Raw genomic sequence first — 259,663 nt, forward strand, 5'->3', positions numbered from 1 at the left:
AGTTTGCCTTGGGGGAGTCTGTAGGGAGTCAGATAAAATGTTCCCAATGAAAAATAATTTGCATCCACAAGGTAATTACATTGTGAGAAGTTGAGGAAGACCAAGGTTGATGAAAATGATCTTGAAATGTACATATGTAAACTGAAAAATGGGACCTTACGACAACCTGTTCATTTGATTATCTAATCAATTTTTAAAGTCTTTACCTTGAAAGGTATATAAACTTTGTATGTGCATACCACTTTGTATGCCTCATTCTTCCCACGTGGGCCCACATTAATAAAAAATGGGATCTGAAGCAGCACAGACAGAACAACAGAGCAAAGTTTGTGGGATTTTTTTTCTTACAAGCAGTGATTTAATGATATACAGTTATAAATGACTGAATTTCTATAATTAAAATAAATACTGAAAATTATAACAGTATGAGAAAGTCAAGATAAACTATGATAAAGAGAACTAGGGGGATAACATGCTACATTGTGCTGAAAACAAATAAAATGTAGGATTAATATGAAGGCTTCTTTTACTTTATTTTATTTATTTTTTATTATTATTATTATTATTATTTTGGGATGCAAAGAAATTACATTTTTGACAGGCTTTGCAAGAGTCACCAAAAAAAAAAGTTCTAATAAATTCTACAGTTCCTATATCTTCAACACCCCACATATCTCTTTCAATATTGCTATATGCAATTTACAAACAATTATCAAGTGTCTTAAGAACTTGCAGTTCGCTTCGCTGCTTGCTGGATATCATTCATTGAAAAGGAAAAACGGTTGTGAATCGTTGCTCTGAACAGTATCATAAGCTAGGGGAGAGCGGGGCACAACCTAACACTTTTTGACTTTCTCAGTTTGTGTAAATCTACTTAGGGTTCAGGGAATTTCTTTTGTTCAACATTAATTTCACACATATGTGGCTTTGTTTCATTAATACAGTGTATTTACAGTGTATTAATACAGTGTATTTACTTTTTCTGTATTTACCCCAAAAGAAGGGAAGTGAAATGTGACAACATGCCCCATAGGTGGGGCACATTGTAACATGTGATGGGGCACGTTGTAACATGACCATATGACAGCTAAAAAATATACATGACAAACTAAAATATTTTATCAATGAAAGACAATAATTATTTTTTCATATAAAATAATAGCATTTTTTTAGACATTCAAATTTAAATAATTTTGTAGTTTGACAATTAACACTCTGCAAAACACAGCTATACAGCACTGGTCAAAACAATACACCCAAACAGATGAAGAAATATATTAGACATTCAGAAAAACACAGAGCTGAACAAAAACACTCCTCTCCCTCCACTCACAGCTCTCACAGAACAGGAGACAAATACACGAGCCAGTACAAATGCTGAACATTTCTTGAAATAATATTTTCTGGATGTTCAGGTTCTTCCTCTCAGTCTTTATTCACCTTTTTTCCCCATAGTTTATCAACAGAAATTCATAAAAGTTAATTATGCCAGTTATATCGCAACTGTATATAATAGTATAGTTCTAATAGCGGGGCACAGTGTTACAACGAACGCTATCTGTGCAACTGGAATTTAAACCTTGTTAGTGTCTTCTGCTAGTTAGTGAAGCATTAAAGAACTACCAAACAAGAGATTGGAGATTAAAATAATATCAGATTTGTCTAATTTTAAATAAAAACAAAAAAATATAGATGAAAAATTAGCTTAAGTAAGAAATTTACTTTTGCTATTGTTAAATAAATGTTCAGTGATATCTTCCAAAGATTTTTTAATTTTGGCGCATTTTTTTCTCTATATACTGTCGATATGGCAACCAGTAGTAGAAGTTTCTTCATGCTAGCGTGTGTGGAAGTATTTAAACCATGTGTGTTACAACTAACCCCGCGTTAGTTTGTGCCCCGTGCTCCCCTACTTCATTAATATACAGACTATAACTAACAGCTGCAGGATTGAGCAACTGAGTTTGGAAACCCACTGAAATTATTACAACTACAGTATGTCCATAAAGATAATAACAGTAACTCGGTCAAGTACTGAGAAACAGATTATCTTAACTTTGAAAACGCGACAAAAAGGCACAAATGTAAAATCGAGGATGCAAAAGCTGAAGCGTTTATCAGATGTTCCCAAGATCAACGTTTAACAAGCGGGATGGTCGAGAACGAACGGCGGCGATGATTGGCTGATTCTTGTTATAGTTTTCTAACTTTTGTGATTGGTGGTTCATCATTTCTACTCTTTGTGCAAGTTGACTTCAAAAAAAAAAAATGGAAACGCCAGGAAAATGTTTTCATTTTTAAATTGATGAATTTTCTATAGTGAATGTACATTTTTCTGATTATGATCTGACTGCATGTATTGAGGCTCAAAAATTGAGCGTTAAATAAAGACATCTATTTAGAGACTTGTAAAATAAATATTTTTTTAATTATTAATTTCAAGGATTTCAATGAAAATCCTCCATGGCAATCACAATAAAAATTATTGTAAAAATTATAATTAAAAACACTGTGAACAACTGGAAAAGTCAGAAATTCATTGGTCAAAATGGATGGGAACACCAACTTTATATAAAGAATAATTACATTAACATCACGGTGAGACTAAACATAATGAAACAATCCAAAGAACACTATTTTAAGTTTTAGGCTCTTTATTTTCACAAATAAGTGTTTATACAGTGTGAGATTTTCTTACCAAGAAAAACGGTTTGAACATCATAATGGGATTTAACATAATTACATCAACCATAACCATTTACTCACTACATGTTACTGTAAATGAGTGATGTTATCTGCTCAAACAGTTTCCACTCTATAATGTGACATAAGTCATCCACTGACTGCTCAGTATGCTGTTGAGTCTATCACCATGATGGGATAGGCTCTGCTAAAACTATTTCAAATATTTTTATTCAGTGCCACTGATATATGTAATAGAAACTAAAGATGGATGCCAGCAGTTCCCACATCAGTGAGCGAGAGAAAATGTTGGTTTTGCTTAAATAAGTGATAGGATGAGAAAGAACGAACACAGATATGGGGCCTTCAAGCGTGCGCCTGCTGTTTCTGTTTGAAGTCTGCGATTCTGCTCTCCATTATAGGGCGGAAGTGACGGATCAATCCCTAAGAACAACGAAATATAAATGTAACAGTTTAATTTAAACCATTTATAGCAGTTTAGATCAATCATGGAGATATATTTTAAAATAATTTATCAATTTAAATGAAATTATCTACTGACACTGAAATAAAAAATAAATAATAAAATAAAAATAAAATTGCCTTTACCTGAACTGGCCATGCGGCTCCATCTCCCAAGGCGCAGATGGTGTGGCCCTCAATCTGCTTGCTGATCTCCCAGATCATGTCAATCTCTGCTGCCTGTGCATCGCCTTTCACAAAGCGCCACATCATCTTATTCATCCAGTCCACTCCTGAGAGGCACAGAAAAGAAAGACTAGTAAATATTCACTGTAGTAAAACATATTGTACAGGTAAAAACAGAAAAATATGCATTGACATAAATGATCATACCTTCTCTGCAAGGAGTGCACTGCCCACAGCTCTCATGCTTGTAGAATTCAATCAAGCGGGCAATAGCTCGAATAACATCAGTCTGTGAAGGGGCAAAACTTCATTTAATCATAGAAAGTAGGGATGCAATGATACTAAATTCCTCTGCCGATATGTTTTTATTGAAAATGACATCTGCCAATGCTGATAGTTTGGTGATAATGTCTCGAGCTTTTGTGCTGTACTATTAGAAATTTATTATAGGGTTCAGTATAGACAGTACAATGACAGATTATTAAAAAAATAAGATATTTAGCCTATTGTGTTTCACCAATTTAGAAATATTCTTATTGTAAAAAATGCTAATAGGAAACTGCAGTGAAGAAAAGAAGAGAAAATGAAGTTTCAAAGTGGTCTGTGTCCACAGAAACTAAACCATGTGTGTTTTTTAACAAATCGACTCACTGATTTATCCATGACAATAAGTGCTGCTGTGCCGAGACCCGTCTGAGCCTGAATGAGGGCGTCAAAATCCATGAGAACGGTGTCACACACATGACGTGGGATTAAGGGTGTGGAAGAGCCACCAGGAATCACACACAGGAGATTATCCCAACCTCCCCGGACGCCACCTACAGAGATCATATGAATTATGGCTCAATAATCTGACATGATTCGACTATGAACAAAAATGTCCATGTAGAGACAGTATGAGGTGTACCTGCATGCCTTTCAATCAGCTCTTTCAGGGGAATGGACATCTCTTCTTCCACCGTGCAGGGGTTGTTGACATGGCCCGAAATGTTGAAGAGCTTCGTGCCAGAATTTCTCTCTCGACCGAAACTCAGAAACCATGTGCCGCCACGACGGCAGATGGTTGGTGCCACAGCTACAGTCTCAACATTGGCAACGGTTGTTGGACAGCCAAACACGCCTGCAACAAGAACATGTTACATTTGTTTGTTCTGTGAAAAAGAAAAAACACTAAAATAAATGTTTTAAAAAAAAAAAAAAAAAAAAAAAAAGAATGTTACATTTATAACTGGTCACTTATAAATGAAATGAATTAAATCACTAAAATAAAATAAAACAACATTTATCTCAGATCATGTATTAAAAAAAAAAAAAAATTAAATTAAACTTTTTTTTTTTTTTTTTTTTAAATGTCATTTATATCAGGTAAAAATTAAATAATAAAACAAATAAATAAAGGTTACATTTATAACTGGTCACTTAATAATAAAATAACTATAATAATATCATATAAAAATAAATATATATAAATAAAATATTAAGATGACATTTATCTCAGGTCACGCATTCAAAATAAAATAAAAAAAAATAAAAAAAATAAAAACAAGTCATTTATATCAGGCCATGTATACAAAATAAAATAATTTAAAAATAAAACTAAATAATTAAATAAATAAATAAACAAACATGTTACATTTATAACTGGTCACTTATAAATTAAATAAATAAAATCACTAAAATAAAATAAAATAATAACATTTTTCTCAGGTCACGTATTACAAAAACTAAAAAAAAAAAACCTAAACTAAAATAAAAACAGTTCACATTTATATCAGGTAAAAAAATAAAATAACAATAAATAAATAAATAAATAAATTTAAAAAAAGGTTACATTTATAACTGGTCACTTGTAAATAAAATAAACATAATAATATAATAAAAATATCAATATGTATAAATAAAATATTAAGACGACATTTATCTCAGGTCACATATTCAAAATAAAATAAAATTGATTAAACTAAAAAAAAATAAAACAAGTCACATTTATATCAGGTCATGTATAATTATAAATAAATAAATAAATAAAAACATTTTACATTTATAACTGGTCACTTATACAAAATAAAATACATTTAAACACTAAAAAATATCAACAATACAGTAAAAATCACAAGTCACATTTACAAAAAGTCACTTATACAAAATAAAATTAAAAACAATTTTTTAAAGCAATTTTGACTTACCCACATCAGCAGGGAAAGGGGGTTTCAGACGAGGTTTTCCCTGTTTTCCCTCGATGGACTCAATCAGAGCCGTCTCCTCTCCGCAGATGTACGCGCCCGCACCACGCATCACAAACACGTCAAAGTCATAACCCGAGCCGCATGCGTTCCTGCCGATCAGCCCTGCTGCATAAGCTTCATTAATGGCCACCTGAGTGAAACCACACAAACACATGAGGTCAATACATCACTTCCTTCGACCACTGTGTAGTGCATTAACACATTTACTGAAATGAACCCCTTTGCACAGAAGATTTGACTCACAATTCATACTGATAATGTTTGACAACGTGAACACTAATACGCAAATAAAACATAGCACATATAGATATTAGGTAATAAACAACATTTTTAAATACACCATTTTGTTTATCAATACTATTCATAACTGAACTTAAAGTAGATTTACTATTTATATTAATGTTATATTTTTTAAAATTATTTATAAAATGGAAATATATAGTGTAATATTAATAATGTACATTACCTTTCAAAAGTTTGGGGTCGTAAGATTTTTTAAATATTTTTTAGTAATATTTAAATTAAACCTCTTATGCTCACCAAGGCTGCATTTATTTGATCAAAATACAGTAAAAGTGTGTCACGTGATCCTTCAGAACAGTGTTAATTTCGCTGACGAATAATTTGTCATAATTTTCGTCAACGACATTTTTTCACGGACAAAAATGAGACGATGACTAAATAAAAATGCGTTTTGAATGACTAAAACTATGGCTAAAATGCGCACATTTGAAGTGTAATGTGCTGATCTAACCGCGGGAAAAGCGGCACTGTTGCGCACTCTACAGGCTCGCGCAGCAGCACTTCAGACTGCTTCACAATTAATGAATAGCACACATTTATGCCAAGCGATTGCTTATGAGCTAATGTTGATGAATTATGACAATGTTTACTATACAATGTTTATACAGTAATATGTTTTAGACGGTTGTAAGAACACATATTTTATCTCCCTCATCTGAACTTAAATGAGCAGCCTGCATCTACAGTACAGACCGCAGACATTTCAGAATAAGAGTCACAGTGTATTTCCGGATGGTTTATTATTAATATTTATTATTATTGTTATTTTGTTTACACAATAAACTGTATTTAACTTAATTTAATTTCTATTTAATTCATAGTAAACTACTGTATCTTCTGTCACAGGAAGGAAAGACTAAGAACATTATTTGACACATTATTTAATATATTTTACAAGTATACGGGTTATTATAGTTAACTAAACCTAAAACCATAAAAAAAAAAAACTTCATTACTTGAAATAAACGTTAACTGAAATAAAAAATAAATATATAAAAAATGTAAACTTATTTTATTTCATCTAGTTTCCAAGCTTTAGCTCAACCTGATGTACTAAAATAACTAAAACAGAAATAAAAAACTATATAGACATTTAAAAGCAAAAACTGAATTGAAATGACAAGTACTGAATTGAGCTCTCTTTCGTGTCTCTTTGCACTTGAACGGTCAAAAACTGTCCGCTTTGGCAAGTAAAGTACAGTTGGTTGTCTTAAGTGAACATAAGTTTGGAGAATATCAGATGTATATCAGTGTATTGTTAGAGAAATGCTTACTTAATGCATTACAATTTAACTAAATTAGATTTTAGTCGACTAAATCTACTGTAGATTTAGTCGACTAAAACTAGACTAAAACTAAAACAATTTCCGAGGACTAAAATATGACAAACTAAATGCCATTTTAGTCAAAAGACTATGACTAAAACTAAATTAAAATTAACACTGCTTCAGAAATCATTCTAATATGCTGATTTGCTGCTCAAGAAATATTTATTATTATTAACAATATTGAAAACAGTTTTCTGGATTCTTTAATGAATAGAGTTTTTTTTTAAACAGCATTTGTTTGAAATAGAAATCTTTTGTAACATTATAAATGTCTTTACTGTCACTTTTGACCAGTTTAAAGCGAATAAAAGTATGGTTTTTTTTATTTATTTCTTAGAAATGCTTTAGTAGTGTAGTGCTAATGTAAAATCATGATATTAGTATTTATTTATTCATTTCAGTTCTAAATCCTGGATTTATTATTTCACAAAGTTTCTCACAATGAATTTCCTATAGCCTTTTGAAACTTCAGAAGATTATGATTATGAGGCCTTAAAATGCTGCCAGCATAGGGAGCTCATTTCTTTGGAACTGAGCTTTGCAATAAACAGCGTTTTTTCCTCTGTCTCTTTAAAAAATGAGCGATATTATACAGATATATGCGAGGATACACAGGTACACAGATATTTGTTTTTCACCTGCAGGTTGGACGACTCATTGTAGAACTCTCCACGGATGTAGATGTACGCTGCACGTGCTCCCATGGCTCGGCCAGCGACCAGACAGCCCTCAATCAGCTTATGGGGATCATTACGCATGATCTCTCTGTCCTTACAGGTACCAGGGCTCTCCTTCGTCAGCATTCACCACCAGATATTTAGGCCTGAGTGGAAAAAGAGAATAACCTGATTTGATCCAAATAACAAAAGCTAAATGTGGATCGATCTGCAGCAATCTGTGATGAATGAGTGCATCTTAGTTATATAAATCTTCTTTGTTGAGATGTAAACCTACCTGCCATCACTGGGCTTGTTCATGAAGCTCCACTTCATCCCTGTTGGGAAACCAGGCACCTCCACGGCCTCGCAGCCCTGAGACCTTAATCTCATTCAGGATCCAGTCCACTCCTTTATCCAGAATCTCCTTGGTCTTGTACCAGTCACCTCTCTTCAGAGCACCTTTCAGCCTGAGAAACATGGAGAGCACATGCACCAACAATAAAAATAATGTAATAATTGATAATAATTCAGCTATATATAGGCTGTGGAATATATTGCAGTATATACATGTTCATAATACAATTAAATATTTTTTACCTCCAGTCATGTCGACCATACAAATTGGTGAATATTCTGTCCTGGTCAGCTAGAGGTCCAAATTTGGTCTTCTTTGGTGTTTCCTGGGTGACACACACTGATTATAGTCCATTTGCATTGATCATCAGTTATGAACAGATACAGAGTAGATTTGTTGTAGTCACCTGTTGAGCTGTGGTGTTGTACCGCACCAGTGTCATGGCGTTTGGGGGAGATGCAGTGGTGGCGGCTACAGAAGTGCGCGATGCACCAGCTGCAACCACAGGCAATCGGGGCACGCGAGGCCCCAGTGGTCAGCACCCGGCTAAGAACGGGACAGCTGAGACAGGACAACATCCTTATCTGAAAGAGATGGATGAAAATAATGAGCATGAAAAGTTCCCTCATAACGTGGTGGCAAACTGTTTAATAACAACTCCAGTCCTTACAACCTGTATTGTCAAAGTTAACTAAAAGTTAAAATATTAAAACCGGTTTTCAGTAATTCAAATACAGCTGAAATAAAACATTAGATAAAAAATAAACTTAAAAAATGAAATTTAGAAATATTTCCAATGTTATGCTTGCATGAAGTGTCAGTGTTGCATTAAATGTTTACAAAAATGTTTGCATGTTTTTTGACAGCAAGACGACCAGTAGGAAGCACTAAACACCCCAAAATAATAATAGTATATAAGAGTAATTCATAACTTAAATTTAAATAAGGGAACATTATTACTTATGACAAAAGACAGACAGTGTAACTAGTTCAGCAGCGTCCACAAACACACATTCATGTACATCAAAGACAACCTTTTTAAATTATACATTATTGCATAAACACTCAAGCCAAACTCTTTCAGACATGGTACAGTAAGTTAACTTATTGGAAAAGGACTCGTCCCGCAATGACCTCCATATTTACGCTCATGACATTTGAGGGACTGCGGCAGTGCACAACATTTATGTTCCGATTTATTTACAGAAGGTGTATGGGATATATTACCATAAATCTGTAGGAACAAAATGTCCAACCATTGATCTGTAAACAGATTAAATAAGTGAAAGAGCCGAACCGCTGCTTACCTTCGTGATCGCCCTGGATCAGCGTTATAAAATGTACAGCGGAAGGAATATAGTCACCGACCCGGATGTAATAACGACTTCGACCTGTTGTGTATGTGGAGGCGCTGTTACGCAGTCTTCATCTGTGTTTCGTTTGGTGGACATCCATTAATATTCTCATTCTCAGTATATGTATTGAGAGTTTAAATTAAAAAATATATATTAAGCAGCACGACTGTTTTCAAAATTGATAATTATAATAATACATGTTTCTTGAGCTCCAAATCAGCATATTTGAATGATTTCTGAAGGATCATGTGACACTGAAGATGCTGAAAATTCAGCGTTGCCATTACTGGAAAAACTCAAATAGAAACCAGTTACTTTATATTGTAAATAATATTTCACAAAACTAATGTGCGTTTTTGTTTTTTTGTTTTTTCAAATAGTTGGTAAATATAAGTCTTCTTTCAGAAACATTACTGACTCCAAACTTTTGAACAGTAGTGTATGAATGTTTTTGCTTTAAAAAAAAAATCAAATAATAACAAAATAGATAACAAAATAGATAACAAAATATCAAACCAAGTGTCACATATTTTAAAGGTGATAATCTACACATTTTGATACATCTGTGTGAACTTGACGGAAACTGGACACTTGGTTTGACATTATATTATCTATGCAGTGAAATCACATTTTAGCTGTGGCTTAATTGTCCAAATACTGTTTTATACTGTGAGTATAAATTGCACAAACATGTAGTTTATTTAGTATGAAAACTATTAAATGAAGAAAACTGTATTGAAAATAATAAACCAGGGAGATGACATGACACATAATAATCTACCAAACTGTATGCAGAGTCATACACAGAGTAACTGTATTTTACAGCTAATATTATTGCATAGTTTAAGGTTAATTTTAGTAAAAATTGCACAGGTGCATTACAAGACAGACACCTAGACTCTGTGTATTGTTGCAATCTAAATAAATGTTCCCAAAAACAATCTAGCGACATAGGCCTATGGAAACCATCAAATTACTCAGAATCTCAGAATCAGATACTCAGAATCCCAATTGTTATCCCATAATCCCATAATACTCATCATTCTTCTCTATATCATCACACATTACATGGGACAAAATATAATTTTTTTATTTCCAACCACAAAGAGTAGAAATGTTACTAACAAAAATTGAATATATTATTTGCTCCTAAGTAAATAGTTTTCTCAAAAGCACATCTGAAAACAATCTCCTCTCAAAGGGTTATTATCTTCATAACCAATTACCCCATGATGACTAAGGACTCAGGCCAAACAGAAATGAGTTTAATCAGTGATTATGTGACTCATATTGTTTAATACTTTCATTTGAAGTTAAGAAGACAGACAGGATGTCCCAGCTTAGCCAAGTCTTTCAGACGACATCTTTTGTTACAGTGCATGATTCTTAAGTGCTCAATGTTGATCCGGAAAGCAGATAGAATTCAGTTTAATATGAGTTATTATTGTATTGCTGAACATCTAACAGAAAAATTATTTTCAACTCGATTTTAACTCGATACATCCAGTGTCACTGTGATTTTTGCCAAGTAAGACATTCATGGAACAACATTCCAGTCTGAAAATTTAGACCTAACCCTACTCAGAGGGAAATGATAAATGAATAACACTGATGTGGAAGCCCCTAACCCTGCTTATAAGCCTAAACTTGAAAAAAACTCTAAACTTTGATGGGTTGATTGGAATGTTGTTCCAGGATCAACAAAGATGTTGATTCAGGAACATGTTGTACTTGGTAAAATCACATTCACTGGAGGGTCTGACTGACAATGTCAAAGACAACAAGATCAATGAGTTAAACATGAGTTGTACTGAACAAACATATGCAAAGCCACCTTGGAGATGTTTTGCAAAATGCAAAATTTACAGGGAGCAATTCACTGACTAAAGGCTACTATTACTTGAAACTATACACTCTCAGAAGAAAAAGTTCTCTATAGGAGATCTGTCATTTCATACAGAACCTTTTAGGGGTTCCCATCATTTTATGGATTTAGTTTCAACTTAGTTTCATTTTGATTAAATTTTATGAATTAAACAGCTTGTAAACATACTTCATCACATGAAAATGTGAAATAACCCATTAAATATGAAAGTATTATGCAATCATTTAAGACATTTCTCCTTATATAGAACCTTTTTGGAGTAAATCGCTCTTTAAAGTTGAGTCAGGAACCCTAAAGTATAGAATCTCTTTTTTTCTAAGAGTGTAGGAGCCCAATAGTATTAAAAAAATAAATAAACTGTTGTAATGTTATGCTATGTTTTATGCTATGCTCATTTAATTTCATTGTATTGTTAATTCAATTGTATTATAATATATATTGTTGCATACATATTTATTTTGATCAATGTCCCTGCTAAACTAACGGTTTCTGACTGAAATGAATTACACGATATGACAGCCAGCTAAACATTATCAGAATATAGGAATGATATTGCTTATTTTTACGTTCCTATAAATTGCATTGTCAAAGTAAGAATAAGAAATAACTATTATAGATAAATCACACCATACTGCAACTGTACATTGTCATTAATGTGGACACTGTAACACTTTCATCCATGTTTTTTCTACATTCATTTATCTTCAGTGAGTCTCCGGACAGTCAAAGTTCACCAAGAGAGAGTTTACGCAAAGAATCCATCAGTCCCCATCATCCTCCATGCTCTTGTGTGAATGCAAAATGCTGTTTCCCTCACGGTCCAGCCGGTCCACCGCTACGCTCTCAAACGCCCTCCTCATTAATGGGTTCTCCTCTAAGACCTCGTTAAAGCTGTCCACACTGAGCGAGTAAAGTCTGCAGTATGTTTCGGCTCTGACGCTGGCTGTACGACGGCCACGGGTCAGCAGACATATCTCTAAAAAAAGAAGAGGAAGAGAACAAATTTAGCATACAGAGTACACTCACGTAAAGCAATTTATACTACATAGAAAATCTCAGCTGTGGGATTGTTTATATCATCACAAAATGTAAAATGTATTATCATACAGCTCTATATATAAAGTGGGATATATATTATATCAAACTTTATCTGCATATATACAGTACTAATATATACTATATAGCAAATTGCCTGAATTTTTTTATTTTGTCTCAAAATGTAACTATATTATTGCCCAGCTCTTTAAAGAAGTTGGATATATAAGTATGTCCAATTTTATCTGCATACATACAGTATACTCAACAGCTTGAATTCTTGTATCGTTGCAAAGCGTAAACTATATTATCGCCCAGCTCTAATCTATAGAAGCTTGTTTCTGCCATGGACAAAAAAAAAAAAAAAAAAAAATACAAAAAGCGATTTTTTTTTAATCTGACAAGTTTATATCTCACAATTCTGACTTTTTTCACAGAATTTATATCCTGCAATTTGGACTTGTAACTCCAGATATGAACTCACAATTGTGGGGGAAAAAAGTCAGAATTGAGAGTTATAAACTCATGAGATGTAAACTCACAATTGTGAGAAAAAGATTCTGAGATTTGTTGCAATTACCTTTTTTATTTTATTTTTTTTAATTATTATTTTTTTTATTTTTCCATGGCGGAAACATACTTCCATACTAATCTGCTAAATGTGACTACAAGGCATGAAGATATTTAAGATATTATAAACATTAAAGGGGTCATGAACTGCTTTTTTTTATTTTATAATGTTCTCTGAGGTCCACTTATAATGTTACCAAGATTTTTACATCAAAAAACATCCTAATTTTAGAAGAAATAAGCTATATTCTATCCTGTTTTTGACCCTCTCTTTTTTCAAACACGTTTTGATGGGCGTGCCCACTGCTATGACTGGGCAACAGTTTTGCACATTAAAATAATTTTCATTAAAATAATTTACACTTGTAGAATTGTTTGAAAACTTCCGATGTTGAAAAATATCTTGTTACATAGTTGCCAATAATGTGAAACATTTGTCAATTATAACGCATAAGTATTAAATATGCTTTATAAGTCTTGGTTGTGGCAAATTAAGTACTTGGACTTACCACAGTTATAATTGACAAAGGATGACTTACGATGTTTCGTGTAATCGGAATTATGAATGAATGTACTATGGTTTGTCACACTGTCGTTCTTACAGGCTATTCATACTTCAAAAGCAGTGCTCTCTACGTACTTTCTTCCGTATCCAATAATCCAACCCCATAAATGCCGAAGCAAAGGAAAGAACAGCAAACTATCACAACTATTCAGTTTGACTGCAGTGCTACAGTATAAAACTCAGTACATTTAAAACTATCTGTAACAGACAAAGCAATAGTGACACATGGTAAAAACATGTTACTCACACTTGTGTGTTGCGACATTACTGTCGGATCCAATGTAGTCGGCACTGCATCATCTTTTATTTTCAGTCTCTCTGAAAAGCCTGTGTCGAACTGTGCCTTGTTTATAAACGAATCCGCAGTAAAATGAAGCGAACAAACGAGCTGTGCCTTACTGACACGATCTGACTGGAACTTCGTTAAAAATAAAGATCATCCACGCTTTCTTAATGTTAGTTTCACAAGGATGACAATGCAGAAACTGTGTTCTTCCACAACTTGGCATTTCAAAACGTCTTGTAATCATTTTGTTGCTGGAGTAATCCTGTGTTTGTGTCTCTTTCGTATTTACTACTACATGACATGCACGCATTCATCGATGGGCGGGGCTAAAGAGGCAATGATGTGGAAGTAGTAGTTGATCTTCTTCTGCAGAAGCGGTGTTTTGTCGCACTATGATGTAATAATGTGACGAAATCTGTAACGAGTGATTTAAAAGCTGTTTTTGGACTAACAAGGAAGTTTTGAGTTCTGAAACTTACAGGATATTTTTATAGTACAATGACCTCTTCTATGTCAAAAGATCAAGGAGAATTTGATTTCTCAACTCATGACCCCTTTAACATCATGCTGTATTGTGAAAAGCGCTAAACAAATAAACTTGACTTAAGGAAAAAAAAAAATCAAACTCACCCCCAAAGTAGCAGCCGTCATTCAGTTTCTTCTCTTTATTGTCATGAGTGATTACACTGACACAGCCATGCTGGATGAAGTACATCTTCCGACCGAGCGTCCCTTGGCGGATGATCATATCACCCGGCTGAAAGACCTCGAAGCGTAACTTTGTGAGGAGCACTGTGACGAAGTGAGGATCGGCATTTCCAAAAAGTGGCATGTTAGCCACCAGCCCACGGCAGTTATAGTTCACTATCTCCTGCAGGTCAAACACACAATACAAGATGGATTAGGCATACTAATCCATCCCAACTAGCACACATCAAGCAGTTTAGTTCTATAAGCTAAGGACTGACCTAAGATTAAGGAGTGCATGGATTTGTTCTATTTGAGACATGCTAAGAGATAATAAAAGGGATTATATTTGAGAAACAAATAGATAATAATAGAGATAATGTGACATTTCAAAGTGAAGCAGGATCAACTTGCATCCTTTATTACATTAAGCAACATGATTTCCTATTAAACTTTTGGTAAGATTTTAGAAAGGCTACATTACCTACCATAATTTTTAAAAGGGTAAACCAAAATGTTTTAATTTGTTTTTTCAAATAAATTATATTTTTAAAAACTGACTTAATTTCCTTCTAGGGCCACTGTTTGTAATTTTTGTGTATGTGTAGTTGCAGTTGGTTATAAATTTTATCATAAATTTGAAACTAATTTTAGTGACAAATCATGATTTGTTTATGAAAACATTTGTATGCAGGTTTTTACGAATAAATAAGCAGGTAAACACGGTTAATGAATGAGACACAAAAGCCCCTTTCACACGTACAGTCTTTACTGGTAAATTACCAGTAAGAGATCATGTGTGAACAGGACCTTTTCAAAAACACCGGTAAGTTGGTTCTGGCAATTTACCAGTAAGGGAAGTTGTAACATTACATGCTGAACGTAAGAAATCTAATTTGGACCAATCATAAAGTTCTTAAAGAGATGACGTGATTGCTCCGCACTGTTTACACTAAGCTTTTTAATAGTTTTTCTATGTAAATATGCACTAGATGATCATCTTTGACCGTTGCGGCACGTCTCACAGCTTTTTTAACGTGTTGCACTTGAGACCCAGCTTTCTTTTTCATTCATCAGCATTGCGGCTCTGCATTTGGATACTATTATTTACCAGTATTTTGTGTGAATGGTCTTTTTTAACGGTAAAAAGCCAGAACATTGTTGCTTGTGTAAACAGCATATTTGTGTATTTACTGGTAAAGTCATTCTGGTAATTTTACGGTAATTTACCGGGATTGCTGTGTAAAAGGGGCTAATGTCTAAATAGCTATATTGGCTATTGGTTAACAACAGCCAACGCAACCATGGTGATATCAACCAAAAAGGAAAAAAAAGTATAAGAAAAACCTCTTTTAGTGGGTCACTGAGCTCTCCGAGGATATTTTCCTCATCAAACATCTTGCCCTGGAAGCGGTGCTCATAATAATCATGGATCCTCTGCCTCATGTCGGCCGGCAGCTTGTGGAAGGACATGTACTGTTCCACCTGCTTATACTGTAACAAACCCAACAACCAAATTATTGACAGAAGAAAAAAACTCAAAATGTCTCAAAAATGCTCGAAAATAATTACTGAGCAACTAGTACCTTCTCTTGATACTGACGATGGGAAGCATCCAAGGACTGAACCAGGTTGGTGGCATTGCCCAAGAACATGGCATAGCAGGTGGCGCCAATAATCATGCTGATCATCGTGAGCCAGACGTCAGTTGGTGACTCAGGAGCCTGAGCACCATACCCAATACAAAGCATGTGGCTCATGGACATAAAAAGGGCATAGGAGTATTGAATGTCCCAAGAGGAATTCTGACAGAGAAAAACAGATTGATAGTATGTAAATTTAAAGCAAAACTTAGGCTGTGTTCACACTTGGCAGATTTGGTTCGATTAAAAAGAACTCTGGTGCAATGCTCTGTTAGTGCGGTTCATTTGACTACGTGTGAATGCCATCCGAACCCTGGGGCGCACCAAACAAGGGGATGGAGACCCACCTTTTCAGCGGGTCTCAGTCGCTTCCAAATGAACTCTTTTGACTGAAATATAAACACATCACAAACAAAAGACATCTAAAATGTGCGACCCTAAAAGGACAGAATGCTCAAACATAGCTGGCTCTTCTCATCATAAGAGCTACAATGCCCTTTACTGTTCGATACAGGCATCAGAACCACCATCTCCTTGCAGCAGATCTTCATTTGTGTGTGCAACGGAAGAATTGTTGAAGCTGTTTTGACTTCTTTACATATTTGTGAGTTTTCAGCTGCTAAAAATATCACCATACAGTAGTGGCCAAAAGTGATGTCCCTACATGTTGAATTAAACCATCAAAATATGAGGAAAATATTTTATATTTTTTAAAATTTGAAATGGACATCACTTTTGGCCAAAACTGTATGTACGCACATACATCAAGCTCATATAGCCCAGCACACAGCATTGTTCTGGATGTTCGGCAAGTTCCATCGCAAAATATATACGTCATTAAAGTTATTTTTTGTTTTGTATGTCTAGGTTCGGCCTTAAAAATGACAGTGTGAACGCTAAAGCCCAAAGTATACTTCACTTTTTACGCGTACGCGAGGGTCAGGGTACACTGCGCGTGACGCGAATTTTGGTTCTCACATACACATTTAATTTTTTTGCAGTAATTAGTTTATCCACAAGGTGGCAGCCTTGCCCTGGGGGCATCGAGCCAAAAGGCAGTTGAGTAAAAACTGCATAAACAGAACAGACCAGAACGCATGCAAGCTACAGCGATAATGGAGGCCTATATAGACGACAGATTTAACAAAGAGGTTAGAAAGTACCCTCATTTGTACAACTCTAGCATGAAAGAATACAAATACATTTACATGGGTTGTAACTCATGTTGAGAGATTGCTCAAAACTGCGTGTGCGTTGAATGCCTGTGTACGCGTACGAGTCAAATAGAGTATATTTTGGAAGGCTGTGCGTTCAACCATGTGTGTACGCTAGTGTACGTGTAAAAAAAAAAGAAAAAGAAAAAAGCATACCCAGGGCTTAAGCGAACCAGGACTTAATGTATCATTTTCGTTTTTGGTCCAGACCAAAAGAACTGAACTACAAGTGTGAACACACTCTTAATGCTTTAGGACTTTTTATTTATTTAGGGAGCAGAAGTGCATTTTCTGTTTCCTAACAAACTAGAGCATTTTTGAGACATTACCCCAACAACCTCAAACATACCTAAACCTAAAACCTAAAACAACCTCATACCACCATGTTGTTTTTGGAGACCCAGCAGTTTGGTGGGAAGTCTTGCAACATAGGCACCATGAACTGCATGCAGCCATCCCAGTGGCACAGCAGCAGCATCATTCCAATCAGATTCACTATGCGAACCACTGCACTTGCGAGGTCATAAGTCATATGGAAGATCTGTAAAAAAAAAAAAAAAAAAAAAAGTGAGTGATAGATAGTACAGTTAGAACAAGAACTGGTTGATGGCTGATAACTGATAAATGGCAGGTTTTAAAATAAATAAAAAAAAGCACTAAAGACATAAACCAATAATTTTAAATGCCACGAGTGGATCAAGGCATCACAACATTATAATGTACAGTATGGAAATGGATATTTTATCCTGAGATCTACTAAAGATTAAATTATTTTTAGTTTTAAGTCAGAATTGGCACATTTCCTGCAACGATATTTCCTTCTTTGCTTGATTTCATCTATTCATTTCTCTTCCTGTTCCTTTACTCACCTCTTCCCACTGATGAATGTAGCGTATTAATCTGGACAAGCGCAACAATCTGAGCAGGCTGAGGATCTTGGTGAAGCGGACGATGCGCAGTGCCCTGGCGGTGCGGTACACCTCTGCCGACTCAAGCCGCGCCTCTATATCCACCACCAGGAAGATGTAGTCCACCGGAATAGAGGAGATGAAGTCTATCAAAAACCAGCCTCGCAGGTAACGCCGACTGATCACTTGCGGGTCCAGGATGATTTGGGAGTTGTCACCTTCCATAATGCCGGTACGAAAGTTAAAGACGAGGTCAGCCAGGAAGAGGGTGTCAGAGGCCACGTTGAAGGTGATCCACGGCAGCGTGTTCTGATCCTCAAAGAAGGTGATACCCCATGGTAGAATGACAAGGTTGCCCATCATCAGGCAAAGCATAACCAAGTCCCAATAGAACCTGTGTTTGAAGATGCATGATGTAAGGAACAAAGGATGGATTCTGTCTGGAGTATAAATATTAAAATTCATAACTACAGCCAACCATTCAATTCAAATTAAAGGATGCACCGATATAACAACAATCGATAAGCTGACAATTATTTTTATTTTCAATAACCAATATTAAAAATCTGCAATATTTCATCTAAATAAATTAAAAATGAAACACTAAAAACTAAAATCAATAATTTGGACTGGACGTGAAAATGCTACAAGTGAAAATAGGCATCACAACATTATATTGTATTGTATGCGAGAGGTGTCTAAGCTTACGATACTCCTTCATCCTGCGTCATATATCGCGTCAGGGGTTACTCTTGTGGCGCAAGTCGACTTGCGCAGTATGCGTACGGTTGTCTGCTGGAAGCTAGTTATTTGAATTTATTAAGTTTTATATATGGATATTTTCTTACAAAAACGCATCGCTTCACTTCAAAATGCCTTAATTAACCCACTGGAGCTGTATGGATTATTTTTTTTAATGGATGGATGCATTTTTTTGGGCTTCAAAATCTGGCCCCCCATTCACTACCATTAAAAAGCTTGGTAGAGCCAGGATATTTTTAAATATATCTCAGATTGTGTCCATCTGAAAGAAGATAATCATATACACCTAGGATGGCTTGAGGGTGAGTAAATCATGGGATAATTTTCATTTTTGAGTGAGCTATCCCTTGAACTTAAATGAGCATTAGATGACAGTAATGGTAATCTAAATGTAAAAATAGGGGAAAAGAGCAAACAATCAAGTATCATTATCATTATAAATATCATTGTATCATTATAATTAAATCTTTAATATCAGTCAGACATAAAATATCATATATCATACATTCCTAATCCAAACACTAATAATTTTGTTCTAATTTTTAGTAGCTTATGTTACCTCTAAACTAAACAAAACTTAGGTTAAAAAAATTATATCAAAAAATAAAGTGGACAAAAAAATCAGTGCAGTATTTCCTTGTGGTTTAAAGATCAAGGCTGGTAACCTAAAGGTTGCTAGTTTGAAGCTGCTAGAGCAGATTCCTTCAGGGTGCTATACGGTGACCGTCTCTGTAACTTAATAAGAAGCCGTCCTATGGCGACGTCCCATGTTTCGTGGAAAAAAAATTCAACCAGCCCCAGACATTTGCAGATGAATAAAAGATTATTTTCTAAGAAACAAATATTTGACTCTGTAAAGCACACCTGGTAATCTATAATGGACAAAAAGTTTAATTCAAAATTACAAGTACAAAATGAGCCATTTATTCAAATAAGTATCTACACTCTTAGAAAAAGGTTCAGTGGGGTTTTACATGGAACCCTAGGGTTCTTGACTCAGCTTTAAAGAATGCTTTATGCCAAAAAGACTGGAACCCCTAAATAGTTCTACAGTATGCCTAACAGAACCCTTTAAGGTTTCATATAAAACCTTTTCTTCTACGACCTTGAGCAAACATTCAAATTACGTCAATTACACGTGTTGCAAAGCATTCCTCTCCATGTTAATTACTAAAGTGGTAATGGAGAGTCGTGAACATACTGTACAGTATGTGACTGTTTAAACTGGATATGTAGTCTTTTGCGCACTACCGTACATGTGCTCGATGGTTTGAAGTTTCCACCTGTGGTCATATTTTCCAAAGCAGGGTCAGTCACCTGGAATATAGTACTTGAATACGTTTTTTTTTAAGTCAAAAATATTTTTTTATATCTCATGGTTGTCATTTGACTCATGTGAGAATGAAAGCGACAGTGAACAAATTTGAGGTTGTTTTATAAGTATCAGACAAATTCCAGTGATGACAACTATTGACATGAGCTCTAAGTAAGTTTGCACTATAACATGGCACATAAAGACACTGCAGATTTTATCAAAAGTCATCCACTATATGATATTTTTTGAGTAAAATGAGGAAGGGAATATAAAAACATGACAAATCTGCTAAAAATCTGATTAAAAATCTATTGACAGCGTTGCCAGTGGATTAAAAAAAAAATCAGTGAATGAGTAAATGAGTTTCGTCTTAGTCATCCTATTTACCATTAAATTGTCTTATATCACTCTACATATCAGTACTGCCATCAACCACTGAAAAACATAAAAAACCAAGTCTTGTAGTTTTGTTGGTGATTCGGTCGTATCATGACCTTTTAACCTTCATATTTTCCCCTGTTAAAGTGTCCCAGTTTAAAAATTAATGTTGAATGTTATCAGTAAGTATAGAGTTGAAGTAATTAACAACAATGTTACCAGTAACTGGGCCTGGAAATTAAAGATGCATTTGATCTGTTGATAAAACAGGAGTAATTCAAAGGGCTCAAGGGTTTGTTTTACTGTAGCTAAAAGGAAGATTTTGGCACATTAAACAAATTATAGTAAAAAAAAAAAAAAACAGTAATGTAACTGGTGATTCTAGTGTCTCATTAAATTGGATTAATGATTCAAAATGTTGGTTTTGATCTCCTTCTTATGCACACATTTTTCTCTTTGGACTCTCTTTGTGTATGAAACAGGTGTGGAGACCGAGTTCCTATTAGAGATCATGTCTTGCTTTCTGAAAACACAATCCGTTTATCCTTTGACATCTTGCTGCTTTCTCTGAGTACGTGTTTCAGACAAAGAACATTAACCTGACACTCTGTAACCGAGTGGGTCCCTCCAGCCCATCCTTCAACAATGATACCTTTCTGGCTAATGGTAACTCTATAAGGGAAAGCGCTGTAACTGACCTGTGTAGCATTGTGCTTTACTGTGGTGATTGGAAGGTACGTGCTTTTAGGACCTGATTTGCGGCATAAGTGCTTGTTGACATTGTATGATTATTGATAGCAATGAAAGTTAAGTTGAATTGTGAGATGTTTTCACACATCACAGCTATTCACTGTTGTTATACACTGATGAGTCAAAACATTATGACCACATGCCTAATATGCTGTTGGTCTTACTTGTGCTGCCAAGACAGCATCGATCTGCTGAGGCAAGAGCCCGCAGGTGTCCTGTGGTATCTGGCACCAACACGTTAAAAACAGATCCTTCAAGTCCTGTAGGTGCAAGGTGGAGCCGCCATGGATTGAACTTGGTGCAGCACATTCCACAGATGCTCAATTGGACTGAGATCTGGGGAATTTAGAGGCCAGGGCAACACCTTGAACTCTTCATCATGTTCCTCAAACCATTCCTGAACAATGTGTGCAGTGTGGCAAGGTGCTTTATCCTGGTGAAAGAGGCCATTTCCACCAAGGAACAGCTCTTTCATGAAGAGGTGTACCTGGTCTGCAACAATGTTTAGGTAGGTGGCACGTATTAAATTTACGTCTTCATGAATGGCCAGACCCAGGGATTCCCAGCAGAACATTCACAGAGCATCACACTCACTCCACTTGCTTGTTGTCACCCATAGTGCATCCAGGTATCATCACTTCCCCAGGTAAACGGCACATGATGTAAAAGACTTTTTTTGTAAAAGCGACCTTCTTCCACTGCTCTAAGGTCCATTTCCGATGCTCACGTGCCAGTGCCCTGTCGGCAAAGTCCCTTTCATGGAAAGTCTGTTCGCTTGGCAGCCATATTTGAAACGCCTCCGGGCAGCTATTTCGGGCATCCAAGACCAAGTCCTATCTATTTGAAAGGGGGAATCCTGAAATCTCAAAAACTGCTTGGCGAACTCACAATTAAATAACATATTTCAAATCAGCAACAAAATCTGATATGAACTGTTCCATAAATGTTGTTTCTTACGCTCAAATAGCGATAAATAGCTTATTTTTCATGCTAGACGAGATGAGCCAATGCGCATGTGCAGTCCTAAGCGCGAGTCTCAGGTTTCTATGGGAATCAGCGATTGGGTCTTTTACTTAGAAGGCGGGACGTATTCCGCCATATTGCGCGTTGCAGTTTCTCCCATTGATAACTAATAGGAGTGAACCATCTTTCTATATCTATAGTATTTGCCTGTCAGTGGACAGGGGACATCATATGCACTGGGTTGTGACATATTCCTCCTATAACCATCATTACAATTTTGTATGACTTGCGCCACAGTGTCATTGTTAAGAGATGATCAATGATATTCGCATTATATTCAACTGGTCGTAATGTTTTAGCTCATCAGTGTATATTAACCATCCTAAAAAAAATAAATGTTACAATTTTTTACACTAAAGAAAATGTGAGTGGTTTTTGGTTTTGAAAAAGTCAACCATATGATGAACCAGTCAAAATAGTCCACCCTCAAGTCTCTATTGTCCACAATCTTAAAGGGTTAGTTCACCCAAAAATGAAAATAATGTAATTTATTACTCACCCACGTCGTTCCAGACCTGTAAGACCTTCGTTCATCTTCAGAACACAAAGATTTTTGATGAAATCCGATGGCTCAGTGAGGCCTCTTATATGTCACTGAACCTCTCAAGATCCAGAAAGGTACTCAAAACATATTTAAAACAGTTCATGTGACTACAGTGGTTCAACCTTAATATTATAAAGTGACGAGAATACTTTTTGTGTGCTAAAAAAAAAAAAAAAAACGACTTTATTCAACAATATATAGTGATGGGCGATTTCAAACACTGCTTCATGAAGCTTCAAAGCTTTACGAATCGTTTCGAATCAGTGGTCCAGAGCGCCAAAGTCACGTGATTTCAGTAAACGAGGCTTCGTTTACGCAATCCAAACCACTGATTCGAAACCAAAGATTCGTAAAGCTTCGAAACAGTGTTTTGAAATCGGCCATCACTAGATATTGTTGAAAAGTCGTTATTTTGGTTTTTTGGAGCACAAAACATATTCTCATCACTTTATAATATTAAGGTTGAACTACTGTACTCACATGAACTGTTTTAAATATGTTTTTAGTACCTTTCTGGATCTTGAGAGGTTCAGTGACATTCCTGGCAATAGAGGCCTCACTGAGCCATCGGAGTTCATCAAAAATATCTTAATTTGTGTTCCCAAGATTAATGAAGGTCTTACGGGTGTTGAACGACATGAGGGTGAGTAATTAATGACATAATTTTCATTTTGGGGTGAACTAATCCTTTAAGTCCAATGGCTACAATGAACATATTGCCACTTCTCAACAAGCTGCATAACCTGAGCACCGAAACATAACACTTTTTGTATTTCAAAAAGGTTCAATGCAAGTTATCCTCTATTCTTATATTTAAATTATTTACAATTATGTGCTTCACCTCATGTTTTCTATGAGAAATGTACATGGAGCAGTATTGTTATCAATAACTAAAAATATAATTGAAAACACATTTACATTTTTTATTTCGGCTAGTAGCCAAGTCAGCATTCCTAATTTTCATTTGGTTCAAATTGAAGTACTAAAATGACTAAAACTAAAATAAATGTTACTAAAAACTAAATAGAAATATATATGTATGACAAAAACACAATAAAATTAAAATTTTACAAAAATTAAAATTAAAATGGAAAATATAAAAAATATTAATTCCAAATATAAATGTGTACTATAATATTATATTACTGATATAAACAAAACTGACTACATCAGTAGAACTCATAAGACAAAAAACACACAGAAACCTCAACAACTGGTACATGAAACACGACAAGGGTAACAATCAACCGATCATTTTAACAAACTTGTCCTGATATCACAAGATAACAAGCTCCAAAAATTAACAGCAAAATCAACAGCAGCTGTGCAAATAAAACTAGTAAAATTATTCACGCCCCAGTGCATGTTGGGGAGAGGACAAACGGATCAGAACCACTAAGCAGTTTTTAAGAGTAAGCATATTTGAACTGGAAAAAATACAACTCTTTTGCTATGGCTTTAGTTTTAGAAAGTCAAACAAAAATCTTTTTTTTTTTAACAAAAAAGAAATGTCTTACGAATATTAAGTGAACTTAAAAAAACTACTAAAATAAACTAAAAAAGTAAACCTGGTCATTTACTTGATCTAAAAATTATTTATTACAGTCACAACAACACTCCCCTTGTTTCTGCCAAGTCATATTTTCCCCTTCCCCTGCATCACTCACCTGAAGTCACTATATGGATGTATAATCCACACCCCAAATGACTTGACCCTTTGTTGCTCGGCTGCGACACCCTTCGCACTCCCAAACATTCGCAGCGAGAACTTGTTGACCCCTGGCTGCAGCAAGGAGCTGAACTGTCTCTGGAGAAAAGTGGATTGGTCATTGATGACCCCTTCCTCTGATTCAGATGGCAGAGGGGCTCCCGCAGGCCCCCTTGACTCTTCCATGGCTTTTTCAAGGCGAGGTGGAGTGGATGCGGTCACGGTGGTGGTTGCTGTTGTGCCATCTAACCCTGCAGTTACCTCAAGAGACTTTGAGCTGGGACTGGCCCCTGAGTCTGTCCGTTCCTGTTGGTGGTTCGAAACGGACAGCAGCCTTCGGCTCACATCCTCTCCTCCTCGCAATAATGTCCTCGAAGAGGACCGCCAGTTCGCTAGGGAGAAGCCACCTCTGGAGCGGAGCGTCGAGTCACCATTTGAAGCAGGAGGCTGTCCATCAGCATCCATAATTCAGATCTGATGTTAATGCAGGTTCAGGTTGATGACTAATTTGGCAGATGAATTGAGCAGAATCTCAAGAACAGAATGAGGACATCATACTTTTTAAATACAGAATCCTTTTGTACTTGTAAAACATGTAAGGTTTACTTACAAAACCTCAAGCTTTCAATATGAAAAGGTCTAAATGTGATTTTAACACTTCTTAATACTCATAACTTAACTGCTTTTTGAATTAAATAAGTTTTGTCCTTTTTCAGTTAATATATGTTGAGACAAAGCAATACAGGTCTCAACTAGCAATTTCAAACATGTATATTTACTGTATTTGCTGTAAGTTTACCAGTACAAACGGACTCTTGCGTGATCCAAATACTTCCAAGGAGAATCCAGACGTTCCTCACTGCGTAATTCATCCGCCCTTGGAGTTCCTCTGGGAATAAGTGCAATGATTGTCAATATTATTCCCCTGTATCAACTTTCCACACATATAACATCTCGCGCGCTGGCAAAACCTCCTCAGAATGAGCGCGCGGGTTGTCTTGTCATCAAATCACGCGTCAGTTATTACATAAAGAACGGGATGAAACCCGCAGAGGTTTGAGTATAATCGGCTTCTTGATAGCAGGCGCTGTCTTTATCTCCCTCTCTGCTGACACCTACGTGTTATCTGTTCAACAAGCTGTCTGGATGAACAGGTAGGGGACAGAGCGTCACACCTTAGAGGCCCAGCTGGGGAGGAAATAGGCGGGGCCAGCCTGTGCTAGAGGACACGGGAATACGCTGGAGGCTCACAGGTGTATTTACCTGAGGCTGATGTGATCTTTAGAAATACGTTCTACGTGTGTGCATAAATATACTGTATATTTAAGCGATAAATGAATTTAAAATGTATTTATTTATTCATTCATCCATTCATTATTTAAAACTTTATACAATTTTAGAATAGGCTATAGCCTATATATTAGCTATATATAAAATATATATTTTACCTTTTCATTAGCAGTAAATTAATTTATAAATGTTTTATGTATTTATTTAAAATATATTATACATTTATATCTATTTTGTATTATACATTTTTTTTAATGTTTCACTGTTTTGTTTGTTGGTTTCAAGTAGTTCAAAACCCTCTTAATTTTGAATAATTTTGTGAGTTTCATCCTCCAAATTATATTTTAATATCATACTAGTAAAAAATACATGAGCATATATTCAGACAAGTATTTTTCCATGAACGTCATCACATTTTATTGAGGTAAGTTGTCATGTTAGCATATGTTGTAACTTTCTAAATTGGTCTTTTTTTTGCATGTCACCTTTTCCATTCTTGAAGTTTCATAGATTGTTTTAACATTTAATTTTTGCTTAAAGGGTTAGTTCACCCAAAAGTGAAAATAATGTCATTTATTACTCACCCTCATGCCGTTCCACACCCGTAGGACCTTCATTCATCTTCGGAACACAAATTAAGACATTTTTGTTGAAATCCGATGGCTCAGTGGGGCCTCCATAGCCAGCAATGACATTTCCTCTCTCAAGATCCATTAATGTACTAAAAACATATTTAAATCAGTTCATGTGAGTACAGTGGTTCAATATTAATATTATAAAGCGACGAGAATATTTTTGGTGCGCCAAAAAAACAAAATAACGACTTATATAGTGATGTCCGATTTCAAAACACTGCTTCAGGAAGCTTCGGAGCGTTATGAATCAGCGTGTCGAATCATGATTCGGATCGCGTGTCAAACCGCCAACCTGCTGAAATCACGTGACTTTGGCGCTCCGAACCGCTGATTCACGAGTTTACACGTACATGAAATCAAAATAAAGTAATTCGTATAGTAATTTATGCGTATTTGGCGTGCTGTCCGGGGGAGGGCTCCGAGCTCGGAATTTGGCCCGAACCCAGAGTACTCCCCCTCCTTAACTGGGATAGAAACCAGCCAAGAGTGAGGTGATGGGGTGGTGGAGGGATGCTGTGAAACTTGTCGCGGGATAGAGGTGAGAGACGGCTTTATATACCGGCTTCCTCTTGCACTGATTGGTTGATTACCTGAACGTGCGCCTCCCGAATTTTGTTAGATAAAACTTCATTTCGAGACAAAAGATTCATAACGCTCCGAAGCTTCATAAAGCAGTGTTTTGAAATCGGCCATCACTATATAAGTCGTTATTTTGTTTTTTTGGCGCACCAAAAATATTCTCGTCGCTTTACAATATTAATATTGAACCACTGTACTCACATGAACTGATTTAAATATGTTTTTAGTAGCTACATTAATGGATCTTGAGAGAGGAAATGCCATTGCTGGCTATGCAGGCCTCACTGAGCCATTGGATTTCAACAAAAATATCTTAATTTGCGTTCCGAAGATTAACGAAGGTCTTAGGGGTGTGGAACGGCATGAGGGTGAGTAATAAATGACATAATTTTCATTTTTGGGTGAACTAACCCTTTAAGTTTTATTGATTGTTTTACTGTTTAATTTGGCTGAAAATCATATAGCCTGCAGCGCTGGGGAAGATTACTTTTAAAAGTAATGTGTTACAATATTGCGTTACTCCCTAAAAAAGCAAATAACTGTGTTATTTATTTACTTGTTATGGAAAGTGATTCGTTACGTTACTTTTGCGTAACTTTTTCTCACCTGGGCTGGTCTTGCTTGTTTGTTTTTTAATAACAACAACAAAAAACAGACGTTTAATTTTTGTCAAATGTAAAGGCCCTTTCATACCAAAAGTGTAATGAGAATAAGCCACAGGATTAAAGGGTTAGTTCACCCAAAAATGACATTTCTGTCATTAATTACTAACACTCAGGTCGTTCCACACCCGTAAGAACTTCAGAACACAAATTAAGATATTTTTGATGAAATCCAAGGGGTTTTTTTTTTATCTCCCATAGAAAGCAATGGAATTACCATAATCAAGGTCCAGAAAAGTAGTAAAGACATCATTAAAATAGAAACGTGACTACAGTGGTTCAACCTTAATGTTATGAAGCGACAAGAAAACAAAACAAAAATAACGACTTTATTCAACAATTTCCTCTCTTCCCTGTCAGTCTCCTACACAGTTTACATTGAAGACACATTGCAGAGCTTCCGTGTTCTACATCGGAACGGCAACTCTGTGCCGGCTCTTGAGTCAGCATCACACGCATGCGTCGTGCTGCTCACGTGAACAGCGTCGGCAAATACTGAGCCGGCATTCCGACATAGAACACACAAAACTCTGTGCTGCGTTCACTGCATCAACTGTGTAGGAGACTGACAGGGAAGAGATGAAATTGTTGAATGAAGTTGTTATTTTTGTTTTGTTTTAAACCACTGTATTCACGTTGACTATTTTAACGATGTCTTTACTACTTCTCTGGACCTTGAATGTGGTAATTTCATTGCTTTCTATGGGAGATAAAAAACCACTCAGATTTCATCAAAAAAATATCTTAATTTGTGTTCTGAAGATGAACGAAGGTCTTGTGGGTTTGGAATGACATGATGGTAAGTAATTAATGACAGAAATTTCAGTTTTGGGTGAACTAAGGCTTTAAGGAAATGTAAATTCACTCCTGTACAGTAGAGGGCGTCGCTCAAACAAACCTTACAGCTGTGCTGCCATTTTAGATTGCAGACAAAAGTTCAATACTCTTACTTCAATAAAAAAAGAAACACAAATGTGACCCAGGACCGCAAAACCAGTCATAAGTCGCACAGGTATATTTGTAGCAATAGCCAACAATACATTGTATGGGTCAAAATTATCAGTTTTTCATTTATGCCAAAATTCATTAGGATATTAAGTAAAGATCATGTTCCATGAAGATATTTTGCAAAATTCCTACAGTAAATATATCAAAAATGTATTTTTGTGAGTGGATATGCATTGCTAAGGACTTCATTTGGACAACTTTAAAGCCGATGTTCTCAATATTTAGATTTTTTTGCACCCTCAGATTCTAGATCTGACAGGCTGTATATTTAAAATATTTCATATTTCAAATAAGTGTGAAACTGCAGGTTCCAAATGTGACAGCTTACCCCATATAGTGTGACAGCATATACTATATGGGTTACACAAAAGGTGAACTTATGGGCTGTATTTTGACTCCAGAGTGAAAAACAATGGAAATACATCTTAGTAATTGACTTAAAGTAAACTTAAAATTTACTAGAAAAAGTGTGACAACTAACCCCAGCATTGTGTGTCCAGGTTTGGTTTATTCTTGCACAGTGTCATGCAGTGGCCTATCATTGCTCATATCAGGTCTTCAGTAAATCCAGTGTCTCCTATGGTATCTTGTTTCGACAACTGTCAATCCTGTAAAGTGCAGAGTATCGTGTTCCTGAGTCCAAGCATAAGTGAGATGCTTTACCTTTGGCGAGCAAGAGAAGGATGAAGAAAATAATTAAAGACACGGCCTTTGCTGTACACAGTCTTTCTACAAACAGGTAGGGAACATGGCCAAATGTGCTGGATCATATCCTTCAATGCTCTGTACCGTGATAATGTTGTGTTGTTTATCTGTAGCCACTAATTAAATTGTCTTATACATAAACACAGCACCAGGTATTCATTATTTGACAAATACCATTTTGATCCTTGTGTTCACACACATGACCTGACAATGTTGCAAAATTCAGGTAAATAAAGAAAATGATCTGCAGAATGATAAAATGTTGATCATCTTTATTGGAAAAATGTAAGTAAAGAAACATAAGTTGTTGCATAAGTTCAGTTGTTTACCAGCAGTTAGAGTGTCAGTGCAGTTTGAGGCACCTGAGAAACAAAATGAGTTCAGTTGTTTTTTGAAGTTACTGTACATCCTCGCTGAACTTGAGCGTTCAGAAGGAAATAACAAATGAGTTACAGAAACATGGAGAAAATACATATGAATTGCACATATGAGTCTGAGAACACCAGTAAAAATTCTTCTGACTTACAATTCAAATTTATTTTCAAATTTTAGTTAAAGTGACAAAGTTAATAATGTTTAAAATATATTCAAGGGATAGTTCACCCAAAAATAAAAAATCTGTCATCATTTACTCCCCTTCAAGTAGTTCCAAACCTGTATGAGTTTATTTCTTCTGCTGAACACAAAGGAAGATATTTGGAAGAATGTCAGTAACCAAACAGATCTCGGCCCCCATTTACTACCATTGTAGGAACAATAAATACTATGGTAGTCAATGGGGGCCGAGATCTGCTTGGTTACAAACATTCTTCCAAATATCTTCCTTTGTGTTCAGCGGAACAAAGAAATTCATACAGGTTTAGAAGTAGAGCCTACTTGAGGGGGAGTACATGATGACAGAATTTTCATTTTTGGGTGAACTATCCCTTTAAATATCATTAAAAAATTAAATCCTAAAAATCGTTTTTTATTTTATTTATATTTGATAATTTAGTTAATTTTTAACTGATTTACAATGACGTCTCATGACCTATAATAATCATGATTTATCATAATCAGATTATATTCCTGAAATGCAGCATCTGCAGGTCATAATTCACCTCAGATAGTATTAGTATTATTATTACCAGCATTTTCAAGTAAATTCTTCTTGGTAACCAAGAAATAAAATGGATAAAGATAGTCAGATGTCACACCATCAGAGTCATTGAAATGTTTTCCTTCTGTGTCTTCACATGACTTTACATGGATCTGCACTTGATGATGTTACGGAGGTTTGTGCTCCACTCATGCTCAGACTGAGCCCTTGGAAGGCGCCAAAAAGAGAGTTGTCATTTTTGTTGGCGGTCTTGCTTTTTAGGTTTGCCCTCTGAACCGGTGTCTGAAAAATAAAGTAAGCCACTATATTATGCTGTTCCAGCAAATATAACTTTTAAAGTGGCGACAGACAGCGCAAACGTACCTTTGTGAGGCGGTGTGGACTCTATGATGTGTCCTCATTGCGGCTCTTTCTGCGTTCTTCTGCGCAAACTTGACTTGCCTCAATTTCCTGTTCAAACAGAGTATAAACAATTACGATTTAAATCGAGCAATAAAGATCAGCTATTTGGATTTATACGGACTATTAAAGTGTCAAATAATTTTATAAGAATATTTTTTTACCTTTCCCTGTGCAGTTCTGCCTGGTAAGTCCTTAACCAGGATGAGTCGTGTCCTGTCTGACCGTAACAGCAGGGGGCGCTCTTCCTGCGGACGCTCTTGCCTTTCCGGCTAAATCCATCCTTGTTCCCCGTCACGCAGCTGGTCAGCTGTCGGAGAGGAGCACCCAGAGATCTCTTCACCACGGCATCCATCTTATCTTAAGCTTGTTAATGAACGTGAATATCTTTGAGTCTTTATCAAACTCGGTGATACTGAAGTTCAAGAGTCAAAATTACTGATATTTCAGTAAGGAAGTGTATTCCAGGTTTTCCAGTTTCATATGACCAAGTCTAATAAATAAATGTAAGTACAGGCTGCATTAACACCTAGAAAAAAAACACATAGACCAGTCAGTTTTGTAGAAAACAACACTGCAAAATCACAAAAACATCATGGCACTATAGAAATATGTTTATAGTAAAGTGTTTATTTGCATTTTTATTCTCTGTGACATTATTGGCATTATTTATATGGAAAATTGCCTTATATGTATGATTTTAATAGGCCTACATGTTAAAATGTATTTTAAATTCACAATATATTCACAAAATTTCACAATATTACTGTATTTTAAATCAGCGTAAGAGACTTCTTTTAAAAACATTTAAAAATCTTACTGACCCCAAACCTTTGAACATATACTTGTGCAAAAATACTAATTACGCATGATAATCACTCATTCTCCTATACTTATATTATACAAATATGCATTTTATTCAGATTCCTTCCTTAGCTCAAATACACTGAACTTCTAAACAAATAATGTAATAAATAATAGCCTAAAAATACTATTATATAAATAAAACAATACAATAAACTCTTAAATTCTTCATGTAGAACACAATGGCAGAAAAACATTTAGCATAAAGGTCCAACATACCTGATTTCTGGTGAAACACTTCAGATGTACATAATTTGATCCAAGGAACCTGAGGTCCAAACTCATCTGCTAGCTTTCCAAAAGTCTTGTTGAGCTACATGTTTTTAAACCCTCCCTACATCTGTCCCCAGCTAATTCTCAAATGACGTAATTGTTTATAATCACATTAGTGATGGCGGGAGTTTCACAGCCACGTGAGAGAGAAGAAACCACTAATATGTTGCTGCTAATATCAGTTAAATCACAAATATGTGTAAGCATCAATATGATGAAGCTGACCAACTACTGGATGGCTTTCTTTAAACTTACAGAAAAATAGACTTAAAAAGAAATATCTGTTGTATGATCATTGATCTTAACAGATTAAGGGTAAGATCCTTCCTTTCAACAGATGGGAAGGTAGGAGGGAAAACAGATTGAGGAGGTTTATAGACAACGAACATGTGAATGAAGTCAGTGTTGAAAGAATGACGCAACGAAAGTCATTTTTAACATCAACAGCTGTTACACTACTCAGTTTCTAGTTCATTCACAAATTGACACTAAAGTAATTCCTTCAGTAATTCAAAATGATTCACGCTTCTTCTTAATCATTATATATATAGCCTATTTGGGCCAAGTATAACATTTTGTCCACTGCTTTACAAATTTAATCCATGAAACATTCTAGGTGAACATTATTGTTGCTGGTCATTAGGTGAGTTAAAAAGTTCACTTTTTTTGCACACTCTTTAACAAATACTGTATTAAGGTTGCATTTTGTGTATGTTATTGTCTGTTTTTCATTTGGCAATAGGTCTGAAATCACTGAATCACTATTAGATTATGTCTGAGTGATGCTTTCTAAAAAAAGCTTGTTGGCTGGTCAGAGAAAAGGTGCTTGTAAAAGAGCTTTACTGTGCTTGTCTACACACTTAGCTGTAGTCTTTAAATCTTTTGGCCATGAATGAGGAAAAGTGAGCCAATAAAAAAATTCTCTGAAACATAGACAGGCTACAGGCACAGAGTGAAGATGCGGAAAAGATTCTTTCCCTCCTGTCCTTCCTTCACATTTATTCCTTCTCCCCCACTTCCTTCCCTTTACCCATTCTTCCCTTCACTCAGTTCACTTAGAATGATTATTATAATGTTTTGTCAATGCAAGTGAATTAACAGTCATGTTTGGTATCATTTGAAATGGTGAAATGACTGGTACAGTGGTCTCATCCCCACAGAAGTAAACCAAAAGGTAATGAAAGTTTTAAGAGTTTAGAGATACGTTGACTACTGAGGGTGTGCCCTTTCCCAGGATCTCCATCAAATTCCCAATTCCCAACAAGGTGCGAACTCCCTAGGTCTATGACCCTAGTCAATGCAAATTCCAATTGTTAGTTCATGCCTGCATTTGGAGGATGTTTTGTCTTGGTCTTGGGAGTATTTTAAAAAGTCAATGAAGTGACGTGTATATCCCATACTCAGAATCTGTGCTCTGCATTTTAACCTTCAGCAGTGAGTATTAAACACACACACACACACCGTGAACAGTGGGTAACCATTTCTTGCTGCAGCGCCCAGTGAGTGATTGGGGGTTAGGTGCCTTGCTCAAGGGCACCTCAGTTGTGGGTAATGAAAGTGGAAGAGAGTGCTGTTCATTCACTCCCCCACCTACATTTCCTGCTGGTACTGAATCTCGAACCCACAACCTTTAGGTTACAAGTCCGACTCTCTAACCATGAGGCCACAACTCCCCCAAAAACAACAGGAAGACGAAGATGATCCAGAGAAAGAAATGTTGCAAATGCCTCAGGGCGATATTGTAGCCAGATCATCCCGTAATGCTGCGTGTCTTCCAGACGTTTTGTATTGTCTTTGAATCCATTATGTAATTGGCATGATACATTTACCTGACTAATAATAAATTGTATTAATTCTAGTAGATTACGTTGTATCCATTGTTACCATAAATCTGCGTTCAGGTTACTAAAGTCCAGTTTTGAGTGGAGCATAGGGCACGCCAACTGAGATTTTAGAGCTCCCGCTAACACTTGGCACTGGTTCAAGTGTACTTAGACTATAAAGGCTTAAAGGGGAATTTCGGTTTAGGACAACAAAATGTTGATCGACCAACCTAAATAGGGTGAGCCTTACCTCTGTTTAATGTAATGTTACTCTAGCATACACGTGTACATGGGAAACCATGGCATGACCAAGCCAAATCTACCATCAGAGAAAGTAATAGTGGTCATGATCTCTGACTAGACTAGAGATAGTGTTGCTTTATTCAAGTGTATACAGATCTATAGGGACCCAACAAAATACTTTTAGAGAGAGCAAGCAGAGCAGCCAACTAAATTATGTCTGTCTAGTGACCAAGACTGGCGAGTTTGGGACTGTGGGATCTGCGTAAAAGACGCTGGTATCCCAATGAACGAGTACAGTAAGAGTAAAGAGTATTATCAAACTCTTAATAATCAAATGTTGAGATAAATTATTACATAAATGGCCAATAATCAATTGACGCTCTAACATAAAATTCAAGGTTGTGATAGTCAGGTTAAGTTGGCATTAAATTACTTCACGCACCGAAAAGACAGAATGGATAGAAAACCTTCAGCCACACAATTGGATACCATCATTGGGACGATTGAGTGGACATCACGGTTTTTAGTACTAATTGCCTAAAAACATTGCATGTTATGTGTCCAGAATATATACACTGTTAGGAAAAAAAAAGTTCAGTGGGATTTCTTTCTTGGTTTCTTGACTCAAAAAGGTTTCTTGACTCAAAAATTAGGAGAGTTGTCTTAACCCTTGTGCGTCCTTATGGACATTTTTGTCTTTTTCATTTTTTTTGTGTGATCATTTTGCCTGTGTTAATGCCAACTGCAAACATTTTGTGTCTATTTTTACTGGAATTTCACCCCATTTCCTTTAATAAATCTATTTTACACTAGGTGCACAAAATAATTACACTCAGGACCTTAAGGACAAAGATGTCCCCATTGAAACGCATTAAAACTGCAATCTTTAATCCCAGGGCTATTTAACTAAAAACATGCAGTCTTTGTTAATATGCTTTCATTCTGTTGGCAAGGCTTTAAAATTAAAATTTGTATTATCACCAGATGGTGCCATTTTCTCAGAGCAAATACTCGCTTTATTCCTGTTTTCTGCTTCTGCATATTAAAGAGCCAATTGGATAAATTATGCAGCTATAATTGTGTGGGTGTGTTGGTATGGATGTCAGGGTGTGGCTTGTATGTTTGTAATAAAAAATTGTGTGTGCGTGTAATATTTGAGAGAGAAAAACTCTTATCACAAATCCAACTGCTGTGTGTACCAGCAGAGCTTTGTATCTAATCGGGAAAATTTGGTACTGCGCCCAAACAAAATCTTTTTGAGATATCAACCTCAAATTTGGAACACAACTTGTTTAGATTTATGGCTTTGATTTTCTAGCAGTTTTTGAGTTCAACATGTTTTATTAAATATATATTTTATATAAAATAACTTCTGCCAATATCTGCCAAGGGTCTTCTTTAAAATGAGACCAAACTTAAGTCTGTGTTCCCAAACTTCAAATTTTTATGAGTTTTTTGACACGGACATTTTTGTCCTCTAAGGACCTCAGAGTAACTTTTTTTAATTGACGCACAAGGGTTAAATGATTGCATAATACTTTAAAGTTTAACAGGTAATTTCAATTGTTTACAAGCTGTTTATTTTATAAAATTGAATAAAAATGATCCCATGATGGGAACACCTAAAAGGTTCTATATGTGAATTGCCTGACAGTGTCGTGAAAATGCCTTTTAGTCAAGAAGTTCCAGATGCCAAAAATTAGACAAACAACAATGCCGAGACGCCACCTGACCATCTAACAATTACACTCGTAACTCTCATTTTCATACTGTTTTTGACCAATGACCTTATGTGTTTGCCACCTTTTCTCATCTTCAGACATTCTGCCCAAAAACACAGTTTTTTAGCCGTTGGGTAATTTCTAACTATTTTAATTAACACATCTACAGTTTTCAAATCTTTTAGCTTCTCCCTAATAGTGGCATGGCCTGTTTTGGAACATTTATCTTATGTTGAAGGCCAAAGAAAAGATTACTATTATGCAACTGTAAGTTCAGCTAGGGTGAGACCTACAGTGTTATTTTGCAGGCTTGTTACCCATATCTTGAAGGCCAAAAGAGCAGCTTACTATCTTACTGCAAGTTTAGCTAAAGGGAGACATACAGTGTAAATCACAGAGGCCATTCATATATTCTGCAAATATATTCAAAATGTCTAATAAAGAATACTACAACAGAACACTTTTAAAGTTCTATATAGAACCTTTTCACATGTGTGTAGAACTACTACATACTTAATTCAGTTGAACAGAGATGTAAAATTGAAAGAGTGAAGGCTCTAAGGACTAGGCAGCTAAAATATTACATATTCCAAATATTATTCTTAAAAATTAAGGCATTCTGGTTAAGAACATACAGTGGGTATGGAAAGTATTCAGACCCCCTTAAATTTTTCACTCTTTGTTATATTGCAGCCATTTGCTAAAATCATTTAAGTTCATTTTTTTTCCTCATTAATGTACACACAGCACCCCATATTGACAGAAAAACACAGAATTGTTGACATTTTTGCAGATTTATTAAAAAAGAAAAACTGAAATATCACATGGTCCTAAGTATTCAGACCCTTTGCTGTGACTCATATATTTAACTCAGGTGCTGTCCATTTCTTCTGATCATCATTGAGATGGTTCTACACCTTCATTTGAGTCCAGCTGTGTTTGATTATACTGATTGGACTTGATTAGGAAAGCCACACACCTGTCTATATAAGACCTTACAGCTCACAGTGCATGTCAGAGCAAATGAGAATCATGAGGTCAAAGGAACTGCCTGAAGAGCTCAGAGACAGAATTGTGGCAAGGCACAGATCTGGCCAAGGTTACAAAAAAGTTTCTGCTGCACTTAAGGTTCCTAAGAGCACAGTGGCCTCCATAATCCTTAAATGGAAGACGTTTGGGACGACCAGAACCCTTCCTAGAGCTGGCCGTCCGGCCAAACTGAGCTATCGGGGGAGAAGAGCCTTGGTGAGAGAGGTAAAGAAGAACCCAAAGATCACTGTGGCTGAGCTCCAGAGATGCAGTCGGGAGATGGGAGAAAGTTGTAGAAAGTCAACCATCACTGCAGCCCTCCACCAGTCGGGGCTTTATGGCAGAGTGGCCCGACGGAAGCCTCTCCTCAGTGCAAGACACATGAAAGCCCGCATGGAGTTTGCTAAGATGGTGAGAAATAAGATTCTCTGGTCTGATGAGACCAAGATAGAACTTTTTGGCCTTAATTCTAAGCGGTATGTGTGGAGAAAACCAGGCACTGCTCATCACCTGTCCAATACAGTCCCAACAGTGAAGCATGGTGGTGGCAGCATCATGCTGTGGGGGTGTTTTTCAGCTGCAGGGACAGGACGACTGGTTGCAATCGAGGGAAAGATGAATGCGGCCAAGTACAGGGATATCCTGGACGAAAACCTTCTCCAGAGTGCTCAGGACCTCAGACTGGGCCGAAGGTTTACCTTCCAACAAGACAATGACCCTAAGCACACAGCTAAAATAACGAAGGAGTGGCTTCACAACAACTCTGTGACTGTTCTTGAATGGCCCAGCCAGAGCCCTGACTTAAACCCAATTGAGCATCTCTGGAGAGACCTAAAAATGGCTGTCCACCAACGTTTACCATCCATCCTGACAGAACTGGAGAGGATCTGCAAGGAGGAATGGCAGAGGATCCCCAAATCCAGGTGTGAAAAACTTGTTGCATCTTTCCCAAAAAGACTCATGGCTGTATTAGATCAATAGGGTGCTTCTACTAAATACTGAGCAAAGGGTCTGAATACTTACTGAAATATCACATGGTCCTTTTTCTTTTTTAATAAATCTGCAAAAATGTCAACAATTCTGTGTTTTTCTGTCAATATGGGGTGCTGTGTGTACATCAATGAGGAAAAAAATGAACTTAAATGATTTTAGCAAATGGCTGCAATATAACAGAGTGAAATTTAAGAGGGTCTGAATACTTTCCGTACCCACTGTATGTTAGTCTTAAAGTTAAATGTATGCCTTAAATCCATTTAAAATAAAATATTGCATGGGGAAAAAAATGTTAAGATTTAAAACTTGAACTTCAAAGTATTTCTGTGAGATGTGATTATTGAAGACCACAGAAGGCTGTAATTTCTGTTTTCTGTCTTTCCTTAGCTGTAAAGGATGATTATGGCAGAAGCCAATTTTTTTTATAGCATTAAACTCAGATTAATGCACTGCACTAATGCCCAATTAAGTGCCAAACGCTTAATTCATATCAGCATAGAATATCATATGCACACATACAGTCGATATAGAAATGACTTGACGAGAATTTTTTGATTGTAAAAACATTTTGCCTGAAAAGCCACTGTGAAAACATTCACAGCAAGCAAACAGACAGGCTCTTTATTCTATAGTCACAACATGTTTATTCATATTTACACATTTATAGTCAAATCCATACAAACACACAAAAGGAGACATCCGGTTAACTAAATAAATACTGTAAACATGTTGAGGGACACAATCACCAGAACACTGCTGCTCTGTTACTTGGTTTAAATTGAACTGAATACAAACAGTGTCGCAATGCATTTGCGATTATTAGCTAAGGGCTAAAATGCACAAAACGTATTTGCCCGATAAATAATTATATTGTAACAGTGATGCTTGTTTGTCAGTTATTTTCCAAAATGGAGTGTTACATTAATGCTTTTTTCCCACCACTTATGGCTGTCCACAAAAACCATTAGCCACAATTGGCTGGAAGAACTGAACTTGGGAGGGTATATTAACTCAACAACCCTCCAAAAGCCCAATCAAGCATCTTTTAGATGTCCCAAGTTCCTCACATTCTCCTGCTGCGCATGGAGCGGTTCTCACATTATGGGAAGATGATCGAGAAATCATGTGCTGTGCACCTGCTTCATTAGGTTCTCTTGCACTATAAAACTTTAATCAATGTCAGTTCAGCTCCACAACTCTCTTGGCATGCGAGTCCTCGAGTTTTTTTGGCGTAAGACAGACATTTGGTTGAAAATGAATATCATTGTCACCGACTGATGTCACGGTTTCCCTCCCAGCTCTTGCCGGCGTTCTGGTCAGCGCTGCTGATAGTGCTCTGAAAGAAAGGATGCCTCAGGGCCGCAGCAAGAGTGAGACGCTTCGTCGGCTCATACTCCAGCATGGCCTCGATCAGATCGAACAGCTGATGATGCTCTTCAGCTTCAGATAGAAGATATCTCTGTGAGAGAGAGAGGATGAAGATTATTGTATTGTACATTAACATATGGCTGGCCACATTCACATAAACATTCAAAAACACATTTATATCCACTATTCCCGACTATATTCACTTTGAAGGCAAACTCTCATTTAAATGTCTGAAATGTGGGAAAAAAAAAAAAAAAAAAAAAAAAACATGTAGAATTACAAGGATAAATTAAAAATGTTACAAAATGATAGAACGTGTCATAACTCTTAAAAATATAAATAACTTAAAAATAAAAAGTAGTTTTTACAGTATTTTTTAATCAAATAAATGCAGCCTTGGCTTTTGACTAGAATTTAAAAGAAAAAAATATTATATTATATTATATTATATATTATATTATACACACACACACCAGTCTGTTACTTACCCGTAAAGGTTTGCAGTTTTCTCTGACATATCTTCCTGCTGAAGAGTTCTCGTCCCAGTCCAGGCGTCCACGATAAAAGTATTTCTGTTTCCTGTGCCGTGAAGAAATAATCATTTTAATTGCATAACACCCTGCACATACAAGCATGATTGACGTGGAAACTATACTTTGAAGACTTGAGAAAATCCCAGTTAAGAGTGTCAAAAATGTACCTAGTCTTGCGAATCATTCGGGAAGGAACAGGGCCCAAAATTCTCTCCATCATGGCTAAATGCTCCCGATTATCATGAGTCTAAAAATCAGATTAAAAAAGAAAGAACAAAATTAGTATGCATGAACATTACTTAGTTGATAAACATATTAGACTGTTTAGCAACACATTTTTGCCACGTTTTACAATGCAGGTATAACATATGTTCCTATACAGTGAGCTGTGTGTGTGTGCGCATGAGAAAGAGAGAGAGCATTAGTGAGCTCATCTGAGGTCAAAGAGTGAACGGCAGGTGTTTGGCTTCAGTGTGCATGCTTGGACACCTGTGACCCTTTGGTCAGATTCTACTTGACCTTAAGCTGCTTAGTGAATATAAACAAGAGTGGCTGTGTAGACCTGCTGTCATGACTCAGAAAAGTGGTACGAAAAAGGAAGTAGCGGAGTTGGATTTTGTACCTGGAAGAGTGTAAAGCCGAGGTAGTACTCGAAGAGGATGCAGCCTATACTCCACACGTCACACGGCTGACTCCAGCCTAATTCTGCAAGGCAAAACAATTTGGTACACTGTTTTGAGCTATAGGCCCTGTTTCCACCTAGTATTGAGAGGTATTTTGGTGCGATGATGCTAAATACAAGTGTAAACGGGGTCTAAAATGTTTTGAGCTTGTCCACTTACGACCACTTCCAGAAGTAGTCAAAAACGATAGGATTGCTTTCATAGTGTAAACACTCACGTGGTCGAATGTTTTTGAACAGACACAAAAGACCGCCTACTGACCTAACGCGTGAACATGGGAAATGCGCCAGTAAAGACAAGACTTAAAAATGGACATAAGAGACGGAATAAACACCAGGTGTAAACGGGTATGTGTCTGCCTTATCTACTTGTGATCCGATCGACCCAAACGCATCTTAATACCAGGTGTAAACAGGGCCATAAAGTCATCTGGTGGTGACATCATGTTACTGCATCATAACCTTGCAGGACACTGTACAGTATATTCAGTCAGAAGCACATGTGCAAACCATTTAGGTCAGTGGTTCTCAACCAGGGGGCCTCAAGATGACTTAACATTTAAAATAAGACAAAACAAACATGAAGCTAAACAACTAAAAATCAAGATTCTTTCTTATTATTTTGTTATTGTTATATTGAATACACATTTCTAGTTATGCCAAGAATACTACTATTCATAAGTTACAATTTAAGAAATTAATTTTTATTCAGCGAGGATCAAAATTGACAGTAAAGACATTTATAAAGTTACAAAAGATTACTATTTCAAATAAATACTGCTCTTTTGAACTTTCTATTCATCAAACAATCACGAAAAATGTATACAGTTATATACTATACTAAATACTAATATTAATACTATACTGTATACTAAATATTAAGCAGCACAACTGTTTTCAACATTGATAAGAAATGTTTCATAAGCACCAAATCAGCATATTAGAATGATTTCTGAAGGATCATGTGGCACTGAAAACAAGTAATGAAGCTGAAAATTCAGCTTTGCCTCCACAGGAATAAATTACAAAAACAAAAATATTAAAATGGAAATGAGTTTTTACATTTTAATAATATTTCACAATATTACCGTTCTCACTGTATTTTGATCAAATCAATGCAGCCTTGGTGAGCATAAGAGACTTTCTAAATAATTTAAAAGTCTAACTTTGAACAGTAGTGCACATATAAATAACAGCCCATTTTCTCATTTATATTAACAGCAAAGCAACACGCAGAGCATTTCATAACAGATTAAGGTTGGGTATCAGCTTTCATGGCAACCAATCTTACGTTGGACGATTCCCTGCAGTCTGCTGAATGAAGTCACTGACTCTAATTAAATTCCTTGTGGTGGAAAGGAAGAAGCTAATCTGCTGTGTTGCTGCAGCGATTAATCCCATCTAGTCCTGTGCCTTAACTAGTCTCGCTTCATGCTAATAACAAGAGTTATTATAGTTCAAATTCAGGATAATGTGTACTGCTAAAATACACGCTGTTTGGTCAGTCACAAGGCATGATTGCCCTTACCTAGAATAACTTCAGGTGCTCTGTAATGCCTGGTAGAAACGATGGTGCTGTGGTGCTCGTGGTCAAATGTAGCACTACCAAAATCCACCACCCTCACTGCTGTGCTCTTCACAGTACGTTCGTCTCGCTTCTACCTCAGAGAGAAAAAGGGTCAATTAATATGCATTTCCTTTAGTGGACAACTAATGGGTTTTCCAATAGCTGATGCTGATATGTTAATGTACACAAAAAATATTGGTTTAGTTAAAAGCTTATGACAAACTCTTTTATCACCTTCTCCACATTGTATGTGATTGTGAAGTCAGAGTTGACAAAGAGAATGTTCTCTGGTTTCAGATCTGTGTGGGTCAGTTTGTTTTCATGCAAAACTGCAGAGGAGGAGAAACAGACCACAATACTATGAACTGCAGAACTGGCCCTTTAATACAGGGCAAATGGAGACCAACCTTTGCATAATTTGTGAAAAAACATTGATCCTTACTTGAATGTTTACTTACATTTGACAGCCAGGCAGATCTGGTAGGCCATATGACGCACTTGGCTGATGGAGTAGGGCAGGTAATTGTTTTCTTTGAGGAAATCAAAAGTACTGAGAGCCAAGAGCTCAAAACTGATACACATATGGCCATGATAGTCGAACCAGTCAAACATCTGCACACACAGACTAAAAATCGAAAAAAAGAGACAGGTAGACAAGTTAAAAAGTGGAATTTTGTAAGCAAGTTATCAATTTAGTTGTCTTTGGTCTATTTTTAAATTTGCACCTAGATGCTTTAAGTACTTCATATACAATTCCTCAAAAATTGTGCTAATTTTGTAAATCGTGCTAATTTATGGGGCAGTTGTGGCCTAATGGTTAGAAAGTCAGACTGGTAACCCGAAGGTTGTGGGTTTGATTCTCAATTCCGGCAGGAAATGACTGAGTTGCGCTTGAGCAAGACTCCTAACCCCCAATCGCTGTGTGTTCACAGTGTGCACTGACTTGAATGGGTTAAATGCAGAGGACAAATTCTGTGTATGGGTTACCATACTTGGCCTTCACATGTAACTTTCACTTTCATTTTCATTTAAAGATTCTGCTGCCAACTCACTTCTTATTCTCAGGATCCTTTTCATTGATTCTTTCCAGGACGTTGATCTCCAGCCGGGCAGCCTCTTTGTACTTTTCCACATTTTTGATGATCTTCAGAGCGACATGTGCTCCACCCCTTAACCAAGCAGAAGAGCATTAGTTTAAACATTGCAGTGTTCACTTATCTGTCAGATAGCTCTCTAACTGAATACATGTATTCAACCCTGCAAACAAAGGAATTAACTACATGTATGGTCTACCCAGCGAGTACAGCCATTTTAACCAAGGCTTCCGGTGTCAGCCACAAAAACAGCTGCTTGATATTGCAAACTGGTATTCGTTATATTATTTTAGCTTATTATCATTAGCAAACACACTGGTTTGTACAGCAAATAGTTTTACAATTTACTGCACTTTGTTATTGCTCTAGTTATTTACCTATAGTGGCTAATGAATCTGAAGTCTCTGAATATGAAGTCTCTGAATATGAATTCACAAGAAATACCTTACTTCTGCATTGAAAAATGCAAAAGTAAGGTATAATATTGATGGACAATATTTAGATTTCTTGTATGTTGTAGGGTGACAAGTAAAACATAAATTGCAAAAATGCTGATTATAGATCAATAAAAGCCCTAAACCACTGGTGAGAGCTGGGATCATCCTTATTTCTCTGAATATTTTCTTACAGGACACATAAACTTATAAGCCCTTGGCTATTCTTGCTGCCTGTAATAATGGTACATTGCATATTTTTCAGCCCAACAACTAGACAAAGAAACGCATCTTATTTGAAATTCACACCATGTTGGTTCTGTAATAAAGCAGCTGATTGGTCGCTAAGCGACGACGCTCACCTGCGATGATCAATACATTGCATCACCCTCCCGAAGGTGCCCTCGCCCAAAGTGCTGACAATCTCATCTAAGAGACAAATAGAGGGAAAAAGACGTAGAGAAAAGGGGAGGGGAGATGTAAAGAGCTTAATTAGACAGCGCATTTAAAGAGAAATCCTAAACAAGTTTCCTAGAATCACATTTTTAATGTTAACTGTGACTATCTATTCAGGTTAACCTAAAAAAATAAAAAATAAAAAATAATAATAATAATAATAATAATAATAATAATAATAATAATAAGAAGAAGAAGAATAAAAAAAATAAAAATAATACGACAAGCGACACTCTCGATGACAGGAATAAAGTAAACATGTTTGAAAAAAAAAAAAAAACGCATGTTTTTTCAACAACAAAAATAGTCTGCATTTGTTTAAAAAAAAAAAAAAAAAAAAAAAAAAAAAACACGTTACGAAAAATAGACTTTACGTAGGTCCGACGCAGAAGGACCGCTAATAGATAAAAAGTTGAACAGGGATTTTAAAACAACAGGACTGCTTTACGCTAATTCGAAAACTAAAACGACTATTTACTATGAAAAATGACATGCATAGCACCTATGGAAATATTTGCATGTCACAGAGCAATCAAATCTTTAAATCGAAATGATTGACAGTATACGATGTAGGGGTAATGTGAATAACCTTGGGACATTAATAATAATAATAATAATAATAATAATAATAATAATAATAATATGGGACATTATGAAGACTGGAAAAAGCTAAATCTGGGAACCTGGCAGTCAGGAATTAAAAAGGATCATAATATTTCTACACAGCAATACAAACACCCCATCCCCACTGAAAAGAATAAAAAAAAAGGAGCTACTAAAGACATGTTCGACATGCCTTCCCCCTTGCCTGTTTCGGCAAAAGGGGAGAACATTCTATGGCAGCATCATCATCACCACCAACATCATGATCATGACCTCCTGCCCTCCCCTGTGTGTGTCTGCTGTGTGCTGGTACTGATAGGGAGAAAGGTTACGATATAGGAGTAGAGGAGTAGTAGTAGTGGCAGTGTGTACATCTCTCTTGCAGGACGTCGCCACTCCGACAGATCAGGTGACCCTCCTCGTCGTCCCTCACACACAGTGCCCGTGTCCCGCTGTCACTCCGCTGCTTCGGCCCCGGCCAGGGTCACAGGTCAGAGGTCACGCCACGACCGCAGAGGGAGGAGGGGAGGTGGGCGGAGCGGGGAGAGTGGAGGGGGGCAGCCGTAGCCACGGCGACGAAGATGAGCAGTGTTGTAGTTGTTGTAGGTAGATTTGGTGGTCATGGGGCGAATCGTATGACACCACGTGAGGAGATATATATAACGATAGGGATATAGTGCAAGGGATCAAGTCAAAGATAACATTTTACCCCTCCCTTCTTGCTTGCTTTCAAACTCCCCCTCATCCCTCTGCCTAGCAACCCTGACAAAAAGTCACAAAAAGCAACCTGCATCAACATTTACTCATAGAAGAGCACATGAGTGAAGGCATTGCTAATTCACAACATGACAAAAGAAACAGGTTGCTCTACTGAGAGACTGGAAATAAAATTAAAGAGCTGAAATTATGGAGCAACTTTGCATGTTTTCATAAAACAAACTGTGAAAGTTATATAGGCGTGTAGATAGAGCAAGAAAAAGAATGGATGAGAGTTATGAGATATTACAGAGGCTTTCCCAACAAACACATTTACTACTTATATTTACATTAATGTCTACTGTATTGAGTCTCACTATAATGTTACAGTTGGGCCAATTCGATTATTAACACTGAAAGCCAAGACTTAGACTAATCACTATTAAAAAAGACAAAATGTCAACAAAAAGAAGAACATAAAACAAAAGAGTTCATACTTACCAAATCCTGGGGCTGTGGAAAAGAAAAGCATTATGGAGAAAGAGAGACAGGAGCGTGTAGAGGTAGAGAGGGAAGAAGGGATTTGGGGGAGGGAAAGAGCAGGCTCGGGTATTGAAGTACTCACCGAGGAGGATGGGCTATAGGACCTGGTTCTACGCCGCCTTCGTTTGTGCTTACGCCTGCTGCCTTTCCTCCGGTACGAGTCCTCGCGGTCCCGATCACGACCCCGTCGGAAGTCGTAGCTGGGCGAGGCGTCGCGGGAGTAGTAGTTGCTCGGCGTCCTGTGTTCCCTGTCGCGATCCCGGTCCCGTTCCCGGCTGTGGTCCAGGCGCCGATGGCTCTCGCCGTAGTGTCTGTCGTATGGCCTGCGATCTGAAGAGCGGTTGTCGTAGCTGGGAAGTGTGATATACCATAGAATCACTTACAGAAATAATGATTCTTCCAAATTACCATTGCTTACTTCCTAGTATTTAATTAATATTCATTAAGATATTATAATAAAATATTAGAGCTGACACCAAAATGAATGAAGACTACCATGTCATCAGAGGTTTTAACATTTAAGTGCCCCTAAAGTAAACGGTCTGAAAAGTTTAAGATCAAAGTGCACGACAAATAAAGTTACTGTCTCCTAAAAGAAAGAACTGATTCTCAACTGCTGATAAGAATCATCAGCAATTCCAGTCTTATGTCCTGTTACATACCTACATAATAATGTAACAAATTTGCATAATGCCAGCCCTATGGCTTAAAATAATAAAATTCTAAATAATAAATATAAAATTAAAAAATGTATTTTTTTTTTTTTTTTACATATCACCCAGCCTTACAGACACTGTGAGAAAAGAGGAAATGCTGCAATGTATATTAGAAGAAAACTAAAGTGTTTAAAAGTCAATATTGAACATTACATACAAACTGAGGAAATTCAAACTTCAGAAATGATTCATGTGCAATCCAAAAAGAAAAGAGGCCAAGGAACTATTGACTTTATTCATATTAAGTTTCTAGTACTAAATGCAATAAACTTAATATACATTATGAGATATAATTGATCATACACTGTAGGCTGCACTATTGTGATTGTGGGGGTGATTGTGATTTAAAAAAAAGCTTCAGGTTTGCTGTGGTTGTTTGTAGAGCTGTGATTATATATTGACATCATTATAAATGAAAATATTGCTATTGTAATATTTTACTGAATAAAAAAAAATAATAATAATAAAATTAAAAAAATACTCATGCAATGAAAACGATCATACCTCCTGGATCGGGCATAGCCGGCATCCTGCCTGTGTCCTCTCCCTCTCCTCTCACGTTCACTGCTGGAGGAGAATGTCGGCGAACGACGATGCCGAGGTTTTCTTCCTCGCTCTCTGTCTCTGTCCCTATACCGATCTTGGTAGCTGCTGTGGCTGGCCCTCTCCGAGGACGGGTACCGTCTGGAGTGTGGCATCTGCTTAAGATACATCATCAAATTTATTAAGATAAACAAGAGAAATAAAATGTAAGACTTCACAAAACTTGACTTTTAGTCTTATTACCGCCATAAAGGAACAAGCCAAATGGCTGCCCATATGTTGGCATCCTAAAGAGGCAGGTCTAGAACGGGTGTTAAAAACATTTGGAGAACAAACAGAACAATTTTACCATAAGGAAGTCTGAGATTTTAATTTAAATTTTAAAACATTGCCACATTATTTTCTTTTGTATGGTTGACACATATGTCGTACAAACCATTCAGGTCTGCGTGGAAAACAAGCTTAAATTTTTTTAATATTTTTCATCAAGGATAGGACAGGGTGGGTGTGTGTGTGTATATATACATACATACATACATACATACACACACACACACACACACACACATTTATATATATATATATATATATATATATATATATATATATATATATATATATATATATATACACACATAGGGGTATTTTGCATAAAATATATTTAAAGTAAAATTGATTTAGAGTTAAGAAAAAAAAAATTATTTAAATAACATGTAAATGTATTAGAGAGTATTTATAATCTGAAAAGTAAATATTTAAAATACATTCTTGGAGAAATTCTGCCCCAAACTATATCAAGAGCCAGTTATTCAAGCCAACTTCTATATTTAGCAGAGAAACCGCAGACCAAAACTATAACAAATATGGAAATATTCAATAACTCGAAATTAACTCTATTATAGTGATAAATGTGACCAGATGTACAGATGTTTATTATGCATTATAACAAGAAAAACAACATTTCTGCAGAAACGAATACATAGCTCACCAACTAGCTAAAGTTGTTGTTGCTTTGAACCCTAGTTTCTTTTGCAGTATAACGTCAAGGACGTCATATATTAATCGTCCCTACTGTCTAACTAAAATTCGTGCGGCAAGGTCGATACATGACATGGTGTCGCAACGTTTGAAAACGGAAGATAAATATTATCTTTTTTCTCGCTGACTTGCTGCTCTGCGCGTCGACGGCCATTTTGAGATCTTCTAATCTCCATTTCTCAAATGCTCGTTCTTGGGGGTTTCGGCTGAGAAAGGGGCAAAAAGTAACAGAGAGTAAAATAATGTTTTGTAATCACCGTTTTAGCAGCCAGCCCTGTCCGTTTATCCCAAAGAAAATCCGTGTTGACGCTTCGGCTACAAATTTCTCACTCAAAACAGTGAAGAAAAAAAAACTACTTCCGGTCCCTCCTCCCAGAGCTGCGTCTTTATACGCGCGCGTGCCATTTGCACGTTCAACGTGAACAGTGCGCTATTTATTCCATAATGATAATCCACAAAGAATGTGCCATGTTAGTTAAAGTTTATTTATACAAACATAGTTACAATAGCCACCAGCGTCTTCACAAAAAGAAGATACATATATATAAAACGGAAACAAAGAAAAGTTTTTTGTATTTGAAGATTAAATTATGATTTTACAGTAGTAATAATTGTAGTCATTTTAGTTGATATTTCGGTAATAGTAACACAGTACAAGTCATTTTATAATTGCTTATTTTTTTAATGGTATTGTTCATATCCAGCTTTGTTTTCAAATGCATACTTATACATATTTGACCAAAAAATACAAGACAAATCTTACAAGAAAAGTAGTTTTTGATATTTGCAAATTTTATTTACACATGAATACAAGAATATTCACATTTCGTGTAGAGGTTAAAAACAGTAAAAACAAACAAAACACAATTTAATATATTGTATTATACTTTTCATATTCAATGGGTCATATTATTAGAATACTCTTCCAGAACAGTGCCACAACTACATTTCTGATAGGTTGATGAAAGTCTACAACACGTCAATGAAAGCTTTAGTGTTGTTGAAAGGGGTAGATCAGAGCAGTCTTCCTGTGCACCGCAATGAGCCACAGCAGCAGAGCAGAACCTTCCCCTCCACACTGCCCACCTCATAGTTATAATCCCACGTCAGCTCCGTACCAGCCTTGATGCGCCTGATAACGAGAGAAGGAAGGAAAAATGGGATACAAACACATTAAGATTCTTGTCTACAAGGCGATTAATACATGGTTAAGGGGCTTTTTACACAGAATGCGTTTTACCATTCCACTGCTTTACTTTTTCATAGTTTATATAAACAAAGCACAGGGGCTGTTCACACAGAATGCATTTTTCTATTTCATGGTGCTACATTTACATTGTTTTTCTATGTAAACATTTTGCAATGTGACAGTGATCTAAAAACACGGAGCTCAAGTTCAACATTTAAAAAAACACATCTCTAGACCTTGTGTTTTTCTGTTCCACTGTCCTGCATCTCGTGTTTTTAACTGCCAAAATACACTCTGTACGAATGGCCCCTGACAAAAGAAGTTGAACATTTAAAAAAAAAAAAACACATCTCTCTACACATGCTAGGTGAAGGTGTCTGACTGTTACGCATTCTGTGTGAACCAGACCCGAGGGACCATTCACACAGGAAGCGTTTTTTCATTCCACTGCACTGCTTTTCCATTGTTTTTCCATGTAAACATGCACTAGACGGATGTGTTTGACCTTGCGTCTTTTGCGGCGTCTCACGCATGACACATGTTCTAATAGTGTTGTCACGGTACCAAAATTCCAGTAGTCGGTACCAATACCATAAAAATTTTATGGTTCTTGGTACCAATTTCGGTACCACAGCAAAATCTGTTAAAACTATTTTACTATTTTATATAGCCTATTTTAAAAACATTAAATATGGTAATCATACATATAAATATTTGAAGCGTGTGTGTATATATACCTCAATGAAATACATTTTGAAATATAAAAAAAAAAAATAAATGCTCAAACATCCATTTTGTAACAGATGTGCCTGTTTATTTTAGCTATTCCTTCAATGAAACGACACACTACAGCCTGTAAAACTATGAAATAAATATCGGTAAATAATGGTAACCTAAATAATAAGAAAGTTAAATATTATTTAAAAAAGCTCAAGAAAGTGCATCCATCCATTATAAACGTACTCCACACAGCTTCAGGGGGTAAATATCTATTTTCCGCCAGACCGCCTTCCATATTCAACTTCCGAAAAGAAGCGTAACTGATGCAACGTCAGCATGCACTTTCTTGAGCTTCAAACTTGTTGGCCCCATTCACTGCCATTATAAAGCTTGGACACGTCAGGATATTTATTAATATAACTCTTATATATAACTTGTGTTCATCAAAAAAAGAAGTGTGAGTGAGTAAAGCTAAAGGGTAATTTTCATTTTAAAGTGAACTAATCCTTTAACTGCAAAAACACATCAGTCTAGCGTTACAAAGAACAACAATGAAAAATGAGTGCAGTGGAATACAAAAAATGCGTTCTGTGTGAACAGCCCTAAGAATTGTTAATTAATGGTAAACACTTATGAAAATCCATATTCAGGGTTCCCAAATAAAACTTGGGCAAACATCACTCATTTTTAAGTATATCAACACACTTCTTCAATAGATAATCAAGCTGGTATGAATCAAGGCACTGACTTGCTGGCGAAGAACGCCACCCATGGGAACCGGAGGTCATGCGTGTCCACAAAGACATTCTGGACAAACAAATTTGGACTGCAGCTATGCTGTTGAGAGAGGCAGAATTAACAGTAAAACAATATAAAACTTGTATAAAACATACGTTTTCATTACAAACTCATATCATTGTTGGCACATTTACAATCACGAAAGGTGGCTGGATTTAGCGTACATTGATGTAGCGGCCAAGGTTGCCTTCTTGTCTCGCGTCAATGATGTAACAGGTCTCCTCGTCGTTGAACAGTCTGCGGGTATTGTTGGCATGCAGAGCTGTCCTTGTTTTCTCATTTTGTGCGTCAGTGGTTTCTAGCGGTTTTACTCTTCTCTGGGAGGACTTTATGGCAAAGCAACGCTTTGGACCTGAGGTCACTTGACCTAGAGACACAAATTTTACAAATTCAATGAAATGCTAAAAGCATAAAATAATAAATAATGATTCTTCAAGAGAATAAAAACTGACCATCCTCTCTTATTTGTTTGGTCACTTTCCTCTGAGCATCTTTAAATGCTTCATGTGGCTTATGGGATAGTTTTGTCTCGCCTAAGGACTCGTCACAGACTGAATAGGTAAAGAGAACAGGCCATAAAACACATTTGGCAAGTTTGCTCCATAATAGAGCAACATGAATGAATTGAAAGAAGCCTCTTCTGCTCACCAAGGAAGTTGCTAGATTTCAACCTATAGACCTTATTGTCCATGGCTGCATCCCAATTTGCATACTATCCATCCTAAATTGGATTTAGGATTAGTCTGTCTTATATCAAAGACAAAGCTAAAGCAGCTACATGAGCATTTAAATGTCTGAGATGAATAAAATTATAAGCTACATGTTGCTCAAACAGTAGGTCATGGTGCTAGCAATGCCCAGGACATGGGTTAGATTCCAAGGGAAAGCATGAACTGATAAAATGTGATAAAACTTGAATGCAATGTAAGTCACTTTGGATAAAAGTGTCGGTCAATTGCATAAAATTTACATATAATTTTCATTTAAGGTCATGCAAACAGTTTGCAACAATGGGGCCTACAGTATGTCAACACTTTATGACTCAAGATTTTATGTATGTTATGTATATCTAAAGTATGCCTTAAACTTTTACACTCTCTCATTATTTATTACTAATATGTACTTTCCTCATCACCAGCAAAGTATACAAAATGGGATGATTCAAGTCCATCTAACCAGGATTATTATCGTTAACTAAACCTATACACTAATATATTGAAATAAAGCTGAAATAAAATAAATAGTGCTATCAATCGATAAAAAAATAAAAAAAATAAATTGCACATTTTTCTGTAATTAATCGTGATTACAATTTTTTAAATATTTTTATATGGTAATAATTTCAGTTACTCTCCAAATTTATGTAGAAACAACTTAAAGGAACACTCCACTTTTTTTGAAAATAGTCTCATTTTCCAACTCCCCTAGAGTTAAACAGTTGAGTTTTACCGTTTTCGAATCGTAATATCATTGCGCCTGCTGCACCCATGGTACGGCAGCAAAGTTCCTTGATTATTACGCCAGAATGAGAGTATAGTTCCTAGCCATATCGGCCTAGAAAATCACAACTTTTAATTTTCCGTCGGTCTTAGTACACGACGTAACTACAGAAGAGTCAAGTTTTAAATAGGAAAATTATTGTAACTCTTTGGTCATTTTTTAACGAGATGCTAACGGTCTAATCAGATTCAATAAACTATGCTAAGCTATGCTAAAAGTGGTACCGCCAGACCCGGAGATCGGCTGAATGGATTCGAAAACGGTAAAACTCAACTGTTTAACTCTAGGGGAGTTGGAAAATGAGCCTATTTTAAAAAAAGTGGAGTGTTCCTTTAAAAACAGTATATTTTAAATATTTGTTTAATGGCATCTTTTTATGAATGAAGGCCAGTATCACTGATAGTAATGCTGATGTCTCTATAAAACTGATTTTTTTTTAAACATTAATTATAGACATTCAACATTACAGTATAACTGAATCACCACACTGAATGTTACCTTCCATTTCCTCTTGTTCTGTGGCCAGCTCCATAGGTTCTTCTCTTTCTATGTGGAGGAAAGAGAAAAAAAACACATGGTGAAAATTTCAGTTACACATACAAGTGAAAAGACATGCAATTTCTTGGTTATATGTTCATTTGTCGTAAGACTAAATATTTATACACACAACACACCTTCACCACTGCTAGAGTCTTCTTGGTAGAGGGTATTTTTCCATAACGGCCCTGTTTTCATGGTTATGGTCTTCTTGTTGCTTTCGACCTCTGTGTCCGAGCAGTACGCCTCGCTCTCATAACCCTCTTTCAGTTTCTCCACCCCCTCAATGAAGTCAAGGTTGGCCAAATATTCATTGCCGGACACTGTGTCATCTTCATTCATTTTGTCTTCGTTTACTATTTTACCTGCGAGGTGATAGATGATGGAGGTGATAAAGAAGAAATTGTTTTGGTCTAAAAAGTTTTTGGTTCAAATGCCTGATTGCTTACCAGTGAAAACACACACGAATGTGCCCTTGGCCACATCATCCCTGCAGCGGATGCCCCATCCCTTGTGTTGTGTCATGAAGAGCTCCAGCCGCAGCTGCATACCGTGCTGAACCAGCCTGTTGCTGCACATTCTTGGGTCACAGCGGCACAGAGGGTTACACTCATATACCCTACAGAGATGGAAGAGGAGAGAAGAGCGAGGGTGTTTGAAAACATAAGTGTAATGTCATTAAGAGTTGTGGGTTACATTACAGTTACACAATCAGATTACTTTTTTTCAAGTAATGAGTAAAGTGACACATTACTTTTAAATTTACGCCAAAATATCGGAGTTACTTTTTCAAATAAGTAAGGCGAGTTCACACAGTGAATTGCAAACTCAGAATATTACACAAACCTACAATAACTAAATATGTTAACACTAATATATTTTATGTATTTAATCTCACTTTATTACCAATGTCTTTTCTGGTAACCTTTGATGATCCAATTAAACCATACTACTAAGGAAAAAGTTTTAATTTCTTTGTTTTTATTGCTAAAATAAAAAGTGTTGAACAAAGTTGAGGTAAGATTTTCTTTTTATTCCTTAAGGATTTTATTCCTTAAAATGCTGTTCTTCTTAACTTTCTATTTATCAAAGGATTCGGAAAGGGAAAAAAAGTTTCCATAAAAATATTAAGCAGCACAACCGTTTTAAACAATATTTCTAGAGCAACAAATCAGCATATTAGAATGATTTCTGAAGGATCATGTGACAGTGAAGACTGGAGTAATGATGCTGAAAATTCAGATTTTCACAGGAAAAAGTACATTTTATAATATATATTATTAAAATAGAAAACCATTATTTTAAATGGTAATATTTAACAATACTACTGTTTTACTGTATTTGAGATCAAATAAATGCAACCTTGGTGAGCAGAAGAGAATTCTTTCAAAAACATTTGCACAAAATCTTCAAAACACTGACCACAAAATTTGAATAACAGTGTATCTAGTTATGCACTGACTTGTAGCAGATCATGATTATAATGAACACTGTAACAATGATGCATTTCATCTGAGTTTGGATAGGCAATTCCGTTGTAATCAAACAAGAATCAGACAGACAGAAAAACAGACAGAGGTTGTTTCTAACCCTGTTGGCAAGCTTGTTGGCAACCTCTTGTGTGTGTATCCAGCACTAACATCTACTGGACCGCCACTGCATAAGGACGTGGCCTCAATGGTCAGCTGGTGGCATGCGCACTTCGACCTGTCACACATACAAATACAATGCGTTTAATAACGTTATCCATAATTTAGAATTCAATGCAATTTATTAGTCAAATAATTATGACTTGTTGGGAACCTAAAGTCAAACTTTTTTGATCCAAACATTTTATCTGTAAAGCCATGTTTAGTGTAGTGTTGTCAAAAGTACCAACCATGATACCAAGTTGGTACTGAAATTTTATAAATGTGATGCTTTGAGCGCTGTTGGAGCGAATTCGTAAACATCTCTGATTGGCAACTGTGTCACTTGCTCATCAGATATGTCTGTGATTGGCTACAATGATCAACACACGGGAGCGTTTTGAAAGCAGGAGCATTTGAAACGCTCTGTGTGTCTCTGTGTAAGCACCCTGTGAAGAGGGTCATTGATGTCTATTTACAACATTTTTTTGAAGAGTTGATCATTGTAGCCAATCACAGACATACTGTATCTGATGAGCGCGTGAACAATTGCCAATCAGAGGTGTTTACAAATCCGCTCAAGTAGCACTGAAAGTGTCAAATTTTAAAATTTCAGTACCGACTTGGTATCGCGGACGGTACTTTTTACAACACTAATTTAGTGGATGACATCTCAAGAATTATAATAAACTTCTGTGTCTAAATTAGGGATGGGTAACTTCAGTCTGTAGGGCCACCATCTCCTGCAGAGTTTAGCTCCAACCCTGATTAAAAAAAAAAAAAAAAAAAAAAAAAAAACAACTCACCTGCCTGTGGCTTTCTAGTAATCTTAAAGACATTGATTAGCATTTTCAGGTGTTTGATTAGGGTTGGAGTTAAACTCTGCAGGACAGTGGCCCTTCAGGACAGAAGCTGAACTCGAAACATTCCTTTAATTTTGCAAATTTGCTAACACAAACACAGACTCAAAAAAAAAAAAAAAAAAAAAAAAAAACCATACCTGTCCCGACAGCCATCTGTGCAGTCACAGCCGATCAAGAAATCTAAGCTTGTATTGATGTTAACACCTGGGGCTGGACTTCTGTCTTTGGTGTAAGTGACATTAGGAGCAAGCGTATTGTCCACTTCATTAACACAGGGCACCGGCACCACCTCTTTACCCTCTGAGATGTCCGGCAGGTAGAGGTGAGGCTGGCCGGTTGATGTGGAAGGGGGTCGGGCACGATTAACAAGGACAAACGGGTCCATACAGAACATTTCCAGGAAGAGAAAGTCACACCGTGTTTCAAACAAGTATTCTTGAACTTCCTGCATGTCACAAAGGCTCCGCCCACATGGAGAACGATAAAAAATGTGGAAAAACACCTAAAGACAGTGAAGAGGAGACATTATGATAATAAGTATAATGGTTTCCAAAAAAATATTAAGCAGCACAACTTTTTTCAACATTGATAATACTAAGAAATATTTCTTGAGCAGCAAATTAGCATATTAGAATGATTTCTGAAGGATCATATGACACTGAATATGGGAGTAATGATGTATATATTAAATATATTATAAAATACAAAACAGTTATTTTGAATTGTAATAGTATTTCAAAATATTACTGCATTTTTTATTTAAAAAAAAAAAAAAAAAAAAAACCTGCGTAGCTCAATATAAGACACATCTTTCAAAAATCTTACCGACCCAAACTTTTGAATGGAAGTGTACATTCAATATAGTTGAATGGCAAAAGGATCAACTTCCTCAAACACCACCCACCTTTCCATCGATGCGCCTCCGAGCAGTCATTCGCCGAAACTTAAAAAGCAATGGGATAAGAAGAGGATTCTGACCACGATGCATGTCTGCCTGAGACGGTCTTACCCCATCCAGACATGCTGGACAACAGCGATGATACAAGTATATAGACTTGTACTGCTCTTGCTCTGAAACATGCTCTTCTTCCTCAGAAACATACTCTTCTTCCTCATCAGGGGCGGGTCGTTTTGCACTTCTGGAATATAGTGTGAGGTGGTTAGTATTCCAGACCATCCCATATTTAACTGATACAAGCCCATTACTCACCTTAAATTTGAGGTACTGATTGCTGTAGCAGATTTACCCTTTGACACACCGACAGCTGGTAAGACGAGCGAGAGCTTAGACAACTTCTGGAGGATGACCTTCGGTTGGAAAGCTGCCGACATGATATTTTGAGGGGAGATAGATGGTGTTTTGGTGACTGTGGATTGTCGGGTCACACGTGCGGGAGTCTCATCTGCTGAGGTGACAGTCGTTGAAGTAACAGTTGCTGAGGCAACTTTTGTCGAGGAGGAGGTTGTGTTGTGCTGAGGCATGGCATTTCCTGCTAAACAAGAAACAGAATTGGTGATTAATACTAATACAATAAAATAATACACAAAAATGTATAAACTAATTTAACAGATTAAAGTAAAAAAAGAATACAACTACAAAGAATCAGAACATTTTCAAGCAATATATAGATATCTTTTCTGGGCTGGCATGTTTTAGTCCAGGTTAAAGGGTTAGTTCACCCAAAAATAAAATTTGTCATTAATTACTCACCCTCATGTCGTTTTAAACCCGCAAGACCTTCGTTCATCTTTGGAACACAAATTAAGATATTTTCGATGAAATCAGAGAGCTTTCTGATTTTTGTTTTGTTTTTGCGCAAAAAAGTATTCTCGTCTCTTCATAAAATAAAGGTTGAACAACTGTAGTCACATGGACTATTTTAGCAATGTCTTTACAACCTTTCTGGCCCTTGAAATTTGTTATGACGTTGCTGTCTATAGGGAGATCAGAAAGCTCTCGGATTTTATCAAAAATATCTTAATTTGTGTTCCGAAGATGAAAGAAGGTCTTACAGGTTTGGAATGACATGAGGGTGAGTAATTAATGACAGAATCTTCATTTTTGGGTGAACTAACCCTTTAAAATGTAAAAAGTGTAAACAAATGTTTGAAAATAAAATATTAAGTCTAACACCGTGTCCTAACCAGACGCGATGCCGTGACAAGCGATGAAAGGTATCTTTTCCATGTTAATCGAAGTTTTTGTCCTAACCAGCCGCGACGGCGACACGCAAATATTCTATTTTAGAAACGATTATTTCTCTGCGACGTCACGGCTGGAACAGCAACACAAAGTATGGCCACGATGATATCAGATACTGCTTATGTGCTTTATTTAATGTTAAAAGCATCTAACGTGAGTTTGAATATCATTCTGTGTTCCCAGCTTTTTAGCTTAATGAAAAAAACAATGGCTAATTCACCTCAGATCTTGAATATAATTAAATGGGCCAAAGAACGTTCAAACTGTCAACTCAGTGCGAACAAACAAGTGTATTATGACAAAGATTGGTCACTCCGTATGTACTTTAAATAATGTTTACATTTTGTAATATTTATGAATTTTACTAAGTACTTGCCCATTTCATTGTGTCCGCTTGTGCTCTTGCCGAGAGAGCCCGCCCACACTCTCTTCTGATTGGCTGTGGTTTTTGATTGATTTTATTGCTTCTCATTTTCGCGTCGCATCTAGTGTGGACAGTCAAATTTGCTTGTTGCTGGAATCTTATCGCATCGCGTCTGGTTAGGACACGGTGTAAGTATTTATGTATTTGATGTCATTTGATAAACACCATATTAGTGAATACAAAAATATGAATGGCTGTTTGAAAATAGTTAAAATGTTCTGAATTTCTTCTCTGAGACATGTGGGTGGGACAGCTGTGCAGCACTGCTTTGTGTACAGGGGTAACCACTGTATTTATTCTTCTCCATAAGCTTCACCTACTGACAGACAGTGAATTTGTATTTTCATTTAGCCTGTCTGTCGTTCTTGTTTAAACCAATGCGAAAACCAGACCTAGGTTTTATACAACATACACGCGGTATTGTAAAATTTAATGGGTTGTTGGAAAAGAAGCTAACGTGCATTCTAAAAATCACATTCAGATTCTAACGTATGCAAAAATTAGTCACTGTTTTTTGAAGTGCCCAAGATAACAATATTGTGCACGTTAATTATCGCAATATACCATATTACTGAATACCGACACGTCTAGTTGGGAATGTGCATACAAGAGACAGGAAAAGTGAATAAATCACAAACACAAAAAATCTACCTGTTTTAGCAGGCTGTTGAGTTTTCTGTTGAGGCGCTTCTTGCGATTTCTGTTGAGGTGATTGTTGAGTTTTCTGTTGAGGCAATTGTTGAGTCTTCTGTAGAGCAGTTTGTTGCGGTTTCTCTTTAGAAAGACGTTTCTTGATATTTACAATGTGTTCCAACTTGTCTGATCCTTTATAAATCCACTCTTTTTGATTGTCTTTCTGAAAAAACAACAACAAAAACAACATTTATAAGCATCAAAATGGCAGGCCTTTGGTATTATAGTGATGTCTAAAAATCAATGATACATGTGAAGGCCAAGTATGGTAACCCATACTCGGAATTTGTCCTCTGCATTTAACCCATCCATGTCAGTGCACATACTTTAGGAGTAGTGAACACACACACACACACACCTGGAACAGCAGGCTGCCATTTTGCTGTGGCGCCCGGGGACCGACTGGGGGTTGGTTGCCTTGCTCAAGGGCACCGCAGTCATTTCCTGCTGGTTTTGAGAATCGAAGCCGTAACCTTCGGGTTACCAGTCTGACTATCTAACCATCAGGCCATGACTGCCCTACAGTCTATAAAATTCACCAACAAATTTATCTCCAAGATCAGAATCTTCTAAAATCTGGCAGTGGGGGTTGTCAAGGGAGTTGACTGTGCTACTGGGAGAAATTTTATGAAACACACTTCAGAATATGAAATATTCTGTGACACTCTTATGAAGTACCCACTGACTTTCATTTAGTCCCTTTGTATTAAGGCACTAAATTGTAAGATTCAGATGAAAGGTTAGAATTAGGTTCACAGAATAAAACTAACAGCCCACAACGGACTCAATTTCACCTTAAAGCAGATCTGGATCAGGCTGCCATCCAACTGAAGCACCGTGCAGGACTCAAACTTGTCATTTCGCACTGCCCTGGTGTCTTGCCCTATGCGAAGTACCACAGCAATGGGGTTGGGATAGACACGGAGATATTCCTTCACCTGCGACCGACATGCCTCATCCTCGATGTCCCTCCACACCTTTTTCACTGCAAAGAAAACAAACGTTAACAGAATTCACTTCTAGAAGTCAAGCAATTTCATGGGGTCTTAAACTAAGACTGAAACGGAATATGAAAGACAATCTCTTACATTGTTTGCAGACAACATGAATGTCTGGCAGTGCCAGATACGCTGCCTTGCCATCATCATAAAACACCATGAACCTGACAGAAACATTTAGTAAAATTTTAGAGAAACATCTCATCTTTAGAGAAACAAATGTTTTTGAGAAACAAAAACTTTCATGTATAGTGCAGTCATCTACAAGACTAAAATAAAAATAATGAGGCACTGATTAAAAAATTAATTAAAAAATATAGCTGCAAGCAGCCATTAAGGAGCCAAGCACAAAGAAGCAAGCAAATATATAGTAAAATATAGCATTTTATTTCATGTACTTTATTGTGGTTAGCGGCAATTTAATATTTTGTTCAATTATAGCGCCACCAACAGGTGCAATCACACCACTTTTTTTTACGTGTCCTCAGAGTGTGCCCATAAATAAGTTTCAAATATCTCATTTCGTTTATGAGTTATAGACATGTATGAGTACATAAAAAAAATGACCCATTCACTACTTTGATTTTTTGCCATTTACTATCAAAATTTTGGCATTTGGGCTTTAACGTATAGCCAACGACCTGTTTCTGAATTTCCTACAGTGGTTTCATTTCGATTGGACTAACGGTTTCTGAGATATTCGCGAACAATGTTTTAACGCTAAATCGCTAACCATAAGGTGAAACCTAGCATATTAGGTATCGTTGGAGTCGGCAAGGATTCAGGAATCTAAGGAGATGACTCCCATGAAAATAAGTCAACCACATCAAAAGTTATGAGCATATGAATATTTGATTTTACCACTTGGAGGCTTCGAAACCTCTCAGGCTAAATAATTATTTCCTTTTGTATTCCACAAAAAAATAAATAGATTAGTATGAATGACATGAGAGTGAGTAAATGAGGACAAAAATATTTGAGTGAACTATCCCTTTATCATAAATTCACCTCATGCGATTCTTGCGCTCAGGAAGCTCAACCAGCACGGCACCATTATACAAGATCTTTCCTTTATCATCTTTGTAGCTGGCCACAACACGACAACCAACAAACAAATCCTTAAGCACAGGAGGCTTTGCAGGGGCCACATGATGAGCAGGCAACAGAATCTGTTTACCCTTCTTAAATTCCACCTTATATTTGTGGCCCTTCTCTAAAAGGAAAAAAAAAATGAGACAGGTCAGATTATACCATTTACAACCAACTCAATATGAATAAAAAGAAATGTCTCCTTAGTACAAAAACAACCCCTCCTTCTACATTTTTTTTTGGGTAATATACAGAATAGATCATTTTTACCAGTCGTTTGGACTTCTTCTACTGTTCCTTGACACCACACGTTGGGTTTCCTTTTCCCCAAAACTCCCATGCTGACCTTGAGGATCATCTCTTTATGTGCTTGGGAAGACTTGGAAGACTTGGATGAAGACTTGGAACCTAAAAAGATCAGTGACAGAGGACAAATACTGTTACTGGATGGATAGATGGAGCGGTGACAAAAATTGTTAAACACACTTATTTTTATTTTTTACCAGACATTCAACACAGATTTTTTTAAAGTTCTTGCCAAGGCTGCATTTATTTGATCAAAATTACAGTAAAAATAGTAATAGTCAGATATTATTATCTATTTTAATACATACAATGTAATATTTTCCTGTGATGAAGAAATATTTCATTATTGTTGAACAGTTCAACACAAAACTGAAAAGTTGAACCAGAAAAGTTGCTGCTTAATATTTGATTACTTGATGAATAGAAAGTTCAAAAGAACAACAGCATTTATTTGAAATAGAAAGCTTTTGTAACAATGTAAATATCTTTAGTCACTTTTTTTTTTTTTTTACTAAAATGCATGATATTCATTGCAGATTAGTTTTGGTACATCTGTAGCACATTATGTAATGCTTAGGTTAATATACTATGGTATAAACTATATAAAAAAATAAAATAAAAAAAAGGAGCTTACTTTTTTTATCTTTGGAAGGTTCAGCAGAAGCATCATTGCGGGTGGTCTCATCAGTAGTTGGAGTTTGGTTTGGAGGTGGTTTGGAGGGTGATTCAGGGGGTTCATCACTGGGTATAGGACTAGCAGGCTGGTCCTCTGTGTCAGAGGGTTCATCAATACTCTTTGCAGGTGATGGTGCCTTTGTTGTTCCTTTTTTGGGGCTGGAAGTGCTGGTAACAGACGTAGAGTTTTTTGAAGATCTCAGCCTGGCTGTTGGACTTGTTGTGGACACAGAAGGTTTAGCAGATTTGCTCCTTGTTGTTGGCTTTTCTGTCTTGTCCATAGATTCCAAATCACAACTGGCAATAGTTTCAGGTTCTTCAGAATCGCTTGGCAAGGGTGACACATCAGGAGAAGTCACTGTGGTCGCCTCAGGCTCAGTCTGGTTTGTTTCAATTAATGTTGTATCGTCACTGGCAATATTTTCAGTTTCTTTAGAAACGCTCTGCGACACTTCAGAAGTCGTTGTGGTCGACTCGGGCTCAGCCTGGTTTATTTCTAAGCACGCTGTATCGGCACTGGCAATAGTTGAAGACATTTCTAAAGGGGTCTCTGGTGTCACATGAGGATCAGTCTCATTATTATCAGTCTCTAAATTATGACCCGCACTAGTTTTCAATTGTTCTGAATGGCCTGAAAGTGAAGGGATTTCAACAGTCTTTGATAATTTAAGTTTGAATTCTGAATTCAGAATGTCTGACTGTTCAAAATCGCTTTCAAGCAAATTAATCTCAGGAGTTACTGCTTTTATCTGAGGTTCAGTCTTAATTTCTGCAATGGATGCTAAATTATAACCGGAAAGCATTTCAAAACGTTTTGAATTACTTTGAGGCGAAGACATTTCTGGCTTTATTATTGTCAAGTGAGGCTCAGATTTTATTGTTGCAATGGATCCAGAATTAGCACTGACAATAGTTTCTGGTCGTTTCCTAGGAATCAAAGACATTTCTGAAGGAGTCACTGCTGTCAACTGAGGTTCAGTCTTAATTTGACTAGCAGCAGTTTTGTGTTTTGAAATGTTCTTTTCCCAAGGTGTTAATTCTGTCATTTGAGGTTCCGTCTTAATTAATCGTATGGATGTATGGTTATGACTAGCAGTGGTGTCGTGTTGTTTTGAAATGCTCATTTCCCAAGGGGTTAATGCTGTCAGTTGAGGTTCAGTCTTAATTGCTGGTCTAGAATCTGAATTATAACTGGCAAAAGATTTGCATTGTCCCGAATTGCTGAGAAATGAGGACATTTCAGGTACTTTCAACAAAGATTCTGTCTTAACTATCGCAATCGAGTTGTTCATCATTTCCAATTTTGGCGTGACAGATTCAGAACAGCTGGTCTCAGGGGTCGAGGTCGATGAAGGTCTGTTGCTGATGTCGGATGATGGTGATCCAGTGCTTATGGAGGAAGTTTTGTTCACCATCTGGACTAAGTCCTGAACGAGTCTGGATGACTTCTGAATGGCCATAGTCACCTTTTCAAGCTGAAAGAAAGAAAAATAATTCATAATCAGAGGAACAATCAAAGAAAAATGAATGAAAATAACAAAATGAACAGAAAAAAGAAAGTGAAAAATCAGTAAACATCCTCACCATTGGTTCCAAGGTTTCTTTGGTGGCTGCAAGAGAAAAACCAAAGTCATGAGCCCAAAATTGTATCATATTTTTTATTCCAATGCCATAATTTAAAATAATATTATTTCAAGCACTTTCCATTAAAATGTTTGTCTCTTACCTCCCAGATCAATGACAACAATATCATCATCATCATCATCATCTCCATTACAGACACTATTTTCCTGTCTGTTCTCCTCATCATCATCTGTGATATGAATGACGTCCTGTGGTCCTCCTCCTCCTTCCTCTTCTGAGTCCTCGTCTCGGTAGTCCAATCCCAGCATTCCATAAAGACCCTTCATCACCGACTCGCACTCAAAGACTGATCTGATATAAACACAGTCAAAGGGTCACCCTGACTTCGAGATATTGTCATTAGTCACTGAAAAACACAACAACTTACTCGCAGGCATTGCTGTACAGAAGGCGGGTGTAGGTTGATTCTTTCTCCCTCTGCTTCACCCACTCCTCCACCTGTGCCAGCTGCTCACGTCTCTGCGCCAGGTGAGGGTTTCGCTCCACCTCTGCCTGGATCCAGCGCTGCAGGTCGTCCTTTGTCATCCTCAGGAGGTTATCATCTTTTCCGCTACTCATGGCTTTACTGTTGGAGCAATATAATGAAAAACGTCAAACATTTTGTGCTATTTTTGTACACTGCTTAACATATGACATTAGTGTTGCACGTTGTATTGTGCTTTTGATAAACTTGGCAATAAAGCAATGAAGCTCTTTTCTCCTTTTTGTTGAAGCATTTGTACAATATTTGTACATAATAAATGGCTTCTGGGAGTCATCAGAAACTCTTGGACAGGCATATAATGAAATTCAGAGGATGTAATTGTACAGCACTCTTTATTGACAGCTCAAAAAACATAATTGATAGATCAAGAACTATAAAGAGGATATATAACACAAACTTCAATAACGTCCTTCCCTTTCCATTCAGCAAATCTCAGGCCTAATAAAACCAAATGTTGCTACTCTTTGCTAGGGCAATATATCAATTACACAAAGCGAGATATTTTCATAAGGTGACATACATACTCTCTAGCTTTTCCAACTTGCTGCTGTAGTATGTTGGAATCCTGAGGACACTAGCATATCAAAATCCGCGCAGCTACTGGATTACGTTATATGGCGTAAACCATTCCGCTTGTTTATATGTCGGCAATGCACAAGTCTGCCACTGCTGCAAGGACGAGTCTTATGGATATCCTACAACCTCCAAAATTACATGAAGAACTAAAAAGTGCGCCATAAAAGAACTAAAAACACATGGAAACAAACAATATCCAGACTATCGTGTGCATGTACGGTAGCGGATACAGAACCTACAAGAGACGTTTTCATTGGACCAGTGCACGTTGACGCGGGAGGATTAGCCACGCCCACAGACCCTTGAATCACTTCAAACACAATCCTGTCATCAAAGAGGACCTATAACAGATTTAACGGAGGTAGTTGGACGTAATTTGAGTGTGTTTGGTCTAAATAATAATTATTGTTGTTTAACGCTGCATCGTGTGCTTTCTATCAAATGGCTATTAAAGATTCTCGTATTTTTCAGGTATAATTTATCGACAAGTTCGCTTATGGGCGCTACATTGTCACGTGCCATATATTACTTTTCTCAGCGCTGAAAACAGATGGACCAATCACAGTGGTTTTGTTAGTGCGCGTTTTGTCTTTGATGGGAAAAATATGCAGTTCTGCAGATAAATGAAAAAGAGTGTTAACATATTATGTGGATTTACTTTATTTTCATAAACATGTAGCATATGATACAATGACAATTTTTTAACGGAAAATGGTAAAACGTAAATAATTCTTAAGCTAAAATGTGCTGAAATATAGCAGAAATACAAAGCAAATGTACATATAAAACAATACCGGATTTTTCAGTAAGCCTCTGCATATTTTCCACATTTTAAAACATTAGAAAAGTTATCAAAACAATGAAATAACATGTAGTGACCAAAATGTTAAAGAAATTAATATTTAACCTTGTCTAGAGCCCTTTACGCCTGTGTCAGTGTATATGAAAATACAATTTAGCAAAACTATAAAATAAAATAAAAAAATTCAGAAGACTGAGAATTGTAACTTTATGGAACCATGAAATATTGATATGGTTGAGTTGGGGCAGTAATTTCTAATGTTAACATTTATTTTCTTGTCATTTACATTGTTAAGCTGCACTGGTGGTCTTTGGTTCACCATGTTCATCCTCCACCTGGCCAGTGTTGCTTTTGTTTAGAGGGTCCTTGAGAGACATAATTTCCTGTATCTTCAGGAAGATGTCACAATCTGATGGAAACCGATTCCTCTGAAAAAAACATAGCTAAAATTAAAACAATCTCTTTAAATGGTTTAAAAAAGAGCGAGGAGACTCACTTTGAGAGAAAGACGCAGAAGTCCACTTTCACCCTGGCCTTCCAAAGATGAGAGGAACAGCTTGAGAGACTGCTCAGTCAGTTTATTTCCTGAATTATCAGAAAAGAAAACATTACAGCCATAATTTACAAGCATGTTTTACTCTAATACAGAAATAAAATCAAGTCTGAAATGAAATCACCTGAGAGATTCAGAGAGGTAAGGCATGTGTTTCCCGGATGAATGACTTTCCCTCCAGTGTGCACAATTCCAGGATCCAAGAGAGGAATCACAGTCTCAACCACCTCCACTGTCTGACATACAAATGTTCATGTTTAATGGGAAGGATGTCTAATTTTCAAAGCTCTTATGTTAGTAAAGTGGTTTCCTAAACATTTAGGAAATTCTTTTCTCTGAGTCTTATCATGGACTAAGATGGAATGGAGATACATACAAATACATACAGTGCATGCATAATTATTAGGCAAGTTGATATTCTGATCATATTTTTTTCCAAGCACATTTTACCAATTCCAAGCCACATCAATCTTAATAACTATTAATTTTGTATATAATCATTTATAAGTGATATATAATTGTTAACGAGGGATTTAGATGTGCATAATTATCAAGCAGGTTTTCTTTTACAATGAGCCAAAAATGAAATTTAACTCAAAATGAAAAGTCAAAAATTGTGAAATGCCCATGAGAAGGATGCAATACTATAGAAACTGCAACATTAAGGTGTGACCATTGGACAAGAAATGCTCATTGGGGTAGCAGAGTCAGAAAAAAAAAAAAAAAAAACAGGTTTCAGGACAAGATGCACATTAACTGCAAAATACTTTAAAGCAGGGTTCTCCAACCCGTACCCTAATCAAACACACCTGAACCAGCTAATCAAGGGGTGCTTCTCAATAGAGTACCTCAGGGATGACGTGTTTTTGTAGGCAAAACCCGGAAGCGAGTTAGCATTTTAGGACTTCTGGTTCCATCGCCCCGAAGTCAATGGGTTTTTTGAACGGGTTTTTGCTAAATCGCCTGAAATAAGGTCTGTGGTTAACAAAGCCTCTAAATATTTTCACGTTTTGATCTATGACGTAAAACACACCAGATATAACCATCTTGTGATTTTTTAAACCTTTATTGTGTCTTAAAAATGGCGGTTGCTAACAAGTTGCTAAAAGGGACATAACCCTCTTGTGATAACTTGTAAAGATTATCTTGATAGACAAAACGTGTAAGTGTCATAACCCTTTGTTAAACACAGAGCTTATTTTTTGCAATTTTCCAAAAGTCTATGGGAAAAATGCATAGGCTTTCGATTGAGGGAACCCGTGCGCCGCTAACTTCCGGGTTGGCCTACAAAAACAAGTCATCCCTGAAGTACTCTATATCCCTCCCCGTTTCCTCGCTCCTCCGTCCTCCATCCTATGACCCAGAAACCGATCGACCTCAGCCATCTTGTAGGACATCTCAATTCTCTAATTGCACCACGAGGAACGAGGAGTGAGGAAGCTTCCTGAGGAGCTATGAGCGAGGATACACGGGTGTATCCTTTGCGGAAGTTTTTCTCATTGAGAAACCTGACGCACGTATACATTCTCCACCCCCTTCACATCTGTCAACAATAATTTAAATGTATTTTTTACTTTTTCAGTTTAAATAAACTTTACATCTCACATATTTCAACGGGACATCTTGCATTATTAATTTTTATTATGATTTTTTTTAATAATCAAACTTTAACAACATGAGGGCAGATCCCTCGAGCGCAGCTGATGACGCTTTGAAGTGATTCTCAAGTGATTAAGAACATTCCAATATACAAATAACATTTACTTCGATTCCTCTGTCCTCGTTTTCTTTCCTTGCATCCTCCCCTCACATCCTACGGGGGTGGAGCTGAGACGCGAGGAAAGAAACGAGGATGTACAAATAAGAAATTAGATGCATCCAAGGTGTGCTTCTCATTTCTTATTTGTGCATCCTCATTTCCTTTCCTCATGTCTTAGCTCCACCCCCTTAGGATGAGAGGGACGGATACACCTGTGTATCCTCACTCATGACTCCTCAGGAAGGTTCCTCGCCTCCTCGTGGTGTGATTAGAGAATTGAGATGTCCTTCAAGATGGCTGAATCTGTTTCCGGGTCATGGGCTGGAGGACGTATGAGCAAGGAAACGAGGAAGCATCAGTTTGAGTATTGAGAAGCACCCCAAGGTATAGCAGGTAAGTGTGCTGGAGCAGGGCTGGAGCTGAAGTCTGCAGGAAGCTAGCCCTCCAGGAGTAGGGATGGCTACACCTGCTTTAAAGAGTTTCTGGTGGATTCACACTTAATTCTTTACCTTAATACTTAGTCTCCAGTGCCACAATTTTCCAGAATTGCAAACTACCTGGAGTCTCCAGAAGTGCAAGGTGTCAGGTTCTCAGAGACTTTGCTAGGGCAAGGAATCCTGAAACATTATCTAAGTGTCATGAAATAGACAAAGATTGATTTTTTAAAAAAGTTTTATGGACAGAAAGGTTGAGGGTGACTCATGAGGAACAGCGACGGTGGTGATGGAGTTATGGTGTGTAGGAGTGTAGTCTCAACACTTCAGCTTGTGATTCTTTTTAAGTGGGGGTCATGTTTCAGAATTCCTTGCCTTAGCAAAGTCTCTGAGTAACCTGACACCTTGTACTTCTGAAGACTCCAAGTACATCGCAGTTCTGGAAAATAGTGGTCAAACATCTCATGAAGTCATAATCTATTTTTCACAGTATCTTAAACATTTATCCACCCATATACATAAATATTAATTTCCCTCTTTGTGTAATGGGATGAGTACTTGCTTTCCTTGCTGTCTTTTTTGTTGTTGTTAACTTAATTCTTACCTCTTGTTCAGACACTGGCAGATTCTTGTCTTTGCCTCCTATTTTTCCAGCCTGACTACGGGGAACTTTATCATCTGAGAGAAAAGCAAGAAGTGAAATATTCACTCTACATGTAAACCACCAAATCTAAAGTGCACTTCTGAATCTCAAATAAACAGTTGTCCAAAGCAGTTTAACTACCTTTCTTGACTACCTTTGGATCCTCTTTCTTGGCTGCCTGACCTGGTCCTGGTTTCTCCTCTTTTTTAGGGTTGTCCTACACACAAACATCCTTAAACAACTGTAAACCATTGTATTTTATGTAAATCATAAGAGACAGACTCTTTTCGTGTGTGTGTGTGTATTAGGGATGCACCGATACCTTTTTTAAGGACCGAGTACGAGTACCGATACTTTTTTTCTAGTACTCGCCGATACTGATACCGATGCCTATACATTTATTAATTTTCTCTCTCTCTCTCTTTTTTTTTTTTGGTGATGTTGCAGTTTTCCAAGCACAACACAGTGAGACTAATGAATGTAGGACAGCTTCTTTATTATTACTCTAATGAAAAAAGTAATAATTTTTATGTGCTTTTCACAGTGTCCAATAACCTTCAAAGGGCATAATTACCAATATATATAACTGTTCTAATATAAAAAGACATTTACAAACAAATTACAAACAATACAACAAATACTATAGAGATACAAATTAAATAAACTTGTTTTTCAGATACAGTAGGTTTATTTACCATGTATACATTTATTTAACATCTTTTGTTGTTTTAATAACATTAATAACAAATATAGGCTACGGTCCCTTTAAGACCGAATCCATGGATACTGACACATATCCTGTTTTCACTCAAATGTTTACCACCACCGACTGTATTTACATGAGATACTCCACACGATGGACATTTTGACAACTATGTGTGCATTTGACCATTCAGGCGCGAGGAGAACGGATCGCGCGCGCGAAAGAGGGAGAGCGCGCGCGCGAAAGAGAGAGCGCTTCTTGTCTGTGTCATTCAGCGCGATTCCGCCTATCCCGCCTTCACTAATCGATAACGAATTGTGACTGAAAGCATGCAGTTCGCAATGTGTGGGTTGTCATCATTAATTTAGAAGTATTTCCACACCTCTGAGGCTGACATTGTTTCTGCAGCTGCTGCCGGTGTCTCTGTGCACGGAAAATTCTGTCAGTTACGTCACGTGAGGTATCGGTCTTTGGTATCGGGGGTATTTTTATGAGTACGAGTACAAGTACAGCTTGGTATCGGTATCGGTGCATCCCTAGTGTATATATACAATATATAGTAAACAAAACTGCTCTGCCTTCTTTTTGGTGGTGTTCTTTGCACTCTTGTTGAGGCGATCAAGCGAAGAGCTGCTGCGGACGGAAAGAGGCTGCTCGTGCGAGTCCGCAAGACTAACCAGAGATGGCTGGATCATTGATTGTTCACCTTTAATTAACAGCTTCCTTCTCTCAACTATCTCCTCATGCGTCAGAGCAAAGGGGCCAAGCACCTAAAGAAAGAAATGAGAAAGAGTTGCATAGAAATACACGTTTCACAGTCTAATATCTCAAGTTACGCAAAGTAAGGCAGATGAGATGCAGTTGTTAATATAAGTACAGTATGTGTACCTCAGCCAAACGAGCTGCTCCATCATCTCCTATTTGATTGTAGGATAAGGACAGACATAGCAAGGAACGGTTGAGACGCAGACCCTTTAAAAAGAGGGATGGGTGATAATAACAACTCAATTTTTCATTATATGCAGTCTTGACCTCATTAGAAATTGTCCAAACACCTTCAGATAGACAGACTTCAATTCTACACACCTGAGCAATGTGATTTGCACCTGCATCACCAATGCTATTAAAGGCCAGATTGAGTGACAGGAGGTTTTTGTTGGCAGCGTGTACAGTGGACAGAGCCGAGCCAATCAGACGAGCTCCTTCCTCTCCTATACGATTGTTGCGTAGTGACAAGTCTGTCAGCCTAGCGTAGACAAAAGTTCTTAATAAGATTGAGTGTGAAAACTACACAAATAATGCATTTTGAGAGAGATAGCGTTATAACACATTTAAAGGTGCCGTGTGTAGATTTTAGCGGCATCTAGCTAGAGAAGCTACGGTGGCCAACACAGGACAAAGATGTCATCGTCTGAGACAGAAGAGAGTACGCAGTCAAGCAAACGCGCTCTGTAGAGCAGTTTGTCCATTTAGGGCTACTGTAGAAACATGTCTGTGCAAAATGGCGACTTAACATGTAAGGGGACCCGCAGTGTATGTAGATAGAAATGGCTCTTTCTAAGGTAATAAAAACATAACGGTTCATTATGTATCTTTATACACCACTGAAAACATAGTTATGTATATTATATTGCATTTGTCAATAGATCCTCCTAAATTTTACACATTGCACCTTTAAGTTCTATATTGCAAGCAGTAAATGTGTATGTGTACCTTCTTAACCATATTTTGGAGACAAATTTGTATCCAGAAGTGAGCTAAATCTGACAGAACCTCCTTCCGAGGAAGTCCTCATTTGTAAAAATGGTATAAACAAAGTTGTTGTTTTTTTTTCATTACAAAAATGCAGAAAGTGTTCCTTTAGGGTTAGGATTAGGCTATAGTATTTATAACTATCTGTATATATACTGTATTTATATAGATAAATATATATAGTATATATATATTAATATATATACTACTGTTCAAAAGCTTAGGGGCAGTAAGATTTTTGATGTTTTTGAAAGAAGTCAAAAAGGCTACATGTTTGATGAAAAATACAGTAAAATCAGTGATATTGTGAAATTTTGTTACAATTTAAAATAACTGTTTTCTATTTTAATATACTTTAATATATAATTTATTCCTGTGATGGCAAAGCTGAATCTTCAGTGTCACATGATCCTTCAGAAATATGCTGATTTGCTGCTCAAGAAAAAATTCTTCTTATTAAAAGCATTTGTGCTGTGTAATATTTCTGTGGAAACAGTGATACATTTTTTGATGAATAGATGAATTCTTTGATGAATAAAAAATTCAAAACAGCATTTATTTGAAATAGAATTCTTTGGTAACATTATAAACACAAATGCCTTTACAGTCACTTTTGAGCAAATTAATTCATAGTTGGTGAATAAAAGTATTAATTCCTTTAAACTGACTCCACTGACCCCAAACTTTTGAATCGTAGAACAAGCCTGTTTGTGTGTGTTAATGTGTGTGTGTGTGTTTAAAAATGAGAATGACTCACATGCTGTCCTCCGCTATGAGTAAGTGGTAACTCTGCTCAGGGAGTGGATTGCCATCCAAAACCACTTTCCTGGCAAGATATAAGTTGGTAGATGATGTCATCAGATTTTCCAGTATCTATTATCACATTATCATAATTTATTTTCTGAATAGATCCTTTGTCTGTGTTGTAAAGCAAAAAGTATAGCCCACTAATGGATATAATTTCATGAAAGATGATCATTTAAGACTTGGAAATGTGCCTTACATAACATTCTGAGATATAATTAATGTTTTCTGGTGCCCCATTACGCTATTTTAAAGGTTCCTAGTTTTGTTTTGGAGGTCTCCAACAACAGATTTACATTTATCCAAGGTCAAAAAACACTTTATTTTTTCATAATATACAGATCGATAAAGGACTCTCTCTAAACCCCTCCTTTATGAGAGCGTACTCTGCTCTGATTGGTCAGACGGCTCAGTCTGTTGTGATCGCTCTACAGCTTACAGCGCATGTCGGAAACGAAAAGATTATTACCATATCTGAATTTTGTACATTTGTTACAAATCTTCATAGGTTCAAGCAAGAAATAAGGCTGGAATTACTGATGACCTGTTGCAGGCAGTTCAGTATCAGTTCTTTCTTTTTGGAGACAATAACTCCATTTATCGTGCACTTTGAGCTTTTGCAAACCTTTTACATTCACAAACAGTTATAATACACACTACATGAAAGGTAATATCCGAAAAAGCATAATAGGGGCACTTTAAAAAACATTTGATACACATTGAATGTGGGTCTTAAAGGATTAATGATGAGAATTTTAGACATTCTGGCCCTTGAAGACAGTTTGACTGTTCTCACCTGAGATTTGAGCACAGAGACACTGTGTTTCTCAAGGAGGCGAAAGTGCAATCCATCAGGCCTGCACGCCACATGCTGCAAAGCATTACCATTAATTGGAAATGGATGTAACATACTGTTTATTTGCAACATTAACACCCATAAACACACATACAACACACACACACAGGCTCACTGTAAGCGCTGGAAATTACTGAGGGACGGCAATGTCTTGCTCAGCACCTGAAGCATCATCTCATCTACCTTCCATCCTATCAAAAAATAATAATAATAATAAAGACATTTTGATATTAAATATTTCTTAGGAGTTTAAACAACTGCCATCTAATTGTTTACAAAGAAGCAACAGCCTTACCAGATATCTTGACTGCCTTTACGCTGTCATGGTCTTCATTCTCCAGCTCTATCTCGAGGCGGGGCTCAGAGGACCATGTTGTCATTTGACTTTCTAAGGATGTCTGAGAATGATTGTGGTCTTCAGTCCAGGTTAGGGTTTTTATTAGGAAAAAAAATAAGAGTTTTAAGGCATAAAAAAAGCATCTTTAGTAGGGGAGCAGAACACAATTGTCTTATGTACAACATATTTACCCATCACAGATTTTGACTGCTTCAGCTTGACAGAGGGGATCTTTTTCACACCCATGAGCTTACACAGTTCTGTGAAGTCCAACTCCAGATTTCCTGAACACTGGTAATCATCTAATGTGAGTGATACCACAAAACATTGACATTCAGTTGACTTTAATTGCTATCTTTAGACATGGACATGTCATATATTTTGGTTATTTAAAGATTACATTAAATCAAAATCTAAGTCTGTCTTTACAGTAAGATACCTGCAGTTTTAGATGGTTCCTCCTCAATCCCAGAATCCACCTTGTCCACTTTTTCTTTGGAGGATTTCTCAACTCGTTTTCTCATCTTTTCAGTGGGAAACTATTTCAATTTTTCAAACCCAGAACCAAACCAAATAATGAATTTAAATTATTAATAATTTAAAATCAATATAGTAACGTAACTTTGCTCATTCAGCTCTAGCTTTGTAGCTCACTCAGGTTGTATTCCGTTGCCATGCCAACCCTTGAAATACAACTGTTACTTTGAAGCCACCTAGTGGATGGCGGCAAACAGGAAGCTCTGAACATGGAGATATATTCATAAGCGACTGTTTCTATGGTGCGCTTGCCGTCCGCCATATTGGAACGGTCAAACCCGGTCCGCACACTCAAGAGCAAGTTGACTGTCTCTCTGCAACTGTAGTTAGACGCATGTATGAATATCTATATCTGCAATAGACTTCAGCGATTGATTTTGCTAAACTAACACAATACAAGACAAAGGCATCAGCTAACATGACACTAAAACGATACCATACTTTAAAAAAATCTGTAATATCGAGTTATTACATATAAAAAACACAAACCAACACATTATCACCAGTAAAAGGTAATTTAAATCTCGGTGGGCTTTGCAACTAGAAGCTGCGCAATGTTGTGGCATCATTGATTCTTACTGTGAGTGACGACACGTTGACCGTTCCAAGATGGCGGGCACGACGACGTGTCTGGAGCGGTCCAATGTCGATTCTGCGTGCGTATATATATCTATATGTAAACTGCTCTGTGCTGCGTTTCTCAAAAACATCACGAGCTAAGTTAATCGTAGAGACCATTGGCGGCAATGGTTGTAACATCTACTTAGGCTTACGATGTTCTTCGGAAACGCAGCTCTGGTAGATAAACCCCAAATATCATGTCAAATAATTACTAGAAATATTAAATTTATTTAACAGACCGCAGGATGGTTTCAAACTGAATTTTGGCTCCATCTATTGAATTAAATAAAATACATTTTGCGTATTATATATATAATGTATTATATGCAGGAACTACTTTATCATGGAGGTGTTAAATGAAAAGATGACTTACAGACTAAATTGATATAATACATGTTTTCATAAATATCTGAAGGCGCTGACAAAAAATAGGGACAGCTATGAAACCTTATAAAATAGGTATATTTTTCAAATTAATATATTTCTTCTGTCAGGACATAATAGTAGTCGTTAATCTTTATTAAGTACCGAGTCCAAAGTTGATACAATAAAGAGAAATCAAATTAAAAGGCACATTTGTGTTAAAGGGATAGTTCACCCAAAAATTTAAATTCTGTCATCATTTACTAACCCTCAGGTTGTTCTGAACCTGTATAAATTTCTTTGTTCTGTTCAACACAAAGGAATATATTTTGAAGAATGTGGGAAACTGAACAATTCTGGGGCACCATTGACTTCCATAGTATTTTTTTTCCTACTATGGAAGTCAATAGTGCCCCAAAGCAACCTGGTTACAAACTTCCTTCAAAATATCTTCCTTCATGTTCAGCAGAACAAAGAAATGTATACAGGTTTGGAACAACCTGAGGGCGAGCGAATGATGACATAATTTTCATTTTTGGGTGAACTATCCCCTTAAGAACATTCTAGTGATGATTTTGGATTAATTTTGAAGCAAAAATGTTACCATTTTAAATGTCTCAAGAATCAGTAACTGCATCAACGTCAATATATGTGAAAACATCAGTTATGTCTGGCATTAATTAAACTAGACAGCATTAAAATACAATGTATTTATTTAAATAGTGTTTTCTTTGCAAATGTATTTGGTAGTTCAAATGATGGTACACAATGTCAATGTGCTACGCAATAGTTAAAATTCACTTTATTTGAAGATGTATTGACTGTCCATACAATTAAAATACGATTTGTCTGTATACCTGGAGTAATAATGGTTATGACCTAGTAAAGAACTGCATCACAGATTCTCTGCTAAATGTATGAGCAACAGGCAAGTATATTCACAATAATGTAGTGCTTTTTATTAAAAAACAAACAAACAAACAAAACAAATAGAATATAAAACAAAAAAAAAAAGTAAAAACCAACAGCATCTTCATGACTTTATAATTACAAACTTTGAACCAGAGTGGAAGAAGTTTTGACAAACTGTACACAACATCACAAAATGCCTGCCAGTCTGTCCATATACAATGCTTGCATCTTATTTTGTGATTGTCTAAAAATAACTAAACAAATCACACAAAAACACACAAATACAAGAAATACAAGCATTATATTTATGACCGCTATCACAAAAAACAGAACAATCTTTTCTTATTTGAAGAACAAAAAAAATTAAAAACAAAACAAAAAAAAATTAAAAAGGAGATTAAGAACATGATATCGGGTTGACAGCTTCTTTTTCTGCCAAAATATCATTTTACATTTTTATGTTGGTTTGTTTTTTTAGTGTTCAACACTTTGCAGCAAAAAAACGAGGAACATTATATCTTTTTCTCCTCAAAAAGTAATAATAATTATAATAATGTTAATATTAATTATTACAGTGACAGGTGCCAGGTCTGGGGTCACTGCGGCGTCCCCTTCGACAAAGTCCATCAGACGATCCTCTCTCTCGCAATGCGCTAAATTCATGTTTTTTTGGGTAACAAGGTTTCAAACGACAAGGTTTGTCGCTTACGCCGGAAATTTGTAACGATTATTAATTGTAATGACTGCCACTTTCTCGTCCACATCTCGTAAAGTTACATGTGACAGCTCTTTCAATACAAATCGTATAAGAATGGTAATAATAATAACAATAATAATAATAATAATAATACATATAGGGCTGAATCCTGTACAATACAATACACAAAATCCATTATCAAGATATTGCTTTTGGAGACATTTCTCACATTTTCCGTCTGTATATATACATAGCTTGGCACTATACAATTTTCTTTCCTTTCGTTTGTCAGTTTTCATTGTTTATTTTTTTTCCTTGTCGATCTATCAAAGGGGTTTGAAATACTTATCTGTCATAGCTGATGAATTAAGGGCAAAAAACAAAAATCTCATCATGATTTTGTTTATATAAACATTCTCCATGGCAACCTGAAAGGCCATTAAAAAACAAAAGCAAATTCAAAGAAAACGACAACACTAAAACCTCGACCTGACCCCATCCCACCCGCCCTACAAACCACTCACATAAAATATGACAACACATGATACAATAAGTTCTTGTGAATTCATGAATTTAACTGTTTATTAACTGCTGTCAAGCCCTTAGTTGTTTCCTCTTTCGTATTTATATTATCAGAATGGGCTCTCTCTCTCTCTCTCTCTCACACACACACACACACACACACACACACTACTATAAACAAAAAACGCTCAATATCATGGCATTCTAAGGCGTTATATATAAAGCCAGCGCGCCTCCTCTGCTAGATTTTGTTTTGTTTGTTTTTTTTCAAGCTGGTGAATTAAATACTTTTAAAAAAAACTGGGGGCGGGGCTGGCACACACTCTAACCAATCACAATGCCCACGATAACAGAAGCGAAACATTCCAGCCCAGTCGCAAAGTCCCGAGCTCACAAATATGGATACCCACTTCGTGCTCCATTCCTAATGTAATTACAGTATAACAAACAAAAAACAAACAAAAAAAGGTAATATACTTATTTGTTTTGCTTTATCATACAGCATTGATCAATACTGTGTGAATGTTAGTGTGTCTTATCCGTACATCTCCGGGAGCGAATGATGTCCGTGTTGTTAAAAGTGCAGTTAGCCAACGTTCTTTCTCAGCTCTCTCTCTCTCTTCTCAGTCTACGGGCAGTGTGTGTGCGCTACACTGCACCTCCTATGTCGCTCCTATTTCTGTTTTATTTTTTGCCTCGTTTTACTCTTTCTTGGTCGTACTCAAGTCATTGCCACTGTAGACCACAAGGTGGCACCGGTCTCCCATTTTTCCACTTGCAGCCGAAACCAAAGCCAAATTTAGTACCATGCGCTTCCTTAACAATTTAGTCATGGGAGACGTTTGACCAGTGAAGTCGTAGTTCATCCATGAATTTCAAGGCGCTTTTGTTCAGTTTTAACTTTCCTATGTGTGACACTTGTACTTTTGAAACGCATCAAGGTTGACGACTCGCAGCAAACTGCGCGTCCTCAGTGCACGAAGCTCAGGCTGGTCTCTCTTGTAGTTCCTTTAGAAAGAGAAACTGCAAGATATAAATATGAACGTGTCGCCTCCCACCTCCATTTTCCCTCTTTTTTTCAGGTGTAGTCCACCTCTGCTCCTCGATATCCATTATTCTCTTGCTGCTCTGCAAGCGTGCTCAGCAGAGAGTGCTGTCAGCATTACTTCCTGCAAATAAATTCGCTCAGTCCAAGCGTCCGTCTGCGGAGGCGGCGACCAGAGCCTTCCTCGAGAAGATACGTCACATCTATCGCTGTAGAGGAGACAAAGAAATATGTTTTTATCAAACTTGCATTACGTTTCTTGCAGTGTGGGCATAAAAGTGCAGCTTATGAAAACACATGATGTTTAAAAAAAAAAATTGTTGTTTTTTATAAAATGTATATAAAAAAATGCTATTGCTATTAATAATAGTATTAACTGATAATGTTTTATATTAAATATTATCATTAATAATATTTCCCTTCTAAAACGGTAAAATATGAATAAAATAATTAATTATTGACCATAACATTTATGGCTGAATCTTAAATTTCAGTCCAAAAAAAAATACAAATAAAAAATTTAAATACAAAATAAAACAATATATATTTTGTAGTATAATGTAATATAGTTATAATCAACTTTAAAACAAATTAATAATATTATTAATATGAATAAATATTATTAATATGAATAATATCATTTCCCATCTAAAAATTAAAAATATAAATAAAATGAATAATATTTATTTCACCCATAATAACATCATAGCATTCATGGGTGAATATCACAGAAAAAAAATGTCCAGGTCAAATTTCTAATTTGCATATTATATATATATATATAAACTAAAAAAAAAAGAAAAAAAAATCAACAAAAAAAATGATGTAATTTAATAAAGTTTGTATTCAATGTTTCAATTAATCATTTGAAAAACATACTTTTAGTCTTCAAAGAAATCTCACTTTTCAAAAGAGCGATTTCAGTTTTCATTTGAGTTCAGAGCAATGTAGAACAATAAAATGTAATTTATGGTAATGAATGACAAAAATGTCAACAATACAAAGGCTTTTATATAATTTTACAACATAATCAATAATAATTATCAGATTAAGAATGAAATTAGGTTGCAAGATATTGATGTGATGCAACTAAAGCCTTTTGGTTAAAATAAATACTCTCAGTCTTACCATTCTTGCTGGGCGCCCGGTGCAGCAGATCAAGCAGAATCTTGTTCAATCGCTCTCTCTGCGCTTCCCTCCTTCCCAGGATTGATGGATGAAGAGGTGAAGAGGAGAGCGAGGACGAGCATGGGGCGTCCAACACGTCCCGCCCTCCTCCTCCCCTTTCTCGGGAGCCCTCGTCCATGTCTCTCCTCTCTCCCCTCTCTTCACCCTCCTCTTCTTCCTCCACGTCTTCCTCCTCCCCACCTGTCCTCCTTTCCTGTGATGTGGACAGCTGGGGAACAGGGGTGCTGGAGTCCTCCTGAGAGGTGTCCATGTCTCCCTCCGCTACTCTTCCTCCGCCCTCGTCCCCATCTCTTGAGAAGCTGGCAGACAGCCGGTCACATGATGCACTGGGGGAGGGGTCTTCATCGCAGTTTGATGCACCTTTGGGCCGCTCACTCTTCCAGGCAGAACGGCCGCCGTTCCTCTTGTAGTTATCCGGCACATAGTGAGGCTGTCGAAAGAGAGATAAATGAATGGAAGCAACTCGCCTACTTAATAAACTTGTTTAGAATCAAACAGTCATGAGTTAAGCGGGGGAAATACAGATATAATGAAATCAAATTAGCAGACAGTCCATAATGCCACTTCTGATCTGAATCAATAAAAATATGAATAAAATATTATATTTACTATAATATTATAATCAGAAAGAAATGTCCAGGTCAAATTGCAACCTACAATAATAATAATAATAATAATAATAATATTTATATATTAAATATAAAAACACGAAACATTATAATTATTAATATTAATAATTATAATTATTAATATTAATAATTATTATTAATAATATTATAATTTCCCATGTAAAACTATAAAATATAAATAAAATAAACTATTGGCTAAAACAACATTTATTGATAAATCTCAAAGAAATGTCCAGGGCAAATTTCACCACCCCCAAAAAATCATAAAAAATATTAATGTATATTTTGTGATATAATTTAATGATAGTTTAGTTTATATTCAATATTAAAATGTGTAATAATATTAACACAATAATAATATTGTAATAATAAACTGTAAATATACTTATAAAACAAAACATTAACCATAAAGTAAATTATAGGTGAACCTCTAAAAGAAATAAAGGGAAAATTTTAACAGAAAAAAAAGAACATATTTTGAAATATAATGTAAAATTTTTATTAATATTAAAACACAAAGTAATAAATGTTATCATTATTAAAAATAAGTATTCGTATTAATTATATAATTTTAAAATATACTTTGTGATACAATATAGTTATATTAAATATTAAAATATGCAATATTCAAAGAAAATAATATTAATATTAATAATATTACTTCCCATCTAAAATAAACACAAATAATAATATTTGTACAAATAAAATTATGCTGTTTTAATTATTTTGGAAGTCTCCTGCAATAGGTTTACATGCATCGGATTCGGTCTCTCTAAACCCCTCTTTTCCGAGAGCTTCCTCTACTCTGATTGGCCGGATGGCCCAGTCTGTTGTTATTGGTCTACCGCTTACAGCGCGTGTCCGAAACGTCCGTTACCATATCTGAATTTCAGCTCCGGAGGCTTGTATATGCGGAACTTGTATATACAGTGATACGAACAGTAACGATTTTACTGTATCAATTGTAGTCCGACGACTCATCCTTTGGAAGTGCATGTAAAGTGGATTTGCAGCACAGAAAACAGCATCTTCTCAACATGTCGACAACATGCCATGTTGCTATAACATGTTGCTTCTCAGCTACAACTAGTGTTTTTGGGGCGGGTCAAAGTACGAAGTAGAGCAGGAGTTCTCAGCTCTGGCCCTCAATGTCCACTGTCCTGCAGTGTTTAGCTCCAACCCCGATCAAACTCAACTGCCTATAACTTTAGTAATCCTGAAGACCTTGATTAGCTTGTTCAGATGTGTTTGATTATGGTTGGAGCTATACTCTGCAGGAAAGTGGATCTCTAGAGCCAGAGTTGAGAACCCCTGAAGTAGACGTTGTTTGCGGGCAGCCAATGAAGACCATAGGCTAGCATTATGCAAATTTTGTTACAAACCTACGCTGATATGTTACGGAAGTTAAACTGGAATTCCTGACGACTTGTTTTGGCAGTTCAGAATCGATTATTTCTTTTAGGAGACAACTTTATTTGTCATGCACTTTGATGTTTAAAACTTTGCAGATCATTTACATTCACAAATAGCTATATTACACTCTGCATGAAAGGTAATATTCGAAAAAGCATAATAGGGGCACTTTAATTTTCCTAAAACATCCTTCTTATTTTTTTTTCTTAAAAATATCTTCCGCCCTCCACTACTCACAGAGAAGTCCCTCTTCGGCGTCAGTCTTTTGGGGAAGTGGTTGAAAGCGTAGGGCTTGGTGCACACCGGGTACCGGTTGCGGTGGATCTTATAGAACAGGTGTGCTGATTTATCCAGCCGATAGTCGCAGATGTAAACGTCCTGTTCCTTTACCCCTTTCGGACGACCTGAATCCATTAGCAAGAGAAGCAGTCATTAGCATGCAAAGAGCTAGTATAGGGTTTTAGCATGGAACATCTGGTTCAGTACATTTCTTGGATCTCACTGTTGATTTATGTAAAACTGTTGTATGTGTGAACATCTCACCCTTGCAGTAAGTATACAGGTCCAACACACAGCACGTCCCCACCACCGCCTCCAGTGGTATGATCTCATAGAGAGGCACTCGGAACAACTCGTTGTGATAGAAGCGACGGGAAGGAGAGTGGTGTGTTTCATGGGGACGGAAATAGTGATGACCAAAGGCAAACCTTTCACCTCTACAGAGAGAGAAAGAGAGTCCAGATCACATTTAAGGTATATGCTTCTGTTAATTAATGACTTTGTCAAGAAACAAGCATGGACGACGAGACTTTTGTCAACAACGACATGATTCAAACAATCCTACCTTTACAACCAGAAGCAAATGACAGGATGATAAGAACATTGTTCAAGCCTTACCCTAACCTTTATTAGCGTCAAGGTTAGACTACGGCTTAAACAATGTTCTTATCATCCGGTTTCATCTGTTTGGATGTTGTTCCGGGGCCAATAAGTATGTCAGTGCTTAGTTCTGAATCAAGAGTCCAAATAAAGAGCTGAATCAGAACGTTTTTAATAGTAGGAGTGTGGGAAATCTTACTTTTCATTTTTCCAGAGTTTCTCGATACGGAAGATGTCCAGTTTGTCTCTGTTGATATGAGACAGGAGACGGTATGATTGACGCACCGGCTGGCCTTCTTGTGTGCGTCTGCTGTCTCGCATGAGGTACACACAGTCACCTGCGACAGCCACACGCAAACATAAATACATTTATTTTACGCTTACAAACATGAAATCCAGACAAAACATCATTTTCACACATTTGAACCAAAATAGTATGATATACACTACCGTTGGAGTCTGTAAGATTTAAATGTTTTTTAAATAAAGTCTCTCATGCTCATCAAGGCTGCATTTATTTGATCAAAAATAGAGTAAAAACAGTAATATTGTGAAATATTATTACAATTTAAAAGAACTGTTTTCTATTTAAATATATTTTAAAATGTAATTTATTCCTGTGATGGCAAAGCTGAATTTTCAGCAGCCATTACTCTTCAGTGTCACACGATCCTTCAGAAATCAATGTTGAAAACCACTTGGAAACTGTGATACATATTTTCAGGATTGTTTGAGGAATGGAAAGTTCCAAAGAACAGCATTTCTTTGAAACAGAAATCTTTTGTAACATTATAAATGTCTTTACTCTCACTTTCGTTCAATTTAATGTGTCTTTGCTGAATAAAAATATTATTATTATTTTTTTTTTTAAATAATGCTGTTAAAACTTTTGAACAGTAGTGTAGATTTCATTTCACAAACACACACACACACACACACACGCACGTACCCTGATGCAATAGTAAGTCATCACGCAGAAGGCATATATAATAGATGGATCCTGATTGGGCATAGCTGGGTTGGGGCACCATTGGGACCTCCTGTTGCAGCAATGACAGGAAATTTATCAAACACACACACAAAAAATAGAAACCCTTTTAAAAGTTCGGAACTTCCTGAATGACAGAAGAGATCTTAATCTTGGAGTGACCTTTAAAATGTTATGATAAGAGAGCATATGGCCGTTCTAAACACAGTCGGAGAGGAAGAGTGAATTGTAAGGTTACACAGACTGAAAGGTCACATACCCTGTCCACCGGACGAGGGTCACACTGCTCACAGAGATAATGCTCCACATCTGCCTCCAAACGCATGCAATCACAGTGCTGCCACACCTGACAGACAGAAACACAGAACATGTATATTATCTATGCTTCTCCCAATTACAGACGCTTTAAAATCAATACACAACACATGAATAATATGAATAATGGATAATTAAATAGCCTATAGTTGTGATAGTTGTTATTGTGAACTAAAACTTTTTTGGTAATTAAAAGTTGAAATAAAATAAAATAAATTTTAGCTAAAAAATTATGGTACCTGTCAAAAGTTTGGAAACATTAACAATTTTTTTTAATGTTTTGGAAAGAAGTGTTTTGTAACATAATAAATGTCACTGTCACTTGATCAATTTCATGCATCCTTGCAAATCAGCATATTAGAATGATTTCAGATGGACCATGTGACAATGAAGACTGGAGTAATGATGCTGAAAATTCAGTTTGCCATCACAGGAATTAATTAAACTTTATTAAAAAACAATGATATTAAACTGTAATAATATTTCACAATATTTCTGTTTTTGATTAAATAAATGCAGCCTTGGTGAGCATAAGAGACTTCTTTCGAAAAATGTTTACAAACTTTTGACAGGTACTGTGAATTAGAAATGCTGTCTTGGCAACTAACTGAAATAAGTTTAGGTTCAAGTAATAAAATTACTAAAACTGAAATAAAAATAAAGCTAAATAGAAATTATATATATATATATATATATATAAAAATAACAAAAGCACATAACAAAATGACCAAAACTTAAACTAAAAATATTAATAAATTAAAAATATTTAAAAAAAAATATATATATATAGTATATAAATAATATTAAAAAACACTGATATTAGCATATTTTGGCCAATAAAAAACAACTTGTCTCCCTCTAAACACAGTAGACTACATATTTAAAAAGAAAAAGAGACTTTTCATCAGACATTTTCTCAATATGTCAATATGTTTAATTTTGGGGTAAAATCATACCATATATATTTTAATTGTTATATATTGTACTGACATCTAATGAATTAAATATTTACCATCTTATATTCTGCATCATTTTACAGTTTTTGTCAGTGTTTATTAAAAAAAACAAAATTTTAGCACTGACGATAAATATAACACTGATATAAGTGATCACACAGATTTAGACCTACCTATATTGTATGTATGTGTGTGTGTGTGTATATATATATATATATATATTATTATTATTATTATTATTATATACATTTTCCCCTATTAAATCCAGTCATGCAGCAGACTCTATTGCCACTCAGTGCGGCCGAGTAGAGTGTGTTCCAGTGGGAAAATGATGTCAATGCACACCCTCTATTGCTATGTAGTTGGTAGGGTGTTGCTAAGGTGTTCTGTGTGGTATTTAGGGTGTTGCTTTGCGGTTGGCAGAGTGTTTAGATGGTTGCTTATTGTGACAAGTTAAAAGACTCCTAAATAATATTCATGTCCCTAGATATGACATCTGGTCACTACTTTTTAATATTACAGTCTATCAGGTGAAAATCTTTAATTTGATCACTTTGAAAAGTAATAGCACAGCTCTCCTCAAGTTGAATAATTTAAATGAATCATTCATGGACATATCAATCATGTATCACAAATGGTGTGGGATAAATTGCAAACCAAATTTTTTTTAAAATTCCTAATATCAAATATGAGCACATACCATGCATTTCTCACACTGGATCATGAGCCCTTCGTCCTTGTACATGCCACAGATGCAGCGGATCACATCATCGTCTTTGTCGTGGCTGCCCCCTCCGTCATGGTGATGGTGGTGGTGGGCGTGGTCTCTCTCCAGCGAATCAGAGCTGTCGGCCTCACTGGCCGTCTCACCCACAATCTCATCAATCTGGACAGCAGCCTCATGACGCGCACCATAGTACGCCTTCCGCAGCCGGCACACATCACGACCTACAGCAGACTTCCGGCCGTAATATTTCTGTTGAGAATAAGAAAAGAGTTTAAAAAGAGCACAGCAGAATAAGCAAGAGAAGATCCTTTGAAGTGTTTTCTACATGTACAATCAACTGTGAAAAATAAGATTCATCAAATTCATCATTATTCATCATTATTATTTTTTGGAGGACAAAATTTCTGAGTGCACCTTAAAACTCATTTGTCACAAATATTTGATTAACTATAATTATTTGCATTATCATTAATTATAATGATATCGTAATTCTTACATTATAGCATAATATAATCATATTTGTGAGCAATAGGCATAAGAGAAGAGCCTGAGAAGTGGGACTAACCTCAGCATTGCGAAACACTTTGAGCATGTCCGCATCAAATGCCTCGACAGTTTTGTAGTGTCCAGTGAGGATCTGCTTCTCTATGGTACTGAGATCTAGAGGATCGGTGACCTTCTCATAGTACTGTATGTTTCTGTAGACACACATGAACACAGTACAAAAAGTAAGTATTGCCGTAAAGAATGACGACGTTAAAGTGACCGCAACACACATCTTAAAGGGTTAGTTCACCCAAAAATGAAAATGAAAAATGAAAATAATCCCATAATTTACTCACCCTCAAGCCATCCTAGGTGTATATGACTTTTTTCTTTCAGTCAAACACAATTGGAGTTATATTAAGAAAATATTATGGCTCTTCTAAGCTTTATAATGGGAGTGAATAGTAATGGTGATTTTGAAGCCCAAAAAAGCACATCTATCCATCAAAAAAGTAATCCATACAACTCCAGCATGACGATGCATGACGTATTGACGAACACAGAAGTGCAGAGGATAGAGCAAAACAAAACACAGATCACAAATTAGAAGTCTAAAACGAATTTTCTTCGCTTCAGAAGGCCTTTATTAACCCCCTGGAGCTGTATGGATTACTTTTATGATGGATGTGCTATTTTTGGCTTCAAAATATCGGTTACTATTCACTCCCATTATAAAGCTTGGAAGAGCCATAATATTTTTTAATAAAACTCAAAGTCATAATACATTTAGGATGGCTTGAGGGTGAGTAAATTATGGAATAATTTTTGGGTGAACTAACCCTTTAAGACTGCAATTATTAATGCATCATTCTTTCAATTATTATTACAACTTTATTTAGTACAATAAAACAACTCTCCGGTGTGTTCATGTTTTTACTCGCACTTAACAGAAGAAATGAACCAGAGAAGATTTCCATGTCAAAGAAAGCGGAGCCTCAGAGGACACCTGCCTGTTTCGTAATCACCATGGACCAATGGTACATCAAAGGTGTTTACCAGCCGTAGCAAACTTTTCCGCTTTGGTAAGCTGCAAAACTCCCATACCAAATGAACTTCGTGATTTTGTTCAAAATTATGTCACACCAGTTCATTCTATAGTATATTGGGGCCTTAAGCTTCTGCAGACCCTTTAACTGAACCAAAAAACTAAAGAATACACATTTATATTGTAAATCAGGGGTGTCAAACATACGAATACAGCCCACAAAGGTGTCCAATCCGGACCGGGGAATGAATTAAACAATAATAAAAAAATAGAAATTTATGGCACCAGCCAATGGTTTTTAGTTTTATTTTGGCCAATCTCTTTTCTGGACTTGCAAGCAAACTGCTTTGCAATCATTTCCCAGACTGTCATTTGTGTGGAAATATTACGAAGTCTGTAAACAGGATGTTAAAACAGGCAAACGCTGAATACGGACGCAAAGAAGAGAACATAGATGCGCCAGCAGAGGAAAATACTGTACCAGGCACAAGCTCACTGTTCGTGCAATATATAAAGAAAAATATAAATATTGAGGTTTATATAAATGTATCTCTGAAGAGAACTGACAGAAAAGTTTCGAAGGCATTTTCTTTTCCTCTTTATCTCCGTATAAAGTTTTGTTTTCAAGCGCAGCGCTGCTTAGTGTACAGCGGTAACCAAGGAAACGCTATATCGCTGCTGTTCCATAAGCGCCACCTACTGACAGAGAGTGAGTTTGCATTTTCATTCAGTCCATCTGCAATTTTTTTTTGTGCAGGTGTCTTATGTAGCATAATTTCACAAAACTGTAGTCAGACCATGTTGTTTTTGCTGTAAATGTTGAAATTATATAATCAAATTTAAATAAACAACTGCTCATGCTACAGAATCGGCAAATTTGCTTGTAAATTTACAAATTTGCTTGTAAATTTGCGTAAATGAAAGTATTATTAAATAAAAATGTAATAAAGTCTTTTCGCTGTAAGAACAAATGCCGTTTTCAAAGAGCAGTGTGCAGTTTTTCTAGTTTTCTTACAAATTAATTTGTACTTTGTTTGGTTAATATTAAATGTAACTGTCAGCGCTCTAAGGTTTAAAAAAGGTAATTCGGCCCGCACATGGTTACATTTTTTTCCTATCCGGCCCTAAACCTAAAATGAGTTTGACACCCCTGTTGTAAATAATCTGTACTAAGAAAATAATATTGTTCTCACCTCTTCCTAGAAGGCAGGTTAAGCAGCGGAGCAGCAAGAGTCTGACCAGATGAATCTTCAAAGTACAAGAAAGCAATTGATTATGTGAGAGCGTAGGTCATAAACAGTGTGTGTAAGTGCAAATACATCTCATGACACTGAGGCAATAAAACAAAAATGCACTATGATTAAATTGAAACTAGATTCAACAGTCTAGGTGAAATCAAAAGAAAAGCCTTTTGCAGAATCGCATACTTCACTAATTGAATTTTGCATAACTAAATCATTTAAAATGAGATTTCCATCAGAACAAATAACTAATACATGTCAGCATTTGGTAATAAGTTTACAACTCATTGCAGTCCAGTCAACCAAACTGAGAAACTACAGATGTGAAATGCAAGTCAAACTCAAAGTCTAACTCTTTTATCCCGTGATTACGACTTTGGTTCTTGCTTTGCATAATGAAAATGATTAAAGCGACTGCCAACAATAAGGTTAATAGCAAAAACTGCAGGTTTTTATAGGTTTATGTGTGATGGTGTTTGTGTGATTGAATTAGTGTCCGTTTACCCTTGTAGCTTGTGATCATATCACAGATCTCTTTGAAGATGTGTGCCAGGCGTGCAGTGCGTGTAACTTCCGTGTTCTCCTCGGCTGCCGCAAGTCTGCGTGTGCGCACAGAGCGTGACGTCTGCAGCGCTGAGAACTGAGTCAGAAATACATCTGGAGGAAAAAAAACAATGCTAATCAACATTTACCAACAGTCTGAATAATCAAAGCCATAAATGACAAATTTGCATGCATTACATTAGTCAGCTGACATACATATTATGACATACATATTATTCACTTGTGCGCATGCCCACACACCTGACTTGATGTTGCCATCATCGCGGATGACTCCTCCCCAGCGTGTGTAAAGAGACAGGCCGCTGTTCTCCCTCTCTCGCTCTCTCTCTCCCTCTCGCTTCAGAAGTTCCTGTTTCTCCCGCATCTTCTCCCAATTCCGCAACAGGAACACTCGATGTTTCAGCACAAAGTTCCTGTATTAAACAAGAAATCAGTGGAGGATGTCTGGGCCTTTACTATAAGATATTAGCCAATTATAACAAAGGTCATTTTCAAGTTGAAGTACAAAATTACTGAAATAAAGATAAACAGAAATATTTAAAATAAAAATAACAAAAGCACATAACAAAATCACTAAAACTTAAACTAAACAGAAAGTATAAAAATAAAAGCTATATAAATAATACTAATATAAATAACTTACTGTTTTTGGTACAAAAACATCAATGAATTAGACTTGGATATGAATATGGCCCCTTTAAAACCAGCCGCTCAGAAATTAAAAAGTGTGTGATCATGGGATCCTACCTCTCTCTATTTGACATGGGCTTCATTAAAAGGTGCTGGTAAAACTTGCTGCTGTCACTGGACTCTTCCTCCTTAAGTCAAACACAAAAAAGTAGTTTTGCATTAGGACTATGCTGTACTAGTAGCTATTGTAGCCAATAGTAGTGCAGCATTATTGAATGTCTCATACCCGCTTCTTCAGTGAGTGTTTGGACTTGCGTTTCTCTTTCAGTCTCCCAAGCCTTCGGGCTCCGCCCCCTGATCCGCCCGCTTTCCCAGGCAGCCCATTGATTCGTTGGCTCTTGCCGCCAATGATGCCACGGCAGCCCTCTGAGCCACACTTGCAGACTTGCTGCATAGCAACAAGAGCAGAGAAACATTATCATTCGGCAAGCAAGATAAAAATGTGCTTCAATTGACTAACAAGCACAAATACACATATCAAAATAAGCATATCAAAAACTTGAGATTTAAATAAATAAATAAGATTCTGCTTAAAAGTAAATAAATGTAAACTGTCTGAGGTGACATGTCCACAACACTGTTTTTTAACATCATTAATGTGAAATAAATAATAAATAAAAATAATTAAAGCTTACAAAAAATTAAGGTAACACTTTAATTAAAGCCTTTAAATATAATGCATTATAAAAGTATTTGTTATACATTAATTATGCCTTATAATGCATTGGATGGTCTTGTGAATAACTGTAACCATAGTTATTATATATTATAATACTTATGTTACATCTTTAGAAAGTATAATGCATTAAAACACATGACAAACAACCAATTTCAGATGTAACAAGGAATCTGCAAATATTACAATGCATTTTAACTTTGGTTACAATTATTTATCAAAAGATATAATGCATTATAACGTACATTATGAATACCTTCACAATGCATTATATATAAAGTGTTACCAAAATAAAAAAATACTACATATAATGTATTATATATAATGTTATTTGGAGTCCCAACCCTTCTAGATTATGTGGCTGAAGTAATCAGGTGGCTATGAGTGACTGAATCAGCACCAGTGATCTGGACGAATGAAGTACAAGCATCCGCTACAAAACACAGCTGCGTGTGCACACGTATGTACATGCTTTCAGACAGGCATGTTCCTGACATGCGGGATAGGGGTGACTGAAACCCTTCTAATGTACCTGTTCTTCCGTGTTGAAGGAGTGGAAGTTGTAGTCATATGTCAGTTCTGTTCCGCTGTTGATGTCTTTCAGAGCAAACAGACCAATACGGTACACTCCATTCACCGACCTGAAAGGCAGACAGATTGATTCATGATTTAAACCCAACGTTCAACCTCGGTCAAGTTTCTAAAGCAATTATGAAACGGATTGTTAAATCTCTAATAATCTGATCTAATCTGGTTTAACTTTTGCAATCACCTTTCACATTTTCTTTGGAGTCTTTCTTCTGGCATTAATAATAATATTTCCATATATACTTTACAACTCAAAAGGGTCAGTACGTTTTTTAATGTTTTTGAAAAAAGTCTCATATGCTCACCAATACTGTATTTATTTGATAAAAAATACAGTAAAAACTGTAATATTGTGGAATATTATTACAATTTAAAATAAAAGTGTTCTATTGTAATATATTTAAAAATATAATTAATCCTTGTGAGGTCAAAGCTGAATTTTCAGCATTATTACTTCAGTTTTCAGTGTCACATGATCCTTCAGAAATCATTCTAATATGCTGATTTGCTGCTCAAGAAAAAAAATATTATTTTCAATGTTGAAAAAAGTTGTGCTGCCTAATATTTTAGGAAATTGTGATACACTTCTAATGAATATGAAGTTCAAAAGAACTGCATTTATTTGAAACAGAAATCTTTTGCAACAATATCTTTACAGTCAAGTCTTTACTGTAACTTGATCAATTGTATACGTTCTTGCTGAATAAAATTATTCATTTCTTTCCGAACTTTTGAACAGTGTTAAAAGCTTACTGCTTCAATATATTGTAGCTGTATTGAGTGTCGATCTTTGAAATGAAATTAACTCAAGCCATGTCAAGCAACAACAAGCATTATGGATCTGATATTGAAAAACTAGGCTAAGTTGTACAATATGCAAAAAGGTAGAATGAGGCCATTTAGGCACAGATGTGGGTGTGTGTGCGCTCTAACAGCTAACCACTGGGCAGCACAGCTGTGTCCCCCACCCTAAAACACAAGCTTCAGATAATCGCTCTTGTGTGACAAGATGGATGATCTGCCACCATTCAGCCTACAAGCACAGTTTTTAATATGTGTATGTGTGTGTGAAAGAGAAAAAACATGGACAGAGCAAGAGATGGAAGAGATAACATTTTTCTGTGGACTGCGCATGTACACAAAAATCCGACATGTCTGTAATAGTGTTACGGTACCAAGCAGATGTTGGTCACTGACCTGGATCTCGAGTTCACAATCCCATTGCTAATATATAATCCTTTAGATTTCAACTAATTACACTAATTTATTATGAAACAACAGTTTCAACACCTTCTGTAAAAGAGAAAAATGTGACCTTCCTCTTTAATTTTTCAACATGACCATGGCTTGTTCATAATACAGCAATTTCTAGATGATAAAGTCATTGCTTACTCAGTACTCGTGGTTGTCCACATCCCCAGTGACTCACCGTTAAAAATGACCTTTCTGTTTCCGAACTCATCAGAAGCTGATGGGATTTTATTGCCGTACTTCATCAGTGACTCATCAATGGTCTCATTTCACTCACCATTTCTGCATCTCACAGTTGGGCTCGCAGCTGTGGTTGACAAAGCGAGCCTCGTTGCCCATGCGGTAGCTGTCGATGACCATGCCGCTGTCCAGATTCAGACAGTAGTGCCCGCTGTGGGAGAAGTACTGCTCCATCATGCGACTCCTAAACAAGAAAGAGACTTGTTGAATGTATGATAAAATAATTCAAAACAGTAAATTGTATAGTAAATAAAGTAAAACTAAAACTGAAATTAAAAAAATAATTCAAAACATTTCATAAAAGGTATTTATTTATATTTATATTAATTATTGTATTATAAAAAAAATGATATATGTGAATGAATTAAAAAATGTGTAAATTTAAAAAAAAAAAAAAAAAAAGTGTGAATAATCGCCTATATATGCGCAGCCTGGTGGTCAATCTTGACCGATTTTCCATTCCATCAGTAAGAGTGTGAAGGTTGAATTAGCAGAGCAATAGCACAGCTGTACATAAAATATTGCAATCCACACAACATAATGGAAGACAGAGAGTTCAAAAGAGGATTGTTGGTGCACAGCTTGCTGGCTCATCTGTGACCAGGACAGCAAGTCTTTGTGGTGTATTGAGAGTTATGGTATCCAGGGTAATGTCGACATACCACCACAGCAGGACGGACCACATCCAACAGGACTAACTGTAGACACAAGAGGAAGCTGTGGGATGTCCAGGTACTAACCCGGACTGTATCCAAAAGGAGAGTCAAGGTGCGCATTTAATTCTGCAGTGAGTTGGGCAGCTGTGGTTTTATGTTAAACCACAGCTGCCCAACTCACTGCAGAATTAAATGCGCACCTTGACTCTCCTTTTTTCACCAAAACTGTTCGTCAGAAGCTCCACAGAGTCAATATTCATGGTCGAACTGCTATATACCTTTGGTCACTCGTGGCAAATATCAGTATCAATGGTTCCAACAGTGCAAATCTTGGGCTGTGGACAATGTGAAACATGTATTGTTCTCTGATGAGTCCACTTTTACTGTCTTTCCCACATCCGTGAGAGGTAAGGTGTGGAGAATCCCCAAAGAGGCTTAACACCCGGACTGTTGCGTGAAGCACAGGGGTGGATCAGTGATAATTTGGGCTGCAATATCATGGCATTCCCTATTGTGCGTGATAATTACAGTATGTTGGGAAGGAAATCCAAACGTTCACCTATCATCCATCAACCTCAAATATGGCTTATCATTTGAAACATGCAAGTAGCAGAAACTTTACTTGGCCGATTGCTCTAACATTAACCTAGATAATTGTGCGCTATTATTAGATGCATATTCGAGTGTTTGTGCGGAGTGTGGAAGCTACTGCATGACATGGAGGCACCGGCGCAATCACTTGCAACGGAAACAACTTCGTCATTTTTGGTCATACAGATAAGAGTACATCATTCGAAACTGGGTCTACTTTTATTTGTGTAAACTGACAATAACAAGAAAGCGTTGTGCCTTTGTAAAACAAAGAATACACACAAGATACGCTTTCTGCCATCTCAGTCTCCGTGAACTGGAGCGGGTCACAAAAATTAACCGTGATTCAGAGTATAGGCTACTTGCCTCACAGACATGAGAAATATAACTATAGAAAGCTTGAAATTGAAATACTCCCTGCTTATGTAATCTGTATGAAAGTTGCACTTCTTTCTATAGGCGCGTCCACTATACTGCGGAGATGGCCTATATATGTTACGCCTATATATATTAAAGGCTCATTATGGTTTGGTATTCTCCTCAGTATATATTTAAGTAATTAAATTAATATAAACATGCGATTAGTCGACTAACGCCTTAAATGAACGACTACTAGTCGACTAGAAACATCTTAGTCAGGGGCAGCCCTACTTTTAATTAAAACAATAAAATAAATAAATAAATAAAAAATAATCACACATGGTTAGTACATGACCGTAAATAAATAAATAGTTTTTAGATAGCATTTGAGCATCACAGAATGTTCAAACTAGTTAAGGTCTGTGTCTCATCTTTGTTGTTTAAATCCAAATTGCGGCTAACCTGAACTCCTGTTCGCTGACCACCTCTCCCAAGTACTCAATGATGAATTGGCCGGAACGTAGGGGCTGCTTGGTGCGGATCCCCCAGCCCTTTCCCTCAGCTCGGAAGCGCTCAAGGCACTGCACCCACTCATGCCTCTGGATATGCTGGTTATCACACTGATCACCACACGGACATGTACTTGGAGAACACTCAGCAAAGATCATCCTGAGACAGAGATGAGAAACCAATGGGATCCACATTATGAACTACAACTGCACTAATGAGTAAGCAGAGAAGATGATGTAAGCCTCTTAAGACTGGTCCAAAAATGAAGTATTTAATTGCCCTGTTACCTGTTTAAACAGTCGTCCTGACAGCCCTTCTCGCTGTGGATTTCAGGCGCCCTGCAGTTACAAGTAGTGGCTTCATAGCCAGAAAGAGGCTTCACATCCACATAGACATCTAATACAGAAAATATTGATGCGTTACTCTTAATCATCCGCAAATGTGCACGCAAAACACAATACAAAAACGAGAGCAAGACAGTCATGAGGAAATCAACAACTCCCAGTCCTGTCAAATTAGTATAGTTATGGAAACAGATGCATGTTCATGAGTAGAGATCAAAACGATGAAAATATCCTTACTGGATCTGATCTTCTTGTAGAGAGGCACATCAGGTCTCTTGTGGAGCTACAAAGAACAAATATGCATCTTTTATTAGAAAGATTTTTTGCAAGCAATCAGGCATAACAGACATTAAACTGCTAAAAATCTTTTTAAACATTAAAACTTGTTTTTAGAAAATATATCCCAAGTTTATTTTCATAACCCTGTAGGCAAATTATTTTTTCACAAACCTCACTAAAATTTTGTTAGATTTATGCTTACAACAAGAAAAAAAAAACATTTGCCAAAGGGGAAAGAAAAAAATAACTTAACGCAAGATATATTTTCCATTATCTTACAAGTGAATGTATCTTGTTTTAAGGATGTTTATTGGAAACCAAGAACAAAATACTGATTAATACAGCAATTTTTGCAGTAAAAAACTTAAATGACAAACACAGCTGTTAGCTCAGGAAAAGACGTGGTTTAAAGGAGCTACCTGATCATGTTTCCAAAGCCACAGGATGTCATAAGGCAGCTGGAAATCAATGCGTTTCTGTCTCAAGTATTTCCCTGGACAAACACCAAAGACAAATTGCAGTTATTAATTCAGTTGCTTTGTCCTTTAACTTGAGGCTGCCCCATTCCAATATTGAGTAAACTAATCACCTCATAACTCATACACCATAACTAATCAGACTGATTGCCCATGAAGCTATTCATAATAAACTGGTTAAGAATGACAATGAAAGCTGTATACCAATACAAGTCCACAAGCTTATTTGTTGACATAATAGTTCTTTAAAAATGTCAAAAATCCTAAATCCAACTATCAGCTAAACTGCAATTAGATATTGTGCTAAACTAAGTGATGCATGTCAACATCTGTAGACTAAAAGGTCACAACTGCAAAATAAGCATAAAGGAAAAACTCACCAACATGAATGGGAGCAGGTAGAAGGCCATAATCATGTTCACCTGGAGTGTATTCTAACTTCTCCTTCTTTAGCTGTAGCAGCTGACTGCGAGGACTGTTGGGGAAATGCAGAAAGGTTACGTTTATTTACTTGGGATATGAATGTTAGATAATAAAATGGGCTTGCTGAACATGTTCACCCTTACTCATCAGTCTTGTACACATCAGAGTAAAGCCCCGCCTTTTGAAACTTCTTTTTGGGTGGTCTAGCAACTCTCTTCTCCCGCTGAGTGGTCACTGGTGGGTTTGGGGCTTGTTCCACGGAAGTAGGGCCTGTGCGCTCTGGGGAGGACTGGCTATCAGGTTTCCCCTCAAGTGCACTGCAAAAGAACCCATTAATTTATTTTAAGATCAAAAAAAAAATCATGAAAAATATCACCTGCGTTTTTGGGGAAGCTTTTTGACCACAACATGGAGCCAGAGAAATTTGTAATGAAAGTTGAAAATGTCAATTTGTATTTAATGCTGATTTTCAACAGATTAAACAGATGAAATTCAGATATGGTAATGGCCGGTTCACTTCCAACACACACAACAGAATGGGACATCTGACCAATCAGAGCAAAGGAAGCTCTCAGAAAGAAGGGGTTTAGAGAGACTGAATGGGTTTAGAGAGACACTGTGAGAAAAGAGGTGATGTGCTTATCAATATTAAAAACAGTTGTACTAAAATTTTTGTGGAAACCGTGATTCTTTGATGAATAGAAAGTTCAAAAGAACAGCATTTATTTGAAATAGAAATGTTTAGTAACATTAAATGTCGTTACTATACATTTTAATCAATTATTGCTGAAAAAAAAAGTATCATGCCATACTGAGTATATCGCACCGCATACCTGCGAAAACAATGCATTTCTTCCTGCGTCAACCATTCCCTCCCTCCTTCTGTTCTAGCTTTCGGCATCACATCCTCCTCTCTAGCAGCTGACCGTTCTTCTTCTTCTTCCTCCACCTCTCTTTCCTCCTCCGGTTCCTCTTCTTCCTCATCGCCTCCTTCTGTCTCCCTCTCCCAGCGCTTCCGCTTGCGTCCCTTCCTACGCTGGCTCTGCACTACAGACTCAATGACATCAACCACGGTGTCTCCCTCCCAGAGCACACTTCCTCTGTGCCTTTCAGGTAACGGGTGGTTCTCCTGTTCAGATGCCTGTGGTGGAGGTGACGGTGGAGGCGAGGGCAGAGGGTGCTTACGGGGACGGCCTGGACCCCGTTTTTTCACCACGTTGTTTCCTGTGCGTGCTTGCCTCTGGAGCTTCTTAGCACGGAGGATCTTGTTGACATGGTGCAGGTTGTTTTTGGGAGGGGGCCGATGGGAGTGATGCGAAGGGGGGGAGTCAAGGCAGCATGCAGGCTGGGAGGAGCATGTGGAGGGACTAGCCTGGCGACTGGTGGGCCGGAGAGCTGCCGCACTTCCAGGCTGGTCAAGAGTGCAATGAGAAAGGCAAGAGGAAGAGTGCGAGAGGGATAGAGGAGGGTGGTGGTAATGGTGGTGCCGATGATGGGGACCCTCTGAAACATCAGGAACACTGGATTGGCCACCTCGGTTTTGCATGCCAGATACATTCCCTATGAGATTAAACCAAAAGGAGGGTTAAGCGGCTGAAATTTTTTCACAAACAATTAAACAAATTAGAACAAAAATTAAAAAAAAAAAAAATAGTGTTGTAACAGAACTCACTCCATCACCCAAGGTCCCACGGCATGTATGTCAACTAATTGAGCAGTTAAAATGACCAAAATGCAAATCCCTATTTCATAGTCAACAAAGACATTTATAATGAAAACAAAGGCTAAAATAAAATAAAATAAATAAAAATAAAAAAGCACACACACATATATAAGTCTGTGTATACCAAAGGATTGTTTACAGCAGAAATTACTGACTGGCCAATTTGGTATCTTTTGAGCGCTGGGCAACATTTAATACAGAAAACAGCGTCCTGCCTCTGACTAAGCTAAACTCTCAAATTCATGATTAGCTTGTTATCTTTATTTAGAACAAGTTTATTAACAGACTGAGGACCTGAGCATCTTTTCTACAGCATCTATAATCCAATTTATCTCCTCATCTCCTAATGGCTAAATTCTGATGTAGAAGAAAAGAATCGTCTCACAGATTCAGCAAAAAAAGCAGCATCATCTATTCATGTGTGCAGGGCCTCATTAACTGTGTTCCCTCTATCCTCCATTATCCCTTTAATTAACTTACTCTCAGTCTAACTCACTTTCAACACAGTCTAGTCTATTATGTTCTATTCATCTTATCCTTCCATCAGTCAAACCCATCCTTCCACATCTCTCCATTTCATTGTTTTTTTTTCCTCTGTGCGAGACGAGTTACAAGTCAGAGTTTAATACTTATGGTTAGCTCTTTGCTCAAATCACATAATAATGACTGCCTTGGCAAGCACCACTAACTATATATGGGCACCAATTCATCAACTAACTCTTCCTTCCAATCACATCTTATTCACAGCCTTAGTCTTATTTTTCTTTATCAGTCCTATTTTCCTCTAGCCTTTAATCCTCCTCTTTTACTCTTTCTCATCAGTTTCTTGCTCTCACTGCTACAGTGAATTAATGGTGCTGTCAATGACCGGTGGATGACCTCGTGTCCTGAGCTCTAATCCTGGATTACATACTACACTTTGCTGTCTCACTAGGCACCCTCTATGTATTAACACATATACACAAACACACTGCCCATCCATCCCAGCATGACTGAGAGGCTGCATTGTTATAACTGCTCTGTTTTATGCATGTGTGTGTGTGTGTGTGCGTGTGTGTGCATGCCTGAGTGTGAAGAAATTTAGCCATAAAAAGTCTGTATATGCAAGTAGCATATTTGGAATCCCACTGCTATTGGAGTGCAGAGGAAACTATGTCGCAACTAGCCACTTTGTAGTATACTTGGTAGTATGTATTGTAGGACCTTTAACTACAAGCTTCAGCTTTGACTATTCTTGTATCAACCGCTTTAAACAGGTCATGCAAAATGCTTTTGATGTGATGACCTGGCCTCGAAATCAATACAGAACACTTGACAGGAAGTACTGAAAACTAATCATAAATTTGCGGCACGCACTGAAGCAAGTGACGTCCAATAAAATTTTAGCACAGAATTATGGAGGACGCGGAGGTAAAGCTATATTTGGAGAGTGACTACATTTCACTGCATTAATTCTGCAACCTTCACAATGTCAAACTAAATTTGGGTCACCTCAGCAGGCCCATTCAGTCGGTTGAAAACAACATGTAAAAAAATGCAAGGACATTACTGAACTGAACATGGATGTAATATAATACTTGTGTGCTATGATTATGGTTTATATTTCAATAGGCTTCTCAATATCAGCATTAGCTCGTAAGACTTTTCACTTACCCATCTCTCTCCTCTCTGCAGATGTCGAACGATCCCTTCTCACTGTCCGGTCCAAACGTGAAAGGCTGGGGCTCTCTGACGTTCCACCTTTTTTGCTCCGACTCCCCTTGAGCGAGGTTCGAGATAGTGCAGATGCAAACAAGTTGGTGTGGTGGCTGGTCTCTGCCTCCTCAGTGGGGGAAGCAGCATCTTCCTCGTCACTCTCAGAGCACTCCACTGTATTTTGTGCATGTCCTTCAGAAAATACACCAGACCCAGAAAGGGACTGGTTTCTAGAGAGTTTGGAGTAATCAGTATCAGAACTTCCCATCCTAAACCAGGAGTCAACAGGATGATGTCCCCGGCTCGTGTTGCCCAAAGACAGTCGTGAAGGCCCAAGACAAGACAAAGAGGCCTCTTTTCGCTTGTACCGTTCTGCAGAAGATGAGGAGGAAGAGGAAGGAGAGTTGGCAGAAGCTGCCTGTTTGTTAGCACTGGAGTCAGCAGAGCCATCTCGCCCAAACCGGCAGCGCTGCAGGGATTCTACACTCCCTCGCTCCCCTCTTCCGACTCCCAACCCCTCACCTCCTCCACTTCTGCCACCTATGCTACCTACAACTCCACCACCATCATCACCCTCCTCTTCTCCACAGCGATCACGGTGCTTGTGTCTATGCTTGTGTTTGTGGTGCCAGCCAAATGACAGCTCAGACGACATGGCAGGATAGAGTACTGATGAACGACCACCGCCTAGATACTCCTGCCTAAGTAGCTTATGTTTCTTCTTGTGAAATTTGGAGGGGTTAAGAAGCAGGTGGGATGGGTGATGATGATGGACATAAGAAGGGGGTGGAGGTGGAGGAAAAGAGGGGGAATGAACATGGTGGGATGGGCCAGAGTGGGGAGCCTGGTGATGGGGGTGGGAGTACAGGGCACTTGCTGGGGTATAACCACGATAGTAGCCAAGTCCCAGTGGGGCAGAAGAGTATGGGACACCATATGAAGGGTGATAGAAACCGCCGCTGGAGAGAGGAAAACCTAACCCAGGTACAAACGGAACTTCTGATATAGATTCTCTGAGCTTAGGAGGTCGCCCTCTTTTCTTTTTAAGATCAGGCTTACGGACATAATGAAGTGAATCACATGGGTAGGCTGGGTGGGGTGAATAATATCCACTAAAATTTATCCTGAAGATGGTGGGCAAGAGGTCTCTATGCAGATAGTGATGGGGTGGTGGATTGGTCCCACCTCCAAGGCTGCTGCTGGCTCTGGCACTTCCCAAGCCAGACCCACGGCCCGGGCCTGCTGCTCCAGCACCCAGACCCAAGCTGCTACCCAAACGAAGTGTAGGTGTGCGATGAGCAATTCGAATATCACTGAGCTGAACACAAATCTCATCTAAATCAGCCAAAAAGTCTGGGTCTTGTCGGCGTGTCCGCAGCTGCAGGTACTTCTTCTTGCGTTTGCGCTTTTGCCTTTTTAGTTTGTCATAGCTAGGGCAGCCATGTCCACGACGTTTGCACTTATGTTTGTGCTTCTCTTTATGTCCAACCAAAGCAGAAGATGGGGCAGCTGGGTGTGGTCTTCTTGGGTCAGGCGATGCCCTCGCTCCAAGTGGGGAGGGTGTAGGTGAGGGACGCTCCAAGAGAACTGAAGAGGAGTGTCTCCTCCTACCTCTTGAAGAAAGCCCCATTCCTGCTCCAATGGCTGGACCTATGACACCAGGCATTAAGAGTCCACTTGCCATACCCTGCGAGACCCCTACACCAGCTAAGCCACTTGCACTACCAGCTTTTTCCCCACGGTCCGAGGTGCTGTTATTGTCTGTTCCAATGCCACTGTCACTGGGTACCGTCTCTTCGCTGTGCGATTCGCTGACTGGGGAAGGCGTGGCCTCCTTCAGCTCACTCAGAGGAGCAGGAGACGTGGGCAATAGTGGCCTTGGAGGAGAAAACTTTCGATAATGGTAGTGTTGCCGGTAGTGGTGGTGGTGATGGTGGTAACCCCGGCAAGAAGACTTCTTTTGAGATGGGTGTGCTGTGGATGATGTGGAGCTTCCTACAGTGCGAGCAGAGGGGGCTGAAAAAGTAGGTGGGGGAAAGGAGAATGAGTGATGGCTCTGATGGGAATGGCTGCAGTGTGGGTGGGATGAGAAATGCACTGAGCCAGGTTCAACAAAGCTAGCATCACTAATGGGACTCTGGCCTCCACTTGACTGTGAGAGTGATGGGGAAGGGAACACCTCAGATGGAGGCAACTGGTGTTGCTGGTTTTGTAATGTTTGCGATGTGTGATGATGGAGTGGGGAAGAAGTGTTTGGTGACAAGAACGGTTCTGGAGGGGGTGTGGGGGCACCTGGGGAGAGATTAGCTGATGATTTTGGCTTACGACCCCTCCTTTTACCCATATATATTGTCCCCTTTTTGCTAACATTGATCTGGGGCCCTAATTTGCCCCCAAATGTAGCAGCAAGTGATGACAGAGACTGTGGTTTTGTAGCAGCCGGAGCTCCTGGTGGCCCACTGTTTCTGGATCCTTCCTGCTCAGTCCCTGGTTTCGGCCCAAGTAGTATTTGACTGAGGAGCCTCTTCCGTTTTACTGTCTTCATTTTATTGATTTTGCCTATGATCGTCTTCATGATGAGCTGCCCATTGCCCTTATTACGAAAAGGTTTTTCACCTACTGAAGCATCCCCTGATTCAGGAGCAAGTGTTGGGGGCTGGGTTTCTTGAGGAAGGGTTGGAGGTAAGCGCTTGGGGCGCCCTCGCTTTCTTGCCATGGGCTTAGGTGGATTAAAGTCCACTTCAGGGTGCAAAACAGGGGGATCCTGCTCTTCTTTAGATTTGAGCAGACTGGAGTAGACTTTTGAGGGTGCCAGTTTGTTTGGGGTGCGGCCACGTGCTGGGGCATCTAACCGGGGCATTTTGTTCTTGGGTCGTCCCCTCTTCTTGGGTGAAGATTCAAAAAGTTCGGAAACAACAGGGGGCATGAGATTAGAATTGGGAGGCCGTCCCACAGGACGCCGAACAGGGGATTGGGAGGAAAGCCCTGAGGGCATTGGTGTGGCGAGTTTCTGATGATTAGAAGCAGCCTCAAGTAAAGACTTGTGGGTTCGATTCACCGCCTTCGTCCAGCGAGGTCGCCGTCCTCGCCGCTTTTTAAAAGGCTTTGAATCCTGCTCAGTTGGTGATGCAGGAGATACAGCCCCAGTGTCATCGCATAGTGGTGATGGGCTCATGCTGGCACCAGAAGGGTATGAAGGTGAAATAGTGCATTTGGTGGACTCAGCAGGACTTGGTACCCCACTAACGCGACTTTCCTGATTGGGACTACGTTTGACTGGGCTTGAGCTCTCACTGTGTTTACCCCTCTCACTTCGAGAAGCTGACAAAGAACACCTTTCTTTAGCATCTTGCTTCCCTGGCATGGTGGGAGTGGAGCCCTTACTTAAATCTCTGGGACAGTCTGTGTCTTTGTCTCGGTCACGCTCTTTGTCTTTCTCAGTAAACTCCTCTATTCGGGAGGGGCTTGCTCTAGGGTGTGAGGCTAGGGACCCTGGCAAACCTATGTGACATCCTGTACTTCCTATTCTCTCTAAGGAGGATGAGGATGAAGAAGAGGAAAATGTTGGTGATGAAAGAGAAGCCGTAGAGGAAGAATGAGATGGGCAGTGCCCAAGACGAGATTGAGATTTCATTCCATTGGTGGTACTGATGTCAGTGCCATCATTTGTGGATGTCGTTGTCAAACGACTACTGTTTTGAGACAGAGCAGTGGTGGTGGTGGTGGTTGTGCTGCTGTTGCTACTGGTGACACCTTTTGAAAGTCCATCTGATTCCTCTTTTCTAGAGGTGCCAGAAAATTTTTCCAGAATACTGTCTTTGTTTTTGGACCCATATGGGCGACCTGGGGGCCGCGAAACAGGTGGTGGTGGGGCAAGGTGCACCGCCCTGGAATAGGTGTTCCTATTGGCCATAGCCCGTTCAGGGCGCTGCAGATTAGAAATTAAAGGAGGCGAGCTACTGTGTGCTGGAGCTGGCGACACCTTCCGGGCTTTCGGCTTTGGGCACTTTGAAGGTGGGCATGTAGCTATGAGCTGAGCAAGCTTCTCAGTCACAGTAGGGGTACCCCAGGCAGAAATTCCTCTTTCTTGTTCCTTTTGCCCCTCAGAAAAATTGTACTGAGAAGATTTTAAGATCCCATCTGTTTTAGGGTCCTGTTGCGATGTGGCAGCTGGGGGCATTGTTGGTGGTGATGGGGCAGGGGCAGAGTTGGTTTGTGGAACATGGTTTTTCTTTCCAGCGGAGTGCGATTTGCTTTCTGTTGTGGGGCGATGAAGGTTAAGGGGTCTCTCTGAAGAAGCAACAGATTTTACATCAGCTTTTCCCTCTGACTTACAGGCAAGTTTTGGAGGACCCTATACGTATATAAAGAAGGAAAAACTGAGTCACAGAAACACTGTTACATACATTTAATTCAATGTAATATGGAAAATCATGAAACAAAGAAATTATGATGCATTATTAACTGTGCTGGATTTCTCCTAACTATTAACAATTAAATTTTTTTTTTTAATGTTTTATGCCACTAAAATTCCTGTTTATTGATTGAATTTTGGACCATTATTACTGTTTTTTTCCTTTAAATCAATAGCAGAGAGAGATGGGAAAGGAAGGGAAGATGCGTGTGAAATAGAGAAAGAGCAATGGGGATAAAAAGACATTAGGACAGAGTTGAGGCAAATAAAGATGGAGAAACAAAATCTAAGAGTGAACAACAAAGTACTCTGGGTCAGACAGAAAAGCATAGTTAACAGAGAAATAAGGAAAAGGAAAAAACAGAAGGAAAAATAAAAAGAGTATAGTATAGTATTTGGGTGAGTGAAAGAGAGAAGAGTGAGAAAGAAAATGTGGCAAGATGTGCAAAGCTTATTTATCTGATGAAACCACATTAGCTTAGTGAAAGGAAAGTAGAGTGAGAGGGATATTTGAGTTTGTCTATCCCTTCTCCCTGTTGGTTTGGTGTATTGGATGCTTGTTATGTAATTTCAGCTAGTCTCATTCTTTGTTTACAATTTCTTAGACATCTAAGAAATGCTGCATGAGAAGTTAAACAACCTTACCCTTTTTGCTGGAGCACTTCCATTCACAGGAGTGACTGGGCTGGTGGAAACAGGAGGAGGAGGAAGAGAAGGTGAGGGAGATGTAGCAGCAGGAGCAGTAGACGATAGAGGTGCTCCTCGGTTGACAGAGGGGCTTTTCTCTCCTTCTTTTCCATGACTTGGGCTAGAAGTGTGGCTGCTCCCATCACTAGCTCCAGCCCCGCGATTAACACGCCCTCCTCCTCTGCCTCCACTATGCCTTACAGTGGCTCGGAAGGCTGGCCGACAGACATAGTTCTCAAGAATCTTAGGAGGCTTCTTCATGCGTTTGGCCTGCAGGCCTATTTTGAGCTTGACGTTGCCCTCAGAGTAACTGGTTTCTTTGACTGAGAACTGTGTGGGTTGCTGCTGTTGTTGCTGGTCACTAGTCCCACTTTCAGCACCACAAGTTTCACTCTGTGCTCCATCTCTTGGTTTCTCTCGTTTCTTCTTCTCCTCTTCATCATCCTTCTTTCCTCCTACTCCTTCTTTCTCACGTTCTGCTGGGGGGGCATTGGCAGGGAGCGGAGGTGGCGTAGAGGGCCCCCCCTGTGTCCTCTGATCCATTGGTGATTTGGGGAACAAGGGGGGCTTGAGTGGGACAGGATGTTCTCACTCGCTGGTATAGGTAGGTACAGGAGGACTTTGCAGATGTCAGGTAGGAGAAAGGAAGTTGAATCGAGGGGAAGGGGAAGGGGGGTGTAGCAGAGGTCGGAAATAAATCCTTGTTGGGTTGAAGCAATGTCGTTCCTTGCCAAGTACCCAGCCCTCTCACCTTCAAACTGTGGAGATAAAAACAGAGGGGGTGTTACAACCAAAAGACAAATTAGCCACACTTTTAAGACAGCCTTAACCTTTAATTTAATTATTAACACAGAATGGCTTTGCAAACATGGATCACTACCACCACAAATACGACTTCAAATGATCAAACTAAGGACAAAGAAAGGCTAGATAGCTGCAAGTCACTAATATCCCAAATCTGCCTCAGACTTTTGATTATGGATGGTTCTGAATAATAACCGATGTGGCCAGACAGTAAACTGACTTACACCAATTTATTTTATAAACTCAACACATTTCAGTAATATTTTTATGAATCATTGAGGAAAATCATTTGAAGAAAATGCATGTTTTTTTACAACTGCATTGCTTCATATTCTAATAAATGAGTATTATCACAAGCACAATTTTACATGGATAATGCCTAATATATGGACAACGTGTAAGATCATGTAAACAATTTATCGGATGAAGGTCGTAAACAATTTGACAAAAAACAGACTTTTGATTTGCCCATTTGCCTAATTGGGCTCAGCACTTTTATTGGTATCTGAGACTCATTAAATGTGCTAATGCATCTGTTTACATATTCATTCATAAGATGATTTTTTGATAGTTCTGCATTTTGTTGTACATGTAAACACACAATTTTTCATTTCAAGAAGGCTTATAAACTTCTATTATGGTACTTTTTTTGTCATTTTTGGAGTTCAACCCCAGTCCCTTTATGGGCAAGACCTTTTGGCAGAACATCACTTTGTGTGCCATGGAAGAAACAAGTCATAAGGATATGAAATTATTTTAGAATATTAATTTTTGTGTGAGCCAACCTTTTAATATAACTACCAACATCTGGACAGGAGGATCAGTCATTTAAAAATTCCAAGCTGTATATTTTACAAAAAATTAACAATCCTTTTTACAACCCTGTGTAAAAGCATTTCTAATAAACTGACCTGGATTTTAAAAGACAGAAAAACTTTTTTGGAATGCAAAAAAAAAAAAGTACTGGGGGCTTGATAAAAGTAACCTTATGCCCCTTACACGCCTCCAAAACAAAAGGCCACTCAGTAATTTAGTACCACGCTAGCCACAGGTGCTTTCTGAGGGTCAAGTCATTGGGAGGCGAGTCCGAGCCGTGACCTCAGCATAAAAGGCCCTCTGGGAGACAGAGGATCCAGTCACCTTTTCGAGCCCTTTTTATGACTTTGAGTCAGAAAAGCACAGAGAGTGAATGAAAGACCAGGAAAGAAAAGAAAAAAGAGAGGGCAGAGCGACAGAAGCGGACAGTTTCTTTATGTCCCACTGAGAGTGATAGTTTAAAGATTACACAAGTCTGTTAAGAATACCTAGGTCACTGGAACACTACATGTACGGTTACAGCCGTTTAGAGCTCGGCACGAGAAAAAGCTAAGAAAGCCTTTTTATGGAGTGTTGTTTCATTAGTGGTGGTCTTTTATATTGAGAGAGTTGTTTTCTGTGAAATCACCACAACTATGAACTGGCTACAGAACTTGGAGTCCTGCCTTCCTTCTCTCTACTCCAACTTCACTATGTTTACTATAATTACTCACCCCATTTCACTTAAACACGCCCTTTCTCTTCCATTCGCCCCTTCTCGTTTCACACATGGTTATCCAAAAATCACACCTCTCTTGTTCTCTGTCCGACCTACCCTTTCACCCCATTCTGTCACTCTCTTCGTTCTCTCACTCATTCAGTCTCCCTCTAACACTCACTTGGAAATCTAACAGTACAGCGGTCAAACTAGAGCCGTTGTGCTTCTGCTAATCGAAAACACATTTCCCTAGCGCTCCCTCCCTCTGTCTTTTTTCCCTGGTCCGTCCCTCCCTTAGTGACAATCATTCCCCTATTTCCTCAGCGCTCTGGGTCGTACTCCGCTTCTCGTTACTGTGTTATTCACTCTCTTGTCCCTCCTCTCTTTGCGGAGAAGATGCCAAAAATAAATGCTACCTTGTATTGTAAAATGGCTGCGGGAAAAGTCTTGAGGGAAAGCTGGAAAGAATTGCAGCAAGCTATCGTTTGCTAATAATCCAACACTTTTACATTTATGCATCTGATGCAATAGGAATCGAAGCCATGCTCTTGTCGTTGCAAGTGTCATACTCTACCAGTTGAGCAAAATAAATACAACAAACCAACTAAAACACTTTTTTTTTTTCTTTACAGTGGTCGTGTTACAAAGACAACACATTACTATAATTAATTACTATACTAATAACAATGTGAACAATGTGAACACTAACAAAAATGACACACCAAGTATATGTAGTTCAGTTATTTATGGAAGTACAAGGAAACATGAACAATAAAATAAAGTGTGACCAAATAAAGTGCAGCAAACCGAATTTATCAATGAACAAAAATTAAACTCTGAAGTCATCAATTCCTCTGCTTCCTCCTTCCTTCATGCTCTTTCAGCACCTGTCATTCATGACTCTTTAATCTGTGCTTGTTTTGGCAGCATAGAGATATAATATACTAACTCAGTGTATTTAGACAGCCTTTCTTCTACTATGAAATTATGTGCCCTCGTTTATTCTATGAGCACTGAAAGCCACAACCTCCAGTCAGCCAAAACACACTGCAGGACAAATTGGGAGACAGTGGAGCAGTTGAAGTTTGAGAGATTTAGTGAGCCTGAGGGTGACTAGATGGCAAGGAGAAAAAACTCTGGCAATCTGCATCTAAAAACTATTAAAAATATGGTGTAGAGGACTTACAGCAAACAATTAGCATCTCCTCTCATTTCTCACTCTTCCTTTCGCATGAAGTCATACTTTGTCTTCTTTTTTTCAAAACCGGCCTGAAAGCTAATATTTGCATATTAAAGTTGCGATGAAACTGCAGTAGCAACAGAACTTTTCTTTCATATTGTGACGTACATCTGAGGTAAACAGATTAGCGAAAAAGAAAAAAAGTAGGGAGGGGACTGAGTTCTATCAGTTATTGATTGGATGGAGGCAGATATGAATGCAAGCGTACAGTGGATTGTACAAAAGGGGCGAGGTTTAAGTGAATGACATGATTATAGAAGTCTGGCATACGTCACCAGAAAGACATCTGTCATTTTACTGGAAAATCTAGTTATGACATTGATTAAAAATGGCGAGGTCAAAACAAATTTTTTTTTTAAATGAAACATACATGGATGAATCAGTCACAATAAGATCAATAACACTCATTTAGAAAATAGGGTGAATTTTCATGCCGACTTTAACAGACTCATGCTTATTATTATCATTATTATTATTTCAGTTAATACAGTGACCCCAAAATGTAATGTATTTAGACACTTAATCCACACTTGTATGAATGTCATTGCATTAGAAAACAATATCCAACCAAGCGGCATCTGCAAACAAATGTTAGTCTTAAAACTAAGTTAACTTTACTTATTGCGATTATTTTACTGTAACTGATCTCAAAGTGAATTTTTAGTGTAGTTTATCACATCAACTGTGAATGAACATGTTCCACTAATGTATGACAATAAGAAAGGGTCTACATAATTTTGAATTTGAATTTGCCATCTGTATGCAATTTATCATCTAATGAAATAATATTCATACATTTTTAAGAGTCGAATATTTTGGTGCACCTGTAAGATTTATCTATCTACTCCAACATACTGCTCGCAACTTAGCATCAGATGCAAGGACCACAAAACGAAACTAAAATTCTCTAACACAGTCTAAGCATTGAGATGTGCTATTAATCTGCACTCATAAAACAGAATGCTTCTTAGCTCAATCTCTTCCGATCACAAACTAAATGCCTGAAATCACGGCTATCCACTCAAACAGCACTCAGTCAGCGGGAAGCTTAGTTCTGGTTTCCTTGACAGCGGAGTCAGAGGTCAAAGGTTGTTCAGAGGCTCCAGACACCACTTTCTACTCTTTCCTACACTACTCAAGACATCTGCTCCAATGGGAAAAATATAACCAAGCAAAGGCGCGCGCAATTTGCACGTGCAATGAACCCTATTGTAAGCGAGGTTAACTGAGGATGATCTACTCGCAGGTGCTACTGGAGGTTCATTTCTATGAAACTGGTCTCTTATTTTGAACACGTAAAATCAGAACTCCTTTTAAATGAATGAATACTTACTAAACAGCATTACGGCTACAACAAACAAAGCTCGTGAGTTACGTGTCAAAATACTGCATTTACCTCACTTGTTTTGACAGAAGATGTCCTAATAAACAAACCACCTGAATTAAACCATTTATTAATTATTTGCAGTTTAAATGCAGAATAAATTATTAACAAGTTACTCACCTTGATAGCGGTCCAAAACTGCGCTCACATAATTTGCGATCAAAATCCTCCCTTCGCTTGGATATTTATCTTGAAATTGCTGATGTGCCCAAAAAAAAAAGCAAAAGGAAAAACGGTCACATTTCTAGGGAGAACATTCCAACCAATGCATAGCATAACAAAATATTCGTCTAGTCTGTAGATCCAGTCACCCCTCAAAAATGAGCTGTAACGATATTTATCTACGTGAGGCGCACTGGTCACGGTTTATGATCCTAATATAGCTAGCATAGCTCGTTAGCAAAGAGCATATCTTGAGCTTAACCTTACATTACTGTACATGTCAAAAACTAGACTGTATGAAACAATAATATGAAGTTATTAGACTGAGACTCTTACTACAACGGGATGTCAAAATACCTTGCTGCCATTGCAATTTTGTAAGACACATGTCTGTGAGCAAGGTAAGTTCATCGCGGCTATAACCCCACGTATACAACGTCAACGGTCATACAATTCACGTCTCTGTGTTGTTTACTACCTCTCAAATGAGTGAATTCACACCAGGTAATTGGTACCACTAAACCCACACTCTAATGAAACGGCTGATCTGTCCTGTCAGGCACATTTACTGGTATGGCTAGCTAAACCCCCGCGATCCGTCCACACGACTAGTAATGTAACGAAGCAGCCGCTGTTGGTGTGGATCAGATTAGTAAAGTGTTCCCTTCTCGCCCCGGCCGTCAATAAAAATCCAACAATAGCGTATAAACATCCACGGGAGGACCAAAAGAAGCGGAATACAAAAATCTAACCCTCTTCGGGATGAGCCTTGCACGGGTTATTAAAAACACGAACTGTCAACAAAATGGCGGCTGCTGCGCTGAATCAACAGAGGACCCGAAATGGATCTCTCCCTCAAATTCTTCGCCCTCTCCCTCGTCTTCTGTGCAGCGCTCGTTACCCGTGATAATCTGATATGTCGCCCGAATCCTTCTCCGGGTCCGCGTTAATCGAGCTCAGACGCGTCGGAATGGGCCTCTCTCGTTAATCGGGCCTCCATGTCTGCTAAGCCCGTATCGTTTCTGTCAGTACACCACGGGCATTCTCACAGTCAGAGCGGGAGGAGGGAGGGGAGGGGAGGAGAGCAGAGGAAAGGAGGGGGGACGGGGAGAAGGGAGGGGGAGTCGAGGGCAGTTGTCGAAGGCTGTTCCGACACTTTCTCCCTGCTCAATTGTACGGGGCATATTCAGTTACACACTTTTTAACAAAATACGGGATATATTTGTTTTCCTCAGATGAAAATGTAGAGCAATTACACGTTTAATATTGAAGCGCGAAAGGACGTTTATTTCAAAACGATTTCTGACTCCTGGAAAGGAGGGCCGTGTTAGGGTCGTCGTACGCTCGTGGCAATGTTTACCCACAGTGAAATATCGAGACTCCCTTGGGAATCGTAGCCGTGAGGCGGGTTGTGAAATTGTAAGTGAGCAGAATCCATCATTAGGAGACAACTAGGAGCAACTAATCGGTGTTATTAACGAATCTTTAAGTGGAGCGAATGGAGCATATTCAGGGAACGTTCTTAAGAACGCAAAAATATAAGCCAGCTGGAAAACTTCCGGCGAAATGTCACTTGTTGGTGTGTCGGTATCTTCAATGTCCTGAGGTACCTTAACAGCATCAATAGTGTAATACTTAGTTTATAATCAGAATATAGTCACTTAAATAGGACAGGCCTAGCGTTAATTTAGTTATGAAAACGTAAGATGTCATAAAAAAAGACATGTCCCTCAGTTCCTCTTTAGCAAAATTCAATTCGACCATCAGTTTTCACATTTTCGCGTGAAAAAAAGCGTCAACACGCTGTAAATTAAAGATTTATCGTGCACTTTAGTTAGATAAATTGAATGAAATGTGAGTTTTTCATAAGTGTGCTGAAATCTGCATGTGAACTTGCACTGACTGACAGCTTCAGTGATTATAAAGGGAAAGCGCGGAGCTCGCTTTCTGTGTAATTCTTTCGCAAGAAAAGTTATTGTTTTTCATGAGATTTTGTGAGTACTTCATACTTCACCTTGACAAAATGTGTTTTTAAACTTAGTGATTTTATAATGTTTAATATTTATTCAAAAGCAAAACTGAGTGAAAAAAAATATTACAGGAAATAACTAATATGAGCTAATAAATGGTCCTCTTCCGCCATCTGCTGGTTATAGTGGTAATTAACATCTTTTTTTTTAAAATAAAAGTTTCTTCTATCAAATGTACTTCCTACATCTTGAAACGTTCATTTTTACAAATGGGGACAATCTCAGAAGGATGAACGAATAATGTTTTTGGTCATCACATTAAAAATAACATGATTGGCTGTCATTGTTGCATCATTTATCACCTGAAAAAAGTCATTCTGAAAGTGATTCAAGTGATGTTTATACACTAAATGAATAAAAGACTTTCAGTTGTGAGTGACTTTTTTAAGAAAGTCAGTTCAGTAAATTATTCAGTGACTCACAAAACACACTCACTTGACGCCACCTACTGGTATAACGAAGTAATACAGAAAGAACTACTGAACAAAACTTTTTAGTTGACCAATTCAAGAGAGTCACTATGATTAATCAAAATCCCAACCACTATTGCGAAAAGTGCATCAATTATAGCCATTTCTGGATCCTGTTGTGTCATGTCAGTGTTTAACCACAGTGAAATATTGAAACTCTCTAGGGTATTAGCTGTGGAGGGTTGTGTAACTGTATAAGTGGGCATGATTCAGAATAATTAGAGCAACGATGACAACTGAAACCTGCTGTCTTTTTTTTTTTTTTTTGACCTTTTACTCCATCCATCCACACAAACTCCCTTTGAACTTTTGGATCAAGCTTGGAAGAGCAGCACAGGATGGTGAAATATACAATTGCGCAAACCATATGGTTATGGTTGACATTGATCTAAGTGACTGGTCAATTCTGCATTCACACAAGTGCAGAGTGTCTTATTATAGTCTTATTATAACATGTCAAGGGATTATCATTGCGGGGACATTGCTCCATAAAAAAACTCTACCTTTACTAATCATGCAGAAATGACCTTGGTAAAACAGATGGAAATCAAACTTCATAGGTTATATAGTGAAACTGTTGCTGTTTTGTAACTAATTTGATGTTGAATTTTTCAAGCTGCAAATGAGATAATTAATCTGACTGACTGCATGGCATGAGGACGTGTCAAACATTAATAACATAAATTAATTAGGAAGCTGTGTTCAGAAGCTTTCTCTAATACAAATTCTAAATGACAGATGTCATTGGAACCAATATGTTATCATTTTGAAAAGCATATCAGCCTCTCACAGCATGAAAACCTATACACTACTGTTCAACATGGGGTCGGTAAGATTTTTTTCCCCTGTGATGCAATGCTGAATTTTCAGTACCATTACTCCAGTCTTCAGTGTCACATGATCCTTCAGAAATCATTCTAATATGCTGATTTGATGCTCAAGAAATATTTATTATTATTATCAGTGTTGAAAACCTTTTATTTTATATTTTTGTGGAAATTGTGATTCATTTTTTTCAGTATTGATGAATAGAATGATCAAAAGAACTGCATTTATTTGAAACAGAAATATTTTATAACATTATAAATAGTCACTTTCAATCAATTTAATACATCTTTGCTGAATAAAACCTTTGAAAGATGTATATAAAAACTAAACACTACACAACTCTATTATGATTAAATTATGGTTAATTAATCATAATCCTATCATCTTCAGTCCAATACTAGGCTGAAATATTTGAGATTATTAAATATTATGTAAAATAAATGTTTATCTAATTAACACATTTTTCTGTCATTAGGTTGAATTATTTATAATATATTCAGCCATCAGCCACCCCGAACTCCAGCTATCAACAGTTGAAAACCCCATGTAGTTCATACACTGTTGTTTAAAACACACAAAACATGTTTTAATAAAATATTTTTATTTATTTGCTTTGAGAGTGCAGTATGTAATAGGTTGGCTTATGGTTATAATTTATGTGCCTTTTTTTAGTTATTTATTGTAACATTTTTTTTTCTTGTAAACATTTAACATTTACTTTTGTGATTGTGTGTGGTATAAAATTCCAAATGACATTCAAAATGTTCAAAGGCCATATTATGAAGTGAACATTCTCATAAGTGGGACTGTATCTTATTATCAAAATATGGAGCAGAAAGTCAAGGAACCCTGAGAACGAGGACAAAAGCACCCAGAGGAACATCAAACAGCTTCAAAATATGTGAATACAGTAAGTACTTTTTTAAATCTATCTACAAAAACCCACAAACTATATGTAGCAATGTAAGTCAACATCAACCATAAAAGTGTAAACTATCAACCCAAAACATGTAGAGCAGACTGAACATTTCACAGTGCAAAACTTAAGCAGGTATCTAAATCCTTGTGTTTCTATGATACCCTCAAAAGAGTGAAGGCATGTGTGAAGCAGATGACAGGCAAGGGAAAGTGAACTGTGCGCTGACTTCTTTGTGAGGTATTGAAACGAGAGCTCTGAAGAAGCTATAGGGTAAACGTGTGCCATGCCATTAAATATGCATATGCAACTTGAACTGTATCCCCTGAGACATCTGTATCATCTATCTCAGTGGTTGTGAGCTCCAGTCCTGCGGCCCACCAAAGAGACTGTGTTTATTCCAACCTGGAATTATCAAAACGGGAAGTCAAAGTTGAAATGCGTTTGCTCAGGTTGGACTGTAAACATCCTTGGCAGGATTTTAGTTCACAAACATTATACAAACAAAATGAACAGATATAGATGCTTATCAAATGTATATTAATTCAAAAAGGGCTGTCTAAATTAAAATGTCTCTCAAAATAGAAGGCACTTGACTGGAAGGTCTTTTTAGGGGCTCTAGGAAGCACTGGTGCACATGGCTATGGTGCTTCTCTTTGTCCTGGATTAATCAAAATAGGAAGGAAAAGGAGGCTAAATAGTCTCAAAGGTGCTACGTTCCTCTACATTCGTCGGTGAGGGGATTGGCCCAGGAGGTCCTGTATGTGGCTGGAAACCCCGGTCTTCACCATCCAGACTTTTCCGGCAGACAGGGCAGGTGTCATGCTATTAAAACAAAAGACATTTATAATGTTACCAAAAAATCAATTTCAAATAAATGCAGTCAATCACGACAACTCTCGTAACAAAAAGCATTTATTGATAAGAATAGAATGTACATAGGCTTAGGCCCCATTTACACTAGTGCGTTTTCGTTTTAAAATGAAAACGATCCTCATCTACACTGCCGTTTCCACAGCATTTCAGAAACAATCTCCGTCTACACTACACAACCGAAAACGCATGTCACATGACTGGTCATGTACACTGGGCATGCACGTACAAGTGTAAACAGTTGCCTCTTGCGCATGTAGGTAGCTTCAGTATTAAAAAAAATGCAGTTTAACTGCACAATGGCTGCTAAAAATGACAACAAAGCCAGCAAAGATTGCAGTTCAGTCTCCATGTTATTGTTTACACGGTCATCAAGGATACGCAGAGCGAACGTGGGCACGCCATTGTTTTCAAAAGTCTCCAATTGGTCCGTCTACACTGAAACGCAACCCCGGCATTTTCAAACTAAAACAGGCTCTGCAGCATTTTCGAAAGTCTCCGTTTTCGAGTAACCATAGCAAAAGTTATGCGTTTTAAAACCAAAACGCACTAGTGTAAACGGGGTCTTAGTCTTGTCGGGCTAGATCTGCTACCAAAGACTATAGTATAACACACGACGTGTCACTCGTATTGTTTTGAATGGGAAAAAGTGTAACGCGCAATATGGCGGAATAAGTCCCGCCTTCAAAATAAGAGCCAATCGCTGACTGGTAAAGTCATCGCGTCACTGCAGCGGCCGTTAGAAGCACCGGTTTCTATAGAAACAGTCAGACGCGCGCCTCCAAAACGAGGCACAAGAGACGCGCATTTAGGTCTGCGCATGCGCATTAGCTTGATCCAGCCTAAAAAATACCGTTTTTTGTCATGATTCGAGCGTTTGGAAAAAAAATTTATGAGACAGTTGTTGTCAGATTTCATTGGTGATTTCAAATATGAAATTTAATCGAAAGCTTGGCAAACAGCTTTGGAGAATTTGATGTTTCCCCATTCAAAGAGAAAGGAGTTGCACTTGCATGCCCGAGAGGCGTTTCAAAGATGGCCGCCGAGTGAAATGACTTGTCTTAAAGGGACTTTGTTTGCTACACTGCTGCTGCTGGTGCATGATTGAAGGCTACTGCCAAAACATTCACATAAATACAGAATGTGAGCTGCTTCAAGGAAAGTAGGGAGAACCCCTAGCAGAACTAGGCAGGTGGTGCTGGGGAAGGTGGAGGGCTAGAAAAATTCCAATGGCGCACTGCACTGACTTGAGCCGGTTCGGGATGGAGGTTACATAGATAGAACAAACAGATCAATTGTTCAAAGCGGTCAGCTGCTCAGAAGATTTTCATGACTGATCTATGTATTTCTTATACTTCAAAGAACCTTGGAAAAAAATGTACTGCAGTTTCAGTGTTGCCAATTGCTTTCATTTGAAAGTGGCTAGATTTCTAGATTTCAATAGTCAAAAAGTCTCTAAAGGGGCTAAATCTAGCAACAAAATCTCTAAATTGGCAGCACTGCACAGTTTCCACAAAAATATTAAGTAGAACAACTGTTTTTAACAGTGATAATAATAAGGAATGTTTCTTGAGCACCAAATCAGCATGAATGATTTCTGATGGATCATGTGACACTGAAGACTGAAGTAATGGCTGCTAAAAATTCAGCTTTGCCATCACAGCAATAAATTACATTTTAATTTATTTGATTAAAACAAAAACAATTATTTTAAATTGTAATGATATTTCGTAATATTACTGTTTTTACTGTATTTTTGATGAAATAAAAGCAGCCTTGGTGAGCATAAGAGACTTCTTTTAAAATCAACCCTAAACTTTTAAACGGCAGCATAGGTTATTTAGCACATAATTTAGTATTCAATGACCAACAGTTTTCAAATATCATTAACATCTGAGCACATTTCAAATCTGTCACCTCAAAAATTAATGTTTGTGGTATGACTGTGTGTAAAGTTATAGAGAAAAATTTTTTAAGTCTCTTCAAGTAATGTTAACCACAAAGTTTATTGTGCTCATAAAATGAAAACTGACATTTTAAAACCCCGGTGGAAATTCCCGAGGGGGAATTAGACTTTCGGTTGGTCTACAAATTGACGTCATGACTGACCACCTCTACAGGCTTTGATCAGTCCGTTAGAGTAAGGTTGTTTTTCCTCTGTCCACCACTAGACGTCCTTCCAAACATTTTTGCTTGTTAGTCAAATATAACCAACGATTACACATGGCCACCACTATTTACGACAAGCATTACTAAATTAAGCTTATGTTTTGGTTTAATTCTGTTAATAAAATTGGGTCTGATGACAGAAGATCATAAGGTTGTTTTATGAGACTCATACCAGTTGTAGCCAGGGCACAATACAGTTGCTGTGAAAGTAGTGCAGACAGGGCAGCTGTCGGACAGATTCCCCTACAGAGTATTCCTCTCTACACACAGTGCATTCCAGTCGGCATGCTGTGAGAGAGACGAAGAAAAATATGCATGGATGAACACACAAGAAAAATGGAGAAAGCAACTGTCAAGTGCTGCATCCCAGCTAACAAAAATATGTTCTAAGAACGTTCCCATTAAAGTGCCCCTATTGTGCTTTTTCGAATATTACCTTTCATGCAGTGTGTAATATAGCTGTTTGTGAATGTAAAATGTCTTCAAAGTTTTAAAGGTCAAAGTGCACGACAAATAAAATTATTGTCTCCCAAAGGAAAGAATCGATTCCGAACTGACGAGTCGTCAGTAATTCCAGTCCCACTAACTCTTACATACCTACACTGTAAAAAATGAATGTGATTTTAACAGTGAAATATTGTAAAAATGCTACGGAAAAAAATTGTAAATAGGTTAACAGTAAGTTCCAGTACTATATACAGGGAAAAACTGTAAAAGCTCTTACCAGACATTTTATGTAATTTTCACAGTAAAATGCTGTAAATTTTACAATTTTTAGAAGTAAAAAAGAACAAGTCAATGTATAATTTACAGTCAAAAACTGTAAACTGATATTCCCACAATTCCCTGTGTGACACTCCACATTTGAAAGTATTTTGTTTAAAAAATCATATTTCTTAATAGTTTTTGTTATCAGTTATGTACATTAGAGTTTTATGTTACATCTTCTGTTGTTTAATGAATGTTTATTGCATTATGTAAGTGTTGTGGGTTACCATGATGGTGTTTTGCGTTTGCGTGAATGACTCTTTGCACCCTCTTTACATTAGTATATACTTCAGCTCGTGGAAAAGCTACTTGTGATTAACTCTGATTCTTCATGTGGCTTTCTCTTTTACCACCTGCATTATTATGGTGGTTGTCAGTATATGTTAAAGGTACAAAACAGACTTTAGTAGTGTGCATTGTTGAATTTACTTGTTTACGTTCAAATTTTCTTGTTTGTAAATTACAGTTTTATACTGTAAAATTGATAGTTTGTTCTGTAAATGTGTTTACAGTTTTTTTCTGTATTTTTTACAAAATTATTCTGGCAACCACAGCTGCCAAAATTATTTTGTAAAAACTACGGAATATTTTTTACAGTGTAAGTGACAATGTAATAAATTTGCATAACGCCACCCTATGGTCTTCATTTGCTGCCCGCGAACGATGTCTATTTTGACCCGCCCTCGAACACTGTAGTTGTAGTTGAGGCCTGGAATAGTTTGGTCCGTGTTGTTGACATGTCAATAAGATGTTGTTTTCAGCGCTGCAAATCCACTTTCCACTCGCGCTAGAATTGATATGGAAAAACCGACACCGTCGTTCATATCACTGTGTATCAAGCATTGAAGAAGCCTCTGGAGCTGAAATTAAAATATGGGAATGTGAGTTTCGTTTCCAACACGTGATGTAAGTTGTAGACCAATCACAACAAACGGGGCTGTCTGACCAATCAGAGCAGAGTAGTAGGCATGTGGTAAGAAGGGGTTTAGGAATTTTCGAACAAACCGTTTTCAGACTCTTTGACAAAAGTAGTGATGTGCAATGTATATTATGAGAAAGTGTTTTTGACCTTGGATACAAGTAAACCTGTTGTAGACCTCCAAAAACACAATAAGGAACCTTTACAATAGCACAATAGGGGCACTTTAAGTTATGAAAATGTTTCTAAAAGTTCTCTGAACATCTAGTTTAAAAAAACAAAGTTTAAAAAATGTTTTTTTCTTGGTTATACGAACGTTAAGGGGGCATTCCATTTTATCATTTTGCAAACAATATGGGAACGTTACTTTGTATAAATAACGTTTTTTTTGTGCTAACGTTTTGAGAACATTACTAAAAACTAGATAATTTTGAACAAACATTCTATTAATGTTCCTGGAAGAACATTTGTTTATAACTTTGAGAGAACCTAGCTAGAAAGTTAGCCAAAATTCTGAGAATGTTCCCTGTTAGCTGGGACATCCTATGAAATGGAAAGTTTAAAAATTTGTAACTGAATGAACAAATTGTGTTGTAGCTCAGCAATCAATAATATGAGGGGGAAAATGTGAGTCTCTGGAAACATTTGATATAAAATGGCAAATACACAATACACTGCTGTTAGAATCACAGAGATCCATCTTGTTTTAACACTTTCCAGTTCAACCTCTCAAATTTATCATACTCAATACAATAGACTGCCAGGAAAAGCAAGAAAAACGCTTCCTGAAGGTGACCAGAAGTATGTGCACAGCCCTGTTTTGCTTTACAGAACGTAAAATAAAGTGTGCATGGTGACTCAGAGGATTATGGGAACTTACCAGCCTGTTCTGAGGAGATGCTAACAGTGGGGAGAGATGAGATCATCTCCTTCTCGGCAGGAGGGGGGCCGGTATTTTCAGACTGACCAAGCAACTGAAAGAGAACAGAAAAACTGCAAAGGTTGATGAGCAGGATATTTCTAACGCTTCTTTAATTTGGGGGGAAAAAAAGTCTATAACGTGCTTGACTCAAGCCTGGAGACAAATTTAACTAGCAAAAGGCAAAATATGAATACTAGGCAGAAGACTAAAGAGGCTAAGTGCAAAAAGGTTGAGGACATGAGTCATATCATTAGATGATGTGACCTATGACAGTGTGTCTAACCTGTGTGATGACCACATCTAAACCTCCTTGTCCCCAAGCATAATCTCCAGGGTTAGAGTGTAGCATGCTAGACCTGAGGAACAGGTTATTGATACATCATTGGATAGATCTGTTGATACTGTCTTCACATATACAACTGAATGAATTTGTAAGGCAAAGGGGACCATGAATATCTTTTGTTGGTCCTGGAACAACAGTCCTGTCAAACAAACAAAGGTGATGGGTTGATAAGAATATTGTTTAAGCCCAGCCAAACCTAAAATCTGATTTACAGGAATGTTATTTCAGGAACATATTCTACTAACAGAAACACGATAAACCACAAAAACATACCATGAGGAGGTTTGGGAACCTGCACTGTCAGAACTGGAAAACAGACCATCCAGGAACTGCTGGACAATCCTTAAAGAAACAAAGACAGTTTCGGTGCATTTAAAGAAAAAAAGTTCAAGTTTATGATATGAGAATATCAGTCTTTGTAATAAAAAAAAGAAGAAGAAGAAGAAGAAAAATAAATATAGCTGCGAGCATCAATTATCGGGGTTCAAGCACTTTAAGGTCTTTAAGCACATGTGTAAAAAGGTATTATGTTTTATTAAGCAAGCATGTAACCACTCGGATCATAGATGGAAAAGACCATTTACAGCCAATACAGGCAATTTACCATTGGAAATATATGGTTTTTAAAGCTTTTTAACAGTTATAGCGCCACCTACAGTCCAATCTCCATAAATGTTTGCATGTTTTTTTTTGGAATCATTTATCACGTGCTCACCTATTTTCGTGAAGTTCTGAGTTTTCGTTTAGGATTTATAGGCTTTTGAGTATATTTTGTCACGCCCTTTTTCTAAATGACCCTGTTATAGCTACCCAAATGGTAAAGTTTTTAAATTATTTTAGTTTTAAAAATTATAAATTATTTTTATAATTATTGATCTAGAGAGTCCAGAGAATTGTACTGTACTGGTTTGGTTCCGATCGGGCGAAAAACCTAGGACTAGTTTGCAAAAGTAGGTTTTTTACATAATTGCAAATATTTAATGAATGATTTGATTGACAGCATTAGTTATTGAGGTAAAGTTTTTCAGCATGAGGAGATCTATCAAATGATATGAATATTGTGTGTATGTGAAACACCACGTGATTACAGAGGCATAAAACTCGTTAGCGCCATAGAGTGGCCGAATTATTTCAAAATTCTTACAGACCTCTAAGGCCATGAGCTGAACATGCCAACCAAGTTTCGTTCCAATCGCCTCCGTTAACCTTGTCTAATAGGTGCTCAAACTGATGGTGGCCATGTTTTTCAAGATACGCCAATGTCCTTGGACAATCATGGTTCCTTCGACCAAGACACTGCATGCCAATTTTCAAGTCAATCGGGCTAACGGTTGCGTAGTTATAGCTGTTTTCATGTTTTTTTCATTTTATAGTGCCACCATGTGTCCAATCGCCGCGATTGAGCTGATACACAAGAAATACCGAGTTTGGTGAAAATATCTCATTCCGATCAAGAGTTATAGCCATTTTAGTGAAAGTGGCCCCGCCCATTTTGAACGTTTTGGCGCCCCTTAGCAACCTGTGAATCAAAATTTAAACTTTTTTTTTATATAACTTTTGATATGCAATCTCCAGAGAACATTTCTGCACTGGTTTGGTTCCGATCGGGTGAAAAACCTAGGACTAGTTCGCAAAAGTAGGTTTTGGACAAAATTCAAAATGGCGAAAATTTTTCCAGGCGCAAATGAAATCAGAGACGTTTTGTTCATCTTGAGCCAAAGATTCCAACGATATAAGGCACTTGAGTCTATGACAAACTTCTACGACTGCGTTCCACTCCAAATTTTCACTCGGATGTGCGTCATTGCTTACGTTGCATGAGTGCCCACTACTGGCGGAACTCGTACATAAGGTTTAAAGAGGGGGTATCACACAGTTTCTGCCAATCTCATGTTAATCTTGAGTACATCTAGAGTAACAATGCATCCTTCATATCTCCGAAAAGTCTTTAGTTTTGCCATATTTATAATAGATACGCTAAACCGAGTCTTTCTGGAAAAAAGCCGAGATCCTGAAGGCGTGTCTGCCGTCAGTGGCGTGGGCGGAGCTAAAGAGTCACGAGCGCGCGCAGCTTCTGCGTAGAGATCGCATGCTATCTGCGACATCATTATAAATAAAAAGGGAACAAAAATGTTTGTGTTGTTTACATTATATGCACTTGCGCACCGATTGCCAACAAAACAGACATCTGATGCAGCTTTACTCATGGCCCCCGATCTGCAAATCCAGCGCCGAATTGGGACTTGTTTACAAAGTATTCGTCACCGAATTCCCGGGAACAAACAAACATACATGCACAACTCCGTTGCTCCCCCCGGAAAAACAAACTTCATCCACTGTTCCCTTGACGCTGGGTTCTTTGGGAAGCTGAAAAAGGTAATCTTTCCCTCACAACCAAAAACACACTCCTTTGTTGACAGGAGCTGCGTCTCATTTCGGAGGCTGCATCCTCCGGAGGTCGCATTTGAAGGCTGCATACGTCATCAAGGATGTCTTATTTAAGAAAAGTAACCGTAATAAAATTGACTGATATTCATTGTGAGGTGTAAAATACTGTAATTTCTTTATGTTGCAATCTAACAGTTAATTTTCTTAAATGAGACTGCCTCAATGATGTATGCAGCCTTCAAAGGGTGCAGCCCCTGAATTGGGACACAGCCATTGTTGAAAAATCTCTCGGCTTCCGTATCCCTAACGAAACGCGTTGATGGGCGTGCTTTTGCTCTTGCTCTTGCTGGGTGATGTGTGTGTGCACGCTTATCAGGGAGAAGTGCCTATACAAGCAATTCCGCTCTCTTTAGACGTCATACAGGACACATTCGAAAAAAACTCTCTGAATCCTGTACCGAAACCGGAAGTAGTGGATTGGCACTGAAATACTCCGTCATACGTCCAACTCATGTTTTGAAACTTTGGCCATGTTTAGCATGAGAATGCAACTCTTTAACAGTGTAAATAAGTCAGAATGCATGAAATAGCATTACACCCCCCCTTTAAATGAAACACACTAAGCCAGTGGTCTCAAACTCAATTCCTTGACGGCCACAGCTCTGCAGAGTTTAGCTCCAACCAGCTCCAAATCACACCTGTTTGGAAGTTTATAGTAATCCTGAAGACCTTGATTAGCTGAATCAGGTGTGTTTGATTAGGGAGCAAAACTGTGCAGAGCTGTGGCCCTTTAGGAATTGAGTTTGAGACCACTGCACTAAGCCCTTGATCACTTGGAATTCACTATGGGGCTGATTTACTATTTAAACCCCTTTTGTACTTATGAATTTGTTTTATGCAGCATTCTATATGCTTATAAGTTGTTGGAGAAAATATATAAATCCAATAGGTATATTAGCTGTTGGAGAAAAATAAATTACAAAAATGAAACAAAATATCAATAGTATAAACTTTGACTGTGAACATAAGGTAGCTACAAGTATTAGCCTATGCGACTGAATCTCAACATATAATATTATAGACTATTATGCGATTAATTCTCAAAATAATTAATATATCATACACTTCAGTTAAGCGCGATCTGCTGTGAGGTCACAATCAAGTTGAATTGTGGGATATAGAGCTGCTTGAAGCGTACATCAAAGTAGACTCGCTCCCTCTGTCAAAATCGAGGGGACGAGGGTCTGTCCATATAAACTTCACAAAGTGGAACGCACTTAAAAATTCCCCCGAGGGAAAGTGCTTAGGGAAGTTTGCGAGTGCCTGTCTAAAATCGGAGTTGAACACAGCCCTGGAGTTATGAGCAGTTTCGTGTTTTTGATCACTGTAGCGCTACCTATTGGCCAATTGGGGATCACACCTTGTCAGTCTCTCCCTAAATTGAGACCTATCATCTGGCCAAGTTTCAAGTCTCTAGGCCTAATGGTTTGGTCTACACGATCAGTTTTACGCAGAAGAAAAATAATAAAAATTCTTACAGTTACAATAGAGTTTCAGCACTACGTGCTTGAACCCCTAAAAAATGCCACAAAAGCAAAAATTGAATGGAGACATGGGTGTCTATTTAAAAGAACCAAATTAAAGCATCACCGATTCTTTACAAAAAAATCCAATCTAGATTAACTAAGAAATTCTTATTAATTAGATTTAGTTATTAAACAATACTGCACATTACTGCAAGTCAAATCACAGAGCCAAGTAAAAGAAACATGGCTATATTAAATATATTATGAATGAATGAACTGTGCAAATCAAGCCGCCAACAGATCATTTCTGTGCAAAAGAAAAAACGATTATAGTATTTATATATAAACCATTTGCATGTTCAAACTGAATGTTAAATACGGATCATTATATATTCCATCTTGTAGAACTCCTAGAAGACAGCAGCTGTAGCAAGTGTCAGTACACACCCCTCCACAGCCTGTCCCTGATCCAGTCTAGAGTTTCGCTGCTGGCTGTTTTGTTGAGGGTGGAGAGCAGGCTCTGTGCAGTCTAACAAAGTCTCCACGGAAGCTACAGGTCCTGCTGTCCCAGAGGCAGGATCACCAACTGCTGCCTCGACCCCAGAGCGGCTGCGGAGCGCGTCTGTGACGGTGGGGTCGGATAGGAGGGCAGAATGTTCCATGAAGAGCAGCTGCCACAGCTAATCAAAGGAAAAGACAAAAGACTCATAGAGAAACAAAACTATGATTGACCCCCCCCTTAAGGAATTATTTCCTCTGCACCAGCAAAGTCATTCTGAGTCAAAGGAGGATATATATATAATTTTATAGTATTATACCTCTGCAAACTGTGAGGCCACGTCATCACTGCCAGCCCCATCACGACTCTGAAGAAGAAGACTAATAAAACAAGTTTTACTCATTTGAAAATGACAAACATCATAATTAAAAGACAAATCTTTCCTATTAGGATATTTTAAGTATAATAAACAGAGATACATGCAATAACTGAAAAATAATTCAATCTTGATTATTACATAATGTCATAAATGCGAAACTCACCTGGAGTTTTCTGACACCTCTTCAATGAAGCCAGATTCACATCTGGGACAAACATATTCCTGTTCAAAGGATTGATAAACAAGTACATTATCAGTCCCAAACAAATTGCCTCTGAATTCTGATGTTGACTTTTAGAGGTTTTCAGACAAAATGTGGGTTATCAAATGTTTGAAAGCATAATAATAAATGTAAAAACAAATGCCAGCAACATACTAGAAATGCGCTAAAACATACTAGCATAATTCTAAAACACGCTTAGCTTCTGGTTGTAAAACTGCAATGAATGATAAAAACATGATAACCTTTCACGGGTGAAAAAAGTGTTGGGTTGAGTTTTTATCTGTATTAACTCAATATTACAGGTTTTTACACTATGGTATCTTTTTAATGTCATGTTAGCTGATGCCTTCGTCTTGTTGTATTGTGTTAGATTAGCAAAATTAGTCAGTCTACTGCAGATATAGAGTGGTGCAGGTATGACATCACTTTGTAGGCCAAAACGCGGAAGTGAGTTAGCATTTTAGCACTTTCGGTTCCCTCGCCCTAAAGTCTATGTGTTTTTTGAATGGGTTTTTACTAAATCGCCTGAAATAAGGTCTGTGGTTAACAAAGCCTCTAAATATTTTCACGTTTTGATCTATGACTTAAAACACACCAGTTATAACCCGCTTGTGATTTTTTAAACCTTTATTGTGTCTTAAAAACGGCGGTTGCTAACAAGTTGCTAAAAGGGACTACTTCCTTTGGTTGGGACTTTAGACGTCACACTTACTAGCCCGCGTTTCAGTCTCACGTTCTTAGAAGTTTTACCTGTCAGTTAATATACATATATATTTAGTCTTTTCAAATTGTAGTTTTTAACATATTGTAGTTAAATGGTATGCAAACACTGTATAAAATCAAACATAATACAGTGAAAGATAATCTTTAAAGTTTATTTGGGGCACAATGATCAAGCATAAGAATTTTTAAACACAAAGAAAATAATATTAAGGTTTATATAATCTAACAAATTAATAAACAAATAAATAAAACATTATTAACAAAAGATAAAAATGTCTCAGAGAGGCACGCATAAACAAAATTATTTTCTAACATTTTTGGACAAAACGAATGGACAGAATTTCTCATGAAAAAGTGGATACGTATTCATACACAGCGCAGATCATAATCAGCAAGCATGTTTTTTAAATAAAGTTGTTTTTTAAATAAAGTTTGAGGAAACTTGATGGTGGTGACGTTGATCCGCGACCATGGTGTGCTGTAGTCCGTTTATAGTCTACTGTTAGCTTTTTATATCTGACGACTTTATTTAGGCTTCAAAATGTATAAATGTTGTGTTAACTTGTAAAGATTATCTTGATAGACAAAACGTGTAAGTTTCATAACCCTTTGTTAAACACAGAGCTTATTTTTTGCGATTTTCCAAAAGTCTATGGGAAAAGTGCATAGGCTTTCGAACGAGGGAACCCGTGTGCCGCTAACTTCCAGGTTGGCCTACAAAGTGACATACATGCTTCTAACTACAGTTGTAGATGCATTATCAACTTGCTCTTTAGTGTTCACAGACCAGCTTTGACTGTTCCAATATGGTGGAAGGCTTACGTATTACGGCCCATTGAAGCAACCACTATTAAGACTTCTATGTTTATATATCTATGGCTAAAACATGTTAAACATGCTAGCAAAATGTAAAACATCCTAGGATCATGCTAACAACGTGGTAAAGCATGTTAATAAAATGCTAAAACATGCTAGGATCATGCTAGCAGCATGCTAAATCATTCTTGCAATACGCTAAAACATGCTAGGATCATGCTAGAAAAATGTGAAATAATGTTAAAACATGCTAGCAACATAATATTAGAAAAATGCTAAAACATTCTAGAAACATTAGCAAAATGCTAAATCATGTTAGGATCATATTAGCAAAATGCTAAAACATGCTAGGATCATGTTAGCAACATGGGAAAGCATGTTAACAAAATGCTAAAACATGCTAGGATCATGTTAAAACATGCTAGGATCATGTTAGCAACATGCTAAATCATTCTAGCAACCAAACGTGCCACACGAGCAAAGCCACTGGAAGGCAAGCCTGCAACCTTTAGCCAAAAAAACGTAACGGCTAATGCTAACGCTCCGCCCCCGGCGGTACGCAGGGAATGAGACCAGAGGCTGTTTTTTGAATGGATGTCAATGGATGAGAGGCTTCACTATGCTGATTAAACAGCTTTTGTGGGGAAATAGCTAATCATTTAATTAATCTACAGCCTGTTTGCTAATCTTCAGCATGTTTTACACTAAACAATACTTTCATTGGGAACTATATGTAGATTTTAGCTTGATAAAAATGTATTTTTTTAAGAGAAGGCAGACTAGGGAATGTTGCGACTGATATGTCGCTGCCATTACACGATAGGCTGAGAGGTGCCGCACGTGATTAAGTTAGCCGTTACGCTTTCTCCAATGGTAAGAGATACTACGTATTATTATCTTCCTATAATAATACGATCTCTGACACAAGTCCTGAAAAGTGAAGCCAAAGCATCTCGATCTCCCCCAGGTGGCTGGAAGCAGTAGGCCTATAGGTCATAAACCCCGCCCTCTCCATGAAATGTATTGGGACATGAGTATAATTAAGTATTCTACGTATACTTGGCTTGTAGTTGTGTTTAATCTTTTGATGGATTATCCTATTAAACTTTTTTCACATAGTTTTACAAACAGTCTTATAAGCTTATATTGTTTGAAAGTACTGATTTTTAAAGAAAACAGATATGTTCCTAATTCTGAGTATCTGAATTCTTGTGTAGGCTAGTCCACTGGTGGTCGAATAGGATCAATGAATGAAGTCACTGAATGAGTCCACTGGTAGTACACAAATCTGTACTTCAAATCTAATTTACAAATTCCCTGTCCACTTGGAATTTGCAGACTGTCAGTGTTTTCATTGTTATACGGTAGGGGGCGCTATTACGCATCTTCTGAAAGAGTACAGAATCTCTGGATCAAAACACAGGCGAAGAAGAAGCAGAAACAAGCACTAGAAGATTGCTCAAGCAAATGTAAAATATTCAACTTACGGAAAAAAACTGAACTGGCGCTGCATTAGTTCCGTAAGTTGAATAGGGAAGGCGTAGGACGTACAGCGTTAGCTTTTGGAAGAATCCGGAAGGCGGTCTGGCGTAAGCTAGATATTTTACTTCATAACTTGTTAAATATGGATATTTTTTTACACAAACACATCCCCTTTATTAACCCCCCAGAGCCATGTGGAGTACGTTTATGATGGATGGAGACACTTTCTTCAGCTCATACTCGTTTGGTAACGCATACTGCCATTATAATGCTCAGATGCGTCAGGATATTTAATAATATTTCTACGATTGTGTTCATCAGAAAGAAGAAAGTCATGTACACCCAGGATGGCTTGAGGGTGAGTAAAGCTTGGGGTAATTTTCATTTGAAAGTGAACTAATCACTAAGTAACTGAACTAAGTACAGTTAAATGTATATTTCAAGTATAAAAAAATATATACCTTAAATAGGAACATAGTAGTACACTTAAAATGCAAAAATAATTTATAAATAGTAAACTATAAGTATGATGTTATGTTCACTTAAAGAAAACTTACAAGTAGCCTATACTTGCAGTATAAAACTACTAAACTGGTAGTTTATTGAGAGCATACTTTCATAAACTAAAAAATTTACTACTAGGATTAAAATAGTACACTACTTGTATATAAGTTCTTATAAGTTCAAGTACACTACTTGTATACTTATAAGAACAGATGCAGTACAAATGAGAAACATAGTTGTAAACTAGTTGCTATGCTATTGTTACACTTATAGTATACTTAAGTGTATACTTTTTATATACTAAATTTGGGCCAATTTAGTCCTAAGCAGTACAGAAATAGTACACTTACAAGTTTAGTAGCATACTAGTACATTGACATTAGTATACTTACTAAATAAAGTATACTTAAAATATACTTGAACATTACTTAAGTATACTTCATAAAATGAACTTTAAGTATACTTCTTTTTCGTAAAGGTGACGCTTGTATGAATGTATGCCAGGGTGATTTTATAATGTCTCCACTTGTTTACTCAACAAATATTACACAAATTGCGTGATATTAGAATTTTAGTTTTGAGACTTAAATTAAGTTAATTCATTTTATTTATATTTATATGACATTCAAAATGCACTTGTGTGTCACACAACCAGACATGTACACCTGCCAGTCAATGTACTGCATGCGTGTGTTTCTACTCGAACAGGGTTGCAGACGGTCGAGGCTGTTCTAAATTTGGCATCAGAGTAACTCCCAAACTTGGATACCGAATCCCTCGCAACCATGGCACTCATCACATATTCCTTATAACGTTTAGTCCGCAGTTACACGAAAGACATTCCCATAGATCTATTCTAATGCGCGCGAACTCATACAAACCCTCCATGTATAAGAAATATAAATAGAGAACTGTATGTTAGTGCTTCTACTGTAAGTTATAAATATAAGAAAGACAACTTCAATTGTGTTGAGGCTAATATGGGGTAAGCATACACAACGCAGATGAATGCTTGTTAATGAAGTGTTGTGTACTCACCGGCAGCTTGGGGTCGATTTCACCTTTACAGCAATGACAGAAGAACCGGGGTTGTGGAGCAGCAGCAGCCTCCGCCATCTTCACTCAATAGCTTATATAGAACTATGACGTTACGCGCCGAAAGCAGCGTCGGTTGTCATGGAGACGTGTCAGCCCCATCACTGAACATGGAATATTACGAGTTTCCAAATAGTAAACCTTCATTAATTCGACAAGTTCATTTATATCGTACTATTTATATTAAATAGTACAAAGTACTTGCGAAAGTAAAGCGAAGAAAGCATGAAAGTAGTTTATTTCATTTAGTATTGATATTTGTTCTGTTGTAAAGCGATTCTTGGGAATACAAAAAAAAAATCCATTACCTTATTTTTTTATTTCAAAATCTTACGATACATCAAGATATTACACACACTTTTAAATAATGACGTTGAGAAGACTTGTATAACAACAAAAGAAAAATATAAATAGAAAATTATAAATAAAATACAAAACATTGAACAGCTCTAAGCTCTTTAAACAACAAAAAAGAACTAGCCTATCAGAAAACGAGGTAGCGGCTGTCTGCCAATAGCGTGACTCTGGGGCGGGACTGGCGATGAAGGGCAAGATCTGTGGTAAATATAGTAGTCAACATTTGAAGTGGATCAAAAACTTTTTTGATCCACTTCAAATGTTGACTATTGTATAAATATCTTCAAATGATAATCAAGACCTTGTACAATTTAAGATATTTAATACTTTTTATGGCCTTTTTAAGACTTAAGGACCCACAGAGACCCAGTAAAATGCATACAAATACTATAAGATGCATATTCTTGAACTTTAATAAAACAGATAACACAGTGACATACAGCAGCAACACAATAACAATAAAACCAAGTAATACTTTCATTTAGGCATATACTATTGTGTTAGGCAAAATGTTAGATTGAAAGTACAAAAAAAAAAAGTTACATATCACAAAAGCAACACAAATATGTTGACCACAGATAACCGCACCGATCTCTGCAATCTCTACCACATCTTGATAAGAAGAAACTTGAGTTTATGTCAAGATATCAAGTTTGATTCTGTATTCCAAAGCACAAATCACCTGCCTTAACCCGTGGAAATAAAGCATTAGTGGTGTATCACTGCAAAGAGGTACATAGAATAGTTTCAAATCAAAACATGCTTTTTCATAAGGGTCAAAGCAAGAAATCCATCTACCAACAAACTAATAAAGTGAACCATGAATCTCTAAAATATGATATGGGATTCCTCTTTTGTTTAAAAAAAAAAACTTTTGGCAAGGTAAACGTCACAGGTTTTAAGTAACCTCAATTCTAGAGCAATGAAATGATCCGTTTCCAGGCCATGTACAGCTATTTACAAAGAAAGGAAGAAGTCAAGGAAAAAGCAAAGGCAGAATGTGGCACGTCTTATTTGAATCTGCAAGGCTGCTGTGCCTTAACTTTGCAAGCTTTAAAGATGTACTGTAAATAGACAGGAATTGTAAGCCAAAACCTGGGGTCTTAGGTATTTTATGGTCTTTACAAATTATTACAGTGACTTTTTCTAGCATAAAAAATGGAAATAAGACAATTGTATTAATTGATCATACTGTGGATCCTCATAGAGAGCATTTATATAAATCATAATTTCACATCAACCAACACCTAGATCCTTTTTGCATGTTTGAACTAATGGCCTGATGCTCAGCAAGACCGACAAACAAAGACAAAAAGAAATCCAATGTTGCATTACTACCATTATGACATGCATGCAAGAGGGGTCTAGGGTAAGTGTGTTGGTTTGCAATTCAGCCATGTCTGGGAGTGCTAGAATAAGTCACTGTCTCAAGGCAGCGTAACCAATCAGGTTCTTCAACCTCTCTTTTTTTCATCCAGATCTCTACCGGGGTGCAGTGAAGGCGCCCTGTGCGGCAGAAACGGTGGCATTGGTGGCTGCCTGGCGCACTGCCTGATTGGAAAGCACACCGGTAGCAAACTCAGCCTGGGCCTTCTCAAAGCTCGCTTCAGTCTTCCTGTACATGGAATGAACCTGATGGAAGAATATGCAAGAAATCGTCATTCAACAGATCAATATGTATTAATGAATTAAAATTACATACACTACTGTTCAAAAGTTTGCATTGGTTTTTTAAAGAACTCTCTTATGCTTCATCTATTTGATCAAAAATACATAAAAACAGTAATATTGTGAAATATTTTTTATATTTTAATATATTTCAAAATGTTATTTATTCTTGTGATGCAAAGCTGAATTTTTAGCATCATTACTCTAGTCTTCAGTGTCACATGATCCTTCAGAAATCATTCTAATATGCTGATTTGGTGTTGATTTCTTATTATGATCAATGTTGAAAACAGGTGTGTGACTTAACATTGTTAAAAAAGTAGACACCGCACAATGTAAAAGTGTTTACAGTCACTTTTGATCAATTAAATGTGTCCTTGGTGTATTAAAGTATTAATTTCTTTAAAAAAAAAATCTTACTGACCCCAAACTTTGGAACAGTAGTGTAATTTTAAATCAATCAGATTGATTAGAAAGACACTAAGGCCAAATTAAGATGATCTCTGAAAAGAATCTGCATTTAACATATGATTAAGCATTACTTCAAAATGAAAAGTACTAAAGAGCATGAAGAATGTCATGTTTTAACAACAAAATCCATAAACCCAACCAGATGTGACCCACAAATCACTCTACCCAACAATAACATATGGAAATGCAGCTGTTGTTGTGTAATTGCCATTCATTTACATACTGAACGGCAACCAATATGGCTTCTGAACGCTATAAAATCGAGAGATGCACATATTCTGAGATAAATGTCAGCTGAAATCTTGTGTACTTGAAGCCTTGTTTCTAAGTCTGTGTTTTTTTTTCTGTTTATACAGTGAGAAAGCCAGTTAAACCCTGGAGTAGAGCTGTGGAAAAGCTGCCGAAGAGGAAAAGACAGCTTCACCATAGGATGAATATAAATATTTAGTATGGTTTTCAATTTATATTTAGGCTTATTTCCCTAATTTGACTGCCAATGAATGTGAAAAGATCCATTTGCTGCTGTTAGTGGAGATGTGATTTACCCTCTTGAGCAAAATCACTCCCATGGACGCCTGAGCGGTGAAGAGCACAGAACTGATCATCATAATCGCACCCACTGCCTTGCTGTTCTCTCTAAAAGCGGCTAAACTCACGATCCACCCACTGAAACAAATAGGAGAGAAAGAAAGAAGTTTAAAGAGCAACAAGCCAGTGCCCAAATTTAAGAATGGAATAACACAATTGACTGAAATGTAAATAAATAGGTTAGCAGTAAATTGTTTTGTCACACTCACCTGAAGCCCCAGCCAGGGATACCGATAGCCATGATAACATAAAGCACCAGTTGGGCGAAGAAGATAAAGAAAAAGGCAAAGAAGTTGAAGGAACTGTCACTCCTGTTGAGAAACAGAGAACAGAAGTGCACAATGACTGATCCATGATGTTTGGCTGAGACATCAATTCTAAACGCTAAATCTGTGTACGTACCTGAAGGCTTTGTACACAGGCCTATACCAACAGAGGAAGGAGCAGGGGGTGAAGAGGAGAAACCAAAGGATGGCAAAACCGAAGCCAACCGGTGCCGAAGTATTACTGGGTTGCCCACAGAACAGAGCCAAACAGGAGATGAGGTTAAAGAGCAAAGTGCATGCTGTGACTGTAAGAAGAGAAAGAGAAGTACAAAGTAAGTAAAGTAACACACGAGTAGTGGTTGACCAATATTCCTTTACTAGGGATAACTAGAGAGCAACTGCTGATATGTGATGCATAACACTATTTAATGAATAGTTAAAAATTGCTGAAACAACAAAAGGAACAGTTCAACCAAAAATGAAAATTGTATCACCCATATGACTTCAAAAATCATAAAGATCTGGAACATATAACTCGCGATTCTGACTTTATAACTCGCAATTCTGACTTTATATCATACAATTCTGACTTTATTTCACACAATTCTGACTTTATTTCACACAATTCTGACTTTATAACTCGCAATTCTGACTTTATATCTCACAATTCTGACTTTATAACTCACAATTCTGACTTTATAACTCACAATTCTGACTTTATTTCACACAATTCTGACTTTATTTCACACAGTTCTGACTTTATAACTCGAATTCTGACTTTATATCACGCAATTCTGACTTTATTTCACACAGTTCTGACTTTATAACTCGAATTCTGACTTTATATCTCACAATTCTGACTTTATAACTCACAATTCTGACTTTATAACTCACAATTCTGACTTTATTTCACACAATTCTGACTTTATTTCACACAGTTCTGACTTTATAACTCGAATTCTGACTTTATATCACGCAATTCTGACTTTATTTCACACAGTTCTGACTTTATAACTCGAATTCTGACTTTATATCACGCAATTCTGACTTTATAACACACAATTCTGACTTTATATCTCGCAATTCTGACTTTATATCTCGCAATTCTGACTTTATATCATACAATTCTGACAATGTAACTCGCAATTGTGACTTTGTGATGAATTAAGCATTAAAGGCTATATTCGTGGAAAACGTAATATTGATACAATATGCAATTAAACTTCTTTCATTACAACAACAAGTATATAAACTTTCAGTTTAATATCTGATAGAAATCCTAAACATTTTCCTAGGTGAAAATTTTCAATTAAATTAATAAATAAATAAATAAAACTGTAGCCTAGTAACATTACAAACAGCACAGTCCAGTAAAATATGTTTCAAGTAAAATGTATCAAAATCACATACTGGTGGCTCTTTACATTAGCTAATGAGTTAATATAATACGTTTTGGGTGAACTATCCCTTTAAAATAAACATTTATTTTTCCCAATGTTTACTAAAAAGTATTCTGAAACAGAAAATGGCCAACTACTGGTTGAATAATCAGTCTGCCCAATTTATCAGTCAATCAACCACAGACTAACAATTTCAGTTTAACAGAAGAAAGCACAGAGGATGAATTATTTTACTAAGGTTGATGATACAAACCAGAACCAGCCACACACTTTAAAAGACAAGATGTACTAAAGTGAGCAAACTTACACATCCAGTAATAGTACATGGTTCTGACAGTGCGCTGGAAGTTTTGGCTGATCTCCACATTAATGTCCTGATAGAAACACGGTTTCACCGGGCAGAAGGAGGGCAATGGGGGCCAATTATCCTGACGAGCTGAGGGAGAAGGACACAGAAAGAGATTAATTTCCCCATTCATCAATCATATCTGCCAGCATCACTCCATTAATGTCTTGTTCATTACCGCTGAGGTCTAAATCTCACTCCTTTGAAAATGCCATCCATCCATCACTGTCATCTTTTTAACCGTTCCGTTTCTTTATCCCCTCCTCTCTCATTCATCTCTACACCTTCATCATAACCCTCACTAACAATTTCAGAAGTCCACCTAAATAATCACTTCAGTTCTTAAAATACACGGGTTTTATGCCCATCCATCTGTCTTGCTTTACATCAGATACTTTTCTATTCCTAAATTCAAAAAAGGTGTAAATGGGGTGGCTACCTGTAGTGAAAAAATAAATAATGAATGGTGGTTGAATGTGAGTGGTGGTTGCACATATAAAACCACTATGTTAGGATGTTCTGGATGGTTGTCAGGTCATCTTATGTGGTTGCTAAGGTGTCATGAGGCCTTTTTAGCTTTAAAATTGTATTCAACAGGTTATGAATGGCAAAACTAATCACAAATTACTACAAAAACCTTTTATACGCATGACGCCAGCAACAAAATTGAAAATAAGAATCAGGGGGAGGAATTTCACTGTTCATTCAAGATGTTTTGTTTACATTTAATTCCCCTGGCAAACACATAAACTAAGATATTTTCCCTTCATCCTTCACTCACTGGCTCCGGACCCAAGTGCATGGGCATTCAGCTCTCTCTCTCTTCTCTCCAGCTCCTTTGCTTTTCTTTCTAGTTCCTCCTGCTTCCTCAACAGATCTGCTGTGGTGGCATTTACTGCAGACTGCAACAGAGAGAGAGAGAGAGCAGTTAAGTTATGAAATGCATAACAGTTTTTTGTCACTACCGCATTAATAAGCATTTCAGCACAGTATTAAATAGATAAGATACATATTTATGGTCAGCTGTTTTATAAAACAGGAAACAAATTACAGCTGAAATTTGGTTATAACCAAATTAAACTGTGCTAACTATTCCACAGCAGTATGAACTTTTAGTTAGTTAATCAGTAGAATATACACTACAATTCAAAAGTTTGGGGTGGCCAAAGCTGCATAAATTTGCTCAAAAATACAGTAATATCATTCAATATTATTACAATTTAAAAATAACTTTTCTATTTTAATATATTTTAAAATGTAATTTATTCCTGTGATGGAAAGCTGAATTTTCAGCATCATTACTCCAGTCTTTAGTGTCACATGATCCTTCAGAAATCATTCTAATATGCTGATTTCCAAGTAGAAAATTCAAAAGAACAGCATTTATTTGAAATAGAAACTTTGAATATTATAATAGTCTTTACTGTCACATTTGATCAACTTAATGCATCCTTGTTAAATAAAAGTATTAATTTCTTAAAAAATAAACAAATTGGTAACTGCAATAAGGTTTCATTAGTTAACATGAACTAAGAATTAACAATAATATTACAGCATTTATTCATCTTAGTTCATGTTTATTTCAACATTTACTAATTATTAAATCAAAAGTTGTATTTTTCAACATTAGTTAATGCACCATGAGCTGTATTTTTGTTGTGTTTGTACTGTATTTTTATTAACTAACATTAACAAAGATTAATAAATACAGTAACAGATGTATTGCTCATTGTTAGTTCATGTTAGTTAATACATTAACTAATGTTAACTAATAAATACATTAACTAATGTTAACTAATAAGACCTTATTGTAGTGTTACCAAAAAATCTTACTGACCCCAAAATTTTAAACAGTATATTTTATTTAATTTTGTATTATCTTGCTATTCCCATAAACAGCATAATAATCAACAGTCAGTAGTCTTAAGGTCATTCATGCAAATCAGTTTAATCATATGTTGTGAAATTCAACCATGCCAATATAGAATTAAATAATTTAAAGATCAAATTATACAACCATCATGCAATATACAGTACAGCTTGACTGCTCAATAACCACTCAAGAATTGCATTATAGTAATAACAGATCTAGCTCCAACAGAATGGTACTAAAATATTGCTTTATATGTGAAATAAGAAGCATACTCTGGCTTGACGAGCGGGCAACCATGTAAATATTTTTACTGCGTCAACTTTAACTAGTAAATATGCTGATATACGATAATAAGGTATGTAACAATGATGATCATGCACTTTCAAAATACCACGAATAATTCCTTATTATGAATTATTTCACCGTTTTCACAGATTCACGTTTTTGCTATTTACACAGAGATGATAATGGTATCTTTTTAAAAAACTTCCACTTTGAAACCCGTTTTCAAAATTTTGCATTTTCAGGCCACCAAAACACCGTTGTCATGCAAATACACGGCCAAAACGCATAAAAAGTTTTCCGTTTTTAGTTGAAAACGGTGTCATGTAAACAGCCCCTTAGTTGAAATTCTGTGTTGAGTAACAAGTAACGGAATATTCTAAAACTAATCAGCACCTGTGTTCCATTGGATCCATAATTCCTGGGCTCAGTGGGCGTGGTCCTGGTGGGAGGCGTTAGGGCAGGAGGTGCAGCAGGAGATGTGGCTTCATATGGAGGTGGAGCCTTCATTACCCAAAACAAAAAAGCAAACAATTAATATCATCATGATAATCAGGCAAAAGGTTCTGACACTTGAGAATTTTCTCTTGCAGAGGTAACTGAAGTTGAAATGAAACACTGTTTTTTAATCCATTGCACTAACATCATGTGATGTATTAATCATTAAAGGCTATGTTAACTATGTAACACAGCCTGCTCACCACCTGTCAGGACAGGCATATTTACCTCTGGTATGTTGTTGTCAAATGGGTTGTAGAGGTCCAGCGTGGCATAGCCAGTGTTGCTGCTGTGCTGAGTCACTGATGGATCCTGCAAACAGAGGAAAAACAAACCTTTCAGTTCATTTAGAGAAGGAGGTAGATAGTGATTAAATATCTGGGCTGAAAATGTCCAATTTTTAAAACAAGCTCAAGGTGGCCTAAGAACTGGCACTGTAAGCTCACAATCTTGTACTGATATCATTGTTTCTGAGCCAGAAACTTCATCTGCTAGGGGACTGACCTTCAAAACACAAAAAGACATGAAATCCTTCTGATAAACCAAGTAACTAACCAGCAATAACTTATGACACACATGGTTGAATTTATTTTTATCATGATCTTAAAAACGTTTGACCTAAAAATAAAAGCCTTATGGTTACATTTAGATGTAGCTGCACCTATTCACAGACATTATTTCAAAATAAAAATGTATTATTTATATTTGCCTTATTTGGCCACTATATAATTCCTGTACCCTTGTGAGTTGTGATATTTTTACATTTTTAATTACTTATCTAATACTCTAAAATGTGGAAAATAGTTACAATAAACAATGAGTAGATGTGTTCATACCTGATTTATACATGCCGTTTTATGACAATGATGTGCTAAACACTGAAACTTTTTTTTTTTTTTTTTTCAACAAAATGACTAAAAAAGCTGTATTATCCATGCCAGGCCAGTAGTTGGCGATGTCATTTTGTAAAAAAAAAAAAAAAAAAAAACACTATGTGCCTATAGACTAAACATGTAATACACATGCGCATGATGTCACCGTTTTCACAAATTCTCGTTTTTGTAATTTAAACAGAGACAATAATGGTATTGTTTGAGTTTTTCGGCCCACAAAACACCGTTGTCATGTAAATGAATGGCCAAAACACATAAAAAGTTTTCCATTTTTAGTTGAAAACGGTGTTGTGTAAATGGCCCCTCATTTAATAATTTTCCTTGAATTAATATTTAGGGGCCGTTAACACGACACCATTTTCAGGAAATATTTTATGCATTTTGGCCGTTCATTTACATGACAACAGTGTTTTAGGGGCCTGAAAACGCAAACTTTTTAAAATGGGTTTCAAAGTGCAAGTTTTTGAAAATGATTCCGTTATCATCTCCATTTAAACTACAAAAACAAAATCCTAAATAAATAGTCTAATTTAGCGTGTTTTTTTTTTTTTTTTTTTTTTTTTAAATATCAGTTAAACATACTTACAAATCAGTAATATTTTGTAGTCGGAAATAATTTTTGTAATCAGTTTGGCACGTCTGTATTTGAGTGGCATGTTTAACAATGTGAACATGCATGCCTTTCTGAAGATGTCTGAATGTTTTGTTAAAGTATAGCCACATTATAACAGACATCCAATTTAATACAGTATCTACAGACCTACACTATTCTCCATTGTGAAGAGCCAGTGTCAAAGTCCAGCACACTTCCGAATGGTGGGTGCCAGTTTTCATAATTTATTTCAGAACTGTAGGTGTCACTCTATAATGGTTTGTGGCATTTTCTCTCATGCTAGTTTACAATTAGGCCTTTATGAAATACCTGACTGATCAGTGTCAATTTGTGGCGGCAGAACGTTTCACTCTTTTTAAGTTGTGGCCACCATGTAACTAGTGTCTATCTATATTTTTTTATAATTCCAAATGATACAGCTGAACTGTCAATCCTACGCAAATAGAAAAAAAAAAAAAAAAATGTATTGAGTTATCAAAACAACTGCGTATTTACAATATGCATTCGAGTACATATAATTATATATATATATATATATATATATATATAAAGAAACTTATAATAATAAATATAAATACATACAATGTAATAAACCCTGTTTGAAAGCACCGTATTATTAATTAAATGTCGTTCGCCGGTAAGTGCGTATGTTCCACCATCTACATAATCATGCGCGGCAGACAGTAGGTTATTGGAGGTGCCACAACATACGGCGACATGATCCGCAACAGTGTCAGTAGCACATGACACGACGAAATCCATCGGCACATGTCACAAGTTTTAGTAGCACATGTCAATGTCAAGCCGATACGCCACTAAGCATAGAAGCATGTGCCAGAGCGGCTCTGTGCGTAAGATGCCATGCCGCTTAATGTTAATACCGCTACTCCATTTTCCGTTTTAGTACATCAATGTTGTGTAAACGTACCCTTAATTTATCTATAATTAAAGCAACAACTAGCAGGTCAAATTTAGAATAGACTGCAACGACACCAATTGTGGACCAGCGGAAGGATCAACCATACAATTACATTATCATACCTAATATGATTGGTCAGATCTCACAAGAGGTAACTTACAGTACTTACAGAAATAAGGCCAAGAATGAGAACAACACCAACGGTTTTCTAATGTACAATTTCAAAAAATAGAACAAAATATACTACCTGAAATGGATTATGATCATCGGTTGAATCAGGAAAAGTGGTGTATTTTGACATCCTTGTGCTGGTTTGGCAGATTAGATCTTGCCAAGACGTATAGGTTAAAATAGGTTAAACTCAACTCTGATGACCAAGTACAGACCAGAATAGTGTTATGTAGCGGGTAGGTACAGGAAGTTAATATAGTTTTGTAAATACCTGATTATTATTAACACAATTTAACAAAAACAAATCACGGGTAACACTAACCAGCTAACCAACAGACATTACAACGAGACGTCAGGTGTCCGTTTCAAATCAATAACATATATTGTCCTTCTTTTAAGTGGTTTATGGTCTTCTTCTTTGGTATTTTAATTTATTTCCTTAATTTCTTTTGTTAGATTTTAAGAGCGACACGATTTTGTTTCAATTTCACTCTAACATCACTGGGTATACCATCAGTGTACAGGAAATGTGTTTATCACATGACAGGGGTGTTGCCAGGTTGCATAAGAGAAATAATCAGTTTAATCTGAAAAACAAAGCAAAATGAGCGATTCATTTTAGGAGTAAACTGCAAAATAACGTATTTTTGAAAATCACGTCAATTTACAAATAAAAAGATAATTAAAATATTTCACAGTACTACTGGAAATAAATCCGTCGTTACAGCCCATTTTTATTTAAAAAAAAGAGGCCAATGTCGCTTATATTAAGCGGACATGGCAACACGACAGAAGCGCGGCATTGAGGAAGTAGCTGCGTGACATGACGGTTAAAAACCAATGAGGAAGAGCAATTATATCACATGATTGGGGAGAATCTTTGGGGAAAACGAATGTTTAGTTTAACAAACTAAAATTAATTCTTCATTGTTATATTTCAGTGTATTATTTAAACATTTTCAGTCCGTTATTTAAACATCAGCATGACCTACCATTTCTAAACTATCTATCTATCTATCTATCTATCTATCTATCTATCTATCTATCTATCTATCCATCCTGGAAATCGATTAATGATTTAGAATTTAAAATCTCTTGCGGTTCCGGTTCCCGTTTCAACCACTGGGCGTCACTGTTGCCTCGAAAATTAAGTCAGCAACGTAATTTTCATCTGTAAAATATAGGTAGGGGCCCGGGGCAAGTTGTCACATGGGGAAAACTGCTGAAGGCTTGCAATTCTCAAGTCATGTGAGTTCACATGGGTGACAGGAGGTCATAAAGTCAGTCATATGATACCTCAAACACAAACAACCTCAATCACTGCGCATGCACGTGCACACACACATACACACATGCATAGCCTACACATAATAATCACTCTTCTTTGTGCTCTCTCATACAACTGTTTGTTCAGTTCCATTCACTTTTAGAAGTTTGACCTCACTGACTGCATACGTTGATGCTTTCTCTGATCATAGAGTTTCTGCTGCCACTTATTGTATATAATTTGTTCCAAAAACAATGCAGCACTTTGACTTCAGTCTTGACCAGATGTAGATGAAATTCACACATATTGAATGGAACACTCCACCAATTGGCTTTGAGACAGCATGGCTCCTGGATCGCATTATTTTTATGCTCTGATCTTGGTGTGCAAGCTTCCAGTGAAGTTCAAATGCATTAATCAATGAGCATGACGGAGCAGTGGTAAACAGGAATGGGACCTTAAATGTACCATTCATGCAGAAACAATATGCTTTTTATTTCAGAAGAAGGTTATAATAAAATGACAAAGATTTGTCACTATTAATTCCCCAACCATCTTTCTTTTACAACCTCCCAGTCTCTTCTCTGAGTGGGTGTGTCTGTGCTTTCTTTTGCTTTCCTTTGAAACCGCAACATTCCTCAGCCAATCAAGCAATGCATGGCCCCATGACATCACCGCCTGTGGAATGAGCTGACATGAAGTCCGCACTGATGAGTTGCCAAGGCAACCAGCAGGGATGGAAGGAGCTTCAGTGGACCGTGTGGGCTTGTGGGTTTTGCCACTGATTCCCAGCAGTATGGTGTCAATTAAAGAAGGGTAGAAATCATGATCTGGGACTAATTTAGTGCATACCACCACAATGGGCTTAAACCGCACAAGGCCAGAGTTAAATACATGGTGAAGACTTGACAACCTTGTTCTAGAGTGCTTGTAAAATTAATCTGGTTAACGAGGTGCGCAGTGGACACGCCAGGAGTTGTGGTGGATGTGAATCCGTGTCTGAAGGCATTTTGGCATTCTCTTGAAATTGTAAACTGAGTCAAGAGCCCCAGACAGACAGATGGAACAAATATAAGTTCACGCGGTGCAAATATTTTCTGAAGAAAATGTTAGCGTTGCTTGTGCAAAACTTGCTGACACAATGATAGGGTGCTGTGGGTGGTTGTTAGGGTGTTTTGGATGGTTGCTAGACGGTTGGTTGGAGGTGGTAAGTATAAAAACTAGTAATAGATTCACTATTACTAGTTTTCATTCTTACCACCAGGGCTTGACATTAACACCCGCCAAATGCGGGTGGATTTCAGCAGTGGCGCGTAACAGTCACTCCTACTAGCCAGTTTAGCAGGTTGAATTTTATATATAATATACATGTTTCAATTGTAGTCTTTTAAAAGGCATCTGAAATAATAAACTAAGTGCAATGTAGTGTCAAAAACATTGCTTTTTCGATACATATTGATACTAAAATATCTGAAATGCTTCCAATACTCATTTCCTGCGCAATAGATTCATGATACTGGCTGCGTTTTCTCACTCTCTCATCTCTCCGACAGCGAATTGACACACAAACCCGCCTCCCCTCACTCACTCGTTTCATTTGCTCTGGATGAATATTGTTGGTGTTACAGGGCTTGAATTTCAGCATCGGACTGCATGTATTGCACATCATTTTGCTCATTCCCGCAGATTTGTGCTCACACCCAAAGTGTGCCACATAAAGCCGCCTCTCTGCACTTAAACAGTCAAATACACACAAAATAATGTCAAAATGCCAGTCTTGGCGAGTATTCACATAAACACAGTCAGTTATGTTTTAAGTGAACATAAAGAGTTGAGAAAGAAAATGCATGTGTAACAGTATAATGGATACGTGCATCAGGTCTTAAAGTGACAGCAGCCTAATATACCTGCTGCCAAATTATGAGATAATATTAAAAATATCTATATGGCAGTTTTCCCCCATGGTATCGACGTCAAAATGGTGGCCAGTGAAAATGCTGAGTGGCTTGTAACTTTGGAAAACCACTAGATACAGTGGCTGGTGAGCAAAAAAGTTAATGTCAAGCCCTGCTTACCACCATAGCAAACTCCACAAAAATATAGTCACTGCATCTGATTTTGTTAAGAAGAGCTTATGGACTTTCTGAACCTCTTCCAGAAAGTGTGTAAACTTAAAGGCACAATATGTATTTTTTTGCCACTAGAGGTCGCTTATTCAAAACAAAGGTGTAGCTTGATGACACTGAGATTGAGCGCAGAATAATGGGAGATGTCGTCTTCACCTCACAGCCGGTGGAAAAGAATCTGACAGGACTCGGGCAGAAATCATGTTCATGCATGAGATTATTAACGTTACTGTAGTATGAAGCAGATGCTAATGAGAGATGAGTGCGACACACGGCTCTAGAGCAGCGGAACTTTTATTATGCCGCAGTCGCCGCTTCCGCTTCTTCCAGTGAAGCGTATATGGGGTAAAGCAGCGCTGTTTTATCATATTAAATACATTTGAGTGTGTTGAAAATGATGTTATAATGTTACTCTGTGCGTTTGCTTGGCGGCTGCTATGAGACACTTGTTGCACAATGCAGTAAGCTAGATCGATATTAGAATGTGATATTAATATAATCAAGAAAATGAGATTCAAACAATAAGACTAAACGTGTTGAGATATATAACAATGATTAGTTTTCTGTCTATAAATGCATCCAAACAGTTGTTCCCTTGTCTAATAAAACATAATATTTTAAACCGTTTTTGGTGTTTCCATGGTTTCTACAAAATAAAACCGGAAATCGAGGGTAACGCGGGTATGATGTCATTGATAGGCGACGCACGGACATGGTCCGTGTCCTGGATAAAATTGCTTATTTCTCTGGATTTAAACATTCTTGGAAACATCTGGGATAATGCAAGTACACAAGTAAACAAACTATATAACACCGTTCTAGTGGTTTTTAGATATTTTAATCCAAAAATCTTACATATTGTGCCTTTAACGGCATCCTCTGTACACTGCAGCATACATACATTTCATGTGTTATATGAGCTTAAAACTCTTAACAGGACCACTGAGACTCGTAAAAAACACAGCACACTGAAATTATGTGCAATCTTGAATAAGTCCACTGTGAGCTCTGTTGTCTGTGAACCTGGAAAATTCATCATTGGCAGCAGACTGGAAAAACACAGCAGTCTTTGAACACTGCTGAATAAATGTGTTTCTGTGGCAGAATAGAGTTTAAAGTATCAGCAACTTTTTGTATCATTTATTCATATACTTTTATTAAGCTTCCAGATGCATGCACCACAGATTTAGCATAAAGCAACAGTTTGGATCATGATTCTAGCTGCAGAAAGACAAAAAAAAGAGGAATGACAGCCATTCTCACTGACCTCATGCAGTAACTAGCTGCAGATGGGAGAGAGAGCAGAGGGAATATAACCTTCAAAATATGAAATCATTTTTCTTTTCTAATGTTTACTCACTTTTTCCATACCTCTCCCTCATTCCCCCATTACTCTTTGCCAGGAAATAAGTCAAAAATTGATGTACACTCGTGAAATACAAATTTATAATGTTGTTCAAACCGTCGAGTGGTTGGATCAGGAGACAGAAAGCAAGAACAGACACAAAGGGCACTTTGAAGAGAAGGAATGAGGCAGAAAATAAGTAGAAAAGTGCAACCATGGTCAGTGTCAAAGAGATTTATATATCCAGGCAAGATAATAACAGTGAAGAAGTCATGAGATTTTTGGGGGTTTATTTGTATAAAGGTTTATTGCCAAAAACATTTTTGATTAATAAGCCACATTGTGGCATATACATGAAACTGCAACATAAAATGCACGAACAACAACAATAAATACACATTTCAGATAATGCATTAAAAAGAACAATGCAAACTCACACCATCTTTATACAAGTACCGCTTCTGACCCTTCAAACATCTCTCCTTCTTTAAAACACAAACTTAGCACATGTGAAACATATAAAAAGTGGAAGGAACAGGCTATTTGTACAATGATAAACTAGTATTTTAGCACACTGTGGACATAGTTGAGATGGAATGAACTGAGGTCTAAGTATCCATCAGTCTCGTTCATACACACGGGTGCAGACAACATCTCCGGCTCTCATGGTCTGGAAAATAAACATCAGAAACCAGCATCCAACTGTTTAAACAATTTAAGATTCATATCCGATGGGCTTAAAACACATGTGAAATATTCAGATTGTTCTCTGAATTCAAAGAAGAATCATTTTCATTTCCACGCAACACTGATTTAACTGAGCGGAAGTTACAAAATATGAATATAGGAACAAAAAAACAGACATTGAGGGGCCTGTTTACTGTAAGTGGCCTAAATGTGAGCTGTGTGACTTCTAATAATGTGAACATCTACTCATAATCAATATAACGAGGATGAATGAACAACATCTATCACTGTAAGGTGTTAAGCATTTTAAGGTTGTAGTCTATATTATATGCTACTGGCCTAAGTGGTGTACTTACGAGAATCATCTGGCCATCATTGGTCAGTTCACGTGTCCATGATGTTTCAGGCCCCTCCCCCTTCTGCAGCGTCTGCTCACAAGTGATTTTACTGTCTGTCTCCCATTTTGGAAAACTCTGAGGGGAAATTGAAGTAGTTAGAAATGAACTAAGAGCGGGGATATTAATTTATAATATCTTTATAGTCTCATAAAGGATTGTTTGCTGAAAACATACATCATAGTGTTTTTGTGTATAGATAAAAAATAAGCTTTCGCCATCAAATAAAGTTATATATTAATATATAGTTTAGTATTAGACAATATTAATAATAATATATTTTATATTTATATATTGTAGTAAACTTTATGTATGATAATAAATATTATAATATTATATTTCTGTCTTATGTAACATGCTTATGTGTAGCAGTTTGCAGAGAGAAAAATATGATGTATGGAATGATGGATTGATAGAGAAGGATGGATGGGTGGTATTACTGTGCACGGGCGTCCATCCACCGTAGTCTCGTTGAAGGACTCGCCCACCGTGAAGGACACATGAGTGGTCCGCACACTAGTGGAGGTCTGAATAGAGAGGCTTTCTCCCTGCTGTGTAATCTCAACAGCTGGTTTGGAGGCTGCTGCAACTGCAATCTTCCTCAGAAAGACGTTTACGCCTGTAGAACACACCAACAAATGTGCTAAGAAATTAAAAGGCCATCTATCATTACCAGAAACCAAAGCAATTTTTCCTACGCCCAATTTCCTGTCCTTAATGAGCCTGTCCAATCTCCACTGGAATGTTTTACCATTTAAACAGTGGTTGCATATTTGTGCGATCAAAATCAGGAATCCCAGTCTTAATGTTTACGCCAAAAAAATACATATTTTTTTAATTATCGAGTCACTAAAGTGAATTTATTATGTTTCATTTAGGGGCAACAGTATACTTAGTCTACTTGAACTCCCCTTGGCGTGAATAATTGGGGTCGAGGGACGGTGTGTCTGCAGAGCCAAACGGCTGGCTGAGGGGCCCCGTTTCAGGGTTTGTGAGCCTAATCACAATCCCATGAGGAAGTGAAGCATAACGTTTTTCCATGCAGTTTTCCATTGATTGTGCTTATGGTCAAACTGTATGTTTTTGGTAACAATTTATTTCGATGGTCCACTTTAAACCCTCTACTAACTATATGTCAACGTGAGTATTAGTAAACTAACTGCTTAATATCTGCTAACACTTTATTTTGATAGTCCTCTAAAAGACATAATAATAGTAACTTTGTACATGTACGTCAACTTATTCTACTAACCCAAAGAGTTATTTGACATGTAGTTGCAAAGTTACTTATAGAATGTGGACCATTGAAATAAATTGTAATGTTAAAATAATATTAATAATAATAATAATAATTAATGATATTGACATGCAGTCATGCATTTTTTTTTATTTTATTTTTTTTTGCTTGGTTTATAGCAAATAACAAAATGATAACAAAATGGCTAATTTTATATTGCAAAACAAGTAATAATTTCAAACATATACCACTTATGCTAATGCTTTTTCAAACTTCTAATGAGACTTTTTTTTTTCTTTTTTACAAGGCAGTTACAACACCAGACATTTTACTTATAAGCCTCAAAACGATCAAATAAAAAAAAATAAAATTAAAATACGTAATTTTAATTTAAAAATGTATGAAACCAACACGAATACAAAGATCACATTTAACTGAGTTTAAACTTAAAAACTTTAAATGATTCTCCTTTTAATAATCTTAAACATATTCTTTTAAAATAATGACGAATCTTTAATACTCACCGAGAGCTTTCAGAAGCTCCTCGAAATTTTCGGAACTTTTCATTTTCCAGGATCCAGAAAAGTCAGGAATCGTTCGCTCCATGTTTGATTCCATGTTTCTTCTTATCTTTTCTTTCAAACAGTTGTTTCTTCTCCTCTCATCTGCCGGCGTGCAGCAGTCTTTCTCTCGCTCAGATCAGCCTGTAAATGTGCGCTGAGTTCTCGACCAATCCGGAGCGTTTGCGTCTGTGCGGCGTTTCATTGGGCGGCCGCTGCTCGCGCACAATGTGCTTCCAGTAAAGATCCAACTAGAACCCTATTTGCCCCACCATTTGCCTTGAGCGATCGGGTCATCCTGCTAATTCCTTCAATTACCTCCTAATACGTGTTATTTCATTTAGCAGGCGCTTTTATCCAAAGCAACTAGCAGCATGCTTATGACAAGACCAGACTCCTTGCTCATGGACCTCCTCTCAATCTGGAGTTCTGCAGTAACTTGTTTTAAATAATATATTATATTAAATTTAACTTTTAGTTACATTCAGTTGTCATCAGCTGAATTGGAAAGCATTCCATTGTTTCAGAGTTTTTGTCAGACAAGGACTTTTTGTTTAAAAATTGAAATGGTGTAAAATACATGGAAGCCTCAATATTTTTCAGACCCCTTTCCCTCATAAACATGCCAACAAAGGCATCTCATGCTGAGCTTTGTTAGTATTCAAACCACAACAGTCCGCCATTGTCAGTCAATCATATCACAGCTTCAAATCTCTTCTGTCTCTTGCTGAGCGCTGCTGTAGACTCCTCTGTGTCTGTGGCCTAACAAGAATCTGACTTTGAATCTAGACTTCCTCTAAAGTTTTGAGGGACTTTGTATTTTAAAATAAATTTCAATAAACCACTACTTTGAGGCTATAACAATATTTATACAAATAATGTAGTAAAATAATATTCATAATAGTCAGTTATAAAGTAATATTTCTGTTTGATTACATTCAATTTGCCCTTTTCTGTAAAAAAGAATTGTAGTTTTAAAAGTTAGCTGGTTGCCTTAAAATTTTGAGTTCATTGAAATTAGAAATTTGAGTCAATACAATGAAGGCGATTGGTTTAATCAACAGAAACTAAACATATTATGTTATCTGAACCACATTAATCAGAACTTTTTATTATTATTATATCCACATGAATTTTGCCAACTGCTCAGTATGACCTTAATAAACGAGGAAGTATCATCATTCGTTTTCTTTAATCAGTTCCATCCATTCTCTCCAAACCCACTCATTCACTCTCTCTTGCTCCAATCTGCTTCACTTCATTTAGTTTTTGTTCCTTTTGTGCACGTCTCCACATTCCTCATACAAATGGCGTGAAAGAAGCAGCAAGGAGACGAGAAGCAAATGGAGTGTTTGAGTGGCCAAAAGGGAGCCAGGGAGGAGAGAAAGAATGAGGCCATGTAAACTGAAACCACATCCTCTTCTCCAAATGCTCGGAGGTAATTACCAGTCGATTCCTTAGTTGCTCCCCACCCGTCTCCTTTCTCTCCCTTTACCCCCTGATCCCACCCCCCTACCAAGAACATTTCAACAAGTCTGGATAAGAAATGATATCCCTGGAAATGGAACAGAGGAAAAGCGGAGGGGGAAAACGAGTGAGAGAGAAAGAAAGAAACTGTATATTTTCAGCCAGAATGGAGACAGTGGCAAAAGTTCAAGCTGTTTTCTTGCTCTCACTTTGAATGCTTCCCCTAAAAGCACATCACCAAATCTTTCTTTGAAGTGGTCAAGTCAATAAAACTACTTGAATTTGAATGAGAAAACAATCCTGATCCCAGACTCACCTACTACTGACCCCATTATCTGGGAGACGATGAGGAATTCATGTATGAAAGGGAAAGACAGTGAAAGGAGGGGGAATTTTTCTACATAAAAAGTCAATTATTGGGAGACTAAGTGAGCAGTTTGTGATAACAATCACTGATGACCTAAGTCCACATGCCATGTGAAGAGCTTTTCGTTTCACAAAACATAATAGGAGCTCAATGGGCCTAAAGAAAAAAGTAGAGAAGGCTTTATTTTTAAAGGTAGGCTACTATGTAGGCTGCACTTAACTTCTAAAATGAAAAAGAAACGATAAAAAAAAAAACAACAACAGCATTTTATTATTATTTATACTCCAGGTGTATCTTAATTTTTCCTCTAATCAACAAAAAGGCATTCCTGAGAATATTGTTGTAAAGGTAATCATTTCATAGGTTTTTGCTGTGTCCTTAATTTAAATGTTCATCCTGTTAGTCATCCTCCAGGTGAAAATTTACATACTGTTATGATAAAACTTAAAAAGATGGTTAAAATTATCAAAATAGACATCAAGTTTGTCCCTCATGTAGCCTAATCTGAGCCACTGGGCAATGGTTAACTTTAGCTCTTTATTTCCGTCCTGTTTTGTAATAAGTTAAAGTTATAAAAGTCTATCAATCTAATTAATACATTTACCTGAATTAATTGCTCTTTCGTGTGACTGATCCGTTGAAATACACAGCACATCTCGTCCAACAAGCGCAACCGTTGATTTTTGAAATCCATTTGGCGCCACCTAGAGTTCGCGCGCTCACGTCCAGGAACTGTCTGTTCAACAGATCGCATTTCCACCCGAGCAAAATTGACGGTAACACGCAGGAAATATGGCGAACCACCTTCGATTCATCGCTCGGACTGTCATGGTCCAGAACGGCAATGTTGATGCGGCATATGGCGCTCTGAGCAGGTATTTAACTTCTATCAGCTATATATTCAAGAAATGTCGTTGTAAATCTTTTAGTTAAGCTCTTATAAGTGATGTGACCATATCACATCACCACACAACATGTCAAATTATGTAGACCTACCTTTGATCTACTGATCAGTTTTCAGTAGGTCATTTAGTTGATGTATCGTATGCACTGCCGAACCTTGCAGACCCAGAGACCCCTCACTCAAGACTTTGAGCAAACCTAAGGATGGACCCCCATAATATAAAATATATATTTAGTAGATAAAATTACTGAAAAATTTAAATATAAACTGAAAATATATAAAAATAAAAGCAAATTCAAAATATAGTTAATACAAACTATAATAGTATATAATTAATAATACTAAAATAACACCGCAGGCAACATTTGTCAACAAATATATTACGCAAGGACGTAGACGCGAGGGCGTGGCCAACAGAGCGCATTTAGTATAATCTGAAAACCACGCCCACCGGGGGGAAAACAATCCAACCGTCTCCATTGACTTTGTATTGCGTGAGGCTGCCTCCTTGTCATTTCTGACTTATTACAAAAAACAGAACAATGCCTAAAAGCTGCTGTGTGACAAGGTGTACAGCAAACAAGCTAAAAAAAAAACCCAGAAATAAGTTTTTATAAGCTGTCGACCCCAAAAAACGAATGTTTAAGGACACAAAAGTGGATACAGGCAGTGAGACAGAGCACAACGGGTCATATTACTATAAGAAATGCATTGGAGGGGAACGTATTCGGCGACAGGTGAAATAATTCCTTGATATGGTTAAAAATAATTAATGTTTTTTTTTCTTTGTTTGTTTAGCATAACCTGTCGCTGATTATGTTCCCCTCCAATTTATTTCTTATAGTAATATGACCCGTTGCGCTCTGTCTCACTGCCTGTATCCACTTTTGTGTCCTTAAACATTCGTTTTTTTGGATCGACAGCTTATAAAAACTTAGTTCTGGGTTTTTTAGCTTGTTTGCTGTATACCATGTCACACAGCAGCTTTTAGACATTGTTCTGTTTTTTGTAATAAGTCAGAAATGACAAGGAGGCAGCCTCACGCAATACAAAGTCAATGGAGACGGTTGGATTGTTTCTCCCCCCCCCCGGTGGGCGTGGTTTTCAGATTATACTATATGCGCTCTGTTGGCCACGCCCTCGCGTCTACGTCCTTATGTAATATATTTGTTGACAAATGTTGCCTGCGGTGTTGTTTTAGTATTATTAATTATATACTATTATAGTTTGTATTAACTATATTTTGAATTAGCTTTTATTTTTATATATTTTCAGTTTATATTTTAATTTTTCAGTAATTTTATGTGCTTTTTCTTTTTTCTTTCTTTTTTTACTATTTAGGATTCATTTGTTTTTATTTCAGGTTTAGTTTAAGTTCAGCTTTAGGTTTTATTTATTTCCAGTTAGTAATATTAGCGCTTCAACTTAAACTTATTTCAGTTATGCCAAAGTAAGATACAAGGTCAGGCAATTTTAGATTAGTGTACGTTTTTTCATTGAATATTTATATTTTGTTTTTTTCTGCTTTCAGTTGACAAAAATGTTTTTAATAGTTTCAGTTAACGATAATAACCCTGGTTGCCTGACCTTGTATATAGCTGAATAATGTCTTTAATAATCTCAAATTCAGTTTTAGTGTGCTTTATTGGCATGACAAAACTGCATAGTGTTTGCAGTGTAGCATGAGCTCTGATGAGAAACTATGCAATGTCAAATAAGTGAAAATAAACAAGTAATATTAAAATATCTGTAATGCACAAATGAAGTGAAACAAAATGATATAAAGTCACAGTTCTAAGAAAGTGAAATAAAGTAGTAGCGTCAATGGAAAAATTGTAAGGGAGATGCATCAATGCATAAGTTTCTTTAGAGGGTGCAGTTGAGTTGAAAATATGATCAAAACACTGATTATATCAAAACTCTTACCTTGGATAGGTTTTATAATCTTACTTTTGCAACACTTAAGCTTATTGGATTTGATTTGAAACGTTGCTTTGTTTTCAGCCATATAACCAAATAATTCATTAGGCTATTTCATATTTACAAATCTTGCAGTTGTTATGTGCTCTTTCTCTTTTTCTCTGCAGAGTGCTGTCCTCGGACGGAATAATTGAATCTGTGAGACGCAGGAGATACTATGAGAAACCCTGTCGTATGCGACAGAGAAAGAGCTACGACAACTGTAAGAGAATCTACAACACTGAGATGGCCCGAAAGATATCTTTCGTAGCAAGGACACAAAGACAAGATCCATGGCTTGGATGTTAAGATGACATAAACAGACTGTTCACGTTGACCAACAGATGAGTCATGCACTGTGATCTGCCTCAGAAGCACCTTTGGTGTTTTGCAAAGATCCATGGGAACATTTTAACACTTAGATCATCAAAAGGTCATTGCAGGACTGTGTTCTGTCATCACCCTATTTCCATTTTGGATGTTGTGATATTGTAGGCTATAAAGCATTGTATGTTGTTGTTAATAATAAAAAATTGTTAAATCATAAGAACTTGTCATTTTGATTTAACAACATTAACAATAAATGCATTGTAAATATATATGAATCTGTGTTTTGTCGAATGTAAAAAGTTTTTCAATGCTAGCAGTTAAAATTTGCACATTGCGCAATGCTTGAAGTTTAAAGTAGCAAACCAGTTCAAACAAAGCTCAAAGTTTTCAAACTTAGCCAAAAGGCGGCATAAAGTGGAAACGGCGTAGTCACACATTAATCTTATTAATCTTTTCTCCATGTTAACATTTTGAAATTGCGAAAGGTCCTGTAAAATCTAAGACTTGTCAGTGATTCATTGAAGTCTACACACTTTTTTTTAATCTATGTAATCGGACTACATTTTTAAATGACTGGTTAAATATTGGGTCAGTGTTGCTAAACTATTGTCTGGTAAAGTGGAATAACCAGAGGCTTTAAAAAAAACAAACAAACTAAACCAGTCTTTGTCAAAAATGTACTAGGTGACATATAAATGACAAACCCTTGAGCAAACAACAGTGAAATTTATGGCTCTAGATGAATGCAGACCTGAAACATCACAGTGTGTCTAACCTGGTGGCTTCAGTGCAGCCTTTACAAGATACCTAATCTTCCACCAGGGAAAATTGGTTATATCTGTAACGTATAATCCAGGACTAGCTATGTATTAAACGATTTTAATGCACAACATGGAGGCAAAGAACCACCCGACGCGAAATGTTGCTGAGAAATATAATGTAGCGATTCAATAGCGAAGGTATTTTATTAATAAAAATTGCGGGGCAGTGTTGATACGTTTCTGTGCTCCTGAATGTTTCTGTGCATGTGTAGTGCAATCTCTGATCTTTTGTGCGAGTGATGTGTGTGTGCTTCAATGAAAACAGTGCATTAATATAGAATGGTGCTTAAACTGACTGGAACTGAAACCTGTGCATCAAGCAGTTTTAAAGGGGACCTGTTATGCCCCTTTTCACACGATGTAATATAAGTCTCTGGTGATGTGTCCGTGAAGTTTCAGCTCAAAATACCCCACAGATCATTTATTTGCATGTGAGCAAAAACACGCCCTTGTTGTGTGTGTCCCTTTAAATGCAAATGAGCTGCTGCTCCCAGCCAGCTTTCCAGAAGAAGGCGGAGCTTTAACAGCTTGTGCTTCTGTTGCGCAACAACAACAAAGCTGGAGAATCTCACGCAGCCAAAATGATGATTGTCAGTAACAGTGTTCAGCCTTACTTACATTGTTCAAACCAGAGTCGGACACTGATGGAGAGACTCAGGAAGAAGTTACAACTTTTAGAATGCATATGGAGTTTCTGAATGGTTAGTGGATAAATTTATGTAGTTGTTGTGGAGTTGATTCAACTCATCGACTAGCGTGTACCGTCATGTTAATCTTTTGTGCAAATCCAGGGTTGAATTGACCCTCGTTTGTAAAGCAACTCTTAAAGCAGCCCAACATAGCCTCACCCCCTTTGTTGCGTGTTCCCCGGGGGCAGGGTTTATGTAAAATTTAGGGTTTGTGATGTCACCAACCCGGGAAGAAGCTGTGCACGTGATTTATAAATCGAGGGAACGAATTAATAAATCGTGTGCACGATTTAGCCTACTATTTCTTTCCTGCATGTCATATGCGGGGCTCCGTAGAAGCTCGTTGTAGTCCTTAAAAAGCGATTTCTGTAAAAGAAAATATCTCCTTTCCTTTGCATTGATCTTTAAGCGTCATAACTTTGCAGACGTTGTTTATGCTGAAACGGTAACAGTACACACTAACTAAAGTTAAAAAAGTGAAATCATAATCAAGTGCACATCAATCTAATGCACACCTTCCGGCCAATCAGAATTGAGTATTCAGACATATTCAGCCCACGGTACATTTTTAAAATTTTTATTGCAGCAGAAATATTGTTAAATAACATTAAAAGTTAAAATTTCACCTTTTTGACAATTGCTTTAACTAGTGGCTTGGTAAATACCACAGCAATAGTGTTGTATTCGATAACCTTATCATGTAAGGTTAAGTTAATAGGTAAACTGCCTATTCTCGTGCAATCACTTTTAAAATACTTTTATTACCAGAAGAAACTAATCATTAATAAAATAATACAAAATTATATAATTATTTATGTTTATTTTAAAGCAACCCTTGATTTGTGTGATATATATATTTCTTCAGTCTGAAATTTTGGTATGCTTCAGTGGCCAGACTGAGAAAAGCTGAACTGCACAGCTGAACTGGAAGGAACTTATAGTAAGTGCTCTTTCACTGAGCTCAAGGTCTCTGTGATATATGTCACATGGGGGATGGGTCTCTCTCTAGAGGGTCATTAGGTTCAATGTATAGCTATGGATGGGGCCTCAGCACTGGTTGAAGTGATGTGCTTTCCATGAAGTAATGTTTGCATTTAAGTCTAACTAGTAAAAAAAAAAAAAAAAATGCCACTCCTGTTGCATCAGTTTCTTTGGGGCTAAACAATGTCATTCACACTAGCTATTTTTCACTACAGAGTTGTTTATGTACAGCTACGTTTAAATGATTTCCTATTTTTAAACATAATTATTGTATCCAAAGCTCTGCTTTCTTGATTGGTATATAGTGCATGTTGAGCGATGCCCTGAAAAAGGTCCCAAGATGTATAGTCATGTGACATTTTGCCACAGGGTTCACAATATTCTTTCTATGTATCCAAACCAGGGGGATGGGCTGCTGGGTTGTGCCTCTCTCTCATGCAAAAACACTGTGAAATCAACAATGAACTAGTGAGTGAAAAACAAGGATGAATTTAACTTATGCAGTAAAGAGGATATACAAATTTTGTAACTCTATGATGTTATTTGGCTCTTTCTGACACAGAAGCTTTTCACAACATGCTTTTCATGAACCTGCATTTATTCCTCATTAGGTCATGTTAAACTATATATATATATATATTAATGCCATCAAACGATTCATCGTGATTAATCGCATCCAAAATAAAGGTTTGTGTTCATGTATGTATATGTGTATATACTGTGTATATTTATTATGTATGTATAAATACACACACAGACACACACACACACACACACACATATATACATGTATTTATTTAAGAAATATTTACATGTATACATGTATATTTATATATTTATATTTATAATTTTTTAAATATTTAATATAAATTAATATTAAATATTTATATATAAATATTTTATATATAAATATATTTTTATTAAATATATACATGCATGTGTGTATTTATATATACATAATAATATACACAGTATATACGCATATATTATGTAAACACAAACTTTTATGCTATTAATCATGATTAATAGTTTGACAGCACTATATATATATATATATATATATACACACACTCATACATACATACGTACATTATTTATTTATACATAATTCCATTTACATATAAGTTTTTATGAAAATCTTTCATTTTTCACTATTAGGACTAACTATTATGTAAGTTTCAGGTTTATTATAGGTATACCTAAAACTAAAACAATTTATAAAAAAGAAAAAAAGAAGAAAACATTTTTGCTACTTTAAAAATAAAATAAACATTAACTGAAATAAATAATATATAGTGTAAATATAAGAATAATAGGTATAATAGTATAAATACTCAGCTGTCACAGCTTTAATTACGTTGTGGAGAGGGAGGAGCTGTCAGACTCCTATGTTGAATGACAAAATTACCTTATAAAATTCATACACTATATTGTTGTTCATGAGTACATAGTGTATATAGTGCATAATTTGGGACACAACATAAAACTAAAATAAAAATTAATAAAAACTATACTACCATGTTTAAAAAACACAGCAAAATAACAATTACTAAAACTGAAATGAAAACAAATATGAAAAAAATAAAATAATTCAAAATATTAAAAAAAAACCTATATATCTCAGTGATACTAAAATAACACTGATGTCAGCAAAAACTCATACATATGTTTGACTTAATAAAATGCAAGTGAATTGATCCGCTACAGATGAGTTTGTCTCTCCTGCTGTGAACATGGCAATAAGGGCCTTAATGTGTCCAGCCTCCCATAGAGTTGTGATTATCAGGTCAATATCCCGTGGTTCTTTGTTTTAGCACCAATATGGTGTGAGTGAGGGCAAGTTGGTCTTGAGAATGTAGATCATGGTTAACGTGTGACCTATATACTGTGCATTGACTGTTGACCTACAGGTGGGCAACAACAGAGAGGCTGGAGTCTGTGACCTTCAACGGTTTAAAGATTGACCAAGTGTGTTTTGTGAATGTAAGCTTTCAGTGCATTCGTGTGTGTGATGTGATGCTGTTCAAGAGGCATGTCACCCCAAACGAAACAAAAGTAGCAGAGAGAATAAAACTATTAAATTAAAGGCTCTATTTACAGTAATTCTGTCATTTCAATATAATAATCAAAATGTAATCTGATTTTGAATGCAGAATTTATCAAAAATATGTAGCAAATTTCTTTATTTCACACAGTAGGTCTTAAGTAGAAACCGCTCTTACTTGAATATCGCTGTTGGCTCATAATTAATCCATCTGCCCTGAAAGACTCACAATTACTCTTGACAGTGTCCTTTTGATCATAATAACCATGAAACAAGCCAAAGCACAGAATACAGAGCAATGTAATGTATCATTGTGGATAATATTTCCTGGTAATTTCACTGACCACAGGGAGCAGATTCATAAGCTCATTTGTTTTGAGTGAAACTGAGCCAATAGCACTTGTTGTCCTGAGCTGACCTTCTCTTTTTTTTGTCATATACTAACAATCATAGTTCTGCTATCAGCTAGAAAACACAAACACAAACTTTGATAGTGATCAACGTTTGAAAGTCTAAAATGTTAAAAGTTGAAGTGTAGTTGAATGGATTATGCAATGACTTTTTTAAAAGGTTTTTTTTGGGTATTTTTTTGGGATGCAATGTAGTTCTTGCAAAATGCATTTTCATGACACCAGTGTTATTTTAGCATATTAATAAGATACAATTATAGTTTTTGAATTAGCTTTACTTTTAAATTTTGAGGGAACTAAAAAAAAAAAACAATTATTTTTACAGGCATAAAAAATAAATAAATGAATATATATATATATATATATATATATATATATATATGTTGCATTGGACCTTGGAAAAGCTTTTTATATTTTAAGCTTTTTAAATGTATTTAATTTAATATTATTTAATTAAGAGTAACATGTTGCTGTCGTTACTTCTAAAACAATTTGAGGGTCATTTAAAATAAAGCCACGACAGTAAATTTATTATGTTCCTAACAAACTGTCACGGGTACAAACTCTTGCTAATGTGGAACAATGAGCACCATCTCTATAACGTGATTCAATCTGTAGTATCTGCCTTTCCACTCGAATGCCACGTGCGAAGAGGAGGGTGTGCAAACACATGAGGCCGACCAATCACGACTCGGATGCTTAGGGATTGGTTCCACTTTCTGTCCAATCAGCGACTCGCCTTTGATCTGTCAGCCAATGGGAGCGCAGCATGCTTTGGCTTTTGTCCAGCACGTGTAGCGATTCACATGTTGTCCCTCGCTGTAAACTGACGTGACGTCACGTGAGTGGAGAAAGGAAGAGGATAGAAGTCCAAAAATTCTCTCAGGACAATAGTGCGAACGACGAAGACGTCGACAGACAATCTTATTAAGCAATAAAGTGTTTGAAACTAGTTTTTGGCGTACGAACAACACGTCAGGTCTTGTCAGTGGCGCTAGGTTGTTGTGGTACCGACCCAGAAACGACACAGTATTAAGGTAAGGGAATATTTTGAATTTTTATATATATAAAAAAAAATTATAAAAAATGTCTGTGTTATATTCCAGAAATGCTCCACGTGTTTGCAGTCTCTCTTGGTTGTATGTTTTCGCCATGCTTATCTGAATTATCCCTTTGTTTTGACGGTCCATCATCTTACGATGTCATAATTGCAATTAAAATTAATTTTAAAAATAGGAAATTACGTTTTCATTACAACCTGACACTAGTAAACGTGGAGTTTTTCAATATCTTTTTATGCTTTTCAGTTGTTGTTTTTCCACATGTGGTCGAAGTGTTTTATTATTGCTCTTTAATTATTTTTATGTTTATGTGAAGAATATTTATTACTGTTTATTGGCTTAAAAGCTAACATAAAATTTATGGATTGTTATGCGTCACACCCCACATATGGTCCAAGAGCATAGTCAACACAACATAAATAATAGTGTAATGTTTAATATTTACATGTTACATTTATTAATTTAGCAAAAGCTTTTATCTAAAACGACTATATGTCTGTCTGTCTTCTATAACGATCTTTTTTAAAACCACCAAGCAGTCCATCTGGTGAAAGTTAATTTGTCTTAATGGCACCGCCTAGCTGTTTATTTTTTATGAGCCACATGCCCTCGAGAGTGTTTTCTTCAGCTCGGTCAATTCTGAAATCCTACACGGTATTTATGGTTGTCCATCTAAACAACAGTACAAGGTATAGGCATTATAGACATGCACATATTATATTCATGTGATTTTCAAAACTCCTATGGGTATTTTTTTTTTCTCGAGATACAGACCATATGTGGTATTGTGGCCTTTCACCTAGTGAAAGGAACATGGTGTGCTGTGTTATTCATGGATAGTGTGATTTTTAAACAGGGTTATTATGGTATCTCAGTGATCTCTCTTTCTGTTTCGGACTGTATCCTGTGTTCCTGCATTTGTTTTTTTTTATCCACACATTCTGTTCCCAGTTGTTTGTTTGGTGCTTGTACCTCTCTTGTTTCTTGACTTAAAGAAAAGGGATGTTTCTATACATTTTTTTGCCTGTCAGGAGACCTCAACAATAAGGATTCTTTTTCAGTCAAGCCAGTAGTTCAGCTTATCCTGCCACATATACATGCATGTATATGATATGTACCACACACACACACACACACACACACACACACACTCTCTCTTTCTACATTTCAAAAGATTAGGGTCAGTATGAAAATAAATTAATACTTTTATTCAGCAAGGAAGTATGCATTAAATTGATCAAAAGTGACAGTAAAGATATTTATAATGTTAAAATATTTCTATTTCAAATAAATGTTGTTCTTTTAATTTTTCAGTTCATCAAAGAATCCTGAAAATTATATCAGGATAAAATTGTTGTAAAATGTTTCCACAAAAATATGACAGCTGTTTTCAAAATTGATAATAATATGAAATGTTTCAGCAAATCAGCATGAATGATTTCTGAAGGATCATGTGACACTGAAGACTGGAGTAATGCTGAAAATTCAGCTTTGCATCACAGGGATAAATTAAATTTAAAAAAACTTTTTTAATTGTATTAATTTTACAATATTACTGTTTTACTTTATTTTTGATCAAATAAATGCAGCCCGGTGAGCAATAAATCAAAAATATTAATTAAAAAAAAAAAAAAAAAAAACTTAATCTTAACGACTCCAAACCTTTGAATGATAATCAGTCATTTTTAAACTATTGTAGTTGTAACCAGTTTTAAGCAGTGTGACAGTGTGACACACCTATGACAGTCCTGTCAGCTGGCCCATTCCCCTATTGTTGTGCTTTTTGTTTACATTCTTTCAGCTGTATTTCACGTTCTTCATACTTTTCAGCTGCCATGTTCCCTTTAGAGAAAGTACTTGCTATGATCAGTTCATTTCAGCCCATCGCTCTTCAGGTTTAAACAATCTGTTTTCTCACATTTCAGTGATGCTGTCACCAGGGAGTCCTTCCAAATGGCAAGTGCAAGATTCCCTCTCCTCGACTCCCAGTTCTCTCCTGTACAGTGAGAGTGACCAGACGGAGGACGAATCGGAGGTCTTCTCCTCTGAGAGTAAAGCTGCGGTAGTTGGGCCTGATCTAAAGCCGTGCTCCTTGGCCAATGGGAGCTCTCAAAATTCCAAATCGACTCTCACCTTTGTAAACCAGAGGAGTGGTAGAGTTGAAAATGGTCAACCTGGACGTTCCTCAACATCTCCAGCTTACAACGGTCAGAACTCAGCACCATATGAAAGGATTCCCACAGAAGGAGACCTGAGGTTTGCACGCAAAGTAAGTAAATGTCTTTACCCTGTGATGTTTTCATGCATTCTGTGTCAGCCTATTCAAAAATATTTTTTATTTTAAAGGGGACAAATTATGTCCTTTTTCAAAGTTTCGATTTTTTTGGTGTCTACTAGAATAGGTTTTCATACTTGAATGTAAAAAACCCCCCACATTTTTCGCATATTTTACATTATTGTAGCACCTCTCTTCCCGGTCTGTCAGTAACGCCCTGGGGTGTGTTTCCCAAAAGCCAACTATGGTCGCAAGTTCCGCCGTTACCAACACAGTTCAATGGAACTTACAGCCATAGTTGGCTAACGATTCTATTGGGAAATGCTCCCTTGTTTAACTCCAGTCTCTATGAAGCCCCTCCTTCCAAAAAGTTCATATTGCTTTGATTGGTTGGCTGGACTAGTGTGTTGTGATTGGTCAACCGTTTTGAGCGTGCTTCAGGAATGTCATGCACCTTACCATAGACACAAGTTTCAACGCACTACTAACACAACTCAACCAGGCTTTGCCCCCCTTTTTTGCATATGCCTTGGGCAAGAATTATTTAAATGAGAAATATTATTATGTGAATGTATCTGGAAGAAAACTGAAGATTACAATCGACGTGTTTCAGGGAGTTCAGAAACAGTGCTTACTGATAGAGTGAATAACTTCTTTTGGAGTGGCTTTGTAACTTTGCAGACCTTTTACATGTTCAAACAGCAACATTACACACTAAAGAAAGTTTAAAATGTAAAAAGCATAATAGGACCCCTTTAAAAGAAGATTTCAAAGTAGATTTCATGTACTTTTTTATTAGTCATCATTTTTAATTAATTTTTCTCCCTGAGATCCATTTATTTTAGTTGAGTAGATTTCTGACAATATCTCTGAGCCTTACATGTAAACAGTATATTTTTTGCTGCTGTACCTTTAAACGCCCCTTTCAAAAGTGAAATGCACACCATTACTAAGCACATTCTCTCACACATCAGCTTGTGAGCTGCTGTCATGTCAAATATAGTTTAGTAACTGGGGCTTCCTTCAAAATAAAAGCCTCTTTGCAAAGTCCTTGCATCCCATTGTGACAGATGCACGAACCAGTATGTACTGAAATGTCATTTTGCGATGACACCTACCATATCCGTTAGTGTTCTTCTTCCGCTCTTGAAGTCTATGGCAGCCCATAGAATCATATGATAAAAAGTTATGAAATTTGGTACTCAGTTAGAGCAGTGGTTCCCAATCCTGGTCCTGGAGGCACCCCACCACTGCACATTTTGCACTACTCAGATCTTGGAGTCTCTACTAATGAACTGATGACCTGAATCAGGTGTGTTTGATTAAGGAGACATGCAAAATGTGCAGTGTTGGGGTGCCTCCAGGACCAGGATTGGGAACCACTGAGTTAGAGGACAGTCCAAACATTAACCACAGCAATGCAGTTTTGGTGTCTCTAACTCAATCCCTCTAGCGCCACCAACTGTCCAAAGTTGCACTTTCGTTTATGCTAATAACTTTTGAACTGTAAGGGCTAGATACAAAACTTTTTTTTTTCTCTGATTCCTTAGGTTAAGACTATTAGATGGTACCCTCTGACATCAATTTCCATCATGAACATTTTTCTGCCATTTTGAATTTCTTTAAAAGCCTACTTTTTCAAACTCCGCCTAGACCGTTGGTCTGATTTTTACCAAAATTGGTTCAGATCATCTTCAGACCATGTCGGCAAAATGTTATCAAAAGCTTTTCGATAGACCAAACTGTTCTTGCAATGAATTTGTTGGCATGATGCCAAGCAGCGTCTGGGGCTGTAACTCTGCAACATTTTGGCATATTGACACCAAGCTTTGTATGTGTCATTGTCACCTCACAATGACCACACCATAATAATTTGATAACAGCGCCACCTATTGGTCGAAAGTTATAGACCATTAAATCGTTGTACTAGTGATTGTATTCCATTTTGCATAAAATCATCTTAATATCTTTAATTGCTCATTGTTGCAGTTGGTCTGACGCTCCCAGCCATGCTGGCATGACTTATCGTGCCTTCTTTGAGCTTGGCCCTTTAATTGCTGCTTGCTGCTATATAAGATTTTGAGTTCTAAATGTTACAGTGTGTTTTCATAGAACATCAAACTCCTATTTCAAATGATCAAGGAAAGTTTGATTCCTCATTATATGATTTCTTTAAAATTGCTCAAGCCTCCAAGACAGTTTTGCAGTTTCTAAATTTGTCATGTCTCTGCGTTTTTAAATATTTCTATGATGATATTAATGGTAAATACAATTTACAATCTTAATATAATTTCTTTTTTACAGTGTTCAGAGCTGCATGGGTACATCAGGCCCCTGTTGGAGCTGTTGAATGGGTTGAAAACAGGTCGATATGATAAAGGTAATGCATGAAAAAAAATTCTATATACACTACCTTTCAAAAGTGAGGACACTAAGATTTAAAAAAAAAAAAGAGTAAATTAATACTTTTATTCATTAAGTTTGCATTGAATTGATATGGAGTGACAGTAAAGACATTTATAATGTAACTTAAAATAATTGTTTTCTATTACAGTTTTTACTGTAGTTTTGATTTCAAATCTTCAAGTCTTGGTGAGCATTAGAGACTTCTTTCAAAAACATAAAAAAAAATTTCCAACTCCAATCATTTGAATGGTACTGTATATCCACACCTTTATATATAATTTTGTATCTATTTTATTTATTAATTTGTTTCTTTTTGGCAGGTTTGAGCACATTTCAGCAGAGTGTTGCCATGGATAGACTGCGAAGGATTGTGGGTGTTCTACAAAAGCCTGACCTTGGGTACTTTATTTTATTCTGTTTTATTCTAACTTGATGAATTTCTCTGCATCAGATTGAATATATATATATATATATATATATATATATATATATATATATACATATAATATAATGCCTTTTAATAAATCATATTTTTTGCTATACCTCCATAGGGAGAAGTATATGGGCACTCTTATGCAGCTGGAGATGATGTTAAAGGCTTGGTTCCCTCAGGTGAGGCCTCAGCATCGTGATGGCATCCCTTCATTCCACAATCTTATCGCTAGTCTGCCTTCACGCTGGAATCAGGATCAGTTACATATTCCTGTGAAGGTAAGTGGATAGAAATGCTTTGAAACAAATAAACCGTATGAGACAAGCAAAAAGTTTCTTCTGTCCAAATTTTTTTTTCCACTTAAATGGTTAGTTCACCCAAAAATTTAAATTGCCATCATTTACTCACCCTCATGTCGTTCCAAACCCGTAAGACTTTTGTTCATCTTTGGAACACAAATGAAGATCTTTTAATGAAATCTGAAAGATTTCTGTCCCTCCATTGACAGTCCATGCAATTACCACTTTGACGCTTCAAGAAGTTTTTAAAGAGATTGTAAAACTAATCCATATGAATTGAGTAGTTTAGTCCAAATTTTCTGAAGAGACACGATCGCTTTATACACTGAACAGATTTAATTTAGGCTATTATTCACATATAAACATTCATCAACTCACACATCAGTTACGGTAAACGGAAGCTCAAGCATGTTCGCTTTACGTGCAAGAACCAATGAGGTTCATTCTCGTGTGTTACGCAGCACATTTGAGCTTCAATTTGACAACCAATGAGGTTTATCACGCACCAAGCAAGTACGGTTGCGGTTCTGTTTATGTTTGCCGATCAATGTTTATTGTTCATATAAAGCATTCATATAAAGTGATCATGTCATCAGGGTATATATCAGGGCCTTTGCAATCTACAACAATCTTGAATGGTTTACTGCCTCTTTCATTAACATCAAAACCCTTTTTCTTTCAGAAACGCAGATTAAGTTGGTCAGACTCTGACTCGCAAGGTTCCTCAAGCAGTAAACGCATTCTACAGGACGATCGAGGCCCGAGCCCCAGCGATACCAGCTCATGGCTCAGCAGCTCTGAAACCACATCTAGCGAACTTGAAGAAGACAGTGCAATCTATACAAATCAAAATAAAATGACATCTGAACCCAAACACATCAAAAACAGTCATCTTCTAGTTCAGCAAAAGACAAACTCCTTAAACAAACCCCCTGTGACTGCTTCACGAAGACTGCCTCCACTTGTAATACCACCATTAGCCACAGATGGCAGCAGCTTGGGCATGCAGGATTGTTCGGTGTCCTCCACAACTCCTACTTCTGACCCACCAGCAGACTTCATGATAAGTGTAAAAGATGTGGGTGAATCTGTAAAAGGAGAGGGGCCAGAAAAACAAGTTAATAGTAAACATCATTGCACAGAGATGTTAAACACATAACGATTTGAAGTTTCTCACGTCTAAAGGAATGGTTGAATTAGCCATTTTTCCAGTCTGTTGATATTGGGAACTCGTTGTTTTTCACAAAGTGAAAAGTGTTGTTCAGTTAGTCAGACTTTACATTCTGCCACATATATGTACAACATAGACGTTATCATATGTACGATACGGCATAAGACTTTTTTTTTTTTTTAAAATGATAGATTATAAATTTCTAAAGTCCTAAGAGGTCAGAGATGTGTCTTAAAATTCATGCTTGAGCCATATGGTCAACCGGTGAAATATGAACAGCTATCAAACACTCTACTGCACTGCCTTTCATGATAACACAGGCTTCCAACAATATTTATGAACATGGCATCAGGAAGCTAGATATTTGCAGAAGAATAGTCTGATAAAACGTCCAGAGAATCTACCTTAATGTCCTTTGACTTGAACTGAAAACCACTTTGAGCAGCAGATGGAATAGAAATACATTATGGGAGGATATTTTCGAGGCAGTTTTATTTATTACTTCATTACTTGAACATACTGAATTCTTGTAAGCAGCCTTAAAATGACCTGCACATGTGGGCTGTGATCCGTTATCATAGCTCAATGTTGTATATTTATTAAGAGACGGAGAGCGAAACAACGGATGGGATGCATCATGAAGTGTTATTCTATAATCTGGAGAGCAAATGGTCATTTATTGAAAATGTTCTTGCCAACCACAGTTTGCACATTTATGTTGTTCTGCTTCTATGTTGTAATAGTTCATTTTGTCACTGAAATCTAGGTTTTTGTTTTAGATTATTGCACACTTGTTTCCTTTTACTCATCTTTTTCCATGTAGAATTTGTTTTTGTGAGTATCAGCATTGTAATTATTAACCATTCTCTAAAACGTGTGTTCAAGATAATTACGAGTATGTGGAGTGTCCCACACTGTAAAGATCACACTGAGGAAGATAATACTTTTATTTAGCTATTTGTAGAATATATTCTGAAATTAGAGATGCAGTATTTGGTATTAGCTTCATGGGGAAGTTTATTGACTGAGACGCATGTAGTCACGTCCTTGTGCAGCTGTACGAGTATCGTGAAAATAAATGAGTATATTGTTGCCATCATAATGGAGATCGTACCATAAGGGAAAAGTGCGTATGAAGATGTATTGATTAACATTTAATGGCATTTAACTGCTTCATGTGATTGTGAAGGTAGCATTTTGAGGAAGTTGTTTTTTATTATTATTTGTTCAAAAAAGTCGGCCATTGTAGCACTGTTCTTATTTTCTATTCATTATTCAACCCCATTTTCTTTTGTAAGTCTGTTATTATATCAAAGTTTTTTTGTCAAGGTTGCTGAAATGTTTTTCAACATGTTCCACTTTTTGATATCATTAAATGTTTCAAAGTTTCTTATATTGTTATTTGCAGTCTCTTTCTTTTTCTTTTTCTTTTTTTTTTGAATGTCTTTCTTTTTAGACCTCAATTATGGCATAGCCAACACAGCAAAAAAAAAAAAAAAAAAAAAAAAAAAAAAATAATGTATATATATATATATATATAATAGAAATATATTTTAAATAGAAAAAAAGATTTTTTTAAAAATGTTTTTGAAAGAATTCTCTTATGCTCACCAAATCTGCATTTTATTAAACTTTTTTTTTTATATTGTGAAATATTATTAGATTTTAAAATGTGTTTTCTATATTAATATATTTTAAATTGTAATCTATTCGTGATTACAATTTTCAGCATTGTTACTACAGTTTTCAGTGTCACATGATCCTTCAGAAATCATTTTGATGTACTCATTTGGTGCTCAAGAAACATTTTTATTAATGTTGAAAACAGTGTATTTAGTATAAATTTTATATATATTTTGACCAGGAGAAATATATAGGTTGTCTGAATTAACTTAATGAAAGAGCTCTTGAAAGCTATTAATATGATTAACATGGCTTAGTAGGATAACACGACTAGCAGGTCTACATTTCTCGATTGTTCTATCTGTCCATGACTGACCCCTACTGGATGTCTGCTTGTTTTATATTTGAGCAATATAAAAGATTCATGTTTATGTTTTAAACATGGTTTCAAAGTGATTTCACAAGGCTAAAGTTTCTATTTCTACACCATGTGATGTATAAAGACATTATCCTTCTCGTTGTGATTTTAAACCAAAGACGGTGAACAAGGAGGAAGAGGTTTTATAAGAAGAAAGAAAGAAAGAAAGAAAAGTACATAAAAAGTACATATCAAATGTACATGTCAAGTATTGTTATTTTAATATATTGTTGATAATGGAGTCCCATGATGTTGTCCATGCAGTATCCACACATGAACCTGTAAGCGGCAGCATCGCGAGTCCGCGACCTGAAGACCTGGAAAATGGCGGCTGGAAGTGCAGGCGCTAGCGGCCACAACAGTGGCTCATCGCCGCGCTTGGAGTCCACTTTGGACCGTCGCTTTCAGACTATATCCAACACCATGGAATCCATTCAGGGACTATCCGTCTGGTGCATCGAGAACAAGAAATATCACAGCGTGATAGTGCGATACTGGATAAAGTGGCTGCGCAAATGTGAGTATTTAGCACGTTAGCCGGCTAATTTGAGCCTAGCTGTAATACAACACCTGTTTAGGGGCTTATATTTTCTTAGCCTGGGGTTCCAAAGTGAACGTGTGTGGTATTTGTGCGAATAAGTATCACAGAAGTTATTGTGACTGGCTAGTTTCTCTTCTTCAGCTTACTAGACAACTGTTGTTGCTTGTTAGCAAACTGCTAATCTCTCATCAGGTCAGGACATAGGTCGTGTTTCACAATCTGGTGAGGTGCCTTCCTAGACAGCGTTTCGGCGCTTTCCGAGGCATGCCTCTTTTAGGCATCATCATTATCTTTCAGAATAGTGGAGTTCTGGGTCTGCGTCATTTTAGGTGTCATAGCAACTTTTTGGCCAGTAAAGGGGTGTTTGGGGTCAGTAGCATTTTAGGGCAGAATTAGGTGTTCGGGTCAGCTACATTTTGAGTCATAGGCATGTTTCTAATGAGCAATGTATTATTATTATTATTATTATTATTTTTTTAGCTTTAAAGAGGTGTTTGGGGTCAGAAGCATTTTGGGGCAAGATGGGGTGTTTGGGGTCAGCTCCATTTTTTTGTGTCATAGATGTGTTTTGAATCTGCAACATTTTGGGGCAATAAAGAGGTGTTTGGGGTCAGCAGCATTTTGGGGCAGAATGAGGGTGTTCAGCTTCAGCTGCATTTTATTTCCAAGTCAGCAGCATTTTTGGGCATCAGTAGCACTTCAGAGTCAGCATAAGCTGTAAAAAAAAAAATAAAAGGTGTGTAATGACATAAGCTATATCCATAAAGCTTTCTTCACAAAAAAACTTTCCTTTGTGTGTGTGTATATATTTGTACTTTTTCAATTTTTTTAACTTATTGTTATGTTGCTGCCTTATGTTAACTCAATCTACATTCTACACCATAGTGACAAAAAGCAAAAAACAGATATGTGAAAAAAATAAAGGTGTTTGAAGACTTTCGCAAGACACTGTATAGTATAGATATACACTTGTGATGAGGCTGCATTAAAATACATATTCATCTGCTACTTCTTGACGTGTAAAGCTTCTCTTTAATAATGCTGTGCTTCATTTTTTTTATTTATTTATTTTTATTTGACCATATGAATCCAGCTTGGGTGTTTCCTGTGAACTGTTAGCTGTCATTCTGTACTCGCTGTACATCGACACAAAACCACCAATGTTTGACTTTTTAATGTTGTATTTATATTTTAATGCAGTTATCACACTTGCCTAATTTGCCAGTGAAGCAGATTTATTAATTGCAGCAAAGACAAAACTAATAGGAACATTTGAATAAGAAACGCATTGTCTGTAATTAATTAGACATGCACACGCAATATTTTTCCAGCACTTCAAGGCCTGGTTTCACAGACAGGGCTTAGATTAAGCCAGGATTAAGCCTTAGTTCAATTAGGGCATTTAAGTATCTTTTATAAATGTACCCTAGAAAAAAACATTACTGGTGTGCATCTTCTTGAGACAAAACAATGGCACTGACCCATTTTAAGATATGTCAGTGCAAGTTGCTTTCAGTTAAAACAGCTCAAACATGCATTTTAGTGTGGGAATATGCTTAAGACTTGTCTGTGAAACTTGGGGCAAATGTTATTTTTAATGTGATGACTAAAATATTATTTGTTCATCCTTCTGAGATTGTCCCCATTGATTGTCAAGATGTAGGAAATCCAACATTTAATATAAAACTCTTTTATTTAAAAATAAAAAAGACGCTAATTACCACTGTAACCAGCAGATGGCGGCAGAGGAGCATTTATTAGCTCATATTAGCCATTTCCTGTATTTGTTTTTCACTCACTTTCACTTTTGAATAAATATTAAACATTATAAAATCACTAGGTTTAAAAACACATTTTGTCAAGGTGAAGTATGAAGTACTCACAAAATCTCATGAAAAACAATAACTTTTCTTGCGAATGAATTGCACAGAAAGCCAGCACCACGCACTCCCTTTATAATCACTGAAGCTGTCAGTCAGTGCAGTGCAAGCTCAATGATTTTGGCACACTCATATTTTATTAAATGGATCTAACTAAAGTGAAAGTGTGAAAACCAATGGGCGAATTGAATTTTGTTGAGGAGGAACTAAGGGATGTCGTTAAATATTACACTATTGATGCTGTTAAAGCTACTTCAGGACATTGAATATACTGACACACCAACAAGTGACATTTCACCAACAGTTTTTACCATACCAATGCATACCAATGAGCTTTGCACATATTATTACTGTTGAATTAATTTCACAGCGCCATTTCTTGGCCACTTAAAGGATGCTTTAAAACTAAAGTTTGTCCTTCGTACTAGAGGTAATGGTCTAACAAAATCCAAATTTTAAACAGCTTTTACTCTACCAGGCTTTTTAAATGACACTTTAAATTTACATAGCTACATAAATAACTTAAAAAAAAATGTCCAAAATTTGGATTTCATTAGACCATGGTATAAAGTCATTAGCTTTACCATAGTATTTAAATCATTAGCTAACTTTAGCTTTAACGCATCCTCTATAGTGGCCAAGAAAGGAGCGGGAGCATTTCCAATGTCTTGTGGCTTGTTTCTGTTGTGTTGTGGCTTGATTCCATGGTGTTGTTAACTTATATTTGCATTTTTAATTTTTGTTGTGTTGTGCACTACTGGGCCACATTAAAGGATTAGTTCACTTTCAAATGAAAATTACTCCAAGCTTTACTCGCCCTTAAGCCATCCTAGGTGTATATGACTCTCATCTTTCTGATGAAACATTCGGAGAAGTATTAATAAATATCCTGACGCATCCGAGCTTTATAATGGCAGTAAATGGGGGTCACTAGTATGAGCTAAAGAAAGCGCTTCCATCCACATCCACATCCATCCATCATAAATATGTGCTCCACATGGCTCCGGGGGGTTAATAAAGGCTTTCTGAAGCGAAACGATGCGTTTGTGTAAAAAAATCCATATTTAAACAAGTTATGAAGTCAAATATCGAGCTTCTGCCAGACCGCCTTCCGTATTCAACATACGAAGAAAGTGTAAAAGTACGGAAGGCAGTCTGGCAGAAGCTCGATATTTGACTTCATAACTTGTTTAAATATGGATATTTTTTTACACAAACGCATCGTTTCGCTTCAGAAAGCCTTTATTAACCCCCCGGAGCCGTGTGGAGCACATATTTATGATGGATAGATGTGGATGGAAGCACTTTCTTCAGCTCATACTAGTGACCCCCATTCACTGCCATTATAAAGCTCGGATGCGTCAGGATATTTATTAATATTTCTTTGATTATGTTCATCAGAAAGAAGAAAGTCATATACACCTAGGATTGCTTGAGGGTGAGTAAAGCTTGGGCTAATTTTTATTTGAAAGTGAACTAATCCTTTAATTAGGAGTGCCACTTGCTTAGTATTTATATTTGTTTTAAAGGTACACTATGTAAATTTTGGCCCTCTAGCAGTTAGAAAACAAAACTGCATGCATTTTGTGGAAGAACAGTTTTGGTAGTTTTGGTTGTGCTTCGGCTCTATGTGACTGGTAAAGAGGGAAATCTCCAGCGTTTATAGTTCTAATAACTTAACTTCTATAAGTAAATAATGCTTGATTATTTGCACTCTCTTGTAATTTTCTAACCTATGTGAAGACATGGTTAGGATTGTTACTTTTGGTGTTTGCACTATTTTTGCCAGTGTTTGTATCAGGAGAGTATGAATAAATACAGAAACTGTGTTTACATTTCAGACTTGTAATTGATTTTAATTATTATTGTGTGTAATTATTATTGCGATATTTTTCAATACAGTTGCACTTTTTAAACATTATCTGCACTTTACAGAAGAAAATTATATCTGTAACTTTTCCATTTCTTCAAGGACTGGTCTTTGGATTTTTACTGGTTTTTTTTTATTCTTTTATGTAATTGGTATATTATAGGAGCCTATTTAATAAAGGGTACATTTTACTTTAGATCAATGTTTGTGTTTCTGAGGCTCTCAGGACTTGCAGCCAAAAACAGTGATGAATGGTACTATTGTCACTGATTTCGTTAACAGAGTAAATACCAGAAAATTGTGATGTAGTTTTAAGTCTATATCGCCCAACCCTAATGTAAAGTCATGTAAATTTAACTTCATTTTTGAAATAATTGAGGCATTATTATGTGCATGAGGCTGAGGTGTTATGCAATAAATATGTCATAGTTCACAATATAGTGGCCACCATATCAGTATTGGCCAATTTATGTTCATTTTTATCGACATGTTATCGACCCGATAAGAAAATTTGTCCTATAAATAAATTTGTCCTGATAAATAATGGATTATTTCCTTCAGCTGAGACACTTCAGATGCAAACTGCCATTATAGTTTTGAATTGCTTGAAATATTATTGAAATCACTTTGAAAATGAAAACACAATTAAAGGGTTAGTTTACCCCAAAATTAAAATTCTGTCATTAATTACTCACCCTGGTGTCGTTCCAAACACGTAAGACTTTAATTTACCTTCGGAACACAAATGAAGATCTGAGAGATGTCTGTCCCTCTATAGACTGATTTTGCAACTTGATCTTTGACACTTCAAAAAGTTAATAAAGAGATCGGAAAACTAATCCATATGAATTGAGTGGTTTAGACCAAATTTTTTGAAGGGTCACAATCGCTTTATATGATGAACTTTTAGGCTTTTACTTGCAGATAAACTTTGGTCAGCCAACATAAACAGAAACTCAGCCGAACCTGAATGAGGTTCATTCTTGTGAGATTCATTCTCGTGTGTTACGCAGCACATTTGAGCTTCTGGAATAGGTTTGTTCTTGTGCGTCATTCAGGTTCGATTGAGCATCTGTTTGTTCGCTGATCAAGGTTTATATGCGAGTAAAAGCCTAAATTAAATCTGTTCATCATAAAAAGCAATCAAGTCTCTTCAGAACTCTTTGAAGCGTCAAAGATCAAGCTGCAAAGGCAGCCTATGGAGGGACAGACATCTCTCAGATAGCCTAGATTTCATCAAAAAGATCTTCATTTGTGTTCTGAAGATAAATGAAAGTCTTGCGGGTTTGGAACGACATGAGGGTGAGTAAATAATGACAGAATTTTCATTTTTGGGTGAACTAACCCTTGTAACATGTGCAGCGCAAGTCTGTCATATAGGCTACATAATTATAATGAAAACACTACTGTAAAATAATGTTTTGAATTCTTTGTACAACCATGTTTTTGTGTGTTGTTATGGGATAAGTGCATTCCCAATGGAGTTACTCCTTCATGACTATAAGTTCGCTTGCAACCCTCTACATTGCGAGTAAATCAGTCGCATATGCTACCAAATTTCACGAGAGATCTTTTATTAGCCAATGGCTAGTAAATTGTACGATTTCAGTTGCCTGTAATTGACTAAGAGGCAAAAAATAAGTTAAGCACATTGCATGCTGAGCTTTATGCACTGTCGCTTGGCTGAGAGCGCCCCCTGTCGTTGTCTCTCACATATTCAGGGCATATTCATGGCTGATTGACAGAACTGTCACTGTCCCGATTGGACCATTGCTGCGTCATCATTAAAGTTTATAATTTGCACGTGTTTTTAAGCCTTGCCAATTTAAACATTCAAGCGCAAGAAGATGCAAAAGATAACTGTCACATGCTGTGTGAGAAGTTTTGTTTGCCCACATCCGAAGTACGCGCCCACAAAGCCCCGTCTGACAGCACGCAAACACTGAATTAAGCTCTCTTTCACGTCTTGCGCTTGAACGGACAATTTCACACAAAATTATGTCAAAATGCCCGTCTTGGCGAGTAGTATCCTAGCAAACATAGTCGGTTATGTCTTAAGTGAATGTAAACAGTTGAGAAAGTAAACGAGTGTGTAACAGTATATCGGATCCGTGCATTAGTCTTAAAGTGACAACAGCCTAATATTCCTGCTGCAGTCTGTATTTTTTTTTTTTTTTTTAATGTTAATGAAACAGACTCACTCTTGACTGAATAATTTTTGTAACTTTAATAAAGATTTAATCTATATTTAATATATAAAGTGAAGACTATGCAGTGCTATTTTACATTTGATTACTTTATTCAATTTCTGTACCTAATCTACATCTAATTACTGTTAGATCTACCTGAAAAACCTGAAAAGCACTGTTTATTTAATTGGCATCTTTTCTATTGTTTATTTGTGCTATTGCTTGTAGTTTGATTATTTGACCTTGTTATTACAGACTGTTTACTTGACTTTAATAGTGTTTGAAATGTATATTTTATATTATATTTATGTAGATTTTTTTTTTTCATTTGCATTGTTTAAAAAGTCTGACGAGTAAAATTAAAAAAATTACTAGCCAATGGCGACTTGAGATTCAGTGTGTCTGTAGAGGGTCGGCTTGTGCATTCACAGCCTTTTGTTTTGCGCAGTTGTAAGTTGTAATAATATGTATGCTTTGTGTATATATCTGATTTATCTCATATAGGATGCGCTTGGTTAAGATAACGCGGTAATAAAGCACGCTGGTGATCATCTTTAGCTTCAGTGCATGCTGCTCAAACAGCATTGCACGACATTAATAACTATGAGTGGGACTGTCATAGTATATAACATTATAATGAGAACACTATTAAATAAAACGTTTTGAGTTCTTTGGGTTTAAGGCCCTGATATACTTCAAGTGAAATTGAAGAACGAACTGATGTGACGTCATTTCTAACAAAATCAGGCCAAAACGAACATCGTTTGACGTTCGTTTTGGGAGTTCAAAACAGCTTGTCAAAGCGAACTTTCCGGAAAAGTTTGCTTCGGCCGGTAAACACCTTTTGTACTACCATTGGTCCATAACGGTTACGTAATAGGTAGTAGGGCTGGGTAAAAAGTATCGATTTCTCGATTTTAATCGATTCTCATTTTTACGAACCGATATTGATTCATAAATCCCAAGAATCGATTAGTCTGCGCCTCCCATCCAAGAAATCACAATAATCTTTGTGCTTTGTTACTTTTGATATGAAGCAAAGTCTCAGATTTCAAATGACGTCCATCTTATTATGAGTTCAAAACATAAATCCCGTTTTGGCGCTGTTTAATGTGACGTGACAGATCGCTTTAGCGTCTCAGTTAAAGAGAAGCGGCAGCACGGAGCGCATGTGAACATCATCTCCTCCGCTTTAAAACAGTTACAGTGCAAAATAAACATGAATAAACATCTGAAGGTATGTTAAAAGATACAATACAACTTACCGAAATCCGTATCATGTCTTGTGTAATCGCTCAATCAGTGTTTCAACCGTGGAAAGACATCAATAAAACAGCTTGTAAACAATGTCACGTAACGTCACATTTACGTCAGAAAAACATATTCGTTAGTCAGCCAGAAAAATAACTCTAGAGAGCAGCAAAATTATAATGAATATGTAACGGTGCATATATTTATCAGATAAATATTCATATATTCATTATAATTTTTAATGTTCTTCAATATTTAATGCATGTTTGAATAAATCAGTTATGACAGCCACGATTTAAATGTTTATATTTCAAAAAACAGAATTGGAGTAGAAATATGATCATGTAATTCTAAACTTTATTTATTATAAAAAACATAATTGAGTGTAATTTAAGTGTTTGTATATAATTAAGTTAATTTTAACCTTCAATATTACAGTAATGTAGTACCAACTGACCCCCATGTGTAAGTTAGTTTACAGCATTTTTTTTTCCTCTAGAAAATTTGCCATGTACTGTATCTGATATACTACATCCAAAATAATCAATATCGAATCGAATCACAAGCATGTGAATAGAAATCGAATCGAATTGTGAAAATTGTATCAATACCCAGCCCTAATAGGTAGGTGTGTGCAGAAGCTCCGACTTGTTTCACGTGAAATCTTTTCTGGTTCATTTCTCCTGTTGAGTTCGTGGAGGTCTGCCATGACCCTTGAGTGAAAACATGAACACACTGGAGAGCTGCTTTAGTAGTTGTATAAGTTGTAGTTCTGATGAAACGAGAAACTGACACTGTTTTATGTTTAATACGGTAAAGCTTCTTGAATTTAAGCAATCTATTGTATAAAGTGCTGTATAAATAAACGTGACGTGACTTTGTGCCGAATTGCAGAGCTCATGCAAACATGTCCACGTTGCTATGATGATCAGATGCTTTTCTTGCTTGCTGTTTTCTCAGTTTTGCTGTTTTTGTTATTGAGAGGAAGGCATCCACAACAGGAGTTACCCTTTCTGACTAGCACATAGTTCAAGTTCCTTGTGCATTTGCATAATTTTGTGCAGATATAAGCTGTAATATTGTTTATGTTGTGTGTGTGTATATATATATATATATGTATATGTATATGTATATATATGTATGTATATGTATATATGTGTATATATGTATATGTATATATATGTATGTATATGTATATATGTGTATATATATATATTTATATATACATATATATATATATATATATATATATATATATATATATATATATATATATATATATACAGGTGCTGGTCATATAATTAGAATATCATCAAAAAGTTGATTTATTTCACTAATTCCATTCAAAAAGTGAAACTTGTATATTATATTCATTCATTACACACAGACTGATATATTTCAAATGTTTATTTCTTTTAATTTTGATGATTATAACTGACAACTAAGGAAAATCCCAAATTCATTATCTCAGAAAATTATAATATTGTGAAAAGGTTCAATATTGAAGACACCTGGTGCCACACTCTAATCAGCTAATTAACTCAAAACACCTGCAAAGGCCTTTAAATGGTCTCTCAGTCTAGTTCTGTAGGCTACACAATCATGGGGAAGACTGCTGACTTGACAGTTGTCCAAAAGACGACCATTGACACCTTGCACAAGGAGGGCAAGACACAAAAGGTCATTGCAAAAGAGGCTGGCTGTTCACAGAGCTCTGTGTCCAAGCACATTAATAGAGAGGCAAAGGGAAGGAAAAGATGTGGTAGAAAAAAGTGTACAAGCAATAGGGATAACCGCACCCTGGAGAGGATTGTGAAACAAAACCCATTCAAAAATGTGGGGGAGATTCACAAAGAGTGGACTGCAGCTGGAGTCAGTGCTTCAAGAACCACTACGCACAGACGTATGCAAGACATGGGTTTCAGCTGTCGCATTCCTTGTGTCAAGCCACTCTTGAACAACAGACAGCGTCAGAAGCGTCTCGCCTGGGCTAAAGACAAAAAGGACTGGACTGCTGCTGAGTGGTCCAAAGTTATGTTCTCTGATGAAAGTAAATTTTGCATTTCCTTTGGAAATCAGGGTCCCAGAGTCTGGAGGAAGAGAGGAGAGGCACATAATCCACATTGCTTGAGGTCCAGTGTAAAGTTTCCACAGTCAATGATGGTTTGGGGTGCCATGTCATCTGCTGGTGTTGGTCCACTGTGTTTTCTGAGGTCCAAGGTCAACGCAGCCGTATACCAGGAAGTTTTAGAGCACTTCATGCTTCCTGCTGCTGACCAACTTTATGGAGATGCAGATTTCATTTTCCAACAGGACTTGGCACCTGCACACAGTGCCAAAGCTACCAGTACCTGGTTTAAGGACCATGGTATCCCTGTTCTTAATTGGCCAGCAAACTCGCCTGACCTTAACCCCATAGAAAATCTATGGGGTATTGTGAAGAGGAAGATGCGATATGCCAGACCCAGCAATGCAGAAGAGCTGAAGGCCACTATCAGAGCAACCTGGGCTCTTATAACACCTGAGCAGTGCCACAGACTGATCGACTCCATGCCACACCGCATTGCTGCAGTAATTCAGGCAAAAGGAGCCCCAACTAAGTATTGAGTGCTGTACATGCTCATACTTTTCATGTTCATACTTTTCAGTTGGCCAAGATTTTTTTTTAAATCCTTTCTTTGTATTGGTCTTAAGTAATATTCTAATTTTCTGAGATACTGAATTTGGGATTTTCCTTAGTTGTCAGTTATAATCATCAAAATTAAAAGAAATAAACATTTGAAATATATCAGTCTGTGTGTAATGAATGAATATAATATACAAGTTTCACTTTTTGAATGGAATTAGTGAAATAAATCAACTTTTTGATGATATTCTAATTATATGACCAGCACCTGTATGTGTGTGTGTGTGTGTGTGTGTGTATATATGTGTGTATATATATGATTAATCTCATATAGTATGCGTTTGGTTCAGTAATTAACCTGCAAACAAAGTGCTTCAGCTTAACAATGTTCATTCAGCTCTTCAGCATGTAGCTCAAACAGCAATGCTGTTATTTGGAACAGTAGGCTAATATTAATTTCAGATGTTTTTTTTTTTCAAAAACATTGATACATTATCAATATCATTTTCATCAACAATATGGTTTAATTAAAATAATTGAAAATCTTTGATTTTCAGTGTCACATGACCCTTCAGAAATCATTCTAATATGCTGATTTGGTACTCAGGAAACATTTCTTATTATTATCAGTGTTGAAAACAGTTGTGCTGCTTAATATATTTGTGGAATACAAATATATTAATATATTTGTATATTACATTTATTGATACATTTATTTCAGGATTCTTTGATAAATAGAAAGTTCAAAAGAACAGCATTTATTTGAAATAGATATTTTCATGATGAATTTTCTTTCACTTTTGAGCAAAAAAACTTACTACATGATGTGGTCAGTGGTCATACACTGTGTACTGGAAAAGAAAGGGTGTTGAATTCGGTGACATTTGGCATGACGTGAAAATATGGCATGTATACTCTTTTAGATGACAGAACGAACATTGATGTAATGATGTTCTTGAATATGTTGACAGAAAGGCTGCAGAAATATAACGGTGCCACTAGCTGTTAATGTGTAAAATGATCTACTTTATATTTGATTAATAAAGTCTTGTATTTAGCACTATTTTGTCATTAGTATATATTTCTAAATGGGAAATACTTTGCATAAATCTGTCAAATCCATCATAATTGTGAGTAACTTACTGAGTCTAATCAGCCTATTTACTGACTGGTTGTTTTTAGGACAATATGTAGTTAAAGATATGTACAATAAATGGCATTTTAATAGTAAGACACCTACAAAAATATGTTGGAAAAAATAGTATTAGTTATGGTTTATAATGTTATTATGTCAGATTGCTTATGAGGGATAGGAGGAAGGGTCAGTGACCTCCTCTGCTAAAACAAAATTCTGTAGGAGATGCTGATTAAAAAAAAGTTTAAGTGTTATTTGTGATTGGATGCCTGGAATGTAATTGTAGAGGCTTCAAGATAAATTACATTTTTCAATCTCTTTAGATGGCTTGTGTTATTGTTTTTGGAATTATTGATCCAGATAAGTGTCTTGTTTTCTGAACATAATTTGTTTCTGAGAATGTGCTTATAAAGGGATTTTTTTTTTTTTTTCAGTGCTAAAACAAATAATCAATAATAAAATTGTTATTATTACAATGCAATTATATACAGTCATTGTGCTTTGCATGGAGCACTTTCATCAGTGATGTTGTTACTTAACAGTACTTGAAAACACTTTTAAAGCACATTAAAAAACAGACCACAGAGCAAGCTTTAGAGGAATAAATGTGAAGTAAATGTTGTACAAAGAGTCTAAAGCATCAACACTATATAAAATTGTTCAATAAGGTCATGAGCATGTAGTTTAATTTGGCCAGATTGCTAAGTCACATGCAAATTGCTGCTGAGATGCTTTCATCAGACTGCTATATTCAGGAAACTTCAAATTATGCCATAAGGGATCATATTCCATTATAGTTACTGTTTATTTGAATATACCATTGCTTATCTTGCATATAATTTTTCAACTAGTGTTGTCAAAAGTACAGACTTTGGTACCAAGTCCGTGAAATTTTAAAAATGTGAAGCTTTGAGCACTGTTGAGTGGATTCGTAAACATCTCTGATTGGTCATTGTGTTCGCGCGCTCAACAGATATGTCTGTGATTGGCTACAATGATCAACGCACGGGAGCTTTGAAAGAACACGGAAGTGTTTGAGTTTGAAAGTGTTTTGAAAGTAGGATCAGGAGCATTTGAAAGCAGGCTGTCTATCATTGGATTCGTCCGCAATAGACGCCTGCTTTCAAACTTTCCCTTGTGTATCTGTGTAAGTGCTCGGTGAAGAGCGTCATTGATGACTATTTACAACATGTTTGTTGATCATTGAAGCCAATCGCAGACATATCCATTGAGTGTATGAACTTAATGTCCAATCAGTGGTGTTTACAAATCTGCTCAACAGTGCTCAAAGCATCACATTTTTAAAATTTCAGTACGAGGGCCGCAACAAACGATTATTTTGATAATCGATTAATCTAACGATTATTGGAACAATTAATCGACTAATCGTTGTTTGTTTCACTGATTAATCAATAGGCTTTGATCCATTATTCCACTTTTGCAATTTGTTAAAATATTAAGTTACCTATTTTAAGTAATAAATAAAACAAAGGAATCACTTCAGCTTTTGAAAATGTATTTTTAATGAATTCTGAGCCAAATGAATAGACCTATCTCCTTCAGGTTTTCTTTCCTCCTCAGAAGTAATCAAAAGTCCCACTATTATAATGAGTGGCACTCTGTTTTTATTAAGTCTGGGAATTATAATAACTTTTTAATAAGAGTAAAAATATAACTATGTAATATTGTGCATATTTTTTGAAAAATGTTCCCCTCTAAAGGTCTTTTTAAAAAAAAAAAAAACTATCGAGTTTATGGTCATTGAATGGCTTTCTTTAGGTAAATGCAACGTTATGTGACATTGTTTGCAAGCTGTTTTATTGTCGTCTTGCTGCAGTTGAAACTCTGATTAAGTGATTACGTTAGAGATGGATTCATTTCAGTAAGTTGTACTGTATCTTTCAACATTATTTGATGTTCATTCATCTTTATTTCATGCTGTGTAAAAATAGAAAAGAGAGAGATATAATGGGTTTACAAGCCGCTTGACCTGAGTTAAGTGTTGTTGTTAAGCGTTCTTTAGTGTTGTCAGCATTCTGCAGGGCTTCAGTAACAAGTGACCACAAGATAAGTAAGATGTCCTTAGTCTGAGGAACACATGTATTTCACTACCACAAAGCATGTTTTGAGTTTGTTATACAATATGTTATGTGTGTTATGTTATGTGTATTTTTGTAAAAGCTTCTTCTTAAAGGATCATATTGTGAGGAAGTTTTCACCTTGTGCTCTTCCTTTTTGTGTGTAGTACATTTTGCTCTTCATGTCATTCTAAAGGATCTCAGCAGTATAAACATGAAGTTAACCTGAAGTTAAAGTGCCTTTAACTTTCATGTAGTGTGTAATATTGCTCTTTGTAAATGTAAAAATTCTGCAAACTTTCTAAGATCAAAGTGCATGATAAATATTAGGGATGCACCGATATGAAATTTTTGGCCGATACCAATAACCGATAATTCTTTACATTTTAAAGCCGATAACCTCTGATTGGCCATTGTGTTCATGCGCTCATCAGATATGTCTGTGAGTGGCTACAATGATCAGTGCTTCAAAAGCATGTTGTAAATAGACATCTTTGACGCTCTTCATTGAGCGCTTACACAGATACACAAGGGAGCGTTGATCATTGTAGCCAATCACGGACACATCTGTTGAGCGCGTGAACACAAATGACCAATCAGAGGTGTTTGGCAACACTATTCCATAATTATAAAGTATATTTATAATGCAATGCTAATCAAACTAAGCTAATCAAAGTGCTGTTTCAAACACTTGACTGATGTTATGAAGTGAGTTTGGAGTAAAAACACGTTATTAAATGTTGTCTGTTGTTGGACAAGAGGTTCATAAATCTTATGTTTGGAAAATGTGTATGTTTGTGTTGCTTCTTCAAAGGCAATGCTTTCAGATGGAGCGTCATTTACTACTGATCACAAAGCCACTCTTCACTAACACGCTGTGTACATATTTATATAATTAAAAATCAAAAGAAATCGCAGCCTTTGCAATGCGATTTCGGTTCGATTTCGATTAATCGTGCAACATTTTAATTAATTTCACAAAGCTTGCAGACTAAGTCAAATCCAACTGTGAGATCTTCTAAAGTAATTTGTAGACTGCATAAAAATGTATACACTGTGTAACGGTCTGTCCATGTGAATATAATGCGGAACTTACCAGATTACTGAGTGCTTTGTTGGTTATAGTGTTTACTTCCTTTTTATTCATATTTTTAAAATTTCTTCATTTAGAGGGTTAGTTCACGCAAAAATGAAAATTCTGTCATTAATTACTCACCCTTATGTTGTTCCAAACCCGTAAGACTTTCGTTCATCTTCGGAACACAAATGAAGATCTTTTTTGATGAAATCTGAGAGCTTTTTGTCCCTCCATAGACAGCTTACGTGACTACCACTTTTGACGCTTCAAAAAGCTCATAGAGAACGTAAAACTAATCCATATGAATTGAGTGGTTTAGTCCAAATTTTCTGAAGAGGCTCGATTGCTTTATATGATGAACAGATTTAATTTAGGCAAAATGTTTTGAAGCTTTATTTGTCATTTACCCGAATACACAACTTGAACCTCAGATCATTGCACAAATTGTGGTTGTTGTGATTTACTAAACTGTAATGATGATGATCATGGCACTGAGATGTGTATTTCATAAGTATATATGTATTTCTTCATCTTTGGGCACTTTTTGGCTCTGTGGATTCTGGTATGTTTGTCTTTTTTCTGTCCTTTTTTTTGGAGTTTCTAATACGTATTGCTTTTTTATTACTTTCTGTGGTGGAAGTGATGGTGATGGAAGTCACCTTTTAAACATTTGGAATAAAATTACAGCTTTAACTTTTGTAAAAATTGTTAATCAATTTCACACATGCAAGAATATCATAGTTTCTGAGACAAGAGTACAACAAAATCTGTACATAAAAGGGATTTAAAACTATATGTAGACATTGTAAAAACTTTCCAAGACAGTTTTACTGACTTTTATATGGCAAAAAAAAATTATATACAGTCAAACCAAAGTTTATTCAGACATCTTGAACATTTCATTCATAATTACAGTTTATTCACTATAGTTTAAAAAAATGGTAATAAAATATGACAAGAACTGTGTCAGAAAAAAATAATCTTAATTATGTCAGATAACACTTAAGCAAAACATGGTCAGGTCAAAGTGTCTGAATAATTTTGGGTCCCAAATTTTTATCAGTTTTACTGGTAGTCCACTGTATGAAGAATTTTTGGGTATAATGTCACAGTTTACTTTATTTTGCCTACCCTCACTTACATAAATGAACTATAGTGTCCTGCACCCACTAGCAAAAAAATATATCTAGTGTCTGAATAATTTTTGGTTTGACTGTATATACACTTTTTAAAAACTTTTTTATTTTTATTTTTTTAGAGTTAATAAAATACTAGCCCTGGGTGATAAAAGTAGTTGAAGAAACAACCATGTCTTGTTAGTCTGATGAAAGTAGACATATTTTGATAATAGTTGCTTGTGCTGAACTTTGACTCTTTTTTTCAAATAATTTATTCAATATTAGTTAGCGTGAATTTTAACACTTCATTATGATTTGGCCATCTTCACTAATATTAGACAAAGGTCTTGCCATTATAAGCGGACCATTAAACTGTTTTATAATGAAGTTAAACTTTTCCTTGTTTTCCTTACTTTTCCCAGCGGATGCATCACACAGGCTCAATCTCTTCTATCTGGCAAATGATGTCATTCAGAACTGTAAAAGGAAAAATGCCATAGTCTACCGCACCACCTTCACTGATGTGCTGCCAGAAGCTATGAACCTCATCAGGTGAGACTGCGAGAACATGAATTTTCCCAAAAGCATCGTTAGCCAAATATGGTCGCAAGTTCCATCGTTGCCAACATAGTTCAACAATTCTGTGTTCCAGCGACTGTGCAAAGAGCATTACACATTTACGTGTGCAATGCATGTTTGGTCTCTTTAAAAAATTTCCACACTTTAAATTGGGTCAGATATTTTTGTAATAACGACTGATTTTCAGCATACCCGGGAGCCGCCATCATTGGGGAACATAAAAACCGTGATGAATTGACGCATTTCTCAGCATTCCTAATTCTGGAAGTATTTTTCTCTGATTAATTTTTCGAAATTCCACACAATTCCCCAATAAAGAGTCATGAACCAAACCAACCATCGCCACAATGTATCAAAACGTGTTATTTTTGAACTTTTTAATAATTTCTTATGAAATTTTAACAATTTAGTTGATTAATTGAATAATAACAGATAATTAAATATCAGTATCAATCAAATATATACATCTGAATTATAATTGCATATATTTTTATGAATCACATATATAGAATAAATCATGAATGACTGTAAGTGTTTCTACAATGACATCAGTCACTGACGTTTTTGTCTGATTCTGCATCCAATTCAGTAGTAACGAGTGCTTCTAATACTGTAGGTGTGGTTGCTGTATTAAATGTGATTTGTTGCATGCAAGTTATTTTCTAAAATCTATCATGTAGCATTGTGTGAAATGAATTTACCTTATGAACCTTTGTAAATGTCTGATTACCTTTCAGTGCCACAAAGGATTCTAAGGTGAACAAGTCAGTGGTGAGGATACTGACCATTTGGGAAGAGAGAAATGTCTATTCAGAGGAGTTCATCAGTCAGCTGAGGAGCAGTTTGGTTCGGAAAGAAGAACCAGTCAAAGGTCTGAATTGCATATTTAAGAATGAAAGGGGTCATATGATGCTTTTTCTTTAGTGAAAAAACTTTTTCTTTAGGTATGTTTTCCTTTAGTGTGTAATGTATCTATTTGTGCATGTATATGATCTGCAATGTTACAAAGTTCCCACAAAGCAATTTATTCTAACAGAGAACACAAATTAAGGTGTTTAAGGCAGGTCTGGATTAAAGTCCAGATATTGCTTCCTCAAACAGCCTTGTTTTCACCTGGAATTAAGATGCATTTTGGTCGATCGGATCACAAGTGGACGACTCTAAATACAGGTGGAAACGGGGTCTAAAATGTTTTGAGCTTGTCCACTTTCGATCACTTCCAGAGGTAGTCGAAAACGCATTCGACCGGATTGCTTTCGTAGTGTAAAGATTCATGTTGGTTGAATGTGTTCAAACAGCCTCTAAAGACCACCTACTCTCCACCTACTGACCTAATGCATAAACATTATGGGAAGCATGCTAGCCAGACGGGACTTTGTCGGCTGAAGACTCAATTTTGGTTTGAAGACGAAAAACATACCAAGCACAATGTTCTGTCTTATTTTTTTATTTTGTTACCCACCCATAGACACTCGCCTCAAAGAAATCAGAAGTGGTTGAAAGTGGATAAAAGAGACAGATTAAAATACCAGTGTAAAACGGGTATGTGTCTCCCTCGTCAACTTGTGATCCGATTGACCAAAACGCATCCTAATACCAGGTGGAAAAAGGGCCACAATGTGAAATATTATCATAATGCCCGCCCAAAGGTATACGCAAAGAAAGAAGACGAGGTTTCAGTGAATTTAAGTGTTGCCGCCATGGCGCCGAGACGCTGTGTGTTTGGATGTGAAAGCAAAACCGCTTGTGTAAGTCTGCTTGTGTACAGCGCATTTTACAGAGGACAGCTTTTACAAAGACTACTTACCACTGTGAAACGTTCTGCTCGAGTCGTGCTTGAAAAAATAGTTCCGATTGATCGGCTTGATCACCCTCATTTTCAGAATCCGAGTTGGGCTCGAACTGATTCGCTAAAACCTATAACATTATTATTTACTCTGTTTACAAATGCTTTAGAAGCTTTGGAAGCCGATTATGGTAAGGGGCGTTACATTTCCGACACACGATTGAGGTGTTTGGCCCATCACAATGCACAGGGTCAGCTGGCCAATCAAAGCACACTGAGGGGCTTTGTAGAAATCAGCACCTTTCAGACAGACTGGGAATAGAGGAGATACAATAATGTACAGTATGTGAAAAATAATGTGTTTTTTGAACATTGAAACATGTTAACCTACTGTTACATGCAGTAATCAAAATAATTAACTTTTAAAATGGCATCATATGACCCCTTTAAGGACATGTTAACAATGTTGCTCTAGAGAATATTTTACATGCTTATCAGTATGTTTTTAAGTTTAACATTGATAGTCTTTAAAGAGCGTATTAATATATTGTACAGTGGTTTAGTGTATTAAAAGTTAAAAACCTATACATACAAATTTTTGTAATGATTTTTTTTTTCTAAATTATTTTCTGATATGCCTCAATTTTTCTTTCAGCTCCAGTCAACTCAAGATCAGCCCTGAAATCCAAGATTGTCGCTGAGTTTGTGGTAAATAGTCAATATTCACAGTGGACTTAAATGGCTTTTTGGCCCTTTGGGTTGGGCAAATTTTAAAATGATTATAGTTTTCAGTTATATAACTTCTAACCTTCTTGTTTTTATTTTTACCTGTCAGCCCTCAGGGTTTATTGAGCATTTGTCCAAGTACAGGAAGTCAATGGATGAGATTGAGCTCAAAGAGAAACAATTAGCTGCAATGAGAGTGGATGTGTGCAGCACAGAGGCTCTGAAGAAACTGAAAGGTCAGTATCTTTTTAATATTCTGAATTTGTAATAAATGGAGCTGCATCAGTTAGTATATCAATATTTTTTTCACTTGTTCATGTTTTCGTTCTGTCTGCATCTCACACTTTAGACAAGGCAGGAGGTAAAAGGTTTTCTAAAGACTTTGAAGATGGGAGCACAAAGCTACAGGAGTTTGTTTCCTTTCTGGATGGAGAGGTCAAAAAAGGCCCTCCTTTGATGGAAGCTCTGGAGAGTGCTGACATTTTCTACGAGATGCAATATAAAGAGGTCAAGATTGTGGCTAAAGTGAGTATTAAAAGATTAGTTTAATGATATTTTTTGGTGCAATTTGAAATTATATTCTTAGTAAACATACATCAGTTACACTCCTGTACAAAATAATTTGCACTGCAGTTTGCTGTGTTTGCCGTTGAATATTACTAAATTTATGAATTCTCCACACTGGTAGACTGGAATAAATGTAGAGAGCCATCAGGTCATTTTAAAATGAAACGGCTGCGTAGGAAATAAATAAAATGTTGTTTTATTTATATTTCCAAAAAGCACTTTATGAAATCTAATTATTTCCGTTTGCTTCAACAAGAGCTCTTAATCTCCTCACTCACAGCAGCCTCAGGCCTTCCAGCAGACTCATTATTTCAGTGCACATATAAAAAACTATCTTTATATTTGAAAGCAGCAAATAGCCCTTTCAGAAGTAATGACCAAATGCTCATTTAATGCTTTTAGTGGTTTCAGCTGCATTGTGCCACAATTGAATTTGTACAAAAACAAAGACATTCAGACCATTGTGTAGCAAAGTTGTTTTATTTAGTCTGTCTGTGACAGCCAGATTTGACCATTGCATAAAAAATTACAAATAATTTCTGAAATTTGCACATTTCTGGGATAACTTCATTTGTGGTCATTGGTTTTGCAAGGTTAGACATGTTTTTGATGGTAATATGTGATAATATAATTAGGCTTCTGTGATTGTGTGATTGAGAATACATGTGAAATAAAGTAAAAAAAAAAAACAAAACCAAAAAAAAACATATATATATATATATATATAATATATTTCGATTAATCTGTCGATTATTATTATTTATTTTTTTTCCCCATGATTAATCGGAGGAAAATGTCAAAGCACGATGCAATAAATGCTTATGCTTTCATTTGAAGCGCTTATAAATATAAAACATTCTCATGTTTCGGACAACTTGGATCATTTACCTTTCCTGTAGCAGCTCACTCTGTGTCCTCTGCTATTTTCCATATATATTTTGTCCATAGAAATGGGTTATTCACTGCTGTAAAGCAGCGTGCCTGGCTGATGGTTTCCGAGCATAGCGCGCAGACACGACAAATCGATAATTAAATTCGTTGTTGATTTACATTATCGATAATAATCGATTTTATCAATTAGTTGTTGCAGCCCTAGTTCGTATTGCTCAACCCTGAATACAAAGCATTTGCTGATGTGCAAATATTGTGAAACTAAGTTGAACATCTCTTCAAATCATGCATTTCCAGGCCTACGAGACATTTGCGAACCGGGTGTCGCACCTTAAGCGCAAACTCGATGCATTGAAGGCTATGTTGCCTGATCCAGATGACTCCCCCGTCCCCTCCCCCATTGAAGATGCCCCTTCACCCACGGGCTCAGAGTCACCTTTCCATGCTCTGGAAAAGATTGGCACCCCAGACCCAGAGCTGGATGGGCAGGCGATGGAGGAGGACCTTATTGCTTTGGCTGATGCTCCCAGCCCCCTCTCATCTGATGGGGGTTCCCCACCACCAAGTGTCCCTGTGGGAGACAAAGACAATCGTGACATAGAGGACATGGAGCTCTCTGATGTAGAGGAAACAGAAACTCCTGCCATCATAGGTACTATAAGACCTTTACTGTGTTTTATTTGACATTCAGCATGTTTCTCACATGTAACGCATTCAATAAAAATGAATGGTTAAGCTGTTAGGGTGCAGTTGTTTTTTTTAAATATTATTTTCTTCATTTTGTTTCCTCCTTACAGTAGAGGAACATGTGGCCCCTGCTGTTGTGTCCAAACAGTCCTCTGTCATGCCAAATGTCACAGAATCTTTACAAACAAATGAAGACACACAAACAAAGCAGATCGCGACCTCAGCAGTGGCAGTTCCCTCAACAGTAACAACAGCAACAACCACCTCAACCACACCAACCACACAGTCTTTGCCAGTCAACCTTGCTGGTGTTGATCTAGGCAAGATCAGCTCCATCCTGAGCACAATCACAAACGTTATGAAGAACTCAGGTGAGATGTTGTAGTTTGATTTGTACAGCATGTTATACACCGGTTGAAATAGCCTATCAAAAGTGCATACTGGTCAGATCCATGGCCCAGTGGTAAGCCGTGGTGCTCATTTGAGAGATGCAGGTTTTAATATGGCCGGTGTTGTCTCACTCATATTCCCCTAATTTCCTCTCTCCTCTCTGCTATCTGTCAGTAAAAAGTGGCAAAGAAGCCCAAATGTAAAATAATTTGAGATGTGAAATAACAAATTTACATTTTTATGTAACATCATGCATTCAAACATTGCTTTTTCCTTTGCAGCTGTAGGAGTTGGTCCTGTATCTCGGTCTTCCCCAAGTGTACCTTCAACGCCAAGCTCATCTCAGAAGACTCCCACTACTACTGCTCCTCCAGCCAATCCGCTGGCCAGCATTCTTTCTAGGGTGGACCTCAACCCCAGCACTCTGCTCAGCGCTTTATCCAAAACACAAACCCAGGGGGGTTTTCAGGGTGAGAACTGGAAAAGCAAGAAAACCAAAGAGTTGGGATAAGAAATTCATGAACATAAAAGTAGTTGTATGGTTAAATTTAAGTTTTCAAAATTAACCTTATTTTTCTTTTAATACGTTTTCTGATTTCATCAGTGTATGTGATTCAGAAGAAAACATGTTTTACTTTGTAATCTTTTATCAAAATGTAATAACTTAGTCCACCTTCGAAACAACTTCCTTCTCAAATCATGTAACCTAGGCCAGTAATCATGTTAATCAAAAGCCAAAAAGCTAAATAACATTTAAATAACAGATAAGCAGCTAAATTAAATTTTTAGTTGTTGTTTTAGGTAATATGTAATTTAGATAACGTTGCTCATAGTTAACGTGGTTATTTAATGCAGGTTAACATTACTAAACTCAGCAAAAAAGAAACGTCCTCTCACTTTCAACTGCTTTTTTTTCAAGCAAATTTCTTAACGTGTAAATACACATGGTCCCCATGGGTCCTTAAAAGTCTCAAAAAGTCTTTAAGTTCAGTTTTATTAAATTTATGGCCATAGAAAGTCTTAAATAACTCAAATGGTATAAGAAAAGTCTAGGAAAGGTAAGAAATGACTTCAGTATTGGGACAGAAATCAGGAATCATGTTGTGACTTATTGTGATTGATTTGTAAACTTAAAAAAGCTATGATTTATTTAAATGTGCGCCCTGCATGTTTCAAAGTAAATACAGGGTGCTGCTGCACTTTCAATAGGCTCATGGTTTCAGCACAGTTTACAATCAACGAATACCACAGATTTATGCCAAGTGATTACTTCTGATTTACTTTTATGACATTTGTTTAATTATTAAATTGTTTACTTTGTGGTGTTTCACTTGCAAACTTGTCACCTTTTGGAGATATTTGCCACTCTAATAAGCTTAGCTGCTTTGTATACAGGGGTTACCAGGGTCAGTTTGCAAAATATTGCAGTTTATTGCTCTTGCCACATCTGCAGTTCTCATACCTCCCTGCAGCAGGACTATGGCATGTTAAAGGGTTAGTTCACCCAAAAATGAAAATTATCCCATAATTTGCTCACCCTCAAGCCATCCTAGGTGAATTTGACTTTTTTTTTTTTTAATCAAACACAATCAGGAGTTATATTAAAAAATATTCTGGCTCTTCCGAGCTTTATAATGGGAGTGAATGGTAACTGATATTTTGAAGCCCAAAAAGCACATCCATCCATCTATCATAAAAGTAATCCATACAACTCCAGGGGGTTAATAAAGGCCTTCTGAAGCGATGCATTTTTGTGAGAAAAATATCCATAGTTATAACTTTATAGACTATAATCGCTAACTTCCGGTAACGTCTGTCCGCACGATCACGAGAGTCGAGTTCCAGCGTATGACATAGGATGTAGGAGTAGCATAAGCTTAGGTAAGAGTAGACGCCTCTCGCAGGTTCGAAGTAATAGGGCTGGACGACAAACTCAAGCTCCAACATTTCTCTTTAAAAATTCTCATTTTAGACTTCTAATTCGAGACCAGTGTTTTGTTTTGCTCTATCCTCTGAGCTTCCACGTTCGTCAATAAGTCATTCGTCAGGTCAAAGTTCACTCTTCCGCCGGAATCGGCTCACATAGGAAGCCAGTGATTATAGTCTATAAAGTTGCAAATATGAATATTTTTCTAAGAAAAACGCATGGCTTCACTTCAGAAGGCCTTTATTAACCCCCTGGAGCCGTATGGATTACTTATATGATGGATGGATGTGCTTTTTGGATTTTAAAATATTGGTTACTATTCACTCCCATTATAAATATATAAATATATATATATATATATATATATATAGATTCATGAATTTTTGCCTTTATTATGATAGGATAGTATAGAGTGGACAGGAAGCGAGGTGGGAGAGAGAGAGGGGGGTGGGATTGTGAAAGGTTCGCGAGCCGGGACTCGAACTCGGGTCGCCTAAAGCGCAACGGCGCTATATGCCGAAGCACCGCCCACGAGGCTATCGTCACTAACATAATTTTTTTTTTAATATAACTCCGATTGTGTTCGAAAGAAGAAAGTCATAACACATCTAGAATGGCTTGACGGTGAGTAAATTATGGGATAATTTTTGGGTGAACTAACCCTTTAACACAGGTGAGAAGGGACCCTGAGCATCTTTCTCCTGGTGTCTTTCAGAGTCCGTAGAAAGGTCTCTTTAGTTTCCTAAGTTATTGGAACCGTGACCTTAATTGTCTACTGCCAATAAACTGTTAGTGTCTTAAGGCCTGTTCCACGGGTGCATGTGCAGTAATTGTTTATGGTTCATTGAACAAGCTTGAATTTTTTTTTAAACCCTTTCCAATCAAGATACAATATTCTGTAAAAGGGACATTTTTTCTTTTGCTGAGTTTATAATGAAGGTTATGGCAAATAACAATGGGTCTGGGGAAAAAAAAAAAAGCATTGGGATATCATGTTTAGGCAATGGCATTGGGATACATCGAGATCCTTTCAAGGGTAAACTTGATCTTCAGCCTCCAAGTGCCAAAAGTTGGTGCCATAAAGGCAGTGTGTCAGGAGCAAAGTAGTCCTCCACAGTCAAATGCGAACTCCCATTCAGTTGTCTTTACTCTGATACTTTTGCCTACAGTTCCTAATGGATGCAGTCCCAACCTACTTTTTCTGATTTAAAATACTGTTTACTTGGAAATGTGTCACATTACAGAAGTTAAATTAGTTGAATGTTGCATTATGTTGATTTAAAACTTTATAGACCTTTTGCCTAGCTGTGGCAGAAACGGCAGATGATATTAGAAAAGACTTGGTATAGGTTCTTTAGAAAATATGGTTTGTTTTTAAATTAATCTGCTGACCCTTGCGTCCCTACCCCTATTTTTCTCTTTCTTTAATTTTTCCTACCAGGTCTGTCCTCTTTGCTAAACAACCCGGCTTCAAAGACCACCACAACTTCAATTTCTGACAAGCAATCTCTGACAACTCCTCTAACAGCTGAGACTCATACAACTCCTAAAGTCTTACCTACTCCATCTAGTGTCCCATTGGCCAGGGATACTACCTCTCATGGATGTGTGGCTCCTACTCCTTTGCAATCCAATATTGCGAATGAAAAAGAAAATCCTTGCTCTTCTCTCAACTCTACCCTGGACTGCAAGATCGATAACTTACTCCAAGGAAACACAGGACTGAAAGGCTTTAATTTGGGCTTTCCATCTGTTCTGCCATGGCCTAAGGCAACTGTTGATAGCCCTTCAGCAAGTGCAGAGAACCTTGGTGGAACCCCTGTAAGGGATGAAGCTGGTGCTACACCAACACAAGATGAAATTATGGATGTTCCCCAAACAGAGCCATTCCCTTATCAGCAGGGGCAAACAGCATCCACAGCTTTAGATGCTAAATCAACTCATCAACTTCCATCTTGGCAGGTACAAAATGCGCACACTGATCCACAAGCTCACACGGAAATTCACCAGAAGACTGAACCAAATAAAGACTTTCGAACCTCTGTGCTCTCTCTTGCCGAAGCAGAAGCTAAGCGGCATCAACGCATTGAAGCTATGCGTTCTTCTATGTCCAGCAACCAGCAGCCTTTGAGAGACAGTGTAGAAGCCACCGAGAGATCCGGTGTGATGCGTCAAGAGCTGAGACAAAACCCTGTAATCCATGATGTGGGACCAAATCCTAAACTGGTGGAAGGTAGCTACGCATATCGAGATAATCAAGAGGAACAAGTGTTGGCCAGCTCTGACACATACAATGCAGAAACATACCTTGCCAAAGAACCAAGACAGGATCTCGCTGCGCCTAATTTCTTTACCACACCTCTCCCACCTATCCCAAATCTTCCTCCTCCACCTCAAGACTTCATGCCTCCAGCATCATCTTTGAGGGCAAGTGGTCCTTGTGCTACCAGGAACATGCAGGAACATTTCAGTGAAGCAGAACAAGGTGGTGTTGATAGCTTATGTGCCCCAGCAAACTTCGATTATGAACGCTTGTCTCATGAGGTTCCAAACAAGGAGCCTTTCCATCCACTTGGGGATGGGGCTTCTCACTCTGCTCATGCACCACACCATGCTCCTAAAATCCCACCGAATGGTCCAGTTGACTACAACCATCAACAACCACCAAGAGTACCTATGCAGAATCCTCCAAGTATACCCCATCACCGCATTGGGGACCCTCCTCCAGTAAGGGGTTACCATGAAGCCCCAAGTCCTTCTCAACCTTTGCCTGAAGATCCATACTTTGACCCTTACTACGAACATCAACCACATAGCCCCTCTCCCCCTCATTACGACATGCACTCGATTTCACCTCACGCACCAGAGTATTATCCTGAAGAAGTACCACCTCACTATCCAGAGCGCAGGGCTCCTCCTCACATGGAGCACAGGCCTCTACCACCACACCATATGCGTCCACCTCACCCTGGGCACTATCCACCTCCTAGGCCCCTTCGTCGGCCACCACCAGTCCACCATGAGCCGCCCTTTCAAAGAGGCAAGCGACCCGGCCCACCCTTTGGCGGACCTCCCAGAGTCAGAGGCCCCTTTTATCCCCCTAAAAGACCTTACTTGCCTCCGCATTACTGAAGTGTCTATTGTGATTCTTATGCTCAGGTGTTTAGTGCATGTCACAGTGAGCAAGTAAAGTCCAAGTGCTGTTGGGTTATCAGCAAGTGAAAGATTGCTGGTGGGCAATGACGAGAAGGGGATGGTGTTGAACTCCTTCACGAGATCACAATAGTGAAGCGCAAATTTATTCAAGTAACCAGGGGGATGCAACTAGATCACCAAAAACTCTTGAGCAAGATCTGTTCTGTTCCATGATCAAGACATGTAAACCATGAGCAGTTGTGCGGCAAGATGTCAAGGAGCACTGGAGCAGAGAAATGGAAGAATATCTGGCAAGGAATGCTGGTGGAATGAGAAGGAATCTGAAGGCAGACAAAACAAGAGGTGGTTATTCTATTTCATTTCATTAATTCTTTAATTTCTGCAGTTTTTGTGTCTAGTTCTATTAAAAAACAGATTTAAAAGTTAATTCAAAATGTCCTTTCCCTTAGTAAAAATGTTTGAGCATGTATCTTGCGAATATCTTTGGGAAAGAACTCAATGTTTTTTTTCGATCAACATTTAATTAAGGTTGATATGTAATATTTTTTTACTTCCGAAGTTAAGTTCTACTGATGATCAAGCTATATTGTTATGCAAAGCTTGTAGTTCATTCACCACATCTTATTTTGTACGTGTAATTAAATGTAGCCCTAACAGGTAGTTAAGCTTCATTATCGTCTGTCATAGACAAACAGCAGTGTAGAGAAAAGTAATCTTTACAATTTTGAGGTAAGGTCCTGAGGTGTACAAAGACAAGCCGTTTTTGCCAACAGTGGCAGAAGATACAGAAGAAACGAAGTTGTCGGGCAGAATCATCATGGCCTCCCTCAGTTCCCAGAGGCTTTTACTGTACTGATTTAAATAAAGATGTGTTTGAAAAAAAAAAAAAAAACGCTGTGGGGAAGTGCAGTCTCAACCATGATTTCTTTGAGTCTTTTCATCTCAGTTGCTTCTGTGACTGATTTATTTGCCTTCACATTTTCGCGAACATCCTTCAATAAAAGATGATCAACACACATGCAGAAAAATATATTGTAGCTAAACGGCTGCAACTCATGTTGATTATATATGATTTGTCCTACACCATGTTTAGTTCTAGAACAGGGGTGCCCAGTCCTGCTCCTGGAGGGACACTATCCTGCAGAGTTTAGCTCCAACCCCAATTAAACACACCTGAACCAGCTACTCAAGGTTTTTAGGCATATAGGTGTGTTGTGGTAAGTTGGAGCTAAACTCTGCAGGACAGTGGCCCTCCAGGACCCCTGTTCTAGAACCAAAATCAAAGGCATTTAATCCCATTTAAAGTAAAATTCTTAATTACTTGGAGTTGATATAGGCCATTTTTATCATAGCATTTTAGCAAACCATTTCTAATAAGCAATGAAATACAAAAATGCATAGTTAAAGCTAAATTTTCACCTCACTCAAAGCGTTCTATAATCGATCCGTTTCAGTTCCACTTCGGGTTTTCTGCTTCCTGCTTAGTGATCCTGGACCAAACGCTCCTCTCACATACTCTAGTCTGGTTTGCAGAGTATTTACCTCTTAATCTCTTGCATTTTTACCTCACTTTAGGCTTACATTTGCACAATTTTAACTTTTGAAGTTGTCAAATCACATGCAGGTACAGTTAAATTAAGGATTTAATCAAGACATCACTCTGATCACACTTCAGTTGTGTGTCTTTCTCTGAAATGTAGCAAATAAGACAAGGAATTTACACAAGAACACCTTATTCTAAGATGAGGCCCTTCATAAGCGTCATAGTTCCACTTCATTTAATATCTCTCATTCTCAAGGATCAGCTGTGGCTGATTGCATTAAGCACAGATGGATGTTTATGGAGTCAGCTCCTTGAATCAGATCAGGGTAACAACTTCCTGAGTTTTTTTCCCTTGATTAATACAACAGCGTGAGGAAAAAAAAAAAAAGCGTAAAGTAATAAAGAGAAATTTGCCTCATCCTTTAGCCTGCAAATCACTTACAATCAAATGTTTGCTGGCTATAGGAAGGATTTTAGCATCGATCAAAGCCATTTTGTGTAATTCCGCTGATTCCAACGGTATTTCAGAATAACTGTTCTGTTTCAGAAAAGTCACAAAAGTAAAATATTCCAGGACATTTTGAAACGCCTTTTCTGGGTACCTCAGTGTATAACGTCTTTTATTTTTCAACTTTGTTCATCAAAGAGAAAAGCGAAGGCTAAAATTATTATATCATTTATTGTAAAATATGAAATAATGGAAATCTACCTAAATAACTAAATAATGCAGGTGGAGAAATTAAGTCAGAAATCACTGATAGCAAATTGTTTAAAATTGCAAAATAAGCATTAAATTGCTAAAGACCCGTTAAACCTGAACAGTTCACTAATTGCTTTGCAAGTTGCAAAAATATAATATTTACACATGGTCGTCAGCAGGGGGAGACAACCCTGGATGTTGTCCTGGGCCCTGTGCTGAGGGGAGCCCAATCATGTCCTGGTATATACTCCTTGCATTTTGTCAACTACAACAAAATCCTCATCAAATCTAACACATGCATTTTGCTGTTCACTTCAAAAGTTCAAAACAAAAGAACACTCTCACGGCAAAAAAACATCTGGTGTTGAGCAAACTTAAGTTCTTTAGTTTCACACCAGGGGTTTTCAAACTGCTTTTTGCCTTCTGAGGTTCCTGCTTTAGAGGTGTCATACGGCTGATCTCCTCTTTCATGGACAATAGCAGATGTGCATGAAGAGTTTTGAATACCTGTCAGTAAAGCATAACCTAAATTCTTGAACCGTTCTTTAAGATCATGAATCGTTTCCAACAATACAGTCATGACATATGTGTTGAGATTTGGTGTAAAACGCCGCATACTAGGATTAATAACAAGCATCTAAAACAGCTTTTTTTTTTTTTTTTTTTTTCCAGAAATTAAAGAAATACTGAGGTTATAAATTAAGTCATTTAGTCTGAACTAAACATTGTCTAATCCACTGGTATTATTCATTTTTACAGACTTAAAGGGATAGTTCACCCAAAAATCATCATTTGCTCACCCTCAAGTTGATCCAAACCTGTATGACTTTCTTTCTTCTGCTGAACACAAAAGAAGATGTTTTGAAGAATGTCGCGTAGCCAAACTGTTGATAGGCCCATAGTATTTTTCCCTATACAATGGAAGTCAGTGGGGCCCATCAACTGTTTGGTTACCCATATTCTTCAAAATGTCTTTTTTTGTGTTCAGCAGAAGAAAGAAATTTCATACAAGTTTGGAACATGTAAATGATGACAGAATTTCATTTTGGGTGAACTATTCCTTTAACGTGCACACAAATACACGTGAGAGAACATATAATGGTAGCTAGGCTAATTCAAGTTTTAAACGACATTTTATAAACAGATTAATTTACAGAAAGGCCAGAGCTCACCGGTTACAGTATCATTTGCATTCCAGTATCATTTAAAAACAAAGGCTGTCGCCTTTCTCATATGAATATGCAAAGTTTTTTTGAATTTATAACGTAGGCGTATTGACAAAACAGCAAGGGTTTACCTTGAAGCACTCAAATACGTTAGAAAGTCAAAACAACTGTCGTCATGTCCTCAGGTTTCAGAAAGACCGATTATGATACCTATTCGAATTTCTTTGCGGGAAAACACACAAAAAAAAAACCCGTATAAAACAGACACACACACACACACACACACACACACACACACACACACGAGTAACTCGAAAATAACATTGAGATTTTAACTGGAAATAAGAGATAAAACCTTTTTAAATACATAATTATAATATATTATATTCCTAATTATTTATAATATGCAATTATTAGATTATACTAGGCTACATAATTATTATAAAATTAATTATTAGATTAATAGATAATATAATTAGCGTAATACATATTTTGAATTATAATTAAATGTCATAAAACAAAAATCATTTGCCTAATGCTACACCATTAAATATTATTGGACAATGTTTAGCAGTGATGCTGATGTTTTACAGTGATGATCAGCTCGTCCGTTTATTCACATAGCACAGGCCCACCTTATTCAAATGGTTGTGAGAGACACGCCCCGTACGGGAAGCGCGCGTGCACGTTTCAAGTGAAGTATATGCTAACCGCGTCATGTAAAACTTTCCACAGCATCATGTGCTGCGTGGGTGATGCGACCCGTGAAACTACCCACCCTCGTCATACAGTTCACTCACAATAACTCTATTCAAATCGCCTATTAAAATAAACATTTTGCTCAAGTAACCAGTGCTTTAAGTCTTCTTTACATGATCATGCCTAGCCTATAACTAATACGATTATTTTATACTTCATATGTATTTGAAACTAAAACTATATGCAGATGACACTCATACATGTTAGCTATATAAAATCCTAAGGTTGTGCTTTCTATTAATGTTTTATAACTTCTCCCCCCTCCCCCCTCCTGTCAATCCTCCCCTTTGTCTTTTAACCCAATCAACCTTTTGTTTTATTTGACTCCCCCTGTGTCCATCCTCAATGTATGCAGATCTTCTGGTGAAGGACTTTGTCTGCCCAGCAACAGAGTGCTTGAGGGGACATCCAATGCCCTTGTATCCCATCCGCTTGCAAATCAAGGTAAAGGATATGCTGTTGCACAGAGCACACTCAGAATGTCTGAATTATCCTTTTATATTTGCAAGAACTGTAAATTGTCTCAGACAGGCTTCAAAGCCATGGCAAAATGCTCAAACTAGCCTATTAAAAAAATTCCAGCGCAGTGGACAAAATGTAATGTTGTCTCTTAAAGTTATTGCAATGGATGATGCACATATTGTCAAGTTGTTTTCCTACTCAGGCCTTCTGTACAAATACATTAAACACAGTGGAAAGTTAGAGCTCTATCGCCCTCTACTGGTACAAAGTGATCTCAACGAGCTGCTACTTAGGCAACTATCATAGGTCTCCTGGGTTAGCTTGCCCTCTTGTTAGAGATATATATTAGAGCTTATTGTTTGAGATGCAGACAATATTGTGCCTAAATATTTTTATACAAAACAAAGATGGCAATTTTTTTTTTTGTGAATGGATATGAATGGAAGCCTAGTTATAGTCTCTAACCCAGAACTGACAAATCAGGTTACTGCTCGAAAGAACGCTCAACCTAAAGGTCAGGGTATATCAGTAGGTGACCTTTATGCCAGTTCACTTGAAGCCAGTGGATGCAGCTGATATAATATCACGTTTCATACCTCACAAAGATATAAAGGCCTCAAGCAGCTTGATATAAATTTATAGGAAGCTACTCACAAATGATGAAAGCTGTTTGTTTATCATCCAGATTTCCTGGCTCTTGATTGAAAGTGCATATTGATCGTGTGTGATATTACATTGAATTTAATTGATCTTCCTGCATAATTGATACAGATTTTGACCATTGACAAGCTCTTAATGCTGCAATACTGAAATAACCAGCAGGTGTCGTCGTTAATTCGGCTGTCTGGTATAATCAGTTGAGTCATCTGTGATTGTAAGTGCGTGCTCTTGTGAACGTGAATGAGTCGTGCTTTGAGTCATAGTATAGAGTTTGTTTTTTTGTCTTAAAGTGAGGATATCAGAAAGATGAGTTTTTAAGTGATATGGTTTTTGGGTCAAGGGTAAAAACAGCATTGGCGGATTTAGGGGCTCGTGGCAGATGGTTGCCAATCCCACTAAATTAACACAAGTACACTAGTCTTTAATTTAGTTTACGCTAAGAGCCAGACAGCCTGATATATAGACTACTGACCATTAACAATTACAGATGCACTTGATGTCTTGGAGGAAGTAAATCGAATATGTGGTGTGTGATGTGGTGTATATCACCTCCTAAAGGGTAATTTTATTTTGTGTATTTGTTTGCTTTATTAATCGAGAATTAATTAAATGAATTCCCTGATAGAACGCGCACTAAGATAGCGAAATCGCGCGACCACATAATGAGGAAAGCACGTAGTTTATGTGGGCGTTAATTTGCGAGAAAACATGATTTGGCTCAATGTAGTTTCAGCACCGTGGTCAGAGCTCGACGAGAACAAAAGGCGGATTAGCGTCCTTGATATCAGGGACCGTCCAAATGTTACATACAAACGCAAAAAGCGAACACTCAAAATAAAGCAGTAGCGAACCATAAACCTATTTATTTCACTGTAAATTTCCATTAAATAAAACGTGTTAGGTTTGGTTTTGTTTCGCTTATTGGATCCTGGTTCTTCATAGATAAAGAACGTGCAATAAAGTTTCATTAAGATTAATATAACTATTACTATTGCTCTTTATAATAGTTATGCTGTGGCCTTTTTCTTTTTCTCTTTATGCTTGTTTTAATTGTTGTATGCATGCGGAAAATATGTCCCTTTGTCCATTGTACTCAAGAAACCATATGGGGGAAAATAACGTGCCTGTATAATGTATATAGTACTATACTGTATTTATTCAAAGGTATTTAACTTCGATACACATTAATTGTGAGAAAGTATAAAATAAACTGTATCCATTTTTATATATAAAGTTACAGTTACAAGATTTAAAGTCATAAATGTGAGATATGCATTTTGAAAAACTGAACTAATTGTAAAACGTGAAAACTGTGAGATATAATAGTGCAAATACAAAAAAATGTGAGATATATAAGCGCGATTAAAAGAAATAGTCATGTTTAAATTTTCTTTTTACTTTCATAGTATATCTCAGTGAAATGAAAAGTACAGCTGTTCGTATTTGACAGCACCCAATGTTTTCGCGGCTACGAAAATATAGACGCTCCCTTAAGCCGAGTGAGCATCACGGTTTCCACACCCCGAGGGAGGATAGGAGATGGACAGGAGGGGGACACCGGTTTTCGACGTCAAAAGCTACGGGTTATACGGAGTGTCAACACCGTGAATATAGGCTACAACATTACAGGTCTTCTTCTTCACTGCCTCTGCATTAAAACGTGAGTGAAATACATTTTATTCGCATGTATACTTGCATTGATTCCTGCATGTATTCTAGTCAACAGGAGATATTTGAGAGGGCACAGACAGACAAAAACCAAGACGATTCAAGGGTGACAGATGCACGGATTTAGTTGAATGTTCAGTGGTTTGCGTTCAAGCCATCCGCTCTCCATCAGCTCTCTTTATCTGTGCACGTAGAATTTCATACCATATTCTACAACCAGGCAAAAAGACAGCAAATAAACAAACATCCCCTTGGGATTAACAAAAGAGAGAGAGAGGGAAGGAAACGAGAGCAAATTTCGCCTTTGCACACACACCAGTGAGCTCGTAAGATTTGAATAAACTTCTTTCAGTCTTTATTGATTTGAAGGCGTGAAGTTGCATGGATAGTTGTGTGTTTTTGTTCTCTGTCATGTATGTGCGTATGTGCAGTTGGTGTCGTGACAAAGAGCCACATACGCCTGAGCCTCCAGTGTGGATTAAACAAAGAAGCAACGGGGATATCCGTCAATATTTATAAGCATTTTTATTTTATTGCATTCGGTTTTAATGTGCTCTATTGCCAGAGCTCGTAATGTAAGTTTCTTTGTTCTACTATAACATTTTATTACCTCAAAATTCCTTTATATAGATCACTCTTATTCAATGTTTTGGTAAAAATGAGCTTATATAATAGCTTAAATATAATGCATTCATTTAAACAGATCATGAATGTATATTCAAATAGCTAAAAATGTTCATATTTTCACCACAGATCTGCTAAGCATTGTATTATGTTTGACATTTCAGTGCTTTCAGCACTCTATTGAAATCTTTATTATCCTCCATAATATTATGCAATTAATTAAGCTCGAACCAACCAACGTATCACTTCATTCAAACTTTTTGTACATAATTTCAGGTTTGCTCTGCTATCAGTTTATTTATAAACGTTATAACTTTAAAAAAATGTAAGATCTCCCATTGTGTGAGAATGTTCTCCATTCAAAATCGACCGACATGGAAGATTGTAATTCTGGCATACTGAATGGCGATTGGTGGTCTTTCTTTTATTCATTTGCATATTGAATCGTGATTGGTCTTTCTTTCTTACATCTAATTAAGTAGCTGTCTTCATATTGCAAAGTAGCTGAGGCTGAGAGGTCTTAAAAGTCATGATTTACATTTAATAACACATAATAGTGCGTATTATATTATTTTAAAACGTTTCCACAAGTTACAAACCAGTCTAGTGTCCATATTTTTCGTATGTTCGCTCATGAACAGGAATGGCGTGATGAGGTAACCATAGCAACAGTAGACCGCTCCAGCGCTTTACGGTAACGTTACATTGGCAAAACTGAAATACCGTTGATATTTATCACTTTATTCGTTCTATATTTCACAGATAACGTTATATAATAAAAGCTTTAGTGCTTTGTTTAAAGGATACTTAACGTTTGGCTGACTGCTGTAAACCGAATTTGAAAATTCCCCTCTTGACGGTCTTTAACACTTTTCTTTGGCTGCTTTACAAGCGTCACGTGTCCATCTAAATCTTGTTAATGGGTGTTATTATAAAGTATTAGCAAGTATTTTAAGTGTGCAGGGTTTTTTTTTAAGCGTTATTTGAGAATGTTTTCTTTTTCCCCCGCAGAGCTGTCACGGTTCAAACCTTTCCACCAGGACTCGTGTTTAACATCGCGACTCTTCCTCCGCCGCTGAGCCGCTCTCCAGTGCTGAAACCCCGGGCGCAGCTGTCGCTCCGTCCCCTTAGGAAACTGTCCTAATGAAGGAGGCCGACGCCATCAAGCTCTTCATTGGCCAGATCCCGCGGAATCTGGAAGAGAAAGACCTGAAGCCCATCTTTGAGCAGTTTGGGAAGATCTATGAGCTTACGGTGATCAAGGACAAGTACACGGGAATGCACAAAGGTAATTAAACGAGATTGACGCGGCTCTATTGAACGGACAGTCTCAAGGGGAGATGGGAGACTAATGGTGCTAGATGAGTTTCCTTTTCATATCTGAGGAGAAACGTCTCTAGTGAGGTCTCCTTTGACAGTTGGACATATACTGTGTTTTAATGTGTAAAAACTTTAACCTTTAGTTTGACATAGCAGCCATTTCCTTCTACTTCATTTTGAGTTTGCTTCCAGCGCTCTAGCTTTCTGAGATAAAGAAATCTATTCATAGAAATTGCATCTGTGGTGAGAAAACAAATTGTTCAACGTTTTTCCATTTCTTAGTCACAGTTGTCATATCCTTTTATGTCTGCAAAACACTGCTTGATATTCATGGACTGAGTTTTTGCTGCGTTTTTATTTTTACATCCCACGTTGTATTCTTGTTCCCTCTTCAGGATGTGCGTTCTTGACGTACTGTGCGAGGGAGTCAGCCTTGAAGGCCCAGAATGCACTGCACGAGCAGAAGACATTGCCGGGGGTGAGTCGTCGCTGTTAATGACGTGAATGCAGAGACGGGCTGTATAAAAAAATTGATTTATTCAAATCAGACAAACATTTCCAATTGTCTATACATAGCAGACTGCACATAGAATGAATATTTGATCATAAAGCTCTTCTAGCAGGACCGGGGAACATGAAGTTGTTTCTAAAAGTAGAAACAACATATTATATGGTTCAGGAAACAGGATCTGTGGAAATCTGTGTTGACTGAACAGACTTTAATTAGGTATGTAGGAGGGCACAATCCTTGAAGGCATCCGCGATCATGTCGCTCTCTGAAGTCGTTGATTAGCTGTTAGGCCATCTGCCGTGCCAGAGCCGTGACGGGCAACCTGTAAATTCACAAACCTCCAATCTCCATCTTTTTTAATGCCGTTTTATGTTTTCATCCGTAAATCACCTATTTTTTAGATTTGCCAGATGTACGGGATCATTATGAGCGGTGTTGCGAGTCGAATGTACTTGACGTCAACGTATAGAACTCGAGGATGAGATTATACAGTCTGTTTTGAGATTTAATGAGAAATTAATACAACTATACGCTCAGTGCTTGCATGATGTTTTTTTTCCTGTTGATTAGACTTGAAGCAAGCAAACCCACAAGGGATCTTTTGCTTCCCCTCAAATTCTATTTAAGCGAGTTTAATTTGCACTAGAGGAAGCTGCATGTCGTAAAAGCGGAGACACTATGTGGACTGAGCGGCCAAACAGAAGCTTTTGGTGCATCTGAACAGACTCTGAGCCAACTGTGGTCCCACCAGACGTAGGCTAATGAAGGGATATATGGCTTTATTACTCCGTATGTCACATCACATAACATCAAAGGCTGGTTGAGTAGTGTAAGAATCGACAAAATTAAACCGAAGTGCGAGCGAAGTAAACCACGTTCTGCCTTCAGAGAACCAATGTTTGTGAGCATCTGTTTAGATTGTTTTTCCTTATGGTGAGTAACGTTATGCGCATGTGTGCTGAAGAGTAACTCCAGAACAAATCCCATTATTAGCATGACAGTAGTCTGACCTTTGCGACCTCTCCAGGCGTAGATCAGCGGGTTCCCTCGGCTTTAAATCCTCTCTCCTCCTTCTCTGTCCCTCCATCCTTCTATTAGTCTACCCCCCTCACCTAAGCCTGGTAAGACGGTGTTCAAACCTCCCCCCTGAGGTACGAAAGGGAACCATGTTATTAAGAACTACACCACCCCCCCTTAAAGAGAAATCTCTCTTCCTCTTTCTCTGTCTTTCATTCTTTCTTTCTTTTTTCACACACACGCAGACAGCCCAGCTGTGTGGCATTATTACCAGCTCATGGCACCTGCCATTCAGAGCAGGCCCCGCCCCCAACCTGTCAATCATAGCAAATCGCTCCGGCAATGCTGCGTGATGTGTGTTTAGAGTAGTGCGTGTGCGGGTGAGATAGGAATTGTAACCACGATGAGGGGAGAAAGACAGATAAGATAAGGCAGAAATTGGCTTGGAACCTTAATTTCTCACCTTTTCTCTTTTTCCCTCAGGCTTTGTTCACACTAGACTGAATTCAGATTTGTTTTCCAAATTTCATCTGTAAGACTCACTGTTTGCATTCTCAGTTTGCGAGCGATGAAAACGTATCTGCATGTTCAAATAGTGTAAGTAAAGGGATAATTCAACCAAAAATGACAATTTTGACATCATTTACTCACCCTCATGAAACTTTCTTCTTCTGCGAAACACACAAAAAAGTATATTTTTTGTCCATGTTTTGGATACAATTGGCTTCATTACAGTTTTATTTTAGTATAATTTATTATAGTATTTAGTAATATTTTGTATTAGAATTTATTTTTAATATTTTTAGTCATTTGTTTTAGTAATTTTTATTTAATGTTTTTAAGTTAAATTTTTTCTTCTAATAATTATATTTTGTTCTATTTCAGCTTTATTTCAATTAATGAAAAATCTTTAATCTTTAGTTTTAGTTACTTTGGACAAAAACGGTTTAAACATTCTTCAAAACATCATCTTTTGTGTTCTGGAGGGTGAATAAATGATGCCAGAATTATCCTAATTTTCTACATAATTTGCTATAGTAACGACTTACTGTTTGCTTTCTTCTACAAAAACTGGGAGGAGCTGTCATTGTGGAATAAGAAGTAGAAAAATATGCCTCTGCTTACGTACGTTATGACATCGTATCATGATGCTAAACTCAAGAGGTGCATTTTATTCATGAATTTGTGTCTAAAACTGCTCTCTTGTTCACACATTCACTAATCACTACATAGTGAAACCCACAGAGTTCACTATATAGGGAAAGAGTGATGAGTGAATTTAGAAACTATAGACCGCATATCGCATATGTCATTACATACACATATTGTCCTGAATGACAAAAACTGATCTTCAAAAATGTTTAATTTAAATTCTAAACTTACAAATGGGTTTCGGGTTTGTAATAATCAAATTTCATGCATTTTTTAGCCTGCTGTTTGGACAAGCGAAAAATGTCTAACAAAAACCATTCTAGTTTCGCTAATATTGAAACTCTGAATAAAAGATCAGCTGAGAGCAATGTATTGAAGGGAGAGGTAAAGGAAGACAAGGGAGGAGGGGTTGAACAGATGGCATGGCTGGAGTGGCACCTGGCCTTATGTTTAATTTCAGGTGAGAGGCTCGCAGTGATTGTAGACAGAGGAGGAGAATGGAGACCTGGAGTCCTCTTTCTGGTTTTAAATCCCATGATCTCCTCCTCCTCCCCCTCTTATCTTTCCCCATCTCTCCTATCTCTCGCTCTTTGCCTATCGTTGCCATCCCAACGTGTTTGCTTAGCTCTGTTTATCACATGGCCCCGCTTGCACGACAAAGTGGGGGGCGTCGTCCAAGACACTTCAGCCGCACACGCGTTTGTTCGAGCTTTTAAACATACACATACACACCTACGGCTGCTCATTTCCTCTATTTTTGAATTGGCCACATCTCAAATCGTACTCTTTTTGGCCTCCTCCTAACTGCAGCTAGTGCACTACAGGGTTAAAAAACCAGATGAATTTGGAACAGTTGTTGTGTTGACGATTTATGGTAAAATGTGACTCAGCTGGATCCTATCTGACTTCAGTTAAGATAAATATCAGCTTTCACATTGGGTTTTTTGTGGTTTCTTTTATTTGCTGTTTTAGGAACAGCTTTATTCCTGCCTCATCCACTAAAATTGTGACAAGAAAGTAAGACGTAGTAGTAGATCAGCAGGACAGACCAGATAGCTTCTGTTTGCACTATTAATGTTGTTTTTACTATTATAATTTTGATTCAAAGCATTAAATTACGCCCGATCTGTATCGAGTCAGCGTTCCCATTGGTTATTGATAGCAAAATGGCAGTTAAATGTCCGTCTGTGATGTGTGCATGCACAAATTTTGGCATTTTCATGTTTGGGACGAGTTGTTGTGTGTCTGAATGCATGTGTTTAAAAGAGCGTCTGTTGTGCCTTTGTTGTGGGGGAAGGGAGGGCAGGTGTTATTAGAGAGGGGGATGGAGTGTGTGAGAGTGAATGTCTGGATGTTTGTTTGTAGTTTAGTACAATGTACTCATTCTGATTTCCGTCGTAGTATGTTTAGGGCACTCGGAAAGTCAAATAAGATAAGATTGGTGGTTGTATACCTTAAAAATGTTTTGTTCAGTGCCTGCGTTTTACAAGTACAGTGCACTACACTTAACTGATGTGTACGTGTGAAATTGTATACGAAATGTACTTCTATTAAAGTCCAGGTAGAAAATAGTGTATGCAAATTCATATTACTGTACTTTTTACACACACAAAAAAAAGTCAAGTGATCATATCAGACTAACAGGATCGGATGATTTCAATGTGAAATCGCAAGCGCTCGCATGTTTCCTTTCCAGACCTGCAAGATTAAGTATATTTGACTTAAGTGTCAGTGTCTATACTCACATCCAGGCAGGATGAGTCCATTGTTCAGATGAATTGAAGGGTTACAGGGTTCGAGAGCGTGAAAGAGGGAGAGAGGTGAAAGTAGGTCTAATTAAAGAGAAATTGGACGGATATGTGAAAAGGGGGGAAGATGGAGGGGTGAATTGGGGGAAGGGGGGAAATGAAAGAAAATTTGACATAATGAGCCACGGGTGGTGTTGGTGGGGGGGTTGGCGGCGGACGTCCATGAGCTTAAAGACAGACATCTGCTAGCAAATGTGTGTGTGTGTGCGCGCATGTGTGTGGCCTTTGATGATTACACACTCCGTGAGAGCAGAACTTAATCTGATGGACATGTATCCACAGATTTTTTCACACCATTGAGACATAAAATAAACTAGCTAATGGGCATTTTCTACTTTTCAATGCGAAGTTAGCTGCAAATACTGCCCTTTTCATCCACTTTATGTTTGTGGTAGTGTTTAGATGCTCAGACATTTATTATAATAAAGTCACAAACAACAGATCCTCTTGGGTCCATCCTACTTCCGCTCTTGATTTGGTTGGTTTTCGTTGTCTGCAACAAATCATGCAATCTTAAGAGCTTGTTTGCTGGCTGTAATCTGTCTTCTTTCTGAATGTGTCCCAGATCAATATTGTTGCTCAGGAAAAGCCATAAAGGCACTAAATGATGAATATGGCATTTGCAGATTTCCTGATGAGTAATAAGGACGTATCGAATTTTCAATTTGAAGTGTCCATGATGATTATTTAAAACATAAATATTCTATACCTATTTTTACCAAGCACTGTTGTTTCAAATGAAGAATATTTACTATGAAAGTGTAAATTACAAACAGTACTTACAGTGGAAGTCAATGGGGCAAACACACAATGATTTTAAGTGCATAACTATCTACTATAACTTTTATTTGTTTTAAAAAAAATCGTTTTTACAAACTGAGAGCCAAGTCGATCTAATCTGTAAAGAGTAGCAAACAAATATGCATATTTACTTTTAAAAAAGAGTGTTGAAATCCATTTCTTTCCTCTTCCACTTAGCATTTGGTTCCCATAGACAAAAACAAAGTAGCACCTCTATCTCAATCAGTAGGTCAGCATCTCCAATGTTGACTGCGTGTTCAGGGTGTTAGACATCAGCGCTATTGCAAGCATCGCTCATATGAGGTCTGTTTGCTTGGCAAAAGCGAGTTTGTTTGAATGTGCTACATTCAGAATTTGATATGCATATTGAGTTAGCAAGCCCAACCAGTGCACATCTCCATTTTCCAAACGGTGCCATTTTCACACATGCTCCCCCGCCCCGTCCATCTTTTTCTATTTAAGCAGGCGTTGATGCTGACAGTTTAAAGTCCAGTGTTACCACTGTAATTGCTTAAGGTCTAGTGATTGGCACATTTGAAACAGGCTAATTGATTAGAGCTTATTGATTATTTCAAGAATGAAGATTTTAGCTGCTTTAATCGTCCAGACAGGATGGTTTTTCATTGTCTAAGGGTAATTGACATGGCTTTTCAAAGCAACAACAGCGTATGCCATGTTATTTAAAGGCCTTTTTCTAATTCTTATAAGATTATCATACATGCAGTTTCGATGTCCGCATAATAATAAATAATATTGGAATATTTGTATTCAGTGTGCAGTTTTATTTCCTTAAGTTAACTGCCAAAAGTGAATAAAAATGAAGAAAACCTCAAATAAATAAACACTAAAAATACACTGTCACTTATTCAATTATATAAATTTATGCTAAAATCTTAAAGGGTTAGTTCATCCAAAAATGACATTTCTGTCATTAATTACTCACCCTCATGTTGTTCCACACCCGTAAGACCTTCGTTCATCTTCAGAACACAAATTAATATATTTTTGATAAAATGCGATGGCTCAGTCAGGCCTGCATTGCCAGCAAGATAATTTCCTTTTTCAATGCCCAGACAGCTACTAAAAACATATTTAAAACAGTTCATGTGAGTACAGTGGTTCAACCTTAATATTATAAAGTGACGAGAATACTTTTCGTGCGGCAAAAAAACTAAATAGTGACTTCATTCAACAATGTCTAGTGATGGGTGATTTCAAAACACTGCTTCATGAAGCTTCGAAGCTTTACGAATCTTTTGTTTCGAATCAGTGGTTTGGAGCGTGAAAGTCACGTGAACTATTGAAATTTCAAAACGCTTATGACGTAACAAAGCCTCTTTTACTGAAATCACGTGATTTTGGCGCTCTGAACCACTGATTCGAAACAAAAGATTTGTAAAGCTTTGAAGCTTCATGAAGCAGTGTTTCATCACTATATTGTTGAATAAAGTCGTTATTTTTTTTATTTTTTTTGGCGCACATATTCTCTTCGCTTTATAATATTAAGGTTGAACGACTGTACTCACATGAACTGTTTTAAAAAAATTTTTAGTACCTTTCTGGGCATTGAAAAAGGAAATGATCTTGCTGGCAGTGGAGGCCTCACTGAGCCGGATTTTGTCAAAAAATATCTTAATTTGTGTTTCAAAGATGAACGAAGGTCTTTTGGAACGACTTAAAGGTGAGTAATTAATGACAGAAATGTAATTTTTGGGTAAACTAACCCTTTAATGTTGATTTAGTTAATGTCCATGTTATTTTTCAGCTTTTTTTAAACGGAATGTGTTTATTTTAAAAGTAGAATTTTGTGTTTGAGTATAAGACACATCAGTATTGTGTTATATTTGGCATGTTTAATGGGCATGCAATGGCATATTTTTTTGAATGCCTCTGTTGTAACTGTTTGTTATAAAATGGGAAATGGATAGAGTGGCTGAAAGAATAAGCTAGAAAAAAAGGAGATTGGAAAGAAAGAGAGTGGAATATATTGGGGGTGGGGTGGCGTGCAGGTTGATTACGGTCGCAGGTCCTGTTGCCAGGAGACGGCTGGGACAAGGGATGCTGGGTTGCTAGGGAACCAACTCAATGCAATGGCCAGCATTGCATGATGGGTACAGAGGCAAGATTGAGAATAGTCTTTGTGTGGATACACACCTAATTTAACATCTGCTACCACACACACGCACACACTGACAAGTCGCAAGAGAGATCCTCTTGAGCTAGCTTGATTGCAAATCACACACACAGTCATTCTTTCCATGCACAGAGAAACTTGGGGAGTATGAACAAACATCATGCCTTGCAGGCATATAGCATGTGCGTGAATGAGTGAACGTGAATTGTGATCTGATTTTTGAGCTCTTATGAGTCACCGTCTTTCTGAATTTTGCTCATATTGTGCATTAGTTTGTGTGAATGGAAAAGACAAATTTGGGTGTGTCTTCACATTTTGTTTCGGATGCGTTTAGGTATTTTACAGGTCAAACACTGATTTGTTCTTATACGTGTTTGAGGCACTACATAGAGGGTGGCAGCAGAGTAAATGTCAGTTGATTGAATAATCTATGGATTTAATATCCCATAATCCCACTGAAATCCCTGGCCTCAGATCAAGGCACAGATTAAGTGTGTGTGCTCATCATGTCAATGGAGTTTTTTTTCCTGGTAGACAAAACAAGCGACGGTTATGACCTGTGCTTCTAATGGCATGTACGGAGGGATGTTACATGTTTTGGTATTTTCTATTTTTGTAAGCAGACGATTGCACTTGTCTGCTACAGCACATATTGAAGGATTGCATTTATTTGTTTATTCGGATGTTTTACGATTTACACATTTTATCGTACACATTAAAAGCCTATGCTTATTGGGTCTCGGTTTTTGAGTGTATCGGCCATTTTACAGTTGAAATAAGTAAATTATTAAAATATTATTTAATGATTTACTTTAATAAGCAGCAAATCATCATATTAGAATGATTTCTGAAGGATCATGTGACACTGAAGACTGGAGTAATGATGCTGAAAATTCAGCATTTCCATCACAGCAATAAATTACATTTTAAAACATATTAAAATAGAAAACAGTTATTGGAAATTGTAATAATATACTCTTAAAAATAAAGGTTCTTTATTGGCATTTATGGTTTACATGAAGAACCTTTCCATTCCACAAAAGGTATTTTTATTGTGGAAAAAGGTTCTTTAGATTATTAAAATGTTCTTCACACAAATAAAAAAAGGTCCTTTTAAGAACTCTTTGTGAAAAACCCCCTTTTAGATTCTTTATTTTTAAGAGTGAATTTTACAATATTACTGTTTTTACTGTATTTTTGTATTTAAATATTTAACTATTTAAAAAATATATTGAAAAATCTTACCAACTCCAAACATTTGAATGGTAGTGTATGTAGCAAAGTAGATTTAATGAATGTAAATGTAACTTTAAAATGGCTCCTGTAATTATTAGTGTGGTTATAAGGAGTTTAGGTGAGGTTTTCTGTGGTTTTCATTGTCGAGCAGCGTTTGTGGAAGCCAACAGGTTTCTTTCGGCTAGATAATGGAGAGTCTTCACTGCCTCTGTTGCTTTGGCAACCATAGCAGTTACACCCGCTACTTTCATCTGTCTATCTCTGTCTCTCTCTATTTTCCTTTCTCATAAATATATTCGCGAAGACTCACTTTTCATCCATTTTGATCCCTCCATCGCCCTATTTTTTCCCCCTGTCTCTCTTGTTCTTTTTTTCTCATCACTACCTTCCCCTCCCCTTGTCGTCTGGGGCAACCTTGTTTACCTGCTGGGTAGCTCATCTCGGCGTTGTCATGGTGACAGAGGGTTGGTTGCCGTGCCGACCTGAAGTGGCAGTGCCACGACTCTCTCTCTGTCTCTCTCTCTCCCACTCTTTCTTGTCTGTTCCCGTCTCTCTCTCGTCCTTTTGTACCCTTTCTCCTCACCCTTTCCTTTTTGTTCTCTGCCACTGTCTGTTTTTCCTTTCTGTAATACTTGAAGCTCTGTGACTCATCACAGTGCAAGGAAAGATGTGAATAAAGCTCCTCAAAGATTTTTTACCGCCCAGTGTATCAGAACAGAATTGATGCTTTTCAGTATTGTTTTGGTTTGATGTGCCATCTTCCTGTTGGTTCATGCATGTTAAATGAGTGAGCTGTTTCCCTGGTCTCAACCTTGATGTGAGTTGGCTCCTTTCCGAAAATGAATCCAAAATGGCACAGTCATTAACCTAATCCATTTTGCCGACCATTTGAAAGTGCTCATACAGTCAACAGTTGGCCAGCTACCTGACGTGTGTTATACACTCTTGAAAATAAAGGTCTAAAAATGGGTCTACAGCCTGATGTCGTAAGAGAACTTATCGGTCCTTTAGAAACCCTGAACCCAGGAGGGCTTCACTTTTCCTCTTTTGATTGATCAATACTTTGATCTAAACTTTTAAAGGAACAGTTCACCAAAAAATGAAAATTCTGTCATCCTTTACTCACTGTCATGTTTTGAATTTTCTGATGAATCTTTACCGTGCAGTGGAAGATAATGAGTACAGACAAAGTAAGTAAGAAGTAATTTCACTCGGCGGAAATCTTTGAAATGCCTCTCGGGCATGCAAGTGCAGCTCCTATTTCTTTGAATGGGAAAACATCAAATTCTCCAAAGCTGTTCGCCAAGCTTTCAATTAAATTGCATATTTGAAATCACCAATGAAATCTGACAACAACTATCTCATAAATTTTGTTTCTAAACACTTGAATCATGACAAAAAACTACATTTTTCAGGCTCAAGCTAATGCGCATTTGCAGTCCTAAGTGTGCGTCTCTACGCATCTGACCAGTGTTGCCAGATTGGAAAAGTCCCCAAGTATCATACCAGAAGCTCAAAATTATCATATTTGCAAGAAAATTATCATACATGAGTTTTTAGTATATTTAAATGAACTAAATTGATAACTTATGATTTTTACAACAGAATGAATCAATACTAAACTTACTTAAGCTGAACAATCACACTATTTTAGCTGCTGTACAGCCAAAATTATGTTCCCTCTATCTCTGTAAAGCTACTTCGACACAATCTGCATTGTAAAAAGCACTATATAAATAAAGGTGACTTGATTTGATGAGTCAAACTTACAGAATACAGCTATCTAGAACTTTTTGACACAACCTGCAAATTACCACAATAGATAAATAGCTAGGCCGTACCTTGGTGGGAAACAACTGACCTAAGCGCCGCGGCAGGAACGTTAACTTGTGCTCGTGAGAGAGAGTCATTCTCCATGATGATTATCCGAGAAGATGTGATGTGAGATGAGATGGAAGACATACCTATACAAGTTCACGTTCTCCTTACAATCATGACGTAGAGGATCACAGCTAGATCAATGAATATAGAAGCCCTTACAATGACCATCATTTGAAGTGTCACAAAATTCTGAAAATATTGTATATTATGGTTATGATTTTTTTCATTATTGATCGTACATCGTACAGAGGTCAAAATTATCGTACAAATACGATAATTATCATATGTCTGCCAACACTGTGTCTGACTGTTTCTATAGGAACCGGAGCTTCTAACGGCAGCCGCAGTGACGTGATGACTTTACCAATCGATGATTGGCTCTTATTTAGAAGGCAGGAATTATCCTGCCATATTGAGCATTGCACTTTCTCCCATTCATAATAATACGGGTGCACAGTCTTTGGTACAGGTGCTGTTGAGCTCCAAAAATGATAAAAGTGCTTCATGCTTATTGTTTGCTGTATTCCAAATCTTCTGAAGCCAGCAGTTTTGTATGAAGAATTCAAGTTGCTGTTAGCTGTATTGCTCTATCCACTGCAGTTTTCAAATCTCATTTTCGCTTCGATTCAGAAGTTTGTGGTCGGCCTCTTAGGCTCACCAACGCTGCATTTATGTGATCATAAATACAGTAAAACATTAATATTGTGAAATATTATAGTTTAAAATAACCATTTTCTACCTGAATATATTTTAAAATGTAATTTATTCCTGTGATAGCAAAGCTGAATTTTCAGCATCATTACTCCAGTCTACAGTGTCACATGATCCTTCAGAAATCGTTCTAATATGCTGATTTACTGCTCAAGAAACATATTATCAGTGTTGAAAACATGTGCTCATGTTTGTGAAAATCGTGATTTTTTTTTCTTTTTTTTTTTCCTTCCAGGAACGTTCAATAGAACAGCATTTATTTGAAATAGAAATCTTTTGTAACATTATAAATGTCTTTACTGAGCAATATGATGTGGCCTTGCTGAATAAAAGTATTTAAAGGATGGTTCACCCAAACAAGAATATTCTGTCATCAATTACTCCACCTCAAGTTGTTCCAAACCTGTATGAATTTATTTCTTCTGCTGAACACAAAAGAAGATATTTTGAAGAATGTCAGTAACCAAACAGTTGATTATGCCTATTGACTTCCGTAGTATGGAAAACATCAACTGTTTGATTACTGACATTCTTCAAAATATCTTCTTTTGTGTTCAGCAGAAGAAATAAATTCATTCAGGTTTGGAACAACTTGAGGGGGAGTAAATTATGACAGAATTTTCATTTTTGGGTGAACTATCCCTTTCATTTCTGTCAAATAAAAAAAGCTATTATTGACGGCAAAACTTTGAATGGTATTGTTCAAATATGGCACACTAATGACATCAAACACTATTGTTTTCGTCGCTCGACGTTGAATCTGGAGCCATATAAAATGGCTCCTCTTATGTGAACTTATAAATTAAAGAAGATTTTCTGTGAATAATGATTTAAATTTGGAGGGTTCAAGAAAAGAGTTCTTGGCTGAAAGTGACGGAAGAACCATTAAAGAACCTTGTGTATGAACTAAATTGGGAGCAGCTGCCCCCAATACAATGATAAAACACCCTCAAAAGTTATTTTTCCCCTGTATGCCGGTGTTTTCTGAAGATAAACAAAGCAATTTGGGCAAATCAGATTTAAGCGCTGCAAAACAAGCTCTTACACTGAGATCAGATTAGTAATCACCAGAGGGAGTTACACTAGGAAAGCAAAAGAACTGATCCAGAACAGACGTATAGTGGGTGTTGGAGATCTTTACAGTGCTTTACATTACTGCAGCAATCAATGAGACCTGCTTCATTAGTCATCCTGATAAATGCCCTTCTGTTTGCGTCCTTCTCCGTGAGTTGTGTAATATATTTTTGGCGTGCTGTGAAATAGTGAAAGTCATTATGTATGGTTTATATGGCTCTGTGTGTGTGTGTGAGTGATTGCAAGCGAATGCCTGATCAATACGGACCCCAAATGAGCGATCGCGGCTGGATCGGATAAAACCATGCGATCTGGATTGGGCCGAAATGTCACCTGCTGCATAATTAACGCCTTTATGTTGATTTGGGTAATTTAGCTCACAGCATCTCTCCTTGCCTCTCATCCACTCCTTTTACTAATTGTATTTATTTAAATTAGAGCTGCAGTGATTGAACAATTCCATGTAGAATTGCGATGTCATTTGAATTTCAATGCTAATACTATCTACTGTTCATGCTAATTCATATTTTCCATTCATTTTGGCTGAATAAAAGAATTTAGTCCTAACAATCATTTAACGGTTGTTTTTAGAGAATAATATGGACGTAATATTTTTATAACTCACTAGTAAGGTGTTGTCACATTTCTTTTACAGTTCAGTATTGTAGCAAATTGTGGTTATACTTATAACTGTCATATTATAAAGTTCTGTTATATATACAAGTATGCTCACCATGGCTGCATTTATTTGATCAAAAATACAGTGAAAACAGTAATATTGTGAAATATTATTACAATTTGAAAACTGTTTTTCAATTTATATATATTTTAAAATGTCGTTTATTCCTGTAAATGAATACTATCAAATGAGTTTTTTTTTTCCACCCAACATTGGTTATATATACACTAATTTTTTATTTTTTTCCCTTTCCATTCTCATTTCCTCTCTCTTTCCCTCTTTCAATTTTCGTGTTTTTTCCTCTCATATCACCATCCCTCCCTCGTTCTCTTGGTGCCTCATTCTCTCTTCTGTTTCACAAGCCCAGAATCTCTCACTGTTTTAATCTGCCGTGCGTCTGTAATCCAGATTAGCCAGCGAGCGTGCTTAATCCCATCACTTCCCCAATCCCGCGTGGGTGTGTGCTTTTCCTGGTGCCTGAGAAAAAGAGAGAGAGAGGGGCAGGATTAGGTGTGATGGAGATAGAAAGAGCATAAAACTGATTCTTGATGAGAGATAAAAGTGGACGTGAGAGATGGCGATTAGGCCTCAAATGGAGGCAAACAAGTACAAAGAGCAGAGATAAAGGGACACAAACACAACAGAAGCAGGACCAGTGTGGAGATTTTTCTTTTAACTCGGGAATATTGAGGCAGATGGGCAGGTCCTGAGATCTACATCACTCACATACATTCAATAAACGCACACGCAAACAGAAGAGGAAATGAAAGAACTGGATTATGAAGTACAGTTGATCATGTGATCATGTGCTCTGTGTTTCAGATGAACCGCCCCATTCAAGTGAAGCCAGCGGACAGTGAGGGCCGAGGAGGTAACACACACACTTGGCTTTTCATGTTTTATGGGGACTTTCCATAGACATAATTATTTTTATACTGCACAAATTGTATATTTTATCTCCTACCCCTAAATCTACCCATCTTTTTTACATTTTCAAAAAACATCAATTAGCATGGGGAACAAAAAATGTCCTCACAAGGACAAGGATTTTGGATATTGCCATCTTTGTTGGGACACACACACACTATAGGGATAAACCATAGAATTCTATTGTCTTGATTTAATTTATGTATCATTTTTACCTTGAATTATAAATAATTTTTACCTTTGAGCTTGTCTTCAAATGAAAGTTTTGTCACATTCAAATCATTAATGGGGATAGTTTTGTCTTCAAAGTAAATGTAAGTAGACACACAACAAAATGTATTAATAATTTAATAATCAAGAATTTGACATTTTAAACCCATTAAATAGACGTGGAATGAGTACAGGCTGATTTAATAATCTCTTATTGGATGTAAACGTCAACACAATCCAAAACACAATGCAAATGGTTCTTTCATTTTAATCCTGCATTAATACACACAAAATATGAGCTAGTGCCTTTGTGTTGGTCAGCAAGTGACAGTCCTCTAGGGCCCTCTAGTGGCCAATAAAGCTATTTCACCATGAAAATTACACTAGCATGGAGTGACAAATATTGCCAGAGATCATTTGATGGTTATTACCACTTTACAATGATACATGATTTTACACCGCCATTTGTCTAGTAAATGTATACTTATCATGATCTGTCTTTCTGTATGTAGACAGGAAGCTGTTTGTGGGGATGTTGGGGAAACAGCTGTCAGATACAGATGTCAGAAAAATGTTCGAGCCTTTCGGGAGTATAGAGGAGTGCACAGTACTCAGAGGGCCTGACGGAGCCAGCAAAGGTGCGCAAACCACATTTAAATACATGCACTGCATCCTTCCCCTGCTAGGAATAGAGTTAACCAGGTGTATCATGAGGCTTAAATTCTGACAAATATTTATAAATATTTTATTTATTGATTATTATATATTAATATACTACTACTACTACTACTACTAATAATAATAATAATAATAATACATTATTATTATTATTATATTTATATTAATACTTTAATCAATAGTAAATAATTATTACATTATTTAATAAAACTATTATAAACTGTGATAATAATAATACATTATTTATTTATTTATTAGCATTTCTTGTTTGAAAGAGATGGTTTAAGTCTTTCTGAATTCTATTACATTCCCTTACAAACATATTCTTTTAGTGAACCCCATTTTTTACAGAATCACATTTTGAGCATTGATTGCAAATTTACCACATATTATTATATAAATTGTAACAAATCAATTGTTTTAGCAAGTCTTGCCAGTTGAAGGCTCTTTCAGTAAGATTGCAGACAAATAAAGCACATCTGTACCAGCATTTGTAGTAATACAACACTAGTAGGGTTGGAGCAGTGAGTGTTCGGTCATGCGCGCGTATGTTGGCTAATGAATGATAGTCCGTTTGGCACATGCTGTGATTTATAAAGTGATGGATGTGTGTGCTCTGGGTAATTACGTGTGAGTGTGAATGGAACAGATGCACCTGCTGTAGTAAATCATTAACTGTTTCACTTTTGCTCTTCCAAATGTACAGATGTAGGCCTTGGGTAATAATGTGTGCATTTGTACCAACCTCAGCTTGTTGAAATGATTTCATTTGTTTAATTGGATGTTTAACTACTCCCACTTGATGACTTATAAAATGTCAGCCTAATGCATTTGCTGGCGTTGTCTAATGATGTGTTTTGTGTTGCAGGTTGCGCATTTGTAAAATATCAGAGTAACGCAGAAGCACAGGCGGCCATTAGCGCTCTACACGGCAGCCGCACTCTCCCGGTTAGTGTTTCGTTCACGGTCACATTCAGGATTCCTCCCACTATCACACCTACAAGCATAACACAACACAGTTATGCCATTGTTCATATACTCATACTCATTCCCTACAGAGGCTTTGTGCTTTGTTTTAACATCACCCACTGCATATTTCACCTCAAGAACTTCTCAGTTTCTTTTATTTGATGATGTTTGAGAATGAGGATTTTCTTTATCCCCTCAGGGTGCATCTTCTAGTCTGGTGGTAAAGTTTGCAGACACAGAGAAGGAGAGAGGAATCAGGCGTATGCAGCAGGTGGCCTCTCAGCTGGGTGTCATTAGTCCCATGAGCCTACACCTGGGCGCCTACAACGCCTACACACAGGCAGTAAGCACTAACACCACAATTTCTTGAGCGGCAAATCAGCATATTAGAATGATTTCTGAAGGATCATGTGACACTAGTCTGGAGTAATAGGTGCGTTCACGCCATGTTGAAATTACCGTAATTTCGAGGTTTCAACTTGCAAAAGCGTTCACGTCCTTGTAGAGCTCGTAATTACAGCTTGTAAGATGGGACTTTTCTGAGAGCTTCTACTTGTACCACGTGACCGCTGATAGTGTCGCCATAGAAACACATAATTTTCAGTCCGAGGACATGAACAGCTCTGAATAGAACATCACGTGTTGTCGTCTCGAGCTTATGGTAATTATGACAGGGTGTGAATGCAGCATATGATGCAAAAAAGAAAAGTTGTTGTAAAATGTAATATTATTTCACAATATTACTGTCTGTATTGTATATTAGATCAAATAAATGTAGCCTTGGTGAGCATAAGAGCAAAAACAATCTTACCGAGCTTACCCAGACTTCTAAACAGTAGTGCATATTGATGCTGGAATCCACTACACGACTTTTGCTCAGATTGTTGCCCCGATTTGCAGTCTAGATGAGTCGACAATAGCTGCCGAAAGTCTGCGGCAGTCTGCAGATTTTGGGTAGTCGGAGTTGACAGATTTCACAGAAAATTGTGTAGTGTTTTTTTTTTTTCTTCAGACTATGATTCCATCCATTCGGAGGATATCAAAACATGTTTGATATTTTAAGGCAAATTTAGAACGCATATTGTAGTGTACGGCCACGTTCACACAGCAGCAGAATACGGTTGTCAGTCCTGTATTTGAGTCCTTAACACAGTTACGTTCACATACAGTTCAGTTTTTTTACAGGAGTGACAACTGCATTCTAAAACCGAAGTCACATCTGTAAATATTCAGGACTCACAATCGCATTCTCGGAAAACACTGTGTGAACAAACTAGTTGTCCGTCGCGTCATACGTAGATACATATAAGTAGATGCCACATTTGACCGCTCCGGATAGGTCGGCACGTCCGCCATCTTGGAACGGCCAGTGTGTCGTCACTCAGAGTAAGAATCAATGATGCCACAACATGCATAGCTTCTGGTTGTGAAACCTTAGAGATTTAAATTCCTGAAGAAATGGGACAACCTTTCACAGGTGAGAATGTGCTGGTTTGTGTTTTTATCTGTATTAACTCAATATTACAGGTTTTATACTATGGTAACTTTTTAATGTTGTGTTAGCTAACGCTTTCGTCTTGTTGTATTGTGTTAGCTTAGCAAAATCATCTGCTGAAGTCTATTGCAGATATAGATGTTCACACATGTGTCTAACTACGGTTGCAGACGCACAGTCAACTTGCTCTCGAGTGTTCACGGACCGGTGTTTTGACCGTTCCAATGTGGCGGACGGCTAACGTATGGCAGCCCATAGAAACAGCCACTAATGAGGCATCTATGTTTATATACCTATGCATGTTTCTGTGTGAGTTTGTTGTGTTTGGAACAATTTGAAAGTCTAGTAGTGTATGATCCTCAGTTATTTAGTGTATGATGTCCAGTTTTTCTCTGTAACCAAGTGTATGATGCCTAGTGTTTTAGAATCTGTTTAGATTTTAAAAGTCGTGTAGTGTATTCCAGCCTTTACATAAGCTAAATAAGATTCATACCAACAGCTTAATGTCCACTGAGGAACCAAATATTTTTGTCAGTATATTTATGTATTTAAAATCTAACAAAACTTTTAGAACAGTATCTGTCTTTAAACTAAATTCTACTTGATTTGATATCTTGTTGTCTAATGCAATGCCGTTCATACATAAAATGTGGCTTAAGTGCCAAATATTTTTTGGGCCACCGTATGTACCAGGATTTAGTTCACAGAAATCACATTGGGATGGATTGAATTGGGATTAAAGCAATAACTGGAGGTTGTATTAGGTTTGTTACCAGAAATACTTCCATAATTACTTTCTGTTCTACACACAGGAAGTTCTAATTGAAATGGCATTGACCTAATAACCCTAGTACAACCCCTTCACAGGACTCTGCTAAAAGTTTTATATGTCATAGTCCTGGATTCACTGTTTTTATCTTTTTGTCCTAACCAGCTCGTCCAACAGCAGGCCTTGGTGGCTCAGTCCGCATATCTGTCTCCTGTGGCAACGGTTGCCGCGGTGCAGATGCAGCAGTTGGCTGCTCTCAATCCCAGCAGCATCATAGCCACACCCATCGCCTCAATCACACCCTCCTCAGGTAAATGAAAGTCTGCTACAACATCAGTGCGGTCCTTTATATCTAGCATTCCAAGTTCTTTCCAAGAGTTCTTGTATTTAATTAAATTTGTGTATTCGTGATTGGTCGTTCTGCTCTAGGTACGAACACTCCTCCAGCCATTGCCACACCTGTGCCTGCTCTGCCTCCAATCGCAGTCAACAGTTACCCACAAGTCCCTGCACCACCCAATGGCCAGTCTGCCTCTGAAACCCTCTACACCAATGGTGTCCACCCATATCAGGGTGAGTACCTTCCTTCAGTGTTTATAAGTCATAATTCTATATTGTATTATTGTTTAATAATAACACTACGGGTTAAACGGATCATTGTTGATCCGTGATCCATACTGACCAGACTCAACGATTCAGAACGCATGTGATTCGTGGATTGATTGCAAGTTTAACCGCCATAGGGTGAAAGGTTATCATTTGCATGTGTTTTGTCTTGCTAGTTTGCACATTCAGTAGATTTGAAACCATTCCAGCACTGGAAGAGGCAGAGGAGAATTTAATGCAGTAGTCGTGCTCTGTTATCTGTGCGTTATCTGTGACTCAAGAACCATAATATGATCTGAACCGTGAGTTTTGTGATCTGTTGAACCACTCAATAATACTCATAGTACTCAGTATTTTACAAATATTTTATTGTGATGCTTTACAATATAATGTTTATATCATATGTATTTTATATAGACCACAATAATTTATTAGTATGGTATAGGGCCTACTTTTGCAGCCATTACAGCATCATTTTGTTGGGGTTGATGGATAACAAGTACTTCACAGTAGGGATTTTAAGCCATTCCTCTTCCAGAACAGTGGCCAGGTCACACACCCTTCAGTCTACAACATCCCCTTTCGCACCATGTAGTTCTAGGAACTCTGTTACAGGAACTAGCCACAAGGGTGGTTCCCTGAGAACTAATTTTCCCCCCAGGGCATTTTACTGGTTGCATTCACACCGGCTGCAGTGCTACAGTTACTAACGTCAACAACTGGGGGATGGAAGACACCGTTATTGGAGCTGTGTTTGTTGTTTGTTGTGGGTTTCGTGATAACGGAGATGGAATGTAAGAGCTAAAAGTATGGCTCAGAGATGAAATCTCCTACAACTACTTGCAGCGTTACATATTATCGAGGCTGAGAAAAGAACACAACCCCACAGACAACAGGTAAATGGCGTTACCGATGTTTTCCATGTTCATGGAGTAAGTGTGTTAACACTGCTTTTTGAAAATGCCAAGTGCTGGTATTTCAAGTGCGTTTGGGCAATCAACGTACACTTACGTACTGGTAGTTCCTGTAGTTCTCGGTTAGACCATTCTCTGAAGTAGGAGCTAATTTTGTCCCCCTAAAAGGAGTTCCTAGAACTAAAATCGTTCCTAGTTCCTGTGGTGCGAACATGCCAAAAAGCTGGTAGTTCCACCAATAGTTCTCGAAACTATGAAAAGGTTCCTCCGGTGTGAAAGCCCCTAATGTTTGAACCATTGGGTGCACATGGTCCTCCAGAATGGTTCGGCAGTGACACTCCCATCAAGCACAGTAGGGAATGCCGTGATATTGCAGCCCAAACCATCACTGATCCACCCCCGTGCTTCACTCTGGGCAGCAACAGTCCAGGTGTTAAGCCTCTTTTGGGCTTCTCCACACTGTAACTCCCATGGATGTGGGAAAGACAGTGAAGGTGGACTTATCAGAGAACAATACATGTCTCACTTTGTCCACAGCCCAAGATTTGCACTGTTGGCACCAATAAAACCAACATTTGGCATTGGCATCAGTGACAAAAGGTTTGGCTATAGCAGCCCGACCATGAATATTGACACTGTGGAGCTCCTGACAAACAGTTTTGGTGGAAACAGGAGAGTCGAGGTGCAACTGGGTTGTATCGAGGATACAATCCAGGTTAGTACCTGAACATCCCTGTCAGACAGCTTCCTCTTTCGTCGACAGTTACTTCTGTTGGATGTGGTTCGTCCTCGTGGTGGTATGCCAACATTATCCTAGATATCATAGCTCTCGATACGCCACAAAGACTTGCTGTCCTGGTCACAGATGAGCTACTCTGATATGTCTCCCATTATGTTGTGTGGATTGCAATATTTTATGTACAGCTGTGCTATTGCTCTGCTAATTCAACCTTCACACTCTGCTCTTACTGATGTATGTATAAATATTTATATTTTACACCATTGTCTCATCCTATTCTTCTGTTTGTTTTCAATATTTATGTATCCTTCAGCTCAGAGTCCTGCATTGGATCCTCTCCAGCAGGCATATACAGGCATGCAACACTACACGGGTGAGGCTTCTCAACTCCTGAAACTCCATTTGAAATTTGTCAACAGTGAAGAATGTGGAATATAGTACTTCCTTTTTCAGAAAAACCCCCCAGCTTAGACCAGTTAAAAATTCAAATTCAAAAGCAAGAAGTAAAATACAATCGAATGTAGTTACAATAAACAAACATTGTTTTCCACATTTTTTCTTAATTTAATTAAATGAACACAAATTTTTTTATTCATATGCATGTTTTTATTCAAATAATCTAATCATAATCTAGTAATTATAAACAGCAGTATTTACCTACAGACATTTTCACTAAAACATTTTAAACTATGTAAGCTGCTACAGGTGGACTTCCATGAAGGATAATGATGTAAATGAATTGCTGAGTGAATTAATTCACTGACGTGGATAGTCGAAAGAACTGATTCACAGAAATTAATTGAGATTTACAACACTCTCAGTGGTTATTTTTGCTACTGAGATACAATGAAGGAGTGCTAATTTTTAACTGCTAATTTAAGGCTAGGCTATTTTTATAGCAAGCAGTTTGTCTTTCTCAAGGTCTTATCTGCTCAAAATAACAAATACAGACTGCGGAATGGCACTTCAAAAAAAGATGACTTTACCCTGGTCTGATGTCTAACCTCATTACTCCACCCACAGCTACATATCCTGCTGCTTATGGATTGGTCGGTCAACCATTTCCACATCAGCCCACCTTGGTTGCCCAGCAACCCCAGCAGCCGCAGCAGCTGCAACAACGAGAAGGTAACAATGTCATTTCCTGTTTCACTGGCAACTATGACCACTGACATCCTGTTTTGATTATTCCCAAGTCTATTATTGAACATATTTCTCGATAATTGTTCTCCAGCAAAAGATTCAAAAGCACCATGTTTCTTCCAGGAATCAACAATTTCCTTTTATGATAAAATCATGTAACAGTGTGGTCTCGTGTGTAGCATTTCCTCCCTCTGTTTTGGCTCATTTCTTCTCTTCTCTAACTCTCTCCAGGACCAGAAGGCTGCAATATCTTTATTTATCATCTGCCTCAGGAGTTCACGGACTCGGAGATGCTGCAGATGTTCCTGCCTTTCGGTAACGTCATCTCAGCCAAGGTGTTCGTTGACCGCGCCACCAATCAGAGCAAATGCTTTGGTGAGTGATTTCCAAAGAGCGATTTAGATGCTATATGTGGAGGGATTTAACAGACCAAATTAAATAAATATTCAATTAAATTATTAAATGTGTCATTGAATGTTGAAATAAAATACATGGAATGAAATACATTTATTTTTTTTCACGTAACATTAAAGGTGCAATAAGTGATTTCTGAAAAACGCTTTTGAAAGTGGATCAGACCGAGCACCACGACAAACTTGTAGCCAATCAGCAGTAGGGGGCGTGTCCACTCATGATGGGGGAGGAGAAAGAGTGAGCAACAGGGAGATTTGAAGAAAGACTGTAGAAAGAGAGACGGCTGAGAGACATTACAAAAGAGAAAAGGTCTGAGGAATATCACTGGAAAAAGAAGGGTTATGATCAGGCGAGAGCTTTAGGACCTGCTTTAATGTTAGAAAAGCTTTCCAGCGCTGAAGAGACCTAAGCGGGAAGGCCTGAAAACAGACACCGATGTTGCGTTGTTTCTGCTCCATACGTGAGTAACATTGGTTTTGAGTGTCAGTGTTTGTCTGGAGCTGGTGCTGCTGGTAACTAACAACGAACACTTACTTGTATATACCCGTGTACTATATGTTCATTTTTTTCATTCATCATCTTCGCTTTATTTTTCACGAAGCTATATTTTACTTCTGCTATGATAAAGGCCGTTTCTCAATATGCGTTCTTGTCTGTACTTGTGTTCTTGTGAAATGTCATCAGTCGCTGCCTAAGTATTGTTCCAATTCAAAGTTCACATCTAGCCAATTAAAGTTCAAATCCCCGGATGTGTTCTTGATCTGCCCCTTTTATCAAGGATGTATCGAGAGGTGACTTGTGCGGACTTGAGACAACCAGGTGTCCCAGAATGCATCTCACACCAACCAGCAAGTGGAGGAAACCTGCGTAATTAAAAAAAAATAATACTGTTATGGTGTTGTGAAATGTAGTTTTAAGAGTAGAGGCTCAAATGTATTTGTTTAAAGCTCAAATCTGTGGTTTATTTATAAAGATAGCATCTATTCGAAAATTTGATCTGACGTCTTTGGAGCTTTGAGATCCAGGTGATCACCGGGCGGTTGGCGCTCATTAACCCCGCCTGGAACAGCCATACCTCGGCTAGTCCTTCTGACGTTTGCTGCTGGCTCTGATGTCTCTGTAGTGGTTAAACATGTGATATAATTTGTCTTGTATATATCTAACGGGCGATCTTTGATCTTATGAATCTATAATTTCCTGACAAATCATTTTGGTTGAGGGCAAACTGAAGTTTCATAACTTTAAATATTTTGGCTATTTAACTTTACCGTTGTAGCCTACTAGAGCGCTGACTTTGTACGTTTGCCTGAATTGTTTGCTTGTCTTTCTTATTGTATAGCTTCTTATACCTTTTACAATGGATAATATTGATCATATTTAACAAAAAGAGACAGGGTTGTGTTTGTCATATTTCATTTTATTACAGTGAAGATAATCAATGTATGCGTTGCCTGAACCACATTTGTGTGGCTATTAATGTTTAATGAAAACGAAAAGAGGCAGAGTGGTGTTTTATAACATATTTTGTTTTATTGTTGTCTAAAATATACATACAGAGATAACCGGAGTAGCAAGAGCAAGCTGAGTGACGTTATCATGAACGCTGCTGTACCATTTGCAGAATCACCGGACTTGTGTCCTCCCGTCCTCGGGAGTTCATTGTCCTGACTTGGCAAGTCCGACCAACCAAGGACGCAAGTTCGAACTTTGCGTACTTGGTATTGAGAAACGCCCAAAGAGACACCCACTCCACACAAACACGTGTTCGTGCATTTTGGGGAGGGTTGTGTTTGTTTGGGCAGATTTCAAATATCAACAGTGTTCAACAATGATTCTCAGAAATCACTTCCTGCACCTTTAAAAAGGACATTAAATGCCACCTGAAATACACCTTAAATTGAAAACCTCATGAAATATGAAATACATGAAATAAAGCATCACAAAATAATTTAATACATAATGAAATGTTTCTGTCAATAAGCATAATTAAAGGTGAGTACAAATAAATAAATTGGGTGTGAAATATATTTACTTGTGTAACATGAAAAGTCACCTGAAATATGACATGATATAAGCCTTGAAATGAAAAAAGATTGTAAACAATTGTCAAAGTTTTGAGGGTGGGGAACAAGTTAAATATGTATTTCATGCCTTATTTATTTATTTATGCTTACATTCAATTGTACTTTACTGCAACATTCATGACATATTTAATAATTTTTAATGATCTGTTTATTCCGTTTAGTCTGTTAAATCTCTCCGCAGCTAATAAGCAGAAGTTTGCAGTTTAAAATGGTGTTGAAATAACAAGCAGATCATCAGTGACTCTTTCACCAACACACTTCCTCCACAGCATTTTCATCTTCTGTTTCTTTCTTGTTGCTGGTCACGTCCTTCCTGTCATAGGTTTCGTAAGCTTCGACAACCCGGCGAGCGCTCAGGCTGCCATCCAGTCCATGAACGGCTTTCAGATCGGCATGAAGAGGCTTAAAGTTCAGCTCAAGAGGCCTAAAGATGCCAACCGCCCATACTGAGACGAACAGGTGAGCAAAACCAGAAAAGATAAGAAGCCCCTCTTCACTAAATCTCTCAGTATTATGCTTTATAATATGTGAGCAGTTCTAAACTAACCAGTCTAGCCAGAATATCCTGTTTTGATTGATTGATTACCTAAATAAAAGAGTAACTCATCAGCATTAGATCTTAAAAAACGTAGTCGAAAAGGACAAAAAACACTCATTAATTTTAACTTTCATTTATTGTTTTTGTGCTGTGTCATTGTTCACTCTCCTGCAAAAAAACAATCAAACAAACAAACAAAACCTCATCCACACCAAGGCTGCCCCGTCCAATCATAACTCGTGCGGAGACCACGTCGCTATGGCTACGGTGGCCTAGCAACCAATAAAGCTCCCCCTTCCTCCCACAGCGTTGGTTTGTAAGTTGATTGGCCTGTGTTGGTTGCTGTGGCGATATTCCTGCCTGTGATGGTTGCCATTAGCAGTTTTGTTTTTTGGCCCTTTGTCATGTATCCTCCATGCTGAGAGTGCATGGCGGGTTACCGTGGTGACTATGGACTGTGTTTGGTGCGTTGTGACTCTCTCTTTTTGTTTTATAAATACTGATCAATAACTGACACTACATCTGTGATTTACTCTTAACGTAACTCGTAGCTAACGGAGTTACTCAAACTAAATTGATCCTATTGAACTCTAATCAACCAGCTTAATGTGCTACTTTTGGGTGGATTTTGTTTTTGATCAGTCTCCTCTGTGTTTTGTTTGGTCATGACTCTATTTCTTCTACAAAATACTCCCATATGTAGTCTGGTGGTGTTATAGTTACTGTGAATGTGGGGTGGGGGGGTCTCAGTGTGGTTGTATTTGATTCCAAGAGAGTTTGTGCTAGTGGGTATGCTGTTTCGTGCCAACGAGTGAGCTTGTGTACGTGCTTGCGTGAATGATGCGAACGACTCGTGCGTTTGAGCGTGAGAGAGAGAGCGAGCGAGAGAGAGAGAGAGAGGTAGGGAACTTCATTCATTATACCTCTCAAACCTCTCACGCTGAGGTTTGAGGTGACACTTTGTGGTTGTTATGGTGAAATAAGTGACGCATTGTGCCGACCAAAGAACAGCATTCCTCTGTAGGAATTCTGGGTTATTTTACAGTCAAACTCTTTTCTAGCTCATTTACATTCAGTCATTTGTTTGAGCACTCAAAAAGGACGCAGTTAAGTCACCATCTGAACATGATACAGCCCAGAATTCCTATGGTGCATGTTGGAAATTTGTTTGCCTGCCAGAAATGTTTCCCCACTTTAAACGATCACTAACATAGAAAAACACACACTTGCATAAAAACCCCATTCACTGACTCACAACATAGATTGCATGGAAGTATAGAATGGTAAGCATTAGATAACCTTCCCAAAAGGGTTAGTTCACTCAAAAATGAAATTTCTGTCAATAATTACTCCCCCTCATGTTGCTCCAAACCCGTAAGACCTTCATTCAGCTTCGGAAGACAAATTAAGATATTTTTGATGAAATCCGAGAGCTTTCTGACTCCTCCATAGACAGCTATTTAATTACCACTTTCAAGGCCCAGAAAGGTAGTAAAGACATCGTTAAAATAGTCCATGTGACTACAGCGGTTCAACCTTAATGTTATGAAGCGATGACTTTCTGTGCGCAAAATAATAGTGACTTTATTCAACAATTTCTTCTCTTCCCTGTCAGTCTCTTATGCTGTTGACGTAGTAAACACAGTGCAGCGCTTCCGTGTTTACATCCGGACGCCAGCTCAGTATTGGCCGACGCTGTTCACGTGAACATCACACGCATCGGTTGAAGAAATTATTGAATAAAGTCATTTTGTTTTTGCGCACAAAAAGTATTCTCGTCACTTCATAACATTAAGGTTGAACCACTGTAGTCATGTGGACTATTTTAACGATGTCTTTACTACCTTTCTGGGCCCTGGAATTGGTAATTAAATTGCTGTCTATGAAGGAGTCAATATAGCTCTCGGATTTCATCAAAAATATCTTAATTTGTGTTCCGAAGAATAACGAAGGTCTTATGGGTTTGGAACGACATGAGGGTGAGTAATTAATGACAGAATTTTCATTTTTCTGTAAACTAACCCTTTAACTGTGTGAATCAAGTAGGAGTGTGTTTTTTTTTTTTTTTTTTTTTTTTTTTGCGGATCGATGTGACTTGTTCTTAACTGCTGTTTTCATTTTCTTTCTCTTTCACAGGGAAGAAAGGAGAGGACTAACGGAGTCACTTTTCCTCTGCTGCAAATTACGGGACCAACAACTTTCGCAAAACTACAGTATAAGACCTACCGAGATTATTTAAACAAAAAAATATACATTTAATAGTAATAAAGACAGACTTATCGCAGGAGAGGTGCAGGTTAAATAGAATGATTTACTACCTTAACAGTATACGATATAGGACCAATCAGCAACGCAACGCCACTCGCTCTTCTGCTTCACAAGCTGTTGTGCCGTGTGCTTGTGGGTCGTGATTTTTCTGCCCTCGACCCACACATCTACGCAACACACACACACACAAATGGGACCAACGCAAATATGTCAGTACTACACGAGTTTCACTTCTGGGTTCAAACGAACTACAGACTATTAAAGTCTTTGTGCAGCAATCTAAAATATGTATATAGAAATTCCAGGGGACCATGTGTAGACATATCAAAACAGTTGGGAGGGTGGGACTGGGTCAATGCGATCAGAGCAAAGAATCATGGGAGGTATGGTAGCTAGAGAAGTTTTGGGAGTTTTGAAGGATTTGCTCTTGGTCTCTAATCTGAGTCCAGTTATACATAGTTCTTCATCTTTAATACTTACAGAAACGAATTACCTGTGGTATAGGATGCTGGTCCTATATTGCAATCCTCCCTAAAAGTACTGAATATAGTTTATCACAGAGAGGCTGTAGTTAGAGTTTTTTTTATTTTTAGTTTTGTTAGTTTTTCTTTCTTTTTAAGAAAAAAAATTGTGGATGATTCGAGAAGATTCATGAACGTTAAAACATTTAAAAATGTATTTCATTGTATATATCATGCTTTTAAAATGAAGGTCAAGATTTAAACATTTGGGATATTATTATTATTATTATTATTATTTAGGGAAAGTGATTTCTATCTTTTTTTGCAATTAATTTATCAATTTCTTGGAGGGCATTTTTTAAATTATTTATGAAGATAGAGGATCATTGGCACATGTCCCGATGAATCCATGTATTTTTAGACATTTTATTTACAGATTTACCATTAATGAACAATCATTATTATTATTATTATTATTATTATTATTCTATTTATTTTCTTCAACTGTTGTTTCACAACCTGTCGATTACAAAAAAAAAATTTGAATAAAATTTTAAACAATATTTTTTTGTGCGTGTCTGTGTGTGATTACTGGAATAAATGTATGTGTATTTGTTATATTTTAAGATGCATGAAAATTCAGATTAAAATTCTAATATTAAATTCATTAGAAGGATCTTTAAAATATATGTTGTTACCAACTTGAAGCAGAACATATTTTTACTCATTACTTATGTATGCTAAAGTCTTAAAGGGTTAGTTCACCCAAAAATGAAAATAGTGTCATTTATTACTCACCCTCATGTCGTTCCACATCCATAAGACCTTTGTTCATCTTCAGAACACAAATTTTAAGATATTTTGATGAAATCCGATGGCTCAGTGATGCCTCTATTGAGAGCAAAGCCACCGAACCTCTCAAGATCCATAAAGGTAACATACTAAAAACATATTTAAATCAGTTCATGTGAGTTCAGTGGTTCTACCTTAATATTATAAAGCGACGAGCATACTTCTTGTGCGCCAAAAAAACAAAATAACGACTTTTCAACAATATCTCGTGATGGCCGATTTCAAAACACTGCTTCTGAGCTTTACGAATCTATCAAACGGCTAAACTGCTGAAATCACGTGACTTTAGCGCTCCAAACCACTGATGCGATTCGTAAAGCTCCGAAGCTTCATGAAGCTGTGTTTTTATGGATCTTGAGAGGTTCAGTGGCTTTGCTCTCAATAGTGGCATCAATGAGCAATTGGATTTCATCAAAAATATCTTAATTTGTGTTCCAAAGATGAACGAAGGTCTTAGTTGTGTAGAACGACATGAGGGTGAGTAATAAATGACAGAATTTTCATTTTTGGGTGAACTAACCCTTTAATAGCATTGGCTTTAGAAAAAGCTGCGTATTAACAGTGCTGCATATTTATAGTGGCTGTATGAACTTTAATTCCTCACAAATGATTCGAATAGACTCCTCTTTAATGTCTTTAGCGTTTATCCTGCTAATTTCAAGATGTACTAAAGTAAATTTGAGACATGCACATTGAAAACAATGATTATAAATGTGAAGTGCTTACCTCATTGCACTTCTGGATTTAAAAAACTTATTGTATAAGAAGAACTGAAACTTGGAAAAAGCTATTTCTTTTCATTTTGAAAAAAATAAATGCATAAATGTAATATTAATAGCAAACAGTTATTAGTGTTTTTGAATGGTGCCTATAATAAATGCATCATGGATTTAAATAACCCATATAGCCCAATTTTTTGTTATTGTAATGAAATGCCTTGTTGTGATGCAATTATGGTTCTTCAGGTATTATGTACTTAAAATTCAACGCTCATTGTTCAACTGAGAACCACCCCTAGCGATTTGTTACAGCTGTCATTTACAGACTGTAACAGAGCCTTCTCAAAGGTTTCGTCATCCTTAAAACGTCATAACTCACATGCAGTTAAACGTCACCTTAAATAGCATCTGCCCCGCCCTTCAGATTTAATGTAGCACTCCTCTTTTTGGCCCTCCTCTTCTGTCTTTCATTCGCCTGCCTCGATTCAGCTCTCAACAACACCCGGCAAAAGTACGTCTACACATTTTCAACCCGGACATGTGAAGAGAAAAGTTTATAATTCGAGCTACCAACACTGAACGAGGCGGGGAAAACACCAAAAAGTGGAAGAGTTTGAACGTCAGCTTTAACGCCAGACTTCCCTTGGCGTTTTTTTCTTATTACGGGATTTAAGAAAACTATGCTGACAGACTGTATTATGGATTATGAAGAGCGATCAAAATTGTACAGATTGCCTTGAATAACTGAGAGATTACACCCTTTTTCATGCACCTTCGCTGAATCCATCTCATCTCATCTACTCACGCGCTTACATCCTTGTTTCGCACTACTGCTGAAAGTAAGTACCGTAATACGCAGCTGTGCTCATTCTTGCATCACTCTGTAGTTGAACTGTAACTTTCTTAAATTTATTTTCATACATTCATATTTATTTGATTTTTAACCTAATGTTTTGTTCGGGCATTATCGCCTTTTGAAGATAGTTGTTTGATGTATAAGGCCTACACTGGGAACGGCGCAATGGAAGTACACACTAAAATTTTGGTAGCGCGTGATGATTACTACAAGACTACGAATAAATATCCGCCGTTAACTTATATCCGATGCTGTTTATGTAGTTATACGTCAAAATATATCAATAATTTGGAAAACCTACAGTGTTTTCTCTTTCGTGGTATTTTTAAGTAGCGGTTTCCATGTTTGAAAGCTGCTCGGATAATACGTTGTGCAAAATTGAGGATTAGTTATTACGTAGATAGTCTTTTGCAGACTATCTGGAGCGAATTTTCACACTAAAGAACGTCGGCTGTTCACAAACAGGTTTTAATGTAAACCGTTATGAAAGGCTAACTGAACACTCCTATACAATAAACACAACGTATCAACTTGTGATAGTCTTCTCGTGTTGCACTCGAGCTCGAGGGAGTGGAGTCTCATGTATGGCGTCATGACGTACATGGATGGTGCGTTCAAGTCATGTCGGAAAGATCGTATTTACGAGTTGAAAACACCACCACAATCTCGGTAATACAAATGGGAAGCTCGGGATTTTCTTTAAGTTGGGGGCCTGTCAGTGAGAAACATGGCGGAATAACACAATACTTAAAGGTATTTAGCAATGATATTGTAAGGCTTTTCTATTTACAACGAAGTAAGCTAATTGCCCACATAAAATATGAAAGCATTGTAATATAATTATATGATATGTAACAATAAATTTTACAGTGGCTTCATAAATTAATTAAAAACATAAAAAAGCAAACCACCTGTCAACTCTATCGACGCTGAAATGAATCTGCAGCAGTCAGGTTGTACAAGTAAGAACTCTGTAAGTTGTTTACGTTCATTATTATTGTAATGTTATTTGCTTTGAGACATGAGGTAATTTAACTCATCTTGTGATGCTTTGCAGACTATGCTGTGTGTGTTCATGTGTTTTGAAGGAGGTGTGGATTTGGAGAGCGTTCTAAAGGGAGGGTGGGATCTTATGCTTTCAAAACTAACAGTTGTTCTAGTATTTTTGTAGTTTTACTGTAAATAATATGTATTTTTTTATTTTACTGTTATGCCCTACTCATTTTTAAAGAACAAACTATGTCCTTTATGTTTTTAATTAAAGGGTTAGTTCACCCAAAAATGAAAATTCTGTCATTAATTACTCACCCTCATGTCGTTCCACACCCGTAAGACCTTCGTTCATCTTCGGAACACAAATTAAGATATTTTTCATAAAATCCAATGGCTCAGTGAGGCCTCCATTGACAGCAAGACAATTAACACTTTCAACTGCCGAGAAAGCTACTACAGACGTATTTAAAACAGTTCATGTGACTACAGTTGTTCAACCTTAATGTTATGAAGCGACAAGAATACTTTTTGTGCACCAAAAAAACAAAATAACGACTTTATTCAACAATATCTAGTAATGGGCGATTTCAAAACACTGCTTCGAAGCTTTACGAATCTTTTGTTTCGAATCAGTGGTTTGGAGCGTGTATCAAATTGCCAAAGTCACGTGATTTCAGTAAACGAGGCTTCGTTACGTCATAAGTGTTTCGAAATTCCAATGGTTCACCACTGGGGGGCGTGACTTTGGCAGTTTGATACCAGATCCGAACCACTGATTCGAAACCAAAGATTTGTAAAGCTTCGAAGCTTCATGAAGCAGTGTTTTGAAATCGCCCATCACTAGATATTGTTGAAATAAAGTCGTTATTTTGTTTTTTTGGCACACAAAAAGTATTCTCGTCGCTTCATAACATTAAGGTTGAACCACTGTAGGGTGAACTGTTTTAAATATGTCTTTAGTAGCTTTCTGGGCATCTGAAAGTGTTAATTGTCTTTCTGTCAATGGAGGCTTAAATATATTAATTTGTGTTCTGAAGATGAACAAAGGTCTTACGGGTGTGGAACAACATGAGGGTGAGTAATTAATGACAGAATTTTCATTTTTGGGTGAACTAACCCTTCAAATATTTCATTTAATAAATCTTTTACTTAATGAAATGTTCACTAAAAGATTCATTCATGAATTCGTTCAGGTCATCTGGTTGGTTTGCGCCTACTATTTTACGAATATTGCACATAATACTCATTTGACCTACTACTTTTTGAAATGAAAATTCTAAATGAATGTTGTAAATCTTATTGTGAACAATTCATCCGTGCATGTTTAATTTTTCTCCAGTCATTTAGTCCTTTTAAACCCTGCCCCTGCAAGCTCACGCCTGACATCTCAAAATCCAATCAACAACTGATGCATAGAACCAAGTCTCCGCCCTACATTTTTTCTTTTCAGATAATTCGCTACACTCAGATGTACGTCACAATACGGAATACAAGATATGTTGCTACTTCCCCTACGTTGCAATTTTAAGCATCAAATGTGTTTTTTCACAGGTTCTCACTGATTCATTCTCGAACAAAAACATGACTAGAGCTCTCCAGCTGCTTTTTATAGTTTGGGTATTTGCTAACCAAACAATTCTTCAAAGCTGAGTGTGAATGCAAGCAAAAGCTGACTTTACCAGACAGTCTTTAGACTTCATGTTCAAAGTCCAATTGTCTTATTTCAGCTTGGCAATTGATTAAGTCAATTGAGAGACATTTTGCTATTTCAAACTCACCAAAGTTTGTGAAAATGTCCATTAGTTGCTGTGGTGAACTCTAATTAACAATGTTTTAGATTGCTGCTCAACAAAAAAAAGGATGTTATTGAATAGGAAAGCTTCTCAAATATAAAGTTAAAGACATACCTTTATTTAGTAATCTCCCATTCAATGTTTAGTCATAACTTACTAACATACATTACAGGTCTTCTATCAAAGTTTTTGCACTCTTTGACATTGCTGTCATTTGACATTGCTCAGATAACATTCTGACAGTCTGTATTATTACTGTGCTTTTAGCTCTCCGTTCACACAGAATGGCAGAGCAAGGAAGAGAATCTGTCTCATTCTCAAGCCTGGCCGGCTCCAAGCAGTACTCATTACCACAGGTGACAGTGCAGCTTTTCAGCCACTGCCAGCCAATGACAGCGGCCATGATGTCATGCTGACCTCTCAGAATGACTCCATTGAAACAGAGCAGGCTTTAGTACAGCTGGTGGCCCATCCGCTCAAACCGTGTCACTGACAGCACGAGGATAAGGAGGGGCTTTCATTGAAAAGTCCTCCGCATGTTTTCTTGGTTTACCAATCTGTACCAGGGATGCGTTTATGTCCCTCTCAGGAGAGCTCATCTTTTAAAGGAGACCTATAATGCCCCTTTTACAAGATGTAATATAAGTCTCTGGTGTCCCCAGAATGTTTCTGTGAAGTTTCAGCCCAAAATACCCCACAGATCATTTATTATAGCTTGTCAAATTTGCCCTTATTTGGAAGTGAGCAAAAGGACGCCATTTTTGTGTGTGTCCGTTTAAATGCAAATGAGCTGCTGCTCCCGGACCCCTTTCCAAAAGAAGGCGGAGCTTTAACAGCTCACGCTTCGGTTGCTTAACAACAACAAAGCTGGAGAGTCTCACACAGCCAAAATGAGGATTGTCAGTAACGGTGTTCAGCCTTACATTGTTCAAACTGGAGTCGGACACTGATGGAGAGACTCAGGAAGAAGTTACAACTTTTAGAATGAAACTGGACATTTCTGAATGGTTAGTGGATACATTTATGTAGTTGCTGTGGAGCTGATTCAACTCATCGACTAGCATGTGCCGTCATGTTGATCTTTTGTGCAAATCCAGCGTTGAATTGACCCTCGTTTGTGAAGGAGTCCGACGTAAAATACTACATCAAAAATCACATACACAATTCGAAAGCTGTGCTTGAAGTCGAACACACGTATTGACAAGGTATGGGTTTTAATTGAACCAATGAAGACCGGCAACCTCTTGATTGGACCAGTCTGTACCAATCACATTTTCACATTTTCCCCATACCGTGCAAGGTAACTGTTATATAGCTGCTGACCCCCGTCTGCGCGATGATCCCCAAAGGTGTTTAGGCGGCATTGTAAAAAGTAGTGTTTTTGCACACAGATTTACACATCTAAGAGAACTAATATTAATTTGAGTTTTTAATTTTAACCTTTAATAATAATACCAGCTGACAAGGGTCCCTGTATGTTTACAGCATTAGTTGAAAGATTTTTTTTCCTTGAGAAAAATTAACATGTAGCTACTGTACCTGATATTTATCCATATGAATCGATATTAAATCAATATCGGAAAATCGGTATCGCAAGCTTATGAATTGAAATTGTGAAATTTGTTAAGCACTAATAAAAACAGTAGGCTACCAGTTATTGTACCATGTAAACATTGTAACATGTTGTAACAATACATGTGATGCAAGGTTGTTGTTTTTTTGCATCCCCCCCCTCCATAATTCTCACTCCAAGCTAAACTCAAAAGTTGCCAACCCTGTCAGTATTGAGGGTGGATCGAATGGGTGTTTACTAAGGGAATGTCAGCTTTGAATCTGTATCAAGTCCTCTTAATAGTGTTCTGTGAAGGTTTATTAACAGAGCATGCGTTTAAAATACAATATTTACAATACACTGTTCAAACACTAGTGAGCTGCCAGCATAGATTTTAAGGCATTATTAGGTGTGCTACAGATTGTAAAGGCTGTTACAAGTTAGCAACGTAAGCCGGGTTCACACTACGATTTTTGGCCACGATTTGGCCGTCTGAGACAAATTTTGTGAATCCTAAAAGATTCCTCTGATCACTGTAAAAATTAAAGGATCTTGGAGGAACCTTTTGGTGTTCTTTATGGCTCGTTTCCACTGAGCGTTACAGTTCAGTTGAGTATGGTACAGTACAATTCGGGACAGGTAAACCCTGACTCGGCTTGCGTTTCCACCGCCAACAGTACCACTTGAAAGGCGTGGTGTATGCCGGAAAGTAGCCATCGACGTCATTCTCACGTTAGGAAAAAAGTGACAGTAAACAACAATGGAGGGCATACAGCAGCTTTGTTAGAGCAAAGGCTGAAGGCAAGGAAGAACAGCCGAAAAATACACATTGTGTTGCAACAGTTTTGTGTTGTCATTCCCCTTGAGGTACATGCAAATGACGATTCTCTGTCAACCAATCAACGTTCTGCAGTGAGTGTAGCTCCACCGTTTTGGTACCGGTACTATTGAGTATGTACCCCAACGGAAGGGTCCCAAAAAAGTGGTATGGTACGGTTCGGTATTTTGGTACCATTCGCAACTTCTGACAATGGAAAAAGAAATAATTGCGTACCATACTGTTCTGTACTGAACCGTACCACTCGGTGAAAACGAGCCATTATTTTTCCACACCGGCAGAACACTCTCTAGAACCTCTAGACACCCGATCAAGGTTTCCAATTTCGAAATTTTATTTTTATTTTTTTTTTATTTCTTGTTTGTACTATGGTTACCATTAACTTCTATTATATTAAACTAAAAAACTGAACATAACTACACTACACAAAATAAAAATTGTTTATTGCATATTATAGATACATTTTAATATATACACTTGCATGCACTTGGAAAAAAGCTAGTAATAGGACAAATAACAATGGACACAGTAAAAAAAGTATAATACGTAAGCGAAATGAATAATCAACCATTTATATACAATAGGCTGTAAAAGATAAGACATCTCAACAATGCATGTAAACACAAATATGTTCCATATAATAAATCAATGTAAAAAAAAAAAAAATGCCGTTAACATCTTGACTACTATACTAATTAAAAGTTCATCAATCCTCTTTTGTTAAGTCTGACGTAATTGTTTCCGGGTCCAAAAGCTCTATCAGCTGCCAAAAGCAAACAACAAACAGTACTAACAGTACACTCACAGTGCTACTGTAATACTACTGGATAATCATGATCCTAACCTTTATTTCTATACTGAAATCTCAGATGGTCAGACAGTTTTTCAGCTTTTATGAATCAAGTCTGAGATGCTGTGAGACTGGAGACTGTAAGTGTACACCATAACTTTTGAAAAGCTTATCTTAAATGTATGATATGAATCAACAGTGCTCATAAAGTAAAAAAAAAACATTGCTCCAAAAATGTTGAGTATTCTCACCAGAAACTAGTAGAGGCTTGGACCGGGAAACAGTATTCCTTACATCACAACTTAAGTGCATAACATTTTTGCTTATGTGTGTGTGTATATATATATATATATATATATATATATATATAATGGTAACCCATACTCTGAATTTCTCCTCTGCATTTAACCCATCCAAGTTAGTGCACACATATTAGGAGCAGTGAGTAGTGAAAACACACACACATCTGGAGCAGCATTAATGTTTACCTTACCAAAATTTGAGGTAATTAATGATTCAGAAAAGTGAAAGGGTGCAGCAACTTCACTTTCTGCCAGTTTTTTTTTTTTTTTTTTTCCTCTTCTGGTAGATGATCCTGGCACTTGATTTTCAGCTCTACAAGAGGTATTCATTCCTGTTCAAACTTGTATTTCAGCATACTAGTGCAAGATCCCTGCAAAGTTAAAAATGTACTCTTGGCAATGTAATTAACGTCATAGTTGTGGAAATAAAAATCATTTCCTCATCTTTGTGACGTTTCAAACCTGTTTGATTTTCTGTCCGTGGAAAACCAAAAGCAGATCTCATGATGCAATCCCAGTCATGCATCACTTTCACTGCATGAAGCAGATTTTTTTTTTTTTTTTTTTTTTTTTAAATCATTCTTGAATCCATTCTTACGTAAACTTATCTTGTTCAATTCAATACATCAATTTATGTAAAAATGGATGTTTTCTGTTGAGCTCCAAAAATGTCTAAAAAGATGAAGTATCCTATGAGAGAGTCTTCTGAAGCCATATAATAGCTTTTTTTTTTTAAATAAATACAGACTAAAATTTGACTTGAGTCATTAATAATATTGCCCTCGGACAGAGATGTCTTCTAGTTAAATTAGTCACAATGCAAATGAGTATCGAGCATTATTGACGCCAAACCGGTCATATTATTTATGTGAGTAACGTGAATGAGAGCTGCAGCATGGGGGAAGATTTTCAGAGAGCTGTTTTAAAAACGAATGTATGGATGGTTTTCAGTGAATTTTGACGTTTAATAGCTTCTATTCCCATTCACTTTTTATTAATGGACCTCCTTTACCCTTACTTCTGAGACTCACCACATTGCAGGAATAACTTTTGTAGCTTTAATAAGGAATAATTTATAATAAGGAATAACTATATTACAGTTAAGACTATGCAGAGTAATTTTATATTTGATTGTTCAATTTCTGTGCTATTTCTTACCTGAATACTGCTGTTAGACCAGACACTGATATAAAGTAGTGTGATAAGATTACATGTATTTGAATAAATTACAGCATTTATTTGAATTATTGAGAGGGAGATGAGAGATGCGTGTGTGAATTACCTGCCGTCTGAGCAGCAGCTTTGTACTAATAGTGCAGCTGCAAGTTTCAAAAACTTCAAAAACCACCTTGTTGTTGAGAAATATAATGTAGTGATTCAATAGCGAAGCTATTTTATTAATGAAAGCCGTGGGGCAGCGTTATCAAGTTTCTGTGCTGCTGAATGTCTCTGTGTATGCGCAGCACAGCCTCTGTGTACGTGTGATCTGTGCATGTGTCTCCCAGAAGCCCCACAAAATCATCTTTAATATATTCTTTCAAAATGTCTGAATATGTCGTAATTGTGTCTTCCTCTGCATCAAGATGTTGTCCAGGCTGAGCGAGTGGTTCTGGAACGAGAGGCTGTGGTTTCCAGAAGGCCTGGGCTGGGCCAACCTGGAGGATCGTGATGGTGTCACCTACTCCAAAACATCTGACCTCTGGGTGACCCTTCCCATCGCCCTCGTCTTCCTTATCATACGACAGGTCTTTGAGAGGTCAGCATGAAACTTACTGTACATATTAGCTTATTAGTGTTTTTATGTGGTAAACACCAATGTCAATATTGTATTTGCAACATATGGTTTATGCATATGCAGAAGTGCATATATAGACGTGCTGTTCGTCATAAAAGAATCATCTCTGATTCCACAAAAATATTAAGCAACACAACCGTTTTCAACATTGATAATCATAAGAAATGTTTCTTGAGCAGCAAATCAGCATATTAGAATGATTTCTGGCTGCTGAAAATGTAGCTTTACATTACAGAAATAAATTACATTTTAAAATGTATTAAAATAGAAAACTGTAAATTTTAATAATATTTCACAATAGTACTGTTTTTACTGTAGTTGTTCAAATAAATGTACCTTGGTGAGCATATGAGACTTCTTTCAAAAATATTTGTTTTTAAATCTTAGCGACCTCCAAATCTTTGAACGGTAGTGTAATATGGAGTGAATTAAACTTACTGCGTACTGCAGCTCAGAAGTAGGATATTTGAGATTTCATCATCTGTCTTGTAAATGGAACCATTTAGTAATCAATCTGAATTATGTTTGACATGAAATTTCAAAAACTTAACAACCTTTGAATGATCAATGTTTTAAATATGGTTAACATTGGTGCAGTGTTTTCAGTTTTTCTTACTCAAGTGTTGAGAGATTAATACTGTTTATCAACTTTAGGACTGTGGCCGTTCGTCTGGCCGCAGCTTTGGGCGTAAAGGAGAAAGTCAGAGTGACAGTGGCGCACAACTCTGTGCTGGAATCGTACTTCAGAATCACAAGTAAAAATCCCAAACAGGTACAATTCAGCATATTTTACACTGCCCTAACTAAGTAATTTTTTCTTTTGAATGTTTCCTCGTTTGCATTGCAAGCTGCTTTGGATTAATGCATCTGTTAAATGAATAAATACATGCAGCGTTTCAGTTTTCGTTAAGTCTTGTATGTGTACACACACATTTTCTGCACTGATTTTTTTCAGTCCACTCGTGATCAACAAATCTATCACATGTTCTGTGTTACATATGTTCTCTGTTACTCTACAGGGCGAAGTCGAGAGTTTAGGTAAAAAGACTGGGTACTCAGAGAGACAGATCCACAGATGGTTCCGGCGACGAAGGAATCAAGAGAGACCCAACCAGATGAAAAAGTTCAAAGAGGCCAGGTACAGAGCGATACTTACAGGCTGATCCCATACTTTCATAAATGGTCATAAATTGCATCATGCTGCGTATTTTATAAGCTTTACAAAAAGCAATTGACCGTTTAATGTCAATAAAATGAATGGGGAACATGATTGAGCAACGAATGGTACGATGTGCAGTTATTCTAAGGAATACACAATTTTCACTGTACAACAGAGAACAAAAACATACATTTTCCATTAGGTGGTAGGAAGTCTATTGCACACAGGAGAAACGGTATGTGGTATCAATAAACAGAATAAAATTTGGCTAATGTACCCATGTATAAAATAAATTCACTGTGTTTTACTAACTGTGGGTTGGTCCTTTAATATTTCACCCTTGACATTTCAACATCTATTTGTCTTGTGCTTTAGGAACACATCCAAAACATGTGATTAATGGAGTGTGCAGGGTTCAATACAAGTTAAGATTTATCCAAAGCATTTGGGATAATGTTGATTACCTTTTCAAATATTTTTTTTATACCATCCCTCAAAATTTATATATTTAATTTTCAAAAACTGCAGATAAAATAACCAGGCTGAGCAGCAAACGTCACAATCCACACGGTTTTGAGGGTACAGTTTTCAATATTATACGTGTCAACATAAGACTAGTGTGATATTGTTTACTAACATGTCTGTGCAAAGTTTTACCCACTCATCATGACAATGTAAACCTTATTTCACTTGCACTGAAGTTCATCCACTTATAAAAATTACAATTTAGACAACCTTACAGTTCAAATATAATTAATGTAGGTGATTTAACATGCTTCATATTTCAAAAGTGCATGACCCAGTTTACTTGTATGTGCACTACTGTAATTGCATCTTTTATTTTCTGTGGTAATGTACATTATGCCACTAAGACTTGTCGATAGCTTTTAACTTGTATTGAGCCTGGAACATCCTTTAAATTAGCTTGATAACATGCCATCTAGAGCTATCAGTCACAACAGTAGGTCATAGATGCTTTAAATACAGGCATAGGGGCTGTTGTTCGTGATGTGGGCTTGTAATAGTAGAGTTTGTATTGTGAGTGGACTGTATCAGTGTGAGTGGACTGTATCAGTGTTGTTTTGGCTTGTTTTTGTACATTTTGTCACTATGTGTAGTAGGGATGCTCCAATCAATCTGCCACAGTTCGGTATCAGCCAATCACATTCTATGACTCCATCGGTAGTCACTAAGGGTACGTTTACATGACAACGATATGCTTAAAACAGAAGTTTTTCCTTTGAGGTTTCCGCATACAGACAACACGATTGTCAAAACGATCCCCAAAAACAATCTGTAAAAACGCTGTATTCTGCTGGCAGGCCATTAAATGGCGATGAAACATTATAGACTGAATGTGTAATGCACATGTGCATGACGTTGTCGTTTTCACAGATTTGCGTTTTTGTTGTTTACACGGAAACCATTTTCAAAAACTTGCACTTTGAAACCTGTTTTCAAAAGTTTGCGTTTTCATATCACCAAAACGCCGTTGTCGTGTAAATGAATGGCCAAAACGTATAAAGTTTTCCGTTTTTAGTTGAAAATGGTGTCATGTAAATGGACCCTAAATTTGGCCGATCTCACAAACCAATCGCAATTTGATGACACAAAACCGTAAAAAGTTGCAGCAGTATACAGATGAGGCTTTTGCGCCACATTCTGCTTTGTAACTTTGTGAAACATTAGTAAACCATAGTAAATCTTTATTTAGAGAAGGTTGTCCCAATTCAAATGGGCCTACACATAATATGATGTGTAGATCTTGAGAAAATCCTTGCGGAGTGACATGACATGCTGCTTGGCTAAAGCTATAGGACTTCCGGGATCCGATCATGTCTTGGTCATGACCAAAGACTATAGATATAGAAAGACCTTTCACTCCTATTACTTATGAATGGGAGAAACTGCAATATGGGGGAATATGTCCTACCTTCTAAGTAAAAGAGCCAATCGCTGATTGGTAAAGTCATTGCGTCACTGCAGCTGCCGTTAGAAGCTCCGGTTCCCATAGAAACCTAAGACTCGCGCTTAGGACTGCACATGCGCATTGGCTCATCTAGCCTGAAAAATACGCTTTTTTTTTAAAACGCTATTTGAGCATAATAAACAACATTTATGGGACAGTTCATGTCAGATTTTGTTGCTGATTTGAAGTTCGCCAAGCAGTTTTTGAGATTTCAGGATTCCCCCATTCAAATAGACAGGACTTGGATGCCTGAAATAGCTGCCCGGAGGCATTTCAAATATGGCCGCCGAGTGAACAGACTTTCCTTGAAAGCTTAAAAGGGACTTTGTCATGACGCAGTGTTTTCAAAAGTCATTTAAAAAAGTTTATCTAATGGAATCTGGATCTCTGTTATTGTGGGTAAGGATGATGTGTAGAGACCAATCAAACACTGTTTTACAGCTGGAGCGTGCTTGGATTAGATCGGTCACTCAGATTGACAGGTCTTGATTTACCATGCGTCATAAAATAGGAGCACACAGCTGAAACGGTGCTGGAAAATCATCACTCATCAACCAGAATCATATTACTTGTTACTTATTCTATGCAGTTATAAGTATTTTTGTGCTTTGTGGCTGTTGCACATTTAAATAGTTCTTATGTTTGGTCTAAAACTCAGATCACTTGTTTGGAGAGGCTTTTGTACTTTAGATAAAAAGGCTACCATGGTTTTAAAGGCCATAACTTTTGATTGCTTTGAGATATCAATACTAAAATTTGTTCCAGATGCAGCTTACATGATTGTGAACAAGCCCAATCTTGATTTTATGACCTGTCATATATACTTTTTTAATAGTCACCATGTCAAGCTTGAATTTTAACTAAATAAATCAATAAATTGCATCACTTTTTCTGGGGATTTCTCAGCAGTGTTGTAACATAAGAACCTTCTGACATGATCAAAAACTATTTTCTTCAAAATGTGGAAGGTTTTCTATCAAATGAGACCATTGATGATACCTTGTTTTTTTTTTTTTTTTTTTTTTTTTTTTTTTTTTGTGGAGTTAAAAGCCATTAATTTTAAGTATGCCACTTGAAATCACATGAAATCATTAAAAAATGCCTTCAGGGTGTAAGGATTAACAGAGAGCTTACATATCACTTAAATAAAGCTTGAATGATAGTATCAGTATCGATCATTCATGATGACAAAAAATCGGTAGTCATATCAGATGCAAAAATCCTGATTGGAGCATCCCTAGTGTGTAGTAACTTCATAATGCAAAAATAAGTGTAGACCCTTAAATTGAATGTCTGGTGATCAAATAATGTTTTGGAACCAATAATCCAAATTTATTGATATGATGCATTGATTTGTATATTATGTTGCTGATAATGTGTTTGCTTTTGGATGTCATTATCTAAAATGGATATACATTTTCTTACAGTTGGAGATTTACCTTTTACCTTCTTGCTTTCATTGCTGGCCTTGCTGCACTTATTGATGTAAGTTTTTCAAACGCTTCACTTTGTGGCATATCATATCGACCAGTGTTTGGTCATTTTGTGTTTTTTGGCAAAACCTACTTTGGCCTATAATGTATATTTATTTCCTATAATATGGCTGTGGTCATTATGAATCTGGGCTGTTTGGCACTAGTTTTGTCTAGGGATAATAAACATTTTTTGGTTTCAACTTGTTACTTACCACGTAAATAGCCAAGGAAGTTGGCATGCCGCTAAAAAAAAAAAACACCAACCAACCAAATGTTTGACTGGTGGTTTATATCTGCCATTATATCAGCTATAGGTCAACCTGCTCTTTAGATTTTGGCACTGGCTGTTAAAATATACATAATTGTGGACCATTACTCTTCTGTCATATTTTTAACTTGTGTAATCTCATACTTGTGACCTGCATTGCTTTTGTTGAGATGAAATGTGAGCGCTCCTTTGTCTTGGCTTATATTCTCTTCATATTGTTTTGTTCTGCAGAAACCTTGGTTCTACACAATGGAGGAGATGTGGGCGGGGTTTCCAATGCTAGTATGTTCACTTCTTTCATTCTTCTTCCATTGACTGTAGGTTTGAAAAGTGTCTTCAAAACCTTGTCCTACTCTAAAACAAACTTTCAGTGAACGTTCATGTTGATAAGCTTACAAATAAGAGCAAGTATTTAAGGAGGTTAACAGAAATTTGAATTTGCCAAGGGAAATATGCAAACTGATGCCAGATTACCCTACAGCTTCAGGTCATGACATCTGTTCTGTTGATTGTGACACTGAGACTTCATCTTTCAAACATATTTGATTAATTTCTTTGTTTTCTTTTTCTCTCCAGCCGCTGCTGCCTTCTCAGTACTGGTACTACATGATTGAACTAGGGTTTTACATGTCACTCCTCTTCAGCGTTGCTTCAGACGTCAAGCGAAAAGTGAGTATGCTGAGCATATGAAAGCCCTAAATTTAAAAAAAAAAAAAAAAAAAAAATGTTGATCAATCTTTTTGATAGAAATATCCACTATTTATGGAAGCTTGTTTCCACTACAGAATAAAAATAACAAAGGTAATTGCGACTTTTTATCTTACAGTTCTGACTTTTTTTTTCTCAGATTGTGAGATATAAACTTGCATTTGTGAGTTATATAGTACGAACTGCAAAATATAAACTTGCAATTGTGAGAAAGTCAGCTCACAGTTCTTTTTCTTGCGATTATGTGTCACTGATGTGTACAAGTATTTCCACAAGATGTCCTGACCAGCAGGTGTGTTGTTACGTGTGCGTGTGTGTGCATGTGAGGATAGTTAATATTTTACTTGTGCATCTGTGGAAAATCTCTTATCTCACAGAGCTTAATAACATAAATTTGGATTTCTGTGTAGTCTGTTTCCTGCACAAAGAATGCTAGCCAAGCCATAACAGGAAAAGAATTGTTTATCAGCAGTTTTACATCACTTGCCTAATGTTTTAGTATAACCCCTCTGAAAAAAAAATCATACCTAAGCTGGTTTGGCTATTCTGTTGACTAGTTTTAGAGGGGGTTTTGGGCACTTTTCAACTGGCTGAAGACAAGCTTGGCAAAGTATGAGAACATCTTAAACCAGCTAAGATCAGCAAACCAACTTGGGCTACTTTAAAAACAGTGAAATTGGAGTCTCAGAATGATACGATCGCACATCAGGTTATCTTTCAAAGCAGTTCATGAAGTACGTCTCATGTTTAGTGCTATCCATTAAACTTCTAGCTAATTGGGTGAATAAAGCTTTATAACTGAGCTGAATGAAAATGATGCATCAATGTGCGTTTCTAAAGTTTGAAGGAACATTTGAGAGTCAAATGAGATCATACATCCACACAAAACATTAAATCAATCAACAAAAAAAATCACCTGCCTGAGATAATAAAATGCAACAGATCGAATGTCACCTGGTGATATTTTCACAAACTGAATTTTAATAGGTCATCTATTTGATGTGATGGTTCGATTTAATTAGTCACCTAGTCTATGGTGCTCTTCCTGAACTTTGACTCTAAAGCTGCAGCAATTTTTTATACTAATATCACTCAACAGAGTATGTGAAATCTAGTGCCTTAAATTCATAAGGAAAAGAGAAGGAATATGCAAAAGTTATAATTACAGATGCAGTTTAGCAAAAAATAAACAATAAACAAAAGCATTATCTAACGATGCTGCACTATGTACAAGGTTGTATTTGTTTTGTTTGTTTGTGAAAAAATGCAATGATTTGGTAAGTGTATTATAATACCACAATATTTTGTAATATGTAATACCATTCAAAAGTTTGGCATCAGTCAGTTACATTTTTTTTTAATTAATACTTTTATTCAGAAGAAACACATTAAATTGATAAAACTGGAAATCCTGGAAAAGATTAGTTTCCACAAACAGATTAAGCAGCACAGCTAGTTCCAGCATTGATAATAAGAAATGTTTCTTGAACACCAAATCAGCATATTAGAATGATTTCTGAAGGATCATGTGACACTGAAGACTAATGACTGCTGAAAATTCAGCTTTTCAAATACAGTCCTGGTCAGAATTATTGGCAACCTTGGTAAATATGAACAAAGAAGCCTGTGAAAATAAATCTGCATTGTTAATCCTATTCCAGAAAATTCACAAACACTTTTATTGAAGTAAAACAATTGAAAATGGGGGGAAAATCTCATTATGAAATAAATGTTTTTCTCTAATACAAATTGGCCATGATTAATGGCACCCTTTTATTCAATACTATTTGCAGCCTCCTTTTGCCAAGATAACAACAGTCTTCTTCTATAATGCCTTGACAGAAGATCAGAGACCATTCCTTCATACAGAAACTCTCCAGATCCTTCAGATTCCCAGCTCCATGTTGATACACTCCCCTCTTCAGTTTTCTGTGGGGTTCAGGTCAGGGGACAGGGATGGTAGACCCTTAATTTTGTGCTCAGTGACCCATTTTTGTGTGGATTTTGATGTTTGTTTCAAGTCATTGTCCTGATGGATGATCCAACTATGGCCAATTATAAGATTATAGCAGAGGCTGTCAAGTTTTTATTTTTTTTTATTTATTTTTTTTATACATGTTGGCATTTGATAGAATCCATGATGCCATTTATCTGAATAAGATGTCCAGGACCTCCTGTAGAAAAATAGGCCCACAGTTTCAAAGATCCAGCAGTATATTTAGTCATAGACATGGGGCACTTTTTTTATCTCTGTGTGCACCAAACCCATCTTGTGGGTTTGCTGCCAAAAAGCTCTTTATTTAGTTTCATCTGACCACAGAACCAAGTCCCGTTTGAAGTTCCAGTCGTGTTTGACAACTGAATATGCTGGAGTTTGTTTTTGGATGAGAGCCGAGGATTTTTCTTGAAACCCTCCCGAACAACCTGTGCTGATGTAGGTGCTGTTTGATATTTTATTTATTTATTTTTAGGCTTTCTGACCCCAAGACTCAACTATTTTCTGCAATTCTCCAGCTGTGATCCTTGGAGAGTCCAGTTCTCGAACTATCTTCCGCGCTGTGCATTAAGACGATATAGACATGCGTCCTTTTCCAGGCAGATTCATAACATTTCCTGTTGATTGGAACTTTAATTATTGCCCTGATGGTGGAAGTGGGAATTTTCAATGTTTTAGCTATTTTCTTACAGCCTTTTTTTTTTAATGATTGAATGAAAGATCGAAAGGATAATTTATTTTCACAGCCGCCTTTGATCATATTCACCAAGGGTGCCAATAATTTTGACCATGACTAAATATTAAAATAGAAAACATTTTATATTTAAATTGTATTAATTTAATGCAACTGATCAACAAATTTAATGTTACTGTTTTATTGTATGTTTGATCATAAATGAGGCCTTAAGAGACTTCTTTATAATACAGTAGTCAACATTTGAAGTGGATCAAAACCTTTCATCAAAGTTGTCCTAAAACCTTTTAGTTCTTAGGACAACTTTAATGAACTTTTTTTGATCCACTTCAAATGTTGACTACTATATTTACCTCGTACTCCAAAGAATACTATGACACTATGATGACGTATGTCCAAAACTGTTATTTTGTTTTGTTTGTAAGATAATATTGCCTCTAATTTTCTCTTCCTTAGGACTTTAAAGAACAAATAGTGCACCATGTTGCCACCATCCTTCTGATTAGTTTCTCCTGGTGTGTGAACTACATCAGAGCAGGAACCCTCATTATGCTGGTGCACGACGCCTCCGACTATCTGCTGGAGGTAATGGAACATCTGAAGAACATTAGCGCTGAGACTGTGTCTCTGGAACTTTGACTTTTACTTTCATTCAAAAAAAAATTCTCAAGCAGCATTAGAATAAATGTATTTTCTTAGTGCTGTCAAATCGATTAATCGCATCTTATTTTAAAGTTTGTGTTTACATAATATATGTGTGTGTGTGTGTGTGTGTATATATTATTATAAAATGGTTAGTTCCAGTTCTTGATTCTGATTGGTCAAATGGTGTAATGTAACTTAGTGTTTTTACTTCATGAATGACGCTCCGCATCATGCCTAACAATGCCCCTTAGCTGTTATAAATTCACTGTAAACCATGGCTTCTTGGCGCTTATTGATTTATTATATTTATGTATTATATGTATGTGTGTGTGTGTGTGTGTGTTTATAAACATACACACACATGTATAAATATAGTTGCGTGTATACACACACAGAGAGCCATATGTAATATGTATAAAAGTAATAATATTTATACACACACACATATGTATATTATGTGTAAACAAACTTTTATGTTAGATGCGATTTAATTGCGATTAATCAATTTGACAGCTCTAATTTGAAGTAAAAGCAGTATGTCAGAATGTTTAACAGAATGCTTGAATTGTGGTGAGTTGATTTGTTCTGTTTGGATGGGACTGTCTCTGAAGAGGTTTGGTAAATTAGGCAGACATACTTTAATTTTTAATATCTGTTTTTCCTTCCAAATTCAGTGAACATCATGGAGCAAATTACGTACGTTTTTTTTCTGCTAACTACCTCTGAGAAGTCTAATCCCATCCAGATTCCAGATAGCAATGTCTAGAATTGTGGCTTCTCCTTGTTCATTTTGATCTTTGCTGAATACCTTAACTAAAACTGCCTGGTACACCTTTATTATGAATTAAGACCCTTTTTTTTTTTAAGACCTAGGGTCAGGTACTGCTGCCATCCCATCTGATGTAAAAAATAAAATCAGTAAGGAGAGTCTGATCATGGACTGCTCAAAACTGACAATAAAATAATGTTAGTCACCATTAAAATAATTTTATCACATACATAGGTCTTGTCTACTTAAATGAGTTTCATCCACATCCAGATGATATATACTCCCAGTCCTGTCCAGTGCGTGATTTCACAGGTATCCTATATTGATAGTTGTAAGGTAAAGTTTTATATATATATATATATATATATATATATATATATATATATATATAAAATCTTGTCCATTGCTGTTACTGAGCTTCATACGCTTTTAAAATCATGTAGATCTTGTAAAAGCCAGAAGTGATTCAGTAAATCTACTTTAATGCAGGAGTGCAACACTGCCCCCTAGTGGTGCTTTTGTGCAAGAGTCAAACGCTTATGTTCCATCTCTGTCTGTCCTATAACAGTCTGCCAAGATGTTTAACTACGCCGGCTGGAGAAAAGCGTGCAACTATATATTCATCGTATTTGCTGTCGTCTTCATGATCACCAGACTCTACATCTTACCATTTTGGTGAGTTAAATAATTTTCTATTTTGAGCCCAAGGTTTATTTTTAAATGATAAATCATTAATTTCTCTTGACCCACTTTATGTATTTGTCAATAGTTATCAAATGTTTATCAAATGAAATATCAAATGAAAGCTCTATAAATAGTAATTCGTACTTGTCTCAAAGTTGAGTTGAAATGCCACTCTTTAATTATCCTATAAACCTTTGTGAAAATCAACTGCATATGCCTTTTTCTGTAAATGTCAGATGTAAATCTCTCACTTTCTCTCTTTTCTATGTTTCTTAGGATCATACGTTGTACCTGGGTGTATCCGTTGACCATTTATCCTCCGTTCTTTGGGTTTTACTTCTTTAACGGGCTGCTGTTTGTGCTGCAGTGTCTACACATCTTCTGGGCCATACTCATCCTGCGTATGGCTATCAAATTCTTGCCAGGCAATGTAAGTTAACCAACACAGACTGCATCATTTTGGCATTTCATGCACTATAGTTCTGTAACAGTGACTGCTGATTTAAAACCCAGAAAAACCCCAGAAAAACCTCAGAAAATGTAAATAGTTTTTACTATTTTTCTATCAAATGCAGCCTTCTTGAGCATAAAATCTCAAAAACATAAAATATTACTGACCCCCAAACAGTAACATCTTACCAATAATGTGTTGGTGTTTCATGGCCCTTTAAAGGTACACTAGCCTAGTTTCCACTGAAATTACCCGGAACAATTTATCCCAGGAACTTCTTCCAGACCTGTTGCTGTCTGCGTTTCCATCGCAGTCTAAAGTACCGTGAAGATAAGTACGGTGGCATAAGACTGCGCGTGACTTTCCAGTTCCTGTTGGATTTCCTCCTCCATAAATAAGCTTAAAGGATTAGTCCACTTTCAAATAAAAATTTTCTGATAATTTACTCACCCCCATGTCATCCAAGATGTCCATGTCCTTCTTTCTTCAGTCAAAAAGAAATCAAGGTTCTTGATGAACACATTCGAGGATTATTCTCCTTATAGTGGACTTCAGTTGGCCCCAAACGGTTGAAGGTCAAAATGACAGTTTCAGTGCAGCTTCAAAGGGCTTTAAACGATACCAGACGAGGAATAAGGCTCTTATCTAGTGAAACGATCTGTCATTTTCTGGAAAAAAAAAAAAAAATGATATACATTTTAACCATAGATGCTTATCTTGAACTGGCTCTCTTCTTCTTCTAGTAGTCTCCACAGGTCAAAGTTTGAACTAATTGTTATATACTTGCACTAGCATATTGTATATGACAATTTAGTTCAAACTTTGACCTGTGGAGGGCAGTAATACACTTAGCAGCATCTACACTGCCAGAATTCTAATAAAGAAGAAGAGAGCTAGTTCAAGACTAGCGTCTATGGTTAAAATGTATATAATTTTTAATTTTTTTTAGAAAATGACTGATCGTTTCGCTAGATAAGACCCTTATTCCTCATCTGGTATCGTTTAAAGCCCTTTGAAGCTGCACTGAAACTGTAATTTTGACCTTCAACCATTTGGGGCCAATTGAAGTCCACTATGAGGAGAATAATCCTGCAATGTTTTCATCAAAACCTTGATTTCTTTTTGACTGAAGAAAGAAGGACATGGACGTCTTGGATGACAGGGGGGTGAGTAAATTATCAGGAAATTTTTATTTGAAAGTGGACTAATCCTTTAATAAAGCCTGAACTTTGTCATCAATCGGCCGTATTTTTAAAGCATGTTCAGCGCCCAAGTCCCACCTCTGAAAGTTTTTGAACTTAAAAAAGTACTACCTCGTGAGCAGGGACTTTCTGAGGTGGAAATTTTGACCCAGAACTTTTAGACCCTTGTTCCTGTACCACCCCAAAGTCCCTAGTTCCTGGACAACGTTCCTGCGGTGGAAACGGGGCTTATGTAACACTTTTTTGTTTGTTTGTTTGTTTTTTGTTTTAGTTTTTTTGTTCAAATACAAACAATACAGTCAATACATCATCAGTCCTTCTAAAACGTGCTTTTGTCTTACCCTGATTCACTATGGTAAGCCTATTATAAGTGTTTCTATTTTAGACTGGATGGGATGGTTTTCGCAGGAAATTGTCCATGCGTGTCTTGTCATATCTGTAAACAGAAAAGTTGCTCCGACTACTTTGACGCGTATGTGGTGTGGGAGTGGCATAGGTTAGTTGTCACAATGAGCGAGAAAGGTTGACATGGAGCAGCTAAACCTCGAACAGAGGAGAGTCTGCTGACAGCTGAGATTTTTTCCATCTAAACTGGTTATATCTCTTAAGCCTAGTAGTGAATGTTTTATGAGCAGTAGGATAACCATATTCATCTGCACAATCACGCAGAGCCGAAGCACAACCAAAACGATGTTCTTCTGCAAAATGCATACAGTTTTGTTTTTTAACTGCTAGAGGGCCAAAAGTTACATAGTTTACCTTGAAAATTTAAATGGTTGGTTGACTCTCAAAATCAGTGGCTTACCATCCAACACACAGTTTTGGAAAAAACAAAAGGAGATACTTAGCAGATTGTCCACGCTGCTCTCCTCCGTATAATGAAAATAAATCATCGCCATTGCTTGTTCCCGTCCAATTAATTCTGCAAAAAAGAGCAGCTTGAATAATATCTCTTGTGTTCCACATAAGAAAAATCATTTGAAATGACATGAGGGTGAGAAAATGACAGAACCTATCCCTTTACGTGGTTTGAGCTGAAATAATTGCATAAAATTGTAAGAAATATGAATTTCAAGGATTTTAAAGCTTCATCAAAGTTCATTTGTCTCGCTGCAGAATATTGTGGAGGATGAGAGGAGTGACCGAGAAGAAACAGAGTCTGAGGATGACGAGACACCAGTGAAAAATGGACCAGTCCAGAATGGCCACTCTGCCCTAAACAACAACCATCACCGCAAGAATGAGTGATGCTAGCAGAGACGAGAGAGGAGGTACAACACTCCGCTTTATGTTCACATGGACGAGACCAACAAACTAATGTCAGGGGTGTTTGAGAGATTGAAAAGGCCCAGAGCAAACACACACACACACACACACACACACACATTACATGTACATATATGTGATTACTCATTGTTGGAAACAGACATACTTCAAAAAAGAGGAACAAAATAACCTCTTACCCCTATTTAAAACACTATTAATAGGCACTGTATCATTAAATAACCTTTTTTTTTTTTTTTTTTTTTTCATTCAGGGTCTGTTATAGATTGTATATTGTTAGTGAGTCCGACATTCACTTGTTCAACTGGAAATATTCCCTCCAGTTTAGTACATGTTTAGTACCTTTATTAGGACAAAGTTGTACTTCTGTTCACTGCTGTTCATATGTTTCATTTCCTTTTTGTCATTTTGGGCATCGCTCACACTATTACCCTCACTTTAGTTGTCAGTACGTTTTTGCATGTTTTTTTCTGGTCAACTGTCAGATTTCCCAGTATTTGTGTTCTGAAGTTGCCAGAAACTGACTGGAATTATTTTTATTTTTTCGTGTCCCATTTGTTCACTTGACAAATAACGGTCTCACCAAGTGACCTTCACACGCCTGCTTTCCTTATTAAACAAACGTGACCTTAATTGCAGGTGTGGGTCTTCCTCACTGATCTTTCTCCAGTTGCACTAATAAACATTATTGACCCATTCACCTTATAGAGACACAAAAACTCTCATGATTTGTATTGCCATGATAAACCGTCCCAAAGTCGCTAAATCAGTATGCTGCTTTTTTGCGTTTTACATTTGTCCAGTAACTGTTGTGTTTGTAATGAAGCAACAAATGTGTGTCTCATATCTAATATTTGTGTTTTGGTCACATTTCTGTTAAAGACTCATTCTTAGTTATATCAGTTACACATACAAATTATTTTAAAGATTTTTTTTTTTTTGGTTGGGTTTTTTTATTTAAGATTTTTTTTTTTTTTATTTAAGGTCCAGATTTTTTAGCAAGCCTAAAAAGATGATAATTTATGCAGTTGATGGAAAATTGCTTTGTAAAAAAACAAACAAAAAACAAAAAGTACTTGGCAGCAAAACCTGTAGATGATGTTTTTGTTTCTTCCATTAATATGATAAATAATAATTTCGATAATGATCAGTATTGACTGTCGGATGCACTTTGTAACTCTCCATCTAATGTAAAATGCATTATGATTGTGTTGTCAACAAACTTTTTGACATAATTGAACCTCTGGCTTACATTTGTGGTATTTATGGGAAATTAATTCCATAATTTTCAAAAAAGAAAAAGGAATTTCACTTATGGAATTAACCCCATATGTCCACCAGTATGTACTGTTTGCCCAGTTTCTGCTGCTTTACATGAGGTCATGTGAAAATTTAAAGGGATAGTATACCCAAAAATTTTAATTCATCCTCATGTCTTTCCAAATCTGTATGACTTTCTGTCTTTTGTGTAACACAAAAGATATTTTGAAGAACGCTAGGAAAAATTTGGACACCATTGATTTGAACTGGTATGGACAAAAACAATATCTTCTTTTGTGTTCCACAGAAGAAAGAAAGAAAGTCGTACATGTTTGGAACGACATGAGAGTGAATAAATGATGACAGAATGTTTATTTTTAGGTGAACTGTCCCTTTAAGTGTCAGTCAACTGTAAGGTCAGGTATAACATTATCTTTCCAGATAATCTCTTATTGTTATAATTTAAGCAACAGTTTTACAAATTGTGGTCCAGTATTTTTTTTTTTTTTTTTTTTTTTTTGATAAATGAATATATGAAAGTCAGTGTCAGTACAGGTGCACTTTTGCAAGTGAAGCAGGACATCTGTATAGGCTTTAAAAAGTTATTTTAAGTTTCCAAATGTTTTCACAAGTGCCTTATTTGCAAATGTATATTTGTGTTTCCACTTGTGCTTGTTGTCCTTGTGTTCCTCACCTCATTGTCTTTAGATTTTAAGCTTGACCATCCTCTTCTCTCTCACTCCTCCTTTGTTTACATCCATTCAAATTCATCTCTCCTTGCGGCCCAGTGCCAAGACCAATCCCCCCACCATGTCCTGTCAACTGTTGGTCTGCCGCACAAACAAACTATTTGATCAGTGTCCCAACTGCCTTTGTTTTATGTTGTATTTTGTATCGTCATTATTCATTGATGAAAGATAAAGAAGATTGTGGATGACGGTTTTCTTTTGTCTGCTTGTTTTTTTTTGTTTTTTTATTTTGGAATATGTGTGTGTGTGCTTCTTGAAAGTTTGCGAACCCCTTGCAGAATCTGCAAAATGTTAATTATTTTAACAAAATAAGAGGAATCATACTAAATGCATGTTATTTTTTTTTTATTTAGTACTGTCCTGAATAAGATATTTTACATAAAAGATGTTTACACATAGTTCACAAGATAAAATAACTGAATTTATAAAAAATTACCCGGTTCAAAAGTTTACATACCCTTGATTCTTAATACTGTGTGACGTTACCTGGATGATCCACGACTGTTTGTTTGTTTTGTGATGGTTGTTCATGAGTCCCTTGTTTATCCTGAGCAGTTCAAGGATTAGTTCACTTTAAAATGAAAATTAGCCCATGATTTACTCACCCTCAAGCCATCCTAGGTGTATATGAGTTTCTTCTTTCAGATGAATACAATCAGAGTTATATTAATAAACACCCTGAAGCTTCCAAGAAAGTCATATACACCTAGGATGGCTTGAGGGTGAGTAAATCATGGGCTAATTTTCATTTTAAAGTGAACTAATCCTTTAAAATGCCCAACGTTCTTTAGAGAAATCCTCCAGGTCCTGCAAATTCTTTGATTTTCCAGTATCTTCTGCATATTTGAACTATTTACAGCAGTAACTGTATGATTTTTGAGATCCATCTTTTCACACTGAGGCACTCATATGCAACTATTACAAAAGGTTCAAACATTCACTGCATGCTGCAGTAGGAAACACGATACATTAAGAGCTGCGGGGGTTGAAAACTTTTTAACAGGATGAAGATGTCCACATTTTTCTTATTTTTGTTTAAATATCATATTTTTTCATTTAGTACTGCCCTTCGGAAGAAACAGAAGATACTTACATGTTTCCCAGAAGACAAATTATGTACAATTTACCTTGATCATCAAATTCAAAAAGTCTACACTCCCTGTTTCTTAATGCATCTTGTTTCCTTCTGGAGCATCAGTGAATGCGTGAACCTTTTTATATTTAATAGTTGTGTTTGAGTCCCTCAATTGACCATATACACGGAGCGTTCTTTAGAACTTCTGCAATAATATAAGCCAGCTGGAAACTTCCGGTGAAATGTGACTTGCTGGTGTGTTGAGCTTAGTTTATAATCAAAATATAGTCACTTAAATAGTCAGGCATAGTATTAATTTAGTTATTCAAACGTAAGATGACATAAAAATAAATAAATAAAAACGTACCTCAGTGTTCCTCCTTGCTAAATTCAATTCGACCATCAGTTTTCACACTTTCGTGTGGAGAATAAAATTAATTCTTTAAAAAAAATTAAATATTTATTGTGCACTTTAGTTAGATTCATTGAATAATATGTGAGTTTTCACAAGTGTGCCGAAACATTGAGCTTGCGTTGCACTAACAGATTCTGTGATTACAAAGGGAGAGCACCGTGCTCGCTTTCTGTGCAATTCATTCACAAGAAAAGTTGTTTTTCATGAGATTTTGTGAGTACTTCATACTTCACATTGACAAAATGTATTTTTAAACCTAGTTAATTTATAATGTTTTTAATATTTAAAAGCAAAACTAAGTGAAAAACTATTACAGGAAATGGCTAATATATGCGCAAATAAATGCTACTCTGCTGACACCTGCTGGTTATAGTGGTAGTTGATGTCTTTTTTCATTTTTAAATAAGTGTTTTCTATCAAATGTTGGACTTCCTACATTTTGAATCGTTCGGGTTTACAAATGGGGACAATCTCAGAAGGATGAACAAATCAATTGTGGTCATCACATTAAAAATAACAATTGAAGTGCTGGAAAAAAAATGTGCGCGTCTAATTACAGACACGTTGTTTCTTAAACGGTCCCAATAGCTTCGTCTTTATTGCAATCAATAAAACTGGTTTATTGGCAAATTAGGTAAATGTGATAACTGCATTAAAATATGAATACAACATTAAAAAGTCAACCACTAATGGTTTTGTGTCGATGTACAGCAAGTACAGAATGACAGCTAACAGTTCACCAGAAATGCCCGAGCTGGCTTAACGACAACCAGGAAGTAACCGTCCATATAGTCAATTGTCCTCAGTATGAAAAGATTGATCTCAAAATCATAGTCCCTGCTGTAAAGGGTGTGCAAAAGATGTTGGAAAACTGAAGAATCTGCAGGACCTGGAGGATTTTTCTGAAGAAAATTGGGCAGTTTAACTGCTCAGGACAAACAAAGGACTCATGAACAACCATTACAAAACAAACAGTCGTGGATCATCCAGGTAACCACACACAGTATTAAGAATCAAGGGTATGTAAACTGGGATAAAACGGGATCATTTTTATAAATTCAGCTATTTTTTTGTTTTGCAGACTATATGTAAACAACTTTTATGTAAAATATCTTATTCAGGATAGTACTAAAAGAAAAATAACATGCATTTTTTATGATCCCTCTTATTTTGTTAAAATATTGAACATTTTGCAGATACTGCAAGGAGTTCACAAAGTTTCAAGCAGCACTGTATAACGATGAGCCAAAACATTATGACTGTCTGCCTAATATGCTGTTGGTCTGCAGCCGACCCTCCAAGGCATGGACTCTACAAAACCCCTGAAGGTGTCCTGTGGTATCTGCCACCAAGACATTAGCAGCAGATCCTTCAAGTCCTGTAGGTTGTGAGGTGGAGCCGCCATGGATCAAACTTGTTGGTCCAGCACATCCCACAGATGCTTAATTGGACTGAGATCTGGGGAATTTGGAGCCCAAAGCAACACCTCAAACCATTCCTGAACAATGTGTGGCAGGGTGTAACATTCAGCTGAAAGAGGCCACTTACACCATTGTCATGAAGGTGACACCACAATGTTCAGATAAGTGGCATGTGTCAAATTTACGTCCACATGAATGGCCGAATTGAATTGTCGTCGTCCCAGTGCATCCTGGTGCCATCGCTTTCCCAGGTAAACGGCGCACACGTACACGGCTCTCCATGTGATGTAAAAGAAAATGGGACTCATCAGACCAAGGGACCTTTTTCCACTGCTCCAAGGTCTAGTTCCATTGACGTTTGTAGATTTCGACAGTGGACAGGGGTGACTTGTTCCACAGTAGACCTTCTTTTGGCTCAGACCAGACAGTCTTCGTTGCCCTCATGAATCAATGAGCCTTGGACGCCCAACACCCTGTCGCCGGTTTGTTCCGCCTCTGGCTACTGTTGGTAAATTCTCACCACTGCTGACTGGAAGCAACCCACAAGCCTTGCCGTTTCAGAGATCCTCTGACCCAATCGCCTTGCCATAACAATTTGGCCCTGGTCAGAGTCGCTCCTTTTTAGGAGATGATCAACGATATTTGTTTTGGCTCATCAGTTTAAAAGTTTGGGGTTGTAAGATTTTGTTTAAATATTTTTGAAAGAAATCTCATGCCCACCAGGGCTGCATATATTTGAGGAGGAGTAGTAGTAGTTTGTGGTCTCGATATACATATTTTTTCCCCTGCATGTCATGTTCGGGGCTCCATACTAAATATTTGGCCCACACATCTCTGATACCACCGCTGTAACTCTCCACTGTTGTGGCTACCTGACTCTCCCCTGTGTAATGAACCTTGGACCACAATACGGTTAACTGCCACTTTAATATCTCAGATCAGTTACCGACCACGCTATGACTCTTAGCCTTAATGCAGGGTTATGGGCTGAAATCTGATCTCAGATCAGCAATTAGCGTGATCACACACTGACTGTAATTGGTCCTCTGTGGTAATGTGGTCGTGTCACTTTTCTACCTCCACGCATAAAGGTCACAGCGGCTGCACGTTTGGAGTTCAGTTCTCCATGTCTTTCAGCAGTGATGCAGCTCTGTCCATCCATATCTCTATGATACTCTGGCCTACGGGTCATTTTAATCATGTGCTAAATGTGTAATCTATCTAAATAAGGTGTGTACAGCTCTGAGGAGAATGGGATGGGACATGTAAAGCAGGTGAGTGCATGATGCCAAATGAATTCAAAACGGATATAATGTTGTCTAACATGCCTAATTTTTGCGCTAAATTCTCCATGTAAGTGACAGACGACAGAATTATTTTCTGATATACATACTTAATATAATTATATTTTGTTTTCACTTTATTGCAAAAAATAAGGCATGCTTATATAAACTACCAGTCAAATTTTTGGAATCATTTAAAATGTTTTTTTCTTTTTTCTTTTTAAAGAAGTCTCTTATTCTCACCAAGTCTGCATTTATTTGATTAAAAATACAGTAAAATTGGTAATATTGTGAAATATTATTACAATTTAAAGTAACTGTTTTTATT

General features: G+C 36.9%; 14 protein-coding genes and 1 long non-coding RNA gene across 29 annotated transcripts; 5 read left to right on the forward strand and 10 right to left on the reverse strand.

The window, feature by feature from the left end:
* Positions 1-2,636: 2,636 nt before the first annotated feature.
* ndufv1 (NADH:ubiquinone oxidoreductase core subunit V1) lies at positions 2,637-8,801 on the reverse strand. The gene is given in 13 exon segments (XM_051873401.1): positions 2,637-3,126; positions 3,292-3,437; positions 3,538-3,619; positions 3,982-4,148; positions 4,238-4,450; positions 5,517-5,706; positions 7,846-7,992; positions 7,994-8,030; positions 8,162-8,214; positions 8,216-8,333; positions 8,464-8,546; positions 8,628-8,726; positions 8,728-8,801. Coding segments are annotated over 13 exon segments (1,485 nt in total). The 5' UTR covers positions 8,800-8,801; the 3' UTR covers positions 2,637-3,048.
* A 1,649-nt stretch (positions 8,802-10,450) lies between these two features.
* hcn3 (hyperpolarization activated cyclic nucleotide-gated potassium channel 3) lies at positions 10,451-26,008 on the reverse strand. 3 transcript variants are annotated; one of them, XM_051873779.1, is made up of 8 exons: positions 25,649-26,008; positions 24,809-25,352; positions 18,331-18,763; positions 17,841-18,002; positions 16,191-16,409; positions 15,952-16,098; positions 14,548-14,788; positions 10,451-12,437 (listed from the first exon to the last, which is right to left on the reverse strand). In XM_051873779.1, exons 2-8 carry the CDS (start codon positions 25,312-25,314, stop codon positions 12,223-12,225), a joined length of 1,923 nt encoding a protein of 640 aa, XP_051729739.1. In that variant the 5' UTR covers positions 25,315-25,352; positions 25,649-26,008; the 3' UTR covers positions 10,451-12,222. The 3 variants fall into 3 exon arrangements, with proteins under 3 accessions (XP_051729739.1, XP_051729741.1, XP_051729738.1); XM_051873781.1 differs by having other exon boundaries at positions 24,809-25,380; XM_051873778.1 differs by having other exon boundaries at positions 24,809-26,008.
* Positions 26,009-30,960: 4,952 nt separating this feature from the next.
* Positions 30,961-31,536, reverse strand: LOC127501231 (uncharacterized). The gene is made up of 3 exons (XR_007926560.1): positions 31,391-31,536; positions 31,191-31,277; positions 30,961-31,109 (listed from the first exon to the last, which is right to left on the reverse strand). It is a non-coding gene; the product is annotated as an uncharacterized LOC127501231 (long non-coding RNA).
* Positions 31,537-38,792: 7,256 nt separating this feature from the next.
* On the reverse strand, positions 38,793-48,861 carry clk2a (CDC-like kinase 2a). Of its 3 annotated transcripts, none has more exons than XM_051871935.1 (13): positions 48,703-48,861; positions 47,369-47,562; positions 46,231-46,498; positions 45,282-45,372; positions 44,213-44,279; positions 43,375-43,491; positions 42,781-42,947; positions 42,557-42,651; positions 42,284-42,413; positions 40,696-40,778; positions 40,241-40,320; positions 40,029-40,119; positions 38,793-39,631 (listed from the first exon to the last, which is right to left on the reverse strand). In XM_051871935.1, exons 2-13 carry the CDS (start codon positions 47,560-47,562, stop codon positions 39,440-39,442), a joined length of 1,575 nt encoding a protein of 524 aa, XP_051727895.1. In that variant the 5' UTR covers positions 48,703-48,861; the 3' UTR covers positions 38,793-39,439. The 3 variants fall into 3 exon arrangements, with proteins under 3 accessions (XP_051727895.1, XP_051727896.1, XP_051727897.1); XM_051871936.1 differs by having other exon boundaries at positions 47,369-47,565; positions 48,703-48,824; XM_051871937.1 differs by lacking the exons at positions 45,282-45,372; positions 47,369-47,562; positions 48,703-48,861 and having other exon boundaries at positions 46,231-46,462.
* Positions 48,862-49,216: 355 nt separating this feature from the next.
* setdb1a (SET domain bifurcated histone lysine methyltransferase 1a) lies at positions 49,217-65,028 on the reverse strand. Of its 4 annotated transcripts, none has more exons than XM_051871933.1 (21): positions 65,012-65,028; positions 64,080-64,277; positions 63,795-64,003; positions 63,653-63,678; positions 62,028-63,543; positions 61,358-61,495; positions 61,007-61,211; positions 60,089-60,162; positions 59,795-59,985; positions 58,959-59,163; positions 56,891-57,173; positions 56,585-56,819; positions 55,818-56,182; positions 54,780-54,896; positions 53,639-53,808; positions 53,327-53,554; positions 53,151-53,198; positions 51,605-51,703; positions 51,317-51,519; positions 51,103-51,191; positions 49,217-49,577 (listed from the first exon to the last, which is right to left on the reverse strand). In XM_051871933.1, exons 2-21 carry the CDS (start codon positions 64,268-64,270, stop codon positions 49,460-49,462), a joined length of 4,710 nt encoding a protein of 1,569 aa, XP_051727893.1. In that variant the 5' UTR covers positions 64,271-64,277; positions 65,012-65,028; the 3' UTR covers positions 49,217-49,459. The 4 variants fall into 4 exon arrangements, with proteins under 4 accessions (XP_051727893.1, XP_051727894.1, XP_051727891.1 ...); XM_051871934.1 differs by lacking the exon at positions 65,012-65,028 and adding an exon at positions 64,721-65,005 and having other exon boundaries at positions 56,891-57,170; XM_051871931.1 differs by lacking the exon at positions 65,012-65,028 and adding an exon at positions 64,721-65,005.
* Positions 65,029-65,400: 372 nt separating this feature from the next.
* On the reverse strand, positions 65,401-74,196 carry lrrc71 (leucine rich repeat containing 71). Its single transcript, XM_051872912.1, has 14 exons — positions 73,855-74,196; positions 73,607-73,717; positions 73,374-73,493; positions 73,194-73,269; positions 73,019-73,093; positions 72,176-72,244; positions 70,753-70,912; positions 70,555-70,638; positions 70,245-70,436; positions 69,105-69,180; positions 68,925-68,998; positions 66,252-66,363; positions 66,071-66,159; positions 65,401-66,002 (listed from the first exon to the last, which is right to left on the reverse strand). Exons 1-14 carry the CDS (start codon positions 73,937-73,939, stop codon positions 65,865-65,867), a joined length of 1,461 nt encoding a protein of 486 aa, XP_051728872.1. The 5' UTR covers positions 73,940-74,196; the 3' UTR covers positions 65,401-65,864.
* Positions 74,197-75,713: 1,517 nt separating this feature from the next.
* On the reverse strand, positions 75,714-110,319 carry ash1l (ash1 (absent, small, or homeotic)-like (Drosophila)). 3 transcript variants are annotated; one of them, XM_051871928.1, is made up of 27 exons: positions 110,151-110,319; positions 109,208-109,286; positions 104,105-104,904; positions 99,004-103,399; positions 96,461-97,187; positions 95,771-95,944; positions 95,585-95,679; positions 95,148-95,221; positions 94,687-94,732; positions 94,393-94,501; positions 94,058-94,264; positions 92,026-92,172; positions 90,442-90,550; positions 89,460-89,621; positions 89,291-89,361; positions 88,784-88,956; positions 88,484-88,636; positions 87,932-87,986; positions 85,773-85,905; positions 85,181-85,456; positions 83,469-83,555; positions 83,171-83,261; positions 82,421-82,559; positions 81,886-82,058; positions 81,580-81,746; positions 79,241-79,730; positions 75,714-78,321 (listed from the first exon to the last, which is right to left on the reverse strand). In XM_051871928.1, exons 3-27 carry the CDS (start codon positions 104,687-104,689, stop codon positions 78,230-78,232), a joined length of 8,931 nt encoding a protein of 2,976 aa, XP_051727888.1. In that variant the 5' UTR covers positions 104,690-104,904; positions 109,208-109,286; positions 110,151-110,319; the 3' UTR covers positions 75,714-78,229. The 3 variants fall into 3 exon arrangements, with proteins under 3 accessions (XP_051727888.1, XP_051727890.1, XP_051727889.1); XM_051871930.1 differs by lacking the exon at positions 110,151-110,319 and adding an exon at positions 110,002-110,070; XM_051871929.1 differs by lacking the exon at positions 110,151-110,319 and adding an exon at positions 109,607-109,991.
* A 2,842-nt stretch (positions 110,320-113,161) lies between these two features.
* Positions 113,162-129,188, reverse strand: rnf115b (ring finger protein 115b). The gene is made up of 9 exons (XM_051872401.1): positions 129,066-129,188; positions 124,443-124,501; positions 124,220-124,280; positions 123,849-124,081; positions 119,761-119,829; positions 119,428-119,500; positions 119,103-119,196; positions 116,708-116,823; positions 113,162-114,318 (listed from the first exon to the last, which is right to left on the reverse strand). The coding sequence occupies exons 1-9, from the start codon at positions 129,141-129,143 to the stop codon at positions 114,187-114,189; spliced, it is 915 nt and encodes a 304-aa protein (XP_051728361.1). The 5' UTR covers positions 129,144-129,188; the 3' UTR covers positions 113,162-114,186.
* A 681-nt stretch (positions 129,189-129,869) lies between these two features.
* On the reverse strand, positions 129,870-140,002 carry scamp3 (secretory carrier membrane protein 3). The gene is made up of 9 exons (XM_051872400.1): positions 139,544-140,002; positions 137,100-137,183; positions 136,770-136,877; positions 135,000-135,120; positions 134,180-134,308; positions 132,609-132,777; positions 132,416-132,517; positions 132,164-132,284; positions 129,870-131,111 (listed from the first exon to the last, which is right to left on the reverse strand). Exons 1-9 carry the CDS (start codon positions 139,595-139,597, stop codon positions 130,962-130,964), a joined length of 1,038 nt encoding a protein of 345 aa, XP_051728360.1. The 5' UTR covers positions 139,598-140,002; the 3' UTR covers positions 129,870-130,961.
* Positions 140,003-144,478: 4,476 nt separating this feature from the next.
* Positions 144,479-147,987, reverse strand: crabp2b (cellular retinoic acid binding protein 2, b). Its single transcript, XM_051872402.1, has 4 exons — positions 147,049-147,987; positions 145,728-145,906; positions 145,249-145,365; positions 144,479-144,875 (listed from the first exon to the last, which is right to left on the reverse strand). Exons 1-4 carry the CDS (start codon positions 147,140-147,142, stop codon positions 144,825-144,827), a joined length of 441 nt encoding a protein of 146 aa, XP_051728362.1. The 5' UTR covers positions 147,143-147,987; the 3' UTR covers positions 144,479-144,824.
* A 950-nt stretch (positions 147,988-148,937) lies between these two features.
* On the forward strand, positions 148,938-152,380 carry mrps21 (mitochondrial ribosomal protein S21). Its single transcript, XM_051872403.1, has 2 exons — positions 148,938-149,793; positions 151,910-152,380. The coding sequence occupies exons 1-2, from the start codon at positions 149,711-149,713 to the stop codon at positions 152,088-152,090; spliced, it is 264 nt and encodes an 87-aa protein (XP_051728363.1). The 5' UTR covers positions 148,938-149,710; the 3' UTR covers positions 152,091-152,380.
* A 5,487-nt stretch (positions 152,381-157,867) lies between these two features.
* ciarta (circadian associated repressor of transcription a) lies at positions 157,868-166,094 on the forward strand. Of its 2 annotated transcripts, none has more exons than XM_051873394.1 (6): positions 157,868-158,093; positions 160,043-160,386; positions 162,697-162,772; positions 163,119-163,197; positions 163,350-163,509; positions 164,213-166,094. In XM_051873394.1, exons 2-6 carry the CDS (start codon positions 160,045-160,047, stop codon positions 164,687-164,689), a joined length of 1,134 nt encoding a protein of 377 aa, XP_051729354.1. In that variant the 5' UTR covers positions 157,868-158,093; positions 160,043-160,044; the 3' UTR covers positions 164,690-166,094. The 2 variants fall into 2 exon arrangements, with proteins under 2 accessions (XP_051729354.1, XP_051729355.1); XM_051873395.1 differs by lacking the exon at positions 157,868-158,093 and adding an exon at positions 158,686-158,806.
* An 895-nt stretch (positions 166,095-166,989) lies between these two features.
* rprd2a (regulation of nuclear pre-mRNA domain containing 2a) lies at positions 166,990-194,112 on the forward strand. Its single transcript, XM_051872013.1, has 10 exons — positions 166,990-167,259; positions 182,931-183,060; positions 183,825-183,958; positions 185,529-185,581; positions 185,709-185,835; positions 185,949-186,124; positions 187,355-187,709; positions 187,855-188,115; positions 188,416-188,604; positions 191,503-194,112. Exons 1-10 carry the CDS (start codon positions 167,067-167,069, stop codon positions 193,191-193,193), a joined length of 3,309 nt encoding a protein of 1,102 aa, XP_051727973.1. The 5' UTR covers positions 166,990-167,066; the 3' UTR covers positions 193,194-194,112.
* celf3a (cugbp, Elav-like family member 3a) lies at positions 193,313-229,901 on the forward strand. 5 transcript variants are annotated; one of them, XR_007926377.1, is made up of 18 exons: positions 193,313-193,559; positions 197,741-197,829; positions 199,914-200,167; positions 201,811-202,087; positions 202,515-202,597; positions 215,946-215,994; positions 216,773-216,898; positions 217,807-217,886; positions 218,107-218,250; positions 219,573-219,677; positions 220,337-220,481; positions 220,601-220,744; positions 222,744-222,803; positions 223,454-223,558; positions 223,805-223,948; positions 226,394-226,530; positions 226,826-226,925; positions 228,746-229,901. XR_007926377.1 is itself a non-coding variant. In XM_051872014.1 (17 exons), exons 4-16 carry the CDS (start codon positions 201,943-201,945, stop codon positions 226,519-226,521), a joined length of 1,458 nt encoding a protein of 485 aa, XP_051727974.1. In that variant the 5' UTR covers positions 193,313-193,559; positions 197,741-197,829; positions 199,914-200,167; positions 201,811-201,942; the 3' UTR covers positions 226,522-226,530; positions 228,746-229,901. The 5 variants fall into 5 exon arrangements, 4 of the variants coding, with proteins under 4 accessions (XP_051727974.1, XP_051727977.1, XP_051727975.1 ...); XM_051872014.1 differs by lacking the exon at positions 226,826-226,925; XM_051872017.1 differs by lacking the exons at positions 219,573-219,677; positions 226,826-226,925.
* Positions 229,902-231,348: 1,447 nt separating this feature from the next.
* On the forward strand, positions 231,349-255,334 carry cers2a (ceramide synthase 2a). Its single transcript, XM_051872775.1, has 11 exons — positions 231,349-231,748; positions 239,617-239,789; positions 240,483-240,600; positions 240,848-240,966; positions 244,384-244,441; positions 244,931-244,981; positions 245,276-245,368; positions 248,554-248,682; positions 250,080-250,186; positions 250,472-250,625; positions 252,965-255,334. Exons 2-11 carry the CDS (start codon positions 239,617-239,619, stop codon positions 253,094-253,096), a joined length of 1,134 nt encoding a protein of 377 aa, XP_051728735.1. The 5' UTR covers positions 231,349-231,748; the 3' UTR covers positions 253,097-255,334.
* The last annotated feature ends 4,329 nt before the right edge of the window (positions 255,335-259,663 follow it).

The sequence above is a fragment of the Ctenopharyngodon idella genome, chromosome 19 (assembly GCF_019924925.1).
Source record: "Ctenopharyngodon idella isolate HZGC_01 chromosome 19, HZGC01, whole genome shotgun sequence".
NCBI lineage: Eukaryota > Metazoa > Chordata > Actinopteri > Cypriniformes > Xenocyprididae > Ctenopharyngodon > Ctenopharyngodon idella.

Coding starts and splice junctions, on each gene's coding strand:
- cers2a (XM_051872775.1), top strand. CDS start 239,617: ATGTTGTCCAGGCTGAGCGAGTGGTTCTGGAACGAGAGGCTGTGGTTT. Junction 244,442..244,930: donor GCCTTGCTGCACTTATTGAT/GTAAGTTTTTCA, acceptor TTTGTTCTGCAG/AAACCTTGGTTCTACACAAT. Junction 245,369..248,553: donor CTTCAGACGTCAAGCGAAAA/GTGAGTATGCTG, acceptor TCTCTTCCTTAG/GACTTTAAAGAACAAATAGT.
- crabp2b (XM_051872402.1), bottom strand. CDS start 147,142: ATGGAATCAAACATGGAGCGAACGATTCCTGACTTTTCTGGATCCTGG. Junction 145,907..147,048: donor GGAGCTTCTGAAAGCTCTCG/GTGAGTATTAAA, acceptor TGTGTTCTACAG/GCGTAAACGTCTTTCTGAGG. Junction 144,876..145,248: donor ATGATGGCCAGATGATTCTC/GTAAGTACACCA, acceptor TTTATTTTCCAG/ACCATGAGAGCCGGAGATGT.
- scamp3 (XM_051872400.1), bottom strand. CDS start 139,597: ATGTCAAAATACACCACTTTTCCTGATTCAACCGATGATCATAATCCA. Junction 137,184..139,543: donor ATGATCATAATCCATTTCAG/GTAGTATATTTT, acceptor CTCTGTTTGCAG/GATCCATCAGTGACTCAGCA. Junction 131,112..132,163: donor GAGTGATTTTGCTCAAGAGG/GTAAATCACATC, acceptor TTCTTCCATCAG/GTTCATTCCATGTACAGGAA.
- ciarta (XM_051873394.1), top strand. CDS start 160,045: ATGCTGTCACCAGGGAGTCCTTCCAAATGGCAAGTGCAAGATTCCCTC. Junction 162,773..163,118: donor AACAGGTCGATATGATAAAG/GTAATGCATGAA, acceptor TCTTTTTGGCAG/GTTTGAGCACATTTCAGCAG. Junction 163,510..164,212: donor AGTTACATATTCCTGTGAAG/GTAAGTGGATAG, acceptor TTTTTCTTTCAG/AAACGCAGATTAAGTTGGTC.
- ash1l (XM_051871928.1), bottom strand. CDS start 104,689: ATGGATCAGAGGACACAGGGGGGGCCCTCTACGCCACCTCCGCTCCCT. Junction 94,265..94,392: donor CAGGACGACTGTTTAAACAG/GTAACAGGGCAA, acceptor TCTCTGTCTCAG/GATGATCTTTGCTGAGTGTT. Junction 82,059..82,420: donor AAACTCTGGAAAAATGAAAA/GTAAGATTTCCC, acceptor CTCTCTCTGTAG/AGGTGAAAGGTTTGCCTTTG.
- mrps21 (XM_051872403.1), top strand. CDS start 149,711: ATGGCGAACCACCTTCGATTCATCGCTCGGACTGTCATGGTCCAGAAC. Junction 149,794..151,909: donor GCATATGGCGCTCTGAGCAG/GTATTTAACTTC, acceptor TTTTCTCTGCAG/AGTGCTGTCCTCGGACGGAA.
- hcn3 (XM_051873779.1), bottom strand. CDS start 25,314: ATGGATGCTGATGGACAGCCTCCTGCTTCAAATGGTGACTCGACGCTC. Junction 16,099..16,190: donor ATCGTCAGTATCAAGAGAAG/GTACTAGTTGCT, acceptor GGTTTGTTACAG/TATAAGCAGGTGGAACAGTA. Junction 14,789..15,951: donor TCAGTGACCCACTAAAAGAG/GTTTTTCTTATA, acceptor TTTGACCTGCAG/GAGATAGTGAACTATAACTG.
- setdb1a (XM_051871933.1), bottom strand. CDS start 64,270: ATGAGTAGCGGAAAAGATGATAACCTCCTGAGGATGACAAAGGACGAC. Junction 60,163..61,006: donor GAGCGCAAGAATCGCATGAG/GTGAATTTATGA, acceptor TGTTTCTGTCAG/GTTCATGGTGTTTTATGATG. Junction 53,809..54,779: donor CCAACAAGCTTGCCAACAGG/GTTAGAAACAAC, acceptor CCATCTCTGTAG/GGTATATGAGTGTAACCCTC.
- lrrc71 (XM_051872912.1), bottom strand. CDS start 73,939: ATGAGAAAACGAGTTGAGAAATCCTCCAAAGAAAAAGTGGACAAGGTG. Junction 70,913..72,175: donor CTCATAGCGGAGGACAGCAT/GTGAGTCATTCT, acceptor TGTCTACGCTAG/GCTGACAGACTTGTCACTAC. Junction 66,003..66,070: donor TTCTGCGTCTTTCTCTCAAA/GTGAGTCTCCTC, acceptor TGTTTTTTTCAG/AGGAATCGGTTTCCATCAGA.
- rprd2a (XM_051872013.1), top strand. CDS start 167,067: ATGGCGGCTGGAAGTGCAGGCGCTAGCGGCCACAACAGTGGCTCATCG. Junction 167,260..182,930: donor GATAAAGTGGCTGCGCAAAT/GTGAGTATTTAG, acceptor TACTTTTCCCAG/CGGATGCATCACACAGGCTC. Junction 183,061..183,824: donor GAAGCTATGAACCTCATCAG/GTGAGACTGCGA, acceptor ATTACCTTTCAG/TGCCACAAAGGATTCTAAGG.
- celf3a (XM_051872014.1), top strand. CDS start 201,943: ATGAAGGAGGCCGACGCCATCAAGCTCTTCATTGGCCAGATCCCGCGG. Junction 220,745..222,743: donor TGGTGTCCACCCATATCAGG/GTGAGTACCTTC, acceptor TGTATCCTTCAG/CTCAGAGTCCTGCATTGGAT. Junction 222,804..223,453: donor AGGCATGCAACACTACACGG/GTGAGGCTTCTC, acceptor CTCCACCCACAG/CTACATATCCTGCTGCTTAT.
- rnf115b (XM_051872401.1), bottom strand. CDS start 129,143: ATGGCGGAGGCTGCTGCTGCTCCACAACCCCGGTTCTTCTGTCATTGC. Junction 119,501..119,760: donor GGTTCCCAAACCTCCTCATG/GTATGTTTTTGT, acceptor CCTGTTCCTCAG/GTCTAGCATGCTACACTCTA. Junction 114,319..116,707: donor TTGTGCCCTGGCTACAACTG/GTATGAGTCTCA, acceptor TTGTTTTAATAG/CATGACACCTGCCCTGTCTG.
- clk2a (XM_051871935.1), bottom strand. CDS start 47,562: ATGCCACACTCCAGACGGTACCCGTCCTCGGAGAGGGCCAGCCACAGC. Junction 40,321..40,695: donor TCGGCTTTACACTCTTCCAG/GTACAAAATCCA, acceptor TCTGATTTTTAG/ACTCATGATAATCGGGAGCA. Junction 39,632..40,028: donor AAAACTGCAAACCTTTACGG/GTAAGTAACAGA, acceptor TCTCTCTCACAG/AGATATCTTCTATCTGAAGC.